Here is a 208,441-nt window from a genome sequence, read left to right as displayed (position 1 = left end):
ATGCATGCTGAGGTTCACCAGCACCTTAGTCTTCAGGGCTTTTATAGGATTTTCCTAGGAAAATCCTATACTTTACGCATCATTTTGCTGTCAAGCAAAAGGCTGTTAACATGAGAACATGCTGTTTCTAAGACAAAGACACGGTGATGGCATCACCACCAGGGACCCAGTGGAAGTCACCTATGGGCTCCTCAGTCAGGATTGGCCCAATAAGTTTATCTTGCAGCCAAGTGATACGTGCAGCAGAGCACAGATCTGCTCCCACCTACTCAGATCAGCTGTCAGGTGAACAGTGTTTCTGTGAAGACCTCCTAATTCATAATTGCTCCTTCTATTTCTCTCTTGTTACTTTAGAATAAAAAAGCAGGTCAGCTGTTTAGGCAGTAGGGGTCTGGGTTCTCCCCATCCCTTCCCCCCCATTGCTCCCCCTTCTCTCCTGTTCTGCTGTGACAGAGGGCACATGCTTCAAACACAGCACATGAGGCCAGCTCCAGTGAGAACATTCTGCAGCTGTGTCAATATTTGAGTTTGGATAGGCACCAAAGAGAGAACAGTAGGAAGCACTGCAGCTTCAAATATGAGCCCCCTCACATGCCTGTGCTTCAAGCACTCAGAGAAGACTTAGCTCACGTGCTCCCTAACTATAGAGAAAATAATTAATTAAAAATTAAGACATCCAAAGGTTTATTAACTGAATTCACCTTCCATCTTTACACCACATCAAAGTTTCATGGATCTCACTCTAGCATCTTGTCTTAAAACTGGTCATAAAAGTTTATGGAAAAAAAAAAAGTAGAAACCACAAAGAGCAGCTTTTTGGGGTGTCACATAACTGCATTCATAGCACCCCAAAAGGGAACTGTGCTACTTATGATTTCCTGGTGCCTCTATATTTTCCTCTTGTGCAGGGGGCATATGAAACCCAGAGAATTTAAAGCCACTAAGCAAGACTGAACAAAAAAATTTGGGGAATTGCAGATGTTTGAGAGGCATAAGACAGAGAGCAAGAATAGCTAAAACTGAGGATTCAGCAAATGACGGTGGTGTTCCTGTAACACGTGAAAAGAGAGTGCAGAGCATGCAAGTCTGAAAGACCTCTGTTAGGTCTGGTATTGTCAGTCTCTTCCTAGGAGGTCAAGCTCACATAGCATTGGGAAATGTGCCCTTCCTTCCTGCAACAGGACTAATTTACATCAGCATGCCTCAGCTGGCAAACAGGCACTGAAGAAGATGGAGCAGAGGGGATATTGGGGTGTAGTTATGGTGGTGCAGGGGCAGGAAAGAAGTGGAAGAGAGGAAGCAAGAATGTGAGAAGAGAAACAAGGGGAAAAAATTAATGAACCCAACTTGAATGTGGAGAGGAAATGGAAAATCTTCTGAGCAGGGATGAACTATTCAACCTTTATGTGGAAAGGTGAGGAGCCTTTCAGCTGGGGACAGTGAAAATTGCACCGTGAGACACAAAACTGTCCTTTTCATGTCCTCACACAAACTGTCCAGTCACTGTAAGTGCAGGCAGCTGACAGCAAGCAAGCCAGGTGACAGCTGAGAAGGAACACTCAGCCCTAGCTCCAAGGCAGGAGTTTGCTTCTGCCAATTGTGAAAAATGCTCTTCATATTACAAGACACCTTGTAAACACTTGGGAAGCTGCTTACCAGGACTGTCTGGCACCAGCACGACCTTCAAATGATCAGAAGTGTTGCTTAGCTCCAAGAGTAAAAGCCCAGGAAAGTGCTTGAATAGTAACAAGTAATTAAAAAACTTGAAAGGAAGGCACTGTTCAAAGTCGCTGCTTTGAGACTTTTCCTGAATCCCTGCAGTGCACTGTCACTGACTGACAATGTAACACAGGCAGAACAGAAGCACTGCTCATTAACGCTGTGTCTTCTCTAAGAAGTTATTCCCATCAGCAGCCAATGCCTTCCTTGCACCAGGCCCAGCATGCAGCATGTGTAGGCTCATAGCTTCAAGGAGCAGCTACTGCAAAGCCCCACGTTTACACAGGCAGCTACCTTCAAGACTGCTAATTCTGCCTGGGGCTGAGCCACAGGGCCTTGTTGGTAACACAGAGATGAGAGAGATAGGTTTTGTTTTGTTTTTTTATCTCATTTAATAAGTATAGAAGAAGATCAGCCAGGGCATGTTGGGACAGCCAGGTATCTGTCTTGACCTCTACCACTTCTGCCACTGCTCCAAAGCCCATCCCCTCCTGGATGATGACCATGTCACTCAGTGAGGCCTCAGCCTACATCATAATCCATTTGTCCTCATGCTCAAAGGATGATTTTGATTATGTCCTTTGCTGATGGACACATGCCCTTTCTCTCATGTGCCCCAGGTCCTGGTAAGACCCTTAAGACTGGTAAGTAGCAATGCAGGGCTGCTGGCTGTGATCAGCACCTCAGCCTCACTTGCTGGCCTCAGCACCTACACCATGAGCAGGGTGGGCTCTGTGACAATCCCCTCCTGCTGGCTCTTCCTCTGTGGCGAATTTCTTGCTGCCTGGGGTAGGTCCACAGCAACTGAGGACACCACAATGGCGAGTTCCTCAGAGTCCTTTCCCACCTTGTGGGTGAGCACATGGTGTGCAAGTCTCTGGGGAAGGGTGTAGCCCATGCTACAGAGCTCACATTTGCAGGGCTTGCCAGCCAGGTGGGATTTCTGATGGCACCACAGCTTAGTGGCCAGGGTGTAGGACTCGCTGCACTGCTCGCAGCTGAAAGTGCACTCCCTCATGTGCAGGCACATGTGGTTGCACAAGGAGCTGGGGTTGGCCAGGTGATACCCACATACCACACTGGCACCTCTTGGGACCAGCTGGGCATGCAGAGAGAGAGCCAGTGCACAAAGGCCTTGCCACACTGCTGGCAGGACAAGGGGTGCCGGCTGGTGTGCAGAACCTGGTGCTCCTGCAAGTCTCATTTGAGGCAGCAAGCCTTGTCACACTGGGTGCACTGGAATGGTCACACAGCCCTGTGGGCCAACACGTGGGCCTTGAAGCTCCCCTCTGAACTATAGCTCTTGCCACACTCTGTGTGCAGGAAGGGCTTGTGGCCAGGGTGGACAAAGAGGTGCTTCTTGGGGTGGCACAGCCACAGGAAGGCTTTATCATACCACCTGTGCTTGATCATCTCCTTTTGGGACAGGGCTTTTAGTGGGGGGCCTGGGCTGCCAGAATAATCCTCCACCAGCTCCGTATACTACTCCTGCCACTCAGGCCCCTCCAGTGAGCCCTTTCCCCCATGCTCTGGGGATGCCAGTCTGAAGTTTTTGGAAGCTTTCCTCTCCTTTTAACAAACCTCTACAGTCTCTCCTTCTGTTGGACTGGGCTTCTGGGGTTCCTGCCCAGTTGCCCTGACACCACAGTCCTGCAGGCACTTCTGGAGTGGGCTGGCCAGAGCATGCACCTTGGCTTGCCAACCAAGGGAGCACTGAATCAAACCCTCCTTGAGGGAGACAACACAACCAGGTTTCCAGGACTTGCTGCCTTCTGTCCCATTTCCACTTTTTCTGCTGCAGATCTGGGATCCACACCCTTATCCAATTTTTCTTTGCACCTGCCACTGGTCGTAATTGTTGAGATGGGCTCAACATGATTCTCAGTCTCCAGCACCCTGGCTTGGCATGGCTTATGTTTGGAAGCTTCTGGCAGCCTGTGGAAATGTTTGGTGGACAGCTTGCTAACAGGGTCATTGAGGACTGTGGTTTCATCAGCTACCACCCTAGAGACCTCGGGATCCCCTGCACAAACACAAAGGCACGATGGGTGAATTAACGCTGGCTGTTATGTGATATGATTGCTACTGGATAAGAGGAGGATGAACGATGGAGATGGATACTCTGCTATGCAATAATCCTGGGGCCCTGCCATGAGAACCATTACTTTTATGATCTTTTTTCCTTTTAAACTGGGGAAGAGGGACAAATCTCTGATTTCTCACCACAGACAGTACCCGTGCAGCATTCCTAGTGTTTCACGAGCAGTATTTTTAGGAGGTATCGTTATGACTGGCACAAAACAGGGCGACACGCTCTTTTCTCGACTGGTAGCTCCTAAAAGCGACGCAAAGTCCGGACCGCCGTCCCGCAGGGGCTGCAGGGCGCACACATGCCGGGGACGGCCGAAGGCGCAAACCCGACGCTCGGGAAGGCCGGGCCGCTCATCCCACCCACTCTGGACCGCGGCACGCACCTACGAGGGGTTCTGCCTGCGGGGGCGGCCCGGGACCCCCGCGCCTCCGCAGCCGCCCCTCGGCCCCGGGCGCTCCGTACCGCCGGAACGCTGCGAGGGAGCAGCGGACGCGCCCGGACGGCGGCCGGCAGCGGGCGGGGCGGGGCGGGATCCCCCGGCGGCGAGGCCGCGCTTCCGGCGGGCGGCGGTGTTCGGCGGGCGGCGGCGGCAGGTACGTACCGGCACCGGCGGGGCGGCCTGGGGTGCCCGGGGAGCGCGGCCAGGCCCTGCGTGCAGCAGTGGGGCCCGGCGGCCTGTCCTGGTGCTGCCGAGCCGGGGGAGCGGTCCGGCGGCGGGGCTGGGGCTGGGGCTGAGCGGGCCGGGGCTGGGCCCGGAGCCCCGAGCGCTCCGCCGGGGTGTTGCCGGGCTCGCCCTGTGTGGGGGTGCGGCTCGGCTCGCCCGCGGTGCGCGGCTGGTGAAGCACCGTGGGGACCTGGGCGGGGAGAGCCAGGGCCGGCAGCCCACGGGATCCTGGTCCCGCTGATCGGTGCTGGCGGTGCAGGCGCCGCCGGAGCGGGGCCGCCGGGCCGTGCTGCTGGCTGCTCCCGACCTCGGCGGCTGCGGCGGGGCTGGCTGCCATTAACCCAGGTGCCCAGCAGCAGGGGCTGGTTCTTGTCCTGCCTTCAGGTAGTGGGCGGGTACTAGGGGACCTTTGTTTTAACACTGTAAATAGCAAATCTGTGAGCCTCGTAAGCAATCTTGAGGTTGGCTCAAGGGTCTCGCAGGAGATGAGTCGAAGGGAACGGGAGAGAACAGATGTGTGATGGAGGGGGTGAACAGGAAAGGTGCAGCCCGCGCAGGGCTGTGTGTGCCCCACTGCCTCCCTCACATGGGAATCCTGGGTGGGTCCTGCACGGCACTGAGAGCAGCCTCTGTACTGCGCAGCAGCTCCGGAGAGAACACTTGGAGAGTTGAGCGCTTTTGCCCTCAGACGCTGCAGAGAACCTGTAAGGGGAGGTTGACTGCTCGCTAGGGTGGATTTCCAGCGGGCACGGAGGTGGCCTTCAGCAAACGGATTGAGGTGACTGGGGAAGGAAGGCTGCACAATTAAAAAGCTATTGGAATAATGATGGACCAAAGAACTTCCCTGAGCAATAGTGTTTCTGTCCTGCGTTAACTGCTCATGGTGAGCCATGACAAGATCTGGCCCTTGTCCTCTACGTTCTTTCAGGGTAGTACCAGAGTAGTGATGCTCTCGGTGGTATCATCAGTCTTGATGTGAGGGAATACGGGGGGTGGGCTTTGTGGGTGAGTCTTGCTTCTGGAGTTCATTCATGCACGTGAGTACTCTGAAGGTCTGCTGCTGAGTAACTGCTCCCTTTTCTTGCCATGTGCTTGTTTTTAACACTGTAGCAAAGTGCAAGGACTTGATAGATGTGTACAGAAAAAGAGACAAATGGGCAATTACAAATGTGCAAATAAGCCGAAGCTGGGAGGAGGTGTGGATGGCAACAGAGTTGGAAAAATAATCCCGGAACTGGGACTGCGTTGCATCTGACCATTGCTTGTTCAGCTGGCATGGAAAAAGAGGCCACTTTGCTTTTGTAATTCTTTATTGTATGTTCAGCTCCAGGGTGTGGTGATATATGCATGGACATATTTTGAAGTGTAATTCGCTTCTGAACTAATACTACATCTGGAAGAAAAACAGGAAAAGGAAATTACCAACCAGGTGTATCTTAGAAAGAAGTGGTAGAAAAATAGCGAAACTGAAATTGCAGGAAAAAATAGTTTGCATGAACAGCAGCTACCAAGATTTCCTAGATTTAAGTGAATGGTCTTCCCTGGCTAAATTCTGGATCTTATATAAGGAATCTTCAGCTCAGAATTTGTGTGAAAATTGTATTTTAATGGGCTGAGTTCTCTCCTTTAGCAGAATGTGCTGTTCTCCATCACGTCTCTCTTATCTAGGAAAGTTAATTTTTATTAAACAGCAAGTGTTCAGGTGCAGTGTAGTTGCAGAAAACATATTTAAATACTTGGGAAAAAAAGGAAGCTGTTGACTCTTTAGAGCCTGGCAGTAAGTAAGTGGTTCTGCTGCAATGTGTGATTCTTTAGTTTTTAAATGTTTGGCTAGAGTTTTTGTTTTTTAAATCCAGGTATGTATTTTTTCTTATCTTATTACTTGCTATATGGAGTTTACCGCTTGCATCTTGTCATGGCATTTATGTAAAACAGGTGCAGTTTTTACACTGAGTTAAATCTGTTGAAATGCTCTTTTAGTGTTAAAAAGCATGAAATGTTTTTAACAAACACTTCACCCATTTTAACAACCATGTCACCATGATACATATGGACTTTCTGCTTAATGACAGATCCTTATGGATCGTTTTTGAGTACACAGAGAAACATCTCATGCAGCTGCATTGTTGGGAAGTGAAATGTGTATCCTTATACGAAGAGCCTCAATTTCTTACAGTTTCTTCAGTTTTTTACATCCTAACTCCAGTTCTCTCCTTCTCAGAGCCTGCTAGTTCCCAAGCATTTAGAGGATTATATGTCCTAAACTTCTGTATGGTTATCTGATGTGAGACCCCGTGCTTTTGCCTTTTGCATGCTGGGAAAGGGCTGGAGAAAATTCTGCAAAACCTTCTGGGACTCTCTGGGTGCTACAGTCTGGTTCACAAGAAGGACCTGAAATCTAAGAGGTCTTCTGGTCTGGATCCTCTTTCCATTAACACCATGGAGCACTAACCTAGAGCCAAGCAATGGAGCAGGCTGTGAAAACCACATGAAGGTATCTGGAGAGCCTTGTCTGTTTCCAAGGGGTAAAGCAAGGGCACTATCCACTGGGCTCTTTTTCCAGTGTGGCTCCTACTAATAACTTCCTTCTTCCACATGGTGCCACACTAAGATTAATTTTATGCCTCAGGGGAAATCCCCCAGTGCTGTTTAATAACCAGCTCTTCTGTCTCTGGACGAGTGCTGCGAGTTGACTGTGAAGCCAAGTGGTGATCTGTGTAGGATCAAGGTGACTTGCTGGCCCTATGGCAGTACCATCACTGCTCTGTAGGGGGATTTGGATTTGGTCCCCAGACGTTTCATGAGCTGGCTTTGGGGAAATTGTTGCTACCGGGCATGCCCAAGAATCTCCCATGAAAGGCATCTCAGTGGATGGCAGCAGTCGAACGTGGGTCCTCTGTCCCCACCAGGGCCGGAAAGTCCCTGAGAGCTGTGAATGCTGAGAGGCTGCCCTAGGGAGCCATGGATGCTTCCTCAGCATGGAGTCCTGGCTTTTGGGGCTGCTGAGCTCCTGTGGGAAATGCTTTAAGCTCGCTGAGTCATAGGAGTCAGTGCCTGCCGTTACCATAGAAATCAGATCAGCTGCTAGGGGTGGGGAGTCCTTGTCCTTTGGCTCCACTACTTCGTGGTTCCAGCATGAGCTCATGGTGCTAGGGAACCTGATTTCTTGCTCCTTGGCCTGTCAAGATCAGAGGAGGTCAGGCAGCTCTTGCAGCCCTTGCCAGAGGGCAGGGAATAATTTTGCTTGGGTCTTTGCATGGCTGCAGTGGTGGGACCCTGTGTGTCTGATGTGACTTGCTGCCTGTATATGTCATGCTCTTTCATATTTTGGGAAACATTGCATTTGATTAGTAATAGCTTCCAGTCCTTTGGGGGCCCCAGAGAGGTGAAAACTGGTAAACTGGTGAGTAGCAGATAAGGGAGGACAGGAAGTAAGTGGTAAGCTTGGAATGATCCGGATGGAGAGGAAAAACACTGAATATCCAATTTCCTGTGCTCTCAAAATGCATCCCCAAGCTTGGTGACAAGTATAAACCTGAACGTGGATGTGACACCTTCCAGAGCTCAGTCTCTCACAGGTTTTGTCCTCTGTGCTCAGTCCCAGTAACTGTTTCATTGTGTTCTCTGGATGAATATATACATTCAAGCTCTAGGGATGGACGATGCAAAACATCGTTGCCCCATCTCCATTCTGCTAAAGAAAATAGCTTTACTGTGAATATACTTTTCACACTAAGATGTTGTGCCTCCTCAGATCTTCTTTGAACCCTTTGCTTTCCTCATAATGCAAAATAAGCACAAGCATCTCTGTGAAACAGTGTTACAGAGACTCTAGCTGATGCAAGGTGTCACTTTGTTTTTCTACAGTTCCTCTTGGCTTGCTGCCTGCTGACCACTGAATTATTGTCCATGTGGTCTGTGTGAGCAATCCAGATCTACAAAGCTGTCATTTTTAATGTTTCCTTGTTTACTTCCAGGACACCGAATTCAGAGGATAACAGCTGTTTCCCAAGCATTGTCCCTAAGAGTTGGTACTCTTAGGAGGTCCTGTATGCTGTGCTAGCTCAGTCCCAGGTTTAATGTATCTTCTGCTTCAGATGAGAGTGAGAAATATTTGCAAACAACAGCAAATGCACTGAGCTGTCTGTTTCTTGGACTCTCTTAATTCTTTGGTCTCCTCAGTATTATGGCGTGCTTGGTGAAAAATATTCAGGCAGTATGGCTTTCAATGAAAGAGATGATTCCTTGCTGCTAGCTGTTATGTAGAAGGAAGGATTTACTGGGTGATGCTGAAAGGAGATGAGGGTTGTATGTGTGTTTTTCTTCCTGTCTTACTAGCTCAGCCTAAAAAATTCCTGGTTTAGGGAGCTGTTCACTTCTCTGTTCAGATCCCAGCACACTGAAGCACCCACTTCAGTGTTGTTGAGAGCTCTGGCTCTCCATTATGGGGAGAAGGAGGGGGGGGTGATTCTTGGGAAAGCTTCCCGGACTGGGCCAACTGTGGAAACAGCTGGGCTTTGTGCCAGCCGTTCAGAGGGAGGGGGAGCTCAGAGCCGTACAGGGAGTGTATCAGGCAGGGGCTGGTGCAGCCTGTCGCCTTCCGCAGCGTCCTGGTGCTGCTTCTGTTTCAGGAGAGAGAAACTCTTCTGTCCAGAGCTGTGGTGAGCAGAGACTTGTTGAGAGGGTTGATACAGCTCTTGATGGCCTCTGGTAGCTATTGACATGAAAGAATCTGACATGTCGTCCCTGGGCTTGGAGAAGGAGGAGGAGTTCCTGCTTGCATTAAGGGGGAGGGGAAGCATAATCTCTGGATAAGTAAAGATAAGGAAGTATTGGGGAAAAATCAGTGAGAAGAGGAAGCGCCTCTGTGGGGAGGTAAATTTGTGATCTCTGTGTCTCACCTAACAATCTGTGCAGTCCTAGTTCTAGACACTGCAAAATAAAGTGTGGTACTTGGGAACCATGGCTACAGACCCACTCTCGGAGCTTCAGGATGATCTGAACTTGGATGATACCAACCAGTCCCTCAGCCAGCTCAAACTGGCCTCCATAGATGATAAGAATTGGCCAGCAGATGAAGCCCCTGCTTTTCCCAAACCAGGTAAGTATCCTGCTTGTTTGGGATCTGGGTTTTGGCTGAAGAGCAGTTGTTTGTCCTGCAGCTTTGTGGTCATATCTACATATATAGAGAGCCTCAGTTCCATTTAAAAGCTTTATAGACACATTAAACTTGCACCACGCCCAAGTGAATCAGGCTCAGTATTGAACAGCACTAAAAAGTGCAGAGCCAGCTGGTGTAAACATGCTCTTGTCAGTCCTGTGCCTGGCTACGTTTTGGTGCTGACAGTACAGATGTGCTGTAAATCCTTGAGTGTCCTCCACTATGGCCTCTTGCAGGAGAGTTAGGCCTTCAGCACTGGACTGGTCTCAAACATCCGTCTGGGAGGTGGGGCTGGAGATCTGAGTTGTTGCTCTGAAATCCTGTGCTATGAACTGCTGGCCAAAGAGGTCAGGAAAATTAGCTCAGGGACATAAAGGATGGCCATCCATCAAGGGACTATGTTAAGAGCCTCCTTTTCTGAAAAGCCATGATGGTGTCCTTGGGTTTTGTCTTTGTGAATAATTGTGATGTATCTGAGCAGTTGTTTGAGAGAGTGTGCATTCTGAGGGATGCATATGGACCTCGTAGGACTGACGGGACTCTTTTGAAGTCGTTGCTGCTCGTCCCCTCAGAATTTCAAAAGTGCGTTTTCAAGGTGTACAGTTGCATACATTCGTCCCTCTCATGTAGAAGTGCCATTTTTTCTTATACCTCTATCTCTTTGTACTTGCCAGTGTGCTCCAGATCTCTTCTTCTGATTGCTTGTTTCTTGTACTTTGTGCAGGCGACTCCAAAGGCTCCCCTGAGCCTGTCACTCACCTGCAGTGGGACGATCCCTACTATGATATCGCCAGGCACCACATTGTGGAAGTAGCAGGTAGGAGCCTTTCTGTTTTCTCCTTTGATGTCTTTGCAGCTGGGCTGAGGAAGGGCTTTTCTAATAGGGCTCTGGGGACATCTGCTGTTTGCCAGGCCCAAGTGGCAATGACAGGTGCCACTGTGAAGAGAAGGAGCACCAAAATTCTTGAATGTTTGTGATATGTGTAATTTTCCATTGACTTCAGCTAAACTTGAGTTCCTTTTTGGCTCTTGCTGTCTTGATTATTTTATTAGCAGGACTCAGTTGCTTTTGCTGAATTGTTTTAGATATGGCCCTTTACTACATCCTGAGCACAAAAGTGGTTTTTGCATGAAAATGCCAGAGAAATTGCCTACGTAAGCAATACAGCTGTAAGGTCCTCAGCTGACTGAGTAATCCTCAGTAGGTGGCTTCTCTCGTATTTGAATGGCCAGAGCTTGCCATCCTGTCTAGAAATAACATGTACAGAAATCTGAAATAGGGGGAATAGGCCTGTGTTCCACGTCAAGGAAACACGTGTTCATTCAGGGTCACAAGCATTTGCATTTTCTTTGTGTTTTCTTGTCTTACACTAACCCTTGGTGATATACTGCTGGGACGTCCATAAGAAAGAGTTTTGGGGGTATTCTTTAGGTTCCTGTGGTGAGCCTGAGTGAAGGGTAAGGCCAGTTTGTCTTGTGTTCCTTGCTTTTTTTTTTTTTTTTTTAAAAAAAAAAGCAGCTCTTCAACCTGTTGTGACTTGATTCACACTTCCTGCTTGGCTATCTATAGCCACCTCCTACCCCTCCTAGTGCCACCTCCTAGCCTTCCTATTGCCGTCTCTGCCCCACGTGTGAATTTTCAAGGAAGCAGAGGCACAAGCTGGAGTCCTCCTGATTCAGGGTTGTTCTGCAGCAGAGTTTGGCCACAAAGGAAAGAGTTTCAGGTACTTACTTTGATAAGAGGTGTCTTGATATCATTCTTATCTGGGCAGTTTTCTCAAATGAGCTTTCTTTTTCCTGATCTCTCATGTTCCATCTTTTGTGGAACAAAATAATAATGGCAGACTCAAAACCTTGTTGTTTTGTCTTCTGCTCAGTTTGACAGACCAGACTTGCCAGAAGTGTTTTCATTTGCAAATGTGTTACTAAGCTTCTTTTCCCTCGGGCTGCAGTTTCAGGGCTGGGGTTTATAGAGGTCTGTACTCTGGTCTCCCTGCTGCTGAAACTGGAAAGGGACAGATGTGTGGACTCCACCATTTCAGTGGTAATGACCAGAATATTTGGATTGCAAATGGCAGAGGTAATTGGTGTTTGAGGACTCTGGCACAGGGTGAGTTAAATGATACAGTTGTTGGCTTTAGACTAAGCTTCAGACAAAGTGCTTAGCAAAATTTAGATCAGAGACATTGATAAGAGTGGAATGTCAGCCCCAAGCCAAGGATATACTTTGTCTGCTGCCTGCCCGCATAAACACCACTGTTTCTGCAGGATTTCTTTTCCAAGGTAACGTGGGTTTTTTTTCTTTGACAAACCCTCTGAATGGAGTCTCACTCCAGTGGAGGTGTGTGTCAGCAGCTGTTGGAACGTAGCCATTTGACATGGTCTAGGGTAGCAAATGAAGAATTAGCCAGCTTCCTGAAAAGATTCCGGGGAGAGATGGTGGCTGACTGGGAGCCGTGCCTGCATTCTGAACTCTTCCCTGTTGTGGTTTAAATTTGTATTCCAAATGAGCTCTGTGTCCCTGCAGTGTCTGTATAGTGCAGGAACAGCTCAGAGAAGCTTCTGTTCTTGGCTCGTGCTGGCCAATTTTCCCCGGTAGCTGATGCGTCTGAAAGCATGTGATGGTCCCCCACACGGCGTGTGGTGCGGTGCCTTTCTTGGCACTGGGAGAGCCTGGAGCACAGCTCCAGATAAGAGGATTTGCTGCCATATAGGTCTGAAACTTGCTGGTTTCTCATCTCCTGAAAGGAGAATTTATGAAGTTGATCAAAGAGGTGTAATCTGGGCTCTGGGAGGAAGCTGTTAATTTTTTTGGGGTCAATAATTGGTAATTTTAACTGTTGAGAATATCAGACAGGGTACTGTTCTCTGGACTGTTGTTGGAGGCAAACAATCTGGGAAAGTCTGGAAAAATCCTATTAGAAGTAGCCTGGAGAATAAAAATCTTACTGGAGGATTAATATGAAACTGTTAGACCTGGCTCTGCTGACAAACTGTGTTTGTCAGCACCTCCAGGTGCAATGAACACTGGCTATGCTGAGCCTGAAACACAATATACTCTACCCTAGTTCTCGTGTAAGTATTAGCAAATGGCAGCAGATCAAGGATAGTTTCATCCATTCTATTGATTTATTAGCTTTCTGTCCCATGTTCTTCCCTGTTCTGCACTTCAGAGCAGAAAGCTTATGGCTAACTCTGTTCCTGCCTGCGCTAAAATATATTCTGGGATGATGATGCTATTTTGAGACAAAAGTAGAAGGCTGGTTCCCATCCTCGGGCTGAACTCCATGGTCCCAGTGTTATCCTGTGTGGTCAGAAAAGTAATTGCTTCTTGCTGGCTGTGTGCATGGTGTTAATAACTTAATAAAAGCCTGGTTTTGATGACAAAAAGTTAGCACACTCATTTTCTAGCTGACCTTAATTTCTGATTCAGTTTGAGGCATGCTGGATTTGAAAAATCTGGCTATGTGACCTAAAGAGGGGAAAGTACTAAAAAATATTTTGCAGAATTTCTTAGGAAAAGAAGTTTTTGGGGTTTGTTTTTCACTTAAAAATGGTGCAGCTGTTTCGTGGAGACTCTCCTTTGTGCCCTGTGTTCCTGTCTCTTCTGGGGACTGGGATCTTGGTGGAAGAGGCTGTCTGTGGGAAAGGAGCAGGCATGTCACTGCTGTCCCATGTGGTGGTGTGTTACACACAGATGACAGCAAAAGGCGTCCAGGCCACAGTCCTGAGGGAGTACTCAGAACTGGAGTATTGCTAGGAATCACAATATTTTAGTTTAAGGAAACTTTCTTTTGGTTCTGGGACTCGAAGCTTTTCTGAAGGAAGATGATGGTGCTCTGCTGGTGCTTTCAGAGCTGCCTTAAGGTGTGTGTTTGTGGAGTGTTTTATGCAGGCTCTCAAGAGGTCTCTGTGTGGTTTTATTCTTCTTGACTCTGAGTGCCTCTTTTTGTGAGTACTGTAGCAGTGAAATTCTTCTTTACATGTGGCCAGAAGCTGGAAGAGAGGAAGTTCGATTTCACTGCACAATCCACTTCTGCTAAGTGTGTTTTTTTCCTTGCTCACATCACTCAGCATTCGGAGGAAACACAAGCTCCTGGTTGAGGGCTGTTAAGGAACTATCCCAAGTTTCTGTTATGGTCAGGGTTTCTGTGTTCTCCTGCCAGTTCTTACATAGCAAAGGTGGTGCTTCCATCTTCTTGGGGGTTGAGGCAGACTAGATGTGACATAGTCTTGGCCTTGAATTTTAGCACAGGTTGAATTGCAAAACTAAGGCAGGTAGGTAATAACAATCTGAAGGAGGTCTCTGGAGATGGCAGTTCATACTGTGGCTGTGTGGGAAGAGCAGGGCTCTTGTCAGCTGTGGCAAGGTGTTCCCTCCTCATTCTGTTGCCCAGTCTGAAATACTGATCTCTTCTTTGTGGTCAATATGCAAAACTATGGCTATGAGGTTTGTCAGCATTCCCATTTTACACGATAACTGCCTTGCTTTCTTTTGGGATAAGAAAATGGGGGCTTAACATATATTGGCATATGAATTTCTCACTGCCATGGAGGGTAGAAGATAGTGTATCAGTGGTCAGGAAAGTGACTGTCACTTTATGCTCCAGCTACATGATCCCTGCCCAGTGATTTCAAAACTTTGTTGAAGCTCAGAGCATGTTTCTGCTAGTTTTGTGGGAAATCTGCTGCCTCACGCCATTAATTATCAGACTGTGGGGCTGCCCTTGCAGAACAGCTGTGATGCCAATATGTGTAAGACCTGTTATTGAAGTGGGAAAACAAGGTGGAGAGCTGTGAGTGTACCTTCTTTTGTGTTAATGGATTGAAGTTGTAGTTTCAGCAGTAAATCTGTTTTCATTGGTGAATCTGGTACCAAACCTACCCAACAAACATTGTGGCTGCAGGTGCCAAAGCTGTAACTGGTGCTGATGATTTGGTGTTGGTGATTGACTTTACTTCCCCATGTCAATGTTGGAACACCAGTAGCTGTTGTTTCTCTAGGTAGGCAAAGGTAGAAGTGGCAGACAGAACTTGTGTTGAAGGTGTGCTGCAGTGTGTTTTTGGTGGCTAATGGACTCAGCAAAGGCCCATTAGCAAAGGGTAACAAGGGTCCTTTTCCCTTCAGGCATGGGACATTATTACTGGCTCCATTAATACAGGCTGCCTGCATTTCTGCTGCTTTTGGATGTAGTTTCTGGCTTTTAACTTTTTTGTTTGTCTGTTAAGAATATTTTGTATGATAAAAAATGATGAATTGCCTCTGTAAAACTGAGTCCATCCAAAGCAAGCCCAGCTTGTGCACCATATTTTGATATGCAAGGTCAAGGGAAGGGAGAGTATCTAAGGAACTTTAAGTTTCTAAGGGAGACCAAGAGAATGGAGAATTTCTTCCTAGAGCCCTGCTCTGCAAGGGCTCCTGTCGTGATAGGCCCATGTGGGTCTGTTGAGTATATAGCTGTGAGAGTGATGGAAAGGGGCTGGGTATGATAATAAATGCCTTCATAAACAAGAGGAACATTGGTTTTTTTGGTTTTTTTTTTTAAATTCTAATTGGCAGTTTATTTTTTATTCAGAATCTACTAATCTTGAAAAAAAGGCTATGGGTGTTGGATGTGTTATTCATATGGTATGATGCCATTCTCTGTACACTTCTGAAGTTATTCAGAGGACTTCAGAATTAATTGCAATTAACCTTTTTTAAAAGTGCCAATACAGCAGTTGCCATTTTGGTGGCAGAGGAAGTGTAACAGTAAGGGCCAGAAATTTGTTTATACAGAATTAGCTGCAAATTCAGAAAAGAGATTTGGGAATCAAGGTTGCTGATTTTGCCTCTAATTGTTAGATAAGGCTGTTTGGAGAGGAGCATGGGGGAAAGATGAAATGGAATGACGTTGAATGCTGCAAGACAGCGGCTAGATGCATCCCAGTGGCAGTCTGGCTAGGCTCTCCAACTTTACCCTCATGATTTACTTTCTGGGAAAGGATGCAAAGCTTGGCTTGCTATAACTTTTTTTCTGTTCCTCCAGACCAGGGTGCACTTGATGGGGCCCAACCAGGTAGGTAGATTTTTTGTGGCACTAACGTTTGGTTCTGTAGATCATGGTATTCCTTTAGCATGACCATGGCCTGTAGCGGGACTGTCTCAGGGGAGCCCAAACTTTGCTCAGCCTTAGGCTGCACTGGCAATTTTTCAGGAGTCCAAAGGCTGCACAAAATTGTCGTCTGGGGGCTGCACCTTTGCCTCAGGCACAGCAGAATCATCTGAGCCAAATTTGGCGTGTGGGCTTTACTTTGGGCACTTCGGGGCTCATGGGTCTCAGTGTAAATCCTGGTCCTGTCCTGTCATGGTGGTGGCCTGCTTGGACCAGTTCAGTTTGAACTCCAGTTTATCCTGTTACTATATGTGCTTTGGAAGTTTGTTCTAGGATTGCTTCCTATTCTTTCACATGATCTGGTGCTGCACTCATGTGCTAAGCAGCTGGCACTTAAACTGGATTCTCCATCTGAAAGCAACTTTTATCTATTTCTTCTCCATTTGGCTGCAGAGATGTTGTGTTCTGGTAACTTGTTTGCCCGAGGTCGTGCTTGACTGCCCTGTGCTTGCTGAGCATTTGTTAATACTCTCCGGACTTCAGTCCTAAATCTCAATAATTTGGCTGCTGGTGCTTTCATGCTTCTCGATGTACATGAAAACTTCTATTGGTGTGAAATTCTTTTGCTAAGATCTTCACACAATTCATGGAAATGCTGATTCTCATTTCCTCATTATGTGGAATCTTTTCCCCCTTTTTCTATGCTCTCAGACATCCTCCCATTCTGCACTCCTTAATCTGACCCTCTAGTGTATTTTGTATCAGTTACACAACTATATTCACTTCATAAGGCTTTCTGATTCTGGCAGTGTTTGGATATTGGGAATATCGAGGTGGAAGGTACCATGTGTTAAAATACTTCTGCTTTGAGCTCCTTACCTTCTTTTCCTGCAGGGCTAAATCCACTCTGGAATTCAAAAGGCAACTAAAATCTACTATACTTAAACATTTCCCAGCTGTGCCATAAGCTTAGCAGGAACCTGAAATTACATTTGACAGGTTTTTTACTGACAGTGGCTCTGATTAAACATGCTAAGCTTTGTGAAACTTGCGTAGTAGTGTTCCAGTATTCTGTAGTGGTGCCCTCTCCTTGACCCTGAGCTCTGTTAACTCTGCCGTTTTACCAGTAACACTAGCTTTTGGTGGCAAGTTTTATCCATCTGCATTCTCTCCGTATCAAAGTACTTGGATATCCCCATTTGAATCTTTCAACAGGGTGGGCACTTAACTGAGGCTACCTGATGAAGGTAGTAATGAGCAGAGTCTCTAGACTGCAGTTAGGCTGCCTCAAATCATGACATAAATGCTAAAGGATATATTTCAGGATATATAACGGATGTATTTCTATTTACCTAGAAGTAGTAAATAACAGGATTTGCAAGCCAGGCATGTATTTTCCATGTTGGCTGTGCAGATTCATTCAATAGTCCTGTCTCAGGACATTATTGCCATCTTGATTTGAATTTCTGCTGTGATATGGTCATATTGCTGCAGGTTTCAATCTGAAACATTAGCCTCAGTGTTTAAATTTCAGCCCTTTTAGAAGTTTGGCCTTGCGCTCATGGCTTGGAAACACAGCAGTGATTTTCCTTGCCCTGTGTCTCAGAAGTACCCTGGAAATTCGGGTGAGAGGAAAAACACAGTTCGGGCCTTAAAAGTACCACAACAATGTTCAGGAGGTTATGTCCATCAGTGCTACAAGTTAATATCTCTTTAGATGAGCAGCTGTCTTGGCTGGAGAGGCTTTAGATATTGGTTACTGTCTTGCTCTTCGTTATTAAAAGCAAAATAATCTGAATTACATCCTTCAGGGAGGTAGTTTGATTCCAGTGTACATTGAAAATATCTTTAACGTATGAACTTACAAAGTTGGGGTGCTCTGTGAGTACTGATGGTATATAATTAGTTATTGGTTTGTTGTTAGCTATTGAGCATTCCTCATCTGGGAGAGGTAGGAGGCAGCCTGAGAAGCCAAGTGATTACTTCATGGTCTATAGTTGTGTTCAGTGGAAACTTCAGCTGTTTGCAATTGCAAACAAGGGGTGAAGACCTAGGTACATAAGATTAATATTGCAAACAGGAAAGCAAATAGTACAAGGGATGGAGCATCTGGGGAAGATCAAACCTGATAAGAATCTGTTCCGTAGGAGGCAGAGGCAGTTTCCTCCAACAAGAATATGTGGAATGGACTTTAGGTTCTTGTTTATAAATTGGAGCAACTGATTGTTCAGCTTTGACGTTGAATTTTTGATTTTGTCATGTCTGGAGCAAGGAGACTGATCAGATGTGTCAGGTAGAAACAAGATTGGGAGTTGATGAGTTTGAAAGTTTCTGTGTTGACAGGCTGAGCTCAGTGTGATGAAACTGGAGCAAAACCCGGAACTCAGAAAAAGTCATGCTGATTCCTTTGTAGGTCTCATGCATAAATTCATTCTGATTTGGAAGGCAAAGCAGGCCACTCCTTTTGCAGTCATCCAGGGCACTGTAGATTATATTTGATGTACTTGGCCCTGGAAATTGTCCAGGGGATACATGCCATCTCCCCTTTGGCAGAATCATGGATTGTCTGTTTATTCTTTGCCAGTGATCCCAGACATTTTCACCAAGGCTATATAAGGAACAAGATTCTAGACTTTGCATAGGCCCTGCTTTAGGCTTTTATGTCATTTCAGAGAAAGCTATTTAAGCTATGTGGTTCCCAAATTGTGACTTGTCAGGTCTGAGAATCAGTGCCCAGGAGCCTGAGCTGAGTGTATGGCCACCCACAACATGGCACAAACATGGTGCTGTACTGCACACCACAAAGGCCTGCCTTGATCAAGCTTGCAGTCTGCATCTGGCCCTCAGACCATTCACTCTAGTGTGAAATGCAGCCTCTCAGTTAACTGAAGATATCACCTGTTCTGAATTTAGCATAGAGCTAAGTATGATCTGCAAAGATCTGTCATCTTTCTGACCATTCTCTTTCATGACTATAAAACTCAACAGATTCTCAAATGCTATGTCTTCTTGGTGCTCTGTGCAGGCAGGACCCTTTGTCCTTCAGATAGAGACATACGAGTTGCTCAAGACCAATGGGAAGAGTCACAATATGTCATATTCCTTGCCCAGGACTTTGTAACCTGCACTTAGTCTTTTAGACAACTCAATTACATTAGACCTGTCCCTAAAGCTCATGGCAAGCTACTAAGAAACTCTGGGCTAGGCAGAGAGTGGGCTACCATGGGATATGCAATGTGATGTTGGTCTTGTGGCCTGGCTGTGACTGTATCCGGTTGTTCCAGATGAGCCTTGCATCACTCTCTCCTAGTCCTGCATTCCGGGTCATGCGTCCTCCCTAATTGCCCTGTATCTCCGCATGTGTATGTCCCTGTGATGGCCTACGCCCCTTTCCTGGTCTGTACCTAGTGCTGCCGCAGTGTCCTTAGCTTTTGTAGAATTTCTGGCTTGTGTGCATCAGTAAATTCTGTGTTGTCTGGTTAGTGACTTGAAAATGGGACTTGCAAGGTGAAAATAAAAGCGAACAAGTAGCAAGAGAATCTGTTCTGGCAAGATGGGGGCAAAAGAGGACTGGTGGCATCTTAATGTCATGGCTGGTGTATATGAGTTCTCTGGCTGCCATTTGCAGCACCAAATGGTCATCTGGTACTAATAGGCAGTGTTCCCAGAAATGTCAGGTTTGCTATTCCGAGCCCTCAGTTGCTGCATGGCAAGTGTAGCCAAGTGGTAGTTGAGGGCCAGAGCCTGTGCAAAGGTGAGAAAATGGCTGCATGATCTGAATATTGTAAATCTATGTGGGGAAAAGGACTTATTTCAAGAGGAGTGATGTATTGCAGGTCTCTCCTGCGTAAGTAGTGATCCTTGCTGCTTTTCTGTGCCGTGGTCTGTACGAGATGGTTTACCATATGGGAGGAAGGAGGGTATTGTTGAGTATAACATCAATAGCCCCATTCACTGTTGCACTCTCTGCTTGACAAGAAAACACAGGTTTCAGAGCAGGGTGAGTAGCTAAAAAGGTGGGAAGACTTTAACCCTTCATGCTAAAGGAACCATTTCATCTCCACTGCTGCTAAAATGAAGTCATCTTTGTGGAAATGGATTGGGTGTTGTGTCTGGGAGAGAATCAGACTTTCCCCTCAAACTCTGTATGTCCAGATTTGTGACCTGGTTCTCATCCCAATCTCTCTATTTCCCAGCATGTCTGCTAAGCTTGGCCATGCGCGTCTGCTTGGGCTTTGTTCATGGGGCTGAGATCTCTGCTGGCAGAAGTCCACTGACAGTTGAAGACTGGCTTTGGGGAAAACTTGGCTTGTTGTCTCTGAAGCCTCAAGTGGTGGCTGGGAGTGTCCTCCATGACATGACGGTGCTTTATGGGTTATTTGGTTCCAGTGCAATGGGGACTGTTTTCTGCATGGCTTTTACAAAGAATGCTTTGTTGTGCTGCACTTCGCAGCTCCTTCCATCTCTGGCTGGAAAAATCTCTCTGTGGATGGAAAATCTAGGAAGCAGTGAAGAGCTCGTTCTACAATCCCCCTGGAGAATCCAGCAGCCCTGCTTGACCGATCTGTAGAAGAGACTTAGGATGATGCTTGCTTCTCATCTTTGGGGTGTGACTGGAACTGCTCTTTGTCTAGGAATTTCTTGGTTTCCAGGGTATGAAATGGCCTGTGTTCTGTGTGCAGGACTAAGCTTCAGCTGAAGCAAGAAACAGATGCACCAGACTATAAGCAGTCTGGGACTGTGTGCAGGATGGAAGGAGTTACTGTGCCAGTGAGGGGCAGTTTTCCCTGTGCCTCCCTGGACACGTGTGCATCAGGGGCACTGCCCAGGGACAGCTTTGCAGGATTAATGCTCTGAGCACTCTGCTCTGGACTTGCTTCCATCCCTATGTGCCCTGAGGCATCCTGGCTTCCAGTCCTTCTTCTCCTTTCAGGGCTGGAGCAGGGAATCTGTTCTTCATTCTCTTTTGTTGACTTGCCATGCCCGTGGTGTTCAGGTTTCTGCTTCCACACTAGGCCCAGGGTAACTGCTGAAAATCAGATTTAGCTTTGCTGGCAGCTGTGACAAACCAGACTTCTGCCTTGTTATGGTGGTTTCCCATTCTTTATTTACCCCTTGCTTCCAAGACCACAGTGAAGTCCTTAAACTCCCTGTAATCTCTGGAATTTTATCTGCAGGTGATGACAAATACGGAAGAAAAGTAATTTTGTTCAGTGCCTGCCGGATGCCCCCAAGTCATCAACTGGATCATGTGAAACTGCTGGAGTAAGTAGAGTCTTAGTAGGCTGCTGTTAATTTCTTGAATCTGACCTAATTCTCAGGTGCTGGATTCCTGGGGACAGATGCATCTGCAGTAGCTTCTTCAGTTGGACATGTCTTCCCAAGTGCTTACCTCCATTGCTGGAGATGCAAGTCCTCTATTACGGCACACAAAAGGACTCCCAAAGGGAGGAAGAACCTCTCTGTAGCAGAGCACAAAGTGACTTTGTCAGTTCTTTCTTCTCAGGTACCTGAAATTCACACTAGACCAGTATGTGGAGAGTGATTACACGTTGGTGTATCTGCACCATGGCCTGACCAGTGAGAACAAGCCATCCCTGAGCTGGTTGCGGGATGCCTACAGGGAATTTGATCGCAAGTGAGTAAGGCTGCAGCAAGCAAGGATGTTATGTGCTGTTCTGCAGCCTGACGTAGAAGATCTTCCCCAGGCCCCCTGTGTAGCTTGGTGATCATAATTTACTGTCATTTATTCTCCTGCTTAAGGAGGTGGATTGTTGTTTAATGCAGACTGAATCACAGGATAAACAGCTCCTTCTGTAGTTACATCCTTTAAGCCAACAGGCAAGCAGCAAACCCAGGACCTGGTGCAAGTGTGTCAACCTCATGGTATAATTGTAGGTTCCTAGTGAGGCTGCTCTCTGCTTTTAGATGAATCTTGGAATACAGGGTAGTATGCCCTTAAGGCTGCTGAGTGGCCTGACACAGCTACAGAGCATGGGAGAGGAGAGGCCATGGGTGTTGGGGTGTGGTGATGCCCAGTGTAAAAGGGATGAAGCAACCAGTTAATCTTGCAGAAACATTGGTTCCTCTGCTTAAAGTTCAGTTTGTTGTTACTGGGCTTCTCTTGACAGGTACAAGAAGAACATCAAAGCCTTGTATATTGTGCATCCAACCATGTTCATCAAGACCCTACTGATACTCTTCAAGCCTCTGATCAGGTAGGAGGGAAGCACTATAGGAGGCTCACCCACATGCTCACACTGTGGGGGAACAGTGGGGCATTCTCAGAAGGGCACAAGGTGAGCCCAGGCTGCCAAGCCTATCCTGGAGTCTCTCACCTTATTCTATCTCCTCCTACTTCTGAGCTCAGAAATACTCACACACCAGAAATACCTCTTTAGGAACCTACAGAGTTTGTGGCTCTGTGCTGCTCCTTTTCTCTCCAGCCAAGTAGAAGTAAAAAGTTGCAGGCTCTGCTAATAGTGAAAAAGGAAGTGAGAGTATCAGTCCAAGTCATATTTGATTTATTGTGATACTGAAATCATAACGCTCTGAAATAATTGGGAATAAAACTTTCTCAAGCCTATTGCTGAACATCGGAAGGAGAAACCCAGCATTTTAGGGAGCCTGCTGCTGCTAGGGCTTCTACTGCATCTTGGAAAGTCTTTGCATCTCCTGGTAAAATAGATGGAGTGGGAGAGCTATGTGGGTGACATCTCTGCTGCTCAACCATACCTACCGTTTGCCCCACTGATGTTTCTTGCAGCCCCTTGCTCTCCTTTTCTGTAAGAAGTCAGTTCTGTTACTGGATTTCCCCATTCCTCACATATCTACCTTTCTCTTGTTTTTCAGCTTTAAATTTGGACGGAAGATTTTTTACGTGAATTACCTTAGTGAGCTGGAGGAGTATGTGAAGCTGGAACAGTTGGGGATCCCAAACCAAGTGCTGAAGTAGGAATACTGCTTGTCTCCCACTTGCTTAGGGCTCTTTGAGAGGGGACTTTTTTTGAAAGAGTGGCAAGGGAAGGAAGAGTTTGTTCCACTCAGGCAGTGGTTTTGGAGGGTGTGGTGACAAGTTGCCTTAAAGACTATGCTTTCTCTCTATAGTCCTTCCTGTGTATCCTCGGCCCCAGTCCCCAGCTCTGTCTTTGAGTTAAAAATCCTCCTCCAGTGGAGCATCAATCCTGTATCTCCCACTCACCCTTAGGGGACTTTATTCAAGATGCTGACCTTAACACTGACCTGGAGCTGATGGTGTGCATCTGCTGTGTCTGGGCACCTGCTTAGCTCATTTTGCACCACTCAGCTTGTCTTTGGAGCTTCCCAAAATTGCCATAATCTCAGTACTACCAGATTGCTTCCCTGTCCCACAACCACATATGCATCTATCTCATCACAGGCAGTGCTGTCCTGGCCTCCTGCCCACGCTGTTACTCATCTACTCCAACTCTTGATTCCAGATAGATACTCCTTTTCTCCTTGCTTTTCTTCTGGCAACCAGATGTTTGTTCTTGTGTTCCAGAGCTGCTTGTCTTGGTTTTACATAGGTGTAATTGACCACAGGAGTCTGGTGCTGTTACCAGTGGGTGTGCAGTGCTGGGTTCATGCACTTTCTCGGAGGTGGAGTGGCTTTTTACTCGTCTGTGTTTTGCTGCAGATATGATGAATACCTGAGATCCCTGCAGAAACCTCTGCAAGTGCCCCAGAAGCCAACACCCCCACGCCCACCACTGCCAAACCAGCAGTTTGGAGTCTCCCTACAGCAGTGAGTATCTCTGGGCTGTGTTGCTTTTGCCCTGACTTGTTTGATATGAGGTCACTGTATTTATAACTGAACAACAGCAAAAATAGCTGCAGAATTTCTTGCAGTTTAGTTTCCTATGAAACTTTAATAATTTTCCTGAGGAACTCTGTGCTCATGGCCAGATCCTGACTAACTCAGTTCAGTTCCACCCTCTTGATCCCTGGGTTAGATTGTTTTTGCAACTTAGGATCACTAAGGGAGGAGCAAAATAAGGGCCATAGGGACAGCTTTCTGGCACTAGAAACTTCCTTGTAAGCAAAAGAAGTCCGTAGGAGGATGACAGAGGTCTCTTTAGGACTATGCTACTTTGAGCAGTGCTGTGGGTTTGTTTCTTAGTTGTTTTCCAAATAATAAATTCTATTTTAGAAGCACTTCTATTCACCCTTGTAGTGAATCCCACTCCCTATTCCTGCATAGTGACACAGGCAAACACAGACACTGGCAAGGGGTGGTGATACTGCGTAAGTGTTGAAGGTATTTTTAACTTTGAGTGTGGTTTTGCCTCCCCAAGGAATGCGGAGGAGCCAGTACTGTGTAGCTAGACAGATCCTCTGAGGCAGTCTGGGAACACATTCCCCAGCTTCAGTGCAACATTTCCAGATGGTGTTTGCTGTGGTGCTGTGTGCCTGAGCTTGTTGGTAGCCTGGGAGGGGTGAACAGTGCCAAGCTATCAAGTGGTCTGGACAATCGAACGTGAGGGTGGCAGTGAACACCTTGGCATCACAAGGTTTTCCCTGATGGCCATTGTGTTGATAATTCTTCTGTCACGGGAGTGTGGTGGCTAAAATGTGTCAGCTTCTTTCTGCCCTTGTTCCTATGGGAAAGAAAAAAGGAATCGTAACCCCTTTCACCTGATTCATTCATAACTAGCATCCTTGCCTTCTGGGAAACCCTTTGCCCTGCATGTAAAGGCTGGGATTTTTACAGAAGATGGAAAAATGTTCCTGTGGTCTAGTAATGAGCTCCTAGTTGCTCCAGTGAATGATGTAACATGGGTGAAGAGGATAGAAGGCTGGAATGAATAATGGCTGAACCAGGGATGGCAATAGCAAGATCATATGTAGTACAGGTTGTGCGGGCAACTTCAAGAGTTGGGGGCTGCATACAGGGCAGGACCAGTCATGTGTAACCTGTTGTTTCTTGCTGCAGTCTCAGGGAGAAGAGCCCTGATCAGTCTGCAGTTCCTCTGGTGGTCAGAGACACCATTGCTCATTTGCGGGAGCATGGTAAGTGTTTGGGGAAGCTGCAATCCCTTATCAGTGACCTCTTCTGTCCAAGCTCCCATCAAGACTGTGGTAAGATAAAGAAGAACAGTGGTCTAGAATAGGGTGTAAAATCCAAACTAGGGGAGTTATCCTTCAAGTGAGATTGTGCAGGGCTTAGGAGACCTCCTTCCTCCAGGAGTCCATACTCCCACTTGTATAAGAGTAGCCAAATGCTCTTTGTATCCTTTGTCTGATACTGGAAGCAGGAAGAATTGTTGTACTCTAAGAAAGGGACTTGTTGACATGTGTCTGAATGCCTCACAGCATGAATTTATAATTGTTAAGGCCAGCATTTTTAGAGACTCTCAGATGGGTGATTTTTTTTCTTGTCCATCTTCTGTCACTTCACAGCTCTTAATACAGAGGGGATTTTCCGGAGATCAGCAAATACACAGGTTGTCAAAGAGGTCCAGCAAAAATACAATATGGGTGAGTGCCCAAACACATCAGAGCCCCTCTCATTCCCTAATTACTACTGTCCAACTGCAACTGTGTTGGAACTAGTCTGTCATGGATCCTCTCCTTCTCTGATAGGTCTGTAGGTGAGGACTCATCTTGGGGTATGACCTGAGTTGCAAGGGAGAAGCATCTGATACTTCTGCTGTGTGGAAAACCTATTCCTTCCCACTCATGTTCCCCTTACTGCCGTTTTTTTTCCTGAAAGTTTCCCTGTTTCTTGGGGTGGGATATACCGTCTTACTCTGGTTATACTGGAGGGACTGAAGATGACCAGGAAGAAACTTAGTCATGTTTCATTTGATGACTTCTAAAGATGTAGTGCTGGATTCAGCACTGCTTTGTATATGATTTTGGGACATATTTTTCCACTCTGCTAGAAGATGTGGTACTTCAGGGTTCTGTGTTCTTTAAAATACTCCTTCCTTAGTTTTGGGCTCTGACCATCATGTCTTGTCCTTTGTCTGGAGGAGGTGCTGCTTTGGCCAGCGAGCACTGAGTCTCTGCTCTGCTTTCTCAGGTGTGCCTGTAGATTTCCAGGAGTATGAAGATGTCCACCTCCCTGCTGTGATTCTCAAGACCTTCTTGAGGGAGCTACCTGAGCCCCTCCTCACTTTTGGCCTCTACAGCCATGTTGTCAGCTTCCAGTGTGAGTTGTAACAAGTGTGCTACTCCCTGAATGTTGCACTGGCTAAGGACAAAGACATCTTAGTGAGGGCATGCATGGGATACCTTGTGACTGCCAACAGGGCTTTCATCAAGATGGGTGCTGAGGATTGTCCCGTCTCCCTTGATTTTTAGGTGTGGAGGAGGTGAAACGTGTGGATGTTGTTCGCAAAACACTCCAGGATTTGCCGGAAGAAAACTACCAAGTGCTCCGTTTACTGACAGCCTTTCTGGTGCAGGTGAGCACTAGCCTAAGCATTTGCTTGTCGTAATGCTGAGAGGGGCAGGCAGGCCTTCAGCCTAAAAGGTGTAGGCATACAGCCTGTGTGGTCTATGCCAAGGAGGCTGAAAGCTCCCCGTGGTGGAGATAGAACTACAAAGTATCTGAGTAGAAGAGTGGTCTCAGATCTGCTTTACAGCACTTTCTGCTGCCGAGGAAGCCATTGCAAGGCTATTCAAGCAAGAGGGAAGATCATGAGTGGTGGTCTGGACTTGTAGAGATATTATCTGACAGTGCTCTTGGTCCTGTTGTTATGATATGGCCTGGTTAGCTTTTCTCCTCATTTTCTCTGGGAGTCTGTCAGTTCTGGCTTTGGGGAGGGTAAAGGGCAGCTGCTGTGCTGTTCTGTAGGGTTCACAATGGTCTCTTTCCTTCCCACATAGGTCTCTGCTCACAGCGACAGAAACAAGATGACAAACACCAACCTGGCAGTTGTGTTTGGCCCAAATCTTCTCTGGGCCAAAGATGTGGCCATCACTCTAAAAGCCATCAATCCCATCAATACCTTTACCAAATTCCTGCTGGACCACCAGAAGGAGCTGTTTGAGGCTGCAGAGGCCTGAATCCAGGCCAGCCCACACCTGCACACTGTGCCCACCTTCCCCCTTCTTTGTCTTGGAGCTGTGACCAAGCTGTCTCCAGTACAAAGGGACCATTGATCTTCTGGGTGATGAGCAGAGTGAGGGCTGTGGAGATGATGGTGAAAGTGTGCAAGTAAGTGAGCAGGAGACCTGCAGCTCTGGATGGGCAGGGGAGCTGGTCTCCCAGCTGCTGAGACTGGACTCCTAACCCACCTGTGCAGCTCCTCCAGGGCTCATCACCAGTTTTCTGCCCTATCAGATGATCTGCCTTCCTTTCCTCCTTCCCTTATGTGCAGTTTTTCTGCCCTCCTGGTCCCTTCCTCAGCACAGATCTTTTTGTTCAAGCTCCCAATAGCCCCAGCTCACCCCTCCTTGCCTCAGCTGGGCTGTCTGGGCTAGGGTGGGCTTGCTGGGTTTTGTGATGGAGACATTCTTACTGCAAGTGCCATTTCTCAGCACTGAACATGCATCCTGCCTTTCCCCAGAGGCACCTAAAGCAGGGAAGGGAGCAGCAGCCCTTGTGCTTCAGGTAGCAGCGTGTCCTGCACTTGCAAACACCATTCTAGACCCCCTGCTTTTGGCAGGCAGGTGAAGGACAGGCTCACAGCAATGGGCTGTGTTACCTGTCAGACTCCAAAACAATGAAGGTGAGTTTAGCCCAAAGCCCAGCGTCTCTGGGGTCACCCACCCTAGACACTATTCAGTGTTTGCTGGACTGTAGTGGGTGACTTGCCTCCTGTAGTTACCAGCTCAGGTGTGTTTGTCCTTCCAGCAGCACTTCCAGCCTGGCTGGGAAGGTTCATGCCGGGCCTGGCTGTGCATGCGGGCCAGCTGTGACCCTTTGGCAGCTGGTGTGTCTGAAAGGCAGGAGGAAGTGCCCTGGTGGCACGGAGCTGCTGAACACCATAAGGATCACCGTCTGTCCTGGCAGCAGCACAAGGCCTCCTCTTCTGGCACATGTATCTGTGCTGACTGCCACAGACTGCCTTGACTAGTTAGTTGTCTTTTTGAGCACAACTTTCCCCAGCACAGTGTAACAGAGCATGGCCTTGAGGGAAGGTCTGGGGACTGGGGCTAACCCTCACTGTGGAGTGCACCAAGCCTGGATTACAAATTTCTGCCCAGGTGCTGAGCACTTGTGTGCCAAAGCTGTGAGGGAACAGCTATTCCATGCCAAGGGCCTTTGCCGTGTCTCCTCCTGGGTTCATACCTTCCACCATACCGTCTGGTCAGATGCATCCTGTATGCCCTGGGCACAGCTGGAGAGATCTCTCCAGGGCATGCTCAGAGTGGGGTGGTTCTGGCACCTCCCCAGAGCAGCTGCAATACTGTTAGAGCGTTGGGTTTAGGTTGCCTCATTCCCATTACCTGAGCTAAAAGAGATCCTTCTTAGCCTGGGCCTGTCAGGGTTTTAGGAGAGAGCTTATAGCCTTACTTCACTGGTGGGATATATCTTTGTATCTTGTACCCTGTGTGCCTGGGCCAGACCTCCCTGCTGCATCTGGCCTCAGGGACAAATCTTTCGGACCAAGCAAAACTGTTTTTTTAAAAGCTACTGGATGCTAAATAGAATTTGTTTCTTCATAATATTTTAGCCTGCCTTTAAACACTGACCAAAGGTTGGTGCCCCTAGTGTAATTGAAGTAAGTGGCATCTGCTGCAGGAATTAAGGAGATTGCTGTTTTTGCTAAACTCTGGAATGGGGATGGGTGCAAACATAGGCAGCTCTGCAAGGCAGTGCAGGTGCAGCCAGCTGGCTTGCAGGAGGAACACCAACATGTGGGTGGGAACAGTGAACAAGAAAGTGGGCATTACTAAGACTGGAGCAAGAGATGTTCTAAGATAGGACTGGATCTGATCCATTCTAGATACTGGGAGACTTTGCCCTATGGAGGCTACCAGACTGCTGACTTCAAGTCTCCCTCTTCCAAGAATAGGAGCCTTCCCTGTTTGGCCAGGATATGAATTGTTTCATCCTGAACAATTCACAGCAGTAACCAAGTAAATGTTTTGGAGGTAGAGATAATCTGCTCCTAATTCATCTGTGAACTCTTCTAGAGTGAGTTAGCAGGGCTGATGTACTGTGGAGGAGTAATCTGGGGTGGACTAGTGTGAAGAGAAGTGTACTTGCCCCAGTGTTTAAGGGGCAAGCCTGTGGAGGCTGAGGGAGCCTAGTGCAGCCCCTCTTTCCCAGCAGGCACCCTGCTCTGTGGAGGTTTTGATAGGGGAAGAAGGAGACTTCCTGCTCTGACTGTATCTGCAGCTGACACTGGCCTCAACTTCATTTCCCTAGAGGAAAGGCAAGCCCAGCTAACTTCTGGGACAAACAGGCCCAAGCTCGGCAACCTGGAATCCAAGTGCCTGCGTGCATGAGGCCTGGCCCTATGCACTCTCTGGGGAAGGTGGCATGTTCTGGCGTTGCAGAGCAGCAAGGACTGTTCCCTGCCAATTAGCCAGAGGAGCAGTGCTGGAGTAGCTCCTGTCCAGGGAGAAAGTGGAGATTACTGCAAGTGTCTGAGTTCTGGCTGGAGTTGGGTGGTTTATTTTGTGGGGTTTTTGGGATTTGTTTTTTTTTTAAGTGAATTCTTGAAATGACATTTCCTTTTTTAGCAAAATAGAGGCTGATTCATCCCCTGCAGGCAGGGATAAAAGCCTGCTCTGGTTCAGTGCCTGCAGGGAGCAGATTCGGAGAGTGTTCAGGGAACTACTACTGCTCATGGTGGGAAAGTGCTTGCAAATCCTGGAAGGGACCCAACTGTAAATATCCCCGTTTCTCTGCTGCTCCTTGTGCTAGAGCTGCTGAGGGCCCTGGAGCAGGCACAGTAACCAGGGTTGCTTTTGCAGTCTGTTCTCCTGAACACCTTGTATTGAAATACCTGTCCTGTGACCTGAGCCAGGAACTGGCCCGGGCCTGCCTGCAGCCTGTGTCAGGTGGGTGGTCACCAGAGCCTGCACCTGCCGAGGCCAGCGGGTTAAATTCCCTCCTCACAGGGGCAGGGTGCTGGCTGGGCTGGGTTTCTCTGCCTTGTATGGGTCGGGGACAGTATACAGTTAAGGTGCTGGTCTGTGTCAGTTTTCTCCTTGCCGTAGAGCTGCCCAAGGGTCTCTTCCCTGGCTTATCTTTCAGGTTAGCTATTAGCCATTTCTTCCTGTGGGGGTACTTGTTCTGCATCAGCCTCCTGCTTTTAGCACCAGAACACCTCTGCTAAGCCTCCTGCAGTCTTAATGGCCTCTGATCACCCCCTGGCCCAAGCTGTGAACTGACACCAGAGCTTTTGGGTGGTGCAGGGGGTCTGGGGCCATCCAGATGCCTTGTGGCAATGTGTGCTAACTTGAGAGAGCCGAGGGCCAGTTTGGTCCCAGTTTCTCTTTTCACGTACAGGGGCTCCTGTGCAAAAATTTCGGCTTTGCTTTTGTTGCTGGCGTTCCCTGCCTTCTTCTTTGTTGATGTTCACCAGGTGCAGGCCTGGGTTTTCACGGTTCACACTGTTTGTTTTCTTTTAATCTGCACCAATCTTGTATTTCACAGTTTGCACTTTTTGTATTTCAATAAAAATCAAAATGTAATCTCAGAGCCAGGTATGTCTGTCAAGTGGCAGCAGCAGTGGCACATCTACAAGAAACAGAAGTTAAGACTGTCTATGCCGCCAACCACAACCATGCTGAGAGGGAGGAAAGAAAGTAAGAAATGCCTCCTATGTGAGTAACTCTGAAGAAATACTAGTTTGCAGGAGCCTTGGGCTGGAAACCAAGTTAAAACAAAAATGTAGCATAGATTTTGCTCTGTCCTGAAGAGGGCTGTTCTTCCACGTTACCATCTTCCTGTCATGATGAGCAGTCTGCCTAGGATTGCCCAGGGTGCCAAGTGGGAGCCACCTCATGATTAGCTGGCTAAGTTTATCCTGTGGCCAGGTGATGCAATGGAAGCCTGCACCATCTCATTTCATCAATGTATGTGGATTGCTAACTTGATGAACAATAGTCTGGATAGGACCACCACACTCCCCTTGATCCATATTCAGTTCACTGCCTTTTCCTAAAGACTGTAATTTGCCTGTTACTTCAGTAAGCTTTTTGGCTAGGATGCAAGAATTAGGAGTAGAATGGAGAGCACTGGAGCTGAAACCATCAGCATTGGGCAGTAGCCTGACTCCTGGGCTGTCAGCAATGATGCGTCAGGATGATGTGTTAATGCTGATGTCAGCACTTGCATGTCTAAACTGTGTGCTGCTTGTCAGTTTTTATTGTTCATAAACTCTCCAGCTAAGGGCTTCCCAGTGTTGCCAGTTCTCCTTCTGCATGTTGACATGGCGCCTGTAATGGGGTTAGCATGGTTAACATGCCAACTATATAGCGAGATCTCAAACCTCCTCTCAGTGTAGCAGTTGGTCCTGGCTCTGGGCTTTGTCACAGTGACCTGGCATTGTGCTCTAGCAACATCTTCTCAGAGGAGCTGGAGAGCAGGTGCATCTGTCCCCAACAGGGAGCTGGCATTGGCAGGACCTGCATTATGTGCAGCCATGGGCAGTACTGAACGCAGTGTAAACACCATTGCGCCTGGACACATTCTCATGAGTCGCTGCCCCGTGGCTTTAGGGCCATTGTTCTGAGAACATTTTTTTAAATATAAATGCATACAGTAGGCTCACAGTGGGATGGTATTTAATTGTTCATGACCTTGGTGATACCATATTTCTGTGATTGTTTACTTTCTCACTCACTTGCTGATGGTTTTTCCAGTCCCTTGTCTTACTTGTGACATGGTGTAAATGGTGGATCCTGAAAGTCCTGTAGTAAACCCCAGATCCTACAGGATGGGTTCTGTGAGTTTTGACACTGTACAGTGTCTTTTTAAGTTCATGAAATGACACTCTTAGATACACACATATACCTGCATATAATGTAGCTAGATCGGTTATCCGTAAGATTGCAGTGAGATGCTCAGTTTACTGTGTTACCTGCTGAAGATGTGATCAAGAAAAGATTGCTTTTATTAGTTACCCTTGTATCCCAAGCTGGAATATTCCCTTCATACAAGCTTCTAATATACACAGTCATTTTTCTTTTTTTTCCCCCCATTCCTGCCATTTTATCCACTGTGTCTTTTTTATAATAACCAGATACCCTTTACACTGCAGCTTAAATCAGCAGTTGTTTTAAGTACATGGATTTTTATAATCTTGTCTTTCATTTAAAGGGAAGGTGTTGGCACCCTGCCTGGCATTGTGTGTTATACAGGGTTAACTTTTATCAATACTAGAATACAGCTGTTAAGTTTGGTTATTCTTTCCGTATCTTATTAGTCTCTGCTAACTCGCCTGTCAACTCAAAACATTCCTATGCTTCTTTAAGCGTGAAGTAGCAACCATGTACAATGCAAAGTCTGCTGGTATATTTTTTTCCCCCTTTTCCCATCTGTTTCCTTTGAGGACAAGTTGATATTTCAGTGAGGGTAGGACATCCAGATAATTCAGTTTCCCAATTCACTGGTGAGGGCAGCAGGGTCAAATACTGTATGACTGTTACCCCCACTTCCAGGCACCTGTTCTATCTGTCCCTTGCTGTCCTGCCAGTAGGCTGATCTCAGTAGGATCCCACTGACTGCTCCAACTATAATGCACCAGTCCATTTTGCCCTATCTGATGGAGGCAGCAACTTGCTCTGTCCTGCATTCACTGACAGGCCCCTGATGCTCCTGTTTCCTGGAGGAAAACAAGCATGAGTCTGGGGCTGTCCCAGACCTGCTGGTACACACAGAGAAAAGCAGAGAGTGTTGCTTACATAAAAGTTTTATTGGAAATTCTTTGAAGTACACTGGAGACTTTCCAAAACAACACACTTGAGGAGCCTTCCCCTCCACCCAAAGTATCTGTAAATCAGCAGCTACATACACACTGTCCTTAATATTGAGCTGAGCAGAGAGCTGCTAAAATAAACAGCCTTCATAACACAATCTGTGGCAGGCCACAGCAGCAGCTAGATCTTTACTGAAGCAGAGCATTTGGGCAGTGGTCAGGGAACTCAGAGCCTAGATGTAGCAACTGTGTGTTGAAACCGAGGAATGTCCAGAGAAGAGGCAGGTGACTCAGCCCTGGAGAATCTCTTATTGCTATGGCCATCCAGCTCAACACTAGCAGCTTATATAGGCAATTTTCCAGCCTTTTGAAGTAGAAAAAAACGTGCCACAGTGACATTCTGCCTTATGAGTTGTGAGAGCTGTAGCCACGTTAGGAACTCCATCAATAAAAGAGCACACGTCCAAGCACTGACCTGGGTGGGACTAACGAGAATGGCAGTGCTCCCTGCCAGCTGCACAGCTTGTCAGCAGAAGAGCACAGCAGGAGTGCTGGCTAGATGAAGTTTAACCTTGACTGTTCTCCATTCATATGTGTGAACCAGCACTTTGCCTCATCTCTGCTACTCTGAAGCCCAGATTGTATCACTTTAGAGACTAAAGGTGACAACCACCTGGCTATGACCTACTTCCTAGAAGGCGGCAGACCGACTGACTGCCTGAGCACAGGTGAGAGGCAGCTGATCCATTAACTCCTTGTGATCCTGCACCCTTCTGCGACCCTTTCCACCTGTGAAACAAGGTGGCTGTTGGCTGGGGATCAAATATTTGTTACAGCCCATGTAACTAAGGCCCTCTTATAAACTGATTCATCTTGGAAGCTTTCTTAAGTGTTTGTGCATCTTACTTTGCACAGACAAAGCAATTTCCTTGTGAGGTTGCTAAAAAGTTGAATTGGTTGAGTAAAATAAAAAGGTTCTGGTGGGTAACTTTCCTTCAGTAAAGCTCTTACCTAGAGTTTACAAGGCCTCCCACCAAACACACTGCTCAAAAAAATCCTGGTCAAGTTCAAAGCACTGCATTGCTCTGACCTTACAGTAAGCTCTGTTCTGAATTTGGCTCCTTGCAGCAGTGGCACAGAAATAGTGTTCCAGAGTAGAGCTGGGGTTCTGCCATCAGCTGCAGGCAATCTCTTTCAACTATGAGTGCAGCTAAGCTGAAGAAGCTGCTACATTGCATTAACTTGGGTGGTTACTCAGCCATTCTGAGGAAATGAAGATGGTTTCTTGGTACTCCAGCAACACCACTTGAAAGAAAGGGGGAAAAAATGTGGTTTTGGACAGTAAGGGGTCTTGCAGTTGCTCACTCTAGTTACAGATGGGAGGAGGAGAGAGAACCACAAGAAAACCCACTTTATCTAAGTTTCTGTTTAGTGTCACTGTTTGTCTTCCCATCCTTCCATGAGGCAGAAGACATGCAACAGCCAAATCACCCACAGAGCACTGCCAGCCAGTCACACTGTCGATGGCTGGATGATTACAAAAATAAAATTTCAACTACTCAAAAGTCAGCTGATTAAAAAGTACCATAAGCTTCCCAAAAAAGTGTGCTTCTTTAAAGAAGCTGCCTTCTGAATGGCCAAAGAACGCTACAAATCTATCCATGCCTATCAGAAAACAGCTTTTTACCAAGTCCCTGCCACTCCATTCCACTGATGTGTGCATTTCATTCCATCCATTCCAATGAGCCCTGACTGGATGTAATAGACACACTGTCCCCACAACAGAGTATAATATTAATCAAGTCTGTCTTAGAAAATAAATATCTTGGATATTTTCCTGCAAAGAGAGACCAGTCTCACTGGCCAGGGTTCCGTGGCACACTTGCTCTCTGCAGTGATCAGGACAGAATGACCCGCAGTACTACATGAAAACAGAACATCTTTTAAATATAGGTTTCTTTAAAAGCAATAAATATTTTTTAATTCTTAAGATCATCTATTAACCATAAAGCAGGAAGGCTTGCAAGGATTAGAGGAAAAAATCTTGGACTAAGACTCCTAGTTACATAACCCTAAAGAAATAGGATTCCTAGTATTTACAGTTGTGTTTCAGAAGCAGAGACTATGAACTCAGCATTGTCACAGCTCCTACGTGCAGGCTTGCCAACAGTCAACACTGCTGAACTCAGCATGGCCGAGTGTCAGTGCACTTGGGAAGGAAATGTGGAAAGCATCGCTATAGTTTCACTCCTGCTTATCAGCCACCTAACAGAGGTGGCTAACATTGCACAAAATGACTATGTAGAAACCCAGTTCCTTAAAAGCAGGAAAACAAAGGTAACTTGGATTATGCAGGTCCCAAAGCTGACATCTCTCCCTGGGCTTCAAGCATGCACTCTGAAGTCAGGATGAAATGCCCAGTTCTGTGGAATGGATGTCCTGGACTTCAAACTGTCGAATTTGCTGAACTCACAGACCCTGGAAATAAGCCAAAGCTTTCTATGCTCTAACAGGATCAGAGACTGTAGGAAAAAATCTGCTAGCAAGAAGCTCTACCTAGGGAACTTACACAGTAGGACCCTTGGAGGAAACTATATGGCAACTTTTCACAAAGCCCCTCCATACAGAACACAGACTGAGGAGAAAATAAGTTTCCATACACTGGAGTTTGACTTCCTGCATCCCTACTGAAGTCTTAAAAGTGACTTGGAGCAGGAAAAGCGGTCCAGAACTATGTGGTGGAAAAGTTGAGGAAAATCAGCAGATGAGCCGTGTCTGTTGTTGAAGAGAGCAAAGAAAGCTCACTTGATGGAAGGAACTAGTCAGTGTGAACAAAAGGCAGAGCAGGGGCAATAGAAATATTTGTTGTCATCTCCAGGATGCCTTGAGGAGGAAGAATTGCTGCAGCAGAACTAGGAAACAGCTTCACTGCAAGGTTTCCACGAAAGCATCAAATTCTTTGACGTTTTTCTCGTGGACTGCCAGCTTCTCTGGTAATGAGTCCTGGAAGGGTAAGGAAAGGTGCAGATCAGGCTTCATTCACAGCAGACAGAAGGAAATTTTAAACACACTAGGAAAAAAATCTGTTTCTGAGTCATGCAATCCCTCTCCAGTGCTCTGGGCTCTCCTTTCTACATGCACAAAACCAGAAGCCCTCTGGCAGCATCCAGCAAGTGACCCTGAGAAGGGCACTCTGCCCAGAGTCTGTTTGTTCTGCAGGAACAGCAGGTGCACTGGGGCCTGACCTTGTGCAATCTCCACCAGCCGCAGCACAGTAACCCACTCATGTCACTGCCTTCATTAAGTCAATTGCTCTCAGACTGGTTTTCATTTTTCTCCACATATGGCACAATGCCAGAGAGCCTAATAGAGCACTCACACAGGCATGACTTTCACCAGCCACACCAGAACTCCAGCTCTGCTCAGGCTGCAAGGTCAGGCCTGGTTTGCTACCAAGTGTGACACCCCAGAGGTAGGATTAGTTTGGGGGCTTTCAATGACAACTAGAGCAAGCATGCTGCAGCAGCCTTCAGCTTCAGGACAAACACACCGGTTTCAGAGGCTCAGGTGGGCCATGAACAAATCTGCATTTATCTGGAATATATTAGTGATGGGCCCCCTTTGGGCAGAGTCTCTCTTCTGAGAGGTATAGGAAAGACATGGGGCCTGTTACAGTGGGTCCAGGGGAGCGCCACAAAAATGATTTGAGGGCTGGAGCACCTCTCCTGTGAAGACAAGGCTGAGAGACTTGGGGTCATTCAACCTGGAGATGAGAAGGCTCTGAGGAGACCTTATAGTGGATTTTCAGTATTAAAAGGAGATCTTTAAGAAAGATGGGAATAGACGTTTTAGCAGAGCCTGTTGTGATAGGACAAGAGGCAACAGTTTTAAATTAAAAGAGGGTAGATTCAGACTAGATAAAACGAAGAATTTTTTTTATGAAGCTGGTGAAAAACTGTAACAGAGAGGTGGTGAATGTCCCATCCACGGAAATACTCAAGGCCAGGTTGGATGGGGCTCTAAGCAACCTGATTTAGTTGAAGATGTCCCTGCTCATTGCAGAGGAGTTGGACTAGATGACCTCTAAAGGTTCCTTCAAACCCAAACTATTCTAAAATTCTATGAAGATACTTTTTTCAAACTAGGAATAGGGAGAACATTATAAAGTACATATGATTCCCACAAACAGAAATTTCAGGGTTCCATACCAAATCCTCTGCCATGGACTGTGCTCCAATGTCAATCGAGAGGCTGCTGAGTTGAGGGGGATTCTGAAACTCACGGTAAAATGTCCCCAGGTCCATTGGAAGAATGTCATCTTTTGAAAATGCTGGTTTCTGCAATCAAAGATACTGCTGTTAATTCCCAGAGACATTGGCTTCCCTTTTGTTATAATCTCGGGTAAAGTAATTTGCTGCTATCAGTAAACATCTTGGCATTACAACTGTTGCTGCAATAATGCATATTAGATAACTGAAGAACAGCCAGTATCACTTGATATCACAATATCACTTGAGCAACTGAAAGAGAACATTTCTTTGGAATCTGGCTCCTTTAGGTGTTAAGGGAGAAGATGCCAAGCCCAGATATTGGTAGAGAAGGGAAATGGTATTTAATTTGTAGTTGTTGATTCCCGGTACCAGAGTCTGCAGTTCTGGGACTGTCAAGCCCTAGTGTGGTACTGTGAATGATGTGTCTTTTCCACTCCAACTGAAAACTACTCTGACATCATTCTGCCATCGCACCAGCATGTGAAGCCCACCTAAGGTGCAGGTATTGTGTAAGAGCTCTGATGAGGGCACTTACAAAGTCGATCATAACAAAGTCATCATGGGTGTTCCCTGTGCTGCTGCCACTGGAGCCCTCCGAGTGTAAGCTGCCTTGTAGAGGAGATTCAGTTTCTGGGGATTCAGGAGGATTGACCTGCCCAAGAAATCAAAGACGGTGAGTACTGATCTTACAATCATGTCTGTCTGTGTACTTTGGCAGTGTAGGGGCAGTTAGGAGGTTGGACAATAAACATTAACTAGAGCAGGGGCAGCAAACACATGCTGTTATTTGCATGTCTAGAGAGCTCAAGATTCAACACAGGAGACTTCTTGAAATCAAACAAATCTGAATAACTAGTTATTTTCTCCAAAACTAAAGTGTATTCAAGGCAGAGAACAGCATGGATGTTTGCGTAAGGGATGCTGAGAAGGCACATATACCTCTGGAAGAGTCTTACCATGGGGTCGTTATCTTCCAGCTCAACATTCTTGGGAGCAAACATGGCAAAAGGAATGTCTAAGTTGGCCATGGTCACCTGAGGAGATTTAGCAAACAGAATTTCACTAAGACGCTCTGCTTACCTGGCACAGAAAAGGATATTGAACGTCTTTGTCAGGCCAGCTAAAAATGGCCCAAAATCATGTCAGCAGTTAGGCAGGAGGCTGACAACCTCATTTAGAAGGCATGAAATCCAGAGATGATACTCAGTTGACCTAATGCACATACATACCTTGAGGTGGGATTGCTTCTATACGTATCTTGTGTAATATAGCCAAGGATTAATGAACTGCTACAAATTGAAACAATTCTCCTTCCTTCATCCAAAAGGCCTAGAACTGCAGCCCTAGGAACTGGGTAGATCTCTAAGCTGCCCTAGCTGAACTTAAACACTTGCTTCTAGTGATGAACTGGTCTACTGCATGTTCCTTCAAGGAAGGGAGGCTTGCTACCAGCTTTCCTAGTTTATGGACCTGTGGTAGTGGCAGATCATTGTGAGATCCAAGTGGAGTATCAAGTCTTCTAGTCTCAAATAGGGTGTTGGCAAAGTGAAGCAAATTCAATGGCTATCACATCCCAAAAGGATTTTATGAAAAACAAGCCTTGGCAAAACCTTGTAGGGAAATGCAGCAGGCAGAAATATGCCCTCTCAGTCTCTGAGGTTGCCCTGGTGTTGGGGTGCTTTTTGCTCCTCTATGTATGAACAGATGGGAAAAGAAAGGTATTATGGTGCCCTCTGAGAAGATCTACTGCTCGTTACCTGGTTAATGGGTTTGTTGACAAAAGCTCCCACCTTCCGGATGAAGATGGTCTCCAAAAGATCATGGGGGGAGCCACACTTTCCTTCGCTGCTGTTGGATACTGTTTCTGTGTCCTCACTGGGGGAGGAAAATACATAATTAGTGCCTCGTGACACAAACAGCGTAGATAAATAACATTCTGTATGAGACTCCTTCATTGTTCTTGGCTTAATCCTAGTACTGGAAGAAGGACAACAAAAATTTGTCCTTGTACCATACCTTCCTCCTCAGACGGGAGCACAAAAGGAGTGGACACTTGTGGAATCAGATTTTTGTTTAAAGCTGGACAAAACCTATTTAGTTGAATGCAAAGTTGCTGCCAACCGAAATAGGCTTTTCTTCTGGGAGGACTTTTAACTTGTGTGTGTTCACAGCAATTCCTGTTCATCACTACTGTTTTTTTCAGTAACAGAGCAGTCACAGATCTCTCAGGAGGTGAGGGCAAGAACCACAATTGTATCTGTCACTCAGTTTATAAAGGCAGCAATCTGGTACATCACGAAAGCCACTCCCAGTATGATTAATTCACTCCATGGCCATTAGGTACTTCCATGACCTGTTTGTTTTGGTTTTTTTCCTACCACAGGTACTCAGAACTTTAAAACAAAAATTGGTTTAGTCTCTTGGAAAGAGGATTACTTAATATAGTATACCCAGGAAAGTGCTAGTGCAAATGAGTTTTGGATTCCCCAGAGCAAGATCTCTACAACTTACAACTATGTGACCCCAAGACAGATTTCTCAAGAAATAAATACAGTGATCAAAAAACCAGAAGGATTTAACTAGCTGAGAGGGAGTTGGTTTAGGACAGTTTGATGTTGCGTTGTTTCCTTTTAAGTAATTTTATGCCTAAAGTTTCTTACTAAAATGGTGAACAGATTTATGATAACTACAACTGGCTTTGGTAACAATGCACATTAAGTCTCTGGAGAATTTAAGACTCATTTGTGAACTTACTTTATCTTGTTTTACAATCAGCAAAACCAGCAGAAAGATTGAAAAAAATTATAAAATTTATAATGAAGTTGACATAACAGGAGGATATTGCATGGACTAGCAGGTTTAAATAGATGGGCAAGATCACTGTTTGGAGAAAGGCTGAAAAAGCCCCAATCACAGAAAGCTGCAAGTTGCTTTGATGGATGGAAAGACAATAGATAAAAAGGGGAAATAAAAAGTTTTATCTTAATAGGCTTATAAATGGGTTAGCAAAAGTGGTGGATCATCTAAACCCAACCTACCTACTAGAAGGAGTAGCTGCTGAGTAATGGACTCCATCCAGTGGGGTGCACATCCTCTCTTGGTCAGCTTGAGTGCCATGTGCTGGCTGGCTAGGAACTGGGGGAACTCCGCCTTCTTTGCCTGGACCAATCAACTGAGATAGAGAGGAACAGCTGAGTTAGAGATCTCAAAATCAAAACAACACCACAGTGCAATACAAAGCAGATTCCATCATACTGGGCATAAATTGTGGGGGTTTTGGCATATGACTGGGCTCTAGGCCCTGTAAGGCTGAGAGAGATGTCATGTGGAAGTGGATAATCACAATACAAACTCATTTTCTGTTCCCTTTCTACTCTATTCCTCTCCAGGCCTGTTTTACACTGCAGAGTTCTCTGGCTGTAGGTCCTCTGCTTCATGGGGAGGAATGGAGGAAAAAAACTTTTATCCTCTTGCTACAACCCTCTGGCTCCCTACAGCTTCCTGAGAAGGGGAAGTGGAGATGGGAGGTGCTGATCTCTTCTCCCTGGGATCCAGTGATAGGATGCGTGAAGCTGCACCAGGGGACGCTTAGACTGGACATTTCAAAGCATTTCTTGGCAGAGGGAGCGGTCAAACACCAGCACAAGCTTTCTAGAGAGGTGGCCAATGCCCCAAGCTGTCAGTTTTTAAGAGGCATTTGGACAATGCCTTTAATACCAGCCTTTAACTTGGCCAGCCCTGAACTGGTCAGGCAGTTGAATTAGATGCTCACTGTAGGACCGTTCCAACTGAAATTATTATATTCTATTAACATCATGTCAGCAAAACTGGTGTAACACCAACATCACAGGCAGAAAAAGACTTCTGTCAACTTTGCTTATTTGTCTGATGAACCCATATATAACTATGTCAATATGAACTGTCAGTGTATCCTATGTCTAGCCTACAGAACTGTGCTTGGACAGCTACAGGGGCAGCAGCTCTGTAAGACAGGCAAAGTTTGGAATCAGTGACAAGCTGATGCAGGCAAACAGGTGTGGTGCCTGCTCTCTTGGTGTAGTTTTTCCACATGACCCCCATCCCAATAAAGTCAGGGATGCTGAGGAGCCAATTCCCAGCTCCTGTGGAAGTTGTGCTTTCTCTGTATTTACCTTACATTCTTTCCATTCTGACAGACAAGATACCAATGCATGCACTAGTTTCAATGCCTCTCTCGGGGGTACAAGTGACACAAATGGCTGCAATACCAGCCACGCTGGTTCTACTCTCTACAAGTACCTGGTGAGGGTGTGCAGCATTCAAGCCACCAGCAAAGAGTACAGGACACCCCATGTCAGCTGATCCAACTCCCAGGGCAGCAGGCTGATAGGAAAGACGAGAGCTGGAAAGCTAAGAAAGAAGAGAAAAAAACAAGGGCAAAGGGAGAGGAGAGAGGAAAGGGAAGGGGAATGCCCCACAGCCTGAATAATCACCAGTCACTGAAGAAGGACCAGGAGAAGTCAGAGGCATAGCACTTCAGGCTGGCAGAAGGATGCTAGATTTTCACTGGAATCAGTAATGTAGGTTATTGCTCTAAAACAATCTTACCGCTACAAGGACTACTTGACAGTAGCCCAGGGGACTAAGTCTGAGCCTTGACAGGAAAACAAGATTGGCTTCCTACACAAGGTGGGGGAGGCTGTGCAAGGTGTGACTGACATCCAGTCACAGGGAAGCTCTGCTCTCTAGGCCTGTTTCAAATACTGGTGTAGTGGGTTGACGCTGGCCAGATGCATGAATGCCATAATGAACTTACTAAGGAGCTAATATTTAATATTTTTTTATCTGAAAACAACTACATTATCAACTGTTTGAACCTACTCCCACTGCAAATTAAAACAGCTGATCTTCCAGACCTGTTCAAATAGCTTCAGTGAAAGAATACAGGGTCCCATAAATGTGCAAGGTAAAGAGAACTGGGAAGCTAACCCTTGTGACATTGCTTTAGGAATTAAGTGTTGGAATCAGTGAAATCCAGGAGAAATTCCTTACAGATCCCAGGCAGAAATCTACCCAGTCAGGTGAGATAAAACTTTCCTGTTCTGACTTGCCTGACCTCAAGAGGAACACTTCTTCCAGAGCTTAGTGTGAGCTCCAGCAGCACCAAAGCTGACGTCCTTTACAGGGATCAAAATGAGGAACAGCACTTTCATTCACATGAAGTGAGTTAAGCTTAGTGGAGCTCTAATGACTGTACAGGTTCTAGGGATATTGGCTGTCAACAGAAAACACTCAGAATTGTGCCTTACTACTTGTGTCTTTCACTAACAATCCTTGGCAGCTGTTGTGTTTTTAGGGGTGTTTGTCCTGTCTTTAGGAGCCCTTCATCTGCAAAGGCATTTAAAGAAGCCAGGCTCAGCAAAGTGCCTGGCTCATTGTGGGTCCACCAGTCTTTCCCATGCACAACAAACACTCCACACTGTCAAATTTGTACTTTCCTGTATTTGTTTTATCATGCCAGAACTCATACTCTGGCCATGTAGAGCATATTCTGTTGGCAACTCACTTGATGTGAAAAGGCTAGTCCCATCACTGGGACCTTCAAGGTGTCCGTCACCACAGGAGGAGGGGTCTGAAAATGTGCCTTTGTGACAGTAAAAACACACTGTGCACAGACACAGACAAACAGAGGAAACAAGGAAAAGAGAGAGTAAGGGGGGAGAGAGAAAGAAAGAGAGAAGGACTTCAGAGAAGAATTATGAAGAGTTGGATGAACTGAATGCTAGTGAAGAGGTTTTGGCTGCAGCAGCCACACCTACACAGAGAGCAGAAGTCTCAGTATTGCCAGAAGCACATTCATTTTGTAAAGAATTGACTGTTTTCCAATCTGAGCGAACCACTGAGCACAGGTAATATTTTAGAGTCCAGTGAACCCTGACAGAAAGTAACTGCCAGAGACTCTGTTCCACAGTTAATTATAATTGGTACCAGCCAATTAGCAAGGAGAAGGCTGAGCAGTTGCCAGAAGAAGTCAAGTACTTTCTTTTTTAAAATTTACAAATGACTTGTATTTCAACACTCTCCATCCATCCATACTCCTTATCTTCCAGCTTTCTGAGGAATCCTATCTTGGCAGGTCTGTGCTGCACCCTTAGAATAAAGGGGACCCAGACTACGGTGCAATTCAAACACTGATGTGAAGTGAGAACTCCATCAACAGGAGCAAAACTCCAGAAGTAAAAATCACATAAAGGGTGCTAATGCAAAAAGGGCAATCCAAACCTGGTTCAGTCCCATACCTCCTCCCAGTAGTTATCCTACCAATGGTTTTCCTTTGAGGAAAGTTTCAGCTTCATTTCTGGGTACTACTCATGGCCAGAGTCTCCTGAATTTTGGGCTGCTTCACAAAACACATACACAGACATGCAAGCTCACAGAGAAGGTAACAACTATTTCCTTGTATCACACAGGTTAGGCCTCACTTTTACTGAGAAGGCAGGTAGATATTCACACAATCTGCCCACAAAAATCACACAATTCCTAGTATTTTCCTAGTCATTAAGCTAGACAGGACATATAGAAAGCTGGAGAAACAAAATTGACTTCTTTTTTTCCTTTTAATTTACTTTAAAGTCCACTCGGCCAAGGCAGCCTTATGATTCTAACTGTGGTAACAAAGACTGGCAGTTGCTTTAGAAATAAGGACACAGCATATGGCAACTATGAGCCACAGAAAAGCAGAAAGCAAGGCTCATACTTAATGTGAATCCTCAAGGTTCAAGTGGTTTCATAAAGCTTTTCCCCCTGAATGACAGTAAATCTTCATGACCCCTAGGGAAATGTCAACTTCAATGTAGTTACATACACTACTACTGTTAAGTAACACTGGCACAAGCAAGCCAGTGGAAATTTCCTTATGAAATCTTCTGTATTTACCCCACTTTAGGAAAACACAGGACACAACTCAGCCACAAACTCATTTCCTGAACTGTGTATTGCAGAATAAGAAAAGCTTTATTCCATCAGACTTACCGTGAGTGCTAGCTAATTAGTTCAACATTGCCTGATGCCTTGTCACCTGAAATCACTTTGGCACAAAAATGCTTCCTAATAGAAGCTCATTCATAAAGCCGAATACATTCTGCTAAACCAGGCATATTAATTCCTCTGAAGCAGCAGAAAGACCCATAGCAAATTCTTTCAGTTTGGAACAGCATTCTTTCATTCTTCAATTATACTTCATTCTATGTTTCACATTGACATTAAAAGAAATTTAGGGTCTTTAGATTGTCTTTAAAGGTCAGTAGAGCCATCTGCTTGGCTGGACAAGGTAGGGCAATCCTGAATATTTAAAGCAATAGGACAACTGCAACTCTGGCCAAGTCTTCAAAATACAGAACTGTGGAGTCAGATATATAAGACAGTAAAAGAACTTGGGAGTTTCTGGGTTTTCATATTCAAAAGGAAACCATTATCTATTTATTTTAAAATTGAAACTTAAGTGAAATTTGCAATTTTTTTGCCAATACTTATTTCTGCTGCCCCAACTAACTTTAGACGCTCCAAGAAATACAGCTTTTGTCTTTTTTCTGTCTTCCTCCAGCATTTTCCTGGTATTTCAGTGTTTCTTTCTCAGTGTCAATCTGTTACTCCTACTTAGGCTGCCTGGCATCAATGTCTTGAATTCCTCCTCTTGCAGTATTGGTGTGTAAATGTGTAAGTACCCTGCTATCCTCTTCAAGCACACCTCAGCCAAGTCCAGGAGCAGGCTCTTTAAATCATTCTCAGTAATTCAGTCTTTCTAGTCCCTTGGAATTTTGTTGAAATTAGTATCCAATTTCAATAGATTTTACTCAAGAGTGTAACAACATAAATAACCCACACATTAAATTTTAATTAGCAGCAGGAGGCTTTCAGTTTGCACAATGACTGATGTAGGAATATGAAACTGTTCTTACAGCAATTGTTCTGTCTAGAAGTAAAAAGAGCCTGGTTTCTCTTACCTGAGATGGAGGAGAGGTGGAAAAAGATGTGGTACACACTTCTTGGGAATCTTCTACTGAGGGGTATACTACACCATTGTCCTCACCAGCTCTAAAGCAGCAAGAAAAGACAAGTTTTCTAAGTGGAAATATTCCTTAAAACAAACAAATAGTAAAACACACTGGGACAAACACTGCAGGGAGGTTGAGAGTATTTGGGTGTAGTTGAAAGGAGAATTATGAAGGGCTCTCATCTACTTGGCAGAATTGAGGAAAACAATGTGGGAAAATGTCCGTTTTCCTCAGGTGTTTGTCTTCTACCCCACCTAAAATAACAGAGGTGTTTCTAACTAATGCTTTTGTTATACCAGCTACTGCTACTGGCTTTGGTGTTTACACAACCATTGTCAAACAACACCACTGGTCCCAATGTGAATGCCCTCACATTCATTTTAGCAAAGACAAACCTCTCCTCTCCAAAGAGAAATTAAAACTGATCTTCCCCCAGTGGAAATATCCAGGGATCCAGGGATGCATGTATCTGGACACATAGTTCTGCATTAGGATTAACCATTACACTTGCAAATTCCTGAAGGCAACCAGGATTAAACATCCTTTGCGTCCAAGTGCTTCTGTGAAGAATTTGGGAAAATACTGAGGCTTGCTACACTCAGTCTTCTCAATGTGATGAGAAAAACGTCACCCTTCATCACATGCTCAACTATGTCAATGTGACTGATACTAATTCTCCAGTGTCCCTTCCCATGCTGTCAACAAATAGTGGAAAAGGCTCTGTATTTGGGCATAATTGATGCCTTGACCATGGTCCATGACTTCAACTCAGTACTTCCTCACCTGTAATTGCAGGGATGCATGGGTGAAGAGCTGGGATAGGGACGGTCCACAAAATGATCAATTATAATCCCCATGATAGGAGGGGTCCTCTCAAACTGCCTGCAAGGCAACAAGCAATGGTGTTATTGGCTTTTTCTCTCTACTCTTCCCAATTCATGGTGCCCTCACAGAAAACCCTTGTGACTATTAATGGGACCAGAGCATCTTTACAATTTAGTCCTGTGACTCCAGGCATGCATCAACAGTTTGGAGTTCTAGAGCCTGGCTCAGGGCTACCCAAATACTCCCCTTGCTGCAAGACTGAAGCGTGAGAGAGAGCGTTCTTCATGAAAGAGAATCTCAGCAGGAAAGGATAAGCAGAAGGGAAAGATTTGGGGGCTCAGAATATGAGGGGTTTAACAGTAAATTATTGTAAAACAGCTTCTGGCATGATCACATTTTCTCACCTGGTTGACATGAAAGCAAGATTGATTCTGTAGGCACAAGACAAAGTGATGGTGCCCACTGGGGTACCCACTGTGCCAACACGGACTGTCTGGAAACCTGTAAAGTTAAGGAATAATTATCAGTTTCACTGATTATTTATGTGCCATACTTTTTTATTCTGAGGTTACATTATCTTATTTCTATAGTGTTTCCATTATCTCTTGCAATCTGAACTCCAAAAATGCACATAGAAGGCATAACAAAGCAGCAGCATTGGGTTGCCTTGCTGGTAGGCTTCACCTGCAAGCCTTCTGATGTTGCCTCCTGGCTTCTTGGTCTAAAATATTGTTCTGAAGTGCTTCTTGTTCCTCAGTAGATCATGATTTCCTGGAAATCATAATCTGCAGTCCTGCCCCTTATCAACATCATTCCATATTCTTATTTCAGTTCTGGATCACTAGAGTCAAAATGGCAATCACCCTAGACTTTGTCCAAGTACCACCATTATACTTGTCACCTTGTGACACAAGGCTTCACTGGCAGATCCAGATAAAAAGCCTCAAACTACTTTTCCTTATGGTACTTGGGAATAGTAACAAAACGCTAGTCAGAATGAAACACAGTTCTGCTCTAGTTTGTGTGTTGTCTAACATACCTTCTCCCAAGCCACTCAGTTGCACTTCACCAAAATATATCCTGAAGGAAAAGGAAAAAGAAAAGCTATTAGGTCCAGTTGGGACATAATGCTATATATATCCTTATCCCTTATTTAATTTTGTGACTTGAAAGGTTGGAACTACTTTTCCTCTTCAGGAAAACAAGCCCAAAAGAAATGGCTGGAATGCCCATCTCAAAAATCCTTAGAGCTACTTCAGAGAAAGACACATCATGTAAAAAGAAGGAAGAAGAGAAAATGGTAGTCCAATCAAAAGTTTTTTAAGCCTCTGTGGTTAAGTCTATAGTTCAGAGCAAAAATGTTTAGTGATATAAACTTCACAGACAGGTCTGAGTCTAAAAACTGATGCTCATCACACCACATAAAAGATTAACTGTGCTGTGATGAGACCTGCTCTTAAGTACATGCCAAGTCAGCAGTTGAAGCAAAAATGAGAAAATGGCTGAAATTTCTTTTTGAGTTCTCAGCTGTGCAAATGACAACAAACCTGAGATTTACAATCATATAAATTAGCTATGCAAACATGTTGAAGACTCTTCTCACAGCCAAAAACAGGGTCTAGAAGATAACTGTGAACCACAAGCCAGTCAGACTCACAGGCTAAACAGAGTTGAACACAGTATTTGGATGAGTAAACTGCAAGAACTACAGGAAGTGGAGTTGAGGATGCATGGAGTAACAGGAGAGAGTCTGAATCACTGCTGCAGAAGTACACATTACAGTCATGTGCAATGTAGAGAGGCATTTATCAAATACAGGCCAGACACCAAACAACTGGATGCTAGTAAGCAATTTAACCAGGGATTGCATGTTGAATTTTTTTTTACTCTTCCTAACATGGTAGGCAAACACTTCACAGCCTGTGCTTAGCTTTTCTTTCAGTGGCTCAAGTGAAGGCTATAATGTGATACATAGACCAAAGTTTTCTTCTGTCACTGATCAGCAGTAGTGCTATCCAAATAATTTGATTTTATTATTACTCATCCCTTTTAAACTGCATTTGCAGCTACACTGTGCAAGTCTAGAGTCTCTGCTGTTTGCATTTCAAATGGGAAACTTCTGCTTTACCTGTACAATATTACATATTCATGGCCTTGTTTCCTTGAGAGTCTGTAGGCTGGAGTTACTCTGGTTATAGCAAGCAAAGACTTCAGCAGTAGAGACAGCCTGTTGTATACAGTGTATGAAACTTTGATTTCTTTGTCACACCTAGAGAACACAAAGGAAAAAAATTAGTCTTTTGTTCACAACTAAGTTGCCTGGGTTTGGGTTGTTTGTTTGAGTTTGGAGTTGCTTTTGTTTATTTCATTCTGAATAAAAACTAATTTGGATCAGCTGTTTAATTTTATTGCCAGAATGATAAATAAAGCCCCAGCATGGCTACCTGTACTGACTAACCAGCTAAGAGTCCTGCTTCAACCTAGTCACCTGCTGTAGAAGAAGTTGCTGAAAAATGCCATGCAGCCCTCTACTAAACAGAGACATCTTTTCAATACTAAAACCAGTTGTCATTACTGAGAATATGAGTTCTTGTATCTGAGGAAACATCCGAGTTCTAATGGAAGAATGAAGAACGAATTAAATTACTAGTTTACTTTCTTGACACTGGTGTTAAACAGCTTGACTGCTGCTCTAGACAAAGAGGGGAGTTCCCTCTGAAGTGCCCCTGGCCACACAGCCAGTGTGTGCTCATTGATCACCATGGATTAACCACATGTACCCATTTCATCAGCTAAAAACCACAAACACAAAGAATGTGCGAAGAATGCACTTACTTTTCATTCATTTCTAGACACCAAATTTCCAGCTCCATGGAGTCCCCCTGGATCAGAGAAAACATGACAAACAAAGGCTGGTTTCAGAACACAGACTTTTTCAAATCTCATTAGTGATCAGGAATGGCCACACCTCTCAGTGATTTGTCTCCTGGCTCTCACTTTCTTGTGATGCAATGATAGAAAAAGGTGCACTGGAAGTCTTTCTGCATAGTTATATCACCTGAGGGAATACCTTCCTCAGAACGCCTAAGTTCTTCCATGGTCTAAGAAACTAAATTTTGTTGCTGTGTCATTTGTGTGTTTGGCCTCAGATGTTTGCAGTGAATTGCTTCTGTTAAACAATATATTGCTTTTCATTAGCATATCACCTAACTTAATAAAATTTAGATATTCTCACATTGTCCTGGACTAAAGGGCAGGAGCTCTGGTAGTTGACTTAAGATTCAAGTAAAAACCCACAAATAAAAGAAAAGGGCATCTGTTTTGACTCAGTTCTCACCTCTGAGGTTTTGAGAGAAATCTCCACGCACATAGACCGTCCAACAGCGGGCAGCTGTCCTGCCAGGGCTTTCTTTGCTTCATGAGTAACCTCTGGTATATCTTTGATTGCCAAATTGAACTGCAGATTAAAGAGATGGTTCCATTTTTTAAAATTTCTTTGAAACACTGCCTGATGGTGCACTTCAGACAGGCTCACAGACCCATATATAACATACTAGGTCAGTGTCCACTGAAATAGTTATGAAACAAAAAATTCCCAGCTGGGTTCAGGCTTTTCATATTTACAAAGATTCCCTTGGCTACTAATTCAAATGTTTTTCTTGATCCTGCTATAAAAAATATGCTCCTTTTCCCTCACTTCAGTCCTATCTTCACCCACAGAGTATCTTGAGTCTTTTCAATTTTAATAAAGCCCATTACTAAAAAGTCCTGAATTGCAGAGTAGCAAACTTCTGACAGAAAAGAACTCATCACCCCACCCCCAAGCAGATCTCAGAAATGTGCCTTAGCTGGCAGGAGTTGCTGAGAGGCATCATTTCTCTTTCCCCTCATCAGCCTGTAAGAGTCCTGCGTGATTTGTTGCATGTGAACAACAACCACCAACCCCCTCCGCACATCACCAATGAACATAACTAAATATAGTCGCTATTCTATGAATAATTATTATTGTCTGCACAAGACTGTAACAATCACATGGTGTTCTCAGCACACACACAGAGTTATGGAGTTGCTTTAAAAAATATGACTTTACCCAGTCAGAACCTGTTGGGGAGGATGATGAGCGGGTACAGATCTTCTCTCCAAGTCGGGCCTGGACAATTACTTGTACTGTCTGGAATAGAAAGAAAAGGATACACAATAATGTTTTGGGCTCAGCACAGCCCTCAGTTCAGAGCCTGAGCTACACAAGCTCCAAGTGAAAAAAATGAAAGGGCTGACCAGAATGTAGAGAAGTAGAGTTTGCTACACTGATTTTCAGGTCTAATAAATTTAAATTACTACATTTAACAGGCAAATGTATTTCAGAGAGAAAATAATTTTAGGCTGACCTTTCTGTGTAACAACACTGAGTGACTAAGTCAATTTTGCAATCAGGATTTGCAGTTTTCAGTAAAAATTTCAGAAAAATTGACAAAAATATCCCAATCCTGGACAACTAAACTAAAGTCAAGTGAATCTGTACATTTATACCAAAGCCATTGTCAGAGTATCTACTTGCACCTATGTACCAAGTAAGGACAAATTTTATAATTACCTATCAACATAATTCAAAAGAACATTCTGGTATTTGTAGGTTACGGGCGGGTTCGGTCGGGACGGAGACAGATGGAGAGATCTCTATAGGCAGGTCTTGGGACACAGTCGGTTTATTGTAAAGGGCGTGGGTATTGGGGCACTGCTCAGAGCTGCCTGACTCAGCTCTGAGCAGGCCCAAGAGAGTAAGCAGGTGAGAGAGAGAGAGAGGGTGTAAGAGCAAGAGTGGAAGTAAGAGTAGAAGTGTAAGAGAGGAATAGAGAATGTCTGAAGTCCTGGTTACAATACAATAAATCATCTTCTGTACTGAATATTCTAATTGTCACTAACCAATCTAATACAAGATACAAATCCTATAGCATTTACATACAGCCTATAAGAGTTCTTATATTACCATAGAGTGTTACATCTTAACTTCTAAAAACTACTCTTTGGACCCCTTCTGCTGAGCTAGTAGGGTCTGCTCTGACCCTTGGACCTGTTTGCAAGCAGAGGGTATTGTTCCATCAAGAGGGGATTACTTCAGTGGCCATACCATTGTTTTCTAGTTGTTCAGTAACTAAGACTTGGTATTTCAAAAGTGGCTTTCATTTCGATGTTGCCTGTAGTTTTCATATTCCCAAAATCTTTTGTCAGGCAATCATATTTCCAAGGTTTTCCTGTTTCATCTTCCTCAACAGGTATTCTTGCTTTTGGATGCAAGATAAAAATTTAGATAGGCTGAAAGAGTGGAGTCCAGCAGAATAAACTACCCAACAGCTGGATGGCTAGACATGCTGCTAGAAACCCAAAGCTGACAGAGGTGTGAAGTGCCTACAACTGATTCTAAAGCAGGATGCTTCTGGAGGATGGAAGAGGATTTGAGGGTAGAAAAAGGGGGAAAAGATGTTTTTCTAGTTGCTCTCAGGAATCTCCTAAATTTGACATCAAATTCAAATCAAAACATCATTTGCTGTTCTTCAGCAAAACAAACAAACAAAACAAACAAACAAACAAAAAACCAAACCCAAACCCCAATCTTGTTACTCTAGCCACACCAAGAGTAACAAACAAAAACATTGTTTGTTTTTTGGGGTATTTTAAACAAGGAAGAAGAGGCATTTGTCTGAAGGAGAAAAATTACCTTTAAAGCAAAAAATTTGATGAACTTGTCCAGGTCCTTCCTGTCCTGGGAACTGAGATCAGTGTCCATTGCATATGGCAATCTGAAATATAGCACAGGTCTGGGAATGAAGTCTTCCTTCAGCTTTCTGAAGATTTTTTTAGATTTCAAAATATTTTTGCCATTAGAGGCCACTTCAAAAGAAATTATAAGCACCAAAGCCCTCTACCTGTCAAAATCCTAACATGTTAAAACCTTTGGGAGGTGAGTGTGAGGTATGAAGGCGCATTGATAGTTTATCTGGTCAGAGCAAAGATAAAAAAAATTAAAACAACAAAGAGGGCTCACAATTAAAACTCAGTACAAGTTCTACAATTTTGCTAGCTTAATTCAAAAAAGCAAAACAAACAACAACAAAGAAAACCAACCCAGAACACCCCAACACCACACCGACTGCATTCTATGCCAAGCTAACCATCAGACATGGAGGTCTCTGCTACAAAAATAATGTATCTTCAGCTAGCAGCACTGGTCAAAACCAAACCAAATTGTTTTCTTGAGCCTGAAATTCTTAGAAAGTATTTCAGCGGTATTTCAGCAGAAATCTGTACAATAAACCCTTACAGGAATAGGCTACACTGCTTCTTTACTTTCAACAAATAGTACTTGCAATAAAACTGTACAGCTACAAATTTACCTACAACCAACTGAAAAGACACATTTTTATCAAGAAAGAGACCAAAATCCTCTGTTCACTTCTCTTGAAAGCTCTGATAATAAGTATGTAGCTTTGACATTGACACTGCCTTGTTTTTCAAAATACAATTGTTTCTAGGAACACAATGAACTTGCATAGCGTCTGAAGCAGGGCAGGGCAAGGCACTAATCCTATTTCTGCCACCATGTCACATGGCCTGGGATAAATCACAATTCTTCTGTCTCTCAGCTTCTTCACCTGTAAGTTAATAATCATACAGAGACCATTGGGGAGGAACACCTTAATTAGCAGCATTCATTGTAATTTTTGCTCGTAAGCCTTCAAAGCATTAATTCACTCTTAACTCCTGTTGCAGTTTTGAGACAGCTAATCAGCCTGAAGCAGCTCATCAAACATCCCATATTTATGGAACGTGCTGCTCCTCACAGGAATGTCAGCAAGCTGAGGTCAGGGAGCACGAGCAGCTGCTGTGCACAGTGTTATTCAGTGTTCAATCGTTAAGCAAAGACTGAACTTACAGCAAGGTCTGCTAGTTATACAAATTAAAGCTTGGAGGGCAAAAGGGCCGATAGCTCTGCTCACACGGAAAATACAGAATCTTTAATGACCACGCACATGCACAGTAGCTCTAGTTAAAATACTGCACTTGGTGACAGTAAAGGCCTAATGCTTTAGGAGCATCAATCAAAAAGGGCTGCGAGATAAGAGTGCTGCAATTTACAGAGCATTTTATAGAGAACAGTGCTGCTTTCTAAATGACTCTATAAAAAGAAAGCTGGACATGTAACATGGTTGAAAATTCCTAGGCTACATTCATACTGCATCTCCTTGAGCTGTACTGCTCTCATTCAAATTGTAATTTATATTGAGAGCTAACAGCACAAGTGATTCAACATCAGATGCATTATCAAATTATCCTTTGGATATTTTAACCTCCTTATTAAAACTGTTATGCCTTCTTTCCCTGCATTTACCTCCACTAGACTGAGATTACAGACCTTTTCCACTGTGGGGGGTGCAAAAGGAAGTCAGCATTTAAAGTGCTAGATGGTTAATTGATGCAGCACTCAAAAAAAAATAACCCTATAGTACAGATATGTACCACTACAAAAAAACCACAACCCCTCCAAACAAACAAAACTCTAGGCAAGAACAACTTGTTTTTATTCTTTTGACTTAATTAAGTGAAGCACTGTAAGGGTTGAGGAAATCTGAGATCTTTGACAAACCTGGCTGATATAGGCAATAAAATACTGCATTAAAAAATACATCTTTCTCAGTGAAGAGAATGCTGACATTTAAATGTTTAAATACTAAAAAAATCATACTGGTTTTTAATGTGAAAAGTGGAATGTGACCCCTGCAGAAAGATGCAAGGAAATACATATGCTGATATTGTGGGAGAGCTGTCAAATGAAGCACCCACATTTGCCTTTTGAGGCTGGAAAAAAATTCTGATATCAACTATTTCAAGACACTTGGGAACTAATGGAAGGTGTTAGGCTCACTGGTCTGTTAAGAGAGGAAGTAAAGATGATCATCAGCATGGTTTTATGTGCAGTACAAGAATTAGTTCTAATGACCAGATACCCAAATATCTCTAGAGGAGAGAAACAGCTACCAGAAGGTTAAAAAAACGAGAGCCTCATGGTTCTGCCCTGCTGCAGCAGAACTGGGATTCTTCCTGCAAGATCTCAAACTACCTGTAACATTCATGAAACATTTGGAGATTCATGCTGTTACCTCTCAAGCTCCAAATGCCAGCAACAGTTGACCCACCAGAGCCCAAAGTAGAGCAGAAAGTATCAGGCAAGGTTTCCTGGAAAGGAGTAAGTAATTTCATGGGGAAACTGAGACTTTGGAACTCAGCTCCTGAAATGTCTAAGGGCTCTCATCTGACAACGATCATCTCCTCATTTTTGTGGGAGGGCCTCTGGTGATTGCCTGAGACCTTCTAAAGCTTAAAACAGTGTTCACCTTTAGAATCAGTCTTGATAAGAATAAAGATGGAGCTAGAATTACAGCAAACTTTTTATTTACAAAAATTCCTCAGTACTCACAGGTTAGCTGTCACAGCTGACCTGAACAGGAAGAAAATTGTTTAAACTTAGTTCCCCCTACCTCACTCAACTTCTCATGTCTTGTAGGTTGTGATGCCAGCACGGCTCCTTGTTAAGTGCTACTGCACAGGCCTACGCTTAACTCAAGGAAAACACTGGCTCATTTTACACTGAATAACAACTAGAAGGAAATAATCTTTGGTCTAGGTTAGAAAAATACACATGACTGATTTCCCCATAACCAGGTAATCCCTTAAGTAAACCAATATATTCACCAGCATGTGATGCAACAAGCATCTTGTCCATGGGGCTTTTTGCTTTGTCTCCCTCTTCCTGCAACACCCATTTTTATACTATTGCTTTTATTTATATGCCTTTGTCTTCACTTTACTGTGAATAGAAACATCAGAAACAGGATGTTCAAAAGAGAACTGCTACGTGTGGCTCTCTTGACTAAATCCTTATTCCTTCTCACAAGGTTGAGGCAGATTTTATCCAACAGTTTAACATCTAAGCATTGTGCCTTATACGCTCTACTGCTATTTATACCCTCCTTCTGCGAGGAGAAGGACACATCAGCATAAGGTGATGGCGCTGTTTGCATGATGCAAGGAGCTGCAAGAGCCCTCCCCTTCATGCCTCAGCAGAGGCCAGAGGAACCACAGCGACCAGCACGCCGTGCTCCAAGCCATGCTCCCAGCCGAGAGCAGCCCTGCTGCTGGCATACACCTGTAACGTGGCACACAACAGGTGCACGGAACACCTGGGATCACCAGCTTTACAGTACGTGTTCCGTCCATGGGAACTGAGCGAGTACATCTGACACCTACATAAACAGGAAAGGAGCAGAAGCACCCAACACATACCAGGCATTATTACTGCTGCTGGGGAAAGCATACACAGGCTGCTTCCATCATCTCCTACATTCTCTCTGAGCCATGGCTACTACAACTTAAAGTCATCTTTCTTTCCTTTCAACCAGACATTCATCAATGCAAAATAATTACTCATGGTTCTTATCCCAGAGTGAAATTGAAAAGACAAGAGGGAAAAAACCAGAGCGGGTAGAGCTGTAAGGAGAGGGCTGTGGACATCACTCATCCCAGATGTTTGTTCCCAGTTACCTGATTGTGCCCCCCAGACTGTGCTCCTTGCCCATACCACTCTTCCAGAGCTTGTTCATACAGGACCCAAATCCAGTCCCCAAGGATGTCCTATGAGAAGCTCAAAAAAGCCTCACTGAACCATGCAATAAACAAGAAGCACATGGAAGTTTTTGAAGCTTTTAAGAGTGCCTAGAACACATCCCCCCTTGAATGACCAAGAAGCTTCACTGCAAGCGGGTATTTTGAGCACACTAATAAGCGACTATAAAAAGATCTTCATAAATATGGAACACTGTTTCAAGACTGGGCCTACAAGTCAAACGCCAGTATCCTACAATTACTTAAAATTAATCTCCATTCTGCCTTCTTAGTAGATTAGTCAGAAACCTGGGGAGAAGTAGCAAACAGTTCTAAGGTGTGACACTCTCATTCTTTGAGGTTTATGGATTTTTTTTTTAAAGAGAAGATTAAATTCTAGCAGAAAAACTGTTTTACATAATATAAACATTTTGATGTAATCAAAGGTTCTGTAGTTCACTATAATGCTCAGGTCTTGATTGATAGAGAGGTAATTTTTCATCTGGATCAGGAAACAGATTCACTTTACAACCAATAAATGACTCTGCAACTTAGTAAATACCTTACTAAAGCCAGCACTGCCTGCTCCACTGACTTAGAAACGAAATTAAGTAATTCCTGTTGACCAGCAGTTACAGTCCTTCTCTAAGGTCTAAAACTGGTATCAGTTCAAAGGTCCATCCTCTCTGTTTGTCAAGCCAAAGTATACAGACTAAACCAGAATCTGCTTCTACACACCCTGTACTATAACCACCAACATAATCACCACCTCTCAACTCTTGTATGAACACATGTTCAGAAATCTTAAGATTATACAATACCATTCAAGCAAAATAAAATGATCCTGTATGATCCTTCTGGACATCTACATACAGCCTGGCTCACCTGAAAGATTTATTTCTTGCCACGAGAGGGAGGGGTCCTCCAGGTCAGGCCACTCCTGCAATAATTTGGAGATGCTCTAAACTTTATTTGGACAGCCAACTAATTTTCAGCTAAGGCAGTAATGTGCCATGTTTTTCCCCCTTGGTATGTGCCCAGTCACACAGCTTTTGGGATTTGTAAGTAGGCAGTTTGTAGGCTTAGTCCAAGGAGTCTACCTGTTCACTGATATGGAAGGTGTCTCTGCTCCCACCGAATCCACGGGAATGACTCTCTCTGACTGTGCCCCAAGAGCCCCAGCTCCAACAGGAAAGAAAGATACGACCACCTGTAAACCTCTATTTCCCAGTATACCGCAAACTCGCATGTTACAGGAAAACTACACAATGGCGCGTGGGGTCTCACGTTCTACTATTTCCAACAGGCTCTGAAGCATTTTGATTTTAAAAGGCCACTTGCTGAGATTACAGCGGGCCACATCTTTCCCAGGCTTTACTGACAGCCACCAGTCGTTAGGAAAACGAATCGCAGCCAACGCGCGGCTGTCGGGAAGCGACCCCCGCGAGCAGCGAAGCAAAGTAAAACAGAGACACGAAGCCGCAGCCAAAGGCTTAAGGCCCACGTCGCGGCCCCCTCCCCTCGAAGGGCCTCCCGCAGGCTCGCGGAGCTCCCAGCCCTCCCTGCGGGGCCCGCGGTACCTGCGCGGAGCCGGCAGTGCTGGCGGCGCGGCGGCTCATCCCGCGCGGGGCCCGCTCCGCCGCCGCGCCCCGGCGCCTCCTCCGCGCCCCAACCGGGCACGGGGAGAGCCCGCCGCCTCCAAGCCCCGAAGCCGCACCGGGGCTCCGACCGGCGCCCCTCCTCCTCCTCGTTCCCGGCCCGGGGGTCTCGCCGCGAGTGTCAGCGCCGGCGGGGGTGCGCGGCCGGAGGCGGGGGCCGGGCCGGGGCTGCCGCTGCCCTCAGAACCGCGGGCTGCGCCGCGCCGCCGCCATCGCCGTCGCTGCTGTTTGTTTTCATCCGCTGCGGGCGGGGGGGGGGGAAGGAAGGAAGGAGGAAGGGAGGGAGGGAAGAAGGGAGGTGCCTGAGTGTCCGCAGCGGCAGTTTCCACACGCAGTCGCCGCTCCCCGCCCGCCCGCGGCGCGCTGAGCCCGCGATCCGGCGGGGCAGGAGGTCGCCGAGGCCGAGAAAAGCGGGGCAGCGCCCGGCGCCGCTCCCGCCGGTAGCCCCTGCCTGTGGCGAATCTACCGCGGCCGGCGGGGGGCCCGGCCGGCGGGGACCGCCAGGGAGCGGCCGCGGGGTCGGTAAGGGCTGGGACAAGTCCGGCGGGGGTCGAGCGGCCCGTGGGGTCCGGGGCGCCCGGCAAGGGCACCGCCCGCCGGGCTGCCCGCGGCTCGTGTCTGCCGTGCCCCGGCGGCGGTGACTGGGGACGGCTCCAGCTCCCTCTCCGCCACGGGAGGTAAGTTCCTGTCAGCGCCAGGCAGAGTTGTCGGCTCGGCGGTGAGCCCACCTGGCTGCCCGTGTATTTAAAAGCAGATAAAAGGAAGTAGAAAGGTTTGCTGGATGATCAGACTAAAAGGAAAATGGTAACGGAGTCCGAAAAGCTCACCAGTAATAACTGTTCTGAGTATCCTTCTCCTTTCCTTTATGCAGGTGAAGCCTCTAGGAAAGCCCTGTCAGATAGGAGCCCAGGGAACGCCCCGGCCGTCAGCCATGGCCGTACCTATCGCGGTTCTTGACTGCGACCTCTTGCTCTATGGCCGCGGACACAGGACTTTGGATCGCTTCAAGCTGGAGGATGTCACGGATGAGTATCTAGTATCCACGTACGGCTTTCCCCGACAATTCATTTACTACCTGGTGGATCTCCTGGGAGCCACTCTGTCACGCCCTACACAGCGGTCCAGGGCCATCAGTCCAGAGACGCAAATACTTGCTGCGTTGGGTTTCTATACCTCTGGCTCCTTCCAGACTCGCATGGGGGATGCTATTGGCATTAGCCAAGCCTCGATGAGCCGGTGTGTTGCCAATGTAACTGAGGCACTGGTGGAAAGAGCCTCACAGTTCATTCACTTTCCTGAGGATGAAGCTACTGTACAGACCCTGAAGGATGACTTTTATGGGCTAGCAGGAATGCCGGGAGTGCTGGGCGTGGTTGACTGCACCCATGTGGCAATCAAAGCTCCAAATGCTGAGGATCTGTCCTATGTGAACCGAAAGGGTCTTCATTCCCTGAACTGCCTCATGGTGTGTGATTCCAGAGGAGTCCTCCTTAGTGCTGAAACGCACTGGCCAGGCAGCCTGCCTGACTGCACGGTTTTAGAGCAGGCAGCCCTCACAAGCCAGTTTGAAACTGAACTACATAAAGATGGCTGGCTACTTGGTAAGTCAATTTTTCATCCTTGTTTTCAGTAGAAAGTGTATTATATATTGTCTCCTTACTGAATGAGAACCTCTGGGCACAAGTGATATGCTTACTTTCAATTGCTTTCCTGCAAATTGCTTTGAGATCTATGATTCAGTTTGGACAACCCTTATCTTGGAAGCTTAGAACAGTAACTTCCAATATGTGTTTTATACAATCTGATTATTGTATGTATTAATCTCCATTTATTCTGTTAATAGCTTTCTTTCAGTATCCTACACCTTTCCTTGCTGAATTATGCAATTTTAAATTCTCGGTACTGTCCTAGTCCAGCTGTTTTCCCCTGTTTTATGCAGAAGATTAATTCTCTTAAAACTCTTCTGTGGAAAATCTTCCAGAATTTTCTTGTTTAAAACTGAATGCCTTTACTTTGTCACATTTGTAAACCAGAGTTACTTCTTTCGTGCCTTCTCTTTTAGCCAGACGGAGAAGTTACTCTGTATCTGCTGTACCAGAAAACCAAGCTGGTACCTGTGGCTAACTGTAGGTGTGTAACCTGCCCTGCTCCTTTGCACTGCTAACAGGTGACAGCTCCTTCTTGCTCCGGACGTGGTTGATGACCCCTCTGCACATCCCCGAGACGCCTGCAGAGTACCGCTACAACATGGCCCATTCCGCCACTCACAACGTCATTGAGCGGACGTTCAGAACCATTCGGTCGCGGTTCCGCTGCCTCGATGGGTCCAAAGGCACCCTGCAGTATTCTCCAGAGAAGTCCAGCCACATCATTCTGGCCTGCTGCGTGCTTCATAACATCTCCCTGGAACATGGACTGGATGTGTGGTCTTCACCAGCCACAGGACACGTGGAACAACCGGAAGAAGAGTACGAGCAAATGGAATCAGTGGACTCGGAAGCCTGTCGTGTTCGTCAGGAACTTCTACTTACTCATTTTAGCTAATGTTGTGACAGAGAGAAGGCTTCTAACAGTTCATCTGGGAAGTTATCCAGAGCAAATATGCCCCTTCCTCTTCTTTAAGCCTGGAAAGACTTAAGCAGATGTGAGACAAGAAGAAATTTACTCTCTTCCTTTTAGGCAAATTTCTGAACTTCTCTCAATCTCTCCAGAGATTCAATTTAATTGCTACATTTTTGCTGTCGTGATGCTTAGAGACTCCCCTTTCACATGACTTAGAGAACAATGACTACAGCCACATCAGTGGGAAAATTGGGGAAATTGTCTTTTATAATGATGGAAAATCTGTAAACCTTGCACTGTTTTACAAAGCAACAATTCTATGCCACTGTGTAACTCAAAACCCTTATGATTGATTTTTAAACAGTATTTTGCACAAATTAAACTTCCACATGAGCTCCTGTCTACTATGAATTCATGAGCAGCAGAGCAAACATTTGTCTTCTTGTTTGCAGGTATAAATTCTTGCTCAACACCATTTTGCCATTTTGCACATCTCACAAACCCCAGTGATATCTCTGAAAGCTGGCAGCTGTGTTCTGGGAGGGGTCTGGCATTTTGCTGGGCACACACTAATGCTTGCACATATCTAGAAGGGCTGAATGTTCCTTCTTTCCCAAAAAGCCTGGAGAAGATATTAAGCTATGGTTGACTCTGTCAGGTACTTAACAGATACCAGGAAGTTGGCTAGTGAAGGTGAGTCTGGTTTTCACTGGACACACCTGCTGCTGCAGGAAACTGGTCATCTTGTTGGCTGCTATGAAAGAAACACCAAGGACTGACTGGGTCACAAAAATTGAACTGATTGCAAAAGTTCTCCATTTAGATCAAAGCAGAGGTGTGGAAAGGCTGCTCTAGCACTGCTGGCAATCTACCTCTTCAGTGGAACAAGATGACTGATGCACACAGTTGTTTCTGGCACAAGGCTGGGCAGTTTCCTGGAAATGTTCTCTCTCTGAAAGGCACAAGTGTTTCCAAGGATCTCATGACAGCAGTCTAAGAAAATTTTGTTTCTTAGATTTTATTGTTTACTGGGCAGTAAATGGAACAAAAGTGGTAGAGAATGCAGAAAACTGCAAAATTGTAACTACTTAAAGTAGCAGTGCAACCACCTGACATTATGGGTCTGTCCTTTTAGAGGAAGCGAGCTTGGATCATGCCCCACATTTGAAGAATACAAGTGCAGGATGGATGCAGGGTTAGATACAGTCTGCCAGGTTTGCAGTGGCAGTGAGCACTTACCATCTCACAGAAAACCAAGCCTGCTTGATGACGTGTAAGTGAAACATTTTCAGAAGCCTCGATGGGAGCTGTGAAATGTTATGTACAAAGATCTGAGACGTAATTCAGTTTTCTTTACACATGAGGTATCATATAGTGATATGACTATTGGTCACTGCAGCAAAACTCCTGCTCCTTTTACCTCAGAAAAAGCAGACAAGCATTGTTTTCTACAAAAACATTTTTAAGGTAAGAGTTGCTGCCATATATGGTGCCTGATGGCTCATAATCACATCTGATGGTCTGTGCTAAAAATACTGTTCACGAGACCAAAACACCAGCAGACACTGAGAGCTGTGTGGGTGGTGGCAAGGTCAAGTGAGACTTGGACATGTGTAGGTACAAACATTGTCACTTAATGACAAGCTGGAGTTTCTCAATTTACACTATGAATAGCTCTTCCCAGCGTGTGCCGAGGCCAGAGCGAACTCAGAGTGAAGGCACTTCCTGGAACACATCTGCTGCTCAGTTTTGTCTTCTTTCAGCCACTGTCATTTGCAGTAGAGTTTAATTTCAAAACTGATCTCAGTGCTTGTCAGTTTGGGCAAAAACTGCATCAGACCACACCAGACAAAACCAATCCAAGGAACACTATTCTTGCCTGAGTCAGATATCAGTACCCTTTTCTTCACTCAGGAAGTGTAGGGAGCAGTTTGCCTCACATACTCCTAAGCAGCTTCCTTCAAAACAATTCACCTAGACTTTTTTCTTTTCCCTCGTGGGGCCGGGTTGCTCAGAGCTCTCTCCATCCAACCTGGCCTTGAACACTTCAGGGATGGGGCATTCACAGTTTCTCTGGGCAACCTATTCCTGTGCCTCACCACCCTCAGAGTAAAGAATTTTTTCTAATACCTAATCTAAACCTACTCTCTTTCAATTTAAAGACATGCCCCTTTGTCCTGTCACTACATGCTCTTGTACATAGTCTTGCCCCATCTTTCCTCGTAAGTTCCCTTCAGGTACCAGAAGGCAGCAATTAGGTCTTCCAGAAGCCCTCTCTTTTCCAGGCTGAAAAAAACTGTGAAAAAAAATTCTTTTCTGCAAATGACTTCGAGATTTGTGATTTGGTGTATGCAGAAAATCACGATGTGAAAAGCCAGTGTCCACAAAGGAGACAGAGGTTCCTGCAACTTTATTTGAATAAAGGCAGAGAGTCCACTGGGGCATACTCCCGTTGGGTCTCTCAAGATTTTGGAGGACTCCTATCCTTGTATTCCGAACTCCCGAGTGCGTGTTGCCCTCTTCCTTTCCCCATTGGCTGAGGTATTAGGAAGGTACACCCTCCGCGATCCGCCTGCTACGTATTTCCCCTAAAGTTCAGGGTTTCAAACTGCCCAGGTTCTGCAACAACCTGGAGACGTCCAGAGCCGTGGTTCAGCACCGGGTCGGTTCTGTCACACCTGGGCGTTTGTGAACACATTAAACCCATCTCTCCCATCAAGCCTGGACGACCCTTTTCTTGGAAGTTTAGAACAGTAACTTCCAATCTGTCTTATACAGTCTGACTATTGTACATATTAGTTCACATTAATTCTGCTAAGAACATTTTTTCCGTATCCCGCACCTCTCTAAGCTAAATTATGCAGCTTTTAAATTCCGGGCAGGGGTGCTGCCCTGCAGTTCTCGGGGCTCGGCTGCTCTTGCCTGCTCTCCGTCGCCCCCGGGCGGCGGTGGAAGACCTCGTCGCTCGGCTGGCGCTGCCTGGCGGCGTTCTAGCCTCGGCTGCTCGGGCCTTGGTCCCGCGCTCGGCGCCGCCGCCGTTGGGCCTCGCTCGGCGCTCGGCTGGCCCGCCTGGCCGGAGCTCGGCGCGGCGGCGGCGACGACCGACCCCGGGGCCGCTCCGCCCGCCCGGCCCGGCCCGGCCCGCTCCGGCCCCGCCGCTACAGGTACGCTCCGGGCCTACGCGCGCGGCCGGCCCCGCGCCGAGGCCGTGCTGCCGCTCCCGGGCGGGCGCGGCCGGCCCTGCGGCGGCGCCCCGGAAGGCGGCGATACCGACCCGTGTGAGGCCGCGGCGGGTGGAACGTGGCCGGGAGGGAGTCGGGGCTCGCTGCCGGGGCCTTTGTACGGGAGTTCCGGGACCGCGGCCTTCCGGTGGGGGGAGCAGGGAGGCCGCCGCGCTGCCCCGGGCCGGGCGCCGTGGCGGGAGGGCGAAACCCGCGCCGCTGCCTCCCGCCGGCCGGCGGCAACGGGAGCCCCCGGGGAGAGCGTTCCCAGTCCCGGAGAGCAGCCCGCGCCCCGCTGCCGCCCGCCTCAGCGTGCCACAAACCGGCTTTTCTGTCCGAGCTTGGGCTCCTGGTGCTTGCCTGTCCATCGCCCCCGTCCCTCTGGCTGCCCCCACGGCACCGTCCGAGGGCCCGCGGTCCGGGCTCGGTCCGGTTGCGTTCTGGGACTGTTACTTTGAAATAATGTCTTTCATTGTTGTTGTTGTTGTTTTCCGGCCTTACCCAAATAAAATGTGCAGCGAGTGTCTGCTCTATCTCTCCTGTTTTTCACCGTGTGTTGCAGAACACTTGCTTGTGAAAGTAGTGTTTGGCATAAAATGCTTTCAGGTGTATCTCTAGTTACGTCTCGTCTTGTGAGGAAACGAGCCCAACTAATTCACCATCTTTGGGAACATTTTTGTTGTCACCTACCACATTTTTCCTGACAACACATCAATTTCTGTAGTGTTCCTGTAGTGTTTTTTGGATTGCTTGTGATCTTGTCAATACCATGTGTTCGGCTGCCTTTGGAAACCAATTTTTCCTGCACTAAATCAGCGTTTCATCTTCAAGAGATTCTGTAGGTAGTTAAAAGTAGCTTTTCTCACTACACACTTTCGAGTATTGTTCTGTGGTAACAGACTGATTCAAGAATTGTTATCTAGATGCAAGCCTGTCTTCAGGAAGATCAGTTATATGAATGTGAAGTCTGTGTAAATATGGTCAGTGCTCAGTGCTCTCCGTTTTCTCCTCTGTATAACGTGTTCTTTGGTCTTTATTTAAAAACCCAGTGTGTTTTTCTGTATTTGTCTTTGTTTACTGCTCCACCCAGCTTGGTGTCCTGTGCAAATGTCATCTGGCTTCTTTGCCTTTGCCACTCCCATCCTCTTTGAAATTGCTAATGGGAATGTTAAAATGGGACCTAAGAATGACCTGCTGGTAATGTGCACTTATTGCCAGTCCATTACTGGTCTGTTAAGTTTGTTGTCGGGTCGGTTTTCAGAATGCGGTATGAGGTTAAATCCATGCAGATTTGAATGCCTTATGGGTGATGCAGGCAACAGGACCTGAAATTCTCTGCTAAGTTTAAAATCCTTTCTTGTGTTCTGAAGGGCTGCTATAATGCATTTCCTAACATTCATAACTCTTCAGTGTAGCCTGTGTGCCAGTTCTGGAGTCCACAATTGATGCTTCTCTGGGTAATTTTTTAAAAAAATTGGTCCATTTGTATTTTGATGGTGACAAATAGTGTGTTATTTGTGGCAGTGTGGCTCTGAATGAGTAGGGCAGTCCACTAGCATTTATATTTTTCCTAATACTTGGAATGAAGAATGTATTTGGATCCAAATATCTGGACATGCCTTTTCAGATTGAGTTGCTGGGCAGTTTCTGCCTAATGTTTACTTTGCTGACAGCTTCTTCTCAGTTTTCTTTCTTTTGCCCTTTTCTGAGTCATAACTGACCCTCTAGATTCTTGTTTGGTTGTTTCCTACTTTTCCATTTTCTGAGCAGCACTTCTAACTTTTATGCAGCTGTAACAACCAGTTCTAAAGAAGGCAAGCAATGAGCCTGTCTGCTGCAATCCCTCTGCCAGAAGTTTGGCATTCAAATAATTACTTTTTAAAGAAACTTCTGGAAAGAAACTGTGGTATGTGTTATGCCATGGTTAGCGAGCTGATTGAACTCATGGGTCTTGCAGTTACTGTTGATGTGAATACTTACTAGTACTACTAATGCAAACAGCACTAAGGTACTTTTTTTTCCCCCTATGGAGTTTCTGGGGGCCTGATAAAGGGCATAGTGCATGGTAATAGTTACCTTGTGTGTTTTGTATTAGTAGCCCTGTGCTATCCTAGCAAGGAGGGTGATAGAAACAAAATATTAGTAAGTCAAGGACAGAAGGATTTTGGTTTACAAAAGTGAATGACAATGTGATATGCAGTGGAAGAGGATTAATATTAGAAATATATTACTGGAGGGTTATTACAGGATGTAGTAGTCGCCTGATGAAAGACCCATTGCTTGGGTCGCTTGAAACAAGCGGAGACCTGCTTTCCTCTACAAGAGGAAGCACTACTTGTCTGCATCTCAGGACTTAGTTGGTTGTTAGGAATTCTGACTGGGATTGTTGTCTAGTAGCTGTTTGTTGAACAGGATGGTGAGGTGTCAGACTTGAGCATGGAGAGGATCATCTTAATCTGTGTGCTTGCACAGCTCCCCTGCAGATGTTCTCAGTGAGGTGTTTTGGGTTGTCCTTGCAGAGTGATTCCTGCTTCCTTCTTCCTGGTATGTATTACTAATTCTCCACCTTGAGCAGCATAGAATTGCTGAGAGGAGTCTCTGACTCATGTTTTGGACACCTTTTCCCCTCCCTTTATATTTCTCCCACAGATTCAGTCTAAGGCCAAGAAGGGCAATGGTGTTAGAATTGGCTGTGTTTCTTTGTTTAGTCTAAATCTTCATTGTCTCCCACCTCTTCTATAATTCTGATACCTCTTTGTGTGAAGACTTCAGCTTCTGTGTGCATCATTTTTGCTTTTGGTCTTGTTACCATATTTTCATGTGAGCAGGAAATTATGACCTGTGTTTTCTAAAACATGTCCTTGCTTCCAGTTGCTTTTTCTTTATTGGATAAGGTGCGTATGCCTTAAGTGCAGCCTTGAATGCATAAAACACTTTGTCTTCTCCTTGGGGGTACGTGATGCTGCTTCTGCTGCTCTGTAGTGTTGGCACTCCCACATTTCTGTGGAATGTGTGATGTCACAGGCGGGCACTTGGCTGTGGCCCTTGAGCTTGAGGAACCTTGATGTGACTTCTAATGTAAATAATGGGACTTTGAATTGAAAATTCCTTTACCTTCCTATCTAAATGAGAATAATTTTTTAGGGGGTTAATCTGAATTCTGTATCGCTCTGTTTGTCTCTCTATTGCTCTGGCTTCCTCTTTTCTCTGTCCCTCATTTCCTGCTGTGTACGGTACTTAACAAAAGATGCTATGGTTTGAGTATGGAATTGTGGAAACCAACTCTTAATCTTCCAGATCTCAGTTCTAGTGTTTGACTTAGCTTACAGCTTTGTGAAATTACATCTATTCTCTTCCTGTCTTCTGGATTGAAACTAATATCTCTCTTCTCAAGAATTCATTAAGTTTATGTGGAAGTTGTAATAATAGTTATGAAAGTGCCCCGTATTCTCATTGGTAGATGAAACTGTCAGACTCCAGACGTGGGTGATTACTTACATTTATTTTTATTACTTCCCTTTTTATATTTACCATTCATTTTCTGACCTGTAGGAGTTGGTATCTGCAAGTTTCTGTTCCATGTCTTCATTTTGCTGTAAATAGCTAGCACTTTAATGTACTTCTTTTGACTGAAAAGTTCTTTTATGTGCATTTAGCTCATTTAATCCAGACTGGGAAGACAAATTAAGATTCTAATGGCAATTAGCTCCTTGTTGCAGTCATACAGGATCTTGAAATGACAAAGTACTATTGACATCTTTGTAAGGTAATTGAAATTCCTGAGCTGTTTGTAGTTGCAGTTTAAAACGCAGCATTGAATTTTTCAATCATGAAGCACTAAGACAAGTTATTTTTCTTTAGGAATCCTGTTCTATGTGTAAACACTTATTGCAGTGAATGCAATTTAGAGCAGTGTGTCTACTGCATCTGCAGAAAATGTGCTTTTGAATTACTTTCCACCTCTCTCTGGCTTTAATCAAGGAAAAACTTCAGCTTACAGTATAATCCTTTGGGGAATATTTAAAAACTTGGAAGAGTAAAACCAGGGCCCTATAATGGAAGTGCCTTCATGGTATTAGTTTTGGATTCTGTTGGATAGTTGCATCATGAACTTTCTTTCACTTCTCCTAAGTGTTTTTTATTCTTCATGTTTAGGAGCACTTAGTTGAAGACTGACTCTTGTTGTAACTAAATTCTTAAATGAAGCAGTTGGTTTTTTTTTTTTTTTTTTTTTTTTTTTTTTTTTTTTTTTTAAGAATAATCAAGGACACACAAGTAGAAACAGAACAAAATAATGGGTTTGCTTTTTGTTTTGATTAATCATGCTTAAGATAGTTGTTTGTTACCCCTCTGTAGACTGTTTTTGTTTGTGAGTTAGCTGTGTTTAAAGATTCTAGTCCAATGTAGTTTTATTTTCAATTTTTTGTTCATTTAGGTATTACTGCAAGGTATCTTCAAGTTTGCTCTATGCAAAATGTTTTCTGGTGTTTGGGGGTTTTTTTGTTTGGTGTTTTTTTGGTTTGTTTTTAATCTAAGAAGAGCTAATAGCTCTACAAACAGTCTCAAGGCTCATCTGGAATTACCACAAATGGAGTTAAGGGAACACAAATCATGTTGTTTGAAGTAAATTTAAACATGTAGCTGATCACATACATTGCCAGAAATTCATATGGCCCTGTCATTTAATAATGAACATAGTCCTGGTCTTCCAACACTTATGTTTTGATCCGTGCAACTATTTGGGATATGACTCATGTCACCTATTTTTTACTGATTTTGTTGTTGTTATAGCATTGTTCAAATGCCAGTGATACATAGTTCAGTTACTTACCAAACTAGGACTCCTTGAGTTGTCTTGTTTGTTAAACTGAGTTGATGCAGTGTAAAGAGGGCAAATCAGCTTTTTAGTTTTGGTTTTACATAAACTTTTTAAAAAATTTTGCTCAGTTTTTCGTGTGGAGACACAAAAAGGTTTAGAGGGAATGGCATGACATTTGGTATGGATTCCATCAGTATTTTTAATAAAATTGCAAGTATAAATTCAGGTCTTCTATCTGGTGTAGTGTTTCTGGGGCTTCTTACATGGTACTGTTTAATGCAATTTGGGAAAATGATGGTATCATAATCTCCATATTGCAGAAGGGAGGGTAACACAGATTGTAAGCAAGGAAGGGAACTAGAATGTCCCTGGAGCTGTGTGATTGCTCATATATATTCCAAATTATGTTCTAGGCATCTGGTTTGTTCTTGGAGATCTCCTGTCTGTGAGTCTCAGAGCCAGATTTTATTGTTTTATCAATGGAGTGCCTGCAAAAGGAGGGGCTGTGTAGTCTGTAGTCCTTGGCAAGATGATCTTTGGCTGTTTTCAGTGGGCACTTTTTGCTCTTTTGAGCTTTTGAAAAGCATAAGGGGTCTTGATAAGTCAGTTTGCTTCAAAATTAAACTGTGTAAAATACAAGGGAAACCGACTTGTAGAAAATCCTTAGAGGAAATAGCCTGTCTTGTGACTGCAGCCTCCATTAGGATCACTGTCAGTAAGATAAAGCATTTGGGCTGTAGGGCTGCATACACTGTTTTCATGCCTGTCTGATGATCTTACTGCTCTTGGAGAGCGCACCCACATGTGCAGTAGTGGGAATGCTAAATTATTGCTAATATTTATTAAATTTAGATTACTAACATTTATTAAATGCAATGAACAGTTCTCTTGACATTTTTAGTATGTTGTTAGTGTTAAAGCCTGAGATGCTGCACTTCAATTTGGAGTAACTGCAATGGCATTGTTAGTGCTGGACACACTGCTTAAGAACAGACATTTTGAAAACAGAAGTAACTGGCTTACAAGATAGGTAGGCCCCTGGCCAGAGCAGGGGGAATTCAGTGTAATAATCTGTTTCCTCCTCTTTTCTGCAGACAAGTTTGCTTGTGGTTTTGCAGGACAGTGGCATGCTTCATTGTTCACCACAGTTTTGCTTTTGCTGTGTTTTGAATCCTTTTTTTTTTTTTCCATGCATGTTCTTTTAATACAGAGTGTATTGCTTGCCCTGGCCCATCAGCTGTGTGGATCATGGCTGTTTTACAGTCAATACGTTCTGGAAGTCTTAAAACTTGACAAAGGGACTTGGAAACCAAAACTACTGGCATGTGCTTTTTTTCCTCTGGTTTCTTACATGAAGTCTTATAAATGCATTCTCTCTGTGGAAGCTAGATTGCAAAGTCAGGGACAGCTTTAATATTTCACTTCATATTGCCTCTTTCTTCATCAGTCACATGAGAGCTCTTTGGGCAGCAAAATTGTCCGAAATTATTTGGACATTTGTATCTTCTGGATACATCTCCCACTGTAAATATCATTTACTGATTGCAGCGCTTTTTTAAAATTTTATTTCCTTTTTAAACACCGATGGAGCTGTTTACACTGATTCTGTGCACGTGCATTAGGAAAGGCTTTTAGTGTTGGGCTCATCACACAACCACAAAGTTCTTTGGAGTGGTGATAGATTAGTCTGAGAGCTGAAGGGCACATGGAATAATGTTTTTCCCCCATGAAGAATTGAATAACATGAGGTAGTATTGCAGTATTTGGCTTCGTATCAAAGCCAGCTGTGCTCCCAGTGTGGTGGTACCAGAATCTCCACAAAATTAGTATCAACAAAGATGGGGAGGGGCACATTAAGAGATGCGACCATCATCTCTGTAAAGTGCTGAAGTTTTGAACTGGAACGGTGAGCCATTGCATAATGCATAAAATAACTTGACATCCTTTCTATATGGCAATTTGAATGTGCTTCTTTTTATTCCTCTTCTCTCCCTCCCCACATTTTTGTCAGTGTTTTCAGGGGGCTGTGTACCACTACGAAGTATTACAAATTTGCAGCTTCACTTTGGTTTTTTAGAGGTTCAGCATCTGTAAAAGTGACAATTACAAGTGAACCTACATTACTCTAATGCTGGGAATTCTTCAGGCTTCTTCGAGAACAGCTGGCACAGAGCAAGTAAAAGGCTTGGGTTTGGGCTGTGTAATGCTCTTTCCAAAACTAAACAGCCCAGCATGTTGTCCTGAAATGCCCTGAAGGGACAAAACTCTTAAGGAAAGAAAGCTGCCGATTATAGAAAAATTTCTTGACTCTCCATTTTCAGAATTTTCAGTGGTTCTCTAGATCACATTCAGGGCATCAGCTGATCTTGCAGCTGTTGGACAGTTTTGGTCATCCTCATTAAACCAGCCAACCAGATTGCCCTTCCTCCCCCCAAAAAACAAATAAACAAACCAAACCCAACAACAAGAAGAAAACAGAACAATACCAATCCCTCTTTAGGCGGTCAGGTGTTTATCAGTTGTGATAGTTGTGGGTATTAGACACTGTTACTGAATCAGTCCAGCACTCACCTGAACAGGTTTGATCTGGTGAGCTGCAAGTTTTATTTATGCTGAGTGACAAGAAGTATTTTCAAACCTACTGTGTTTAATTTAAACTTTGTTAGTCAGATGGCTAATGAGTGGCTGTAAATATGGTTGGTACATCAATGGTTTAAATGTAATGGTATTTAAGAACATGCTGTCATTGTTCAACTTACATTTGAGCAAAATGTTTGTAGTTGGTGGCTATCTTTACTAGATTAGAGGAAAAATAGGCTCCTTTAACACCATCACAAAAAACCCCTATACAAACCAAAAACACAAAGGAAAAAAAAAACCACAAAAACCCCACACCAAAACAAACTGAAGCTGAACACATGTTCCAATAGAAAGGTTAAAGGCTTCCTGCTAAAATGGGTGAAGATAATGCCAATGTCTACACTGCATCTATTTCTCCATTTGAAGGCTCTGAGTTTCTTTGCCTGTCTGAAGTTTTGCTGAATGTGTCCCCAGCTAGTGGAGCAGTTACTGTATTCAGGCTAATTCAGACAAAGGATAAAGTTGGTTCCTGAAAGGACCCGAGGTAACACTGGAAACTCAGCATCACTCCAGAAGGATACAGTCAGTGTTTTCTGAAGAGATTGCAGCTTTTAAAAATGTTGAGCAGGTTAGCAGGGTACTGTGAAGGCATTAGAGCCCTGAGTTTTTCTTTGTTTACTTCTAAAATGAGATAAAGACATGAGTCAGAAGAAGCTGAAAAAACGAGGCACAGTCCCTGAGGGAAAAACATCAACTTCAAGCACTCAGGCTCACATATGAAGTGTTTGTTATAACCGTATTAGTTGAATAAATTAGGACACACATGCAAAGATTTAGATGAGCTGTCTTAAGGTACGTAGTTGGTTTTATATAGTGGAGATGACTTGGTCTTTCAGTAAGGTGAATACTAGAACTTCACTGACTGCAGTTGTAGGAGTTATCTCCCCATTTGTTTTACAATATGTAAACTTGTCCATGGCATAAATAAACTTAAAGTCGTTTGTTAAACCTCTTGATTTCCTTGTTGCTACTGTACTTTAGGGAACATTAGTTCTTCTGATAGGACTGAAATGTTGCTAGGTTGTCAGATCTTGTTCTTTCTCATGAGTGATTGGGTTATCCTGCTTGTAAATTACCATGATCTCAAGTTATTTATGTGGTTTATCTTTTACAGCTGTCGAAAGGCTATTCCAAAGCTTAATGTTTTAAGTCTTTTCAAACTTCAGTTTATTCCAGCTGCTGGACTGGTCTTCCATTGGTGTCCTGTTTATTCTTGGGTTGTTGTAGTCCAAATTCCTTGAATACACCCATATAGAATATTCAGCTACTGTTTTCTTAATTTTACTAGATTAAGAGTTAAACTAGATTTAGAGTTTCCTCCTGTAAAGTAGACTTTTTGTTGCCTGTATTGTTCTGAGCTGTCCGTCTCCTCCATGCTGCTTACTGCCTGAACCTAGTCATTTCTGAACATGGGTGCCTGGGGCTGTTTGCAGAATCTGGATCAGGATTTATTAGCTTTTAGTTAAAGAAGATTTTTAGTTTAGGGACTCCTGCATTATATTGTACTTTTCGATGTATCTATTCCAGTTACCCTTCTTCTAGCATTTTTGGACCTGGGCTTTTTTAATCTGTACAGTTATTTTTAAGAATTCTCGTGCAGCATGATATCTTTAGTTTTTGTGTTGCTTTCCAGTAAGACTTTTATTGGTAGAGTAATTCCTACCTAATGTTTGGCTGACTTTCAGATTCTCCAAAGAAGGCTTATTGTACACTGTGGAGTTCAGCTTCTCTAAAATACATGATCCTCATGCTGTTCACATTAAGCATCAGGGAATTTCCAGCTAGCTCAGCTTCCACTGGAGAATTTCTTTTCTAGGAAGATGGATACCTTTACTTGTTAATCACTTCAGTACTCTTTATTTTACTTCTACAAATAAAAACTGATTTGCTTTATTAGAACTCATTTTCCTGACTTATCTCTTCAGACAGCTCCTCCCTATAAGCTGCAGCTGTCTTAAATCATCTGTTCAGGAGAGTTTTTTTAGGGAGAGTGGGAGGAAAGAAAGTTTTGCTAATGACCATTCTGAGTTCTGTCATTTAACTATTTGTCTCTTGGGCACATGAACCTTTTTTCTTCTTTATATGTTTTGTTTTGGTTTTTTTTATTATTGTTGTTTCCTTCTCTATTGAATATTAATGGTTTTGTTCACTTTAACATAAACTGAGTAGGATTTATCTTTGTCTTCATGTTACCAAGAGATGTCAGAGTAGTATGCACACTCTGCTGGGATCAGAAGGTAATAGCATTGCAGCAGAGTTTCTTGGTTTATCTGTTCTAAGAAACTTTTCTGGAGAGCTTTTGGTGGCAAACTCCAATGTATGACACCACTGAAAAGCTGTGTGGCTTGGTTGCTATTAGAGTCACTATATTACTTATTTATTATAATTATTTAGATTTTTTTGTAGACAATGGATATTAAAGTTTTCCTTTGCAGCTCAAAGTGTTCCAAAAGCATTATTCTTTGCCATTGTGCATTACTTGGGTGAACTGTTGTTCTCAGAGCAATGCAGATTGAAAGATGATGTGCAGACGACGGAATAATCTTGATGCCGCTATCCCATACATCGTTGTTTTCATGTTTTGTAAGCTGTTGATGGAGTCTGAAATAATTTGGACTTGAGGTATATCAATTGTCTGACCTTGATAGTTTGACCTGGGACTGAAATTTGAGTAGTTCCTGAGAGCTACTCATTCCTCTGTCATATTGTCAGTTTGATAATGCTATTCCTCTAGCTTTCAGACACCCTTCCCAGACAGGACCTAAATCTTCAAGGTGTAAAGACTGTATCTTCCTAAATCTTTTTTTCTTTATTATATACAGCAAGAGATGAAGGGAAGGGAGTTTCAAGGCCAATTTTTAATTCTCCATATGTATCGTGTGCCTAGGGCATGTGTACAAGGGAAGAGCTGGGTGCTTTCAAAGTAATCTTTGGCTGCAGAAATGTCAAAGTCAGGCCTTGATAATGGAAGCAGGTAGCAAAGGCTATGTATGAAGAAAGATTTGTCTTTCAATCTAGTATTTTATGGATTTAAAGCTTTTACTTTATCTGAGTGATCAGCGTAAAAGCTGCCTTCCTTATTAGTCTCCTGTCTTTTTAGGTTTCCATGAAGATAAACAACTGAAATGTGGATAGCCTATTTGTAGCTTGGTGGTGGTTGTCATCTGGAACCTGCTGGTGTCTCCTCAGTAGCTGGCGTGGTGTTGGCAGCTGAGAGCCATGAAGGTTGTCCCAGAGAAGAATGCTGTCCGCATCCTGTGGGGTAGGGAACGGGGTACCCAAGCCTTGGGTGCTCAGCGGCTTCTGCAGGAGTTGGTGGAGGATAAAACTCGATGGATGAAATGGGAGGGCAAGGTAAGGTTGTGGGATAGAGCTGCATAGCTTGACCTTGGAGTGGGGGAAGGGAGGCAGGGATTTCAAATAAATTGTCTTGTGATTGTACTTTGATGTGTTACACTTGACATGCTCTCTGGCTCTGTTCAGTTCCTGCAGTGATGTGATACTAGATATGTTCCTGCAGCGGGTTCCCCTTGTTGTCTGTGTGGCTTACAGTCAAAGTATGATCATATGACTCTTGCAACACTTCCTGCTTTGTTGGCTTTTTCAGAAAGTTGAGTTACCTGACAGTCCACGCTCCACCTTCTTGCTGGCGTTTAGTCCAGACAGGTAATTAACTCCTAGTTCATTCCCTGTTTCAGCAGTCTCCCTACACTTACAAAAGTGATGGAGGCTTGTGCCCATTGAGTTGTCCAGTCCTGAACAGCCAAATGAAACTTCTGGTTCCTGATACGCATGGATGGAACGTGTGCACCTTCCTATCTCACAGCTTCAAGCATAGTTGGTGTTTAATTTCTGAGGTACCCAGGTGATACAAAGTTCTAAGGAAAAAGGATCTGTGCAGACACCGTGGGATTTCGTAAGAAACTAAAGGGAGTAAAGGATGTTTTAATAGAACATGCCCAAATGATGTGACACATTCACTGGGGTATCTAGGAATAAAGAACAGAGCAGAATGATGTGTGTATTGGAAGCAGAAATGGAGGTGGGATCTCTCATAGTATCACTTGCTTTGACAATGGTTGACATGGTGTGGAGAATTGGGAATATTTATTTGCCCCAGACTGTCACTCATGAGTGCCTTCTGAGCTGCATGTTCACTCTGACATTCAAGGTCAAGTTTGTGCTTGCAGATTCAGATGAGCTCATGTTTGCATGGACCCTGAAATCTGGCTACAGGAAGCTTTGTGACCACTGGTGAAACAGTAGCCTCTTACCCTTTGAGCTCTGTGTGGGAGAGCTGCTGGGTTAGGCGTGAACAGACCCTGTTGAGATGAAGCTAACCATGGTCTGATTTTGCTGTATTCTTCTCATGCTAATGTTTGTCATACCTTCTGCATTCCCAGGACCCTAATGGCTTCCACACATGTGAACCACAACATCTACATCACAGAGGTGAAAACGGGCAAGTGTGTTCATTCCTTGGTTGGACATCGCCGCACTCCCTGGTGTGTCACCTTCCATCCCACCATCCCAGGCCTCATTGCTTCAGGATGCCTAGATGGGGAGGTTAGAATTTGGGATTTACATGTAAGTCTTTCCTGAAACATATGTTCCTTTGATATTTGGTGGGTGGTGACTTTTTTTGGGTGAGTTTGTTTTCCAAATGTTACCTGGTAAGAGAGCTGTTCGGAAGTTTTTCTGGGACCTGTCTCTAAAAGCATAGAACAGACCATAGCCATCCTCTTCTGTCTAGAGAGGAGGTGACAGATTCTTCATTCAATCCTGCCAGGTAGGTCATACTTCTTAGCAGTGCCTGTTTCATTGATTACAGTGGTACAGGTAATGCTGGAGAACTTTGTACAAGGTGCCTGTTTAGCCTTTGTGAGAGACATACCATTTGTCATTCCACTGAGCATATCTGAACTGTTGATTAGAGGAGCTGCTGCTCTACCTAGTTTGGTGATTGGCACAGAGACAAAACACGTGGGCTTAGCTGGTTGCTTTGAAATGAAGGATTTTTACAGGCTGCTTGAGACACACTTACCTACAAAAATACATCTGTGGTCATTGTTGCAAGTAGCATTACATTCTAGACCTGGCACATGACCTTGTATGGGAACAGCTGTTGTTGTTGCCAAGGTAGCATGTCACTTCCAATGCCCTGGGCAGTCTGGGAGGCATGGCAAGTACATGGAAACTTAATGATTGCAAACTTTGTGATAAATTGCTTGTGGTTCTTGACCCTTCACTCTAGGGTGGAAGTGAGAGCTGGTTCACAGATAGCAACAATGCCATTGCATCACTTGCTTTTCATCCTACGGCTCAGCTCTTGCTGATTGCTACTGCCAATGAGATACATTTCTGGGACTGGAGTCGTCGGGAGCCTTTTGCAGTGGTGAAAACAGCCAGTGAAATGGAGCGGGTCAGGTGAGCTCCTGCTTCTGGGTGAAGAGAACACTTATATGTGAAAAATGGTCAGATTTGGGAAGTGTGTGTGAGGTTCCTCTGGGATGCTGCACCTTCTGCACTCAAGTAGTGGAGAGAAGTGTTGCTTGCAGCTCCTTGACTCAGCTGGTAGAAAACCAATTCTGTGGGTAGAAAGAAAAGCAATCGAAAGTCATAGATCAGCTTGGATGTTCATACTTGTAATAGGGCACGTGTCCATTAAATGCCCAGATCTACTTCATGTTGATTTGTCAGCTTAGTAATTAAACTTGTCAGCCACAAGGATGAGAAAACGCAGCAACTGCCTTAACAGAGTGCTGAGCTATTGCTTTGGCACACTTGTAGAGGACACTGGATTGCTGGAAACCTGATGCCTTCTTTTGAACAATTTAAAATAAGATAATGATGTGACATTCAAGGCAAGTTAATCTCTCCCTTTGTACCAAATTCCATTTTGTAATATAAACGTGTATTCCTTTAAATTTTCTGGCTATTTCAATTGATACAGGAGTACTTACTTCCAGCTTTTAACTTTAGTGTAGTGTTGCTGTGGACTATAAAATCCTGCAATCTCCAGCTAGATAGGTACGTTTTGTTCTTCTTAATGCGTAAACTTTTTGACATCCTTCATAAAAAGGTGATGATAATGTAGTAATGTTGTCATTGCAAATATGTTGTGTGGGGTTTTGTTGCCTGCTGTGTTCAGCTTCCTGTGTCAATGTGGAATGTGGACTGATGATTGATGTTCTGGCACTGCTTTTGTTTTAGGCTGGTACGGTTTGATCCCTTGGGACACTACTTGCTCACAGCAATTGTTAACCCTTCTAACCAGCAGGTAAGAGGAATGTCAGTACTTGTATTGACTGGCTAATTACAAGATACTCTTTGTATGTATGTACTTGAGCCCTAGTCTGTTTCTAAGCAGCCTCGTGCTTTTCTGAAAACCTGAGGTCTTCTTAAGCTGAGTTCTGTCTCACCTTGATTGGTCATGTCAATGTTCTTGTGTTATGTGCCTGGCTAATAAAGTGCTTTCCAAAATGTGTTTGTTTTGCCCTCTCTGTCTGACTAGTGGTGGGACAAACATCCCAATGGTCCTGCTCTTTCAGTTCTGTTGTGATGTTCTTTTGGATTTGAAGCTATTTGAGGTATTAACAATTCTCCCCTCAGCTGCTGACCCTCAGATGCTGATACTTCTGTTTGTATGAAGAGTGTATTGTGAAAGCTCACTGGGCTGTAGGAAGAGGTTGTCTAGATCCATAAAATGAACTTAGAAATCATCTCAACTGGTTTCCTCCAAGTCAAGGCCTTTAGGAAGGGACTTAACACATCCTTTAATCTGTCTGGGCTGGTAGCTGACTTTCTGCAGTTTATTTGGAGGTATAGGATTTTGCCTTGAGGTGCCTGAACTTTGACTGTTTCTTTCTGCAGAGCGATGAGGAAGTGGAAATCTCCGTGGACAGCACAGAGATGCCTCATTATCGTCAGCGCGCTATCCTTCCGTCTCAGCCTGTGAGGCGCACGCCCCTCCTCCACAACTTCCTGCACATGTTGTCCTCCCGCTCCTCTGGCATACAGGTGGGAGAGCAAAACAGTGTTCAAGACTCTGCTACCCCATCCCCTCCACCGCCTCCACCACCACCACCTCCGCCTCCAGCCAGTGAGAACACAAGGGCATCTGTCTATAACAGGCTCCGGGAGCGAGTCAGCTATCCCACAGCAGAGTGCTGCCAGCACCTGGGGATGTTGTGCCTTTGCAGCCGATGCTCTAGTGCAAGACTTCCTTCTTCTCTCTTCCCACACCAGGAAAACGCACCCTCCACGTCTTCTGGGGCCACTGGCACTTCCTTCTCCTCTGTGCAGACAGAGCCTTATCAACCCCCAGAGCAGGCATCCGTAGTGCAGGAGGAGCAGGGGATACTTAACAGGCCCTCTGCTTTCAGCACAGTTCAGAGCAGCACTGCTGGCAACACCCTGCGCAACCTTAGCCTGGGCCCCACACGGCGGTCCCTCAGCGGGTCCTTGGCAGGCCACCAGTCCCGGTACCAACAGTCTGCGAGAGAGATGGCTTCAGGCTTGGGTGGGTCTGACTGGTCCAGGACAGTGCTGAACATGAGCTCTCGGTCCGAGCTGGAAGCCATGCCTCCCCCTAGGACCAGTGCCTCCTCCGTGAGCTTGCTGTCCGTGCTCAGACAGCAGGAGGGAGGTTCCCAGGCATCAGTCTATACCTCTGCAACAGAAGGGAGGGGCTTTCTGGCCCCAGGGGCTGAGGTGAACAGTGGTAGCAGTGCTGGCCCGAGCAATCCGGCCAGCATTCGTAATGAGCTCCATTGTGATTTGAGGCGATTCTTCCTGGAATATGACCGGCTTCAGGAGTTAGATCAGGGGATTGGTGGGGAGCCCAGCCAGTCGCAACAGGCTCAAGAAATGCTCAACAACAACATTGAGCCTGATCGACCGGGTCCCTCCCATCAGCAGACTCCACAAAGCAATGAAAACAATTCCAATTTGTCCCGGGGTCACCTGAACCGCTGTCGTGCTTGTCATAACCTGCTGACCTTTAACAATGACACACTGCGCTGGGAAAGAAGCACGCCTAGCTACACACCAGGGCAGGTCCAAAGCACATTTGAGGGTGTGCCTCCAAATACCAGCCAGGTGCAGCCTGCAGAGAGAACCGAGGGCAGAGCTCCTGCCTCTAGCAGACTGCAGCTGGGCAGCTCTTCCACCCCGCAGGAGGAGAGGACCGTGGGAGTGGTCTTTAACCAGGAGACGGGGCACTGGGAAAGAGTTTACAGCCAGTCGGCTTCAAGCAGACCTGGGAATGTATCACAGGAGGCCTTAAACCAGGAAATGCCTGAGGAAAGCTCAGAGGAGGATTCACTCAGGAGGTAAGATACATGCTTGCCCTTCCTCCTCTATTTTTTCTTAAACCTTTCCCATCTAGTCTGAGGTTTTTCAATATTTTCAGAGTTAAAAACCTTTTCTCATAAGGTTGTGTGCTATTCGTGTAGATGAAAATAGAGATGTTGGTGTTGATGTGTTTATAGCTGCCATTGTCATGCTGCAGATGGGTTCTGAAGATTGTTAAGGGCAGAGACTGGACCTCTCAATGGTAGTACAGACAGGCAAAAGAATGGGCTCTTGCAGCAGATCTCTGGGGTGAGCTGTGCTCCTGGTGTTTGCCAGACCCTGCAGAAGGGTGAAAACACAGGATTCATTAATGCTGTCCTTTGTGCCCCCCATCACACACCCTATCATCACGTGCTACACATGGAGACTCTGCCCAGGGCTGGTGTGGAAAACTGGTCACGAGTAAGTTGTTAAGTTAAAAGGGTTAACAATAATTTTCTTGGTGTTGCCCAGAGGGGAAAAAAGTCAAAGCTCTGTGTCAGTGGTTTGGGTATATGCAGTTGGTTTCCCCTTGATAAGAGAGGTAAGTTTTCAGAGTGGCTCCTGTTGACCTGAGCTGGTTGGGGACATGGTTGGGGACATGCTGATCACTGAAAATTTTAGGCTTTGCTGTCTTGTTTTTTAAGAAGGTGATTCTTTTTTTGGAAGGATATTTTTCTTCTGCTTCAGATATGTTACAAGAAACAGGATAAGCTAAATTGAACTTGCATCAGGAAAGATCTTTCCTTTGTGTGAAAGTGTCTTCACTGGCTTGTGTGGATGATATAGCTACATTGGTACTTGGGATAGGGTTTCCATACTGGGTTTCAGTTTCACATCTTCTCTGTCAAGTGGTTTGTGCTCTCACCAGAGGAAAGGTCCAGTCTTACTGTTTCTCTGAAACAGATGCTTTGAGCTGTAGAAAAGCAAAATTTCCAGGCTGGATGCAGATGTAACTAACGAAGAAGGGTTTGCGCACAGGAGTGCCTGAGGAAAGGGAATTCTTTCCTCTGTCCTGCAGATAAGCTGATTATACTGAGGCTGGAACAGTGACTGCCTTTCTTGTTGCTGTAGTTGCATAGCAAATAAGTGGTGGTGGTCATAAAATTATTCATCTCTTTCTAAATCCTTGCCATAGTTTTTTTTCATAGCCTGCCGTAATGAGAGTCTCAAGCTGATTACATGGTAGGTACTGCTTGGGCCTGAACTTAGCTACTGTTAATTTAAGTCAGATATCCTCTTGTCCCCTATTAAAAGGCATAAAAGTGAGAAGGAGCTGACAAAGTTAGCTTTAAAATGGCACTTGAGTAAGTCTTGAGTTATCTTTCTTTTGAAATAGTGGTACATACTTACGTCATCTCCACTGTGTCTTGTTTTCTGGGATGAGTCACTGTAGTGGCAGAAGTAACGGGGCAAATAACCTTCTTATTGATCAGGCAGTTGGCACATATTTGGACAGTGAGATGTAGTGAGATATGTAGATATGATCTTTTCTGTGGTAACTGTATAATTTAAAAATGCCCTGAGGCATATAATTCAATCCACCCCAGCCTGCAGGAGTCTAACAGCTACAGTCCCTATGACTGAATCTCTGGGTCACTTTGCCTGTCATCCATGGTGGTTGCTGCTGCCTGCTCCAGTCACTGTAGCATTGGTGAAGGGTTACTTGCCTACCTGGTCATAAACCAGGAGCAAACAGGTGCTTTTTGCTGTGACTTCTAATTCGGAGTGTGTAGTTTGAAGCATGAGCTTAATTCCAGAGGAATTCCTGTAAGATGAAACCTTTAGTGAAACCTTTCTGGCAGAGGTTGTTGAGAATCTTCTAGGGACTCTTGTTTTCCCAGTCTCCTGCTTCTGTTGTCAGGCCTTTCAAAAGAACAGGCATGGCTTTCAAAAGAACAGGGGCTTCTGCTTTCCTTCTATCTGAAGTTAAGGTTATCTGTAGAGTTCTGAGGTAAGAAGCTGGAAGCAGTGGGCAGTCTGGTATTAAATGCTTGTGGCAATTTCCTTGAAGTAAAACTTCATTTCCTTTCTTGTTAAACACATCAGGTGGGCTTGGGGCTTTATGAAATCTTTTCCCTTAAAAGGAACCTATGCAGGATAGCTGTGTCCTGCAGGTATAATTTTCTGCCATTTTCTAATTAGCTGTTTATATTTTTCTTTGTAGAATGTGGTAGATGAGATTAGCTCTGTTGGGTTAGAGCATGGTGCTAATAACACCAAGGCTGTGGGTTCAATCCCCATACAGGCCATTTACTTAAGAGCTGGGCTTGATCATCCTTGTGGGTCCCTTCCAACTCAGAATATCCTGTGAATCTATTAACAAGTCAGCAAGCACCCACTTACCTAAATTTTGCATAGAACGGACATCCTCACACCAAGACTTCATGTCTCCCAGACCTAGGGCGTGCTTTCACAATGGGAAGTGCTGGAACCACTTCTGCACAGCAGAGTCCAAAATGTCTGTTAACCTTTGGAGCTGCAGAAGCCTGCAAAGATGGGGGCTAAGAGTCCTGAGATATAAGCTATGTAACGCTCAAAGTGCTGAGGAAATAGAAGGGGGAGGATAAGCCTTCAAACCTGAGGGTACAAGTGGTAACTGCAGACACACTTCCAATCAATGTAATTTTGTGCCTATCAGCCTCTGGTTAATTCTTAGTGTTGCAATCCAAGATGTGCTCATAACCTGTTTTATAATTCTGTTCTTCTTTGTCTCTCCATTAGATGTCCTCATTGGGCAATTGAGCTCTGTATTGTAAGGTTAGCCGAAAAATGTAAGATAAAAATTGTATGTGAAAACTGTATGTTCTCATTCGCTGTCCATGGGCAGGATTCATTCCCTGACATGGCTTTCCTGGTTGAGAAGTAGCTTTCTGGGAAAACATTGCCATTGAGGGTCAATTAAGTTAATAGGGTAGTTTAGTGAAGGCTGTTCTTTGAATTCTGTTTATTGTAACTGTGTCAGCTGGGCAAGAAGAGAATTCTGCTCATTCTGATCGTACTCGGCTAATTATCTTGGACTAATCACAAAAGCATTAATAAGCAGGTAATGACACTATTCCTAACTGACAGCTCTGGCCCCTCTGTTAGGAGAAGCATGTCACTGGGAACCTCAGCAATACAAGCAGTCCTGTCTCAGCTTAGCCTGAAAGCAGTGTGGCATTGAGCTGTGTGCTTCTTGAAGTTGTGCTGGTGAGGCATGAATTTGGGGAAGGTTTATGGTCTACGTTAAGCAAAAGTTTGTGAGACTGAGCTGCAGCTTTTTGGAGGTTCTCCAGGCTGATCTCAGTAATTCAAATATAGGGGGTTTCCCCCTGTGGATGTCGTTGCCTCACTTTTAATATCAAAGTGAAAAGAATCTCAGAAATCTCTGAAGTTGCCATGTGAAATGTGCTGCATAAAATTGGTCATGAGAAGGTATTAGAAAGATGTGGATGAAGGAAGGATAACTGAGCAACAGATGATAGCTAGTTTAATTTTTTAATAGCTACCTGTTAATTTAAAAATGGGTTGAGGCAGTATTGTATTAATACTGTAATCTCAGTGTGGGAACCTCTAAGTGCTTTAAGCCATTGTTGCTGTGTGGGCCAATTCAGGTTGATAATGAAAAGTTGAACAGGGAATGAAAGAGGATTCTTATAGTCAGCTGCTTGTTTGAGAGGAGCTGGTGCCACCTTCTTAAGACAGTGATACACAGAATCTAGCAGTGATCTCTGCTGAAATATGTATCAGTTCATCAGTTAATGCTAGGTACAGTGCAATGCTGACTAATAAAACTGATGCAGATTTTCTCTTTGGCTATTTCAGTATGACACAAGTGACATTTACAGAATTAGTGTGGGGTTTTTAGAAAAAAAAAAGGAAAGTAATTAGGTTATAAGTTTATTTTTGTTTCTGAGTTCTGGTATTTGAGTTCCACAGTATTTGTGGAATGGATGCAAGGAGCAAGTAGTGACGTGTGTCCCTGTTAACATATTTCAAACCTTACTCTGTGAAACAATTCTTATAGATGGGGAAAAGAAGGAAGAGGAAAATAGCTCTCTGTAGATTTAACTTCTTATAATACATGAAGGGGACAATTTTGATATGGTTTACCTGTTTATTGTGTCTAGAGATTTCAGTACATTATTGCAAATGAAAGCTGTGCTCTGTCCTATTGCCAGGCAGGTTTGCATGAAACTTATGCTTCACAAGGAAATGCTTATTATCCGTATTCTTCCACGAAGAAGCTTTGTCTGGCAATTATGTTAAACTTCTCTAACCACTCCACTGCACTCATTCCAGAGGTCAAATTCTGTAGGCTGTGGTATGAGTAACTCCGTGGCTGCATTTTATGAATGCATAACATTTTCACCTTGCCTCACCTATTTAGTTTGACAGACAAGATACATTATTGAAGTTATCTGAAAATCTGAGAAGTCTTTTGAACCGTCCTGGATGACACTTTAGTCATGCATACAGGCAGAAAGGAGTGAGCGAATTTTTGTCTGGAGACCCTTGTATAAACTCTTTTATTTTGTTTGTGAGTGTATAAAAGGCACACATTTGGTGTGTTTTAGTCTGTTGGATACACTGTGCACAAATGACAGGTGAAACCAGCTTCCCTGGACCCATCTGACAGGGTCCAGGGACAAATTTGTGTCTTTCATTTTGTCAGGTCTCATTTGAGGACTCTGGTCCCTCCTGCGTTGTTCTTGCTATGTGATGTGAACCCAGTTACATATAGTACAGTGACTCCAGCTCATCTCGTTTCTCTTCGGTGTTGATGGCCTTTCTGGCCGCACAAAGCTCTTCTTACATCAGCTATGAAGAATAACACCTAGTCTGCTCCCCTTTGAATTTTTCAGACCTTATTTCCATATTGCTTTGCTGCCACAAGGGGGTAATGTTGCTTCTGCTCCTTTCTGTCTCCTTTCAGAACCTAAAAGTTTCCGAGTTCTTGTATGAAGGGTAGCTTGAGGACCCTCCACACTCCTGAACGGCAGCTTATCTCTGTAGTTACCATACATTTGCAAGTTCTTCAGTGTTTGGAGAAAGGCGTGAATACAGGGACCCAGACAGGAAATGGCTCTGATACAGAGTGCAAGCAAGGGAGGAGCTTATCCTTTTAGCTTTTTTAAGGGTTTGAAAGAGATAGATGTGGATCTGAGGTGAGACAGGTATTTTGTCTTCCTCATATGTAAATGCTCATGAGTTAGAGCTCTAAAAGACCTCGACAACTTTGTAGAATTCGTCTGGACTTCTTGCTTATTGCCTACCAAGCCTGGAGCAAAGCTTTCTTTGTAGTCTGCCTTCTCAAAGGTTTTGTTTTCATTTTAATGGTTGTTCACCCCCTTGGACGACTTTTGTAATATGGAGCTTGTTTTCTGGAGGATTGCTTGGCAGATGTTTTTTGGAGTCTGGGCAGTCACCTTTTCTCCCCCGGAGCTCTGTTTTCTTCTTCAAGTATGCCTTGAGCTATTACCTAAATTTTGGAGCTTTTCCATAAGAAGGCAAGGAATATGTTTGAGGATTTTTTGTGTTGGGTGTGGTTTTTTTTCTAGTGCAAATAGGTATGGCTTGCTCAAGGCCTTGAGGGGATGCCTCTTCTGGTTCTAAGTTGTAGATACAGTGCTGACTTGTGGTCGAACTGGGACCAGTCCATGGTTAAAGTAGATGGACAAGGTAGGAGCACCCGCATTCCTGCCCAACAGTGGTCAGTGCTGTATATTAAATGGAAAAGAGTACAGTCACTTCTGCAGCATTTGTTCCTGAGTTTGTGCTGGAGCCTGAGTTTTGTATGTGCAGCTCTGGCTTCTGACATAAATGACCAAGGCTAATTGGATCTCTGCATGTATTGACTTCTGGTAGCTTTCTCCCTGTGCAAAGCACTGAATGAAAGGGTGTATGTCACTCATATCCTTGATTTAAAAACTAAACAACCAGAGCACTTCCTTGTCCCCTGCCGTGGATGCAGAGTTGCCTAGGAAGAGACAGTTCTGTGACTGGCATTTACCATCAAAATCAGAGAGGAGGATAGTGCTACTCACTTTACTATTTGGGGGAGAGGAACTAAAGCGGAAGGGAATTACCTTATATAAAGCTACAAAATGTGTTTTGTGGTGGAGAAAAGAATACACACCTAGTGTATTCTGCCTTTTTTTGTTCCATTCCTTATTTAGCAATATCACTGTAGTTACTACTGTTTTCCTAGTTACTTGTAGCAGCTGTGGCTTGCTTATTCAAGTGTTTAATATATATTGTGGTGTTGAGTTCACAGAGAAAGGGAGGCTTGAGCAGGAGAGGGGCACACCTGAGCTGTGGAGAAGAGGCAGCAGTATCTGGTGCTGGCTGCTCAGACCCCACATCAGTGGGAATGTGGCTGGTGCTAAATCTGAACAGACCTACCCAACATAATTTTCCTGTTTTTGTTCAGACCCATTACTGGTGGAAACCTTGCTAGCCTTGTGGCCTGGCATTTGTAGTTTGGGCTCAGTATTTTGTTTAAAGTTATGGTGTGTAGACCTTACCGGTACTGTGGAAGGAAAGATTTTTCTGACAAGTCTTGGAGCCTCCATGTACACTGTGATAGTTTTGGAAGAGTTTATGCTGTGCTGTTTTCAGGCTTGGTAGAAATAATTCCAAAGATGCTTTGTTAAAATTCTTGAAAATGGTGGCGATAGAGATAAGTAATATCTCAGCAGTCAGTGGGAGTGCTGGGGTAAACAGAAGTTATAAATGGATTTGCAAGCAGAGACAAGAGGTTTGGGTTTGTGCTTGGGAAGACGTGCTTGAGGGTAGAAAGCCAGAACTGTGGGGTGTGGGAATGATTTCTATAAATGTTAACCAGGGCACAAGAGTGAACAAAGACCTAATTTGTCTGTTGCGAACATAAAGTGAAATGATAGTCTGAGAGTGACATGAGCATTTAGACATGATAATTAGCAGTGTTTATATGTGAGATGTGCAAGCTGTGGACTAACTTGGTGAGTATCGTTTGCTTGGCTTTTACTAAAACTGAAAAATACAAGTTAGTTTTATCATGAGACTGACATAAAAACATAGCCTGAACTATAGGAGAGGTTGCCATGATACCTAAATGGTCAGTTAATGCCTTTGAGCTCTGAGGTTATTACTGTCGCCTTCCAGCTTTGTGGGCTTTTTTCCAGACCGAGCCTGCTGTCTCTTTGTGGGCAGGAAAGACTCTTTTACTGAAGTTCTAGAAGTTTGAGCTCTTTAGTATGCTGCTAGTTATGCAGAAGAACAAGTGAAAGAAGTGCCTGTTTTCTTGCACAAATATTCCTTCCCTGCCTTTGGTAGTTTCCTGATTTAAGACCAATGTAAGGTTGCTAGAGCTCTATTCTTCTTCACTGAGAGTTGGTGGGCGAGAAAAGTGATGCCTGGTGCTTTCATTCTTGCAGTAACTAAGAGGACACTCCCTGCTGCCGAGTTTCCCCCCAGTGCTTTGGAAAGCTGGACATGTATCTGCGGCCTTCGCCAAACTTGCAGCAAGGCGCAAGCTGCTTTTTCTTGGTCTGAATTTAAATATACAGCAATGACTGTAGCAGACTAAAAGAGATTCTTTTCTCCATGTTCCTCTTGTAGCAGCTTGACTTACAAACTAGGCAGGTATAGAAATAACTCTGCTTTCTCAAATACCTTTATGGTATTTTCCCATTTCAACCACTGCCCTTCTCCCACCCCTCTTCTTAGTAGTCTAGGCCTAGCAGTGAGGAGTTCACCTATAAAAGAAATGGGTAAAGTTTGTTCCTCTGCAATCTTCAGGCAACAGAAGCCTCTTTCCCTACAAGTGTCTTTTCTGTGGGAACTGTTCTGGAATTTCACCTGCTGCAGTGTGGCAGCAAGGGAACTTACTGAATTTGGATTAAAGTGATGTTTTAATGAGAATGAAAGAGGTATGTGCTTCCAAAGTGGCCTTTAATTTTGCTTCTGTTGAGATCTAGACTTGGGTGGGGTTTTGGGGGTTTTTTGGTGGTGGTTTTCTCTGTGTGTGTATGGTTTTTTTAATTGGGGTTTTGGGGGGGGGGGGGGGGGGGTATTGTTTTTTGGGTGGGTAGGTGGATGTTGGTTGTTGTTGTTTTGGGCAGGTTTTTTTGTGGGGTTGTTTGTTTTTTTGAGGAATACATGCATGAGGTGACTGTAGACCAAAGATCTTGAATAAACACAAATTGCTTAGAAGTTTAAAGACAGCTGACTTCAAACAGATAGCTATTTGAGGATACCATAAAACATATTCAGTTCTCAACTTTCCTACAACGAGGGAAGAAGTGTGAATAGCTTCCCTCTCTTGAAAGCCATCCTTTGTTAGGCTGTCTGTCTCCTCTGCTGTCTGCACATAGTTTCCCTGCAGCCACCTGATCCAGCTGCTGCAGGGTAGGCAGCATGTCCAGACAAGCTCACTTGACCAGGTAGAGTTGCTCCTGTTTCTTTTTTTTAATCTATGTGCCTTGAGTTCAGGTAATTGTAGAATTCTGTCTAGGGGCTTATGCTCAGCTTACGATTAATGGAGGTTTGTGACGTGCTTAAACTATCTAGCTGTGATTTCTAGAGTTTGTAGTCTGGCTTCAGGTAAGTCACGTTAAAACAGTGTCTAAGTTTCAATTTGGTTTTGGCTTTTGCAAAGAAACAAGTTTTGGGCAGGCCCCCAGACCTTCTGTTTCAGGCCTGCTTGCTAATCTAAAAGCTCTCCGTAGCTTTCTTCACTGTGGGGAAGAACTGGAGATGTTGGCAGTGTAGTGTGCCTTTTTATTGTAATATGAGCCCTTAAATTTGAGATATGCATTCACTTCACATATATTGCATGTGTGCACTCACTCTTTATGCTCTTTAGAAATTCTCACAGCATGGTGTGTCTGGGGACAAAGTGCTCTTGTCCAATTATTTGCTCCTTTTTAATCTGGGGTGGAGAAGTTGCAGTAGGGTAGCATTCATCTAATCTGTGGTCCTGGAGCAAGAGGAGAGAGGGAGACCTGTGATCTGACTCAGTAATACAACTGTAACCAAAATAGTGGTGACTTTAGATTTCTCCAGTTGAGCTGTTCTGGTCTGTTGAATAGCTAACATGCATTTTAAACATTTTCCACATACATATTTAACTGATTGCACCAAATGGCTGTTTGTGTTGATGATGTAAGTGACCTCCTCCCTTGCTCTTCTTGAGAGAGCACCTGCTGAAACTGAAGGCTGTAAATAAACAGGGTTCATTATCTGCCAGGAAACTGACTCATTTTTCTGCTTGAAATGCATTAGGATCAAATCATTCCCCTGTCTTCCTGAAGTGGGAAGGCAGGACAAAATGACTGAACTACCCTGCCAGTCATCTGTTGACCAGACTTTCTTCATTACTCCAGCATGAAGAAGAGCATTTTAAATGAATTGCTTGATTTGTGATGAGACCTCTGTTACCATAGCCTTAGAAACCTATGGTATGGCTTCTGCCCCCTCAAGAAAGACACCTCCTCTTCAGTTCCCTATGGAGAAACATGAGTCGTATGTAATTATCCCAGAAGCTGACGCAGATCTGTGTGTGGGTAAGCAGAGATTTCTGCTGGCCACAGAGTCTCTGGTGTTGGGATCTCCCGGAACAAGGTGAATTTGAAGCAGACATACAGACGAAGGTAGGCAGAAGAGCCCTCAGAAGAGTAAAGCTGTCTGCAGGCTGAAGGAGTTCAGTGTGTTAGCTATGTTCTCACCGTGCTTTCAAACCTTACCATAACTAGAAACCCATACCCTCTAGCTGAATTTCTGGTATAATGGCATGTTGTTAAGGGTCTAGGTGGAGAAATGTGACGTCTGTCTTCAGCTCGGCTCAGGTGCCTGCCTCATCCTGAGCACTGGTGTGAAACTGCCACTGTAGAGCAATATAGCACATGCGGTGGCTTGAACTGATTTTAATTTCTTCTCTCCTCCTGTCCCTCAAGCTTTGCCCCTGAAAAATGGAAGTGCAAGATCTTTCGTTGTTCTTTTCATGTTGGAGTTATTGCCAAAACTAATCAATGCTGCTTGCTGTAGCTGGTCTTGACCCTTTTAATATCTGTCATGGATGTGCGTTCTCTCTTGCTTGTTGAAATAATCATTTCCCAGATGCTGTATGATGAGGACCTCTCCATAATGTTCATTCATTTTCTGTTCTGATGCATGGCCTTTTTCAGCAGGTGAACTAATAGATTAACAGTGCAGCTTTGGGTCTTCTTAAAAGAATTTGTCACTTTCTGTAAAGCCACCCACCTTCCCTGTGATGAGCTCCAGAGTTGCTGTGTAGCTTCTGTGGCATCAGGTGGTAAATGGAAATTGGAGTTCCTGGTCCAAGAGCAGAGATGCAGTAATAGCGCAATTCATTTTGTGGTATTACTTTCTAGTTAAATTGAAGTAAGTTTAAAGGGTTAACCATGTTTTCCTTGAAACTCTACTCCCCACCTTGTAATTAAGAGAACTCAATTCCCAGTGCTCATTTCTGCTGTTCAAACTCTTACCTATACTTCTTTGTTTCATGTAATTGTGCTCTTTTTCTCTGCACTCCTTCCCATCTTGGCTGAAGACCTTATGTGCTGTCTCTTTTCTGACTGAGAAATCCTTACAGTTTGTTTTCTACAGGATTCTTGCCCAGAATCAGTGAAGGGGAAAAATCACTTTCTATGATAACTTCTGCCTTATATCGGATCTGCTCCTCTGACAACTCTGCACCTCCAACTGGGAAGGATGTCTTCTCTGTCCCTACTTGTACCTTCAGTGTTAACACAAGTTCTTTCCCACAAACAGACCAAAGTGTTCTACAAAAGCTGTGTTTGGAACTTGTCTCTGATCACATATTGCATCTTTGCTTTCCCTAAAGAAAGGAAATTTTCTTGTAAAAGTTGCTCATTGTATGGAATAGCTTAAGAAAAGTGATGAAAAGGATGTCTAACAGGGTTTAGATACTCATAAGAAAGACAGCCACCAACTCTTGTTCCTCACTGAGGATGAGTTGTTTGGCACAGATGTGAACAAGGGGATGGAGGAGCTAACTCAGAACTGTAAAAGTGACTGTTGAGGTTTTAATGAGTAGTGATATTTTCAGGTTATTTATCTCTTGTAGATGGTTAGAACTATCTTAAGAAAAGCTTGATCCTTTTGTTTGACTATTTTTTCTCTCCTAATCTCTGTTTCTGACCTGTCCTAATCCAGTCTTGATGCTAGGCTAAATATGTCTAACCATAACCATATGAAAGCTGAAACAGTCTAGAAATGTTAGCTTTGAGGTATCAGAGCAGATTATGTTAAGAACTTAATTTTAGAAATCATTTTTTCAGGCAATCTTTAGAACTGCATACTGATTGCTTTTTTATTTTAAGCTTCAATATGAAACTGGTGAAGAGCAATAGTGTTTTTCTGTTTGAGAAGGGCTACAAAACTTTTATGGAAAATGAAGCTATGGAACAAAATGCTTGATGGTTTCTGCTTACGTGATTTCAATTTGCTTTTTGAAAGTAGGCAACACAATACAGATGTCTGAAATAATTTTTTCCTATTCTTCTGAGAAAAGGGAAGGGAAAAACAACCAAGCCAGTGAGATTTTTATTTAAAATAGCTTTTTAGTGCTCTATCAAGGCTATAATTGATCTCCTAGAATGAATTTGGTTTGTTAACAGTTAATAATTGAATTCAAGGTTTGAGGGAGGGTATTGGTGTTACTGGACAGCTGAAGAACATTCAGCTGTTTTCATGCTTCAGTTTTGTTGTTATCTTTAGGTTATACATTGCCTGGCTGTAAGAGGAAGATGATTGAAGGGAGTCTAGTTTTAAACTGTTGCTATTCTTTACCTTCTTGTGGGAAACCACGGGAGCACATTCACAGGGATGAGCGCTTGGGGGAACTGAGTGCTGGCTGTAAATTGGAGGGCTGAAAAAGGGATGTAATATGTAGTGTGATAATTTTCACCTCTGAATGGGCAGTATGCAAAATAGAAGTCTTCTCAGGGAAGACACAAAACCAGGGGAGGAAAGTCAGAGGCTTCCAAGAGTCGTCAATATACTTTTGCTTCAAAGGATAACTAGGAATTGCTGTTTTAAGTTTTCCTCATAGCTGAAGGCTGGGAGTAGGGGAGGAGTAGGTGTGATTACTGTCCTTAGAGTGCTTCATTTTACTGGTTTGCCCTGGTTGTTGGTGAAGAGCAGCTTAGGAGGATTGCAGCTGACTGAACACCCTTTTGATTCTAAGGAAACTGAGCCTCAGTGCTGTTTGTTAACACCTCCCTTTTGGGTAGGGAGGAAAACCCGTCCCTCAGTGTGGCTTGGAGTAGCATTACTCAGTAATGCACCTGCTGTGACAGCAAATCTAAGACGTAGTGTAGGGATTGCATATCCTTAGAAACTGTTACTGAAAAGTTAAATTTGCTGCAGTTAAGTATCTTCTCAAAGCCTGCTGAGATGAATCTCTGTCCCAAAAGGCTTTGGTGGTGATCCTCACCCCCGTAGGGAGAATGGGGGTATAGCCCAATGGCTGATGTGCTGTGAGAAGATGGCTTCATGACTTTTTTCCCCTCGAACTGCAGCTTCTGGCATTCAGCTTCATTCCTGAAAAATCTCCCTTTTCTGCTTGTAGTGTCCTGTATGCGTGCGTTCCTTCTCTCTCCCCTCTCTAGAAGTGTTGTGTAACTTGGAGTCTGCTTCCTTTGCCCCCTTTCTAGCGATTGCTGCAGACCTGAGTTAACAGAGGAAGTGTAGAGCAGCAGTTCCAGAGCTGTTGATGTCTGACAGAAAAGGAGCCTGATCTCAATCAGAGAGTTGAGATCTCAGTGCTGCTAAACAGAGGCAATTTATATCTTATAGTAGTTTTAATAAAAAAAATAAACCCAACAAAAACTACAATCCCCCTCCTCCTAATTTAGCAAGCTGGGGTAGAAGCATCTCTCAGAGTGAGCAGAGTTAATCTTCATCCTTTGCAGGAGTGACTGACAACCTGGAGGATGATAATGTGTGATTTTTTTTTTTCCTGGTGAGCGGGGGAAGAGTGTAGAAATTGCAGTTTCTCTACTAATTGTACTTTAGATGTCATTTGTGACAATTTCATATTGTCTAGACAGAGATAGTGGAGCAATTGCTTCCATAGAGCCTAGTGTTAGCCTGTTATATATCTGGATAGCAAAAATGGGGGATGTGGGAGAGGAGGAGGTTGCTGTAAGCTGCAGAAAGGATTCGGGAATCAAGCGTGATCTACTGAAATGTTTCAAAAGGAGATGCAGGCAATATGCATTTCTGTTCTCTCTTTTCATGCTTCTCTGTTGGAAACTTAAATGTTTAGTGGCTAGCAGTTTAGTGTAACAGAGCTGCTTCTATTCATCCATGGATTATGTTTGTCCTCCTTAGCAGCATTGCTCCCAACCTTACATTTACTGTGGTAGGATGTTGGACTACCTTACACTTCGGGTTTACTGAAAACAAATAGTCTGTGTCTCTTTTGGGATTTCTGGTGCCAGAAGTTATGGGTGTGACACATAAGACTTGGCAGAATGCAGCATGACGTACTTTAAGAGTATTTATCTGCCCCTTCCTGAAGGACAGTAGGTTACACTACCAGTGACACAGATGAGACACTTTGATGATTATAGCAGTGTATCTGTTATTGAACCCATTTGTCAGTACTAAATGCATTTGGATTTGTAACTTTGGGTCCCAAGGGCTAAGTCTAGAATAAGTCAGTTAAAAATGGATTTTATTTGTGCTTAGTACTCTGCCTCAGTACAGATATTGTTATTCTCTGGAGCATTAAGCACAGAGATGGTCTGTCTGGATCACATGAGGTTGCTTGTTGCCTTGTTTTGGATTTTTTGCCTGTTGTGTGTATTTGTATCCCTCTGTTGATTACTCTGTGATCTGAGAGGGCACAGCTGTAGGATAATTAAGATCTACTAATCAGACTTAAAATCAGCTCTAGCTTTTAGCAGTTACTGTTAACTGAATTAATTATCTCTGTCCACATGATCTGAATGTGGCCCTAGTATGTGGCTTGTGTGCCTCATTGTGAGGTAGTGCAGGAGCTGGATTTGGTCTTGGCCGGCTTGGAAGGCTCTGCTGGAAAGGCCACCTTAACTGAGACCATTCAACTTGGACAGTGAAAGCTCAGAGAGGGTTCTGGGGAATGCATTTAACAGAATGTTTGCCATCCTGTTCCTTACAACCCTGTAACTACTGGTCTTCCATGGGAGCCTTTCTGGTGAAGATGTTCCTGCTGCAGCAGCTTCTGTTGCTGCATGGGATGGAGTTGCAGGCTGTTCAGGTGGTGTCACAGGGCTGTTGAAGCCCAGAGGAAGTCTCTTTACCTGGACGCTTGGCCATCCTGCGGCTCAGGCAACTGTTGGTTGCTAGAGTAACCCATACCAGGTCTCATCTGAGCTGCCAACTACCTGCTGTAGCAAGACTCTTCAAATATTTATTTCAAGGATCTGTTGCAGTGCAGTGGTGAGAGCGATGGATTCCCGAAAGTGCTGTTCCCAAGCCAAGCAGACGGTCTCTTTGCCGACCCACACCAAGTTACAATGATGTGTGCTCTGCTTCTGCACCCTTGTGGTGTCCTCTGCTTAGCATAGATTTTGATTTCTTTCAGCATAGCTACTGGATGCTTTCTGAAGGTCAAAGTCAATGATCATCTTAGGCAGTTGCCAGTTTTTCCAAAGGTGAGAAGGCAAATATGGGTGGAGAATACCAGGAGACTTCTTTCTAACAGGGTTTGCTAGGCTGTGCAGCATGTACTGGTCATCTTCCCTTGTGGCTTTGATTTTACTGTGTCAGGTAGTGGACAGAGGCTGAAAGGCTGGGAAAGAGGGTGGGATGTGTAGGCACCAGGACTTTTGATAGGAATGAGTTTGGTGATCATTTGTGTGCACGTTATTGGAACACCATAGGCATTGCTCACATCACAAGGCAGCTGCTGTTTCTAGGGTTGTGACCCTGCCAGAATCTGCATGTTCTGGAAACTCTTTCTCCTTGATTAAGTCCAGTGATCAGGCAGGATGTTCCAGTAGGGTGGCAGCCTTGGCATATCCAGGTTGCTTGAAAAATGCTGTTTTTGGGGCACTCTGCACAAGCAGCTTTGAAAAGCAGATTTCTAAAAAACATGTTGGTATTGCAGTGGCATTAACCTAGTCTCTGAACTCTGAGCCAGTGGTTTAGAAAGGGCCAGCTGCCTAAGCAGGTAGAATATCCTTTCTGCTGGTTTTAATCTGTCTACCTTTCCCTAGAGAGAATTAAAGCAGTATATATGTGATGCAAGTAATAGGTATACCTGCGTACCTCACAGGTATAGGACTTCAGGTATACCTCATAAGGCTGTAGCACTGTTCATTCTGGTTTGGCTGCTTTTTGTACATATTGATACATAGTTGGAGCAGAAGGAAGGGTTTGGTAAAACAGGATTGAAGTATAACAACTTTCTGGGTAGCCAAGGGATTCATAATATCTAGCAGTATTGAAGGGTAGAGCTTTTGACTCAGTAACCCAGGAACCAGGGGAATTAATTAATCTCAAAGTTTAAGAGATTTAATAACTGTTCTTGAATAAGACAAATGGTTGCCAAACAACTTTGTGCTAGAAGGGACAGGATTTCTTGTTTTGTCTATGGTCCCAGTGCCTTGCAGCAAGTACTGAGTTTCTCAAGCTGACAAACACTTTTCCAACTGGCAAACTGAAGCAATCTCTCGCTGTTTTCTGTATTCTAGATCTATAATGTTAGAAGGAAGTACATTTTTTTTTTTTTAATTGCTGGAAGACAGTAAAAATTTTTCTTGAGATCCTGATGGGTGGGCTGCTGCTAGGAAAAAAGATGTCTCATTTGCAATTCTACTGTCTTTATGTGGCTAGAAATGGGAAGTTGGGTGTGGATTTTATCTGGTCCTTCTTCCTGCTTCCTGTGTTGATGCTTGCTGTCCTGAGTTGCAAAGGCTAGCTGATTATTATGAATGTGAGGCTAAGACTGAAGGATTCAAATCTTTCTCAACAGCTGTGTGTGTGAGTGACTAGAACAGATGTGGTGTTGGACCTCTTTGACTTTCAAACCACCACTATTTTCATTAAGTTACAGACTGGAAAACAAAATTTAGCAGGAGTTCTGAGGTAAAAGGATTTGAAAGGGAACTCAGCGATCTTAAAAACTTTGAGAGTTGGTTTTTCCACTTTCTGTGCCTGCCCCAAATCATCTCTCTTGTGTTAATCTAATGGCTGCAACAGGCCATGAGTCAGTCTTTAAACAGTGCTGTCCTCTGGTTTATAAGAGAAGCTAGACAGAAGTGCGTGTAGAAGCTAGGGTTGAGGACATGTTCCTGCTATATACTTTTGAATCTGCTGCCTTCATGACTCAGTCTCACTTCTCATATATTCAGGCTGTCTGGCTGCATTTGCATACATTTACTTCTTGAGTGAATATTTGGTATCTCTCCCTGTGGCTGATTAAAATACAGAGGAAAAGAACATTTTTTTTTTTTTTGTAGCTGAAAACCTCTCTTTCAGAGCCTTGAGACTTAAGATTCAAGATCTTATTGTGAATAGACACCAGTGGTGCCCTTAAAGTCCACATGCTAATGTGTGTTCTTTGTCCTCTGCTCCCTGGCCCATTCCATGTGTAGCCATCTTTGAGCAGGTAAGAATTTGGCAGATGGCCAATGCAGTGATAGTGTTTATGGACCTGACAAATTGGGATGGATTTTCTCCAGAGAAGTGACATCTACATCTTTCTCTTGGAACTTGGAAGCAGATATGGGACCACTCTTCTTCCTTACTTGAGGTGTTCTTTCTCCTGTGCCATGAGAACATAAAACTTTGAATAGCTGTGTGGTGAAAACACTTATGCCATCAGTGAGTGGTTCAGTATGTTGCAGAATTCTCTTCTCAAATGACAGAAATAGTCTTAAGAGGTTTAAGAAAGTAGATCATATATAGGAGGGATGTTCCTGAATGGTCTTTGACGTTGTAATTTGTTTTTCCTTTCTAGGAGGTTGCTGGAGTCTTCCCTCATTTCATTATCTCGCTATGATGGAGCAGGATCCCGGGAACATCCAATCTACCCAGATCCAGCCAGGTAAGATCTAAATGCAGTCTAAAGGCATTTAAGTTTTAAGTTCCATGTGCAAGAGCATAACTTCAGTATAACAGACTGAATCCTCTGTCATTGGTTCTAATATTGGGCTTATCTCCTTCTTAATGACTTGCCATGGGGACAGAGAGCAAAACAAATGAGCAGATGCTATTAAGTCTGGGGGGAAATGAGGAAAACAGGAAGGAGTTACTGTTGAAGCAAACACATAAGAATTCCTGAAATCGTTTGGGATGGAGAACACTAGGTGGCAAACAGATCCAACAGTAAATGAGATACAGCAATATATTAAAAATCTCTTTTGAATAAAAATGAATTAAAAAACAATCTATTCAGGAGAAAGAGGGAATGCAGTAAAGGCAGTTAGGAGCTGGTGTGAGCAGACAACGTGCTTGGAAGCTTGAATTGTCTCCATAAATGTATCCATACAAAAGAGAGCATAGCCAGAAGGTTATGTATACTTAACTAAGAACAAAATACTGACAATTATTTTTGAAGAGTCATGAATCATTGACATTAGACATAGAAACACCTGTAGTGCTGCTTAATCTTCAAAAGAGGTGGGAGTGTTTCAGAGGACTAGAAAAAGCAAATGTGGCAGTTATCAAAAATGGAAAGAAATTATCTTTGCAGTTTCTATTTAGTGTATTAAGAAAGCAACAGATGGGATACTGCGACCCAAAGACTCTGTCAGAAGAAATGATAGAATCGTGAACAGTAAGCAGCTTTGGAAACTTTCAAAGAATAAACCATGACAAATAAGCTTTCTTTAGACGAGTTTAGCAAAGCTATGACTAAAGAAACTCAGTAAGAGTAAAATATATCTGATTTAGCCTTTTGGGGAATCTCTTGCATAGCTGTGTGAATTGAAGGCTACTAGGATTTATCATAAGGAAGAGTACAGGAATACCACTGAAAATTAAATCTTGAGTTGCTGAAGGAGGGTTGTTTTGTGAGTTTGTGGGGGGAGGGGTTATCTTGTTATTTTCTTCATCATTAACGACAAAATCTGCATTTTTATACAGATGACACTCTTAAGTACAAGTTCTGAAATAAAAGGCTGTGTTGCAAACTGGCCAGATGGCATAATTGGTAAATAATTCCTTGCTAACTGTCTCTGTAGAGAAAGCCTTGTAGAGGTGAAATCTTATATTGGTTTTTTTTTCCGTTTATCATGAAGAAAGTTGCTTTGTAAAGATAATTCAAAGGTTTGGAATGATGTAAACAAAATTGTAGTGAAGTGAAAGTATGGTGGAGTGTTCTGCCTATATGTAAGTTCCTTTGGAAACCAACCTAGGTGACTGCTGAAGGTCTTGGCAACTGCATATCAGAACTACTGATAAATGTAAAAGCTTCTAAATGGCAGTTGGTTAAATGACAGGTAAAGGGATTGATTTACTTGGAAAGATGAAAATTATATTCTACAAATATTCATTTAAAGCTCTTGCTGCATTCAGGTTAATTTATGAGCGCCAAAAGCTGCTGTATTGCTGGAAGTGCACCATTCCTTGTTTCTGGAGTGCCTTGTCCAAAGCAGGCAGATTGATAGAGCAGAGATTTTAAGAACTGATTCCAGCTCTCTGGGAGCTGCCTTTTAAAAAAGAAAAGGAGGGCCTGCCTAGGTATCTGAGTTCTTTTTTTTGCCAGATGTCTGCTATGATGAAGCTCAATAAAATGTATGAAAAGGGAACAGTGCCTGAGACATTTCCTAGCATAAGGAGCATTGTCAAAAATAGTTTTCTACTTGAAGCCATTTTAGAACTGATACAGTGCTCTTCATGTGACCGTTCAAGTGGTTTTTAGGTTGTGGTAGAAGCTACAGTGGCTTGAGTTTATAAGGAGCTTTGGAAGAAAAGTCCAGTTTTGAAACTCTTCTAAGAGAGTTCCAGTAAATATCACTGTCCTTTTCAGAGGATTAGATTCACAGATGCATAAACAGTACCAGCTGGAAGTTTGAGTGGGATAGGATTAGAGTCTTCCTCCATAAACCTTACTGGTGTGCTGGGCTAGTAGGATATTTTTAACTGTCCCTTTAACTTGTTAGAAATTTGAAAAGTGATTAAAAGGAGTGTTACTGCATTTTGAAGGGTTTTTTGTAGCATCATAAGTTCCAAATGTAAACTTGTGTCTTTGAGAAGTTAAATAACAAGGTGGAGAAGTGAAACAAAGGTGAAATAAACACATCTATATATATAAATAAACATCTGTATATGTCTTAGTGTGTTTGTGTTTTAAATATATAATAAAAATATATACCTCCTTAAGACCAAGCTCTCTCCAATGGAGTATTTTTTTAAAGACTACATAAACTACATGATCTGAAAAATTTATTTTTGAGAGCATGTGTATGTGTTAGTTTTGTTCCTTCATTTACTGTCTGTAATGGTGCTATATTTGAATAACTCAGGTCAGCAGTGAGGCAGAGAGAGTATTTTTTGAAGTTCCCTCAGATCTAGAATGAATAGTCTAATGTAGACTGCAGTGGTATTTCTCAGTGGCCTTGCTGAACTTCTCTAAAGTCAGCTTGGCTGTTCTGTCATTCTCCACAGTTTCAATATGTACTGAGCTCAGAAAATAATCTGCAGAAGAATCAAATAAAGCTGTCATCAAAGAACACCTATAGTAATGTTTTTTAAATAGAAATACTCAATAAGAGTTATGTATGCTCCCAGGCTGCATATATAAGGCATCACAGCGTGTTCATTGGATATATCTCTAGAAAAAAATCTAAGCAGTTAGATCTACACTTTTCTCTCTGTGTATCAGGCTTAAGCTTCTTGTGTTGTCTTTTGAGACCTTTTTCACAGTCTATCCAGTGTACACACCATGTGCTGTCAGGAAGCTGAATCTGGCATCTTGTCATCGGTTATGGCCAGTCTTTATTGCCTACTCTTTCTTCTAACAAGCATCACCAGGTTTTTTCTTCTCGTGTCCTGCATAATTTTAGAGGACTGCTAAACTCATTCTTCATATTCTTCTGTAATATTCTCCCTAGGTGTGATACTAGGAAAAAGAAAAGTTTCAGTGGTTACACTGCTGGACTGCTGAGACCACTGTTTGTGTTTTCCAGTGTTTGCCTTGTCCATGTTCCTCTTTTTTCTCTCTCTACATATTATGCTGTAGATTTATTTTTAGGCATGCACAAATGCTTTGGCTTATGGAAAAGCCCAGAGAAGAGAACAGCTCCTCATTTATGACTGCACATCTGTAATACCTTGCTTTTTGTACTTGGCCTATTAAGTCTTATGGGGAGTAGAGAGAAGTGATGTGTTAGTCCAGCAAAGCCTTCTTCTTTATGTAAGCATGAGCAGGTGTAACTCATTAAACAGTGCATAAAACATTCTGGAGGAATCAAGCAGAGTGTGCCATTCCTCTTACCCTTTTGATGCTTATTGGCTTAAGTGTTTACCCCCCTGAATGTGTAGTCTGTCTCCTGAACTTGTCCTCCACCCAAATTAGAATTCACATCTAACCAAATAAGGCTAATGAAATGATAAATGAAGCATCTGAGCTGTCTGGATTTTAACACTGAGTAACTGTGTCACAGAAAGCATGTGCGAGGAGCTGTGGATATGCACAGGGTAGGAAAAGGGAGTATGTGTTTACCTGTCTCAAGGGAGTAATACTGGTGTGTGATAGCTCATGCAAACAAATGCTACGTTATGCATGAGAGAGAATTAAGAGTTAATTGCAGAGGAAAGGTTTCCTTTCAGGTGGGATGCAAGGCTTTTAAAGCTCCACTTAACATATATCTAGTGGATCTGTTGAAATTGCCACTATATAAAATCCCTATAATTTAGATTACAAAGTTATTAAAGCTGTGAAACCTTTTTTCTCCTGCTTGATATTCCGTGGTACTCCATAAGTACCATCAAAACAACAGCACCTTCCTTCAATGTTTATTTGAACGGTGCTGCTGTTTGGCATTGCAGGCAGAGTTCACATTGGGACTGGGCTTGGTTCTTAGAAGTGGTGCTTGATGGGCTTACTTGAGTGAACTGGTAATAAATGAATCGGTGAGCTCCAGAGAGTCCTGAGAAGCCAATTTCTCTGTGTTGTGGATGAGCTTTTTGTCTGTAGGTACTTGTATGGTGCTTCTGTTTGCAAAGGGGATCATGTGGGAGTATAGTGTATAAAGGGAAAATTACTTCTCCTTGCTTTCTTTATTTACTCTATCTTACTCATGGATAAAATGCAAGCAGTCAGTTTTCTGATAGGATGTTACTGCCCTGGCACTTGGAGTTCAAAAGGAAAAATAGGACTGGCTGTCATTCTATACTTATGTAATGAGTATTTATGTATCTTTTTCTTGCTCAGGTTGTCTCCTGCTGCATATTATGCTCAGAGGATGATCCAGTATCTTTCCCGGAGGGACAGTATTCGACAACGCTCTATGCGGTATCAGCAAAACCGTCTCCGCTCTTCCTCCTCGTCTGCTTCCACTTCAGAGAACTCAAGCCCATCTGTGGAGGGAAATGATCTGGAATTTGAAGATTTTGAGTAAGTGTGTGTGCTGCCTAGCCCTCTTGCTTGAGTCTGTTGTCAGCACAGGACTGCTTTCTGGTTCCTTACTGTTTATCAATCAAAGACACCTTAGGCTTCTTGTAGGAACAGGTTAAGTAAATCAATCAATAATTAGAGTAGTGGTTGCTAGAAATAGGTCTTGTAATTTCTGTTGTGAAAAAGAAGGATGTTGTACGCTACCTTCAACACTTTAGGCTATCTCAACCACATTTAGAAGATGGGTTAAATTAAGAAAATGAGAATATTTTTCTCCTATGGAACAGATGGGGAACCAAAAGTTTACTAGAGTTGTCAAATCTTGAGACAGAACAGGAATCACTAAGAGGATTTGCAAGACTTAATTCTTTGGTCTAAGGCTATAGGAGACAGCCAAACATGTCCTGTTGTTTTTACTTGCTCTGTCTCTATAGCTTTGTTAAATTAGCCGACATTCCTGGGATTGGGGGTTTCTTGGTTTGGTTTTTTTTTTAAATTTGGTGATTGTGAATCTGTGTTAAGGCTTAGTTTCCTGTAACGAGAGAAGAAGGCCTCTTGTGTCAAAGTGAGCAATGACTGTGCATCCACACCTTAGGAGAATATTCCTGTTAGCCACTGTACTTCTTGCTGAGTGGTTCTGCTGACAAACTTTTAAAGTCTGTTCTCCAGCATCTGCTTTTGGACTTCGAGTGATACCCAGTGTAATCCCAGCGAAAAATTTATTGTAAACCCTTTCCAATAAATGAAAGAATTTAATAATGTATTCTTTAGATGGCATGTAGACCAAAAGCTCAGGAATTTAGATTAAAATCCATTTTAGCAGCAAAGAGGATATAACCTTTCTAGCCTGTCTTTGGTAACTTCCTTTTAAATGCAGGATTTTCCCTGAGTAGTCTTAAGTATTTCACTGAATTTTCCTCCATTTGTGTATATCTCATTTGAAACATAGGATAATTCTGAGCATGGTTGTAGAAGTAGTCTATGGTTGTAGTGTAGTAGGGAGGTGTGTTTGATGGGAGCTGTGAACTCCTCAAAAAATCTGGGTTGTTACGTTGCAGCTGCCAGCAAAGGATGCTGTCAGCTTCCCTACTATTTTAATTTGCACTTCACTTGCTGCAGTGGCACATACTTGAGATGGCACATTGTTAAAGTTCCATGTCCTTTGTGTCAGGGTGAAGTCCCTTGGTGAAGGACATTAGTAACACTAGCTATTCCCAAAAGCAAGATACTAATCCCTTTCTAACTTTTTAAGTGGTGGTAGATTATTTTTTTCATAGAAAGTTGTTCTGTGAAAGTTGTTCTGTGAAGCTGTCATTTCATGCTCCAGCAATTAAATACTCTGAAGTACAGGGTGAGAGAATGTCTTTCTGTCTCATTGTGGTTTTGTTTGTGTAAAATGTAAATGAGGGGAGATAGCGCAGAAGGGTCACTGCTTAATAGCTTTTCTCAAGCATCTTTGTGGTCTGGAAGAGCAGAAATATGGTGGCTGCTGGGCCCACTTTTGTGAAGTGGGTGTGTTGCAAGCATAGACCTTACTATTTCCATTATTCCATTTTATTTGTCTGGGGCAGCTTGTTCTGCTGGGAAAGTAAAAGATGGTATGTTCTTCATTCACAGAGCCAGGCAAATGCTTGCAGAGAAGTGTGTTCCCCTGCAGATAATGTTCACACAGTAAGAGCACCCAGTCAGGGAAGCAATTCAATCAGCCGTACTAAGGTTGTCTTTCATTTCATACTGAGCAAAAGAAGCGTTTATTGCTTAATGTGCAGTGCCTGAACTTGTTGGTTGAATATTTCATATCGAATTCTGGTCTGTGCATTTAAGACCTGCTGTCTTTTTACTTCTCTGCTTCATTATTTCTCTTGGCTGATTGGAGAGGGCTGCTGTGCAGGGGTCCGTAGAGCTGGAACTTCTCGTGACTCACTCGATTTCTTCTGCTGAGACTTCACAATTACACAGAGTTCTTGCTTCTCCTTTTGGTTCTTGTATCCCTCCTTCTTTGCTTGGTCACCTGTGCAGTGATGTATTTCTTCATGGATGATTTTTCTTCCTGTGGTTTAGATGCTCTGACTTCCCTGTGTCTCCAGATCTGATACAGGGAAGGGTGTTGCTATTGTGTCTAGCTGTCTGCAGCTCATGCTTTTCTCCTGAAATACAGTGATTTTTTTTTTCCATAAAAGCCAGAAAATTGCCTTGGTACTTTATCTTTCTGATCTGGTTGATGTAATTGGTAAATAATCTCTCTTGTTTTCCCAGAGATTAGGAGAAAGATGTAAGGGACATTAAACACCTGTTGGTTTTATTATACATAGAGCTCTGGGCAAGGAGTGAACGCTGTGCTTGTGCAGGATGCCTGGGAGACAAGCCTTCCTTCACTTTCATATTTTGTGGGATTCAGAGGGTTTTTTTCTCCTCAGAAATTCATTTTGTCTTTTTTCAGTTTTGTTTACCTAACGGCCTAGTAAGGGGCATGAAAAACTTGGTCTATGCACTGTTTGTGTACTTACAGCCTCTAAGTTAAAGCCTCTCTTGTGTCTCAATCAAGGGTGAATTCATTCATAAATACATTCAGTTTGTGATGACAATAGAAGTAGTGTTGGTATAAGAATGTGAAATAGTGTTTTTTATAGGTGTTAGTAATATCCTTTTTTTACACCAGCTTTTAAGGACAGGAAAGGAGGAGGGACATACACTATACCTGTGTTTTTTGGTCTAACTAGATGTTCCCTCTCTACATGTGCTCCCAGTGTTTAACGTGTCACTGTTGTCATCTTACTGCTTATTGAATGCAACCGTCAACTGTAAACTTAGTCATGTCTATATGAAAGCATTTAATAGAGTTTGTAATATATATACTGATTGTAATATTAGGTTGTTAACATATAGATTGATATGAGTGGGTTTTAAGGTTAGCTTTAGCAGAATCCTAAGCTAAAATGAAAAGGCTTCCTGAGTTGTGGAATAAGAATCTCTGAACGGAGAATGACATCACTTTAGTCTTCCAGCATAACTGATAAAAATAGATTCTTTATAGACAAATTATACATGTTGAACTTTCTAATTTCAAGTTCTTATTTGAGGGTTTTATGTTTGCATCACATAGTCAATTTAGATTTTTAGAGCTAAACTATTTTCTTTTGACTTTTCCAAGAATTTTGATTTGGTCTCTTCTGTAGACTTCCTTTAGTCTAGAATAGCTCTCTGATGTTGAAGACTGTGGGTGATGCTTCTAGGTCTCCTTGGATAGTGGCAATCTAATTTTTTTCATTTGTAATTCTGAATTTGTCACCATAATCAGAATGTGAAGGTGTTTCTGTAGGTGAATTTTGGCCATCTATGTCCCTTTTTGTCTGCAGTAACTATGGGAGCAAATACAGAAATAAGGGTTTGGTTCATCTCTCAGACTGAAAAGCATATATATAGGACAGTGCACCAGCTCTGAAAGCCTGAGTCAAACCCTTCACTACGGTTCAAAAAAGGTTTTCAAGCTAAGGCTAAAGGTGTGACCGTGGCTGACTCCTCTGTCTACTTTTGAGAGGGGGCTGCCTGACAGAATATAGATATGAAGGAGCTTGGAGATTACACTCTTTTCATGTCTCCACCTTTTCCCTGTTGTTTTGTCCTTTTTCCTTCCTAGTAGGAGGATTTGTGCTGGAGTGGATCCAGTCAGTTGTGCCATTGTCACAAGCTAGGAAGGTCTTTATTGTGTCTCCCTAACAAGATGGGCTTTACCTGACAGGCCTGAAATCTTGTTTTGATGCTTCATCTCTTGAATTTCTTTCAAGACACCACTGAGCATCCAGACAGAAAATATGAGAACTGTAGGCACTGTTTTACTGAGACTCTAATGGACCTTCTGGTTTTGTGGAAGCAGGCTCTTGTTTTGCAAAGATGATTAATCACTTAGGGAAAGCTTACAAGATTCAGGGTTATGTTATTTGGCTTTGTCACTTCAAAATCCTTTTGTTAAGGCATGATTTGGACCAAGAGTTGTGGTTTCTCAGATGGACATCTTGCAAGGGTCTCCTTGTAAGTGCATAAGATACATGAGTATTTGTCATACTTGCCTCCTGCCATTTTTGATTGCTTTATTGACACAGTCTTGGCAAGAACTGCCAAATCTAAGTTCTTCCAACAGCCTCTTGTCTTGAAAGGTTCTGAGATGGTAGCCTGCTAGCCAAGTGCCACTGTATTAAAGCTGCAAGTCTTACTTCCAGTGTCTTGTAGGTCATTTTCATTTGTTTTGGAGAATAATATGGTAGATTTTTTGGCATTTCTGCAAAAGAAACTCCTTCAGATACTTCACAGGTGAAATGTTTGGTTTGGGAGTCTAGTTTGTGTCATAATTAGTGCTCCACTTCAAGCTGGCATTCTGGTTTAACTATTTTATGTATTAAGGAGAAAAGTGCATGTCTGATTAGACATTGGTGTGAGATATCGAGGCAGTCACCCTTCTTTTGGAAAGTCTTCATTTAAAGTGTATTTTGTCATTAGCTTCTTTAGGAACCTTGACTGCGGCACTGATACTTGACAATATTAATTAGTAACTGTCTGGATGCAGTCATATCTGAACTAACATTATGCAATGGGAGAGAAAAGGGAAGACAATGGCTGTGGCAATGTGGTTACTCAGTAGTGTGTGCTTGGGTAGAAGGTTTGGTTTTGGATTTTGTTCTCTGTATTGCTCCTCAAGTGGAATGGTAGAAGTGAGTTTCGAGGAGGGATTTGTGTGTCGTGGTGAGAATAAGCATGTGGTTTGCTTGATGGCTGAGATGGAAAGATTTTGGAAAGTTTGAGTGAAGGGAGAGGTTGGAGATTGCCAGTTACTGAAATAACTTCTTCCTTGCTCTTGTGACAGAAGTCCATGCGTGTGTTTAAATCCAGTTCTTTTTAGTCTGACTCTGTGCTAGAGACACAGTGCAATGGGAGCACTAACCTGCAGCAGTGCAATCAATTCGTGATGCACCTTCTGACTTCCCTTAGCACAGCAACTACTAAGAGCACATGGGTAGAACCTGGACTCTTTTTGTGAAGTCTTGGTCTTTACTGCCCTCCACAGCTGTCCACCGGGTGCTCGTGTATGTCAGAGTGTTTTCTTTCGTTTCTGTGACAACCTTCCATTTCTGCAAAAGAAACTCCTTCAAATAGTAGCCAGGTTTTCTTGGCAGGAGAAAGGAGAGATTGGAATGGTTAAAGCCTTTTTGTGACACCTTAAGCAAGTATAGAGCTTTTGATCTACAGCTCCAGAACACTGAGACAAGCTCTGTCATTGTGGAGAGAGGAGCATAAGGAATCTCAGAGGTAAAGAAAGAGGTTTACTCTGTTAGAGGTCTGTAGGTTAAGGTGACACGTTAACCTTAGATGAATGGGATGCCAGGTGTTAAGTTCTCATCAGGCATAGTGAAGGTGGATAAGAGAGATGACTTGATCAATGGTAGCCTTTTGTTGTAGAGGTAGTGGTATCGTACCCAAACCACAAGATTTCTGGAAGCATCTGGGCTGGGTTTTTTCATTTTTCTCCTTGCCATCCTGAAGTTTACGTTTGAAATTAACAAAAGACATAAAGGAGATGTGAGAATCTCAATACGTTCTTCATGTCACTCAAATCCTGATGGAAATGGATTTTTTAGGATCCATGACAGGTCGGTATACTGCAGAAAATGTGGCCTTTTTTTCCTGGAAATCTTAGACGGGGCAGTTGATCTGTCTTTCTTGAGCATCTACAAGTAATGTTCTTGCTAGCAATTTGCTATTTGAGTTCACATAAAGCAGGATCGCTGTTTGTTGTAAGTACCTGCCTTTGTTACTTTATTCCCAGAGCTCCTTTATCTGTTTTTGTCGTTTTTCCCTCTGTCTGTGTTTCTTGGCTCATATGGCACTGCATCATTGTTTTTGATGAAGATCAGCCTTTTCAAAACTGGCTTTCAAGACAGACACAAATACTGTGGAACTTGGTGATCACTTTCTGGGTTTTCTTCTTCTCTGCTAGGGGTTTCTGAAGCAGTTAGCACTGGGATGTCATTTCCGGATGCACAGCAATTTATGTTAACTATATTCACCATCTTAAACTCAGTTTCGGGCTGAGAAAGTTACAAGTGCTGGATGAATGGGAATGATACTGAATCTACTCTTAGAACTTAATTTTTCAAGGATTAGTTAGAGTGTTAGCTTGTCTTGTGATCTACTCATAGTAGCCTGCGGCTTCACTTTCTCTATTCTTTTAATCTTTATCTTTTGTGACAGTCTTTTATATTACCTGTATCTTGGTCATAATGTCTAGTAATGCTGCATCGATGCAGTGAACAGGCAATGACTGTTTCCTTGCAGCAGTACTGCAGGGTTTTGCTAACCTCTCCAGCATAATGTTGCTTTACCATTAAGTCACATTCCAGCAAGGCAAGTGTCTTCATAGCAGGGTGGTGAAAGAACAAGTGCCTTTAGAAAGGTGGCAGTTGCCAGAAAAGCTCCCATCATACTCCATGCTGTTGGTTGCCTGAATCTGTAGAAATAATTTTGATGTCAAGATGGTACTTCTGAGTTTTTCTGCCAAATATTAACTCTGTCTGTTATTTTCGTTTTATTTTGTGTCTGTGTGACTCAGAAGTCAAACTAGGTCACCTAGTAGGTGAGGTCCGGTGTTAATGAGAGTGATTAGGAAGCAAGCTGTTACTGATTAGTTGCTGGCCATTAGTTGCTGGTCAGCATTCTTGAAGCCCATAGGTCTAACAGGTTAGCATTGCTTGTGAAGTTATGGTTTCAGTTCTGTTTCCTTTGAAAGCATAACAGTGCAATTTTTTTTTTTTTAAAGAGAAAACAGTTGCTGCCTCTCTAGCTTTGTCTGGCTGCTGATGTTTCTATTTTCTAATGATTCACTGTCGCTATGAAGTGTATCAGTCTTATTCTAAAACATCATCATCAATTTGTGAGCCCACCACACCGTGAAGTGATTAAAATAGAGACAACTGGATCATGCGCCTAGAAAAGAGTGAGTGCTTCATTCTAGTTCCAAGTCAGTCTTTCTCTAAGGCAGTTAATCCTTGGCATTTAACAGGCAAGTACTGATGTTTCTCTTGACCTCTCATATGTGATGCTTCTCTGAAACACTTGATCTTCTGAAGTGCCATATTTAATCTTGTAAATACATGTTCCCCTGAAGAGTGCTTTGAGAGGTAATCAAGGCTGGGGAGTTTGTTTCTCTCTGGTCAGCAGAGCCATTAGTAACTCAGCAGTCTGCTGTTTTATAGGAAGTTTTAGTTGATAAATAGATAGACATTTTCTCTGGTGTTCCTTTCAAAAAGCTCCTATGAAAGATTGACATTTTAGCCTTCAGAAGAACACAAAATGGTGGAAAGGTTTGGGTGACTTGTCTAACTTCTTTATCTATTACTATGGTAAAAATCTATTCTAGTTCCTGTCTCTCCAGCTGGCCACCATCACTCTTTACAGTTTCTCTAATATTTTTATTCTTCAGTTGTTTTTGGCTTCCAGTGTCACACTTAGGACTTTGCTCCACAGTCATACATTTAGTGCCAGGCAGGTCTTTTCGTGTAACAAATGCTTTTTTTCCCCTTGTTTTTCTTGTTTCTTGTTGTCTCCTTCAGTTCTGCCTTAAGTGCTTCTCCTTCAGTAATAGTCATATCCTTCTGAGATGGGTGTATAAATTTGTAACTTTTATTTTTACCAGGTTATGTATATTCTTTTAGATATAATTTAAAAGAACCATCCGGTAGTCATTTTAATGTCTGTGGATGTCAGTACTTGTATCCTTTTTGATAGGACCTATGCTCCTGACTTCCTTCTTTGTATTTACTAGTGGAAATACCTGCTTAGATAAGTTAGTTGTCTTTGATGTTTCATCTTTAGCTTAATCCTGGTTTTAGGTGAGATACACTTGTCCTCAGAGCCATAAGTAGGGTGGTCCCCTTTTCCTGGTTTGAGTTTATAACTTCTCCAAGACTTGAGGACTGTGAGTAAAGTAGCACATACTGTATGGAACCTTTAGTTTTGAATAAGAGACTAGTCTAACTGATCCAGGAGATACTATTTTAGCTACTATGCCCCTATGCAGAATTATGACCAACTTGCAGTGTGGCTTTTCCTTTGTCTTCTAAGATGCCTGTATCTCGCTAAAATATTCAGAATGTCAATGTTTTATTTATTTTGTGTTTACCTCTCTCTTTTGGGAGGCTTATTTACTAGAAGTGCTCCCATTTTTCTCTAAATTGATTTCTGTTAGATGCTCAGGATGTTGCAGGATCAGACAGATTAAAACTAAAGTGTTAATATCTGGTATTTGCTGCTCCTCTCAGTGGTGAAGCTAGTAGCTAACTTTCTATCATAGTGTTCCCAACACTGTATGTTACCTTACCCATCCAGAGGGTGCTGGACAGCAACTGACATGTTCTTAGAACCACCAGCAAAAGTAATGTTCCCTTCACCATCTTTTTTCCTACTTCTGTACCCTTTGTAAAACACAGTACACACTTCATCTTGTAGTCCTATGTAACTCTAGAAGAGTACACTCTTCTAAAGGTATATATCATCTGTTTTCATCCAAGTCAGCAGTGAATACTGTGAAATGAATTGCAAGGTTTCAGGATTTGTTTCTGCATTAGTATGGCCAGTTTAATAAGACATCTTCCAGGAACCATCTTTAGAGGACCTGCGAACAGACCTGACCAGCCACTAAAGCCAAATAAGTTTGCAGTGCGTGGTAACCTCCTCTGAGCTCCTGATAGGGCCCTTGGGCTACTCCTGCCCTGTGTCCTACTCCTCTGAAGTAACCTTCTGCAATTAACAAAAAAAAAAGAAATACAGCAAGTAGGTACAGATACTTCACACTTTCTCAGTACTTCAAACATTGCTTTTTTCTGCTACATGAAGACGGTGCAACTTCCAGTGTCAACCTTTAAGGATAGTAGTAGATGCCACTCAAACAATTATTTACCATTTCTATTGTATGTAAGTGTCTAACCTCTGCAATACAAATTGATTTAGCATTTTAAATTGGATTGCATGAAACATGATAAAATGCTGAAAATATGAAACAATTGGCTTGGTCTGATATAACTTGATTCTTCTGAACTTGTATGGCTTACTGGTGCTGGCTTTGATAATTAAATGGCTTTTCAAAATGGTCATTGTTGACCTAATTCTGTTAGCAGTGTAGTCAGTGGGAGTTTTAATATTGACTACAATGGGAACAGTTAGACCAACAGATTGTATTAGAAATCCCATGCTGTGTGTTTAATTTCACTTCCTGATACAACAATCTCTAAATATTAAAGTGAATTATTGCCAAGACAGAAAATCAGAAATGGCTTTCTTTGTCTTTGCTGTCTTCAGTATCCACTGTTATTAATGCAGTAGCCAAGTTGCCAGATGAAAAAGAATGCCTTTTTCTCCAAAATTTAGGATGCAAAATTTTGTATCTCTTTCTGTTTTCAGAGCTGGCATTGCTGGTCCATTAAATTTACATTGGTCACCTTTTCTCTCAGCAAGGAAACAAGACAATAGAAGAAAAATCCAAGGGGATTTGACTGTCTTATCCAATTTAGGATAAACTTTCATCCTTCTTATGCCCTATTAAATGTCCATAATTCTCCTGAATGTTTGGGAATTGCTTTCTTTTCATGCTCCATTTTAGGTTAGTGTTAATACTATTCTCCCCCCTACCAACTCTTATTTGCCACATCACTGTGTTGATTTGTCCCACCATGGTATCTGAACAAATGATGAATAACCTGAATTTTGAGACAGACCTTAAAAGTTATTTTGACCATTTGTTGGTTCTTGCAGTTTTCCTGCTGAGACAAATTAGTCTGTTAATAATTAGAGTATTAAGTTTCCCTTGTCACCTTGCTGTGGTTTATTTCATTTACTTTAGCAAGGTTATTGAGTCGCTTTACAGAAGACGCTTTTTTATGTAGACGCAGACACACACACACACTCACTCTTAGGGATTTGCTTTCCACTTCTGCAGGTAATGTTAATTAAACTATCCACTGTGAATCATTAGCTAATGAATCTGTAGGTAGTTGACACTAAATAGAAAGTAGAGCATTAGATCTTCATCAGTACTTTAGGGAACCTTGGAAACTTCTCATTTCTTGCTGGAGTGCTTCACGCTGGCACTGCAGTGTGCTAACATCTGCTCTCCTCCCTCTGTCAGCAGGCTCAATGTGGTACAGAAATAACACAAAGTGCCACCCATTTTCACTGATCTGTAGGGGGTTTTTTATTTTCCTTTTTAGAGGACGCAGAAATAATCTTCAGCTGGTACCAGGGTAATATCAGCTGTTCTAGCTTTGCAACACTAGACTAGACACTCTTAGTTGTTGAGCATGGGAGTTAAGATACAAATGACTCTACAAATTAGTAATTCAGAGTAATGTTTGGTAATATTCTTCTTTACCTCAGGGGAGTGTATCTTACACTTCTACTTATAGTAAATAGGAATTCTAGCAGTCTTGAAGGATAGCCACTGTTTCTTACTCCCTGCAGCCTGACTTATAGGGCAGGTGACCATTGGGATGTGGGTTTTAATTTTTTTTTTTTTTAGGGGATGTTAAAAATATATGTCTGTCTTTTGAATTACTAGAGACTGACTGTGTCATGATGGAAACTGAAAAAAGCCTAGTCTATATTTTTTGCCTTTTAGGCTTTTTTCCATATTGTCGGGAGATTGTGTACACAGTGAATAAATAGGGAAGTACAGGATGGACTTCTCACATCAGAAAGTCACCTTGGTTAAAAAATGTCTGAAAATGTTTTTGTGGCTGCTAAGACCTGTGGTTAGTGGCAATTAAAAAAACTGGAACAATTAGTTCCTCTAGGTCTCTTGATTTAGTCTCTAGACTTTGCCCTTTTATCTCCTTTTGTTTGCTGGAGCTAACTCCTCATTCCTTTTGAAACCTGCTGCAGAGATTCTCTTCAGCTGGAAACTTCTGTAGAGTGTAGTCCTGCTGTTGTTCCTCTTGCTGATATTTGTCCTTTTCAAAAGAATCTTCCAATTCTAGTAAATGTCCAAAGCAAATGCAAACCCTGAAAATGGTTTTGTTGCTTTTCTCCCGGGGCTGCATATCAGTGTTGTTTCAAAAGCTGCTACAGCAGAAATACGAATATTTCTTGTCTTCTGCTAGCTCTTACTGTGTGTGGCAAGATCTGGAACATGACGCTTTTTTCCCTTTGGCCTTTTCTCTTTTGCACCAAAAGTTGATATGTCAGCACTCAAGTTTGGAGGATTCCTTCTGTTATTGATCCGCATCTTAACAGGCTGGAGGCCTGTGATAAAAGAACAGCAGCAGCTTTTACATTTCTGATCTCAGGAACCCTGCTGGTTGCACAAAATGCTGAGGGTGAGGTGCGGCTTTGGCTGTGAACCGCAAGTGCTGCATCTACAGTGGGAGGAGAAATTGAAGCTTTGAGCTTGGATTTAGATTTGGTTTTGGTGAAATAGCTTAAAATGCTAACAAGCTTTGCAGAACCTCTGCTTTTGTGTTCCTGAGTTCCTCAAGTGTGTGGGAAACAGGCACGTAATAGACTTTCTTCTCAGCCCACGTTTCTTGCTCACTGACTTTAAAAAAGCAAAATGAAAAAAAATCATAAAATGCACAGCTTGCTGGAGTGGGTTAGAAATGTGCTGCTAATGTGTTGCATAAGGAATATTTAGTTTCTTAGTGATTTCAAGGCTCTGCAAGTAATATTCTCCCCACAACTGCTTGGGAAGGAGACAGGGCTGCATTTACACATGGGGATTTGGAATCCAAGGAGAACAGACTTGTTACTTGTGCAAGGTCATACAGAGAGTAGATTTCTGAACAGAGAAGGCAGCACTGTGGAGGTCTCTTTCACAACTCCAGAGTGACTAATGGAGTCTCGTTATTTTCCTTGCAGTTCTAGTGCTGTGTAATTGGAGGTCCTCTTGTGACCTATGAATGCAGTATCAGGAATTTTGTGTGATGGGGCTCCTGAAGATCCTCCAGTTTGACCTCCTGTTTGTTGTACAGTTGTCATTACCAAAATCAAACTGGGCCATCCGTGGGTTTGTCTAGCTCCTGTCTTGAGACTTACAAGGACAGCAACTCTGCAGCCTTTCTGTGAAACCTGTTCAGTGTTGCACTGCTCTCCTGGGGAAGAAGACTTTCCTGTGTCTGCTGTAGGACAATGGATGCTAGATCCTTTTCCCTCATTCCCCAAGGCCCAGACATTTATTGTGAAACAGAATGAGATGTTGTTAAGGAGGTGCAATTTTGTCTGATACCACCTAACATTTCTTATTTAACTGGAAAATACTATGAAAAGTGAGATAGTTTTAATATCTGATGGCACTTAAACTGAACCTTAAGGGAAGGAACACAAAAGAATAGTCTGCAGATTATGCTCTTTTGCCTGCACTTCTGGGAATGAAAATGTGAACTTTAACAGATCTCTTTGACTAACAGAAGGTTCTTCTCAGGACTGGGGTGAGCTTGCTTTTTGCTCTCCTGGTCAAAAGTCTAAGGTTTCTCTTTCATTTGCTCAGGTGCTGACATTGATTCATTGACTCTTTGTGGTTTTGTTGATACTTTTGAGACATTGTTGATTAATGAAGAAAGTGGACTTCAAGGTTACCCTTATATAAATTACGTATATGAATTTGGAACATCAGAAGCATAAGAACCATTGAATCTCTGTAGCATACTCAGGTTGACTAGGTGATGTTGTTGGTGTTTTGTTGTCTTGGAAAACACTTTCATGACATAGTAATTTTGATGTACAATAATTTTCTTTCTTTTGCTGAAGGGACAATGGAGACCGATCCAGGCACCGAGCTCCCCGGAATGCCCGCATGTCTGCACCATCGCTGGGGCGCTTTGTCCCAAGGTAAGGCATCTATGTGTGAGAGTAAAAGGTGTGGAAATCCTGGAGGTACCAGTTGCAGTACAGCGCTCTGGTGCTTTCAGGGGGATTCCTTTTCTTGCACAGGGCGTCTTTGTCCTTGGTTTGCAGTTTCTGGGACTCCTGGGATGATGGCATGTTAGTGTGAGCTGCTCATCCTGTGACGTTTGAATGACAGCATCGTCTTAGTGCTTTTTACTTGCAGGTTGAGGTCACAGTCTGAAGGCAGAATAGGAGGAGAAAAGAATCTGATCAGAGATTCTCGGCACAATGTGCTGGTTTGAGACTAGAAAACTATTGTGAGAGGTAGAGGATTTGTTTAGTGCTGATCTTTGCAGCCACACTGATCAGAGGAGGATCTAATCTGTAATTTACTTTTGTTTGAAGCAGGGAGGCGGTTGGCTAAGCAAAGGATTCCAGCCTTCCCTCTACTGTAGTCTGCTGGAATGTAGTCATATTTCCTCAAAGTAATTGCAGTTGCTCTTCAGGGCTATAGTACACAGGATGGCTTTCTCCATGTTTTACTCTCTTTGTTTTGCAGACGCTTCTTGCTGCCAGAGTACTTGCCTTATGCTGGGATTTTCCATGAACGGGGACAGCCTGGCTTGGCCACCCATTCCTCTGTCAACAGGGTCTTGGCAGGTAATGAGATTTCCTTGTTTGCAGTAGTCATGTATATTAGTGGTGTTTGCTCATGAATCTGAGCAGAGGAAGACTGATGAGGAAGAGTAATTCCAACCTTTGAGGTTCTATTTAAGTTGTCTGAAGCAAGAGAAAGGACTGTCGGATTGATGTAGTAAGCTGCCATTCAAGTGCTTGAACATTGCAGATTCCATGCTTCAGGTATATGTGTGGAAGTGTCTGCATGAATTCGGGACGGGTGTTAACAATTCTTCTCTTATTTAACTTCTCCTATTCCTAGATGTCTTTTTTTTTTAAACAACCTGACAGACTAATGATCAGCTTGCTGCAGGTCCTTCTAATTGAATTATAGGGTGCCTTGATCATGTTCCGGCTAGGAAGACACACACAAGGCAATGTGGGATTCAATTAGGATCTTAATAAGTGCATATTAAAAAACTCAGCTGCCACCACACACAGCACACAGGCGTTTGGGAGCCTTAGAGGGCAAGCGGAGGTGGGAAGGGAGGTGGGGGAAAGAGGAGGAGGAGTATGGCAGTCTGGCAGTTCCATCAATGAGATGGTTATAGATGACACATATCTTGAGGGTGAGTCTTTCTTGGCTGGGTCTGAGTTGCTCTGTAATTAACCCCAGTGGGGGGGAGTAATTTTGAAGCTTGGGGAAGAACAAGAGATGACATATGGACAGGTAGGTTGGGATGTGGTTCTCCTCCTTCCTTTAGGTAATCACAGGACCATCACTGAAAGGAGTGCTGAAAGGTTTCTCAAGAGGCTGCATGATCCTTTACCTTATCCTAAGGCACAACCAACTATACCTAAGCCATTTTTGACAGGATTTATCTAACCTGTTTTTATTGGTGTTTTCCCAGTCGTTTTGGGGTAGAACTGTTGCTGGTTTTGCAATGCTGGTTTAGTATGGCAGTGGTCTTGTCTTTGATAATAGATGTCTGTCATCTTCCAGACTTTGTCTCACTGGACATTTTGGTTTGAGTGGTTCCTAGTGCTATTGCAATAACAGTAAGAACTCAGCCATAGTCTCATCCAAAGCACCTCTGCTTGTATCCCTTAGGAGGCAGTGGAGCTAACCTGTAGTGTTAGCTGACGCATGTACTTTCCTGTGTGTGCTGCTTGTGTGGGCTTTGGCTGTTGGCACGTGGAAGCAGCACACTGGCAGATAATTACTTGCTGCCAGGCAACACTGCAGAACTCTCATGTCGCCCAGCTTTGCTGGAGACACCTGCCTTCATCCCTCCTCCAGGCCTCCTTGCAGTTTGCCTGTTCCATTGTGGCTGGGAAATAGCCTGGCTTTTTCATCTGCACTTGTTGGGGAATTTGAACCCCAAAACACTCATGCTTGCTGTTTCTTGTATGTATGCCAAGAATAACAAAAGAGGACCGAAACTGTAATCATGGGAGTTTCAAAAAACAAGATCAGTCTTTTCTGTGTGATGCTGTGCTGAACCTTTGTAAGGTGAGGTTTGTTGGCTCTGACAGCGTCGTGGAACCTCACACTGGAATGGCTGGGACTCCACAGTAAGGGCTTTTATTGACTAACATATAAAATTAATTCTTCCAGTTCAGTAGCTGCTTGTGTTATGTTGTTTTAATATTTGGTTTATTTTACCTATGCTCTCAGCTTTCAAAATGTTTTTTTTACATCCATGCTCAAAAACTTGTTCATATGTTGCAGAAACCAGGAGAGTTGAAATTGCAAATATTAGGTGGAGGCATGACAGGCAAGAACTAGAAAATGAGGTTGCAATTGTGGAATAGCCAGAGAATTTCTTGTACTCATTACGTTGGTCAGCAGCATTGTCATTTCCAGTATTATATTTCAGAGCCATTGCAAGTTACAGTGCTGGTAGTATGCTTTCCTTTATAGTTAGCCTGTGCCAAGGCTTGTGGTAGCTCTTTCTTCAGTATCATGGTGAAAAACCTCTACTCAAACTCAGAAGTACTTTTACCCTGGCCTGGTAGTTATGGGTGAGGTTGATAGCCTTGGCTGAGGAAAAAATTGATAATCTATTTTCCCATTAATACAGGCTAATCTAAGCTTGAATACCTTGAATTGCTTCATTCTGCCATGTATCCAGACGGTCACTTTTGAATTATGTTTAAATGCAAAAATGTCAAATGTATTTCTTATGTAACCTCTACAGCATTTGAGAAGAGATACCAAAAAATCTTGTATTGCTAATCTGACAGTTTTCTAAAAACTGACGGTAGACTTCTGTGATCAAGTATAGCGAGAGCTGCTGTTTGGGAAAATACATCCAATTATACTTCTGCTCCTGTCCACTGCCCCATTTACTTCTATATCCTGAGAAGAAATCAAAGGAGCAGATGGAGATCCTAGCGTGTGAATTACTGTGGTGTGCTGACTAAATTTCTTAATGTCAGAGCTCTTGCTGTCAGGTTCTGTCCGTTTACTTTCAGCTCTCTACTTTATGTGAACAGCTTTCTGTTGTTTAAGTGTCATTCTCATGCAAGTGTTACACAGACAATTGCTCCATGCTATGGAAGACTGCCTTGAGAATAAATCCTTAAGAGTCAAGTTTTATGAACCCCTAAAAATTGCAGGTTATCTATGCAGATGGACTAGTACAGCAATGCAGTGGGTTGGGCAGAATGACGAACATGCCAGGCGGAGCTTAGGTCAAAGCAGAGCCCTTTGTACTAGTCAGGGGACTGGTGGCCATCCCTGTGCCAAGCATGGGAAAGGTGGCAGCAGATGGGTAGAGTAGGTGGGAGCCCAGGGGGAGAGTGAAGCGATACCAGTCAACATGACAGACAGATCTCCATGCCAGCAGCCTGATTTGCATGGAGCACTGGAACAGCAACTCGCCCCAGTAGCACCTGCCTGCCTCCTTATCTACTGGTGCAGTTCAGATCTCTCAGCTGATACAGAATGCTGCATCACTGTGCTTTCTGGCACCAAGTAAAACACCATGTGAAAATATATTACATCAACATTGTTACCTTTAGCATTGAAACTTGTAATCACACCAAAAAGTGTTGGTAGTTTGACAAGTTATTTTTTTCTGTAAAGTCTATGTTGATTGGCAGTAATTACACTGTCCTCCTTTAATCCTTTATTAACTGAGTCTTATATCAGCTTTTTCATTATTTTGTCTGGAATCAATGTCAGGTTGACAAGACTGACAGTCTCATCCTATTTCAACCTTTTAAAATACTGGTATAACACTAGCATATTTTTCAGTCTTCCATATTCCCCTTTATTTCAAGACTCATCAAGAAACCTGAGAGTTCATTTGGCAGCTCTTTTAAGTCTCTTGGTAGTGTGGGCTGTAAGCCGCCCTCTGCACTCTCCTCTCCTTGGTGAACTGCCCTAAGTGATGGAGTTGTGGTCTCCAAGGAAACATCCATACAGTGAAAGCTAGTTGAAGTGGTTGTTTGCTAAAGTGGTGATGAAAACAGTATATATATTTTGGCTTCTCACTTCATATAGCTGACTGATTGCATGTGGTAATACAGGTGGAATACTGCATCTTGGGGCCATTTCAGTCTTAGAGTCTCTTGGGTTCTTTGCCATTTGTAGGCCAACAGTGTGGGGGTTTGATTTTTGGTTTTCTGCCTGATTTTTTGTTTGGGTTTGTTGTTTGTTTGTTTCTTTGGTTCGTGTATTTGTTGGTTTTGGTTTGGTCTTTTTGTTTGTTTTTTTGATAAATTTCTCTTTGTCCTAAGTTGCATTGTGAAGCAGGACACTGATAAGTTGTGATGGCCAGGTTACAGATATTTTTTGGCATCTGGTAGCACAGACCAGGATATCCATTTTAATATATTTTTAAAAATCAGTAGATACATTTAAAAGAAAAGGTCCGCATCATTGCCACTGAAGTGCTTGTGACCTCTTGTTCGCCTCCGTGAACTTTTGCTTCAGGCTTTATACTAATTGACTGTTTTGGGATGGACAAGACATGCTAATGGTATAGTGAAACAAAGAAGGCTTTAGTTTCGGTTCAGTGGAAGCTTAGAGGAAGAGGAGACTCAGTGTTTCCCAAGGAACTTTGCAGGAGGCTTTAAGAATTGACACAAATGCCATTTTGTTGGCATTTCTGTTACTCATTAGGAGACCTGCAGATAAAAGTTTGTTAGAGTTACCTAGCTTTGTGAAATGCTTCTGTCTCGCCTCACTTTGTTTTAATAGGCTTCTATTCAGTTATGTGTATCTCAACAAACAAAATATTCTTCCTTGTGTGGTCATAGGTCATATTTATCTGTTCTGGCTTTGCCACCAGACTTTCATCTGTTTAAACACAATGCAACACAGTTAGTCTGAGTCTTCCACCTCATGGGGAGATCCAGATTCAGCAGGGCTTAAGGGTTGAGTCATATAAATTCTACATTTACAGTTTCCGAGTGATTTCGTTGCTATCTCAGGGTAGTAAATTCAGACCAGAGACTGAGCACTTACATGTAGTCAAAGAATGAGCTTGATTACAGGTTTTTCCATATCCCACACCTATTCGGGGTATAGCCTGCTGCAAGAGCAATAATGGTTCAGCTTTGGATATCTCTGCTGGAGTTGCCAAAGCAAGCTTTCTGTAGCCTTGTTACACTGGGGTGGGGCTGAGGCTATTGGTGCAGCTAACAATCAACTGATCCCTTTAATGGGGGTCTAGAATTTCAAAGTGTAGAGTTTGGCTGTTGTTTTCCCAAAATCCATAAGCTTTGCTGTTCTTCAAAGCTTTACTTCCGGGGAGGATTCAAAGATTCAAAGTCATGTGTCTTGTAAATTTCCATAGTTCAGCCACCAAGTGACAACATACAGTTGTTAGAGTGTATGAAGTTTCATCATGATGAAAGTTAGCTAAGATGGATCAATGTCATCCTTCTGGAACAGGAAGGATGTGATCGAGCATGTGATAGTGCTCCTAATAAGAACTACGGTGATGTCCTCTCATCAGCGACAGTCACTAGTTAAGGTGCCTCCTGGTTGGTGCACATTCCCAATCTATTAATCACTCTAGCTGTATTTAGGGCTAATGTTCACAAGTGAATGGCTCTAACCTAAAGCCAGCTAAATGGATATTGGTGAGCCTGTGATACATGCAGTTGGATAGAGTATTGGTTGCCATTGCAAGTAGTTATCCCTAGAGTAACCTTTCACTTCTGCTCTAATGATAGAAGTGATCATGATAAAAGGCTTCTTTGCCTTCAAAACCATATTGCAGGCTCCAACAACTCCAGTTCCTTTGGCATTTCAGGTATGATTGCCTCCTGTGGTTCCAGTCATCTTGTCCTAATCCTGTTCTGTCATGTACAGTGTGCTGTTAATTCTGTTCTGAGATGCTCCCATCCCTCAAATGTGCTTGCAGTGATGCACAGCTGTGCAGGTAGAACAAAGATAACTTGAGAGCTCCAGAAGGCCAGCAAAAGTTGATGGGAAGACATGTTGCCAGTTGTCTCTGATGTACCCATGTTTTTCTCAGTATTAGTAGTTACATAGTTTCTGTACAGTTCCCTGAGATTTGAGTGTTATTCTGAATCTGTACCTTCAGCTGTCTGTCACTGGCTTATTGATATTGGCTTGCTTCTGCCTTTTCATCTGAGACAACTGTGTGAATTTGAATTAGTGTCCTGATCTAATCCTGCTTTTCACAGTAGGCAGTTCTGTAGAATAATAGAATCAATGAACTTAGCTGTGTGGCTTTCTAGGCTGTGTATTTTTGTTATAAATCTGTTTGGTACTGCTAAATATGGAAAGACGTGAACCTTTGAGTAACTTATTCTTTATGGTCTTTCTGTGATCTACGTCAGTGGACACTAAATGATATAAGAGGCTTTAAAATATGCCTCAGATTCTTCTGCGACTTGAGAGCTATAGATACCTGTCAACCTTCATCACAGACTTGAGATCAGTTTATAATTTTTGTGGAAGTGCAGCTTTTCATGCAGAGATGTAAGGAAAAAAAGAGGCCGTATGGCTGAATTGCAAATGAATGAACTTCTTACAGGGAGGGAATGATGGAGAGTGTCTATTTTTGGGACTGGTGAGAGGTATCGGTATCCTCAGAGATGCTGATTTCCTCAACATGGTACTTAAGCTTCTGAAGACAGTAGGATTTTGGAAATGTGGAGAAGGCTTTGTGTGACATTGTCTTACCTAAGTGTTCCCTTATAAATTTGCTTCATGTATTCTAAAAACACGCTTGCAGCCCTTGAGCTTTCACAAATGTTAGCTACTTCACCTCAGCTCTTACCTGCCTTTGTCTCTCTTCAGATGCTATTTTCCTAGATCAGCTTTCAATTGAAAGTTTTTAATGTTGCTGCTCAATTACAGTGGAATAGCTCATAAATAAAATCTCCTGGTAGTTTGGTGTCCTATGTGCAGAAAAAAGTCATATACTGTGAGTTAGCTTTCTCATCGTATTAGATCCCTTCTTGACTTCTAGTTCATGGATTCTGCAGCTGTGGCTACAGGATTATACCACATCATGATTATGGTCAGAAGGTGAATTTCTTAGCACACATCCTTGAAATGAAATCCTTCTCCCAGAAGATAGGAGACAGTTAATGCTTAAAAAAACAAGTCTAGAAAACAACTCATAATACACAACTTTGTGTGGCACTGGGATCAGATAGCTGATCCACAGATGCCACATTCTTCCTAGCAGGTCCATCTTTCTAGTACCTTAGTAATTTTCCCCTTTATTGCAAGACACCAGCGAGTTTGTTTTTTCCGGCTCTGTGCTTTAATTGGCGGTCCAGCTGCCTCTTCTCTGGTGCTGTAATCTGTGTCATCCTGTATCATTGTACCTTGGCACAGTGAAGGCTGATAGGTAGTTGATGCAATTAGCCTTTGAATGACCTACAGGCAATCTCTTCTGAAATACTAGTCCAGTGCAAAGACCCCCACAAATGTTCCTAAGCTAGTGGCTTTGATTTTTATGCAGATAAATTCTCCTCTGAGCTGAATGGGGTTTAGTTCTGCCTATCTACATGTATCCTGAAAGTGGGTGATAGGTAGTGTTAAGAGAAAGCCATCAACATTTGCATTTGTGTGATGGAAGAGGTTGTGTGTGTTGTTTCCAGTTAGCCTTTCCCTCACATCCAAAATACCAAATTCTGCATTGGGAGTCTGAGCAGTTACTCATCCTCATTTTGATGTCCGTTTCTGCTGTATGCTGTCATATACAAAACATATAAACAGCCAGAAAGTGTCAAGGTACTTTCTGTATGGAATAACTTTAATCTGGCTGTCTGCTTATTATTCCCTACTTGCTCTGTGTCTCTGCTCACTTTCATCTCCCACTTAGTAACAGACGTGATCTGTGGTCACAAACACTTCTCTGTTTACATCTGTGAACAGGTACAATTTGAATTCTTTGGTTGAGACATTGAGTGCAAAGCACTAAAGATTGTAGGGCAGATGGAATGAACTTGCATCAGAACCCTTGTAAGATGTTATCCCCTGTTGGGTTCCAGAGACTAGAGTATTCTCAAGGCTCGAGTGATTCCAAAATCAGTTTAACTTCTGAAATAAATTTTGTGTACCAATGTCTTTGTATGGAAAGAATCTTCATACCTGAGAACTGGAGATTTTCCATGAGTCTCTTAAATATTGCACAGTAAAGGTGAGCTAAAGAGTCAAAATCATGCTATTAGCACTTAAAAGCCTGCTATTGCTCAGTCCTTTTTGTTCTTGTCTTTCCTTTATGCTTTTGTTAACTCAAGCCATAGTTTATCACAATCTGCTAAGTCTGGGAATGTGTTAATTGAGAGGACTGTGAGTCAACTGGAAATAAGAATCCACAGCTATGTGCACTGTGGGAGGTATTTACACTGTAATTTTGGGGGCATCTGACTTGGGAGGCCAAGCTTCCTGTATAGTTAGTGGAGAAAAAGCAGCTTCTGCTCTAAGGATTCATCACCTGAAGTGAGCTTGTGAGGAACGAGACAACTCTTAGAAAAATCAAAATAATTAAAACAGAAAAATTGAAAAATTACAAAAATCAGGAAAATATCAAAATTTGGGATCCTAGTGGCTCAAAAGGTATTCCCGGGAACGCAGGGATTAGAGATCTTTTGGCTTTTACAGCACTGGACCTCCGGTGGAAAACTTGCAGTGCTGGGCTGACTTTCAGCTAACCCGAAAGTCAGAGAAAAATTATTGAAGGCTCCTAAATAGGAGTAAGGCTTAAATGCCCAGCACTGGCGCCCACCATAGCTAAATCTGCAGTGGTCTGCACCTGCTGTGAGGCTGACTCAGTATTTTATAGTGCCCTTGCTCCGCCCCAGTCCGCCCACGGACCACCCATGGCACACCCCTTTGGTCCTAAGTGATTGGTGCTTCCCTTTTGACAGATTATCTCTGTCTACCAATAGCTCGTCGTTGTCAGGGGGGTAGTAGCAGCTGGAGTAAGAGTGGTAACATGTCCTTATTAAGATTCAGGTTGCCAAGGAGCTTACCTACAGACCAACGGCTAAAGGTCTAAAACTGGCTGTTGGCTGTTAGAAACTGGGGTTTGGAGCTGGTTCTGAGCAAAGTAGAAACCCTTAAAATAAATATTAAAATACATCCAACACATCTTAAAACATTTGCAAAAGTATACAGAGAATGAGAAAAACAACTCTTTTTAAAGTTGGAAGGGGAATTTTAACTGGGACACTTTTAACTAGGGGATTTTAACTGGAACTGGTGCAGATAAACTGCTTTGAACGAGTGAAAACACTAATAGCAGAACTTGGTATTTGTACCTGGACTGATGGGTGAACATTAACACTCAATTAAAGTTGTGTAACCCAGAATTAACTAATTAAAACACTTAACATGCAAAGACCAAGCTAATTAGGGAGTTCATGTATGACAAGCTGAACTGAGGTGCTCTGAATCTTCTGTGGAGCTACGAGTATATTTAACATTGATTAGATAGGGAGTTTTGAAAGAGTACTTTTCTGCTGTGGATTACTTATATGCCTAAAATTAGGCAGGCTACATCCTGCTCTAATGGCAGAAAGGATGTTATCTAGAAAAGGAGATCTTCATTCATCACTTGGCTGATGGGTCAGAGTGCACCTGCAGCAAAACTGGAAGGAGTAAGTGATGAACCAGAAAGTTATGCTGCTGTTCAGACGGACTTTGATAGACTGGGAAATGGACTTGCAAATCTCATTAAGTTCAGTGAAGAGAGATGCCAAGCCCTACACCTGCGGAAGAATGACCCCATGCACCAGCAGAGGCTGTGGGCCTACTGTCTGGAAAGCAGCTTTGCGATAAATGACCTGGGGGTTCTGCAGATAGCAAGTTGAACATGAGCCAGCAAATGTGCCCTTCCAGAAATTAAGGCCATCAGTATACTGTGCTAAATTAGAAAGAGCATTGCCAGCAGATTGAGGGTGTTGATCCTTGTCTTCAGGCCTGGGAAGGCCACATTTGTAGTACTTCGTCCAGTTTTGGACCCCCAGTGCAAGAAAGGCATGGACATACTGGAGTAAGTGCAGTGAAGGCCACAAAGATGAGTAAGGGTTTACAGCCTGTCTTGAGAGAGAGAGAGATTCAGCCTGGAACTCTTCAGCCTGAGAAGAGAGGGCTTGGACTGGATCTTGTTAATGTGTATAAATAACTGAGGGAATGAAGAAAGCCAGACTCTTTTCAGGGATGCCCAGTGAAAGGACAAAAGGCAATGGACGCAACTTGAAATTCCATTTGAACTCAAGGAAACTTTTTCTTACTGTGAGAGTGGTCACATTCTGGTACAGTTTGCCTGGGGAGATTATGAAGTCTCTACCCTTGGAGATACCCAAGTTTGATTGGGGATGGTCCCCGCTAACCCGCTGTAATTCACCCTGCTCTGAGCAGGAGCGTGGTCTAGAGTATCTCAGAGGTCCTTCCCACTGTCAGTCTTCAGTGATTCTCTGAATTGACTGAGTACCACAGGAACACTGAAATTACGTTGGGGTTCAGTGTAGGTGAGAATAGAGTTTGTTGTAGTTCTGTTAAACACTGTATTGCAGGAGTAGGTACAGCTGCTTCTGATTGTATGTATTGGCATTATCCGCTAACCCTATTGTAAAACCTTATGATGGTTGTTACTCTAGGGGACTTGGGCTCTTTCAACTTTTGCCTGAGAGAGCAGATAGTACTGGAAAATGCTTTGTTACTAACTTTCCATGAGTTTATTTTGTGCCAAGAGTCTCATTTTGTGTTTTGGTAACTGGAAGCTGAAAACCTCTCAGTTGCCTGCTTATGTAGCAGAAGTGTCCATAGAAAGACTTGGTCTGGATCAGTGGCTGTACATTGTGAGTATAATTTACAGTTTTTATTTGCAAGTGAGATTAGATCAAGCGCAACTCTTCTGGTTAGAGTGAGTGCAGGCTACTTCATTTCACAGGAGATGCTTGATGAGGTCTGAGGCATCAGGGGATTTTTGACTAGTATCTGGAAGTGATACTGCACTGAGATTAGCAGTAGTTGTAAAGATCTGCATTTACTCAAGTGTGCCATATAGTGTCTGTGACTGGCTGCATTTCAGGAACTGTGGAGGTGTTTGCGGTGGGTTGTCCTTGGTTATGCTCCCCTGGGAGAGAAGTTGTTAGAGCAATGCGTACAACTGTCCTCCACAGGATAAAGTCGTATTAAAGGGTTAAAAGGCCCCAAATACAGAACCTTGAAATACTAATTACACTTTTACCATTGTGTATCCCAGAAAAGATGATGCAATTACAGGGTTGTTACCAGCACTTCATAGGCTTTCATATGCATTTGTGGAAGACTGTTCAAATGTGAACAATGGTACTCAAAAGCCCTTAAATTAAGCTGAAACAACAGGGAAGATTTTGGACAGATAAAGAAGCAGTTTTATGGAATGACTCTCGGCCAGAGGCAAGATGTATTTCAAACAAGCCAGCTCTTAAGCTCTCTTAATTGCTGTTGACCTTTCAAAGAACCAGGTGGTTGGGATCTGGGGTCAATCCACTTCTGACTGTAGATAGTAAAATATGGAGTGTGAGAGTGGCAGCCAAAATCTATTTACTTGGAGGGCTGATCTTTCCTGCAGGTGCTTTCTTCCCAGTGGTGGTCCAAGCAACGACACCATTGTGACTGAGTATTATTACAGCCCAGAGTGAGATGAGATACTTTGGGACCATTAATATGTATCCCACTTGCAGTTTGTGAAGCCTTGTTTTGGGCAATGTAGTGACTCTGAAAATGGCTTTGGGGAATTGCATGTGAACCAAGGGAATATGAATTCTTGTCATGATGATACAGCTCTACAACCCTGTGTAGGCAGGCAATATTGGGGAGTATGAAACTACTGTTATCTTTTTACATGGTTTTATCGACACCATTCCAGATGATGTTCAAATCCATGTGCAACTCTTGGTGTCTGCATTTCAGAAGGACTCAGTATAGCCGAAGGAAGAATCAGCTGAGGAAAACTTCAGCTATAGAATGACATAACCTTAATGTACTTAGCTAATCAAAGAAGTAGTAGGTAGTTGTTGTTACTTGATTGGTCTAGATACATCTGTGGGGGAAAGATTTCTGATAGAGCACTCTTTAATACAATAGACAAAAGGCATAGAAAGGTGCAGAACCTGATGTTAGAACAATTTAGCCTGGAAAAAAAAAAAGCCAGATATTTGAGCGGTGGTGTTACAAAGTCCTGCCGCATAAAGTTCACCGCTTACCTTGTGGTAACTCATTGCTGAAACGGGTTTTTTTTCTAGTACATGGAGTGTTTAAACTAGCAAAATTATTGCCTAGTCTCAAAGGAAAATTTATGATCGTAGTACTGGTCTCAAAGTTCCTGGTACATGTACAGGAGTTTTCATAGGGTGTCGTCAGTGGTCCCATTGCTGGAGGGCTTGTGCCAGCCCTTTGCATCATGTCACAAGCTATAGTCTGTTCCAGTGCTGCACTATGGAAGCAAGGATTGCGTCTGAGAAAGCTTGTATAACGTGTTTTCTGATGCAAACTGTCCCAGTAAGCCTTTCTTTGTATTGGTGACTGGGAATCTAAAGCTGCCTTTGAGATTCAGAAAGGCATTGGAGAGAGATGATCATGTTCTTAAAAGTGAAGGGTGCAGGCTGATTCCTTTTGTGTGCATTGTTAAAGAGATGAATTTCTAGATATCATTATATCAGAAGGGGTAAGGCTTTGCAGAAGTGCTCATCTTTTGTGGGCGGTGAGGGCCCCTTGGGGACCTGTCTCTTTGTGGGTGGTAAAACTCACTTAGCCATAAAAGTATTTTCCCAGAGCTTGCTGCCTCCTTTTAAAAGGGGGGAAAAAAAAAGTTACCCACGCTCCAGAGCGCAGAGGGGAGGCAGGAGCCCATGAGATGTGCTGTGCAGAGGGGTAGGAATCCTCAGTGGCCTGCCACATTTGGCTGTCATCTTTGAAGAGATTTGTCATGATTTTTGCTAATGTGTAATGTGTGGCAGGGGGAACCCAACACCACAAAGCAAACCCTAAGCCAGATTTGCTACACCCAGTATAGAACATCTTCAGAGACATTTTTATAACCACCCTGTCATAAAGATGGAGGAAGTTCTTGCTCTGGCAACATAGTTGTATGTTGTATTAGGGATCTGGTAAGAATAGTGTGTACTGATCTCCTGGTCCCTTTTGCGGGTAGATAGGATTGTACCATTGGATGTTTTATTTATAACTGAGCATTAATGTCACAATCTGTTATCACTTAATGCACACAAATCAAAGGTTGTGTTAGCTATTAGATTCTGCAGTAGTAGTTCTCCCTCCACATAGTATCGTTACTCAGCTGGTACTGTTGGTTTTATGCTTCTAGTCTGCTGGCTTTCCTTGATTGTGGGGGAAGATATATGGCAAGATCTTGCAGGGTTAGTGACAACTTGCTTGCTTCCTCAGAGTTACTTTTGATTTGTGGGTTTGTCTTACCTGGGTATTTTCCCTTAACATGAGCCATGATAAATTACCCCGTGTGGAACCTGGAGGAGTTTTAGAACATGCCTTTGGCAAGGGCAGAGCCTAGGAAATAAATTTGGGCTTCAGACTTTCCGAAAAAAGGCTGGATTTGTCAGTGCTTTTGGGTTGTTAAAAATGTGGAAGGTGTTAAGTGTCTTACATGAGATGGGGAAGTTCTTGAAGAAAACTGAGCAGAGAAGCCAAACAGCATTTGTGCAGTGGCAAACACAGGCTCTAGTCAGGATGAGAGCACTATGTAAGCTCATACTAGCTTTTTAACTCTCTGCCTCAGAACTCAAAAGTAAATGCAGACAGCAGGAGATTTTGTACACTAGAAAATATACACAGGATCCAAAGGTGGAGGTGTATCTCATACGTGTCTCTCCATGCCCTGTGTATTTTTTAAATTAGTGCACCCAACACCTCTGGAATATGGCTGAAGTAGGAATGGTCTCTGGTGTCTGCAGGAGCTCAGAGCTGGTTTTGAGCTAATCAGGAGCTGCAAGTTAGTGCTACTAAAGGAAGCTGTATTTTGCTTTCTTGAGCAGTAGGTTGACACACTCTCCTGTTGAGCTCAGTGTGGGCTGTAATCCAGAAGCCCTGGCAGGCAGGAGTTGTTATGTTTCTGAGAGTTCAAAATCAGTGAGAGCTGTGAGCCATCCTCTACAAATATAACAGCTCTGGACTCTGAGTTCCCGTGTAACCTGGCTTCTGAATTCCACTCTTGTTGCTCTGGGAACCAGATTCACATCTCTTCCCCTTGCTTCAAGCACTGCCTGAAACTAGGTACAATTTCAGCTGTATCAATATGCTTCAATCCACCAGGTTTTGCAGCAATAGGTGGGAAGGAGTAGGTAGGTGTGGCTTATGGCCCATTAGATAACTTCAGGGCTGGCAGCAGAGTGTGGAAGAAGTTGCAGTGATGGTCATAATTGCTTGGTTGTGTCTTCCAGCATCTTTGGGGTTGGCTAGAGTGGTAGTGGTAGGCTGAAGTCATTCACAAAAGGCAAGGGAAGAGTAATCCAAGAATCAAAAATGTTACTGCCTTTGCTAAGAAAGAGTTAATGAGGACAGTTAGACTACTAGTCCTGAGTTTTGGCCAGCAAGGGGGTCACTGGAAGTAGAGCAGGTTCAGTAGTAGTTGAGATGGAAGATAGGCTGGAGAGGAAGAAGAGCAGTGACTGCCAGGAGTTCCTATGGTACAGTTTGACAGCTAGAGATGTGGAAGACATACGGGACAGTGCATTTCCCCTTCTCACCTTCGACATCCAAACTGTGATCCCGAGTCTCTTGAGAAATTTAGAGATGTAAGAAGTTAATGCATATTTGTATTGTGAGAGGCAGGAGAGGAGCATACACATGTTTACTGACAAATGGCAAGGGGTAGAAATTGATACAAAAGAGGGAAAAATCATAGAGGTGGGTGGAGTGCTTAGAAGGGCTGGGAACATGCTTGTGTCTGTTATGGGAAGAATTGCAGGAGGGGAAGGGAAGGTTGAAAAGGTAGAGGAAGTAATGTTACTTGGTAATTTTCTTATAAGCAGCTGAGATTCTGCGCAGAGACAAATGGAAGCTGGAGGAGGGGAGGGTTTGAGGAGTGAGTCAAAGGTAGCTGGGATTGCAGGCGTGGGTTTCAGTTAAGCTGGAGAAACACTTTGTCTTCTTTCAAACAATTGTTCATATTAGCATTCATGGTGTGGGCATGCATGCACCCATCCATGTGATGTCTCCTGGTGCGCTGCACACAGAAGCTGTTTGAGGGTCTGTCTTTTGGTTCACCACAGACCAACTGAGTCAGATCTCAAGAGTTCTCTGAGGTGCCAGAGTAGAAAGGTGTAGTGGAGGGAACTGGTCTGGTGGCAGTTTTCATTAGTGTTGTCATGCAATAGATGGTGCAATGGGTACTGGTATCAGGGGTGGTTAGGCTCAAAATCTGGTGGGGAGGGAAGGAGGCAAGTACCCAACATGTACATATACATCCCCACAACCCCATTATGAGGACACTGAAAAGCGTAAAGGAAATCCAAAAATACTTTGCCAGGGTGGAAGGAAAAGGTGACACAGGATAAAGAAGGCTGAGGGGAGACAAATAACTAACAGTATTTATGGACTAGAAATCATAGCAAGATGAAATAAGAGAGAAGGGCTGATGGTAAGCCCTGGAAGACGTTAAGTTGTGATGGAGAGGGACTCAGTAATAAAGTTTAGAGAAAGATCTCGTCAGCCAAATGGAGTAAGCAGATTTGCAAAGATCTTGAAAGGTAGGTGAGGAAGCATTTTGCCGAGGTCTTTGTTGGATTCTGTATGTGGAAGGCATGTAAGTTATGCAAGAGGTGTGTGTTTCTATCTTTTCCTGGCCTAGCTTGGCTGATGAGGTTCCATGGAAGAACCTTCATTCATGGGTAGGCGCATGTCTGTTGGCACAAGAAACAGTGAAAGCTGAAGGCAAATCCCTGTCATAACTTCTCTGCTTGCAGAGAAACTAGTTGTAACTGGATGTCGGTGTCCCTGATCACTCCTATGATTTTAGTGAGCTACTGCCTGACTTCTGCTGTCCTATGACTTGTGAGGCCTAGTGAAATTGTCATTGTAAGTGTAATTTTACGCTGAATCCTAGGACTGAGAGGCTGCCTTTGGAGGGTTCATCATCCTGTAGAATTTAGCACTGCTAGTTCTTTGATCTGGTAAGGAGCTGGACCTCTGACTCTGCTGCTGTGAGGATGAGATCCTGGAACATTTCGCCGCAGTTCCTTTTCGGTTTGTGACCCCTATCCTCCAGCACAGCTTAGCTTGCTCCAAATCTTGTTTGTGTATAATTTAAAATTTTACTGAAAACCAGTAAATTGTGATTGCCCTATTTTCATCATATGAAATTTCTCTCCACTTCTGCTTGTAAATGCTGTGTGGAATAGGTGTGGTGGTTATTTTGTACAGCAGCTTCTTGGGCAGGTCTACTTCAGACCCTCTGGAAGCATTATGAGCTAATTCAACATGGATTAAGGTCAAGTTTGCCCAAAAAAAGAACTAAAACCCATTTAAGTATCCATTTGTTGTGCAGTGCAAGGCCTGCATGCTGAGTAGCTTCTGAAATAGAAGTACTTCTGCTGCATTAGTTTTTCTGGATGTGGCTTTCACTTTCAACACTTCTTAAAAATAGTGGGATAAGATGTTAGGTCTCTTTTCATCTTGTAGTCAGTTTTGTAATTGCAGTGGATTGGATTTGTCTGCATTGAACTGAGCTGTGGCACTGATTTACAGAAGTCACTGCAAGGTTATGAGTTTGGCCAAACTTGCTGGTGGAGTCCTGACTTCTGGGAGCTCTGACACTGCCTCACTGTTCCAAATGTTGCATGGTTACTTTCATGTTGTTACTTTCATGGTTTGTCAAGGTGTGGACTAACATGCTGTGTCAGTCCTGCTCTGCATACCCTGGGATTTGGGTCACACCTTGAGCCTGAATCTCTGCACTGGCTCCAAACAGAGATCCCTGCATACTTGCTGGGGTGCTGCAGCCTGCTTTGTGCATTAAAGCTAGTGGCAATAAGGAACAAGTCTTGTTTCCATTGGTGTTATTTAGATCATGCCAAACCCTCAAAACTTCTTCCATGAGAAAGCGTTTGGAACATTGTGATAATGAAGTACTTTATTTGCTATAGGTTTCTTTTACTTTGTTCTGTTTCAGTTGGAATAACGTGGTCTTCCCATTGTGTTCTTCCAGCCTGGGCTTCCTCCTTGCCATCTCACCATGCTTTAAATTTAAACTGCCTTCACATGAGTTAAACTACTGTTAGATTTTGTTTTCTCAGCTTGCTCGTTTTCTGCTTTCTTTTGGCTGTGTGTTTGTTCACTACTTTACGCAGCAAACAGCAAGTCTGTCTGCTTGCTTTCCAGTTCCTGTCCTGCCTTCTCTTCTTCTTGCTCTTTAGATTGGGGATACCTTGTAAATGGTTCCCTTTAGTGATGTTCTTCTGGCTTTGTATTCATGTATTGTATTGTTAATGCTGTATTCCAGCATTAAATGTACACAAAATTATGCCTCTTTTCTTTGCACACATGGTGACTGCAGGACACTCACGGGTCTGAAAAGAGGCTCTTAATCAGTACATGTTAAAATATATCTTCTAACTTTCGCCTGTCAGCTCCTCATTTGTCCAAAGACACTTTGTTGGTTTACTGTATGGAATTTACCTAAGTTGTCAGGACCCTCTCCTAGATTAATGGAGGTGCATTTTTCTCTGAGAGCATGTGACTTCATCTTAACCTGCCTAGATGAGTGCAAATTCAGAACAGATACATATTTCCTCAAGGGACCTGTCCTGCTCACAGGATATAATTCCTGTGAAAATCCGCCACTGAGCATGTTTAGCTAGTGCTCTATATTGTGATGGTAGCTCAGTCTGTGCCACTAAGCTGATACAGCATTTTCGTTATGAGTTTGGATGCACAGGGCTGGTGCTGTAATACAGCAGTCCTGAAACGTGTTTAAGGATAGTAATAACTTTTGCAAGCCTTCCGTTCACTGGCAAGTACAAGCCTTTGAATATGTTTTTGTGCTTGGTGTTTATTAATACTGTGTACTGCTATTTCCACAATGAAAAGTGGCTCCAGTGTGGAAGCTTGTTGTTGTACTGAAACACAGTTAAATCTCCAGAATTCAAACTCTTCCAGGGAGCATACTGCTTCTTGGATTAGTGAAAGTTTGTATTTTTGCAATGTGGTCATTGATAAGGCATGCATGTGCTCTACAGAGATATTGCTGAGGTTTTTTTCTCCATTGCAGATGGGTGTTTTGGCATAAGACATGCACATTTCAAGTTGTGCTAAGCACACATTCTTGCAGTAAGAGCTGCAGAGGCGGTAGCAGGAATTTGGCTTGCTGATTTGTTTGGATTAATAGGATTTTGTGTAGTTAAAATGCACACTCACAATGGAAAAGGCTTTTCTGTGTAAAGCAGTTTGACTTGTTGTTTTTGCGTCTATTCTACATCTGTCTGTTGGCATATCTATATTGGTTAGATGGGAGTGCTGTTACAACATTATTTGAGACTCTTAGGAAGAGGAATTACTTAGTGTGAGCTAAAAGTGTGGCCAGACTGACTGCCGAGCTATGGAATTGATGGTAAAGTATAACCTGCATGGAATATGGGCTAAGCTGACAACAGTCTTGGCAAATAGTCTTTATAACAAAAAAATCACAAGACCTCTGAATGATCTAAAACAATATACAACACTTTTGGCAAGGTTGGATTAGTCTGATGCGTGTTAGCATCTATGTTAGGTGAGTGAACTGCAGTAGATCTCATAGAGAGTGTGGTGTGGCAACTGTGGAAGACACAAGCATTAGCCTTGGGTGGTAAGGATATTCTGGTTAGGCGATGACAGCAACCCTCTGAAGGAGTTTTTTGTTGCTGCAGTGGAAATACTCCTCTGAATCCAGACACTGCTAAGCCATAAAGGTAACTTCTTCCATGGCTGTTGGAGGCAAAAATGTCTTAATACCGTACTGATTCAGTTTCTTGGTACCTCTGTTACTGGCCGAGGCACTGCTAGTGGGTAGGCCAACTGTGTGGATGTGCCAGTGGGACCTTATGAACTTTTTCTTTGGTAAGAGAGTTGATGTTGGGATACAGACAGGCAAATGACCCTTAAAAGCCAGACATTTACCTTTTTTGCTTTGACATACAGCAGCAATATTTGAGGACTGCCCACCCTGAGTCAGGTCACACAATAAGCTCAGTTGTGCTCTTGTGCTAGGAGGGCCATTTAGGCAGGAGAGGGTAAATCTGGGAAGGCAAGTCCCCATTCCTGGTATAGCTACTTGAGTAAGTTTGTCCTTGTGTTCTTCAGAAATGCGACAAAGGGAGATGGGAGCCCTGGAAACTCGAGAAATTTACGGATCTGGTGCCTGCTTACAGCTGCTTGGCGGAAGGGTGCCCCCTTTGTCTAGTCTCTTCGAGACTCTCCATCTGCAGCAATTAGGATTAGCAGGCGCATTTCATGCTCTGAAAAGTCAGAAAAGGAAAGAAGAAGGAGTTTTACAAAAGGAAATGCCTGCCAGGCACAGATTCTACTCTGGTTTTGTGCCGAGAATAAACACAGATGTGAAGGTTAAAAAGCAGACTTCCAAAAGCATTTAATGAAGGGCTTGGTAATGGTGCAAGGGACTTAGTGATGGGAGGGAGCAGAGGCATCATGAGTTGCAGAGTAAGCAGAGGGAGGAACCCCGGACACACAGAGGACACATTAACCATTGAGACCTTCCTAGTTCACATTACCAGGGATTTCCTTGAATTCGGGCAGGAGAGATAAGGCATTTTGATTGGGAGAGTCACCCACTATTTCTGGAAATTTACAAGGAAGCAGGGCTGTGAACATGCCTGCATGTGTGGGTTCAGAGGTGAAGGAAGTGAGTACACATTTCTTCAGAGACTGCAGAGTTCAGCTGTCTTCTGCCTTTTCATCTATCAGTGTATCTTGGACTCATTCACTGCTCCCCTCACCCAACCCCACCCCACCCCCCCTCATTAATTTGCAAAACCACTTTTTCTTTGCAGCATCAGTTGCTTGAGAGCAGATTTCAAATGTATTATCTTACTGCTTTTTTAGTAGACTGATGTGGACCTCCAGATGCAGAAATGCCTGTAACCCAAATTATTGTTTCTCTCCACACTGACAAGGTAAAGATTGTCTTTATTTCCCCAGTATTTTCCAGTAAGTAGATTTCAGACTCCCATTCCAGGGCAGTAGCTTCATGGCTCTTATAGCTGATTTTTTAAGTATCAGACGATTTTATAACAGAAATTATGAAGAAGGTGTAAATCCCTTTCTCCAGCCATTTACTCATTGTTTTATGTTAGGGTTTCTTTAATGCATACAGACAAATCGTATAAAAGGCTGCAAGTACGCAGAAAAGGTCAAACCAAAACATTAGTTAAATGAAATGCAGATAGGAATATATTTTTAGTGCTTGAATTTTTCCCTAAAAGGCTATACTGAAGGAAACATGTTTTACTGCCTGAATCATATGGTAGTGTGAGGCATGCTTTTAACACATGCTGCTATTGCATAGAAATAGAGAAGGGATCTCAAAACAAGTTTAACAGCTCCAGCAGTTTGCTGATAGGAAGACTCCAGCTTTGACTACCCTTCCCAGCAAGGGGCCTAAATGAAAAAAGAGAGAGCTTGTTTTACCACCCACTTCCCAAACAACTTACAAATTGTTTCAGCCAAGGTTAATCGGTGTTTCTTTTATGTCCATAACCTTTTCCTGCTAAACTCTTTCAATGATGCAGCATCTTAATTTGTAGAAAGATTTCTTTTGCCTTGCCTAGCCCCATGACATTTATTTTTACCTGAGGGCTTCATGGAGTACCTCCATCTCTCTACATGCCATTCCAGTACTGTATCCAGCATCAGAATTCCGGGAGTTTCATGATGGTCCCTAAGGAAGAGGTGTTTTGCTCTTTTAAATGTGTATGCATGCATGCTGTTACATAGGGTAAAGCAGCTGTGTAGTGAGCCTTCCCAGGGAACTTCCCATCCACTGCAGCTAAAAGCATCATAAATGACTGATGAGAACACAAATAGCTGAGCCCGAACAGTCCTTATTCATAAGGATTTTCTTATAGAGGAGAAAATAGCATTTAACAGCTTCATTTGAGTTGTACAGATGTAAGAGCAGCACTAAGACTTGCAGCTCTGCTTCTTTTGCAAGTTGGATTTTCGGTTCTCTGGTGAATTATACTTAATACCCTGCAAGAATGAACATTTAAACTGTGCATAAGCTAAATAATTATATATCATTAACAGCATGCAACTGTTACTTTCTGTTCAGTTGCCAAAATTGAGATCTCACTTGTCTCATTCATCCCTTCTCCTTTCTAGCAGTTGTTAAGCAGTTGCTCTCAACTCATCACTAAGGTGAAGTGTGAGTAAGATACCCTGGTCTGCCCATGGTTCAGATGGTATTTCTCTCTATTTTGCTGTGTTTTGGGTGTTTTTCCTTTTATGGCAAAAAAGATCATGAATCCTACAGATAAAAGATAGTGTGCAGATACTGTTTAAATCCTGTTAGACTTTGATTGTGGCAGAGCTGTACTTGAGGTGCTGATTGGTAGTGATTTGGGAGGTAGAAAGAAGGAATTCTGTGATTCTGTGTATTCCTCACAGTTTATTTGTTTGGGTTTTTTTCTGTTCAGCAGTACATATCTGATATTGGATGGTTGGAGAAAGTTCTTGTCAACTGGGAGACTTAGATCATGATGTGTCACTAACAGAAGCTGAGAGGGTTGATGTAGCTACTGCAGGGAAATGAAACTGGTTGTTCCTTTATTGGCCACCCTGAGTAGGATGAGGCCTTCCTAAACAGAGACATTTGCTTGCTCCAGTGTGCATATGCAAAGGCTGTAATAAGATAATTTTTTTTTTGCAGAGTACAGGATTTTCCTCATCCTCTATTCTGTGCAAGTATTATTGGCTCGACTTTTGCTCCTTCAGGAAACTCTCCGTGCTGTTGCATATCTGATTTTCCAACTCTGTGTACCAGGGTGACATGAGCAAGGGGATCTCTATTGAGTGAACAGCAACAGAGTGTGAATTCTCTTAAGGAGAAGAATTGACAGCTTGCTTGATGAGGTGCAAACAATACAGATAAGAGGGGATGCGTTTGAAAAGGATCTTAATGTCTTCTAGTTTCCCTGAGGGAAAACTGGACTCTACCATCAAAGACAAATGCTTATGAGACACATTTCTCTATTAATTGTTTGATGATCAGACAAAGAAATGAAATATAGGAAGGTAAGACGCCAAGGAGCCATCATAAATCTATTGGAGGTGGAGGCTTTTGACCAGGCATCTGTTTTTATTGTTTGTGTCTGTTGCAAATTAACTGATTTCCTTTTGAAGTCTAAAACTTGTGGCTGAAAAATTCCCTGTCCTATATGATGTTTGCATTGTTCTCAATGTGAGTGGGCCCCTTGGGCACTTGACTGGTTCCCATTAGGATGGTCATCTTCACTTACCTACAGCTGAGCCCTGCTCCAATTCCCATTGCTGATAGGACTGTGGAACTCGGCATGCTAAGTATTGCCCCTTTTAAAAGGAAATTTTGCAGTAGGAATGAACATGAATGGGAAATTACATTTCTTCTTATTTTATATATCTGGAATAGAGAAAAAATAATAGCCTTTTGAAGGTTCAGCCTTCAGAGAGCATAGACCTCTTAGAGGCTTTCTCAGTTAATGTTGAATCCAAGATCCTTTCAGTGCTTAGTGTATGCTGAGCTACTCTTAGTAGCATTTTGTGCATCCATTCATGAAAATCATTTTGCCCATTTCCTATTTACAGCTTGCTTGTACGTTGAAGAACAAGCAAAACAAATGGTTGAAAATACGACGTTGCTCTGCATACTGTTCTACAACATTAGCCCAGTTTTAGATTGTTAGCTCGTCCACTTCAAAGGCTGTGTCTTCGAGGTAGCCCGGAACAAAGATTTGCTGGGACTTGTCAAATTCATGTTCAGAATTTAATATATTTACTGTCATCAAAGGCAGTCCCCCAAACTAGGCTGTCCCATAAAATACTTGAGGGTTGGAAATGTGTAAGAATCTGTTGCATCTCCACTAGACTTCAGTAATCATTTTGCCTGAGTTCAAATTGTTTCAGAACTGGTTGAGAGAATCTGGCGTATTCTTGCAGCAAAGAGTCCTATCCTTGGTTTGTCAAATAGGTTTGTCCTGTGTTTCAGACTTTCTGGAGCCTGGATTGTAGTAAATCTAGAACAAGTAAATGTAAAACGCATCAGTTCTGATAGATCCTTTCTCCAAGTATAGATTAACCTCAGTATCAGCTACAGTTAAAAATGGTTTCATAAAGAGGTAATTACTTTTCAAAGGTACTTGTGCTTAGAGATGCAAGTACTAATCTAGGGGGAATTTTATACCAGGGCCTAATCACTCCCTCAAACTGAGTCACAAATCAGCTAACAGGATTCTCCAACTTCCTCAAGTTTATCTGTAAGCATCACAATAACTTTTCCCTTATTACAAGGGGACCTGCCAGACATTAACAAACTAAGGGTAAAGGATCTAGTCTAGAAAAAAATTTGAACTCTGGTTTCTGTTAAATACATGGAAAAGAAATTCCCATAGTATGCAGACGTATCATGTTCCCAAAACTTGTACCCCAAAGCTTATGTAGCTCTCGAGTATTAGTTCTTCTGAGGGTTCAACAGTAGTAGTCTGAACTGAACCTGCTTTTCAGTGAGGGAGTGCTGGAGTGCCAAGGGAAGTGGTTTTGCACCCCTTTTTTCCCTTTCAGTCTCAACTCAGACATTGGCTTGCATGGCTCGATTCATAAATGAGCAATAGTTGACTGGCAAAGGTTCATTTCTCCATATGCCAAGATACGTTGGATCCTCTGAGGAGGTTGAGACTGATGGATAAATATCTGTCACCGTGTAGGTGGCCTATAAGAAAAGATTTGAGGATTTTTTTATTTAAGTCTTTGTTAAGACTTTCTCCCCCCCCCCCCCCCCCCCCCCCACTCTTTAAACTCTTTTGTCATGTGCTGAGTGGGGGTGGATGGAGTTCGGGGTGGTGGAGGGAAAAAGGGGGGCTGCTGAAAGCATTTATCTTCATTTCTGCCATCATCCAGTGTTTATTACGCAGTGATAGACAGACGCAGGAAAGCTGCCAATCAAACCTACGTTCACTGCATTTCAATTGGCCCTCGCTTTGGATTTCAGCATTTTGAAATCTACATCATCTCTGCAGAAAAAGGTCGTTCTGTTCGTGAGGATGACAAGCCTGAGACCCTTGGGTACCCACTGCAGTCACTTGTGATCCCATCAAACAGTGGAAGACCCAGGAATCAGGACTGTCAGGTGCTTGGTGAGAACAGCTGCTTGTAAGAGCTGATCTGTTGCTGCCCAAATCTGAGAAGTTGAAGTGTGTTGTTTGCCTCCAGGTTACATATACTACAACTTGAGAAGCAACAGCATCTTCTGCTCTCATCCAGACTGAAACCCTGACTGGGCAAAGCCAGCTGAGAATGAGTTCTCATGCTGCATGGTGAACCAAAGCTCTGTAGTGAGGATTTTAACTTTCCTAAGTCTTCCACCCATGATCTGAAATCTTTCCCTTAATCCAAAGAGGACAACGCAGGATAGGATAGCATAGTTCTGTGGAAGGGGGTATTTTCCTCCCTTAATTCATTGTCTGAAATGTTTACGTGCTTTTAATCATCTTTACTGTATGACAGTGCATGCGTGCATGTGGGAGGCATCTGGCAGGACTTGTGATACAAATGTTATTCTACTTTCTTATATGTATATAGATATAATTTAATAATTGCACTCCTCAATTACATAATTAGTATAAGCAGAGATAATTACTTAATAAAAGATGTAGACCATGGATTTCTGATTAGTGTTAGGTAGACTGGTTCGAAGCCTTTGAGAAATGGACCAAATTTTTCTGATCATGCACCTTTCACACTAAGAACTCTGTTGCCTGTGTCCTAATCTCTTTGATAAAGGTACCTGTTACCTGAAGCATTAGCATTACTCAGTAGCTTCTGCTGGCTCTGAAATTTGTGTGGGGCTGTCCTGTACATGGGGCGGTACTGCTTTTTTCCATTGTTAATTTCTCTGCATATGATGTGACTGCCTTTGGAGGTGAAGAGGATGCAAGGTTCAGATGAACCCCATAACTAACCTGAAGGTTACAGGCAAAGGGATGCAAAGATGAGAAATTTTACAGAAAAAAAATCAAATCTTCTTGCCAGCTGCTATTTTATGGTACTATGTAGCAGTAGGTGCAGCAGCTGTATGAGCCAGATGAACTTACTGCTTGTGGAGCAGTTACTGATGTTGCTAAGCTTCTCTGATGTAGAGGGAGAGCACAATTATTCTCCCAAGGTATATTCTTCTCCATTTTATATATTGCTTGTTACATCTATAAAGGTTGTTCTCATTGCAAAACAGGGGATGTAACTTTGTGATGGTCATCTGTGATAAGAACAATATTCTGGAATTATGTGCCCTCAGTAGAGCTTCTGTTGCTGATCTTTACTGAGTGTTTTCCTTGCCTGACTCAGAGCTGTAGGGCAGCTCCTACCTTGCAGGTGATGTTAGTTACTGCTTCCCTGCAGGAAGTCCCACTGCTTCAAGTTTGTAGAGAACCTGTTTTTCTCTTCTCTACCTGAGGGCTGAAGGCAAGAGAGTAGAAGAGCTGCCTTTGTGTACCAAACCCAGGCTTGCAGTGAGAAGACTTCTAAAGATAATGCAACATAAAAGTTAATTGTCCTTCTTCTACTTCTGCAAAGTGTAATTTCATTAATTAATTGAATCTGCTTTCTCCAGTGCATATCTTCTGTTCAGAGGAGCCCTTTGTTTTGAGGGCTATAGAGAACAAGGCCTTGGGCATATGTTACAGCAATGGAAATGTTTTTAATTCTGTTCTCCAAGTGATACATGCACGTCTGACAGAGGCAGGTACAGAGACTGAGCAGATGTACAGTGAAGGTTTGTTGATTGCTGGAGGCCTGACAGAGCTGAGTGCACAGTGTAAAGCTGTCTGCTCGGAAGTCTTGTTCTTGGTATATTCTGAGCTTCCTCTAGAACCAAAAATCAGGACTCAAGCAGTTTTCTTGTATTTATTTATCAGCATCAATTTAGAATTTACTTACTTACTTTGCCCTGCCCACCTTGCTCTTTGCTTTGCTGAGAAAGCAAAAAATCCCATTGGTGTGTTTGTGTGTTCAGACGTTTTTGGGTTTCTTTCTTTCTTTTCCCAAGCCTGAGTGGTCTTTTGGGATTTGATAAGAAAAGTAACTCTCCAGTCACCCTACTCTCTCCATCGTCCTCCACACCGGTTTAACTTACTAGCAGTTAGCAGGCTCTTAACTCTGCACAGGTGTCTGACAGAGTTGTCAAAGTGATGTCTCTTCTACTATTGCTGCTGTGGCAGCAAAGTCCTGAGCCAGCCCTTCCAGGAGAGTGAAGGCACTGACTTTTCCGTGTGCTTCCCACTGGAGACAGTGCAGGGATGCTGAAATCCAGACTGTGTAGACACTGGAGGCTTTGCTTTTAGTCACTGTGCTAGGGAATAGTCTTACTTTGCTCTCCCTTATCAAATTCTATTACCCTATATTTATCTGGTTGCCAGAATGTGTGTGTAGTACATGGGCTGTGTGTCTGTGAAGGCCTTAAGAGACTGCAAATAGCATGAGATTTTTGACTGTAGTACTACTACTGGATGAACTGTTTCTTGTCTCTGTTTGTCTCCCTAGGAATCACATTAATGCATCTGAGCTTTCTCAAATGTATGCTGACTTGAGTAACCTGTTCCTTTCTGCCAGGAAAAAGAGGTTCTTTATGATAGTTTCTGAAGAATTGTGATTAGCTTTCTGATTTTGAGCTGTTGCCCAGATCCTTGGGCAGTTAGGAAGGGTCATGGCATTTGCCTGGATTCAGAGCAGCCCTTGCTTGCTGTAGGCTGGTCCACACAGAGCAGCAAAGAGCCAGCTCCTAGGTCTTCCAGGCCAATATTTTTTTACAACCCTTACTATGTGACAAATACTGTAAGCAACCTATATCTTCTGAATGAAGTTTACAGTAGGAGCAGTGATTATATCCACAAATGTATGTAATTTGCCAGGGCAAATGCTTTTCCTCAGTTTGTATTCTGATCTGCCTTCATAGCTGTAGTAGGCAATTTTGGGTCTGTGAAAATAGAGCTTCACTACTGTTGATAAGTAGAATGCATTTGCACCAAATGAATTGATTAAGATTTCTGCCTTGTTTGTCTGGGCAGGTCTTATCTCTTATCTACTTTATTTTCTTTCACAAATGTGTTGCAGGGAGATGCTTTCCTGTTAATTTCCTGTACCCTGTGGCTTATTGAGGATGTGCTGCCATTTCTGTAAATAAGGTTTCTTTAAGAATCTAGAGTTTTGATTATTGAAATTTGAAAGGTTTTCTATGGTTTTGTCTCCCCAGCTTTTTTTCTGCTTAATCTCATAGAGGTTAAATTGCTAATTATTCCCCTCTTTTCTGTAGGTGCTGTGATTGGGGATGGACAGTCAGCTGTGGCCAGCAACATTGCCAACACCACCTACCGGCTTCAGTGGTGGGACTTCACTAAGTTTGATCTGCCTGAAATCAGCAATGGTAAGCTGGAAAAGACACCAATACCTTATTTTAAGTCTATAGTGACTAGAGCTAGGGTAAGCTCTAGGATCTTTCAAAGGCCGCTGTATGTTGCAAGTCTTGTTTGTCATGTTGCATTGGGATCTGTAAAATGCTTAGTCTTTTGAGGAAGTTGACTAAAAGCTTGTAGAGCTGTTCCCACACTTGTGTATTCCTGCAGTCACCAAATCCATGCATAAATAGGGCTTGTTTTTTGTGAGCCTTTTCATGGACATATACCATTCTCTTAGAATCCTGTATTGAATGTCTTCATTCTCTTACTAACAAGTTTCTAGAGAAATACTGTCTTTATACCTTTAAATTAGAACCTGCTAATGAACTGTGTCTGTTTTCTCTGAGTTATTGACATTAGTGTGTGTTAAAGTGCTGCAGTACATTTTGGGAATCAGGACCCTAGTCTGTTGCTTACCATATTATTGCAAGCCCAGGGAAGTAGATGTACCTTCTAGTCATTTGCAGAAGCAGTGATCTGTCCTGTTTCTCAGGTAAAAGCTATTTCTGGATCAGGAATCTGAGCAATATTGCTGATTTTATGTATTTTCTCTTTCATTTTGTGGAATTTAGACCATAGTTTCACATGTCTTCTATGGCATAAGCTAACTCTCACATTGGAAAAGACTTCCTGATGCAGGCACAAGCATGTTTGATGCTTGTGGTCAGCTGATCAAAGAATGACATTTTAAGGGCTAAAACTAACTTGACTAGAAAGGCTTTTTTTAACCCGGAATGCTATCCTGATATAGCTTGTTGCACAGCTGCAGAAATGTTTGTGGCAGCCTGGAATGAAGATAGGATGTAGATTTTCATGAGGGTTTCTTTGTACAAGTGATTTTTAGCTTAGGCCATCTCTGTGCGTATGTGAAAGTCACTGCTTGATTTCTCAGCAAAAACAGATTGGGTTCTGCTTTAAGGGACTGACTTTCTTTAGGAAGAACAGGGATTCTGTTTTCAGAAAGACTTCTGCTTTCACAGGTAGTCACTAAAACAAATTGAGAAAAACTCTCACAGTCCCAGCTCTGTGTGTTCTGCATTTCCAGAAATTGCATATCTGACAACAGATGTCTCTGTGGGGTAGCGTCCTGCTGCTTAAAGAACCCACAAAAGGAGAATGTGCAGTGACACTGTAGTAGGAGAGATGCAGAGAATTGAAATCACAGAATCAAAGAATAGTTTTGTCTGGAATGGAGTTTTAAGCATCATCTTATTCACTTCCCCTGCTATGAGCAGAAACATCTTTCCATAGATCAGGTTGCTCAAAGCTCCGTCCAGTCTGGCTGTCATGGTTTAGCCCCGTGCAGTCACTTGCTCACTTCTTCCCGCCCCCTTTAGGATAGGGAGGACAAGCAGAAAAAGGTATAACTCGAGGGTTGAAATAAAATCAGTTTAATAACTGAAATACTTAACAAGAAAAGCAATAGTAGTTATGAAAAGGGGGGGAGTGGAGGGGAGAGAGGGAAAGTGGGGCGGGGAATAAAACCCAAAAAACACAAGTGATGCACAACTTAGCACCCACTGACCAATGCCCAGCCCATTCCCAAACAGTGATTGGCCCCTTCTGGCAAACTCCCCCAATTTCTACACGGGGTGTGATGTTCTGTGGTGTGGAAGATCCCTTTGAACAGTTTGGATCACCCATCCGGACCATATTCCCTCCCAGTTTCCTCTGAGGATCAGTGCTCAAGGCAAAGTTTTGCCACACAGTGGCAATACTTTTGGTGATCCTGCTAGACTCTGGAACAGAATAAAGATGAACTCAGAGGGGGAAGCATCTTAAATTCTTTGGGACTTCTCTGCAAGTTATAGAGTGGTTGAAGAGTGCTTCAGCTGCTCATAGCTTATTTTTTTGCTTCATCTGGCTGCTGAGGAGAATGCTGCCAATGAAAAAAAAAACAACATAAGATGTTTGTTTATAATTTACAAAATCCCATAGAAATTAAGAACCATCTGCAGCTCAATACATCAGTGTTTCAATCTTCTCTCTCTCACCTACCAGGATGCTTTTATTCTGAAATAGCTTCCAATTAGCTGGAAATTTGGTATGGTTTCTGTTGTCATTGTGCCCTTCTTGTGGGCCACATTCCAGCTACAAGTCCATCCCCAGCCCTTCCGACTCTATGTGCTTCATAGTACTTGGCTTGTCCATCTTGTCCTATGACCATTTGGAAATGTTCATTTTTATTCTTCTTTTATATGCTGAGCCCAATCCTGTCATTTCTAGTCTATTAACCTTATCTCCTTCTGCCAAGGTGTGGTAGGGATGTATGAAGATGTAGCAGCTATGCTTACACTAAACCAGGTATTTGCCAAGCTTGCCTAGGCACGCACCAGAGGCAAGCTGCAGGTTTGCCAAGGTGCACGACTTAGAGATAGTAGAGCATGGTGCTAAGAACATCAATATTGTGGGTTCAATCCCCATATGGGCCATTCACTTAAAAGTTGTGCTTGATGATCCTTGTGGGTCCCTTCCAACTCAGAATGTTCGTGATTCTCATATTCTCAAATGAGTAACAGTGGAGTGATGGGTTGGATGAGTTTTTTGTGATTCTTCACGATATTGGAAATAAACTATTTTCCCAGTAAAGCATGTGACCTCAGTAGCTCCTCTGTTTCCTCCCATTGTTTCCTATAAATCAGAGGTGGTCCTGTGAGATAATCGGTTTACACAGAGGGGGCTATTGCACTTCCTGGGACTGGCTTAAGCCGCCAGTGGTTTGGGAGTTCAGGCAGATGAAATCATGCAGCTGAAGTTTGGGACTGCCTGCCAGCTCCTCTCTCCATCAAAGAAATTACTCTGTTGCCAACCTCCATCTCTGAGCAGCTCTTCTTCCTGTAACAATTAAACAAAGAAAAGATAGCTTGGAAGTAGGATGTTTTCCATTGAAGCGGATGCATCTGAGTAAGTGACAGCAGCGTGATTAGTGCAGTCCTGTGATCTCAGTGTTTGGGCCCCAGCAGCCTTGGAAGCCTTGGGCTCAGGATGTGGCTCCACAGCAGCAACCTCACTGATCATCCAGCAAGAGCACACAGAAACAGATCCTGCCAGTCCTGGGAAAATGGCTGTGCAGGGACTAGTGGAATTTTAGTCTCAGCGCTGTCTTTCTCTGTTAATTGCAAAATGGAAGAAGATAGCTTCAGATTTCTTCTCTTCTTTTGCCAGTTTTGCTTTTAATAGCTCTGAAATAAACATGACCCGGTCCTATATTGAAATTGTCAGTCATATCAGCATTGGGGCAGAGAATTTATTTGACAGCAGAGACAACGCTATTTCTGCATTTATTTAATATTCTTCTAGTGAGCGTTGCATATCCTTAAAATTCCTGCAGCTAAATATTGAAAACAGTGTAGAATATAGGCTTTCCACAGTAAAATATTTGAAGGCTTTCTCTCTTGGTTATATTTTTTGAATATAGTTTCTCTCATGCTGCTCACTACTCATAATTTCAGTTTCTTGCCAATTTCTAGTGCTGAACTAGGTCTCGTTTAGGAATCAGGAATTTGTCATGTTCTAACACTGGTTGGGTCTTGAGGAAGGTGGTTCGACCAATACTTACTGATCCACAATGGAATGCAGGGTAACTTAGTAGAAAAAGAAATAATGGTAAACAAACTTCTAAATAGGAGCAGCTGTTAAGAGAATGCTCTCTTTAAGGGTGGCTAGGAGTGGATGATGTGTCCAGCACAGTTTTGCTTTGGCAAACAGTGCTATTGCTGCTGGCATTCCAGGCCTTCTCCAGCTTCAAGCATAATTAATGTTGTAGGTGTAAGCACACCAAGTTGGCACAACAGCTTGATTAATTTGTTCTCTGATGTTTCTTTGATCTGTTCTTTCAGTTCTGTGGTTGCATTAACAACAAAAGAAAACAAGAGATGAAAGGGCAGCCTGGTTCCAAGTAGTTTTCCAAAAATAGCAATTATTTTCCCCCTAAAATCTTCTGTATTGGCTTCATTTCATAGTCAGGCCTCAGGCTCAAAGAAATCAAATAGCCTCTGGCTTTGTCAAATGCATGGGTATGTTTATCTTTCTCATATCTTGAGAACCTTGTAAATGCTGTCCTTAAAATGAAACCTTGCTGAGATTTCCACCTGTCACATTCAGACTTTTTCTGATTGCACAGTAGGCTCTCTTGGTTCCAGACGTAGGTGCTACCTGAGTCCTCATCCTTTGTAAATGAGGGAGAATCAAAGAACCATAATACCAGTATGAATCAGGTAATGAAAGATTGAAATAAATAGCACTCTTTCCTGTTAAGCACAACTTGCATCTGGAATGTTTTGCATTCCTGGCACACATCAAGGTGAAAAGATAGTTCTTGTGCGGTAGGAGAGTTCACATATTATGTTTTGCTAAGAGACATTCACCATATGCAACAGACTTTAAAAACAAGATGATATCCATTCATATTGGTCATCATTGTAGACTGCTCACCAAAAAACCTCAGTGCTGTGCTGGGAAAGGAGCAGGGGGGTGGGAAAAATCCTGTAGATAGAAAATGAGTGAACATGTGCTGTATGATCAACTCTGGGTGACTGGTGATCCAAACCCAATGTTGTCATAAAAAGACATACAGTAAATCCTAGATGAGGAAGAGGATTAGAAGCCTGGAAATGAAAAAAATAGCCCTGAAACTGTACAAGTGGAGGAAATATACAAAACATGGTAATATCCCCAAATCTGTAAATGGTACAGAAAAAATATAAACATTTCTTACCTTACAAAAATAAAAATCTGAGATTTTCTCTTAGGAATGTCCAAGTTTGCACTGGATTAAAAAACAAAACCAAACTTCAAATGCTGAGAAGAGACATGGATTCTATAGACCATGATTCTTCAGTAGTTACAGAGAAATCAGTATCTGTTCTCTCTAAAACTTCTTTTACCCCTTTGAAAAGCAGGAGTTCAGTATGGAAGAGCCCCTGGGCTAAACAGTCCTGTTTAGGACCTGTCCCTAGACCTGCTGGAGCAAGTCCACAGGAGGGCCATGAAGATGATCGGAGGGCTGGAGACCCTGTACTATAAAGACAGGCTGAGAGAGCTGGTTTTGTTTAATCTGGAGAAGAGAAGGCTCCAGGGAGCCTTTCAACACTTAAAGGGACCTTTGGAAAAAAATACGGAAAGAGACTTTTTGCTTGGGCAGGTAATGATAGGACAAGGGAGAATGATTTTACGCTAAAAGAGGGGAGATTTAAGTTGGATGTTAGGAGAAAATTCTTTACTTAGGGGGTGATGAGACACTGAAACAAGTTGCCCAGACAAGCTGTAGATGCCCCATCCCTGGAAATGTTCAAGGCCATGTGTGATGGGACTCTAAGCAGCCTGATTTTGTAAAAGGTGTCCCTGCCTGTGGCAGGAAGGTTGAAACTATGTGATCTTAAAGGTCCCTTCCAACTCAAACCATCCTATGATTAGGTGACACCCATACCTGTTGTCTGAGGGAGCAAGTCTATGATCTTGTCATTAAGAATATTGAGAAGCCATGATTTACCTCACAGAAACTGCAACCAGACCCCAGAGGTGCAGGACAAACTTTGGTATCTTGCAGAATACGAATGAGAGAGAACAGTTCTTAGACCCCCAAAAAATGGACTGGACTATATATTTTTTTTTCCAATAATCAAAGAGTTTTGCAGGGTTGCTGGTGTTTCGTAGTTGTATCTCTGTCAAATGCTCTGCATGTGTGCTACGTTTATTTGCTCTGTTTGTTGTCTTCTTGCTTGGCTCTCTTTTAACTAGTTAAGTGTTGTGGCTGTGAGAGTCCCACTACTCACCTTCTTAGTATGTTCCCATTCCCCCATTTTTTCCTCCCAATTTTTTAGATCACTGCTGATTAGAGTACCTCGACAAAGGAATTGATGAGAAAGGACCCCTTAGCCAGGTAGACTGGCTCCCTGCTGCCTTTAGGCAAGCACATACTGTAGTTCCTAATATTTTATCTTTTAGTTGATTAAATTCTTTGCTTCTTTCACGTCTGTTGAAAAGACTGGTTGAAACGTTCTAATCTCCAAACTCAATGCTTCTTTTACCCACTTACCTGTCAACATTATTTGTAGAAAACAGATGGTTTTTTGGCACTTACTTTCTGTAGGTTTTGAAAATACAGTACACAATTCCATTTCCAACCCCCCCCTCTGTTTGGCGGGCTGGGGGAGGTGGTGTTGGTGTTTTTGTTTGAACATAAAATTCATGTTTCATTTTGCCCAGTCATCTTCTTTGCTGGATATGTTATCATTTAGGGTTTAACCACTCTTGAGCATGGCTGGCCCAAACCGTGCCCAGGGGTCATGCATGTGGTCTCAGCACAAGGCTGTGCATCAGCACTGATACTTCTGCTGGAATTGTGCTCCCTGGTGCAGTTTAGGATTGCTGTCACTTTCACTGTTACACTGGGTGATGGCTCAGTTTTTGCTACAGTAACCAAAGTTGATTCTCTCATGTTTTCAGGTTCCTGGGTGAAGCAGAAGTTTATAAATGTCAACACAATCTAGAATTCTTTCATTTCACTTCCTGTTATGTCTGTGTGTACTTCAGTTCACTCTGTGGTCTGGTTATGCTCTGTTAATGAAATTACCCAGCTTTATCAAGAGTATTCATCAACCAGCTCCACTGTGTGCCTAGCCCATTGATAAAGCCAATAAATAGGACTGGTTTTGGAATGAGTCACTCAGCAGGAATCCTCCCAGTTTGACTGGGATTACAATGGTGCAGCCTGTTGTCATGTATCCCTTAGGTGGTTCACAGCATATACTGCAGTTCTTGTCTTGATGCCCATCATCTCTTGTGGTGACATAATGAGTATTTAAATAAAACCTAGATTTTTTTTTAAAGGGCACATTTTAATTCTATCTTCTTTTTTTTTTCTTAATTAAGCAGTATAGTCTTTAATCTTTATTCTCTTGTCTTTCTGTTCAACTAGCTTCAGACTAGGCACGCAGGAATTTTGTGATCTTTTGAACCACCTGTTCTTTATGGGCCATGTGTATTTCATGTACTGGTATTGCAGCCTTGATAGTGACTACAATTATTTGCCTTTTTCTGTTCAGCACCTTTCTGTTTATACTAGGCTGAAAATTACTGGTTTTAGCAGCTTCTAGACTGAAAAATTGGTTGAATAAATTTAGAGTACAGGTGTAGGTGGTTTGGTACAGAATGTATTACATAGTCCACTTTTAATCCTTGTCTTCTTTTCCATCAGAGTTTCTTAAATGGAATAGTAGATAGAAGTTGATACTCAGCCACAGAGGAAAGCAAGTCCCCAGGAGAAATGTCTTTTAGACCAGAAGGATTAAAGATGAGGTTCAGTGAATGCTTTAAATCAGCAATGCTGTGAGAAGGGCAGTCCTGTCTGCTTCCCTCTCATGACTACTTTTTGTGCTGCCGGAAGCGTCTATGCAGCCATGGGGTGTACTGGGTTGGGAAGCTGTTCTGGCTAAAGAGTGACCTAGACAAGACAGTAATTTCTCATAGCAGTTCCCTGATGCAGCTTTCTTCTACCCAGGTGTTGGAAACAAAGGGTAAGATTTGTCGAAGTGTTGAGCTACTGCCTTAATTTGATTTACAGGTTTGGACTTTCAGAAATATGCACAAAGCATTTTTGGTACTGTTACTTCTTAAACTAATAAGGAATCTAGACTAAGAAGTGCCTTCATAAACTCGCTTGCAATTTTAGCTGAGCGTATTAAGGCCTCTTCTGGGCTAGGTATGGTCTGATGGTTTAGAAGATAATTTCTGGACTGTAGAAATTGACAGTATTTTACATGGTTCTGTAGCTTCAAACATGTGAGATGGGGTGTTCCATCTTCTAGCATGCAAACTTTCTATATTGCAAACGTGGGCTTTATTTCTATTTTTTTAATGTTTCTTGAGTTTGAAAATACTAGAACCTGAAATTCCCCTATCCCAAAAATTGTGTATGTTGGTTCAGCTTCAAACCTCCTGAAAAACTGAAGGGCGCTTGGGTTAGGCTGCTAAAGTGGACATCACTCCAGCCATGTCTTAACAAGGCACCACTGAACTGTTGGTGTAGATGGTGCTTAAAGGCCTTGGAACCTGATTGTACTAGAGCTTGTAGTCTTCGTGTGCAAGGTACAAAGGGGAAAACACTTGCATGAGGTCACCCAGCAATTTACCAGCAGGGATTAAAATAAAACTATTGTTTTATGGGTTGCTGCTCACTACCATCTACTGAACAGTTACTTCGCTAATTTGCATGAGTGTCTCAAATACTGGAGTAATTAAATGGAGGACTGGCTGGAGAAGGCTCTGCCGTTTTTCAGTGACTGTATCTAAAATGGGTGTAAAAATCAGCTGTCAGAAATTAACATCTGTATCTGCAGGGAGGAGCTTTTCACTCACCTCCTGTTTATTGGAGATGAGGAGAGCGGGAATGAGGGGCCCCACAAGAGAAGGGGAAATGAATTAAGGTGTACTGTTTCTAGTGAGACTGCTGCTGGAGTTTGTCAGTGTCATGATTTGAGACTTGTTTAAACTGTGCTGTCCTTTGCAAAGGATGCTGTTGTACTTAACAAAGGGAGGGGTTTGATAAAGTGCAATTGCTACTATTTCTTGGCCCAGGGCTTCAGGAGGTGAGTAAATTTAATTTCCTGGGCTCATTGCAGTGTCTTATCTCCGTTTTGGAGCAAGGTTTATATTAATCAGGGTATTAACATTTCATAAACTTTTGGAGGAAGCTAAATGTCTTGAGTGCCTTTTGCGTGTACTGTCCGTTGTCCAACATTAAGTTTAAATCTTACTTTATTCTCTGTTCAACCTCAGTGCTTTAATGACTATTCCTTTCTTTCTTTGCAGCCTCTGTGAATGTGCTTGTCCAAAACTGCAAGATCTACAATGATGCTAGCTGTGATATCTCTGCTGATGGGCAGCTGCTGGCAGCCTTCATTCCCAGCAGTCAAAGAGGCTTCCCTGATGAAGGAATACTGGCTGTATATTCTCTGGCACCCCACAACTTGGGCGAGATGCTTTACACAAAAAGATTTGGTAAGCATGCAGCAAGAAATCAGGGTGGGTGGGGGTGTGAGAACCTCAGAACTTCAGCCTTCAGTAAGAAATGCAACAGCCTAACATCAGTAATTGTAGCAACAGGAAACACTAGATTGGCCATCTAGCCAGCTGCAGACACAGTACTGCTGGGGAGAGGCTTGTGGTATGGTCTGGACAAATAAGGTGCTGGTATGGGGGAGCTGCTAAGGAATAGTTTTTTATTCCTTAAAGTACTTCACTGTCTTAGTGATAGAACACCTGCAGCAAGGAAAAGTCCTGTAAAACTTGTAACTTGTGGAGGTCTCCTTATTCTTCTCTACCCCTTATAAGAATGAGATTAGTGTGGCATACATTATGAGAATGCTGGAAGGGAGTGAAAAACCTGTGTGGGTGAAACATGGGGCAGGATGTCAACTCGTGAGAGAAATAACACCTCTTCTCTTCATAGGACCTAATGCCATTTCTGTGAGCCTGTCTCCAATGGGCAGATATGTTATGGTGGGACTGGCTTCCCGACGTATCCTGTTGCACCCCACTACAGAACACATGGTTGCTCAGGTTTTCAGGCTGCAACAGCCCCATGGCGGAGAAACCTCTATGAGGGTGAGTATATGTGTATTCTGTTTCTGTGTGTTTGGCTCCAGCCTAGTAGTTAGTTGCTGGGTTATAATAACAAAGAGGTAGCGTGCTCCAGACCCACTGAATAATAAACATGTGAAGGAGTTTATTACAGAGGCATGCAAACATGGCAGGAGAATGTAAATACAACATAATTGTGAATTTTTTCTGTTGTTTCAAATATGATAACAAGCGAATACATTCCGTGTTGTGGAATACATTCCTAGGGCTAGATATCATTCAGAGTACCTAGTAGGTCTTTTGTGCTTTTTCAGGTAATGTGCATCTTGTTTGTGGTACTACAGTTGGCTTTGCTGAGGCAGCTTATCAGCTGAGGCTTCAGGATCATGTTCTATCATTCCTAAAAGCAAGTAACCTCTAGGACAGCAGCCACCAGCAGTTTTGGGAAGGGTAGGAGCCAAGCTTCATATCGTACCTGCAAACTGAAGTTGAGGCTTACCAAAGCTGAAGTTGAGGCTTTTCCCAAACGAGCTTTGCTGGCTATTTATTAGTTAGTTTTTAATGTATATGTAAGCATATTTGGGCGATGGAATTATTTTTATGTTCCTCTGCTTTGTAGGACAGCTGATCCGTGATCCACTCTGAGTCATTTAGTACCTGAGGGAAAACCTTTGTCTTTTCACTAACTGGTAGAGTTGAGAACATGTGTGTCTTGCTTTCTTAATGAGTGAAGCACAACATGTGTGTCTTGCTTTCTTAATGAGTGAAGCACAACATGTGTGTCTTGCTTTCTTAATGAGTGAAGCACAACAGCTGTTTAGTGATAGTTCAAGGTAGTAAAAGCCATGTCCAGTTCATAATGCACAAAGAGAGTTGAGGAGTCAGAACTAAGTAATTTTAAAGCTGAAATTTGGGTTGGATTCAAGTTCTAGACCATGTATTCAGGTGACTTGTTTTAGGAGATGAACTTTGAGGGATAACTTTACCGCAGAGGAACTCATTCCACAAGAAATCTTTTTTTCCTCTTTTTTTTTTCTAATTTTTTTTTTTTAAAGCCTCTCTAATTATTATTACTTTTGGCAGTGTTTTCCCAGTGTACAAGGGTTGCAGTGAGGCATTTGTCTAGTTACCTGACACTGAGGAGAGACTTGTCTCTGGGAGAAATTCCTTGATTCACCTTTGGATTCTGTAGTTGCTCTTCAGACAGTTCATGATTCAGAGAGAGTCACTTTATCAGCTGATGTAAAATTTTCTCTTGTTTATTGTCATCATCTGCTCTATATTATAAGGCAAGGGAAGATCAATGACAAAGGGATTCTTTTGTGCACCAGTCAGCACTTTATCAGACCTGGTTCTGAGCTACCACTCTGGCCTCTCAAAGTAAGAGACAGAAATTACAACGTATTTATGAAAAAAAACACCATTTGGTTTACAGGTACCGTTGATGGAAGCTGTGTGGATATAAGATCATAAAGTACATGGATTCAGCATCCTTTTCGATCCTTTTAAAAATGTAGTTTGCCCTGGTACTGTTTCTTTTTCAGCTATTTTAAGATCCTAGTGAAATGCATATTTTTTCTGCCAGAAACTGGAGTAGCCCTTCCCACAGTCTTTTTACCATATCATAAGTAAAGACAGAGAAGTCCTATTAGCAAAAATCACATGTCTTCCTCTCATCTGTCCTTTACATTTGCTCTAAACTCCAGTTGCTATGGCTTCTAGCCCTTACTTTTGGAGACATTTTTCTGTAGCCAGCTAAATCAGCAAGCTCCCTGTCTAAATGTTTCATTTATATTTCTTCATCTCCATGTCTTCAAATGCTTGTACCCCTGCTCTTAGTCACAATTCAGTGAAGTAATGTTTTGTATTCCTTAATCTTCTCTTGTAATTGAATCTTCCAGCTTTCTTTTTTTTTTCTCTTTTGAATTCTCTCAAAAAAACCTCTTCTTTTTTTTTTTTTTATTTTTTTCCCCCTCCTTCTGGGATATGTTTAAATGTACGTAATGTGATAAGCACAGTTTTACCAGAAGCCCACAGAGGGTAGTTTTTTTCTATTGGACAATGGCCTTTACTTACGCAGTCAGAAACCATCAAGGGAGGGTCAGGTTTTGGGAGGGGGGAGGGGGTTGCTGTTTTGGTGCATTGAAAATTTTGTGCAATTTTTTCCCACTCTTCCTTTTCAGACTTGCTCCACATCACTGCACTTCTGTCTTTCTCATCTGCTGTAATTCTGGATTTTTTTTTCTCCAGATGGATTGCATGTATTCTAAAGGTTGCTTTTTTCGTGTTTCTTGCACATGTATTTATAGCTTCCAAAAACCTTTCCCCCACGTTTTAAAATCCATCCAGTCTAGCAGGATTTGCTAACTATTTTGCTGTTTTCCCCCTCCCCACATCATGTTTAAAGATGTTAAAAATGTCTTATTTCTGACTGCTTTGGACTTGGAGCTTTATGCATGCATGACAGGGTCACAGCTAGATCAGTTTGAATTAATTTGGTTAAAGAACCTTCCTGTTGAGTGGTGTTGAATATTGTTTCAACATTTTGGTGTGCTGCTGGTTGTCTTTGTGCAGTCCATAGGACCAAGCTTGAAAAGCATACAGCTGTTAATTTCGTTAATAATATCTCCTCCATCTAGTTGTAAATATCAGTGCATCCACCACAGGTATTTCTTCTGCTTTGAGTTTCACAGTAAGACTGCTTCATAAGTTTTGTAATACTTTTCAAGACATGTAAAATGAAAATAGAGTTTTAAGTAGGAAACATTATCATTTTCTTAGCGCACTATCTTTACAGTGGCTGACATATTCATATTCAGTTGTGTAAAAATCTGTTTATAGCTTGGCCAGCATGCAGTACAAAAAGGTTTAGGAAACCTGGTGAACCTGTATTCTTTAATATCTAATTTAATATGCACCTTAGAATCGGAAAGCATTTTTGTTGCCTCTCTGCCAACAGCTTGTAACACAAAGCACTTGTTACTCAAACTCTTAATTAAAAATGAGTCAGAGCCACGTTTGAAGCAATATTTTGTGGGTATTTTAATTATACACTACTCCAAAACTCCCAGAAGAAATACTACATTACATTTCTTGAGAATTCTTATAAGTTGTTTGACAGTTCTTTCTGCCTTCCTTCCTGCCTGCCTTCCTTCTTGCCTTCCTTCCTTCCTGCCTTCCTGCCTTCCTGCCTCCCTCATGGCTTTGGATTTGCAGTCAATGAACTAGAAGAGTAGGGCTTGGCAACATGGCCTCTAAGCCACTGCTGACGAGTGAAATACAGTGATTATTTCTGATTCAAATAACCCTTCTTCCACATCCTTAACTAGCAGTCAGTGGAATGCAGGTTTCTATTGCTTGGAGGGTTTCTTCCATCTTGCTGTTAAAACAGAGATTTTGAAGATGCAATTAATTAATTTTGTTACATGAAACTTTAATACATTTAATTGTACTAGAAATCCACTGGCCATTGATGAAATTTTCTGAGAACTGCAGCACTTCTGGATTTTACTAAGGGGCACCTTGGTTATACAAGTGTGCGTTGTCTGTGTACATCTTACTCCTAATATTTCAGAGAGATTGGGTAGAGTTCACAACAGGTCAGGGCTGTCGTGATTTGACAGTTACAAATTGTGTTCAGAAATAAAGTCATGAATTGTCATCAAATGTGGTAGTTGTGAGCTAGAGGTTCATGCTTTTTCTGTTCACTTCCTTCAGATTGGCCTGATTAGCATTTCACATGGAAACCTGGCTCTGCTAAAGGACAATTTTTAAACTTCAGTCTGAAAAACAAAAGCTCTCTAGTAGTGTTGACTTTTAACAGGAGTGGTATGCATGAACTTCAAGTGTTTGTTGCTTGTGTTCTTGTGGGATTTTTTTGCAAATCTCTGTATTTTATCTGTAGCTGGAGAGTACAGGGAAGGAATTGCTTTTAGCAGATCTCTAGCTTGGGGGTGGTACAGATAGCAGTGATGCTGGGAATTGTCTGCAATTTGAGTTTCAGAGAGAGAAAGCTTGGAGACAGGACTCCAAATGTGGAGTAAGGATAGGTTATATAGCCTATTTTGAAAACATAGGTGGAATTAATCTCTAAATAAAGAGTGTCTGTTTTCAAGTGTTCAGTCTGGGGTGATTTCTGAATTCCATGTTCTTTCAAGCATATATGGAGGTTAAAAGACTTCGAAGAACATGAAATTAGAACCTTGTTTGGAGCTGAAGATCCTTAGAAACATGGAAGACTAAGGATCATATTGCCCTGGAACTGATAGCAGTGGGTACTAGTGAGAAAGACAGCCAGAAGGTAGTTTTATTTCTGGCATTCACAAATGCTGATGTCCTTGCAATGTTTAATGTTTTTCATTTTACCCAGAGGAAGATAACTTGGAAATATCAGCAAAACATGATTACTGGAATCCAAATTAAAATAAAACCTTGAAGGTAGCTTTTAAGTTTAGGATGCAAAAAGTGAAGTAGGTGATAGAAAAATTTGATTGGCATGAAGCTGAAGAACGAATCGTACAATTTGTGGGGATAAAGTGACTTAACCAAGCCCCATCTCAAATGCTGCACTGTGCTTTGAATGTGGAAAAAATGCAGGCTGTGGAGATCCAGAATTAGTTCTTGACAAGACTGCTGCTATTTGGGAAACATTCCAATTAAGCGGTCGGTCAATAGCCTGGATGGAACAGAGTATGTGTACATTTCCATTGTAAACAGATGGAGAATTCCAAATACCACAGGAAGAAGGGCCTGAAACAGAAAGACTTGCGCAGTTTTAGCACAAAGCTAAGCTTTTTTTGTTTTAGCATATTAACTCTCAATGAGGACAATGCACAGAATTTTTGAAAAGATGGCACAGTTTTACTGAGTGCTATTGCATTCTGAGCTTCATGCAAGTGTCAGTAGAATGTATCCAGTGCGGTCTGCAAAGGTCGCTCACTGACTCTCTTGGTGAGCTATGTGTGCTCCTGTAGCCATAAGCGACCAGGCTTTAAGCTTGAAAGCAAATACCCTGCACATTTGCTTCACTGAGGCACAAGTTAGTTTTGTCAGAATCCATGGGAATGTGAAAGAAAATTGGGTAGGAGAGTATGTGGAGATGTCTTACTGCAACACATCACCTTCAGTGGGAGAGTTCATATGAACTAACATACTTCTGAGAAAAAGAATAGTTTGCAAGAAAGTACCAACTTCTTGCTGTGTTGTTGAAGAAGAATGTGTTGGTATGGTCCCTTGGGTCTTCTTTTAAGAAAGATTTGACATCTTCAGGTCAACAGGGTGATCTTCTGTTGACTCCAAGTAGAACTGCAAATAAAAATTTCTTTGGGCAATAATTGGATATATTCATTCTTGGCAGAAGTCAAGCTGCATAGAATGTTTTTTAGACTTTCAAAAGGCCAAGCAAAGTCACAGACTGCAGGCACTTGTTGATACTAGGAGAGGACATGGGAGCACGACCCTTTTTTGACTGAAATGAGAAATCCTTCCTTTAGCAGAGAAGACCATAATTGTCTGGTTGAGACCAAATATTTTATATATTCTGTATGTTGGCAGATTCTGTCAGGTATCTTTAGGAAAACAGATCATATCCAAAACACGTTGATAAACACTGCTTATGTAGCATGCTGTAAGAAAGAGCTGTATTCAGCATCACTGGAAAATGCAGCACTACCTTGGGGGTGCAGATGGCACACAGACTTGCACAGTTGTGCACATTTGAGTATGGATGCAGAAATATGCAGGAATAGTATGTTGTAAGAGTTAGTTATGTTGCTGTCTTGACCAATTCAGCTGTGTCTGCCTGAAGCCTGCTAAGGCAGAACTTAGAGGAAACTGTAAAAACTCATTAGAACCCTTCATAAAATACTGTGTTAATATCTCATGTGATGGTTAAACACAGAGCAATGTCTGTTTTAGCAAAGTGGTGTGAAGAAAAGGCAAATAACATCTCTTCAGGATGTTTTTACTTCATGGGATGTGAAACTGAGAGCCAAGACATTTTGTTTGGTATTTGGAGAGCAGAGCTCTTGCAGTTCAGATAAGGCCTTGAGCCTGTATACCCCACAGTAGCTACTGTTAGCTTCAGTGCAGTTTGGTACATAGTTTTAACTAGATTTAAGAAATTATGGCAAACATGGTTCCACATCTGAGATTATTTATGTGCAGTCATCTTGCCCAAGTCATTTAGGGGGAGGGGAGCCAAAGTGAATTATTACCAATTTGTATTGAACTGGGTATGGTCTGAGAAGAAAATGCTGTTTGCAATTTCATAAAAACTTTTTTCAGTACTTCTTCCTATCATCTTCCTTGAATTAAATTTGAACCAGCTCTTTCCTCCAGTATTTATTCCTTCAGACATGTAGGCAGCTGGATGACAGCCTCTTTTCACCTAGATGAGGATGCATGTAGCTCTGTCATCAACATATTGTTGACATTTGATCTTGTATGCCATTCTACTGAGGCTCAGCAGATGGAATGGCAGCTGTGCACAAATCCTTTGCTCTTGTCATTGGATTTTTAACACACTGTAGATGTTGCTGTTACAGTCTCAGCATGACATTTAATGAGGAATTCACAGGTAGTGGTTTTGGTTTGCATTCTGAGTGAAGGGCAAAGAAGGAAAAGTTTGTCATTCCTTTTGCCAGAGAAGTGACCGTATCTTTATTGGATTGATCCAGCATTGAGAGCTGTTGGTGATTTTTGCAGGAGAGAGTAGCAGTGGGGCACAGTCTTGTTGGCACAGTTTAGTTCGCTTCTGCATCTGCACTGAACATACATACACGTGTCTATCTTCTGTCACTCCAATCCCTTTGGCATTCCCGTTTCTCTCCTTTCATCTTTTCCAACCATGTGCATGTGCAAATGAAAGGATAATTGTTTTGTTTAACAGTTTCTTGCTTACTCAGCCCTAGGTTTCAGATCCAGGTTTGGACCAGTCCCCTAAGGGGGTTTTTGGAGCTATTACCTTGGTTTTGCAGCCTTTGGAAGACAGGTAGTAAAATAATGAGCCACTTCACTGCAAGTGTGTTATTTTACTGAGTGAGAGCTTTGTTACCTAAGATGATCCATTTCTTCATAAGACCTTGTTCCCACTAGTTATATTTAAATGTAGTAGTTGCATGGCAGGCTTGTGAAATAAAGTACCAGCTGATAATGCAAAGAACTCATCTAAAGAAAGAAGGGATTAGGTGTGCTTTAATGAGACTTCTCTGAATTCGAAATACCAGCAATAAATTGTGATCAAGTAGGATCAGAAAGAACCAACAATCTTTTACATTTGCAGAAAGTTTCTCATTCCATCCAACAGGAATTTCTGGTGCTGACCTGTTTTTGGAATTGGATCAACTATCCACAGTTAAGGTTTCAGTTGTTGCTGAAAATTGAGTTCTCATTTAATTCACTGTGGCTCAGAAAGCAAAGCTAGGATTTTCTGCATGGACAACAGGTGCAGGAAAAAGTCAGAAAGAGGTTTGTTGTATTGGTAAAGACTGAAGAAAAATTTTATATATAATCCTATTGCATCTGAGGAAGATAAATGGAGTTGAAAGAAATTTTATTTGTGCTGAGCATTGGACGATAAAATCCATTTGAGAATAAGACTGACAAATCCAAAAAGATAAGTGCATTATTTGTCACTTCTTCCATTTTAACAGAGAAGATCTATTGGAAAGATGTGTATATTGTTAGCAAGAATCAGCTGTGGGGGAGGGGTTGAGCAGCACACACCAACCTGCCTAATAAAGGAGAGACTGGGAGCAAAAAAAGCAAGTCTTTTCCCCTGTCTCATTGTGGAAAATGTGTGCCTTTTTCTTTGTATCTGCATATAGGCACAGAGACTCTTTCCAAACAAAGGGGAGACTTGCTATGTTTCAAAATGCTGATATACATTGTCTTATGAACAAATGTATTGAGCAATCAGTCAGTTATCCCAAGGAGTGTTTGTTTTGCTTTGCTTTGCTCTGCTTTAGACAAGCTAGACTTGAATTTTGCTGTAGAGGGCTCTGGGGTTTGTGGCAGTGCAAGTCTTAAGCCTGAATTTCATCATCTTTTGTGAAATTCTTTAATAGAAGGCAAAGTAAAGAATGTAATCTAAGCAGAAATATAGTGTTATTTGTTAAGGAGATCAGGTCAGAATGTCTTTTTTTTATTATACTTCTGGGCCTTCGAAAAACACAAACTAATTGACTGCATAATACAAGTCAGTGATGCGGGTGGCTTACTGGCAAAGGACATGTGGTGTATTTAGGGGAGTGGTAGATGCTTTATAGAAACTTACCTGATACCTTCATGTCAGAGCTGAACTAGTTAACATGTTGACGTTATAAAAATGTCAGGTAAGGTACTTCAGTGGCAGCACAGTATTGGGAGGAGACAAAAAAATGAAAAAGATAATTAATTGATTTAAATGCTCTCTTGACAAGGTTCTTGCAATCAAAAAAAATGAAGTCAAACTTGCTCTGCTTATGCCTTCATGCTGTCACTGCACCTTATCTGCTGCTCTGGCAAATACTATTGGAGTTCATAGTTTTATGCATTTGTTTTAATGCTCTTTGAGTAGTTTCAGACTGTATGTAGGCCTTGCTTGGAGATGTATTTCAGTGAACTTAATACAGTGTTGTGGATTGGCTGTGATTTTAGGACTGCACCTGTGACATATGTCACACAGCTTAGATTGCTAAAGTATGAAGTACCTATGCTGGCCAGAGTCTCTGGTATAGCTGCAGTTGTATTGACAAAGCTGTGCAGCCTCTACAATCACTGTGATAGTATAACCCCTACCCATATGAAGAGCACTTTGTTTACCAATACAAATTTTGCATCTGTGTAGGTGTATGCTACAGTTGTTGGCTGCACAGTTATACTCATCCAGCAGAGATAAATGATCCTTTCTGAAGCTCTTCCTCTGCAACCCAGGTCAGAGTAGCTGCGAAACTGTGTATTTTACCAGTCCGCAAAGAGGTTTCTATAGTGTTTAACACATCAGATATTTCTTTCCTTGTGTGTTCTCATTGTCTGTCAGCCTTTGGTGACAGTGTTAATTCAGTTGAAAATTAATAATTATGTTTTAGGCTGGTGGTTTATAAGCCCTCCTTATCTGCTTCAGGGATAGCATAATCTCCCCATGTAAAGGAGACAACAGCTGCACTCCCTCCCCAAGTGGTGTTTATCAAGGTTGATCTAATAGCCAGCTTGCTGCTTAGGCTAAGCAAAGGTAATGGCTTGAAATTTGTTGGCATCTTGAAAGCAGATGCATCTAGTCGAGAGCAGAAGTGTCTCTATTGAATTAAAAGAGATAAAAAGCAAGAGTTCCTGCTGAGTTTTCCTACCTGCTTGTGCCAAAACTTTTCTCTAGCTTCAAAACATGTTTGTTCTTTCTTGAGTGCCAGAGAGAAGAAAGATCTTGCTCTGCCAAACAAGTAGTGTTCAGCACTCCCCTGCTTTCCATTGCTCTCCTTAGAGGTGGGAAGGCCTTGAGCAAAGAGGCGGCTGTGCAGCTGATGCGATGCCTCCACTTTGGCCAGGCGCGGTGCCGCTTGGATCAGGCGAGTGGTGCAGCACCGTCGCCAACTGGCAGCAGTAGCACAGACTTGGGGCAGCCTGCTGCTGCTTTGATGACTGACAGGATCCTGGCGATTGCTCTGTCCAGCTTTTTAGTGTTGCCACATCCCAGAAATGGGAGGGGGGGGGAAGGTGGAATTTGATGTTATTAAAAAGCAGCAGCTTCCCTGGGATAGAGTGGGAGGGGAAGACAAAAGGACTAGCTCGATAACGAGGACGTAGCAGAGACTTTTAGCAAAAAGTTTTCTTACCCCTCCAGGGCAGGTATAAATTAACTGTCTAGCTCTGTGTTTATGTGTTGTGCCCTGGGCCTGTCAGCTTGACATTGAGGAAGAGATCATTGGGAAAGATTCCTTGAGGCTGTTGATTGTCATGCAGCCTCTCCTGGCACTCTGCCATAAGTAGACACCTAAGCTGGTGGCTGTGACAGGTGTACCAGTACTGATGTGACAGCAGTGACAAGTTGGAGAGGAAGCAGCAGCAGTGGGCTTGAGGTGGCCTTTGCACTCCAAATGTGGCTTGTTTGCTGAATAATTTGAGGGCCTGTATTTTTCTTTTCTTCATGCCTTATAGCCCTGCTTTCTTTGAGCCATCTTTTCCTGTGGCTGTGAAGTGTTGAAAGGAGCTTTACAGAGTTCAGTGCATGATGTACATGCCCACTCCTGTTGAGTGAGGATGGAAAAGGCACACCAAAGAGATAGGTAGTTGCTTCTAGTACAGTTTTTGGAAATAGAAAAGTGCAGACATAAATTGCTCAACCAACTCTTTCCCCACACTTCATGATTACAGGAATGTAGAATGGAAGCAACCGACTTGTTTCTTTAGTGAATATTGCTTTCCCTTGGTACGAGTTGCCTTCTGTGTGGAAGTTTAGGTACCTAGACAGTTTTGGTTTTTCTAGAGGAGGACTTTTTACCTTCCTGACATCCCCTGAACTCAAGGAGAGATGGATTTCTTGAAATGACAGAAGACTGCTGGAATCTCCAGCAAAGTGTGGAGAGATACCAAAGACAGGGTTTTCTACAAATGTAAGCACAGGTCGAGCAACTGTTTTGTGTAATTCAGCCTGGGTTATGGGGCCCTAAAGTGAAGGAGTAGGACCTGTCATATGTACTGAAATAATATTTATATGTCATCGTTTTTGCAAGAAGAGAACAGCTTGCTATACATATGTTACCTGTTCAGGCTTAAGCTTCTATAGGTATGTTCTGAAGCACACACTCCTCAGACTTCACAGTGTTTGTATTTAGAGAAACATACCATTCAGAACTATTTCAGAACAGCATCTGGAAATAAAGGCAGCTGCCAACTTTGTAAAATGCTGAATTGCCATGTCTGGTTGTGTGTCTGTGTATTATTGAACTGGCAGCATAGTGATGCTAAGAGCAAGTTTGACATTGGTTATGGTGAAGAGCATGGAAGCTTTCTGTGACTGCTGATGGTCATTATGGGCTGATAAAGTGTGGTGCAATGTGATATCTCCTAACCAGAACTGCCACACTACTAAAAATAAGCTCTCTGGAAACTCTGATAGGGTATGGTGAGCATCTTAAAGATCACTTTAAGTGATCATTAGTGCACTTTTACAGCACTGTTTCTAAAGTGATTCCTGAATCCTTGGCTGTCAACATGGCTGTTACACATGGCCTGCACTAAATCTGTGAACCAGCCCTAATGAAAAGAAACTGTTGAATTATCAACTTTATGCGTTTGTATTGTTAATTTTAAGAGTTTGAGGGCTGACAGCAGTCACTTGACCTAGAAACTGGAGAGTTGTGTTTATGTAGGATTTCTGTAGTAACCTGAGTATTTTTCCTAGAAGTTCAGAATTACAAAACATAAACAATCCATTGGCAAAGAGGTATGGTCAGTCTGTGGTATGTTGTCAGGCTGGCTACTTTGGTTGAAATATCTCAGTAACTTTTTATAAGATTTAGCAATGGAAACAAGAAGACTAAAAAAAATCCAAAAGGAATTAGCGGTGATCTTTGACAAATAATGCTTCCTGGCAGAGTTGTGACCTTCTTTGAAGAGGAGGACCTGCTGATGTTGAAGGAACTTGAATTTTTTTTTCCACTATGTATAGAGTAGGGGGTCTTGCTAATGGATGCAATTGCAACAGACAGTCTGTATGACTGCATCAGATTGATTAGCTGGGTCCTGGTTACTGCTGCGAGTGGTGATTATGCCAGTACAGCTGCTTTCTCTTTTTATATACTAATTACCACACGCACAGATGTCATCACCCTTAACACTGCATGGAGTTGTCCCATTAGCGTGGGAGTGGGAAGCAGCAGGGGAGGGGAGCTCTTCAGCATGACAAGCTGTTTAGAATTGAATGGAGTGGAGTGGAATGATGAAGCAACTATTCTGATGCAGAATTTTAAAGCTGTCTTGTCTTTGAGATTCAGCCCTCAGCCAGCACTTCCAGGTTGTCAAAAGCAGACTCATGTCCTGGGAGGAGCATTTTCCATGGGGTACTGTTTACTGCAAAGCAGTAAAGCTCACCTGTAGCCAGCAAGTCTCCCGCCTTGGCGTGGCTAGTTACAGAGCGTGTGGGACAACAGCTGTGCAAGCTGACTTGCCAACTGGGCAGAGCTTGCTGCTAGCCCAGGAAGGTGGTGGCTTCTTGAGATGTGACATAGCCATTCTCAGGAGAAGAGAAACTGTTTTGTTTCTGACTTGCCAAGGAAGGATATGATGGAAGACCCTTGCAGTCTTGAGAGATTCATAATGCTTATTTTATGAATTTATGCTCCTGGTTCTGGCAGACCCCTCCCTTTCCCCTCCCTCCTCCTCCTCTACATCCAATCTTCCCATCTCAGAGTGCATCCTAATCTCCATGGTAACAAGTGTTACCATCGTACATCTGATTCCCCCACCCTTCTGTTTCTCCCCTTGCCCTTCCCTCCCCGCTGTCCCAGCAAGCAAGGCAGGGCAGGGGAATGAGACAGACATGACAGAGATGGGTAAGACCTAGCTAAACCCCTAAAGACCTGTTCCTACTGTCCAAACACTGAGCTTCTCTGAATACACTAACTGCTGAGAGACAAGGCAAAGAGTGGCCAGCTTCTGCCATACAGAGAAAGCCGTTTTTCTTGTCTAGTGTGGCCTCCTCAGAGGAGCAGTTAAATTTGTTACTGGTGATGGGAAATAATGCAGCTATGTTGTTTTGCTCTGACTTACTTTGATTGCATATAGGATGGTCAGGGTACTAGCTATTGGAGGGCACGTAGATAAGTAATCCCTGCCTCGGGCTTCTCAAGTTAAATTGTCAAACAGACAAGATAGGCAGTGGGCAACAGAGCTATGGAGAAAAACAGCGCCAGTTTATTATGATAGCTGATGAGTCCCATCCTAATGGCTTCTAATTATTTGCTTCAGGTCACCTCAGCAGTGCAGTTGTGGTTGATCTGCATTCCCCTGAACATTTATCCTGTTGTTCCAGCATATCATCATTCCCTTCCCTGCTTACTGGTTTACCACCATCCCCTCTTCATTGAAGTCTGAAGGAAAGGTCTTGTGATGGTTGGATGCTTGCCCACCAGAAAATCTGATTAAAACCTCTCTTTCACCTTGGATTTATCCTATTGAAAAATCCATATTCAAAGTCTATATTACTTGCAGTGATGACAGGTCTAAATACTAGCTAAATTTCTGCAGAAATTCTCTTAATGATTTGGTCTTGTAAATGCAGTCTTCAGTCCTACCCGTCCGAAGTCCTGATACTTTAGTGGCCCAGTATGCTGAAGCATCTTTGTCCATGTCTATTCTTGGTAGCCAAACTGACTCATTACTGCTTTTTCTATTTCCCTTGCCTTTGTTTTTATGATTTCCATGTGTCATATTTTTGGGCTAAATGAATTGTTGTCAGTATACCCAGTTCTGGTTGCTGGATGCTCCACAGCTGTGTGCCAGTCAGCCTATTAAACATTATGGGGCACATGTGTGTGCATTTCTAGCAGCTGCTTACTCTCACTGCTGATTTAGTGGTTTCTTGCAACATCCTGTAAAGTGACATGTCTCTATGGTCATCTGTGCTGCTGCAGGGAAATTACACATTTGTTTGAGCCGCCTTGGCTCTCCTGCCTTGTATTGTCCTGTCAAGTAATCTCCTGTTACTGTTCCAGAGAGTTTTCAACGTTCTGTACCCAATGCCTGCCGACCAGAGAAGACACGTCAGCATAAACTCTGCTCGCTGGCTGCCTGAGCCAGGCCTGGGATTGGCATATGGCACCAACAAAGGGGACCTGGTGATTTGCCGACCAGAGTAAGTGCTTGCTTTATATGGAGATACTACATAGAGAGATGACTGCTTTGGCCATTCTGTTCTCAGGGTAGTGGGGATAACATGGCTTTTCTTGTGCTCAAGGGATCCAAAAGTCCCAATTCCTAATACGTCTTTTGGACTGCCACAGTGTTTACCTGAGTCTCTTAAAATCAGTGTTTGTTTTGCTGATGGTAAACTTCAGTGACTGAAGTACATCTCATTAACTCATGTTATTTCCCGTGTCTTACTGGGATTTCTGGACCCTTTATTTCTTATATGACTAGTGCAGTGTCTTTCAGCCTCTCTGGATTTATAGACTTCTAAAGGTTTACAGTGACAGGAAATTTGGGTTAGTAATATGTTCGCTTTTCTCAGCTTTCAAGGACCTCTTGAAGTCCACCAACCAGGTTGAAAGCTGCTGACCTAGAATTATCAAATACTTGTTAAAATATTAGAGCAAGAGATTCTATGAACTGCAAAGATTTTTGTCATGATTATGAGCCAGGCAGTGAATTATTTTGGTGTCCTCACTTAAAGCCCAGTGGTGTGACATGTACATTGCAGTTCTCTTTAATTTGTATAGAGCTATGAAAGGTGTAACTGTCCCTTTGTAAGCTTGCAATTCAACACAAGCTAATTTAGATGTGGTCTGACACAGATGATGACAGTGAAACATACTGCTTTCCATGTCCTTGGGGAGTGTCTGTGTCATACTTTGTTGAGACCCTTCTCTCCATTGTGTTGTCCAAGTGTTGTTTTGGAACCATATTTCTTTTATGCTGCAGGAACACTTGAGGGGTTTCTCTGCTTAGGTTATTTCCTGGTACTGAACTACCTTGGTATTCTTTTGGGTTGTGTTTCACATGTTGAAGTTCCTTGGAACTTAAAAGCTCGCAGCTAGAAACTTGCAGCTCTGCTGGTGATGGTACCTCATGCCTGTGGACTCCATCTGTTGTGCCATGACATCAGGCATGTGGTGCTTGAGGAGAGTCATATTGTCAGTTTAGAGCCACTAGTTTAAATCAGAATAAATATATACAATTGTAACAGTGACTAATTCAGCATAGCATTGTGGTGAAATCTGTGGTTGGAATTCAGATTGGACCAGTTCTGGTAGTACAGAATGCCAGTGCTTTTCAAACAGCCTCTTGTTCTTTTGAACATAATCTTTCATCAAGGCCTTGTTTATACATCAAGTTCTACAAGATACTGTTACGGAATAAGCTATAATCACTCTCTTTCAGGACAAGTGGCTTTCTTTAAGAACGGTTGCTGTATTTTCTAAGCAGAAGAATTATTCAAGAATAATGGCTCTCTTCTTGAACTCGAGAGTTATTCTAAGTTACTTTCAGTATAGGAAAATGATGAAGATCTAGTCTGCTGATTATGGTTCATGAGATGAACTTGGATGAGAACCCAGGGAAATGAAGTCTCCCTAAGGGTGGATTCTTTGATTGAATGCTGCAGAGTCAAGCTTGATCTGGCTGTCCTGGCTTCACACACTCCACATTACATTTCCACTTCAGTGCTTGCAGGACCCCAAAGCTGAGTGGCGTGTCTCTTCTTGGCACCTCACTAATTATAGACTCAATATGAATGCTTCCATGGTATGTTATGGAAGCACAATCAGCTCTTCTGCAACATCTGTGTAAAACCTTCTTAGCTCACTATGTAAATTATGCACAGTTCCAACAAAAGTAGATGTTTTTTATGTGAACATGAAACAAGGTGGCTGTATAGGTGGGAGATTTATTGGGGGGTTGACAAAAATGCTTCAGCAGGTTTCCTGGTGGTGTATTGGAGTGATTGATGCTTCTGGTGATAATTGTAAACATCACATGGACTGGTGGGTTCTTTCTGGAACAGGACACCTGATGTGTTCTGTTCTCAACTGCACCATTTTATAGACCAACAACAGTCAAGAGTGACTTGTAAACCCCAGCACAAAGGTGTAGATACTCAATGAGCTGTATAATTTGCATTGAGGCGCTAACAGCAGAACATGAATGTGAGTGAGGCTCTATCAGAGCAGAAGTGGCTTGCAGCTGTGGTGTCTGTCCTAGATCTACTTGACAGATCCTTAGAGAAAGGAAAAATCCTGACATGTGGATGGCATCTCAGTAGCTCTTGACTTAATAAACTTGGTTTGAGATTGGTATGTGTATTGACTTTAACTTGAGAAGTGAGGGAGAAAAATGGAAAATATTTGTGTGGTTTCCATACACAATAATACCGTGGAAGATGAATACTAGATACAGGATTCAGCAATTGATAGAGTACTATATGGAGGATAGCCTAGCAAACAGCAGGGATCAAGAAAACACTGTACTGCTGAAATCCCCTCACTGTTTTAATTTGGCAAAGAAAACTGTGGTCAGTAGCAAACAACAGAGATTATTATAATTCCCTGGGTCTTAATTCCCATATACAATGGAGGCATTTGAAACCAAGTGCTACAGGAATCACATAAACAGATTGAAATAGCAGCTGTTCCTCAAGTAGAGGATTTAAATGAGTAGATTGGAAGTACAAGCTGACAAAAAAAAAAAAAAAAAGGCATAACTTGAAACTCCATAAACCCGTGATGGGACGCTATGCAAATAGTCCTTCCAGCATTCAAAAGAAACACTAGTTAAAAATGGAAATGGCAAGGTCAGATTATGTTGGCAGTCCATAACTGTAATCTCAGTACACAAATTTATAGGGTATGTTTGGAAGGTAAGTAAAGTTAAAACCATGGAAAGTGGATCAAATGCATTGTGATTTAAGTGGAGTACTGTAGGTTGTATACCTGTCCTTGAGAATTTAATGCTCTAGGTCTAACATGTCTGTGTTTTAGTAAAGCAGTTTCTGTTATTGGAACTACAATAATCTAGTTAATTTGTGAAGAATTAGGATTAGAACAAGATCAGGAAAAGAGCAGGTGAAGTCCTGGGTAAGGGAAAGAATACAACATTTTTGAATCTGGACTCTGTCACAAAAGAGGTCATTGGACTTCTTTAAAAAAACAGTTCTGGAATTGGTTGATTAATACTATTCACACTAATGGCTTGTAAGGGTGCACTGAGTAAATTTGCCAAGGATGTGACATTAGCTTTGTCATTGCAGAGAAAAATCAAAGGATTGCACAGGAATTGGATTGCTGTGAAAGTGACTGGAGCTATAGAAATGAGAACTTAACGGTACAAAGTGCACTTAATGACTAATTACACTGAGTTCAGTAGATAAAATGATGGAGGAGGAGAAAGACCTGAGGTTTTGGTTGATTGTAGGTGATTAAGCCATCAATACATGAGGCTGTAAGAAAAATTTAGTTCTAGGATGAGATAAAGACACTTAACAGCAGAGATGGCAAAATATTAATATCAGTGTAGAAGAAGCTAGATATATAAGCTAGAATAGTTTAAATTTTGCCTTTTAACTGGCATGGTAACTTGGAGCACTTGATAGAGGGGTCAAGGGAACATTTTATCTAAGAAAACGTGCAGCGTGGGATCTTTATAAGGACTAAAAAGGAAAGATAAGGAGGGGGTTATAAAGCCTTCCATAAATATCCAAGAAGAGAGAACTATTTAAATGTATTATCACAGAATGGTTAAGGTTGAAAGGGACCATTGGAAGTCTTCTAGTCCAACCTCTGGTCAAGCAGCATCCCTTAGAGCACCTAACTGAGGTTAGTTACCAGATGGCTTTTTAATATCTCCAGGGAAAGAGACTGTGAAATCTCTCTGAGCAACCTGTTCCAGTGCTCAGTCACCTGCTCAATAAAGAAGTCCTTCCTCATGTTTTGGTGGAACTTTGTGTTCCAGTTTCTGTGCATTGCTTCTTGGCTTTTTGCCCAGCATTGTCAAGAAGAGCCTGGCTCCATCCTCTTGACACCCTCTCTTCAATCCCCTAGTCATCAGTGTAGCCCTCGTCCCAGGAGCTCCATGTCTCTTTTGTCCTGAGAAGCTCAGTCTGGGACACAGTGCTCCCGATGTGGCCTCACCAGGGCTGGGTAGAGGGGCAGGGTCACCTCCCTTGATCTGTCCAAAGAGCTTTCAAAGCTCTTCCTAGTGCACCCCAGGATACCATTGGCCTTCTTGGCCACAAGGGCATTGCTGGCTCAGGGACAGCTTGTTGTCCACCAGGACCCCCATGTGCTTCTCCACAGAGCTTCTTTCCAGCAGATCAGCCTCCAGGTGTGTGCTGGTGCATGGGGTTTTTCTTTCCCAGGTTCAGGATCTTCACATGCCCTTGTTGAGTTTCAGTCAGTTCTTCTCTGCCCATCTCTTGTTCCTGTCAAGGTCCTCCTGACCGGCAGCCCAGCACTCAGGAATATCAGCTGTCCCAGCTTTGAGTCATCAGTGAGCTTGCTGAGGAGGCATCTGCCCCTTCATCCACATCATTGATGAACAAGTTAAACAGTACCAGGCCTAGTATTAACCCTTAGGGGATACCACTAGTTACAGGCTTCCAACTGGACCCCATGCCACTGATCATGACCCTCTAAGACCTGTCATTCAGCCCCCTCAAAACACCTCTCCATCTTCTCATCCAGCCTGCATGTCCCAAGTTTGCCTATGAGGATATCACGGGAGACAGTGCTACAAGGCATGCTTAAGTCAAGTTAGACAACATCCACTGCTCTTCCCTCACCTATCCAACCAGTATTCCCATTGTAGAAGGCAATCAGGTTGGTTAAGCATGATTCCACTGTGGTGAATCCATGCTGACTATTCCAACACATGTATAAATGGAAGTATTTCAGCTGTCACCCAGGTGAGCGTATTGCCACCTGGCTTCTTCAGTACTGGGTAATGGGACTAGCAGTTTGGAACTAGATACATAAATATATATATGCTTTTTATTAGAGAGCAAAGAGGCACAAATTGACTATGACTAGGTCATGACTGCAAACTAGAGGAAGGTGGCAACCAGGTGATTTCTGCAATAGCCTGTATGTTGGTTGGGTGGATGCAAGAGACTCAGCTATTTGGAAATGCAGCTCAGCTTGCGGAGACAAGTGTATGACTTGAATACTTGTGACTGAGGGTGAAACTGAACTGCTAAGCCACGAGGCAGGTTTTGGTATTTTAAACCCAAGGTTCTCATTGATGCTATGAAGATTTTTTGCCTTTTCTTTATACCGCTGTTATACCTTTTTTACAACTTCTGTATTCTTAGTGCTTTTTTGCCTACATTCTTGGACAAGTTTGTCAAGCTGAGAGACTAAACATTTTAGAAGCTTCGTAGGTAGGGATTAGTGTGCCCCAGACCCCAAGGTCCTCTCCAGAACACATTCTGTAAACCAAGATAGAACCATCCAGGGGAAGGCTCCTTGGGGAGGGGGGCTCACTCAAGCCTCTCATTGGGGAATTTTTGATAGATATGCTAATTAGTAAAACCTATAATGTTATACCAGATCATTTGGGGGTGTGCATTTCAGTGCATTTGACCTGGATGCATGCGCCTTAGGATCCTTAAAATAAATACCAAGGTAAAATCCCTTTTCCCCTTCTAACCGTGTTTGACTCTTGGTTTTAAGACCAAGAAAAGGCACCACCATCTTAACAGGTGTTGACAAGTTTGCTCTCAAAGCTGTTGTGCTCTAGGGAGGTGAGAGCAGGTCTGTATAACCTGTTAGAAACTTTGTGTGCTTTTCCCTCTGAATCTAAGTCTCTGAGGAATGGTCTGTGTGAAAGAACCCAGGGGATTGGATTCCTGTGGGACAGGAACTCAGCTTTTAGAAATACCTTCCTCTGCAAGTGACCCAACAGGAGAAACTGTTTACTTTTCACAAGTCTGATCTTGGAGCTGGAGCAGGAGGACTTAGGTCTGTGGTTAACAGGCAAATGCTGCTGATAAGAGAGTGTTGGCTCAGATGTGGCTTGGAAACAGGTTGCAGTCTTTATGAAGTTGTGACAGCCTTTTTCTTCTCTGAGGGTCTTGTAGTTCACTCTTGTCATGGTTGCAAACTGGTAGACCTGCATACACATTAGATCACGAGTCTGCTGTCTGCTTGCACATGGCTTCACATTAACACGTGGTAATCTGTGCTTTTTGGATTTAAGATGGATTTGTGATCAGTCCAGAAGTGTGGTATTGAAAGGCTCTGAGGCTGCCATGTTTTCAAGGGTGGGCACCACTGAGCTGAATCAAGACACTAAATTGGTAACAGTGACATTCACTGGAAGAGCCATGTCACATGCAAACAGGAATCCCTTTGGGCTCACCATGTGATGTAGTGTGCTCCATTTAGGAAGTGAAGTGAACTGCTGTGTACTACTCAACTGTGGCCTGGAGGTCTGTCACGGGAAGTGATACAGAGCAGTGTGAATTCCCCCCACTCCTCTGTTGTCCTGCTGCACACTGACTTTTCCACATGGCTGCTGGTGCTTTTTTAGCCTCCCCAAGAATGTTTTTCCCCTGCTACATGCTACCTGATGTCCTTTGTAACCATAACCAGTAATAATCTTCAATGAAGTTTTGTACATCTTTCTTGACTCTGCATATTTCAAGGTTTGATTCCGTTTCTGAATCTTGGGGTTTGCAGCATGGAATGAAATCCTCAGTGTCTGTTTTATATGGTAGAAACACCTCTACTGAATTAAAAAGGAATTTGATTCTTAATGCTCATAACCTTTCCTATCCTGTCACATCCCAACAAGAGCTTTCCCATTTGGAAACATCCCTGGTGGGGCATCTCAAACATGAACTGTCTTGTGAAACATAAACAGATGAGACCAAAAGTGGTGAGGAGCAGACTGCATGTTGCCCTTTGCTGGCTTTGCCTGTGGAGGACTGCCACAGGAAAAAGGCAGGGGATCCAAATATCAATCGTTTGTTGTTTCATCTTGAGTGTCTTCTCCTCTGTGCTCAGGAGCAGGTTCTGGAAGGGCTCAGTGCTCACATGCTTTTGCAAATACTATTCCAGAAACCTCACTGTTCTTAGAAGACTTCAAAACCAAGCTCTTGAAGCACCTTTTCTAAGGCTAGCTTTGTAATGCAGGCATCCACAAGAGAGGAGGGATTTCTTCAGCAGTCAGAGCCTCTGGTAATGGAATTCATATACCCCTGAAGATGCATCTGGTTCAGAGGCAGCATCCCTTAGATTTCTCTCATTGGGAAGTAGGTGTGGAGAGTCTCAAACTGATTCAGTGCTATTCAGTGTGCATATTTTAGTTCTTTGTGATAAGATCTGCCTCCAACATGAAATTATTCTAGGAAAATTCTCTTTACGATAAATTCCGATGCTTTGCAAGCCATCATTGCATTTATCTGTCTGTGCCAATCTTTTCTTTTTTCTCTGAGAATGGCATATCCTCCCATCTACTAATGGGGACAATGTGTCTACATCTAGTTATCAGCATTGGTGAAGAGATGGTAATCTATGCAGCTGCCTGGCAGGTCATATCTCGCTGCTGGCTGGCTTCATTCCTCAGGCTCTGCAGCCTGCAGTCATGATGCCCCCAGCAGCATAAGCTAGCTACATCCTTTGCCCCTTAAGGATAGCTGCTGGAGGATGGAGTAAACAAGGAGACAGAAGGAAGAGCTCTCTTCCCTCATGTGTAACCAAGGGATGTTAGTAACCCTGTGTAAGGAATATTCTCTCTTACAACTGTTAACTGGGGTAGCTGGAGACATTGTTTATGGTCTGAGTCCTCCCTGCAAATGGCCTTTTGAAAGGCAGCATCTGCAAGGGATCTTTAACAAGGAAATGAATGCATGTCCTGGGCTTCTGCTGCCTGTTAACCACAAGATACATTGAATTTTCTAAATGAGGGTAAAACATGCTTTTGATTGATAAAAGGACTCAAAAGGCAGGAAGATGGCCAATTTTGCACTATAGATGCATCCTGAAAGCTTACATTTGGATTTTGTTATTCATGCATTTAAGAAAAAAACTAAATGAATTATTTCCAAGTTGTGCAGAGAAGCCTAGGTAACCTGAGTGCCAAGAGGCTTGGTCATTGCAGATGAAGAAGTAGAGTGCTAATGTGGAGACCTGAAACAGTATTTCACTTCTGATACCCTTTTTTATTCTATTTCCTTTTTTGTATGTGAGTGGGATATCCAGCATGAGTGATGGCATTAAGTGAAAGTTGCCCTCATGAAATTCCACTTAATATGTCTAGGATTCCTAAAGATAAATTTTGAGAGCTGCTTTAAGTCCTCAATTATTAGCAAGTTCATTTCCCTCACCCAATTCTTCAAAATACGCTGTAGCACTGACTACTTAGTGATATTTATTTCCCACCATGAGAAAGGGAACTTGGTACAGAGCTCTGTGTTAAGGAATTGTAGCCTGGTACTTACCAGTTTGTGTACTGTGTCACTTGCCTTCTGCAGGTCCTAACTAGTTCTCAGTTTTAGTAGCACTCTTTGTGAGAGCACAGCCATGTGCTGTAAAAACAGTTACCAAATGCTTCACTTACATCTATTCAGATCACACCTGCCACCTTTTCTTCCTGTACTTTTTTGTAATTCTGTCTTCAAAAGCAGTTAAATTTCATGCAAGCAATTATTTTACTTACTGCCTACTGCATGTGGCTCATTCTTTCATTGTTTCAATATATCTTCTTTTTTCTATTTGTTATATTACTCTCTTTAAGGATAAAAGTTACACTTAGAAGATGGTAATAATTTTAACTATGGCTTTCTTTTTGAAGAATGCCGCTAAGTTGACTTTCTTGCCCTTTTGTCATTTCCTCATTTTTTTTTTTGGTAAGGTATTAAAAATCAGGTGTGAATGACTCAAAAAAGTTAACTTTTTAAAAAATTTTCTAAATGAGTGCAACTGGCTGCTATGTCTGGTGTATTTCTTACTCCCTAATTACACAAGTACCCTTGGATATTTTATAAGTGGAAACTTCAGAGAAGAGAATTCAGTATCTTGTCCACTTTGAATCATCATTGATTTCTGTTGTTAGCCTCACAAATGAATAGACCTTTTTTCATTCTAATACCATTTTCCTCATGTTTATTTTTAGAAAGTCTTTCCATTCTCTTGCAGCTCAAGTTCATCGTGCTTTCTTATAACCTTTCTTTTCTCCACGGATCTATACTAGACCTTCCTTGTTCATTTGTTTACTTCCTTGGCTTTCCAGTAAGATTTTCTTTAATTTTCTGGTCTTTAATCCGTATTATTTATGGAGTTTTATTTGGTGTCCCTTATGCCTGTTTTTTCCAGCAGGACTCTGCTAATGAATCCAGTTAGCAAATAAAACAACCAATATTTTTGTTCATTTTCTTTCCCTGTTTTAAATCCTTCTGCAAATGGTCTTAACTCAATGTCTACAAACTGTGAGTAATTGGAGTAATAATTGGGGATTTTGGGTTCTTGATGATTTTCTTTTTTTCCTTTTTTTTTTTGAGGAGGTTTCGGTATTCTGTATGCTAAACAGAATACTTTTTAGTTGGCTAATTCCAAAGATGCTGAAGATTAAATATATAAAACTTGGCTTGCCCTGTGGATCTCACTGAGATTAGATCAAACCAAGATCTTGGTTCTGGAGCTTGGCAGCTTTGTGTGTGTGCATTCCAATGTTCTATTAAAAATAAGCATTTGCTATGCTTGCTAATTTTAAACATTTATTTTGAAGTTGCTTTCTCCCATTCTAGATGCATTTTCCTGGTTTAGTTTGCTGGTGTCATATCTACAAAACAAGCCGACTTCATCAATGTTAGTTTCTGCTAAAACAGTGATGAAAATTCAAATATGACTAAAGAGTGACTTTGGCTCTGAACACTTGCAACAGTTTAAGATGTTTTAAGGCCTTAGAAGGCTTAAGCAATTTGCACTCCCCCAAAGACTCCTAACATCCTAAATTGTCTAAACCACTGGAAGAGCTGATAGATCATAAAAAGCTTAAGATAGTCTGAGGGTTCAAAGCTGATTTGGAGTATAGTCTGCCTGTAATCACTTCAGGCAATTAACAAGCCATTAGGTTTTTAGAGGACTTAAGCAAGTTATCCATCTTTAGAGCTGGGTGTATGATAATATCAAGCTGAATTGTGCTTTTTTGAAGACCTTTAAGCTGTGTCTTCTGGAATCTGTTATTTACTTTCCAGAGGGGTCCCTATGTGGTGCTTGGTGTGGTTGGAGCCAGATAGCAAAGGATACCATGGCATACTGGCAAGATTTAGTGAGAAGAAAATCAGTGAAAATTCAGGAAATTCTTACTTGGTCTATTTCTGCCTTGTTTATTCCAGGCTATTTGGCCTGGGTCTTGTGCTCTTTTTGTCATAAACATGGTACAAGTTACAACTTCCTATGTCACGCTGTATGTAAACACAGTGTGTTTACATGACAGTAGTGTAAAAAAATTCTGAGAAAATCACTTTTAAAAACTGTTGTGGTGTTTTGGCAGAAAAATGAAGGCTGTTTGAGAGGGACTTTTCTTGTCCTTGCTCTTAACACAGGTTTTTCTGTGCAGCCTTGCATTCCTTAAGGGCAGCACTCTCAACCTCAATATTTGTAGTTGGGTCCCAAGATAATCAAACATCCACACTTTCATGCTAAACTCTTTTCTTTCTGCTCTGTCATTGTCTTGGTACTTAATTTCCATTTATTACTCCTGTTGAATGTGTTGGAAGACTAATTCTTAATTGAAGACTTTCTCCCATGGAATATAGGACAAATTTCTCTTAATGCTTTCTGGTGGTGTGTCATCCATTTCAGCTTGTTTTATGAGTCTGCTTATCTTCTACATGCAATCTGTAGGTAGCTTGCAAATGCTGACTAGTGGAAGTCACTTGGTTTTTAGGTGTAGTGGTCCTGTGGATCAGAAGAAGCTGTTCTGTTTGAGCTCTTGTCATATTAATATCTGTTTTCTTTCGCTCCCTCTTTTCTCTCTGAGGTATCTACCAGCTTAGCTGACTGATAACTCTCTTCCTTAGCTGAGATACCAAAATTTTGCTCATGGAAGATGGCTGTTAGGGATGTGCCTTCTATCTAAATCTCCCCCACTGGCCACAAGATCATGGATTGGATCCAGACTTAAGTGCCCACTGATAGGCAGAGCAAACTTGTGTGTGTTCACATTGTTGAGATAGAAGAGCTACTGAATTAGCTACTGGTGCTGCCAGCTTTATAAGGCTGGCCTCATAAATGGTGTGAGTTTGAATACAGCATCTTGAAAAATCCCAGCGTTTAACCTAGCTGGCAGGACTGCACAATCAAATGAACAGGACCAGTCATCTCGCAAACTGTTCCAAGTTGAGTTGGCACCCTCCCTGAAGCAGGCACACAGCTACCAGCTGCACCAAGCTGCTTGCTGTCCTGCTTCTGCAGCACCTTGGACAATTCAAGTAGGTGTCAGGATACGTTTCTGCATGGTTGCTGGTTTTCACGCAGGTAAAATTTGCAGGATTCTGGAAAAATAGTGGGTTGTATCAGTGTAAGGAGTAAAAATGAGGCTGCTCTTAGATGCATCATTCATCTCAATGTGATGGACAGGATAATGTCATACATCATTTAAATATCAGTGGTTGTCGATCATGAACTGCAGATCTTGTGTTCTGTGAATTCCTGTACTCGGTCTTGTGCTCTTCCCCTGGCTATTTGCACATGGGCTGGTGCCAGTGAAGCTACCACCTCTCCTTGGTCAAAGGGAATTACTGCCCTGCAGAATTACTCCAGAAATCCCGTTTGCTGGTTCCATACAGTTTGCACTGCAGCCAATTTTCACTTGGATTTGTCTCTGCACGTGGTTCATCGCCTGCACAGAAAGCTAAATATTTATGAAGTAGGGCGTTAGAAATTATTGTTTTCCTATCCAGGCAGCTGCTGGGAGTGCCAAACTTCGTTTTGTACTAACAATACCGTTGCCTAGCTAATCATGGGAGCTAGGGATGGGCTTGCTGTGCTGATCATCACCATGCTGGCAGAAGAGATAATGAGCTGCTGACAAGGATGCATTTGGAATCTGGCCAGCATTGCATTGCACTGCACAAGATACTGTGTGCTGCTTCTTCCTTTCCAAACCAGGACAATAGATTCCTGTTCCTTAGCATAGTGTCACCTTGCTCTCTTGTAGCTCACTCTAGTTCCTTGGTACAGTTTGAATGGCTTAAGAATGACAAGTTTACACAAAGGGAAGAAAGCATGTCTTGGGGAATTCAAATCCTTTGTAAATTAATCTGGTTTTGTATTGTATGCATTTAGTGATCTTGAATGGACTGTATATTTGAGAAATCAGCTTTAAGGAGTAATTTCTTTTGTGGAGAAGGCAAACTTGGCAGCATGAAGATCAGGTGCATTGCATGGCATCACTGTGCAGCTTCCTTTCTGTGTTGGGGTTGCCACAATCTTCATTCTGGTAATGAAGTTGTGCTGATACTTTTAGATGGGATTGCAGGCAGCAATGTTTAAATCAAAATTTAATTCGGTACTATAGCAAACAAGTGGGCTGCTGTTGAGCCTTTCCATGTGGCAGGATTTGAAGGAGGAGGGCAGTGCATTTGCTCATTGCTGCTGCCTTCTTAATATTTCACTTAAATCATCCCCTGATAATTTAAGTAAAAAGGTAGTAAGTGCTATTTATGCCTTCCTGGACATGCATACACTACTTGGAAATTATGGGTTGTTTTGTCTTGCTGTCATGCTCCTGAGCTGTATTGTTATGGTAGAGTTGGAGAGTTCTCATCCTGATCCCTCCTCCTCTTCAACTCCCAATTTTGGATATGCCAGCTGGAGGGGGTTACCCAGATGTCCAAGTCCATTTGTGCTGACCTGTGCTTTGTCAATTTACCCTTCAAATACTGGTTAAGCAAATGCAATAAATTGTATTTCAGCTTTCTTGTCATATGTTAATAATGTTGTCATTAATTCCTAGTACTTGGGCTTAGTTTTTTCCTGGGGACATAACTGAGCTGTGTAGGTAATACCTTCATGCAGAGGGAGAGGCTGTGCTAAGTTGTTGGCTTTTGGTACTTAACAGGCTCCACTCTGAATCCTTATTTGACTTTCAGCAAAGCCTGCAAGTCTGTGTCCTTCATCCTCTCCGAGCTCGTTAATAATGTGAGCTGGACACAAGTGTGAAGGAAAAGTCCATCTTAGAACAGATCCCTGCTGGGAAATCCAGGCTGTGAGCAGCTCTGCATATAACAAGCTAATGGAAATTTCCAGGGAGGGCTTAGAGAGCTTAGTGACAGCCATAAAAGGGAAGAAAGTAAGAACTTGACTAAGTGGACTTCACTGTCCATGACTGACACAGTGTGGAGAATTGCAATTTTTCACCCTAAAACCCTGGGCAACAAATGTCCTCTTTACTGCATCCACATCTAAGTGGCAATGTGCTCCATGCTACCCAGAGCTTCTACCTCATGCCTTGAAAAATGTAAAGTGTCTCTAGCATTTCCATGTCTAGAGTTTGATGAAGCAAAAGTTAAATGCTTACATTACCTGAAAAATATTCATTTCTCCAGTGTAAGCTCTGCTTCTTTGGAATGAATCGTCAGGCCTTGATTTGCAAATCTCCCGGGAAACGTACTGTGAAAGGCTGCTCATTTACAAAATTCAAGCAGTATTTTGCAATGGGAGCTAAAAAACCTTTAGGCTTTCTGAAAAGGGAGATTGCACTATTTTAAATAGGTGTGGCTAAACCAGAGGAAGTGTTAAGCTTAATTGAAAATCTGATTTAAATCAAGGTAATTGTAGTTGTCACACACATCTTGTTGTGTACTGAAGTTGGTTTAAGGTGCGACTATGTGATCAAGTTTCTAATGGCGTTAAAACGGGCATTTAGACCACACAGTAGTAGTATTTCTTTGATGAAATTTTGATTTATTAAGAAGAGAAATTATGATCTTCATATAAAAGGTAGTGCCCAACCAGTGCCCTCTGTTGAGTTCAGGTGTATGCTCTCCTCACTGTATCTTAATGCAGTCTGAAACACCTCTTATAGGCTCAATCAATCATCTGAAGGCTGGAAAACCTAATCAGGAGCAATCTTGATATTGATCTTAGGGGTGTGAAGACACCAGTGTGGGTTCCAGGTCAGAGATACACAGATGCATACAAAAAAGGACAGAGATGGTGCTGAGGGCCTTTTGGCTTGGCGTCTTTTGCAAGAGGTAGAGTTGGGAAAGGGTAAGTTGCATAGCTGGCCAAAGGAGGAGACTGCTGAAAGGTAGTAGTGAAGATGCTTGCTGCTGCAGAGAGTGCCAGCTGTTTATTCTGAGCCACTTCTTTTGCCCAGCAGGGAGACACACTCAGACCAAACTAAAAAGCTGGATTAGTGATGCTGAGCATGTTGAACTCCCATTGTGGCCAGGTGTAGTGACCTTGGCTTAAGCCTGTTTATTGGTGTTCCCGGAGTCAGCAACCAGAGCAGTTGCACCGTCTGCTACATGCCCTCCTTCTAAGGAAGGAAGACAAAGCCCTTGATTCTCTGGCAGTAAAGGAGTAGCTGATAGGACTCTGGCAGCAAAGCTCAGTTGATAAATGGCAATGTTTAAAACCAATGTGAAAAGTTACGTATTAAATGGAACGCCTGTTGATTTCACCGTGCACGAACTGACAGCATAGAGTTAGAATGGACTTTGCTGTCCAACAACCCGACTGTACAGTAGTGAGACCCTGCAGAATAGCTAGGAGGATGGTCAGGAGCTTTTCATCTGGTGTACTACATGTCAGTTTGATACCATGATGCTTTTGTACAAGTGAAATTGATCCACTCAAAGAAGTGTGTGTGCAGTAGCTGGACTTTCTGTGTAGTACAGGAACATGGTGTTTGGGGGAAGAGAGGAAACACAGTATTGCCAGCTCCCATCTTGGCCTGGGAGAAGCTTTGTGGTCTTCTGGTTTCTTGTCTTGGGAGCTGGCAAGCTGGCAAAGACAAGTAGGGCACACACTGGCAAGGAATACCAGTCATGTACATAGCTGTGGGGGACATGCCTATTCTTTGGAAAGCATGAAGACGTGTGGAAGAAGAGGGAGAAGAGCCCGGGTCAGCTTAGCTCTGTTGTGTAATAGCTGAAGATACCAAGCACACTAGACTTTTTATGGAAATTTTGACTGCAAGGTCAGGAAGTCTCTCTTGCCTAGGGATTGTGCTGCTTAGCAGACAGCCAAGTGTGACAGCTAAGCCTCAGCCAGTATATTAGGCAGGGGATGGAGCAGCCAGAGGGACTGGCACAGTTTTAGTGACAAGTTACCATCTTTCAATAAACTCAGAAACCTTTATAAATTGGCATCTCACTGGCAGCTGCTTTCGTGGGGTATAATGCAGCACAGGACTAGCTCAGCACAAAAAATAAAAAAGCAATGGCTGTTTACTTCCTGTAGACTCCATGTGTGGTTTTGTTGACCTAATTTTGTTCCTCTCTCACCCTGTATCCTAACCTGGGGTGCTGTCACCCTGGCAGCCTAGCCCCAGGCCTCCAGCACACACTGCTTTCCCACTGCAGCATGTCTGACCTGCAGCATCCTCTAAGCCAGGGTTCTTGTCAGTTCTGCTGAGGCATCCCTTTACAGGGGCAACAGTTTTTATATGTACATAAAACATCTCGTTTGTGCTTAAGGCATAACCAGCTACCAACTACTTGCTGTGAATCCTTTCAGATTATGGGACTACCCCTAGTTCTGAGACTGTCTGCAGGGTCATGGAAGTTCAGCTCTTCAGACACAGTTCCCTTCTGTCTACACAGGACTTTTTTTGTTAGTTTGGGTTTTTTTCCCCTCACTTGCCTTGCTGTGACCACTGCAGAGCATTGCTAACTCTCCACCCAGCACCATCAGGTGTGTGCAGTCCAGCAGCCACGTGGTAGTACACAGCACCATTTCAAAACTCCCAGGCCAGCTAACATGAGCTGTCAGCATGGTGTGGCAAAACACTGTACAGAAGGTGCCTTCCATGGTAATGCAGCCTGGAGTGCTTCTGAAGGTGGAACACAGCAGTAGGTGGGAGATCTCCATGCTGCCTTGGACTGCATAGTGAGTGCCCATCCTCTTGACATTTCTGTATGGCACAGAGTAAGCTGGATTCACTCTCACCCTCTTCTTGGTGGGATGTGTACTTACAGCATTATGGTGGATTAGTTTCTGTGATTGCCTGTAGTCTTCAGCAATGGTTGTTAACCTTGTCTGTTCCTGTGAGTAGTAAGGCTTGACTTGCTGTATCTTTTGGGGAAATGCTCTGTGAAAGGTTTCCCGAGCGTTGGCTTTTCTATTACACTTAGTAGTAGTAGATGTAAAATTCAAATTTGGACTTTTCAGACACACATGCTGTTGATGCAGTACAAGTTCTTCTGTGGAAACTTGTTAAAATACCCTCTACATCTGTCCTTGCTCCACAGTGGCTGTCAGTGAGAGGGATGTATAAAGGTTATTTATTGGTAGAATGAGAACCATTTGCAAAGAAATGTAAAGTTGAATAAGAGCAGTGTTTTACTGACCATCACCTAGTGCGGGAAGTGCTTGCAGACACCACAGAGACAATTGGTCTTTCCAATTCTTTGTTTAGTCACTTGGAGTTAGGGTAACCTGATTTCATACACACAGTTGTATGTCTTAATTTCCTCAATATCTCTCTGCTTCTGTTACCGTGTCTTGTTGCTAATCCTGAATTGAAATGAATGGACTATTCCAGAGCAATCTGGTAATACAGCACTCTGTGTTTGCAAGGTGGTTTATGGTGATGAGCCCTTTCCATGAAAATGTGAACTGAGCTAGATCTGCAGTTTCTGTAGGGCAGGAATCAACACTGTTCTTCATGTTGTGGGGATGTAATGTGTGCTGGCTTGATTAGTGTCCTGTTATGCTAATACTTTTTCCTTCTTTGGCATTTTAAGGGCCTTAAACTCTGGAGTTGAGTACCACTGGGACCAGCTGAATGAGAATGTCTTCACTGTGCATTCCAGCAGCAGGAACACTGAGCGGCCTGGGTGAGTCTCCTGGGTGTTGGGTTAGAGAGACCTGACCCTTTCTGCTGGTTTGCTACATCTGACAGCATCACTTCTTTGTTCTCTCACCACTGGCAGCTTTAAATATGCAATTTTCTCCCCCTTTGACATTGCCTAGTTGGGTCACCTGGCCTTCTTCCAGCAAGTGACATTCAGTGCCCAAAAGTGCCAGTGCTAGTAAAGTACACGTGTCATTCAGGGCCCCAGTAACAGCTATGGGAGGAACATGTGGGGCTTGATGCATCAAAAACACCATGTAAAGCAAATGGCCTTTGGAGGATAATTGAAGAACAGAGGAGTTCACAGAGAAAAGGGCAAATCTGTGGTGCCGACCTGGTGACTGATTTTCATCTTTTTAATTGCTGGTCGTGGGACAGTTGTTTCTCAGCAATAAACTCTAAAAATAAAGCTGAATCCCTTGATGGCCCCATTGGCTGTTTCAGTCTGTCCAGTAGTGCACATGTTGTTCTAAACACAAGGGTGATGCTGCAATCCGTTGCTTCTTGCCATAGTGACAAGTTCTCCATAAGCTAGCTGTTCTCAGCAAGAGGGTGATACTTGTGTTTCTGAATTGTGAGCTTCAGCATCCCAAGGAAGTTGTGAGCTTGTTTACAGGATGAATGTCTGGGCTGTCCTACAGCCTTGGTCTGATTGTGGGTGAAAAATAAGCAGCAGATTCCTTACTCTGCTGTATGAGTGGATATTGCCACTACTTAAGTTTTTGACAGTACATACTCAGTCTGGTATAATGGCAGCTTGAAGGCAGAAATACTGGTCCAGAATGAGCTAGCTCAAAGAGAGAGCAAAAAAAGTGTAGCAGGTTTCAAAGCCTTATGAAAAAAGGTTATGAATGAGGCAGTCTTTCCTTGATTCTCTTCACCATTCCCAGCACTTAGAGGTCAGTTCAGAAAAGAGTGTTGTGGCATTGTCAAGATTCAGCTGTAGCGTCGTGCACTTTGGCTGTTTGAGTCAGAATCTAATGAGCCTTGAGGTGGTTCCTTTTGAGAACAGAGGATTTCTCTTGTCTGACTGGAATGGGCAGAAATGCCTGCTGGAGTGCATTCGTGTGTGATGGTAACAAACTAGGAAGTCCAGAGGAGGAAAAGGATACAGGCTACATCCGTGGGAGTTAAAACTGCCCTGCTGACGTGCAGGAGGTTTTGTGTTTGTGCTCTTGCACTGCACGTTGTGTTGCCTCCTCAACGCAGTGACTCCAAGACAGTCGTTCTGCAGGCTTGATGCTGCAGGGATATCCCTCTGTGCCTGTAAGACACGCTGCTTCTGTGGAAGGGTGAGTGGACTCTTAAGACTTCATTAGCTTAAAACTCAAGAGACCAGTGTGTGTAAATAAGAGCAGGTCCCAATTCCTTTCATCCCCATCCTCATAGTGGCATGCAGGTGCCTGGTTGGAGTGGAGGCAAGAGCCTCACGTGCACATTTCAGTCTTGCTTGGGCATGTTGCCTCCAATGATCCTGGTCTTACTTGTTTTTCTCTCTTTCCAGAACCAGCAGAGCCACATGGAGGACAGACAGGGACATGGGCCTGATGAATGCCATAGGCCTACAACCCCGAAATCCCCCCACCTCTGTGACATCACAGGGTACCCAGACCTTGGCGCCTCAGCTGCAGAATGCCGAGACTCAGACGGAGAGGGAGGTACAGGAGCAGGAATCCGCCTCTGCAGGGACTGGTGAAGGTAGGAGATCAATCAGTGGTTTATCTGACAGAGCTTACTTGGTGATTTAGGAGTTTCCACAAATGTTCCACATCCTGTCAGTGTGTTTGGACACTCCTTTTATCTCTTCACCAAAGATTTCTCCAGCCTAATTTGCCTGTAGCCAGGTGTAGATAATCAGGAGAGTGAATCTCTGGCCATATGAATAGAAAAGTTGTCTTTTTCACATGCTTTGAGGAAGGAAAATTCTCCTCCAGATCATTGTGTCTTTGTAGAATCAACTGTACTGCCTTCATTCCTCACACATCTCCTAAACTCCTAACCATAGTAAGGCTGCAAGCTGCTGAGAGTTATCCTTTCTGCCTGTGTGTTAGAGTTTAGCATGGTCCTCCAACTTATGCAAAAAGTCTGCAGGCTTCACAAGCTCAACATTTGGATACAAAATAAAATACTGTAAATCACTTCTCACAAAGCAGCTTTGAGGTTTCTGTTCAGTTCAATTGATGAAGTATGTGATGAGTGCCCAGCTCAGCTGTGCAAAAATGTCTCCAGTGGTTAGCAGTCCAGGAAAACTTAGCAACATGTAAGGAGCTGGAAACAGCTGCTGTGCAATTCCTGTACAATGAGGAAGTCACTGAACTGTTGAAAACATGCTGATTTTATCCACGCTTCTTGTCTCAATACTGTAACATTGTGCTTTAATTCAACTCTGAAGGCTTGGCTAAGTAGGGGTTGGGCAGTATATAGGGAAGACAAAAGAAAATCAAGGAGACAGTTTTGGAGTTGGTTCATGATGAACCTGCTTGGCTTTGCGAAGCAACCCACAACACGCCTGTTTGTGCCTGCTTGTTCTCTGTCACTCTGAAAGTTACTTTTTGGTATGTGACTCTTCCACAGTTTCAGCTCTTACACAGTTTTGTCTGTGTAATGTCCAGCATGTGTGATGCGGCTTTGTGTTTCTCTGATCTCAGCTCTTCTGTGCAAAGTTAAGTGGGAAATTCCTGCCCTGTGGGTTTCCATCTGCTTGTCTCAGCAGAGCTGAGATTAACCTCTCTGGAAGGTTGGTACAATTGAGGCCGTGGGAATAAGACTGGAACACAGACTGTCTGGACAAATGCTGAACTCATGGGAACTGGTTCTTCCACTGAATGTAGTACACAGACTGAGAACAGGGTACAGTGTGGGACCTTCTTCCATCAAGGCCATGATGGCTGATGCTGCATGCTTTGGGAATTGATTAAACCAGGAGAGTTCTCCAACACTGCTTCTCTCTCCTGCTGTTCCACAATCATCTGAGAGTTTCTTTATGTTGTTCTTTCTAACCTTTCAATTTCCAGATCTAGGGCATGGGTTTTAGCTAGATTGTTAATGAGATGGGGGAAAGGGCTGTTTTTTACCAGTGCCTTGGGCAGGATATCTCTACAAAGAAGCAAAACATGTAACATTTGGAAGAAAAGGAGTGTAAATAACAAACCTAGGACAGGTACTTCTCTTCGTCTCCCTTTCTTGCTTGGAGGAAGGTTGGCGAGTTCCACATCTGGTGTGATTTCCATCTCGGACATTGACTTACTGCATGTCCCCTTGCAAATGGCTACACCTGCAAAATGGGCTGTCACACTTCTGTCAGCTGTATTAGGGCCTGTAAAACAAAGGAGTTACTGCAGTTTAAACACGTGCACCAGAGATGAGCCAAGACATTTTACCATGTTGTTGATCAGTTCCTATGCCAGTTGCATCCTCAGTGGAAATTCCTGTGTAATGGTTCAAGAGTAACTTGAAACTGGGAGCTGTGAAGACAGTAATGGTCCAGGAGCATGAAGGATCAAAAAAATCAACAGTAATCCATGATAGAAGACTAGTACAAAGACCTGACATGAAGCAGAAAGACAGATTTTCTTCTGATTTTACCAACACCTCAGCCAGTTAGCCAGATATTTGTGGCAGCAGTGGTCTGGTTCATCTGAGTCTTTGTGCCTCACATTACACATAAGCATCACTGGCTGCTTGTGACAGTAAGGCTGCTGTTTTCCCAGCATTATCAACTCTTACCAGCAGGCAGGATTAGGTGCTGTGGTGTTTTTCTGATGTCTGATGGCTAATCTGCCCACTGTGTCTACCGTAACTCTGCTTGTTGTAAGGGAAACTGTTTCCTAAGAGCATGATCTAGATGTCGGGGGGGGGGGGTGGGGGGGAAGGAAGAAATGTGCTACCAGTAATTTGGGGTGTGACCCAGGGCAAATTATTAATCGTCTAGCACATGGGAATAAATCCTCCCATAGTACAGCACACCAGGGGCTGTGGAGATTAATTAGTGTTTTATATGGGGCTTTGAAGATGGAAATCACTATGTAAAGGCTTAGCAGTATTATCAGCAGCAGAATGGATAAATCAAGTGTGATCCTGAGTAATGTAAAGGAAAGTGGTTTAGTTATCACACTGCCGTGAGGGGCAAAAAAAGCCCAAACCAACCAACCAACTGACCGACCGACTGACTGAAAAAAAACCCCTTGTATGTTTAAAAAAGAAAAAGAAAGGCTAATGCTACCCTGAGAGTGGGTTTCTGTCCTGTCAACCCTGCTGTTGTGGGGAATTCTGGCTCAGGGCATTTCTTGCAGATATGTGCTTACTGTACAAAAAAAAAAGTGTGCAGAATTGCATCAGAAATCTAATTAAGCTCTGCAGGGGTATAAATAGTTTCCTTTTCTCATGCAAAGCTCTGCGGGGACTTTGCTGCTCTGATTATCTTTCTACCTCCTTTGGAGGAATGAGTATATGATGACTTTATTAGAAGTGAATCCCTCTAATGTCTGAATCTTTCTGTTTTGCAGCAGTTAATAGCGGACTTGTGAACTCTGCTCCCACGCCACACATAAAGGAAAGGTAGTTAGAGTTGAGAGAAAACTAGGAGAGGTACCAAGAAATGCTTAAAACAGTGTTTGAGCTGTCTCCTATTTTCTTTTAAGCTGACAGACGTAGTGGAAATAGTGATAGATTTGTAACTTTAAGGCACCCTTAATTAGAAACAATCTGTTGGGCGTTATACTATGTTTTCCCTTGGAAATAGACAGGCATGATGGGAGTGGGATCTGTATTCAGCTGGCAAATTGAATCTCACTTAAAACTCAACAAAAATTCCTAATGAGATTTAATGGCCCAAAGCTTTAACCTTTAGAAATTGTAATTCCCGGTCCAGACTGGGTCAGGCTGTGGCCGCCACTTGCTCAGGCTGTTGGATCTGTGGAGTACAGTGCAAGGGGCAGTAACTGCCACGGTCTGCAATTGTGCCAAAGCTGCTGCAGGCTGAGGGAGATTGACCTCTGCAGAGCTGCAAGATACTTGTTTGATAGTGGGCCCATGCTATCCCCTGGTTGTTGAGAAAGTTACATCTTTCAGGTAATCCAGTTGTTAAAGAGAAAAAAAACCACCAACAAATAACTGAAAGCAATTGTCATCTCATTTCCTATAATCTGCATTGTCTTTGGGGCTTAAAATTCAGGTAGCTAGCGCAGTGCTTGTTGTGCAAGTAGGCACATGTTATGAGTTACTGAAATTGTAGCCATCAGAATATTTGCTGTCAATGGAGTGCTGTCTTAGGGAAGCCACATATTGACTATTGTCATGCCATATACAGTTTTTAACCTGTTAGGTTGAAGTGTTTATCACCAGCCAGTACAAATTTCCATTAGTTCCAACTGCTTTCAGAGGTTGCAGCAGATACATTTGAAAGGGAAGAGGGTTGTAAAATGAAGGCTTGGGTTTGTGAGACTATCTGTTCAAACTATTGGTAGTGAAAAGACAGCACATGCAAGCAAAACTTTCCTGATATAAGCAGAGCATCCTGAAGATGCCTGAAGAGCACTTAGAAGCAATCAGTGTGCCTGCATGTGATGTAACTTATTTAATCTGAGACATTAGGAACACATGTTGAGGGGCTGCTTGGGCAGGAATACTCTGTCCCCAGCCGAGCCTCATGAATGCTAACAAGAAGAAACATGTTGTTTTATGCTAGCTGAACACGTTCTTGCAGTGCTGTTGTCGTGATGTGACTTTTGTGCAATTAGTGTGGAAATGGGAACTGGGACACCAGGGATCAGCTTCCAGATCTGCCTCTCATTCTCCAACTAGAAACGTGGGTAGATCCCTTAGCCTTTCATCTGCCCGTCCATCTGTAAAATCTGCGTCATATGTCCTACAGAACTGCAAATCTTGGTTTCTCTTTAGAATCCTCTGAAAACCACTACCTAAAAAATAGACTTGGGTTCCAGAAGTATGTACTTTACAGCATGATCTACTCCAAGTACTTGGCTCTCTTGGGATTAAATTATGTGGGCTACTTTTAAACTCTCATTACAAAAGTAAGTAACATATGAATAGCCAAGGTGATATATTACTAAGAAAATTCTTACAAGTTAAAGAAGTTGTGTCTTTTCTGAGTTCTGTGGAGTTGTTTGGATTAACTACCTCAGAAAGGAAGTGTGAACATGTTTCTGGGCTTGGTTGGAAAGAAAAGTAACTAGTAGTATTTCTTGTGGCATTAAGGGAAATGTGATTATTCATAGCTGGTTATACTGTGGTATGTCCCTCCCTTTTCTATTCTTATGCAAGGGGTGAATTAATTTAAAAATGCTGATATTTTTGTCTTTGAGCATCTGAATTAGTGGGTCAGCTCACACCTCAGAGCTATTATTTCATGTTCTCTGAAGACTTAGATATCTCTGCAGTGCATACTGTTAGTTCTAATTTTGAAGCTTTGTTTGCAAACATGGCTCCTAACTACTGCTGGTTTTAGAAAAAGGAATGTTGAAAATAGGAAAAAATTCAAGAGCAATGTCAGTATATTGCACAGACACAGGGGAGTCTGATCTCATCCTTGCTTCTGTGGACTTTGCATTTCATCAGGTGTGTGCCATCTGTGCCCAGAGATAAACAAGTCGTACTTGCTATAAGTACTTGAGAGTCCACTTCATTTAAAAGTGGAAATACCCTGCCAGCTCCATCAAAAGTTCATGAGATGTTTTGTCTGCATAGTTTTCTGTGTCAAATTCTTGTCTTGCTGGAGTAGCTTAGCTAGAGCATAGAGGACTTTTAAAAACAGATGCATTAGCTAGGGAATACTTAGTTAAATGTTTGAGACAGTCAGCTACATTGACAGAAATCCCCTGGTCTTTGGGATAATTGCTCTCGAGAGTAATGTTTTGTTCTGTGTTTGGAATAGATGGGAGTTTGGACCTCTGGAAAGGTCACTTTGGTTACAGTAGAAAACTTTTGTAGGAGCACAGCACTGCAGCAAGCTGAAAAGTGTGTGGTGTACAGCATTGCTGTTGTTTTGGGTAAGTGCCTGTGTGCACACCCTGCACCTTCACCAAATGGAAGTCAGCTTATTTCACTTGCACTGAGTACTAATGTAGTCTGCATTGGCAGCCTGGTGAAAGAATGTGCGTGGGAGTCAGCAGGCAGTAGAAACGGGCTGTGTGTGAATCTGTGCTGTAGCTCAGCTCAAGGCAAATGGCACAGCAAGCTTTGCTCTGAACTAGTCAGCCAAAGTCATCATCAAAACCTGAGAGAGGGCAAGGGGAGGACAGTCCCCAAAGCAAAGGTGTTTGTTGGCTGCTTGAATGGTGAGGCTCACTTCTGGCTCTTGATGGGCTGGGAATTTCCAATGTTTCTGTATCTCTGTGTTTGTGATCAGAAGGCTCATGCCTTGCTGATTCCTGCTGTGGCATCAGCCCTTGCCTGTTTTGTGAGCAAACAGATGTCTCAACTGGAAATTCAGCCATGGCATATGGTAATTTAGGGGCAGGGAGGAGCAAGGGGTGCTGTGGTGAAACACATGTTTGTAATGCTGAGGAGCGTTGGCTGGCTGGGAGTCCTTGCTGTTTTGCTGTTCCAGTGCTTCTGTACTGGACTGGTTTATAGTAAGTGATCTATCAAGAGCATGGTACCTGCTGTTTCAGGACTTGTGTAGCTAGGACTGTCTGGCATGTCTCTAGACCAGGTTGCAAATCTTGGCTTTCTTAGGCTTCCTCTCTGGCCTGGCCAGATGGTTGGTAATGAAGTGCTTACGACTATACCCTCAGAAGGAAGTGATGACTGAATCCAAAACCATGCTTCTCAAACCTTCCACTTAGTTCTGCTCATGATTAATGCTTCAATATCCCTTGGCATGCATGTTTTTCACACTGGGGTTTCCAGTTTAATAGCTGCCTCTGTCCTCAGTCTTTGTACTGGTCAGCCAAGTTCCTAGTTCAGGCATCAACCACATCCTAATTCATACAGCAGGTGCATCCTGAATAGGATTTCTCTGCTAGAGTTGTGGATCAGGCTCTGTCCAGGGGGTATTCTTGCTCACTTCTCTAAGGCCGTGCTGTAGATTCTCATGTGGTTACAGGTGTCTCTGTGGTCCCATGGATGCTCTAATCAAGGGGCTATGTGTAGTGGATATAGCAGCTTTACTACATTCCTAGCAGAAAGGGACTTACTCTGCTGGTGAGAGTTAAATTTGCCCTTAATGTCCATAATATTTCTACAGCAGGGCAGTATGTCAGCACACTTACTTGGGGATGAAATTAGCTGTGTCCTGTGGTGGGGGACACTGGTAGTGCTTGATGCAAGTACCACTGAGCCCATGACAGAAGGGAATAAGCTGTCCCTGACTGACTGCATGACATTTCTACAGTGGCATGGTGTGGACTGTGCTGAATACCTTAGCTCTCATGCTGGATACATGCTCATACAATCATTTAGGTTGGAGAACACCTCTAAGATCATCAAGTCCAACCTTTGACCAAACACCACTATATAACTAAACTATAGCATTAAGTGCCATGTCCAGTCATTTCTTGAACAGTTCCAGGAATTGTGACTCCACCACTTCTCTGGGCAGTTAAAATGAGTAACCACCCTCTCAGTGAAAAAATTCTTCCTAATGTCCAACCTGAACCTCCCCTGGTGCAGCTTGAGGCCATTTCCTCTTATCCTGTTGCTGGGTAACTGGGAGAAGAGATTGACTGCTACCTGGCTATAACCTCCCTTCAGGTAGTTGTAGAGAGTGATAAGATCTCCCCCGGGCCTCCTCTTCTCCAGGCTAAACAACCCCAGCTCCTTCAGCTGCTCTTCCTATGACATGTGCTCCAGAGCCTTCACTACATCCATTGCCCTTCTCTCTCAATGTCCTTCTTGTAGTGAGGGGCCCAAAACTGGGCACAGGGTTTGAGGTGTGGCCTCACCAGTGCCAAGTACAGGGGTGATCACTGCCCTGGCCCTGCTGGCCACACTAGTGCTGATACAGACCAGGATGCCATTGGCCTCCTTGGCCACCTGGACACACACTGGATCATGTTCAGCTGCTGTCAGCCAGCACCCCCAGGTTCTTTTCTGCTGAGCAGCTTTCCAGCCCCTTTCCCCCAGCCTGGAGTCCTGCATGGGGCTGTTGTGACCCAAGTGCAGGACCTGGGACTTCGCCTTGTTGAACCTCATGGAATCTGCCTTTGCCCATGATCCAGCCTGTCCAGATCCCTCCTGAGACCCTTTCTACCCTCCAGCAGATCAACACTCCCAAGCAACCTACTGTCATCTGCAAACTTACTGAAGGTGCACTTGATCCCCTCATCCAAATCATTGGTAAAGATATTAAACTCCACAGCCCCAAGTGTTTTTGTTTTCCTAGTCAGTGTGGCATTTTGGTTTTTATTGTGTTTTAACTCCTCCCTACATCTAGCCTTCTTGACATTCGTGCTCATTTCCTTGGTGCCAGGAGAGCTCATGGCTTCCTCCTCAAATCAGCACTGTGATAGCTTCACAGAGGTGGGAGTGAGATTTATTTCTTTAATAAGAATCAGCAAGATCCCACTGTGGAATGTTTCTAGCAGTTTATTATTACAGATTGTTCTCCCCAAATGCTCTGGGTAGGGTTTGTAGCAAAAGGAGGATGTTGGGAAACCGAACTGGGATGAACTTCTCTGTCATGGTGATTTAATCTCCTACATGAACAATTCTTTTGTGAGGTTTTCTTCTTCTAAAGTAATCTTGAGCAACCAAGATATCTGACGATGGTTCTCTCAGTTCATTCCAGCCTGACTATAAAGGGAAGGCTCAGAGATAACAGTAGACAAAGACTGCAGGTCTTGAGATGTTTTTTTGTATTCCTCGAAAGATACCAGTCAAGGGGAGCAGGAGCCTCCACACTTGATCGCAGCTGATGTGGAAGACCATGTTCTGTAGCTGCTGTCTGCTGTTGGCCAGCTTCTTATGTCCTCCCTAGACTGACACTGGGGATGTTGCCATCATGTCATCTGCAACAAGTGAAGTAGAGAAAGCCATGGGGTTCTTTAACACCATGGTGACGGTGTTTGGTTTATTGCAGTGCAAACTGAGATTTCTCTTCCTGTCCCCATGGGACTGGCAGGATTGTCTCTACAGCTGTGATAAAGCATCCTGCCTCTTTGACTACCACCCTTTCCCCTGTCTTTATGGCTAGATAAGAGCTGCTTTTCCAAGGCTTGGACACACAAGTCTGTGAGGGATACCCGTGGAAGTGGCCAGGATTTTCTTGACAGAATTTGGTGCCTTTGTTTGTCACTTAACTAAGTGGAAAGTTATGGAAATAAAATACTGGCCTCCCTCTGGAGTAAAATCTATCTTGTGTCCCAGCACATGGACCCTGTGTGATGCAACTACTCAGCATGCTTTATTTTCTGTTGTAGTTTGCTTTGTGTACCAGAGTTGTTTCTGCTTTCTTTTGCAGGTGAAGGGCCAGAATATGGGGCCAGCGGGGAGGATGCCCTGAGTAGGATTCAAAGGCTGATGGCAGAAGGTGGCATGACAGCCGTGGTTCAGCGGGAGCAGAGCACCACCATGGCATCCATGGGTGGCTTTGGCAACAACATCATTGTGAGCCACCGGATCCACCGCAGCTCTCAGACTGGCACAGAGCCCACTGGAGCTGAGGGCACGTCAGCACAGCAGTCCACCTCTCAGCAGCTGGGCACAGAGCTGGAGGGACGGATCCTGTCCGAGTCTGTGCAGCTGCCGGAGCATGGCCTGAGCCTGCGGACAGCCCCTAGCGGGAGTGAAGGACAAAGCGCTGGTGACCTGGACCTGCCAGAGCAGGCCCAGTCCTCCATGGACACTGAGGGACCAATTGAATACAGTGACCTAACTAATAATAACCATCTTCCTGACAGTACCAACTTCTATAGTAATGACAGCACCAGTGGGGAGTCGCGGAACAGGTAGAGATTGAGTTGTGTGTTGGTGCTACCCTTGTACTGCTCAGCAGAGACCTGTACCTCACAGCTGGCCAGGAGCTGGAAGAGTAGAGATGGGTGGCTCTAACAGGATGCTGATAGTTCAGAGGGCTTCTCTGTCCTGGGTGATGGGGGAAGGGATAAGAATTGCAAGGGAAGCCATGGGGAAGAAAGCATACTTCCAACATTCCCACTGCTGAAGACTTACCAGGAATACAAACCATACTTGCTGCATATCAGCAAAATTTTGAAACCCCATGGCATCCCATGAGCTAAGCCCTGTAACTTGGTGTGTCATCCTTTGTAAAGCCTTTTTCCTTTCCTGTTTCCTGCCCTTTTATACCCATGGAGCTGATCAGTAGAGCGAAGAAAGGAAAGGGGGCCTGCAGCATCCTTCTGGAGACAGGCAGTACTGGGCAAACCCAGGCGTGATGCTCCGGCTCTGTTGCTGGAGTGGAGGAGTCTTCCAGGCCACAGTCCCTCTCCGTAGCACAGCACTGCTCCCCCCCCACAGAGTGTGGTGTTCTGAGACCAGTCCTGCCTATGCTGTGGTCTTTTCTGGGAAGAACTGGGCTTCGTCACAAGATGCATGGCTCAGGATATGCTCACAGGTGGGGATCTTTCCTTTTTTAGTTAGTTTAGGACTTGGCAGGAACCGAAGCCGAGATGCCATATAGATGGGTAGAGGGACAAGGGCCACTGCTCTCTAGACAGGATGCTGTTCACACAAGGATGTTCTAAGCTGTGCCAATATTAACATGAATGAGCCACCCCAGTGGTTTCATGGTGCCAGGACTGAGCTGCACCTCCTTGGCAGGGGGCAGGAAATCTCTTTCAGCTCCAGGCCAGGGTGTGAGGTATGGGTCTGTGATGTAAGGTGTTGCATGTGAAATCTTGACCTTGTACATGTAGTTTCTAGTGGAGAAGTCAAGGCTCTGATACTTTGTTTTTAGTCTCAAATGTGATTTTCCTTTTCGTTTGTAACTCTCCATCCCTAGCAGGCTTGTGGAGGAAGTACGGGGAGAGTGTGAGTGCTAACGAGGGAAACACCAAAGATCAATGTCATTAAAATATGACAAACCCTTGCTTGACCTCCTGTCTTCGTTTGTGTGACGGTTGTCTCTGTGTTTGGCCTTGGGGATAGATACATCCATCTCAGAAGCTCAAGGCAGCTTACAAATGTCAAGTGATGACCACCCCTTTCCCAGGAGGAAAGCAGACTCAACCTGTGAGTTGAAAGCCCAAAACTGGGAAACAGGGAGGTACATTTGGGAGTCTTGCTTGCAAATTGCATTTTAACCAGTCTGGAGATGAGCAGGCACCTCTGCATTTCCCATCATTGAAGTACTGCAGTAAGGAGAAAGAGGAGCATTTCACCTATCCTGCTTTAAAAGGTATGTAGAGGTGCAGCACCGAACATCTTGGGCAAGCAGAGAGTGGTCTGTCTTGCTGACCCCTTGATACAGAAAAGGGTTGCAGTGTCTGGCTTTTCTGGATAAAGGAATGCACACTCCCCTGTTACCTCTGTGCTGTTAGGGATGTTTCCACTGCTGTCTGAGCACCTGCCAGCAGCTCCTCGAGATTCTGTGCTGCTAAGACAGTACAATAAATAAGTCTGTCATTAGGCAGCACTCAAGCTCCCAGTCAGAAGAGTCTGTTAGAGAACATTAAGCAAATCTTCTCTTAAATCACAGCCTGGAAATGAACCTTAAATCAAATCAGCTGCTGCCAGGCCTCATTGCGGAGTGTTAATGAGGCTCTAAAACCTGCCCCGAGCCAACCACATCCCTGATCTGACAGGAGAGCAGCCTGAAAAATGGGATTCCCTTGTGTGGCAAGGAAGGTTTCATGCATCCCTGTATTGCCTTACTGTGGAGTGGCCTGGGGATGTGCTGGCAGTTGGGAGCCAGAAGAGCTATGTCTCAGATGGACAGACAAGGCAGTGCAGGTCTAGACAGAGCTGTTTATTGCTCTGCTTGAAAACAAACTAAAACAGACCCTGGGAAAAAAACTGCTTCAGCTCAGCCTGACATCACTTCTTTCCTCTTCCTGCACGATTCCTGGAAGAGTCTTGAGGTCCATTCTTGGTAGATGTGTTGCAGAGCATTTATAGATATCCATTTTCGGAATGAGCCAAGCTATCTACAGAAAAATTTCCATCTCAGTTGGAGAAGTGTCTTCTGGGCTGCCTCACTCTGGTGCTGGCAGATTCTCAAAGGCTGGCGTGCACTGTTGCTGGGCGCTCTGGCCGGGCTGCTGTGCGGAGGCCTGAAGCCTGCCCTGCCGACAGCTTCCCCTTGCTCCACACCCGCCCCCACTGGAGACTGTGGCAGAACAGGGGGTGAGCTCCAGTGGGAGCTGGAGCAAACTACAGCCACTGGCTTTGCCGTTGACATGGGACATCTCTGAAGCTCTGAAGCAGTTTTCCATTCAAGACTCGAAGGGGAGACTCTTCCTGATGAGGTAAGGGTGCAGGCCTGGTCAGAGCAGGCAGCTTTGTAGCTCTGGGCCAAAGGCTGCTAACAGTTGAGTCTGACTGCAGCCTGTGTTCCTACAGGCTTTAAGCAGGAGCAGTGGGCACAGTGGGTGTGGACAGGCTTAATCTTCAGGTGCTGCCTTGGACATGCTTTGTAGATGACCTGCTGTGGCTACACAGCTGAGCAGGTGCCCTCAGTAGTGATGGGCTTGTGTGTACAGATAGCAGTGTTCTTGAGTTTCAGACCTAGAATCTGCCAAGCTCAGGTTACCCCTGCCTGAGATCTAATGGAGCAACCTGGGTGAGTGGGTGGGAAGAGGAGGGGATAGAAGGGAAAATTGAGCCCACTTACATAATAGGCTCACCCACCCACACACCCACCCCAGTGCAATTTATTTATTTTGCCTCCCGTGCTTCTTGTGGGACAAAACTCTATCTTCTTTGGACTACCCTGCTTCAGCCCAGCAGTCTTGCTCGGTTGTTTCTGGCTGGGCTGATCCAACTGTACCCTCAAGCAACACCCCTGAATTTGCATGGTGACCTGAGGCCTGGAGCCCTGCATAGAACAGGAGGCAGTGGGATTGCCCATGCCAGGGACAGCACAGCAGCAGCTCAGGGCTCCTTCCCCAAGCCTTGCAGCTTTACCTGCTCACTGCAGTGTGACAATGGAGCACTGAGGCAAATGCCGTGCCAGGAGCAACATGGAAATTCAACAAGAGCTGCTTCAGGAAACCAAACCAGAGCTGTGCATACTTGCTGGCCCAATTTAGGAGGCAAAATGAGAGCTTTGCTGCGTAGGAGCAGGAAATAATCTTAAAAAGTGAAAGCTTTTCTCAGCCATAGACTGTCAAGAGCCTTTAAATGTGCTAACAAAATCCTGGGGAAAGGAGAAATACAGTGCAGAGAATTTTATTTAGCTTTCAAAAGGCTTTTGATAAAGTCCCTCACAAGAGGCTATTAAAGAAACTTAGTCACCTCAAAGGTGAGGGGTAGAGTCCTCCTGGAGATAGAAGCTGTGGGAATCGGAGTCAAAAGTAAGAGCCATTTCTTGGCATGGAATGAGGTTAATGGTGGGTTGATCAGGTTCAGTAGGAGCCAGTATTCTCTAAAAGACCTAATGAGCTTAAAGAGGAGGGGAACAGCCGATGATACAAGATTATTTAGGTTAGCTAGGAAGAGAGAATGTGCCAGAAACCTGGGGCAGTGGGAGGAGGTAGTGGTTGGAGCTTCTGTGCTGGAAGGGGACTTCCTGTATGAATCCTTCACAGATGGAAACCTGCATGGACACTGCTGCAGCCAGTGAGTGCTCTGGCATCCCCAGGCCTAGGACCACACCAGAGGGTGAGCACTGCTTGGAGAGAGACCTGGGATCCCATACAGGGTTGCTGAAGCCCTGGCAGGTGATACAGTGAAGTGGTGATGCCTGCTTGTCTCTGGGAGTCCCAGGTTTTCTGCCCTCACTCCTTGGCTGATCTATTGCTCCATCTCCAAGTACCTCTGTGTGACCCCCCTGGAAGTCCCACACTATACCCACACGTGGCTGCCGTGGGGTGACCTTGTAACTGGGTGGTGCTGGGACCCCAGCTGTATGTGACCACCAGGAGATGTGCTGGGCAGGAAGGAGAGGCAGGGACCGGGTCACAGCTGGGTGTGTGGGGAGTCTCTCCCATTATTACTGATGCCAAAGCCAAGCCCCATAACTGGTTCCTCCAGTTGCTGCTCAGGCTGCTGGCTAGGGAGCAGTTGCCCTTTCTGCTCAGTCCCAATCTGTCAGAGAAGTTATTCTCCAACAGGAAGAGGCAGATTAACTAAAGTGTGCAGCATGTGAGCCATCCACCACTGGTGTGCAGTGCATAAATGTCATGCCATTGCCACTTCTGCATGGAGGGGGCCCTCAGCACACGAGGGAGCTGGAAGGCAAAGCAGTTTTTCCAGCTGCCACTGTGCCAGCCAATTAATGTCTGTGTCCCTCTCCCTCAACCCTGGCAGCAGAGGCCTCTCCCCCTCCCTGCCCGGCTCCTGCCGTGGTAATGGGCGGTAAGCCCGTACAGCCACTCCGTGCACACTGCAGAGCACGAGGATTTGTTTTCCCCACAGCATCTCGAACAGAAGTGCCTCTCATCTGCTCCCAGTGAGGTCCCTCGGCTCCTCTTTGTTTTGCCTTTCAAGCAGTTGTTGATGTCATGTGGCACCGGTAGGAGCTGGTAGGGATCAAGCTGTCTTCCCCGGGATGCTGGCCCTGCACATCAGCTCTCTTTGTGCCAGGAGCCAGCATCCCAGAGAGGACACTGAGGCTTCCCCTTTGCCTCTCATGTGAAAATCAATGTGCTGCTGCTGCTTGGCCTCCAAGCATCCACCTTCTGTGCCAGGGTCTTGCTTGCCAATGCCAGCTCCGTGGTGCCACAGGGGAGGGACTGGGGGTGCCATGCAAGCGATCAAGTAACTCAGTGGGACAGGCAAAGTGTGAGCAATTGGGAGATGTGAGCACAGCAGGGAGCAAATGCCACCACTGGAAAAGGCAGCCAGACACAGAAGTCTCCAGGAGGACCTGTTGCTGAAACTGAACCACTGTGTATGTGGAGAGCTGCAGCTGGTCTCTGTCACCCCACTGAGCCTTCACTTCAGCTGTGGCTGGGCAGGCAGTGAGCTTCAGGTAGGCACGTGGATTTTGGCAGCTGCTGAGGTTTCCCTTTCTGTCCTTGCATCCTGCCCTGCTTCAGTTTGGCTGGTGGAGGTGGACTTTGGAGTCCCTGCTCTTTCCAAGCTCATGAAACATCCAAGTGGTCTTTCACCCTCAACCTCTGAGCTCCCAGCTTCAGCTTCACAGAGGCTGGGGTAAATAGCAGACACTGCAAAAATGTGAGATGTTGTAATTTAGGCTTGGTTCTTTCTATTTCTTAGGCTCAGCTACATGGTGCTTCCTGGAGTTTAATGCTGGACCCCGATACGATCGTAGCTATTAAAGCCTGTCCCTCAATCCCTGGTTCAATAATACAGTAATAGCCTGATAGGATCAGGAGCTGGCTCTGATAGCAGATGGACTCCAGTGCCTTCTCCAGCACAGCGTGGGGCACTGCCACCCCACTGCAGGGAAACTTTAATTCGCAGATGATTTGTTTTCGCTGCAGACTTTGGGGATGGGGGGATGAGTAAGTGGTGACTGCTGGCTGCTGACCAGGCACTGCTGAGAGCCCTTTGCTGGCTGGTACCCAAGCCCAGCTTCTCTCCTTCCCCTGGGTCCTTGTCAAACTTCCCCAGGGTGTTGTGGTTGTGGCTCTGCCTTTTCCCTGGGGGTCACTACCTCTGGGTTTGCTCGTCCTGCCAGGCAGGGCCATACCCCACCCAGGAGCCCGTGCTTTGGCAGGGGCCATAAACTTCCCCCTCCAGCCTCAGGCAGAATTAGAAAAGGCTCAGAGGGGCTAATGAAGACTGACTGGCAGCCACTGGGGAGGCTGATATTAAAATGTTTAAGTGCTACAGCAGTACAGAGGGTTGCACTTCTCTGTCTGCCCACTGCAAAAGTTCCCATGGAAGCCCCGCCAGCAGCCCTCTGCTAATCACCTACATCAAAGGAAATGCTAATTAAAGCAATTATTTAGGGAGGGGCTGAGGCTGGTCCTGCTGCATTGCTGAGGTGGGGACAAGCACAGCCATGAAACATCAGCTTTAGGGCTCTGATACGTAGTGTGACTGGCAAGGGCAAGTGATACTGAGAAGGACAAGGTTTTTTCATGCATAGGGAGCACCTGGGCCGTGGGTCACAGTCAAGGAGGGCAAGAGCTGAGCGTGCAAAAGCAGCAGTAACCCAGCACAAGATGCTGCCCTGCACCCAGCCTTTCCCACCCACCATGTGGGAGTAAGGATCTTGCTCCACGAACTCTTCATTTCAGTGTCACGCAAGCTCTGCTGGCTCTTGGTAGGGGGGTTGGGGCTGCTCCCCACAGAGCTGCAGCCTCAGGCTGAGTGGTTGGCAGCACTCAGGGTGCAGTGACCCAGGAGAAGCCCTGGAGATGGGTTTGCTCAGGAGGTGCTGAGGATGGCTAAGCCCAGCATTGCTTTTTTGATGAGATCTCAGATTTGGTTGACAAAGGTAGCTGTGTCGGCATAATATGCTTAGGCTCCTGCAAGGTATTTGACATAATACTTCCTGACAGCCTGGTCGGAAATTAGCCCTATCCAGCACTCTGTGGGTTGAATGCAGCTAAGTGCAAGGCCATATGTTTGGGGAGGCAGAATGTAGGTCGTAGCAGTGAGACGGGGCTGCACGGTGCCGGTGGCCAGGCGAAGGTCAGGGCACCCATGGCGCCGCTGGGGCCTGTCCTGCAGAGGGACTGAGCTCATTCCCTACAAGTTACTTTGGAAATTAAACTCGAGGAATTGGTCGGCTAAAACCACACCAGGACTCCAAGGTGCCACAAGAGCCAGCTCAGGAACACCAGCAGTCAGAAAACCACCAGCGAGCAGAATTCCCATCCAGGTCCCACATGCTGCTCCCTGCTTCGGTGCTGTGTGGGCTTGCACGTGCTCCCCTCAGATCCTCACTGCAGGGTTCAGCAGGATGGTGCACCTCCTTTCTCCTGGGTTTCTTCAGGCTCCTGTTCCCTATTTCCTTCCCTGCCCTTTGGCTCTTACCCCTGCCTAGGTGATTTTCTCTAACAACCATCTCCTGCATTTTTTTTCCCTCCCCCTCTGGAGCACTATTTCTCTTATGCCCATCAGTGAGCATGGGCTTTCCTTCCTAGGAGCACTGCTTCCCACACAGTTAATGGGACTAATGGGAGAGGGGTGGTCTGGATGCTTGCCAGGACTCGGATCCATCCACAGGGACATCCCGGGGTTGTGCCGATTTGTGGGCTCTGCTGGCCGAAAGCACATCTGGGCTGTGAGTGCCCATGTCCATGTGAGTGGGGGTCACTCGTTGGTCATTTGAAGCGCTGCCTTTGGGCAGACCCACCCTGCATGGACCCCCTCAATGCTGCCAGCCCCAGCCCCACTGGCTGCACAAATGTTAGCTCAAGGAACAGCAAACAGCCCTGAAACTGCTGAGGTTCCTCCCACCTCGAGCAGCCCTTGCTCTGTCTTCATCAAGGCTGTTTAAGGCCAGCCAGATGGCCTAATGTACCTCATCAAAGTACAATTTGTATCGCAGTGCACAGCTATTTGAAGCATCCCAGCTTGGGGCTGGCAGTAACACTTTGGCCAGTGACATCTGCCTCAATTCATTGGGGAGGTGATGGATGGAGGGACTGTGGCCTGTAGCCCAGTGTGGAAAGGCTGGCCCAGCTGAGGGACCAGGGAGGGCTTTTGCATGGCAGCTGTGGGCTGGTGCTGGTTGGGTCTCCCCAAGGCGTTGGCAGCTACAGCTGTAGGGATGGCTGGACATACAACAGGTCCTGTCCTTTGAGAAACAGCTGGAAAAGCCCTTTGGGCCTGGCAGGAGCATGGGGTTTATTTCTCCAGCTGCCCTGACCCCACTTGCAGCCCCTCTGGTTTTGCGCCAACCCTTTGCAGCCCCAAAGGATGGTTCCTTCCTGCTGGCATCTTCAGCTATTTGGGGGAGTTTTATTAAGCACGGCTCTGCTTTGCTTGCACTCTCTGGACAAGCTCTGTGTCCTGCAAGTGTTCTCCTGCACCATTCCTCACAAGGCTGATGTGCTCCTGCTCCACGGCTAAGGTGGGAGAGGTCTTGACTTCTGTGCTGGGGATGCTGCAAGGTTTCCAGGCCAGGTCTCTGGCCTTGAATGGGTGAAATAAGTAAATTTTCATAAAACAGTTTTACCTTTCAAACAAATAAGACTACAGCTGCTTACTTTTAAATGCTATCACTACAATAATGCTTCTTTACATTTCAGTCATACAATCTATTTAGGGTCAGACACTCAAGTGGGTATGAATTAATTCAGCTCATCAGAGTGTAGTGTTCCTGAGAAGAAAATTCGCCCTCAAAATGTGTTGCTCTCACTCAGCTCTGAAAATGAATATAGATTTTCCCCACTTTACAGTAGTAAGAGGGGAACCTAGTTGTTTTTATATCGTGCTATGGGAATGCCTGTCATCCCACTTCCCAGCAGCACTGGGGGATGCTGGCACACCACAAGAGCTGGGAGAGAGCAGTGCTGGTGTGAGCAACTGCCCGGGTGGGTGCATGAAGGGAGACTGGAGGAGTTGGATAAGGGTGGTTCAACCAAGTAGTTGCATGGACCAGCAGCTGGAAAAGGTGTAGCCAGAGCGTGGGGATAGGAGTGCTGTGAAATGGGATCTGAAGATCCCCTTGCTCCTGTGGTGACCTCAGCCAGATGCCCCCCCGAGCGACAGTAGCTGGTAACACTGCATCTCCAGCGAGGCAGTTGGAAGCACTTGCTCTCAGGAGGTGTTGACAGCTCCTCTCCTCACATTCCAGGTTTCAAGGCCATGTACCCGATCCCCTCTTGGAAGGGGCTCTGGTCCCTGATTAGGCTCTGACTCTGCCTGGCTGCCTAGACACATCCCTATCTGCAGCTCCATCCTCCAGCCAAATCACCTAAGGGCTGGGAATTACCTCCCATCACAGGCTCATTTTCATTAATGAAAACACCAGGCTGGGCTGGGATTTTTATTTATTTTGCTCCCTCCCACCTGTGGCTGCCCCAGCCCCTGCCCGGTGGAGAGGGGGATGCTTCATGTGGGTTAATGGGCTCCCAGGGGCACCATTGCTCTATGTAATGCCCAAAATATCCCAAAGCTCCAAGATCCCCGCCCCAGACAGCTCTTCAGCCCAGACTGCTCTAGCTGCTGGGAAGGGAAGCTGCCGACCCTACTCCAGCTGCTGAGAAGTTGCAGTGCTGCATTGGAGCACCCCCCTGCCTCAAGTGAGAGTCTCAGTGCCAGGTCCCCAGGAAGAAGCACTTTGCCGCCTGCCTGGCCGGGCTTGCCAGCTGTATCAATGGCTGAGGGTTGGAAGGGGACATGTGCCAAGGTGGAGCACAGCAGGCCTGGCCGTGGGGAAGACAGGAAGGCTCTGTGTGACTGCGTGTGCATGTGTCTGTACACCTGTGTGTGCGTGCGCAAAGGAGCACCCATGCAGCAGAGAAGGGCTGCAGCATGGAAGGATGGAGGGACAGAGCGGGGCTGGAAGCCTCCTGCCCTCTTCCTCTTGTGCTCTCTGCCCTGAAAAACCTTATTTAAATTTGTCATGTAATTACTCCAAATTAAGGGGAGGGATCAGTGCCAAAACAGAGGCTGCTCATTTCCAACTTTCCCACATCCTCCAGGTTTTTCTGGGTGCCCTCTCCCCTTTTCCTGAGGTGTCTCTTCCTCTCACTGAGATTGTTGGAGGGATGGAGACCTGCCTGGCTGGAGACTGGATCACTTGTCCCTCAGTGCGAGCTGGCTCTTTTTGAGTCCCATTGAGGGGGCTCGTGCCTCCACCTTCCCCAGGGTCTCCAGCTGTGGGGTGAGTGGTCCTGGTGCTGTGTGTTGCAGGCGGCCCAGGCCCCATCACTCCCCTGCTCTGCAGCCGCCTCCTGCTCGCCTCCCAATTCCCTGGCAGACACAGTAGTGAGATTATCATAATGATGTCCGACAAGGCAGTATCAGGAATTATGCTGATAAATCTAAACAGACAGCTTACAAAAAACCCAACAAAAACAAAACAACCACAACTGAACCCAGGCTTGTAATTTAATACAGGGTTATTAGCCTGGCCATCAGAGAACAGAGCTCTTGCATCCTGCAGCCTCGAGCCTCCTCCGTCCCTGGCTCTGCCTTGAGATATGGCCTCTTGCCATAACAAAAGATTTTAGCCATGCTTTTGGCTTGGCTTGGGGTGGTGAAGTCTCCTTTGTGAGTGCTGGGGCTGGGTTTGGGGATACAGACCTGTGGGGTGAATGGCAGCAGGCTGCCTTCATCCCTGCAGTGTGGGGCAGTTTGTTACCCATGGCTAACCCACGGTGGGCTCTTCTGCCCGGGGTAAAATTCAGTGGGTAGAGGCTGGGGAGAAGGGGTGAGAGGAGGGACAGCTTCATGTGTGGGATGTGTCAGTGCTGGAGGGCTGCCCACCAATACACTCAATACCCATGGGATGAAGACAAGTGACCCATGGCCTTGTACCTTCCCCTGCACCAGGGCCAGGTCCTTGCCAGGCACAGGAAGATGCAGGGCAGGGGCAGCATCTTTCTTGGAAAAGCAAGGATCTGCTTCACTCTGGCTGTATTAAATGCTTTCTTGACACAGGAACTGATGACTGTTTTTTACCTGCTGTGGATTTTGCACACTTGCTGTCTTACTCTTGGTTTCCTTCCCTGTGAAGGACACTGTAGGTAGCATTAACATTGTTGGGACCTCTATGTGAGGTAAATGTGCCCGTGGGGAGCACAAATTCTGTCCTCGTGGGGATCAGAGCTGAGCTGCCTGAAGTGAGATGCACACATGTAGAGCTCTTTGTCCCCCAGCAGTGCCAGCGATTAACTCAAACCGAGAGAAATGCTCTTTTGCAAAAGATACATTTAAAACAGGGAGAGCTTTTGAAGCAGGTATTTATTAGACTGCGTGTGTTTTAGAAGGCAGGCTCTGCCAAGCCACTCGGTGCAGTAAACCTGGTGGCAGGGCGCTTGCACTGCAGGGCTGCTGGCTCTCTGCCCCTGCAGTGGAGCTGCAGGGAAGCCCCCGGAGAGGCTTGGGTCTGCCTCGGTGCCCCAGTGCAGGGAGGATGGCAAGCCATGGGAAGGCTGGGCTGAGTGGTTCAGTGCCTGTGTGGGACTGGGGCTTGTCTCTTCGTTTGGATGTGTTTCTCCTCTAGGAGCGGCTACATGTGCCAAAGGCGGTCTCAGCTCCATGGAAGTTTGCCCTGTTTAGAGGCTCAAACCCCTGTAGTCCAGGGACCAGTGTTTCCTGTGGGCCTCCTCTTCTGCAGCTCTGCAACAGCCGCTGGCACGTCCTGCAGAACCCAGCAGAAATGGTTTGCACCAATCTCCTGAGCTGGAAGGTGTCAGGAGGGCAGCTGACCCTGAAAGCCTTCGGAGGGCAGGCGGCAGCGGCAGGCTCTGGCACTGGGCTGCTGGGCACCCTGTGCCATGCCAGGGAGGAAACCCGGGCTCTCACTGCTGGCAAGGGAACTGCTGTGTGGGTAAGCATGGTGGGGTAGTGAAGTAGTGAACTGGTAAATTAACTAATTAGACTAATCTGCTAAAGGGGCTTGAGCCCCTGCTTGCTTTTTCCCTGATGTGTGGGCCAGTGCCTCGGAGAGGGCCCTGGGGAGCTCATGGCAACTGCAGGCAGGCACAGGGTTCCCACATGCTGCCTGGCTCCATAGGCCAGACCCATCCCATGGGCACAGCAGTCACAGGGAAGATGTGCTGTCTTCCGTGTCATGTGAGAAATGGCAGGAGAGCAGCACAAGCTTACATTCCTAATTGTTTTTCCTAATTTTCTTTTCCTTTTCTCTCTTTTTTTTTTTTTTTTTATTTTGGATAAAAGGTATAAAAGTAGTGATTCAGAAGCACTTTCCCCCTTCCATTACCCAGAAAGCAAGTAAGAGTTGCAAGGGTGGGGACTGCAACAAAACAATTATATTGAAGTATTTGAAGTTGTGCTTATATGGCAAATGTGACAAAACTGAGCACAACCTTAAAATAGCAGCAGCAATCTTTTAAAAGACAAAAAGCAGATGATTATTGACTGAAGAGATTTCAGTGCACCAGGCTGGGTGCAGGCTGTTGTGTTTAACTCTCTCCAGAGGTGCTGCATCAGGCACAGGCTGCAGCTGCCCTCCTGCTTTTTGATGAACTCAAGCAACTGGCAGTGCCCAACAGGTTTCCCAAGGGTAGCATCAGGTGCCAGAAGTCTGTTTCACCTGCCATAGCCCCTTGCTTGATTTAAGGCACCGATATTTGTGGCCAGGCTGAGAGCACCGGTGTCTGGTGCTCCCCTGGCATTTCAAGGATGCTCGTGGGCTCACGGACTGGTGTGAATAGCATGGCTGTGCAGCAGCCAGGCACGGGAGGATAGCTTTCTGTATTAGTCACTACTCTTTTTCATGCTCACCTGGCTTCCCTGCGTGGGCCAGAGTGTCTATAACTTGCTTTCCTGGCTGTGCCCTGCCACAGAGCCCAAGGCAAGTGGGGGCCTCTGGTGCCACCATCACCCCAGCCACTGGGGTCACACCTGCTCCATGGCTAAACATAGTCACTCACTCCCTGAGGCTGTGGCTCTGGCCTCCTTCTCTGGTGCTAAAAATGACATTTTCCAAATAATGAAAGAATCTTTCATTACCCTGTCTCTGCAAGCAGCCCGGGAGGCTGAGAAACAGCTGAGCACTAAGTGATGTGCTTAATGCAGCTTCGGCATCAGTATTTTTTCCCTGTCTCTAGTTGAGGCATGCTATGAGGCATGAGAAGATGTGGCTTTGGATGACTACTGGGGGCCTGGCTGAGGCAGCAGAGCATGGCTGAGTGCCTTCAGTCACCTTCTCTCTCAGGAAGGCTGCAGCTGACCTGTTTCTCCTTGACCCTGCAACTCCTGCTCTGCTCACTGCAGCATGTTTTTTTCTCATCATGGTCTGGGATCTGGCTCGCCTTGCACCCATGAGTGACTGTCCTGCAGAACTCATGTCTGGGGCCATTTGTTCCTGATATGCCCTGGGGACAACCGGAATGAGGGGAAAGGACTGTTCCTCTGGGGATTGTATTGATGCCACCCACAGGTGGCACTGTCCTGTTGTCTGCAGCCCTGGGCATGGACAAGGATTTTGAGTTACTGCCCTGGCATTTAGACAGCTCTGTCCTGCCAGGCAGTGCCAGATCCACGCCTGTGAGTGAAGGGTGTCTCCTTGCTTGGCCAAGAGCAGGTAGAGCAGCTGCCTCTTCACCCTTTGGGACACTTAACTGCTCTCACCGACTGCTGAGCAAAGCCTTCATGCCCATCTCCCATGGCAGTGATGGTCCAGGGGCCTGAGCCTTTCTCACTGTCACCGGCTGCTTCTTCTCTCTCTCTGACTGTCCCCTTCTGAGTTGGGTTTATTTTGTTTTTGAGCTGATAGATGGATTAGCATTTATCACCAGCCTGACTACTAGAGGGCTATTAAAAGTGATTTGCAATGCAAATACTTTCGTCATCAACCACATTTTCTTTAGACTAAGGTTGACTTTTATGAATATTAAAGCCTTGTAGATGGGTTCAGCAAGTTTGTGGGAGTACGTCTGTCAGAGGGAGGGGGACTGGCTGCCTGCATTGTGCTGGGGAGGCAATCTGGATCCACCTGAGGGCAAAGGGGTCTGGTGGCAGAGGCAGGGAAGTGGAGCATGAAAGGATGTGTGAGGCAGAAGGAAAACCTGAGTGCCTTGAAGGACAGAAAGAAAGGAGAGTGAACATGCAAGCATATGCAGGAGTGCATCTATCTCTCTGTGAGCAGGATGGGAGGACAGGATTGGGCTGGGGTGTTTTTGCTGGAGGCTGGCAGAGACTGTCAGCCTAGGGGAGGACTTGTGGAAGGAAGGGGGAAACCTAGCCAGAGCTGATGGTGAGCAGATTTGTCCCTGGCAGAGCTCAGTGCCAGAGGTGTGTGTCTGAACTGGTGCATGCCCCATGTACGTGCTGCAGGGATAGGTGAAAACTGCTCTTTGCTTGAGGACTCCCTGCCATGAGTGTAGGGTTGCAGGACCAGCAATGAATTCCCCAAGTCCCCCAGCAGACACAGCCTGGCATTAGTTTGTGTGCCAGGAGCCAGTGCTGGCTGCTGCTGAGGCTGCTGCATGTTTGAGTATAGTTACTGGGAATCTGTCAGGGATAATGGGTGGGTGTTTCTGGGCTTATGGGGGATGCCAGAGTAAATGACCCCTAACTGCCTTTCCTGCTCTTCAAAAATACTCATCTCCTGTGCACCTGCTCTGTGGCGTAATCACTCTGCCTCAGGATGGCTGTGAATGGGAACTGTCACAAGCCAAGGTGTCACGGTGGTTATTTCCACTGGTTTCTGCATATCCCACTTCAGAGGCAGAGGTAAGAGGAGTGGCTTTGTCCATTTCTAGGTGTTTATGGTGCTTTGCTGCAAGGGCAATTTTGGAGATGGAGGAGCATGATGGAACATTGCCAGCTGATAATGGAAGACTAGCTATTGCTGATTAGACAGCAGGCACAGCACAGCATGGCTAAAAAGAAAAAAAAGACAAAGAAGCCATCCAAAAAATAGAGTCTAGGAGTAGAGTGATGCAAAAAATGGGAGACGTGCAGTTACATGAAAAAGGGACAGCTCCAGGAGTATCCCAGATCCCTACAAGGTGATGGGTGCTAGGTTTACTGGCTGGTTAGCTGGGTCAGTCCAGCAGGAGTCTCAGGCTGTCAGAGGCCTTAACCCCAAAAGAGAGTAAGGGAGGCCCTTAATTTGCTTGGGTCATTGAATATGAAGTCAAGTTAGCCCTTGGCTTCTTCCATGGGAAAACCACAAATCCCTCCTGCCCCACCTCACAGCCTGTCACAATGTATTTGGCCAGGGGAAGGGTTGGAGCTGAGGTCTGATTCCGGAGTGGATTAGCTGTTGTTCACGACCAGTGCTGACATGGCCCAGGAAGGAAGGTGATGTCACTTCGGTGGCAGCAAGGGAGGCTGGTGAAACTCACTGGCAGCCCACAAGAAGGGAATGTGTGAAAATGTCAAGCCAAAAGAAGCAAGTGCTATCTTTAATTGGAATGTGTACAGGGAGTCCAGGCTTTCAGAAATTCTGCTTCTGACTAATGAGTGTATATAGCTAAACTAAGAGTTAGAAGATGAAAAGTTTTGTATTCAATTTTGGTTACACTTTTTTGTCTCTATGACTGATCAGCTTTGGAAGAAGACATCTCACTGTTCATTACAGTCTTTTGTTCGTCTTTGGGGACTTGTAGTTTGAAACAAGAGTCCAATCAAATAACCCAGCTCCAGTACAATCAAATTGTCTTTGAAGCAGATATTTCCTCAGTCTAATGAATTCTCACAGAGCGTGACAAAGGTTTATTCACATTAATTTTTTTAGGGGGAAAGAAGGAGGAGGAGAGGGTGGTATTTATTTGAGGTCAGGGCTTTGGGACAAGGCAAGAGGCTCCAATTAACTGGCTGGAGTCTTTGATGGGTTTTGGTCAGTGACTGCAAAAAGAGCATGGGCAGATGTTAAGCTGAAAAGAGCCAACAAAGCCTCATTGCATGCAGTGCAATCACGTGGCTCCACACCAGACGACACTCGGAAAGCTTTGTCTTCTTGCTTTTCAAAGAAGTAGGAAGGAAAACAAATAGAAGTTGACTAAACTCACTAAAGAAATGCCAGAATGTGGCCTATGGTGACCAAAATAATGGTGGTGTATCTGCCTCAGTGCTGCGGCAGGGGCCTCTTGGTGTGCAAAGGCAGCAGCAGATGCAAGTGCCAAAGGGCTTTAACCTTTTCAGTGTGCAGAGGTGCACCTGGAGCAGGAGATGTGTCATCAGATATAATTGTCTGAATTACCTTAACAATGTTCGCTCTGCTGGAATTCAGAAATGCGTCTTCATTTGCAGGGAGAAGATACCAGTTTGCAGGATCTAGGGAAAAGAAAAGTCCAGTCTGTGAAGTGGACACATCCTCAGATGAGAAATTGACTTGAAATACTGGGCTTTTGTTAAGTGCTACCTCCCAGAGCCAGAGAGGTACAAGAAGAGGGTGAGGAGGTGAAGGAATGAATGATAGGAACCCATCTGCGACTGTAATCGCTGCAAAGGAGGGTTAAAGTGGGGCGTTTATTTGTTTATGCGTGTCTGTGCACGTGTGCGTGAGAGCCGAGCAGATGGGGAAATGATACGCGTGTGTGTCTGTGAGACAGCCCAAGTGAGAGGCACAGGGCGGGTGAGGGAGTTGCTCTGGGTGTAAAGTGGAGGGAAGGGGAAGGGGGTAGAGGAAAGGGAAGACAGGGAGCTATTTTTCCTTTTCACTTTGTTTCTTCTCGTTTGACTCTTTCTCATTACCAAAAGCCAAACCT

General features: G+C 43.8%; 4 protein-coding genes across 22 annotated transcripts; 3 read left to right on the top strand and 1 right to left on the bottom strand.

The window, feature by feature from the left end:
- Positions 1-4,347: 4,347 nt before the first annotated feature.
- On the top strand, positions 4,348-30,357 carry ARHGAP1 (Rho GTPase activating protein 1). 8 transcript variants are annotated; one of them, XM_032112462.1, is made up of 15 exons: positions 4,377-4,404; positions 6,799-6,969; positions 9,399-9,576; positions 10,361-10,453; positions 15,666-15,695; positions 20,909-20,996; positions 21,238-21,369; positions 21,863-21,949; positions 22,584-22,682; positions 23,389-23,496; positions 24,685-24,761; positions 25,152-25,229; positions 25,777-25,905; positions 26,058-26,161; positions 26,586-30,357. In XM_032112462.1, the coding sequence occupies exons 3-15, from the start codon at positions 9,438-9,440 to the stop codon at positions 26,763-26,765; spliced, it is 1,344 nt and encodes a 447-aa protein (XP_031968353.1). In that variant the 5' UTR covers positions 4,377-4,404; positions 6,799-6,969; positions 9,399-9,437; the 3' UTR covers positions 26,766-30,357. The 8 variants fall into 8 exon arrangements, with proteins under 8 accessions (XP_031968351.1, XP_031968358.1, XP_031968353.1 ...); XM_032112460.1 differs by lacking the exon at positions 6,799-6,969 and having other exon boundaries at positions 4,348-4,404; XM_032112465.1 differs by lacking the exons at positions 4,377-4,404; positions 6,799-6,969 and adding an exon at positions 5,278-5,358.
- Positions 30,358-32,556: 2,199 nt separating this feature from the next.
- ATG13 (autophagy related 13) lies at positions 32,557-57,870 on the bottom strand. Of its 9 annotated transcripts, XM_032112457.1 has the most exons (19): positions 56,945-57,220; positions 56,250-56,304; positions 51,424-51,505; positions 49,798-49,878; positions 49,045-49,164; positions 48,543-48,589; positions 47,836-47,976; positions 46,747-46,787; positions 46,112-46,208; positions 45,666-45,764; positions 44,832-44,922; positions 42,395-42,493; positions 41,128-41,238; positions 39,888-40,021; positions 38,607-38,724; positions 37,806-37,883; positions 37,385-37,501; positions 36,787-36,915; positions 32,557-35,581 (listed from the first exon to the last, which is right to left on the bottom strand). In XM_032112457.1, the coding sequence occupies exons 3-19, from the start codon at positions 51,490-51,492 to the stop codon at positions 35,504-35,506; spliced, it is 1,650 nt and encodes a 549-aa protein (XP_031968348.1). In that variant the 5' UTR covers positions 51,493-51,505; positions 56,250-56,304; positions 56,945-57,220; the 3' UTR covers positions 32,557-35,503. The 9 variants fall into 9 exon arrangements, with proteins under 9 accessions (XP_031968348.1, XP_031968349.1, XP_031968347.1 ...); XM_032112458.1 differs by lacking the exons at positions 56,250-56,304; positions 56,945-57,220 and adding an exon at positions 57,850-57,870; XM_032112456.1 differs by lacking the exon at positions 56,250-56,304.
- HARBI1 (harbinger transposase derived 1) lies at positions 57,335-59,995 on the top strand. Its single transcript, XM_032112469.1, has 3 exons — positions 57,335-57,699; positions 57,894-58,623; positions 59,190-59,995. The coding sequence occupies exons 2-3, from the start codon at positions 57,954-57,956 to the stop codon at positions 59,564-59,566; spliced, it is 1,047 nt and encodes a 348-aa protein (XP_031968360.1). The 5' UTR covers positions 57,335-57,699; positions 57,894-57,953; the 3' UTR covers positions 59,567-59,995.
- Positions 59,996-62,706: 2,711 nt separating this feature from the next.
- Positions 62,707-193,101, top strand: AMBRA1 (autophagy and beclin 1 regulator 1). Of its 4 annotated transcripts, XM_032111733.1 has the most exons (19): positions 62,707-62,748; positions 73,365-73,618; positions 73,872-73,930; positions 74,668-74,851; positions 75,519-75,691; positions 76,478-76,544; positions 77,138-77,284; positions 78,443-78,597; positions 95,559-95,645; positions 99,978-100,160; positions 112,941-113,024; positions 113,581-113,681; positions 140,651-140,761; positions 149,604-149,792; positions 150,244-150,398; positions 164,063-164,202; positions 180,979-181,071; positions 182,593-182,786; positions 191,509-193,101. In XM_032111733.1, exons 2-19 carry the CDS (start codon positions 73,484-73,486, stop codon positions 191,997-191,999), a joined length of 2,748 nt encoding a protein of 915 aa, XP_031967624.1. In that variant the 5' UTR covers positions 62,707-62,748; positions 73,365-73,483; the 3' UTR covers positions 192,000-193,101. The 4 variants fall into 4 exon arrangements, with proteins under 4 accessions (XP_031967624.1, XP_031967621.1, XP_031967622.1 ...); XM_032111730.1 differs by having other exon boundaries at positions 77,138-78,597; XM_032111731.1 differs by having other exon boundaries at positions 77,138-78,597; positions 112,944-113,024; positions 191,509-191,999.
- Positions 193,102-208,441: the final 15,340 nt, after the last annotated feature.

This window comes from Corvus moneduloides, chromosome 6 (genome assembly GCF_009650955.1).
Source record: "Corvus moneduloides isolate bCorMon1 chromosome 6, bCorMon1.pri, whole genome shotgun sequence".
Classification (NCBI taxonomy): domain Eukaryota; kingdom Metazoa; phylum Chordata; class Aves; order Passeriformes; family Corvidae; genus Corvus; species Corvus moneduloides.
Note: the sequence above shows the minus strand (reverse complement) of the source record. Positions and strands in the feature narration are given on the sequence as shown.

What these genes read in the sequence shown, in the direction of transcription:
- ARHGAP1 (XM_032112460.1), top strand. Translation starts at nt 9,438, where the DNA reads ATGGCTACAGACCCACTCTCGGAGCTTCAGGATGATCTGAACTTGGAT. An exon ending in ATCCCAAACCAAGTGCTGAA is followed by an intron (nt 22,683 to 23,388) that starts GTAGGAATACTG and finishes GTTTTGCTGCAG; the next exon opens with ATATGATGAATACCTGAGAT. An exon ending in CCAGCAAAAATACAATATGG is followed by an intron (nt 25,230 to 25,776) that starts GTGAGTGCCCAA and finishes CTGCTTTCTCAG; the next exon opens with GTGTGCCTGTAGATTTCCAG.
- ATG13 (XM_032112458.1), bottom strand. Translation starts at nt 51,492, where the DNA reads ATGGACACTGATCTCAGTTCCCAGGACAGGAAGGACCTGGACAAGTTC. An exon ending in GAATATGTAATATTGTACAG is followed by an intron (nt 46,788 to 47,835) that starts GTAAAGCAGAAG and finishes CTTTTCCTTCAG; the next exon opens with GATATATTTTGGTGAAGTGC. An exon ending in CCACCTCTCCTCCATCTCAG is followed by an intron (nt 42,494 to 44,831) that starts GTAAGAGAAACC and finishes GTCTGTGCACAG; the next exon opens with TGTGTTTTTACTGTCACAAA.
- HARBI1 (XM_032112469.1), top strand. Translation starts at nt 57,954, where the DNA reads ATGGCCGTACCTATCGCGGTTCTTGACTGCGACCTCTTGCTCTATGGC. An exon ending in TAAAGATGGCTGGCTACTTG is followed by an intron (nt 58,624 to 59,189) that starts GTAAGTCAATTT and finishes CACTGCTAACAG; the next exon opens with GTGACAGCTCCTTCTTGCTC.
- AMBRA1 (XM_032111730.1), top strand. Translation starts at nt 73,484, where the DNA reads ATGAAGGTTGTCCCAGAGAAGAATGCTGTCCGCATCCTGTGGGGTAGG. An exon ending in CTGGGGCGCTTTGTCCCAAG is followed by an intron (nt 113,025 to 113,580) that starts GTAAGGCATCTA and finishes TTTGTTTTGCAG; the next exon opens with ACGCTTCTTGCTGCCAGAGT. An exon ending in TCTGCCTGAAATCAGCAATG is followed by an intron (nt 140,762 to 149,603) that starts GTAAGCTGGAAA and finishes CTTTCTTTGCAG; the next exon opens with CCTCTGTGAATGTGCTTGTC.